At 36.7% G+C, this 288,358-nt stretch overlaps 1 protein-coding gene and 1 pseudogene across 2 annotated transcripts; both read right to left on the reverse strand.

The window, feature by feature from the left end:
• Positions 1 to 57,765: 57,765 nt before the first annotated feature.
• LOC140628763 (cyclin-dependent kinase 2-associated protein 1 pseudogene) lies at positions 57,766 to 58,122 on the reverse strand (annotated as a pseudogene).
• Positions 58,123 to 81,437: 23,315 nt separating this feature from the next.
• Positions 81,438 to 236,896, reverse strand: KLHL4 (kelch like family member 4). Of its 2 annotated transcripts, XM_072815498.1 has the most exons (11): positions 236,469 to 236,894; positions 155,804 to 155,971; positions 155,296 to 155,432; positions 151,895 to 152,091; positions 145,503 to 145,715; positions 142,692 to 142,878; positions 124,014 to 124,238; positions 122,226 to 122,388; positions 120,091 to 120,303; positions 83,927 to 84,098; positions 81,438 to 82,449 (listed from the first exon to the last, which is right to left on the reverse strand). In XM_072815498.1, the coding sequence occupies exons 1-11, from the start codon at positions 236,504 to 236,506 to the stop codon at positions 82,390 to 82,392; spliced, it is 1,773 nt and encodes a 590-aa protein (XP_072671599.1). In that variant the 5' UTR covers positions 236,507 to 236,894; the 3' UTR covers positions 81,438 to 82,389. The 2 variants fall into 2 exon arrangements, with proteins under 2 accessions (XP_072671599.1, XP_072671600.1); XM_072815499.1 differs by lacking the exon at positions 124,014 to 124,238 and having other exon boundaries at positions 236,469 to 236,896.
• Between the last annotated feature and the right edge of the window lie 51,462 nt (positions 236,897 to 288,358).

Genomic DNA, 288,358 nt, shown 5'->3' on the forward strand with positions numbered 1-288,358 from the left:
TCTCAGGTCATGAAATTGAACTCTAAGTCAGGCTCTGTGCTCTGTGGGGAGTCTGCTGGAGATTCTCTTCATCTCCCTTTCCCTCTTCCCCTCCCACCCCATGCTCTTTCTATCTCAAATAAGTAAAATAAAATTAAAAAAAACAATTAAAAAACAAAAACACTGGCCTTAAAACTATTGACCTTAATGTAACTGAATAACTATAGTCTCTTCAGATTTCAGTGCAATAATCACAAGAGATGATGCTATGCTGATATTCTTGGAATCGGTTATGTTCTATTATTTTTGTCATCCCAGTCAAAAAGAGGCTCTCAATCAGTTGATCAAAGACTATCTACACTCACTTAAAATTTTTGATAGGATGTAGTGTATTAGAAAGATGATAATAATTATTAACAACAAGACAATGACCATGATTTGGATAACACTACTGAGTCAAGGTCTTTATAACCCAAATGAGCTATAATCAAATAAGTCAAGAAATTATTATAAAGAAGGGAATACGTCCTTAAGCCAGCTGGCTTATGTATATATTTCTTGCAACTCTGTCTCCATTTCCCAAGCAATATTTGTCCAGGCACAGCAGGTACTGTTGGCCATTACACATGCTCACCTTAGTTCTATAAGTATGTAACCGGGGGGGATTACATTGTCTAGAATAACATTTGCAAGTGAATCTAATAATCTTGGCTGGGCAACTATAGATTTGAAGGTGGAACCCTCCCTGTTTCCTAGAGGAAGTAGTGGGCCCCTAGGGGTTAGGGAGTCTGACACAATAGAAAGGAGATTGAGTTTTTTTTCCCAGAGAATCAGAGGCATCTTTCCACTCAGAGAAATAAAAATGTGGGCCAAAAACCATAATGATCTTTAATGTGTAAAAATTAGAGAACAGATGGTCACAGAGGAAAAGAGGAATCAAAACATTCTTGATATAACATCTTGGGAGGGAACAGTCCATCTCAATGTCAGGTACTTCTGTTCCTACTCAATTTGGTTTTGAGGTCTCCAACATTTCTACATAATGAGATGCCATATGGAGCCTTCTTTTGTTGTGAAGTATGCCACTAAGATCTAACAGTTTGTAATCTGGCAGTAATGTTGATATGGAATCATACTTGGTAGTCTTTTCCATTAACCTCACTTTTGTAAAAAGATCAAAACAATAGCTGTCTGCATATTAAAAAAAAGGATTTAAAAATGCCTATGGTTAAAGATGTGATGACAGTTAATTATATTTTATTTGATTTTAAAAAGTATGGTTATGTCTATTACTTAATTTTAAGGTATCCAGAATTATTATTATTATAACAGGACATAATAATTTTCTAGGAATGTCATTCAATTTCTTGAATGCTTATATTAATAACAAATCTAACCGAAAGAAAATTTAGTATTTATATTTGACCATGCTTCTCAGTAATTTAACTCATCAAATAAGCCTACATATTTCCAGGTACCCTCTGGAAAACCCAAAGTTAGTTCTAGGTTATAAAAAAAACAACTTCCTGTAGAATCTGATTTTGAGGGATTTGTCTAAAATATCAAAAGTTTAGGACACTTGATTAAGCAGGATCAGAGATCATTATCAAATAATGCTTGGTTATATAGTTAACCAAAGTGATGATAAAAATTTTAAAGATAAATATAGAAGGTAAAATAATTGTGAGTAAAACTTAATTATTTTTTTGTTTTTTTTTTAAGATTTTATTTATTCATGAGAGACACCAAGAGAGAGAGGCAGAGACACAGGCGGAAGGAGAAGCAGGCTCCACGCAGGTAGCCCAATGTGGGACTCGATTCTGGCACTCTAGGATCATGCCCTGAGCTGAAGGCAGATGTTCAACTGCTGGACCACTCAGATATCCCTTTTTTCTTTTTTTTAAAAGACTTATTTTAGAGAGAGAGAGAGAAAATGGGAGGAAGGGCAGAGATAGAGGGAGAGAACATTTCAAGCAAGGCTCCAAGATGAACACAGAGCCAGATGCAGGGCTCGATCTCATGCCCTGAGATCGCAACCTGAGCTGAGACCAAGAGTCTGAAGTTCAAAAAACTATACCACCCAGGCACTGCAAACTTAACGCTTAATATTGAGAAGAATCGGTTTCCTTAAACAAAGACCTGATGGTAAAGGCAACAAGCATAGGAAATTATTTTGATAAACATAATTTTTTTCTTTCTAGGAAGAATACTTAAGGATTTAGAAAAACCTTTCGGAATCTCTTGTTGGGAGCAGACCAATAGTCTGAGAATACTTTTTCCTTTTTGCAAATGAAGGAAAATTAAATTTTAGTTTTTCATAAGTACACTGATATTAAAGCTTATTTTTAATGAATATTTATGTTAGAGAGAGAGAGTGCATGAGTGGGGGACTGGCAGAGGGAGAGGGAGAGAATCTTCAAGCAGACTCCCCACTGAGCATGGAGCCAAACATGGCACTCAATTCCAGGACTGAGATCGTGACCTAAGCCAAAATCAAGAATTGAAAGCTTTACCAACTGAGTCGCCCTGATGCCCTGATATTAAAGCTTATCTTTAAAAAAAAAAAAAAACTAATACATTTGTAGTACACTTATTTGATTTTAACCATCTTCTTTACACAAAGTCAAATTCTCTCTCTCCCTTCCAAACTATTTATATCCATTTAGTCCTTTATTTTTCTGTCTCTCATTCTGAAACCAACAATTGTTATGCTTTAGGATGAAATTACTTTTTCTCTTAAAAAAATCACATCTCTGTACCTCACACTATCTTTCAGTCACACATACAGCCTTCTTTAATTTCATACAGAATTCTTTCCCTTATTTCTAGTAATTTTATTTACCTATATTAATTAGAATTAACTCTTTGCTTCTGTTGTAAAAAAATGGTCCAGTTTTATTCTTCTTCATGTGGCTGTTCAATTATTCCAGCACCACTTATTGAACAGACTGTCTTCTTTCCAATGGATATTCTTTCCTGCTTTGTCAAAGATAAGTTAGCCATAGAGTTGAGTGTCCATTTCTGGGTTCTCTATTCTGTTCCTTTGATCTAGGTGTCTATTTTTGTGCCAGTACAAAACTGTCTTGATTATCACAGCTTTTTAATACAAGCTTGAAGTCAGGAACTGTGATGCCCCAAGCTTTGGTTTCTTTTTCAACATTCTTCCAGCTATTAAAGGCCATTTCTTGTTTTATACAAATATTAAGATTATTTGTTCTGACTCTGTGAAGAAAATGCATGGTATTTTGATAGGGATTGCATTGAATATGTAAATTGCTCTGGGCAGCATAGACATTTTCACAATAGCAATTCTTCTAATCCATGAGCATGGAATATTTTTCCAACTCTTTGCATCATCCTTAATTTCTTTCAGAACTATTCTGTACTGTTTAGGGTATATATCCTCTACCTTTTTGCTTAGGTTACTTCCTAGGTATCTTATTCTTTTTGGTGAAATTGTAAATAGGATTGACTCCTTAATGTCTCTTGCTTCAGTCTCATTATTAGTGTGTAGAAATGCAACTGATTCTGGGCATTAATTTGTATCCTGTCACATTGCTGAATTGCTGTTTGAGTTCTAGCAAATTTGGGGTGGAGTCTTTTGGGTATTCTATGTACAGTATCATGTCATCTGCAAAGAAGGAGAGTTTGACTTCTTCTTTGTCAATTTGTGTGGGGGGAGGGGTTGTACATTTTTATTGGAGCTCGATTTGCCAAAATATAGCATAACACCCAGTGCTCATCCCGTCAAGCGTCCTCTATGCCCATCACCCAGCCACCTGAATCCCCTGCACACCTCCCTTTCCACCACCCTTTATTCGTTTCCCAGAGTTAGGTGTCTCTCATGTTCTGTCACCCTCACTGATATTTCCCACTCATTTTCTCTCCTTTCTCTTTTATTCCCTTTCACTATTTTTATATTCCTAAAATCAAGGAGACTATATAATGTTTCTTTCTCCGAGTGACTTACTTCTCTCAGCATAATACCCTCCAGTTTCATCCATGTCAAAACAAATGGTGGGTATTTGTCATTTTTAATGGCAGAGTAATATTCCATTGTATACATATACCACATCTTCTTTATCCATTCATCTTTCAATGGACACCGAGGCTCCCTCCACAGTTTGGCTGCTGTGGACATTACTGCTATAAACATCGGGGTGCAGGTGTCCAGGCATTTCACTGCATCTGTATCTTTGGGGTAAATCCCCAGCAATGACATTGTTGGGTCGTAGGGCAGATCTATTTTTAACTCCTTGAGGAACCTCCACACAGTTTTTCAGAGTGGCTGTACCAGTTCACATTCCCACCAACAGTACAAGACGGTTCCCCTTTCTCCACATCCTCTCCAACATTTGTGGTTTCCTGTCTTGTTAATTTTCACCATTCTCACTGGTGTGAGGTGGTGTCTCATTGTGATTTTGATATGTACTTCCCTGATGGCAAGTTATGTGGAGAATTTTCTCATGTGCTTGTTGTCTTCTTTGGTGAAATTTCTGTTCATGTCTTTTGCCGGTTTCATGATTGGATTGTTTGTTTCTTTGCTGCTGAGTTTAAGAAGTTCTTTATAGATCTTGGATACTAGCCCTTTATCTGATATGTCATTTGCAAATATCTTCTCCCATTCTGTAGGTTGTCTTTTAGTTTTGTTGACTGTTTCTTTTGCTGTAAAAAAAAAAAGATTCTTATCTTGAGGAAGTCCCTGTAATTCATTTTTGCTTTTGTTTCCCTTGACTTCATAGATGTATCTTGCAAGAAGTTGCTGTGGCCAAGTTCAAAAAGGGTGTTGCCTGTGTTCTCTAGGACTTTGATGGATTTTTGTCTCACATTTAGATCATTCATCCATTTTGAGTTTATAGTTGTGTATGGTGTAAGAGAATGGCCTAGTTTCATTCTTCTGCATGTGGATGTCCAATTTTAGCACCATTTATTGAAGAGACTGTCCTTTTTCCAGTGGATAGTCTTTCCTGCTTTTTCAAATATTAGTTGACCATAGAGTTGAGGACAGATTTCTGGGTTCTCTACTCTGTTCCATTGATCTATGTTCTACTCTTGTGCCAGTACCACACTGTCTTGATGACCTGAAATCTGGCATTGTGATGCCCCCAGCTATGGTTTTCTTTTTCAGTATTCCCGTGCTATTTGTTTTTTTTTCTGATTCCACACAAATCTTAAGATAATTTGTTCCAACTCTCTGAAGAAAACCCATAGTATTTTAATAGAGCTTGCATTAAATGTGTAAATTGCTCTGGGTAGCATAGACATTTTCACAATATTAATTATTCCAATCCATGAGCATGGAATATTTTTCCATCTCTTTGTGTCTTCCTTAATTTCTTTCAGAAGTTTTCTGTAGTTTTTAGGGTATAGATCCTTTACCTCTTTGGTTAGGTTTTTCCTAGACACGCAAATTCTTGAAACATTCCATAGTTTTCTCTCTTTGCAGATGACTTAATACTGTTCATAGAAAACCCAAAAGACTCCACCCCAAGATTGCTAGAACTCATATAGCAATTTGGCAGTGTGGCAGGATACAAAATCAACTTCCAGAAATCAGTGGCATTTCTATACACTAACAATGAACCTGAAGAAAGAAAAATTAAGGAGTAAATCCCATTCTTTGTCAATTTGAGTATCTTTTATTTTCTTTTTGTTTTCTTATTGCTGAGGCTAGGACTTCTATTACTATGTTGAACAAAATTGGTGAGAGTGGCATCCTTGTCATGTTCCTGAACTTAGGGGAAAGGCTGTCAGTTTTCCCCATTGAGACTGATATTTTCTGTGAGCTTTTCATGGATGACATTTGTGATATTGAGAAATGTACCCTCTCCCTACAATTTGAGGAGTTTTAATAAGGATTGGGTGATATATTTTATTAAATGCTTTCTCTGCATCTATTGAGAGGATCATATTTTTCTTGTCTTTTTTTATCGATATGGTCTACCATGTTGAATATTTTATGAATGTTGAACCACCCTTGCATCCCACAGATAAATCCCACTTGGTTTACTTGAATAAACCTCTTAATGTACTGCTGTATTATATTGGCTAGTGCTTGGTGAGAATTTTTGCATCCATGTTAATCAGGGATATTGGTCTGTAATTCTCCTTTTTGTGGAGTCTTTGCCTGGTTTGGAGACCAAGGTAATGCTGGCCTCATAGAACAAATTTGGTAGTATTCTTTCTATTTCTATGCTTTTAAACAACTTTAGTAGAAAAGATATTATTTTTTTCTTTAAATATTTGGTATAATTCCCCTGAAAAGCCAACAGGCCCTGGACTTTTAATTCTTTGGAGATTTTGATGATTACTTCAATTTCCTTGTTGGTTATTGACCTGTTCAGGTTTTCTATTTCTTCCTATTTCAGTTTTGGTAATTTGTAGGTTTCCAGGATTGTTTCCATTTCCTCCATATTGCCTAATTTGTTGGCATATAGTTGCTGATAATACGCTTTTAAAAATTATTTGTATTTCCTTGGTATTGGTTGTCATCTGCCTTATTTCCTTCATTATTTCATTAATTTGAATTTTTTTCATTTTAATAAGTCTATCTAGACAGTTATGCATCTTATTAATTCTTTCAAAGAACAAGCTCCTGGTTTTTTGCATCTGTTATACAGTTCATCTGATCTCTATTTTATTGAGTTCTGCACTAAACTTTATTATCTCTCTTCTTCAGCCTGGTTTAGACTTTATTTGTTGTTGTTTCTCATTCCTTTATGTCTAAATTCAGTTTGGGTAATTGATATTTTCCCAGGTTTTGAGGGAGGTTTACATTGTGATGTATTTCCCTCATAGGACCACTTTTTCTGTATCCCAAAGATTCTGAACAGTTGTTCTTTCATTTTTCTTATTTTTCATGAATCTTTTTCATTCTACTCTATTTTCCTGACTGACCCATTCATCTTTTAGTAGGATAATCATTAACCTCCATGTGTTTGAGTTCCATCCAAATGTCATCTTGTGATTGAGTTTTAGTTTCAAAGAATTGTATTCTGAAAATATTCAGGAGATAATCCTTAGCTTTTGCTATTGGTTGAGACCTGTTTTGTGACACAGTATGTAATCTATTCTGGAGAAAATTCCATGTGCACTTGAGAAGAATGTGTATTCTGTTGCATTAGGATGGAACATTCTGTATATATTTGTGAAATCCATTAATTCCGGTATGCCATTCAAAGCTTTTGTTTCTTTGATGATCTTCTGCTTAGAATATTTGTCATTTGCTGAGTTTGCACTGTTGAAGTCTCCAACTATTAATGTATTATTATCTGTGTATCTCTTTACTTTGCCTATTAATTTATTGGTATAATTCACTGATCCCACATTAGGGGCATAAATATTCATGATTTTCAGATCTTTATGTTGGATAGATCCTTTATGTATGATTTAATGTCCCTCTTCATCTCTTAGTACAGTCTTTGTTTTAAAATCTAAGTTACCTGATATGAAGATTGCTACCCCAGCTTTCTTGTGAGGACCGTTCAAATGGTAAATAGTTCTCCACACCCTCATTTTTAGTATGGAGGTGTCCTTAGGTCTAATATGAGTCTCTTGTAGACAGAATATACATGGGTCTTGCTTTTTTAACCAGTCCAATACCCTGTGCCTTTTGATTGGTTCATTTAGCCCATTCACATTCAGAGTAAGTATTGAAAGATATGAATCTGATGTCATACTATTACCTTTTTAAAAAAATAATAAATTTATTATTTATTGGTGTTCAATTTGCCAACATACAGAATAACACCCAGTGCTCATCCTGTCAAGTGCCCCCCTCAGTGTCCGTCACCCATTCACCCGCACCCCCTGCCCTCCTCCCCTTCCACCACCCCTAGTTCGTTTCCCAGAGTTAGGAGTCTTTATGTTCTGTCTCCCTTTCTGATATTTCCCACACATTTCTTCTCCCTTCCCTTATATTCCCTTTCACAATCATTTATATTCCCCAAATAAATGAGAACATATATTTGTCCTTCTCTGATTGACTTATTTCACTCAGCATAATACCCTCCAGTTTCATCCACGTTGAAGCAAATCGTGGGTATTTGTCATTTCCAATGGCTGAGTAATATTCCATTGTATACATAAACCACATATTCTTTATCCATTCATCTTTCAGTGGACACCGAGGCTCCTTCCACAGTTTGGCGATTGTGGACATTGGTGCAGGTGTCCCGGCGTTTCATTGCATCTGTATCTTTGGGGTAAATCCTTAACAGTGCAAGTGCTGGGTCGTAGGGCAGGTCTATTTTTAACTCTTTGAGGAACCTCCACACAGTTTTCCAGAGTGACTGCAACATTTCATATTCCCACCAACAGTGTATGAAAGATCTAAATGTGAGACAAGATTCCATCAAAATCCTAGAGGAGAACACAGGCAACACCCTTTTTGAACTCAGCCACAGTAACTTCTTGCAAGATACATCCACGAAGGCAAAAGAAACAAAAGCAAAAATGAACTATTGGGACTTCATCAAGATAAGAAGCTTTTGCACAGCAAAGGATACAGTCAACAAAACTAAAAGACAACCTACAGAATGGGAGAAGATATTTGCAAATGACATATCAGATAAAGGGCTAGTTTCCAGGATCTATTACTTTTATGGTTGGTCCCTGTTTCTGCAAATTGTTTCTTTGGGCATCCACCTATGCTTACATGGCCCCCCTTAATGTTTCTTGCACAGCTGGTTTAATGATCACATAATCTTTCAGTTTCTGTCTTTTCTGGAATCTCTTGATCTCTTCTTCTATTCTTAATGACAGCCTAGCTGGATAAAGTATACTTGGCTGCATGTTTTTCTCCTTTAGTATCCTGAGTATATCATGCCAGCCCTTTTTTCACTCCCAAGTCTCTTTGGATAGGTCTGCTGTTAATCTGATATTTCTACCTATATAAGTTAGGAGTCTCTTGTCTCAAGCTGCTTTTAGGAAATTCTCTTTATCTCTGAAATCTGCAAGCTTCACTATTATATGTCTGGGTGTTAGTTGGTTTCTGTTGATTTGGGGTGGTGGCCCTCTGTATTTCTTGGATCTGAATGTCTGTTTCCTTTCCCTGATTAAGGATGTTATCAGCTATGATTTGTTCAACCATAGTTTCTGGTCCTTTCTTTCCACATCTTCTGGAATCTCAATAAGATGAATATTATTCCTTGTCAAACTATCACTATTTCCTAGAGTCACTCCTTGTTAGCTCTTGTTTTTCTCTTTTTTTCTCATCTTCCATCCTTTCCATCAACTTGTCTTCTATGTCACTCACTCTCTCTTCTATCTCATTAACCAGTTTAGACTGTATCTCAGTTAAAGTATTTCTAATTTCAGCCTGATTAGATCACAATCCTGCAGTAGGAAAATCTCTAGACTCCTTTATGCTTTTTTTCATAAACCACCAGTAATTTTATAATTGTACCCTGGAATTATATCTCTGACCTGTTACTTAAATCCACATCCATTAGATCTATGGCAAAAAGTATTACTCTGTTTCTTTCTTTTGTCATGAATTCTTCTTTCTAACCATTTTGTCCAGTGCAGAATGGCTGTATGAGTGAGCCATTATTATCAGTCAAAATTATCAACCATGACCTAAGTAAAATACTCCCTAGACAATTCTAAAGATGTCAGGAACTAGAAAATATTAAAAATTGAAAAATGACCACAAAAGTGAAAAACAAATTTAAAAAATAGTAAAAATTTTTAAAAATCAAGGGAGGAAATTGTGGAGGAGAGAGGATATAGTCCAATGGAGTGCACTAACATGATCATCCTCTTGGTTCTGAGGGTATTTGTTCTGTAGGTTAGAAAGTGCTAAATTCCAAATTTTTATAAACCAGCAAAACCTATATAGAGAAACAATAGCAAGAATAAAAACAAAAATAAGAAAACAAAAGAAGGGGTCAGCATGTTTTTTTTTGTTTGTTTGTTTGTTTGTTTTTTTTGTTTTGTTTTGTTTTGTTTTTTCCAGCGGGAAGGTAACATGTCTGAGGCCACACAGAAGCACTGAGCTTTATTTCTGGAAGTGACACTAGAACAGACTGCCTGCCTCCCACGCTGGTGCCTCAGGGTCCCGCCTGATCCAGGCTGCATTAGCTAAAGAGAGGCGGTGGTGACCATGACTTCTTCCAGCTGCTGCAAGAGCTCCTCTGGCTGCAGAAAGAACATACTAGTGTCCAGTCTCTGGAAGTCCGGGTGGGCCACCACATATGCCAGCACCTCTGCAATCTGGCTGACATCAAAAGCAGCCTGCTGGGGGCCCAGCCCAGTGTCCTAACTGTCCTCCACTTCACCATGGCCTGTCCCTTTGGCCAGGAGGAGGAGCCTCCTTTCAGCGATGATCTTTAGGAAATGGTAAAATTCTTCAAAATTGATCCCAGAGCAGGACCGCATGATGACCTGGAAGTGTTGGTGCCAGTCAGGCATCGTGTCCCTCCACTCACTGACCTCCTGCTGCACAGCACGGAGCTCTTGCTATAGGAAGTGCCACATATTGGCCAAGTTACAACCATTGACCCAGTTGTAGTTGATGAAAATAGTGTCATCCAGGTTGTGGATTTGGTGGTGCCACCCGCTGGGCAACATGGTGCTCCACTTGGTACTGGATGTATTTTAATCCATATGTTAGAAGGTACTAAATTCCAAATACAAATAAAAACAAGCCCTAAAAACCCCCATAACTTATTATCTACAAAAATTAAATTGGCTACGTTAAAAGGAAGCCAAAAATCAAGAATATATCTATGAAATGTAATTGTAAAAATATTAAAGTCAAAAAGGGAAAAACTTAGAAATGAAGAGTTGATAAAATATTGTAGTTAAGGTAGGAAAGAGGAAAGAATATTGGAAATGTTTAACCTGAAAGATAAACAAATCATAAGAAAAAAAAAAGCCTTTAGTTCTGTATAATATTTTCCATCAGTCTTGGAGATTTCCAATGCATTTGGTCAGTAAAGTTGTTTTTTCCCCTCTTTTTCCCAGTCTTCATCTGCAGGAGGTGACTGTTCTGCTGATTCTCAGGTGTCTGTGCCTGGGCAGAGATGTACTGCACCTTGCCATGTAGCTGGACTCAGTATAAAGCTGTTTGCCCTTTGAGGCCTTTGTTTCCTAGAGGCCATGCATCGCCAGAGTGATAGGAGGAACAAATCTCTAGCTCTGGAGCCAAGAGTTCCCCATGTGTACTGAACTGTAGTCTCTCAGTGCACACTGCCTCAGATCCTCCTGGACATTGGTGTGAGGGCACTGATTCATACAAATTGGAGAGCCCCTAGTGGTGGAGGAGCCTTCACAATCTTGTTCACTACCTGGTTCCACCTCTCCTGGATAGAACAGGATAGTCTGCTTCTGTCTGCTGCCACGCCTGAGGCAGAGAACACCCAGCTGCTAAACTGTGAACCTGGTCCACTTCTCCCATATGGCCTAGGAAGGTTGCTGCATTCCAGTCCTTTACCGGGACCTAGGACAGCATCTGTTCGTGATCCAAACATGGTTTGCATTTTATGGCTCAAGTTGAACTTTCTCCTGGGTGCCCCTATTCTTACTGTATCTCCAGGAATATTGAGACTTCACTGCTCCTTCTGTGATTCTACCTTATTTCCCCACTGAGCACTTTTCAGGCAGGGAGGACTCTCTCACGAGTAGATTTCTAAAGTTCCCAATTATGTGCTGTACCACTTTACGGCAGAGGCTTACAAAATCTTCCCCTTCCCCCACCATTTATCTTCTGACATATCCCCTCCTTTTCTCTTCTCTGTACTCCTACCTTATAAGAAGTGATCACTTTTCTCTCTGTAGTGTTCCAGTTCTTCTCTCTTTACATCTCAAGTTGAATTCATAAGTATTCAGGATTGTTTGAAGGTTATCTAGGTAAATTTAAGGGACCAGATAAAATGAGGACCCCTACTCTTCCACCATCTTGCCTCTCAGTGTCTATTTCCTCCATTTTGCTTGACTTTCTGTGTTTGTTTCTCTAGATTAGATGTAACAGCTTCTTGTTCTAAACTTGAAAGTATGGTCTTATGTATATCTGTCCCCTGTGTAGAATGGTTATGCTCGGTGACTTTTACTGACTGGGTGGAGATGTGGCTGGTTTGGGATGGAGGTTCCGTGACTCTCCATGCAGTGGGTGCCCTGGCAAGTCAGCCAAGGCTAAAGCTGGTCCAAGCTGAGGTTTCCTGAGTGTCTACATGTGTCAGGTAAATTGGAAAGAGAGCTAAAGCTGAAGCAGGTGTTATCTAAGTTGTCCTAGGGCTTTCTGAGCAGAGTGACCTGACTTGGTGGCTAGTGCTCAGGTCTGTATAGGTTGGGTGGTCCCAGGGCTTTCTGTACAACAAATATCATTGTTGGACACCTAAAACTAAAGTAGGTATCCTAGCTTTCTATGTACCAATGGTACCCTAATAGGATAACTGAAGATTAAATGGATGCATGCAGGAGTGTCATAAGGCAATCTGTGCAGGGGGTGCCCTTGTTGAGTGTATGGAGCTGAGTCAGTTTGTGGGATTGGAAGTTCCTGAGCTCTTTGCACATAGGGTGCCCTAACACGATAGCTGAAACTAAAATATGTACAAGGCTGTGGGAAAGCCCAGGACTTTATATACACAGGACACTTGTCACAATAGCTGAACTTAAAATGGATGTAAACTGGAGTGTTCCAGTACTCTCCATACAAAGTGTGTCCTGAAGGGGTGGCTAGAGATGAGGCCAGACAGGCTAGGGGATTTGGAGCACTCTACATAGGACCCACACTGGTAGAAGAGCTAAAGCTAAATTAGGCATGGCCTGGTGTGGTCCCTGGGCTCTTCATGCAAAATTTGCCATGGCAGGACAGCTGAAGCTGAATTGGGTGCAAGGCAAGGTGTCCCAGAGTGCTCAGCCTAGGGGATGCCCTTACAAGGTGGCTGAAATTGATGCATGCATGATTTGGTGGTTCCTGGGGCTCTCCACACAAAGGGCATCATGGCAGCTGATTGGATCTGCAGCAGATGTCAGCTAGGAGGTTCTAGAAATCTCTGTACCAGGAATGCCCTTGCAAGCTGTCTGAAGCCAAAGTGTGAGTCTTGAGTGTTACTGGGTTCTTTACACCTTTATCATCTTAGCACAATGGCTGGAGGTGTAGTGAGTACAAACTAGGGGTATTTCAAGTACTGCCCTTTGGCTGCCTTGGCGGGATGACTGAGGCTGGTATGGGCTAGGGGTCAGGGGCTTACTGAAACAGCAGGCTGGTTTGGGCACTGGGACTGTGCACTGGCCTATGCTTTCAAGTTGAGGCGAGACATAGACCATGTTTGTCAGCCCCTCTCACCTAGAGGGAGTTCCAGCAGCTTTCTTGCCATTTGGCAGTTCTAGGTCTGGGATTTTCATGTAGTATTTATTCTTTTAAACCACGGCATTTTTCTTTGCCCCAGGGCATCTGATACTTGTGTGGGCTAGAGGATCCTGTGCTTGCTGAAGTGGCAGACCAACTAAGCTCTGCTCTTATTAATGTTATTAAGGTGGAGGTAGAGCTCAAATTGTGTCCTTTACCCCTCTCACTTAGTTTGAGTTTCTAATAGTTCCTTCACCATTTGGCAGAATTATAGGGCTGGCTATCTTTTATGCTAGTTGCTCTTTTAAACTTTGGCTATTTTTTCCCCTGTGTCCCAGCATATGACTGGAGCTGGTGTGGACTAGGGAACCGAAGGCATGCTGAAACTGCAAGATGGCTAAGGCATCCAGATCCTACTCCAGTCTATGCTTTCAAAGTGGAGGGGGAGCATGAACTGTGTAACTTTCTAGTCCTGATCTCCCTACTCTTATTAACCCAACAACTTCAATTTTAAAAGATTTTATTTCTTGAAAATTGAAGTAGAGAGTTTACACGGTCCTAAATCAATGGAAGATTTAGGTGTGTTTACTTTGGGAATTGTATAAGCTCTCATAAATAAGATTCCAGGGTAGTTGGTGGATAATTGAAATACAAATATTTTTTAATATGCTTTTATAGTGTTTCATGTATTTGAAAGAAAAAGAAAGAAAAAAAGCATATATATAGGTATTTTGCCATTGCATGGATGCTATATATCATCCCCCCAAACTGCCTTTCCAATTATTTCTGTCATATTTATATTCATGACACACATGTAATTAATTCAATATTAAACAATTTTAATCTGCTTTCTTCATTAAAAATAGTTTTTTGTGTATTTTTTATTGAAGTTCAAATTGCCAACATAGTATAACACCCAGTGATTGAAAATATTGTAAGTGTATGTTGCAGAATAGCTCCATCTGCTGACAGTTTGCAGTGCCCTGAATTCATCTTGAATCAAAATTTTACATTTGATTTTTCCAACTGGCTTAAATGAAGAATAGATTAAATTGAAGTCTGATACTTGATGTGTATAATTTTTTTTTTGATGTGTATAATTTTAAATATTTGTGCATGATTATTTTGTTGGTAAAGGGAGTGCATGTCTTCTGAGCATTCTACTTTCCATTTTATAGGAAAAATGCTCACTTAATATTAGGATTGAGCCTCAAAATAAAATATGGATAATGTCTGATGTCTGACATATAAGTAAAATGCATTTGAAATGAAACATTCACAGTATGTGTATTATGGAATATTTGGAGACAGGGAACGGTTTTGTCTGGGAAGAAAATAAAATATCTCAATAAAGTAGATCTTGAAAGTGACAATTACAATGTTGGTGGACTCTTAGGACCACTGATTTTAGTCCCTATTTATCAGCCTCAAAGCACTAATACTAAATTACCAAGCTCCTCATGCAGCTATGACATGTTAGCGTGCCCCTTGGTGGGGGGAGGGGAGGTTGTAAAACAAGTAAAATAAAAAAGGAAAAGTTGAACTACAGGGGATAATGCTAGAACAGCTAGAACAGGTTAAGGGCAACTAGCATAAAAGGAAAAAAAATGACAGAAATGTATTGCCAAAGAATATGGCTTGATTTTCAAATAAGGGTAGGAAAACTAACTTTGTTAGCTACATAGTTTTATCTTCTGAGTGGTGCTGATCACTATTTGATGTATAGAAATTATTTCAGTCATATCAGGTTTGGGTAAGTGAGTTTAAAATTAATTTTATATCTTCTCTGAGGTGCTTGTCAGTATTTCATGAGAAAATAAGCTCCATATAATCTGCAATGTTTGGTTCACAACCCTCTAATAAACCTTCAGATATCAACCGTCTTCTACTGCCTCTCAGGAGTATCACTGTCAAGGGTGCAGAATAATTGCACAGGACAGCAAGGAGATGAGGTCACATTGCCATGTGGATTGGAGTGAACTGAGAAAAAAAGCCTTTCAACCATTTGTTACAGAATTAAAAAGAGGGAGAGGAACTCAGAATTCTCTGGAGAGCCTTTTCCTTGGTACTTTGTCACAGTCTTAATTTCCATGTTATATCTGAATATTCTCTGTACCATAGAATCTAATTTTGTCTTTTTCTTTATTCCTCTTTCTGTGTGAGTGTGTGTGTGCACATGTGCACATATATGTGTGCACACATTGAAGGCTTTCTTGGGGGTGCATTTTGATTTATTTATTTTTATTTTTAAATTTATTTTTAAGTTTTAAAAATATTTGTAAAGAATTCATTTATTTATTTATTTATTTATTATTTATTTATTTATCAGACAGAGAGACAGAGCATGAGCAGAGAAGTGGGGCAGAGAGAGAAGCAGACTCCCTGCTGAGCAGGAAGCCAACATAGGGCTCTATCTCAGGACCCTGGGATCATGACCTGAGCCAAAGGCAGATGCTTTATTGACTGAGCCACCCAGGCTCCTACATTTTTTTTTAATTGGAGTTCAATTTGCCAACATATAGCATAATACCCAGTGCTCATCCCATCAAGTGCCCCTCCCCTCAGTGCCCATCATCCAGTCACCCCAACCCCCCACCCACTTCCCCTTCCACTACCCCTTGTTCATTTCCCAGAGTTAGGTGTCTCTCATGTTTCATCACCCTCACTGATATTTTCACTCCTTTTCTCTCCTTTCCCTTTATTCCCTTTCATTAATTTTTATATTCCCCAAATGAATGAGACCATATAATGTTTGTCTTTTTCCGATTGACTTACTTCACTCAGCATAATACCCTCCAGGTCCCTCCACATTGAAGCAAATGGTGGGTATTTGTCGTTTCTAATGGCTGAGTAATATTCCATTGTATACATAAACCACATCTTCTTTATCCATTCATCTTTCAATGGACACCGAGGCTCCTTCCACAGTTTGGCTATTGTGGACATTGCTACTATAAACATTGGGTTGCAGGTGTCCTGGCGTTTCACTGCATCTGTATCTTTGGGGTAAATCCCCAGCAGTGCAATTGCTGGGTTGGGCACCTACATTTTTAAATAGCAATTTTCCAGATAGCAAAAATGATCCCCAGAAAATATTTTAAAGAGAAAGATGAAAGGAGAAAGGGAAGAGACTACTGAATAAGAATAAGAATGTCAGTTTTCTGCATTTTCATGCTGGCCAAGACTAGAATAAGTTTGCTTGAAGAATGTAACCACCCTCCACCATGTTTCCCTTTGTCACCTATCCCTTGCAGCTTTCTGGCCTTGGTCAGAGTGCCTTTCTTCTTCCTTCCTTCCTTCCTTCCTTCCTTCCTTCCTTCCTTCCTTCCTTCTTTCTTTCTTTCCTTTCTTTCTTTCTTCTTCTTCTCTCCTTTTCTCTCTTTCTTGGAAAAACACAGATAAGAGAATGAGAAAAGGAGTCCATGCATTTTTATGTTTGTTGAAGGAATGATTTATAACTATTCCCCCTCTTAGGTGACTATTCACTTTATTCTTTCACTGCTTTAGCACTGACCTTAGTTGAATGTGAGGGGCAGTTTCCTGCCCTCCCTTTCCTTGACTAGAGATTGAATGATGGATCATTAACACTTTGGAGATCTAAACTTTTATATCCTCAATCTGCGATGGCACATATATATAACTTATAGTATGGGAATTGAAAATCTGTTTTATGGTATACCATCTAGATTTTTAAGTTATGTTATTTTTATAATAGGATTATAATATTTATTCAGAATATTTGAAGTACATACTTAATTTTTTTCTGTAATACTGATGTGCATGTTTAAGAGCTGACTCCTCCCCTAGAAATATATAAATATTAAATAGAGAACTGGTGAATTAAAGTATAACTTTATCCCTTTATGAAGAAGACATTGTCCATCACTCACATAGCATTGGTAATTTCTTTCTTGCTCCCTCATTTCTGAGGTTTTAATTTAGTGCCATATCTATGGTAATGGGAAATGTGTTTTGAGAATTTTAGACTGTGAGAGTTTACTTTTGAAAATCATAGCTGTAGTAAATACTGCTTGAGAGTTTTCATGAACAATTATTTTCTTATCATGTAAAGTACTGAACATAATTGTTGAATATTTGTAAAAGAATGGGCAGCTGGGTGGCTCAGCAGTTTAGTGCTGCCTTCAGCCCAGGGTGTGATTCTGGAGACCTGGGATCCAGTCCCACATCAGGTTCCCTGCATGGAGCCTCCTTCTCCCTCTGCCTGTGTCTCTGCCTCTCTCTCTCTCTCTCTCTCTCTGTGTGTGTGTGTCTCTCATGAATAAAGAAATAAAATCTTAAAAAAAATATTTGTAAAAGAAAATAGCCACAAATCATAATAAAATTTAAAAAAACAGCTTACAAAAATGTTAGTGGAAATAAATGTTTCTGTTACCACAATGAAAATATTAAATAAAAATATACAGTTTCTAAAATAGACATCTCTTGAATGAATATTTAATTAACATATAAAAATCAGACCATAATTTCATTATATATTATAAGTTAAAATTTATTAATCCTATTTCTGAAGATACATATTTATTATCAACAAATTTTGGTGCTGAAAGTATATTTCTAGTTTTGCTGAAATTTAGTAAACACACATATAATCTTTTTTAAAAATTTTATTTATTTATTCATGAGAGACAGAGAAAGACAGAGAGACAGAGACAGAGACATAGGCAGAGGAAGAAGCAGGCTCCATGCAGGGAGCCCGATGTGGAACTCAATCACGGGACTCCAGGATCACGCCCTAGGCAGAAGGCAGGTGCTAAACCGCTGAGTCATCCAGGCATCCCAAGTGTAAGTAATCTTAAGGAAAAATATGGCATGCTGTTTACATTAGTATTTTTCTATATTATTTTTTCTGAGTATTTATTGCACTTAACATGTTTTGTTGACTCATCAAATTTCTTTTGTAAAATGCTTTTTAAAAAGTCATTTCTTGAGCAGCCTGGGTGGCTCAGCGGTTTAGCACCACCTTCAGCCCAGGGCCTGATCCTGGAGACCCGGGATTGAATCCCACATCCGGCTCCCTGCATGGAACCTGCTTCACCCTCTGCCTGTGTCTCTGCCTCTCTCTCTCTCTCTCTCTCTCTCCCTGTGTCTCTCATGAATAAATAAATAAAATCTTTAAAAAAAAGTAATTTCTTATTTTCACTGCATCCAGATATTTTCTATGCACAAGCAAGTATACACACAAAAATAGACACACTCACATGCACAGACACATCGTGTGTGTGTGTGTGTGTGTGTGAATGTGTGTATATCTCCTTGTCTTTCTTATGAGAGAATGTCAGTATAATTAAACTAATGGAATTTTGGGGGCTAAGATTATATGCATTACTAATAATTATTGCCATGGCTAAATGGTCCTCCCAAAAATATATGTATTCCCATCAACAGTATAAAAGAACGTTTCTTTTTCACATCTTATCAAAATTGGGCATTTCATTATTTCATTACTTCAATCTTTATTAATCTCAGAGATGATCATAACTCCATGAATTCTATATGTCACTGTTTCTTTTTACATGAAAAATTGTTCAGAAATGTATTAACTAAGCATTCTTTAATTTTAATCATGTTTAATTAATCTGATAAACCAGTAAGTACCATTTGCATACCAATAGATTGATATGGAGTAGAATTTTATGGTTTCATTTAGTTTATATTTCTTTTGTATCCTATGTGCAAAATATCAGTGATAGCAACTATAAAAATATAATTTATAAAACAAAACAATAACAAAAATGTTAGCATCGTTTTTACAAGTATTTAATATTTGTTTCAGATTTGTATTAGTCTATATAATCTGTTTATTTGAAAATAATAAGCTACCAAAAGTTGGGAAATGCTGAAAAGTTTGGTGGACTAGCCCTTCCTCAAAAGAATGTGTTAATTAAATGTTTTAATAACATTGTTTTATTTTTAATATCAAAATGTTATTCACGTTTTAAGTTTAGTTATAGGAAGGTGGCATATAAAAACCATGATTCCCCCGAACCTCAGTAAATTGTTAGAAAATGTTCAAAAGATCAGTCACATTTTCTAGTGATGTCATTTTTTAACTAATTATTTTTCAGTAAAGGTTAATAAAATCTATCTGTCCTCTGAAGGATGGAACTATTTTTATGTATATCTAGTACCAAAAGAAGGACAACAGTCTTTAGAAAAAGATAATTGGGGTTAGAATTTGATTAGGGAGATATGCTTAAAGTGACCAAGTATACTAAATGGGAGAAAATATATAATTAGTTTTTCTCTCCTTAGTGTATGTTGAAAACTAGGAACATTTATAAGATTTTCTTAATAACACTATCTTCAGAAAATTAGCATATTATTAGTCAATTGAGAAATGAAAACAGTTCTAATCAGTTCTTAGATCTCAAAAAGTACCAAGTAATTAACCATGTTTTCATTCAATATTTACTCAACAATTTTTGTGTGTTAAACATTCCCCTAGCTAATGAGGATACAACAGTGGTTATGATAGATGTAGCTCTAACCTATAGAGAGATTACAATCTAATAAAGTAAAAGATCAAATTTATGTAAAGAAATTCAGAAACTTTGCCTTAAATTGATGATGGATTTTAAAACTTAGAAAAAATAGATTAGACAACAGTTTATGTATTGTTTATGTACTAAATAATTTAGAGCAACCCTATTATTATGATGTCATTAGTATTGGTATTGGAGCAATTATATTTGCAGGGCATCCAGACCTGTTTATTAACATTGAAAATTTTGTTAGGTGGAGATAAGACTCTATTCCAAAATTTAAAATACAAATTAGACTGTAAAAATGATTAGGATAAATGAAAAATAACAGATATTTTCCTGGAAGCAGATTTTAACATGGTATTCAGAGTGAGAGTCTTTATATAAATTTGGGATAATATATGCATTACAAAGACATTTAAAATGTATAAATTTAAAAAATGTGTCCATTTCACATCTCTGCCTGAGAGGTGAGCCTGGCCACAAGGATATCAGGTATTTAACTCCACCAGGTTTGACCTTTATTATGACTGATTCCTACATATTTTTATTTAACATGTGCACTCTTTGTTCTTGCTTTTCTGGTATATTATGGAGCAATCAAATTTCATATTAAACTGCATGAGTTATGAAACTCACAAGTTTGATATGCTCCATTTTTAATTTTTTGTACACAATTTCAATTAAATGAAAAATTACTCCTGAGACATTAAAGACAAAAAAAGGATGCCAGGAAACTAATATGTTTCTGTATCTAAAATTCTGTATAATGATTACAAATAAAAAATTTTAAGAATGTTTTAAGAATTGTTTAAAAACAATTTAAGAGGGATCCCTGGGTGGCACAACGGTTTGGCGCCTGCCTTTGGCCCAGGGCGCGATCCTGGAGACCTGGGATCGAGTCCCACGTTGGGCTCCCGGTGCATGGAGCCTGCTTCTCCCTCTGCCTGTGTCTCTGCCTCTCTCTCTCTCTCTCTGTGACTATCATAAATAAAAAAAAAAACTAAAAAAAAAAAAAACAATTTAAGAATGTTGATGACTGGGATAAACATATAAAAATAATTAAATATCTATCTTTTATATTGAAAATTATCCATTTGATTCTGGGTGCATGAAACTAACATAAATAATTTGCTCTGGGAACTCCTCCCAGCAGGGTATATTTATAAATATATATGTATAAAAATGTATGTAGCCTCAGATTTATATTTAAAAGATGGAGAAAATTGGTCTGATCCTAGAGGAAATTACTCTATTTACTTCAGGATACTGACACTATAATTAGAGATATCAATGTTAAACGAGAAGGAATTAGTCATAGACAAACTGTTTTAAATCTCACATTTACCTGTCGAATTTGCATGTTTACCAATAATATTTAATTTCATATAGTATTAAAGGAAGATTTAAGAACCACCAATGATAATTACTTTGTTTCTTGTTAAAAGTTTTCAAAGAATTGCAACTCATAAAGCGATAGTACTTATGTCTGGATTCCCAAATAAAATTTATCCTTGCCAAATCCTTACTGAAGAAAAGAAAGCACAATTAAATCCTGTGCTAAAGGGAGAGTAATTTTTTTGAGGAAGACTTTAAAATACAGCAATGTTAGAAAAAGCAAGCATTTTTAATTATAGATTTTTCTTTAGAATCTTATTTTTAGATCACCTAGAAATATATATCTTCCTTTCAATACAAACATGAGAAACAATTTAGTAAAGTCTGAAAATGTAATTAGTAAACCTCAGTATTTTTTTTTTTGGTTTTTATTTATTTTGTTAAAAGATTTTATTTATTTGAGTAAGACCACAAGTGAGAGAGCACAAGCAGGGAAGTGGCAGAGGAAGAGGGGGAAGCACTTTTCCCATTGAACAGGAAGCCCTGATGCAGGGCTTGACCCCAGGACTTCGGGCTCATGAACTGAGCTGAAGGCAGATGTTTAACTGACCAAGCCAACCAGGGGCCCCAGTACCTCAAGAATTTTTTTAAATGATTTTTATATTGAATTATTATTATGAATACTTTCTTTATGAATTGTGTATATCTTTTTCCAATATTAGGTTGTTTTCCTTATGTTGAGATAATTTTAACATAAGGGAACAGTATCTAAAAACCAGAATTGAACACTCTTGAAACCTACTTTCAATTTGGTAGAAGTCAAAATAAAAAGAGAAATTGTCACCTATAATCTTCTCAATCCTTGAATAGCTTTAAGTCATCAGATTGTCTTCTTTCAGAAAATAGGAACATGATTCTTAAATCATGTTTTTGCTTCTTTTTAAGGAAAATCCCCTTGAGTTTAAAGTGCTATTGTTATTGTTGTTACTTTGTGAATAATAAGCTTTTAGATTTTAAAAAAAGATAATAAATCTCAGTGTAGAGCCTTAAAATTGGATTTACGTGGTGCAAACATTTTGAATTCTATAAAATAGCTTGGGATATTGTTTTATTCAACATATTGCACATATTGATCCAACAGGATGCTTGTTTGGAGATTACCTTTGCAGCTTTATTAGAACAGAATAAATACCTTTGCTTTTTAGAGAGAGTGTGTCAGGATTTTGTTTACATGAGCCACATTTATTTCATGTATACAGAATTCTCATGCTGAGGGCAATAAAGATATTCTTTGAAATACATAGGACATGTCAAATGCTCTATATACATACATATACATTCATATATAATAAAATGATTCATGGATGATATAATTAAATGAAATTTTTAAATACAAGAAAAAAATTAAAGTTAGGAGTAAGTTAAATAATTCAAATTTGGATCTTTATCCTAAGGAGGGTATGTGAATAAATTCCAAGTCAGAAGGCCAAATTTCAACAATAAAAAAAAAATTGAGAAACTAATGATTGTAAAAAGTTTCAATTCTGTATATAAACTTTTCAGCATCCACTAGGAAAATTCATAAATGAAAGGACTTTCATCTTAGAAAAAATATGTGTCCTCTGTGATATTTATAAAAGAAAACATATGGTTATTATTTCTTTTATTAATGTATCATATTAATTTATGAATATTGAAACACCCTTGCAACCCAGGAATAAAGCTCACTTGATTGTGTTGGATCTGTTTTTCATGTATTGTTGAATTTGGTTTACTAGTATTTTATTGGAAATTTCTGCGTTTTTGTTCATCAGGGATATTGACCCATAATTCTCTTTTTTTAATGGAGTCTTTTTCTGATTTTGGTATCAGGACAATGCTGGCCTCAGAGAATGAATTTGGAAGTTTTCCTAACTTCTATTTTTAGAATAGTTTGACTTGAATAGGTATTAACTCTTCTTTAAATGTTTGGCAGAATTCACTTATGAAGCCATCTGGCTTCTCTGGTGTTTTCTATGCTTCTTTCAAGCCCAGCTAATATCCCTATGAATTGTTGTTCTAAATTCTTGTTCAGATATATTGCTTTTCTGGATTTTTTTAAGATTTTATTCACTTATTCATGAGAGATACAGAGAGAGAGGCAGAGACATAGGCAGAGAGAGAAGTAGGCTCCCCGCAAGGAGCCCAATATATGACTCGATCCCAGAACTCCAGGATCACAACCTGAGCCAGAGGCAGACACTCTACCACTGAGCCACCCAGGGGCCTCTGCTTTTCTGTTTTGAGTAAATATCTGGCTGTGGTTTCTTCTTGATCTTTCTTTTGAAGAGAATCTCTCTGTCTTGTCATTTTGTCTAGGTTTCTGTCTTTTGCATCTAATGAAAACTGTTATGTTTCCTGCTCCTGAGAGTAATCCTATATTAAGAAGGGGTCCTACATTGTCCAGGGCATGGTGCTCACAGAAGTTTTTCTGCTGTATGCTGTGTGAACTCTGCTGTTGTGTTTTGGCTGAACCTTCCCAGGTCAGTCCTCTGTGGAGTTCTTCCTTCCTTGCAGTGATGAGTGTAGACCTTTAACTTGGTGTGTTTTGATTTGTTTGTTAAGATAAGCCTGATTTTAAAAATTCTTATCAAAGGAAAGAGAAAAGAGAAAGGAATAAGAAATCAAGCAGATAAACAAAAAAGTATAAGCCTGACTGTAAGGAAAAAATAAAAGTAAGAAGGAAGGAAAAAAGAAAGAAAAAAAGCCTGACAGAAAAGAAATGAAAAAAAGAAACAACAAGTGAACACATGAACAAAAAAAGTATAAGCTTGATGCTAGAGAAAAAAGAAAAAAACTATTATTAAAAATAAATTAATAAAATAAAAATATATACAAATAAAAAGTAAAAAAATGATAAAAATAAAAAAGCATAAGCATGGTCCTACTTCCACCAGAACTAAAGCTGACTCTTTGGAGCACTCTAATATCAGTAGTGTTGATGTCTGTGGAGGATCTGTCTTGGTATCATACCCGAAAAAAAATTTTGACAAGAAGTTTTTCCAGGTTTTTCTCTAAAACTATGGTTTCAGATTTTACATTTAAGTTATTAATTATTTTGATTTTATATTTGTGAAAGGCATAATGCAAGGGTTCAATTTTATTTTTCTGCATGTGTTTATCCTATTTTCCAAGCCCCACTTATTGAAGCAACAGTCCTTTCCCCACTAAGTATTCTTGGCTCCCTTGTCTATATTAGTTGATAGTATATACTGGGATTTATTTCTGGGCTCTCAATTCTGTTCAGGAATCCAGGCGAGTGGAAAGAGATGTGTGTTTAGAACATGGCACACTAGAGTTGCCCATGCACCAGTTGGGGAAATCTGCAGGTGAGGTTTTCTCCCAAAGTGCATGGAAAATTTTCATGATGGAATCCAGAATATACCAGCAAGAACTTTCTTTCTTTATTGCCATCTAAGAATATCATGTGCTGATTTATCAATCTTCTACTTGCCCCCAGTTATGGAGATGCCAATTTAATACTCTAGATGCTGTGAGAGAGTAATGAGTCTCTTTGGTAGTGACCCACAAAGCTTGGTAAAATTCACATTTGCTTACTGGCTCTCCATTTCCCCTGCAGGAGAAATTACTGGTCTTGTTTGGCCCTAAGCTGTGCCACCTTGGAGGAGTGGTGATGTTTGTCCATTCAAGCTATTTCTCTTACCCATTCTTTTTTTTTTTTTGGTATATTTTTTATTGGAGTTCGATTTGCCAACATACAGTATAACACACAGTGCTCATCCCGTCAAATGCCCACTTCAGTGCCCGTCACCTAGTCATCCCATCCTTCCACCCACCTCCCCTTCCACTGCTCCCTGTTCATTTCCCACAGTTAGGAGTCTCTCATGTTTTGTCACCCTCTCTGATTTTTCCTGCTCATTTTCTCACCTTTCCCCTATAATCCCTTTCACTATTTTTTATATTCCCCGTATGAGTGAAACCATATAATGATTGTCCTTCTCCGATTTACTTACTTCGCTAACCATAATACCCTCCAGCTTCATCCACATTCCAATGCATCCATACTTATATTTATTTTGCTCCAAAAGATTGCAGGGAATTCTCTTGAAATCTGAATTTTTACAAAGACCTTCTCATCTATAGATCAACTAAGTCAACATTCCACAGGCAATCCTTGATGTGGCCAAGAAGGCTGGAACCAGTCCTGCCTTTGGTAGGGTCAACAGCCAATTCCAAAGTCCAGGTGCCTATTACCTGATGCACAAGTGGGTGAGATTCTGCCTGGGTCCCTTATCACACAACTACAAAGGCACTACTGTTTGTGAATGGATGCAAAATTCTTTGCTGCTCAAAAGAGGGGGCAAATTTAAGGGATGTTCATGCCAGTGTTATGCTGATGTCACATTTTCCATTCGTCTCTTACAACCTTGACTCCATTATCAACTCCTCGTTATTTCTCTTCCTGATGTTGCCAATTGAGCAGCATTAATAACCTGCACCTCTATTCAACATCTGTTAGAGTACCTTTAAATTTTATTTTTAAACACCTCTTTTTTAAAAAAAGATTATATTTTGAAGTAATCTCTACACCCAATGTGGGTCCAAAACCCATGACCCCAAGGTCAAGAGTCACATGCTTTACTAACTAGGCAGAGCAGTCACCACTATCAGAGTACCTTTTAGATTTCATTATATTTATTTATATAAAGATCTGTTTCCCTTGAAAGAGTGAGAGCTCTTTGTGAGCAAGCATTTTATCTTAGTTGTCTCTCAATCTTTAGTACCTAATACAACGTCTAGTAAATATAAAAAGGAAATAACTTTAATTGAATAAATAAATGACAACAAAACACAACAGACAATGAAGATTAGTTGAAAAAAGTTTGATCCTCATTATTTTAAGAAGAAAATGACCTAAACATGAAAAACCAAATACAGCTCCCTCTTCATCATTGGACAAGAGAAAACTTGCAATCTGGAGTACAAGCACAGGATACCTCAGAGAGTCCTTGGGTGTATGAATATGCAATTGAAATAGTATAGAAACAAGAGCAAGATGATTTTTTTTAATTTGTTATTTTTCCAGGAATTCTCTTCTTTCCAATATTTCTTTTGGTTCATTTCAGAAAACATCAAATATATCTTCATCAGCTAGATATTCACTGAAAACTCTAGCCAAATGACCATCACAGAATCCCAGAACATCAGTTTCAATACCTTTACTCTATTTGCTTTTCTTCATGACACTAAACATCATGTGTCATAACACACATTTATGTTCTATCTTGTGACACTAGAATATAAGCTAAATGAAGGCAGGAAGTTTTATCTATTTCTTGACTGTGTACACCCAGTCTCTGAAACATCACCTTGGCAAATTATAGGTATTCATAAAATATTTTGTTAAAAATAAAGGAAGCTATATGAAAGAATGTATGTCAATGGGATAATGATGATTTTATTTGTGAAAATATAGCTTTTCCTTATTTTCTCCAATACTATCTTCTATGCATCATTTGATTTTTCTGAAATAAACTTTTGTTATTAAATCTTAATTTGAATCAAATAAATTTTATAAAAATAAATGGAATAATATGATCTGGAGTATTTAAATATTTGAGATCATGTTATAGTTTTTAAGTTAATTTCAGGCAATTAAACCTGATTAACATTTTAAAAATTTTAAGGGATCCCTGTGTGGCGCAGCGGTTTAGCGCCTGCCTTTGGCCCAGGGCGCGATCCTGGAGACCCGGGATCGAATTCCACGTCGGGCTCCCGGTGCATGGAGCCTGCTTCTCCCTCTGCCTATGTCTCTGCCCCTCTCTCTCTTTCTCTCTCTCTCTGTGTGACTATCATAAATAAATAAAAATTTAAAAAAATTAAAAAAAATAAATGAAATAAAAATTTTAAAACATTTAAAACTTTATTTGAAGGTCTCAAATTACCAGTGTACAACAAAAAGAGAAAAGTTGAAACCTGAGATGATGTAATTTTGTGATTCTTTCTAAAGAAGATGTGGTATATGTATACAATGGACTATTAGACAAAGAAAGGAATGAAATCTTGCTATTTGCAATAATGTGGAAGAAGCTAGAGAATACTAAGCTAAGTGAAATAAGTTGGAGAAAGACAAATATCATATGATTTCACTCATATGTAGAATTTAATAAACAGAACAAATGATCATGGAGGGGAAAAAAGAGAGAGGAAAACCAATAACCACTCATAACTAAAGAGAACAAATTGATGATGGTGGGGGGATGTGTTGAATAGGTGATTGGGATTGAGGGGGGTATTTCTTTTGATGAGCACTGGCTATTGTGTGTACATTTTGAATCATTAAATTATAAACCTGAAACTAATATTTCACTGTATGTTAAATAAATAGGATTTAAATAAAAACTTGGAATAAAAGAATTACCCCCTGTTAAAAAATAATAAAATTTCAATATGCTAAGTAGAGCATAGCAAACAGAATTGGCCAAAATAAATAAAATAAATAAAATTATTTTAATAAATAAAAACTAAATAAAATAAATAAAACTAAAACAAAATAAATAAAAACTAAGGAAAAGGTGGAGAAATAAATAAAAAACAGAAAGACAAACATTTAATCAAAATGATTAAGCATACATGAACAGCTTTGTGAATGCTTTATGGTATGTTAAAGTGACCCATACATTTTAGAGTGATGTAAAAAATACTCTAGAAATTCCTGTTTTCAAATCTTAAATCCAGGTATCTACACTTTCTACAAAGTTTCAGTTTAAAATTACAAGTCCGCTCCTTGACCTTTTCACTTGAATGGCATATAGTCTCCTAAAGGCATGCATTATTGATCTTTAACACCATCCTTTTATATAAAAATTTCCTTACACCTATCAATAATATCCACTGTTTATTGCTTTTCCATCGGATATTCTTGCCCGCTTTGTCAGAGACAGTCTCTTATACAAATAGTGTTGGGAAAATTGGACAGAAGCATGCATAAGAATGAGACTGGACTACTTTCTTACACCATACACAAAAATAAATTCAAAATGGATGAGAGACCAAAATGTGAGACAAGAAACATCAAAATCCTTGAGAAGAAAAAAAAATCCTAGAGAAGTACACAGGCAGCAGTCACTTTGAATTATGCCACAGGAAACTCTTACTAGACTCATCTCTGGAATCATGGGAAACAAATGCAGAAATGACCTACTGGGACTCAAAATAAAGGATTCTGCACAGTGAAGGAAACAATCAACAAAACCAAAAGGCAACTTAAAAATAGAAGATACTTTCACATGACATATCTGATAAAGGGTTAGTATTCAGCATCTATAAAGAAATCACTCCTCAAACCCAATATCCAAAAAATACACACTTTTCCAAGGAAGACATACAGATGGCTAACAAATGTGGAAAAAAAATGCTCAACATCACTCATAATCAGGGAAAAACAAATCAAAATCACAATGAGGTACCATCTCACACAAATGAGAATGGCTAACATTAACAGCTCAGGAAACAACAGATGTTGGCAAGGATTCAGAGAACGGGGAACACTTGTGCACTGTCTCTGGGAATAAAAACTGGTGCAAAAAAAAAAAAAAAACTGGTGCAGCCACTCTGGAAAACAGTATGGGGGCTCCTCAAAAATTTAAAAATGTAACTACCCTATAACCCAACAATTGCACTACCAGGTATTTATCCAAAGGATATAAAAATGTTGATTCAAAAGGGCATATGCACCATAATATTTATAGCATCACTATAACTATAGGCAAATTATAGAAAGAGCCCAAATGTTCATCAACTTATGAATAAATAAAGAAGATAACGTATATATAGACAATGGATTTTTATCCAACCATAAAAAAATGAACTCTTGCCATTTGCAACAATACGGATGGAAATAGAATATTTTGTGCTAAGCAAAATAAGGCAGAGAAATAGAAATATATTATTTCACTCATATGTCAAATTTAAGAAATAAAAAAGATGAACATCGGGAAGGCAAGGAAAGCTAAATAAGTTAAAAATAGAGGGAAGGCAATCTCTAAGAAATTCTTAACTATAAAGAACACATTGATACTTGCTGGTTGGGAATTGGGTGGGGTGATGTGCTAAATGGTTGTTGGGCACTAAAGAGGGCACTTGTTGGGAAGTGCACTGGGTATCATATGTAAGTGATGAATCATTAAATTCTATTCCTAAGATCAATGCTACTGTATATGTTAATTAATATGAATTTAAATAAAAAAAAAAAACAAAAACAAAACAGAAAATTGGCAAACAACCCAATAAGGAACTAGGCAAAAGAAAGAAAGTCACAAACTTTTTTTCATAAAAGAGTAAAAATGAATAGCAAATAAACATGGCAAAAAAAAAGGATAATCAGGGACAAACTAAGTAATAAAAGAAGAAAAGAACACATTAGACAGAAAATTAGACACAGAGAGAGAGGTAGACATAGGCAGAGAGAGAAAGAAGTAGGCTCCCTGTAGTGAGCCCAATGTAGGACTTGATCCCTGGAGCTCGGGATCATGACCTGAGCCAAAGGCAGATGCTTAACTACTGAGCCACCCAGGTGCCCTGTGATAATTATTTATATATAAGTGCTTATGTCTACCATTTTACTATTTAATTTATTTTTTTTCCTTCTATATTTTATTTTCTCTATGTGTCTTTTTGGCCTTTCTGGAAAGAGCAAGATTTTTTTTAGGATTTTTTTTATTGATTTATATATTGTTTTTTTTTAAATTTTTATTTATTTTTTTATTGAAGTTCAATTATATATTGTATTGTTGACTGTAACTTTGTGTTACTTTCCTATTGGTTGTTCTTAGTATAACAATATGTATTTTAATGCTATAATGTTTGGTATCAACATTTAATACTGAATAAAGTTTTGGAAATTTTACTTTAATTTAGGTCTCTTTACTACCTCTTCCTTCTTTGAAATAACGATGTCTTGGGATACCTGGGTGGCTCAGTGGTTGAGCATCTGCCTTTGGCTCAGGGCGTGATCCCAGAGTCCTGGGATAAAGTCCCTCATTGGGCTTCCTGCATGGAGCCTACTTCTTTCTCCCTCTGCCTATGTCCCTGCCTCTCTCTCTGTACCTCTCATGAACAAATAAATAAAATATTAAAAAAATAAAATAATTATCATAAAATTAAATGATCTAATATACCTACTAAAAGGAAGATGTTGACAGACTGGAAATTTGTAAAAGTTATGAAGAATGTTCCAATGTGTATCATGATAATTCAAACATAAAATAATAAGTGTCCCATTTTTACAGAATATCATTGGAATGTTGGTTATATTACCAAGGTTTTGGCTAGAATTTCATATGTGAAAAAGATACGCATAGACTCAGATATGACCAGACAGCTTTAAGGAACTCAGGTTGACTTTATGGAACCAATAGAGCCCCTTGGAAAGTTGGCCTGATATATTGCTTAAAGAGTTCCCAACAACTGGGCTTAATTGCTCCCAACTGGGTGGCTCAGTCAGTTAAGCATCTGCATTTAGCTCAGGTCATGATCCCAAGGTCCTGAGATCAAGCCCTGCATCAGGCTCCCTGCTGAGTAGGGAGTCTGCTTCTCCCTCTCCACCACTTGTCCTCTCTTGTGCACATTCTCTCTCTCTCACACACACACAAATAAATAAATCCTTTTTTTTAAAAGAACCTATATGGTCAATTACTATTATTGCTGCACTTATGTAAATAATTAGAGCAAGCTTATTAAAACTGCATTCATTTTACAAATAATTAGTCCTCATTTGGCCATCTTTGACAAGAGTGAGGGTGACTTCAGAGAGAAAGATATTTTAACAACAGACATTGTGGATGTTATATTCCAGTTCTGATTAATTATCTTTGAGTGTTTGTTGTTTTCTCATAAAACTGGGCTGGATCCTGAATTATTCTGATTTCCTTAAATATCTGGGTATGATTCTCCAAACTAAGGTTTCAAATCTTCTCCCATTGACTTTTTTGAGTGTTATCCTTAGATTTCTTAATCTTTATTTTTGTGTATTTATTATAGGTTTTGGGTTTGTGAGATTTATATATAACATATTAATTACTATAGCAATCTATATTAAGTTAATGATCTGTTAAATTTAGACATATACTAAAATAACACTATTTTACCCCCTTGGTATTGTATGTATATGTTGCTATGTTTTACATCTTTTTTAAAAAATATTTTACTGCTTTAGTCATGAGAGACACACAGAGAGAGGCAGAGAGATAGGTAGAAGGAGAAGCAGGCTCCCCATGGGAAGCCTTATGTGGGACTTGATCCCCAGACCTGGGATCATGTCCTGAGCTGAAGGCAGATGCTCAACAACTGAGCCAACCAGGCATTCAATATTTTACATATTTTTATTAATAATTTTCTGACCTTTAATTATGGCTTTTTCTTTTCCACTGAAAGGTGCCCCATCAACATTTATTGTAAGGTTAACTTAGTGGTAATGAACCCCTTTAATTTTTGTTTGCTTTGGAAATTCATTATCTCTCTTTCAATTATGGATGCTATCCTTCCTGAGTAGAGTATTCTTGGTTGTAAGATTTTTTCCCCTTTCAGCATTTCGAATATATCATGCTACACTCTTATTCTCTGCAAAGTTTTGATGAAAAATCTGCTGATACTTTTTATAGGGTTTTCCTTCTATTTTACTTTTTGATTCTTACTGCATTTAAAATTATTTATGTTTAATTTTTGACATTTTATTTATTATGCATCTTGGTGTAGGCCTCCTTGGGTTCATCTTTTTGAAACTCTCTGTGCTTCCTAAACCTGATGCCTGTTTTTTCTCCAGGTTTGTGAATTTTCAGCTATTATTTCTTCAAATAAGTTTTCTGCTCCTTTTATATGCATATTCTTTTCCTGGGACTCCTACAACATTAGTGTTGTTTATTTGATGTTGTTCAAGAAATCCCTTAAACTATCTTCATGTACTAAAATTCTTTCTTTTTTCTGCTCAGCTTGAGTGCTGTTGTTAACACAAAATCAACATAGCTTTTTTTTCTCATTTATTTAAAAGAAAAGAGAAACCTTTATTCAAACCCAAGTTAGGACAGCTGGAGGGGATACAGAATCTTCACAAACAGAGAATGCTCTAGGGGAGAAACATTTGGTGAATGGTTATATATATTCTTTGCTGTTGCTGTTTTGTTTGGTTTCTATGCAGAGAGTTACAAATCATTATGATGAAGGGCACTCCGGAAAGTTATAGGTTATTCTATGATTTTATATGTGCATGACTGTATCACTTTAAACTTATGGGAATTAAGGAGTTTTGGGTTTTTCCCCTTATCTTTATGTTTGGAGTCTCCTTTTTGGTTCTTTCTTTCTTTCTTTCTTTCTTTCTTTCTTTTTTCTTTTTCTTTCTTTCTATGAAGCAAATATACAATGTGTGCTTGGGGCAAAACTAGAGCCCATGCTGTGATCTTTTGCTCAGTTATTTTAACCCTGTTCAATGATAAATTATAGTTTCTCTAGGAGCCCAGGAGCATGGCCCACAATCATGAAAAATTGAAAATGTCCTTTAGTTTATCATTTCCCCTTTTTGATCAATAATATTCCCTCAAAAAGAATTGGTGAGTTGATGATCAAGTTTATATTTCTATGTCCATTGGTGCAAAGGTGACTGCTTATCTGCCCTGGACCTGCCTAGTAAGTCCACTTACGGTTTTGCATTTGGTAAAGCATTAAGAGCAAAGATAAATGGATGGTTAAAGAATCTCAAAAACTACACTTTGAAGTAAACAATACCAAAAAAATTCCAAGAAATTATTTATATACATCTTGATAAAAAGGTTGGGAAAATTATGAATATTCATGAGAAAAAATGGACTATACACCCTGAGCAAACACATGTAACATATATTACCTATTTACTTTGGAGTGGAAACATCAGAGTGAGGCAAAATTTAGCTCCTGACAGTATTGTAGGACAAGGAGAAGGTTCTATGGGCTGGGTCTGTGTTTTGGTATAAGCTGAATGGGATCTTAGGCTCATTGTCTGGGGTAAGAAATGCATGGCCTTGCTTGTTAGTAGGGAGGAACCATTTCAGTTGACCTTGAGTCTAAGCTTCTATAGAAACAGCAAGTTAGTTTGTTAGTGGGATATAAAAAGATGCAATAGCTAATTAGAGGGATACAGTTCTCTGAAAATAAGTTTTAAACTTTTGGCTAATCATTAACCAAATGGGGCAAGATTTCAATTGCTCCCTGAATTATGATCATTCTTCAATTCTGAAAAATGAGGATGTTGAGCACTCCAGATATTTCCTTGTCTCCTTGGGTGAAGAGGTAGGTTTTATGTAGAAAGCAGTTTTTGCAAATCTTAGCTGTAACATGCCTATGTGCAGGGGTAAGCATAAGTTTTCAACCTATACATCACAGCAGCAAGGGAATCAGAAGCAATATGGAGTCTGACATGCGAAGTTATAATTCTGTTATAATCCTCCATTGTCAATTCTTCTTTCCATTTCTATGGAACATGGTTGGATATTGGTCTTCTGTAACTGCTCCAAGCTGATTTAGGGTGCAATAGGGGCTTTGGAGTGGAAGGTTTTGACAAGGTGTAGGTTATAATGATTTTGGTCCTTTGTTATAATAGAAGGGGTTTCAGAGATAGTTCTTTTTCTGTCAACTTGGATATTTTTCTATATAGTTTAGCATTACATAGCATTATTAAACTTTATCCCCAAGTATAGTTTAAGGATGATAATAGTATAGTCAAGTCCACTTTTATCAATCCCAATAAAATTAATTTTATAATAATGGGTATCCAAGGGAATAGATCAGTAAACCAGTCCAAGTCACCTTAGATAAAGGTTATGCAGTGGTCAAGGCAACTGGCTTGTTGTTTGATTTTAATTATATGGCTTCTTACCTCTGAGAAGGAGTTAATTTGGTGCAGCAAGTGGAATTAGCTATTGTATAGACTCTGCCTAGTTTGGCAAGCAATCTGATAATAGGTAATTATGCGAAAACAAACATAAAAAAACAGGATAATGGTTAGAGCACTTTATGAACTCAGTATCTGAGTTCTACATCCTGCAAGTGAGATTTCTACATGTCAGGCTCAAAGCATCTTCAAATGGAGTGTGAGAAGACCATGATCATCTGGTGGATTTTTTTTCTGGTTTTTAGTTTAACTGTTTCTGGTGATCCTTTTGAATGACATAGAATGATATTCATGAATACTGTCTCTACATGAGTTGCTGTAGCAATTTATCTGAAATTTACCTCAAGTTGTCTAGCTTCAGTTTGTAGGGCTTCAGGAAAAAGGGCAGGTTTAGTTCTTAGTGATTCAAAGAAAAGACAATAGGAGAAGATTTGAAACCTTAGTTTGGAGAATCACACCCAGATATTTAAGGAAACCAGAATAATTCAGGATCCAGCCCAGTTTTATGAGAAAACAACAAACACTCAAAGATAATTAATCAGAACTAGAATATAACATCCACAATGTCTGTTGTTAAAATATCTTTCTCTCTGAAGTCACCCTCACTCTTGTCAAAGATGGCCAAATGAGGACTAATTATTTGTAAAATGAATGCAGTTTTAATAAGCTTGCTCTAATTATTTACATAAGTGCAGCAATAATAGTAATTGACCATATAGGTTCTTTAAAAAAAAAGGATTTATTTATTTGTGTGTGTGTGTGTGTGAGAGAGAGAGAGAGAGAGAGAGAGAGAGAGAGAGAGAGAGAGAGAGAATGTGCACAAGAGAGGACAAGTGGTGGAGAGGGAGAAGCAGACTCCCTACTCAGCAGGGAGCCTGATGCAGGGCTTGATCTCAGGACCTTGGGATCATGACCTGAGCTAAATGCAGATGCTTAACTGACTGAGCCACCCAGTTGGGAGCAATTAAGCCCAGTTGTTGGGAACTCTTTAAGCAATATATCAGGCCAACTTTCCAAGGGGCTCTATTGGTTCCATAAAGTCAACCTGAGTTCCTTAAAGCTGTCTGGTCATATCTGAGTCTATGCATATCTTTTTCACATATGAAATTCTAGCCAAAACCTTGGTAATATAACCAACATTCCAATGATATTCTGTAAAAATGGGACACTTATTATTTTATGTTTGAATTATCATGATACACATTGGAACATTCTTCATAACTTTTACAAATCTCTTTAACTTACATACAACTTTTAAATACAGTGAATGCAAGTTTTTTTTTATTTTTCTCTACTTCTATTTGCTTTTTTATTAGGTAGGGTACAGTAAGCTGCTATAACAATAAGTACAGCAAATGTAACACCAAAACCAAAAAGATACAAGGGTTTAAACGTGATGTCTCTGCCATCTGCAATAGATAGCTTTCTTTTTTAAAAATTTTTCTTTAGATTTAAATTTGCCAACATATAGCATAATACCAGTGCTCATTCCACCAAGCGCCCCCCTCAGTGCCCATCACCCAGTGACCCCCTTCAACTACCCCTTGTTCATTTCCCAGAGTTAGGAGTCTCTCATGTTCTGTCACCCTCACTGATATTTCCCACTCATTTTTCTCCTTTCCCCTTTATTCCCTTTCACTAATTTTCATATTCCCCAAATGAATGAGACCTTATAATGTTTGTCCTTTTCCGATTGACTTATTTCACTCAGCATTATACCCTCCAAGTCCCTCCACGTGGAAGCAAATGGTGGGTATTTGTCGTTTCTAAAGGCTGAGTAATATTCCATTGTATACATAAACCACATCTTCTTTATCCATTCATCTTTCGATGGACACCGAGGCTCCTTCCACAGTTTGGCTATTGTGGACATTGCTGCTAGAAACATCGGGGTGCAGGTGTCCCGGCGTTTCTCTGCATCTGTATCTTTGGGGAAAATCCCTAGCAGTGCCATTGCTGGGTCGTAGGGCAGATCTATTTTGAACTCTTTGAGGAAACTCCACACAGTTTTTCAGAGTGGCTGTACCACATTCCTACCAACAGTGCAAGAGGGTTCCCCTTTCTCCACATCCTCTCCAACATGTGTGATTTCCTGTCTTGTTAATTTTCCCCATTCTCACTGGTGTGAGGTGGTATCTCATTGTGGTTTTGATTTGTATTTCCCTGATGGCCAGTGAAGCGGAGCATTTTCTCATGTGCTTGTTGTCCATGTCTATGTCTTCCTCTGTGAGGTTTCTGTTCATGTCTTTTGCCCATTTCATGATTGGATGGTTTGTTTCTTTGCTGTTGAGTTTAATAAGTTCTTTATACATCTTGGATACTAGCCCTTTATCTGATAGGTCATTTGCAAATATCTTCTCCCATTCTGTAGGTTATCTTTTAGTTTTGTTGACTGTTTCTTTTGCTGTGCAGAAGCTTTTTATCTTGATGAAGTCCCAATAATTCATTTTTGCTTTTGTTTCTCTTGCTTTCATGGATGTATCTTGCTGGAAGTTGCTGTGGCCAAGTTCAAGAAGGGTGTTGCCTGGGTTCTCCTCTAGGATTTTGATGGATTCTTGTCTCACATTTAGATATTTCATCCATTTTGAGTTTATCTTTGTGTATGGTGTAAGAGAGTGGTCTAGTTTCATTCTTCTGCATATGGATGTCCAATTTTCCCAGCACCATTTCAATTGAAAAACATTTGGCTTAAATTTTTATATTTCTGAAATCTAGAAATGCTTAATTTATAAGCACTTAACTTATGCCAATTAAATACAGCTTTTTAAAAATTTAATTTTGGCAGTACTATTTTTTAAGATTTTATTTATTTATTCATGAGAGACACACAGAGAGAGGCAGTGACATAAGCAGGTCCCATGCAGGGAGCCTGATATTGGACTTGATCCTGGCACTCTTGGATCATGCCCTGAGCCAAAGGCAGATGCTCAATCGCTGAGCCACTCAGGCATCCCTTGGCAATACCATCTTGAAGTAGAAACATATCATATCCATTATAGACATACATAAATGCACAGAGATCTTATAAATACTAATATTTGTGGAGATTTTTAATACTCCAAATTTCCAAATATTTCCTCTTTCATTTCTTTCTTTTTGATGACAAACCTCTCCTTACAATGTAGATTTTTGAAGAATGGCTCTCAGGTTCTTGAGAAAATAAGGGTAGAAGATCTACATAAAAAAGAAGAAAGAAAAAGAAAGAAAAGAAAGAAAGAAAGAAGAAAGAGAAAGAAGAAAGAAAAGAAAGAGAAAGAAAGAAAGAAAGAAAGAAGAAAGAGAAAGAAAGAAAGAAAGAAAGAAAGAAAGGAAGAAAGAAAGAAAGAAAGAAAATGTACATCATAAAGTCACAGAGAAAGTATCCAGGTTGCTCCAAGAAGGACTTTGGTTTCTTAAGGACAATATGTGCAAGCTTTTTGATATGTGAGGGAAGGTTTTGGGATTAGTTAAAAGAACAGGTTGATTTTTACTTATTTGGGGGCTGGATTTCTAATTTTTCAAACATTTGTAAGAGGAAGACAATGTTTTTAAATCCCTTAAGGAGCAGGTTTGCAAGATACACTACATAAGTAAAATGAAGGATAAAAATCATATGATCATAGAAAATTATATGGTCATTTCACCAGTCTCAGAAAAAATAATTGACAAAATTCAATATTTGCTCATGATAAAGACTCAACAAAGTAGGTTAAGAGTGAACGTACCTTAGTATAATAAAGGCCATATATTAAATGCCCATAGCTAAATGGGCCATATATTAAATGCCCTTGCTCAATGGTGAAAAAGTGAGATATTTTCCTCTAAGATCAGGAAAAAGTTAAAAATATAAACTCTCATCACTCATATTCCACATAGTACTGGAAGTCCAAGCCATAGAAATCAAATAAGAAAAAGAAATAAGAGGCATCCATATTGGTAAGGAAGAAGTTAAACTGTCACCATTTGTGAATGACATGATACTATATTTGGAAAACTCTAAAGACACCACCAAACACAATTATAAGTAATAAATTAATTCAGTAAGTTTGCAAGAGACACAATCAATACCCAGAAATCAGTAACATTTCTATACACTAATAATAAAATAGCAGAAAGAGAAATTAAGGAAACAGTGATTTACTTTTGTACCAAATAGAGAAAAACACTTAAGAATAAACTTTACCAAAGAGGTGAAAGACCAGTACTATGAAAAGTATAAAACATTAATGAAAGACATTAGTTAATTCAATGTCTCACGTGTATACATTAAAGATGACACAAACAAATGGAAACATATTCCTTTCTCATAGACTGGAAGAACAAATATGGTTAAAATATCCATACTACCCGAAGAAATATACAGATTCAATGAAGTTCCTATCAAAATACCACCAGCAGGGACAAAAACTAAAACAAATAATACTAAAAATTGTATGAAATAACAAAGAACCTATATAGACAAAGCAATTTTAAGAAAGAAGAACAAAGGGATCCCTGAGTGGCACAGCGGTTTGGCGCCTGCCTTTGGCCCAGGGCGCGATCCTGAAGACCAGGGATCGAATCCCATGTTGGGCTTCCGGTGCATGGAGCCTGCTTCTCCCTCTGCCTGTGTCTCTGCCTCTCTCTCTCTCTGTGACTATCATAAATAAATAAAAATTTATTTTAAAAAAGAAGAAAGAAGAACAAAGCTAGAGGTATCACAATTCCAGATTTCAAGATACACTACAAAGCTGTAGTAATCAAAATAGCATGGTATTGGAACAAAAAAAAAACAGACAAATAGATCAGTGGAACAGAATAGAGAGCTGAGGTATAAACTCGTGCTTCTATGGTCAATTATCACAAAGGAGACAAGAATATACAATTGGGAAGGATGCTGTCTTCAACAAATGGTGCTGAAAAAATTGGACAGACACATGAAAAGTAATGAAACTGGAACACTTTATTACACTATTCACAAAAATTCATTCAAAATGGATTGAAGACCTAAGTGTAAGCCCTGAAACCATAAAAATCTTAGAAGAAAACAAAAGTAATATTCTCTTTGGTATCTGTCTTAGGAACATTTTTCTAGATATATCTTCTAAAGCAAGGGAAACAAAACACAAATAATCATTTGGGACTACATCAAAATAAAATGATTTTGTATAGCAGAGGAAACCATCAACAAAACAAAAGACAACCTACAGAATGGGAGTTGATATTTGCAAATGACATATCCAATGAGAGGTTAATATTAAAATATATATAATGAGCTTATACAACTCAACATCTAATAACAAACATCTCAATTAAAAAAAAAATCAGCAGTGGATGTGAATAAAGTTTTTTCCAAAGAAGTCATACAGATGGCAGAGATGTGAAAAGATCTTCAACATCATTAATCTTAAGGGTAATGTGAAACAAAACTATAATGAGATATCACCTTATACTTGTCAAAATGGCTAAAATAAAAAAGAAACCTATAAATTACAAGTGTTGGCAAGGATGTGGAGAAAAAGGAACTCTTATACGCTGTTAATGGGAATTCAAATTTATGCAACCACTAAGGAGAACATTATGGTGATTCCTCAAAAAAAATAGCAATAGAAGCACCATATGATTAAAAAATTCTACTACTGAGCATTTACCCAAAGAAAACAAAATACATTAATTCAAAAAGTTACATGCACCCTTATGTTTATTTCAGCTTTATTTATAATAGCCAAAATATAGAAGTAATCTAAGTATGCATCAATAGATGAATGGATAAATAAAAAGTAATGGAATATTATGTTGTCATTAAAAAGATGAGATCTTGCCATTAGTGACAACACAGAAGGATCTAGACAGTTTTATGGTAACTTAAATAAGTCAGACTGAGAAAAACAAATGCCATATGATTTCACTCAAAAAAAAAACAAAAAATTAACAAAAAGTTGAATCAGACATATAAATATAGAGAACAAACATGGTTTCCAGAGGGAAGGGGACGGAGGATGTGCAAAATGAGTGAAGGTGAGTGATAGATACAGGTTTCCAGTTATGGAATGAATAAGTCATGGGAATCAAAAGTTCAACAGAGGGAATATAGTCAATAATTGCAACAGTGTTGTATAGTGTCAGATAGTAATTACAATTGGGCAGAGCACAACATAGCATATAGAGATGTTGAGTCACTATGTGGTACACCTGAAACTAATGTAACAATGTGTATCGACTATACTCAAATAAATCAATTTGCAACTTAAGTGATATTATAAATTCATCTTCTCATCTAACTACATTATCTTCAATTTGCTTCCTTCCATCTGGTCACATAGCTTTATTGTAGCTTAGGGCAGAAGGCCTAAAATAATGCCTGTCCCTGAATATCAGCTTATAATATGGTAAATTTTCCACTACAGACCTACTTAAAAATATTTCAAATATTTTGTCAGTTTTTAGTTGGAACAAACAGCAATATTTTCAGGTTTTGATGCAATATTCCTTTGTAAAGTCTATATAAAGCATTTTAACAAATGTCTTCTCTTTTTTTCTCTTTCAATATTTTGTTTAAATTCAAGTTCATTAACATATAGTGTAGTATTAGTTTCAGGGGTAGACTTTAGTGATTCATCACTTGCCTATAACACCCAGTGCTCATTACAAAACCATGAAATACAGAGGAGAAATCACAACCAACACCACAGAACTATGAATAATTATAAGAGAATATTATGAGCAATTATATGCTAACAAAATAGGCAATCTGGAAGAAATGGATGAATTCCTAGAAACATATAAACTACCAAAACTGAATCAGGAATAGAAAATCTGTACACACTCATAACCAGCAAATAAATTGGATCAATCATCAAAAACTTCTGAACAAACAAGAGTCCAGGGCTGAATGGCTTCCCAGGGGAATTCCTCCAAATATTTTTTTTTTTTAAAGATTTTATTTATTCATTCATAGAGACACAGCTAGAGAGAGAGGCAGAGACACAGGCAGAGGGAGAAGCAGGCACCACGCAGGGAGCCCGACGTGGGACTCAATTCCAGGTCTCCAGGATCACGCCCTGGGTTGCAGGTGGTGCTAAACCACTGCGCCACCGGGGCTGCCCCCTCCAAACATTTAAAGAATTAATACCTATTCTTCTGAAACTTTTTCGTAAAATAGAAATGGAAGGAAAATTCTATGATTCATTCAATGAGGCCAGCATTCTATGAGGCCAGCATTACCTCAATCCCAAAACCAAAGACCTCACTGAAACAGAAAATTACAGGCCAATATCCCTGATGAACATGGATGCAGAAATTCTCAACAAGATACTAGCTAAACAAATCCAACAAAGGACTTCTAAGTGTGCAATTTAACCTTGGATTGATTCTTCTTAGGAGGAAAAGCCTATCTGCCTCTGAATATTGGCCTTCAGCTGATTATTTTTAATACAGTCTAGGAAAAATTATGGTCATCTGTTTCCTCTGTCAATGGGCATAGTTTTGAAGGGTCCATCTTTCTTATCTGATAACTACAATATAATAATAGGTGGGAAGAATACCCCTTAGACACAGAAGCATATATGAGAATCCCACTGTTTTCATTAAGCTGTAAAATAGATTTGAAAGCATATAGTAAATACCATTTCTCTCAAATATATCTTAAACTTCAACTTAAAATTTCAATTAAAAGAACCTTATTTTTGAAAACATAGGTTAACATTTAATGTGTTTATTATTATTTTATAATGGTTTTGAAATGTCTTGTTTGAATTTTAATATGTGAATATTAATACATATGAACCACTTAAATAAAATCTGTTTGTGGCTGAAATGTAGCAAAATGTACACCATAAAATATGCCACTTTGATATGTGGAACTGAAGGCAATCAGTACCCAACAGAATTAAAAAAATGTACCTCCCCCTTGACTGCCAAAAAGAAATTAGAAAAGGAGGTCTGTATTAGGAAGAGAGCTATTACAAGAGATAATTTTTTTTAGGTCTGTTAAATCTTTCTGAATGAAAGAGGAACATTTTGTCTACCAAACATTTCCTACTCTTCCTGTGAATTGCCTTCCCCCCTTTGATGTGCCAGACCCCTATCTCTTTCCTTAGCTATCTCTTTTCTTAGGATGGCGTATAAGTCTCAATTGTCTGGCTGCCTTTTGATCTCACATTTGTTTAAAGATTTTATTTATTTATTCATGAGAGACAGAGAGAGAGAGAGGCAGAGACACAGACAGAGGGAGAAGCAGGCTCCATGCAGGGAGCCCGAGGTGGGACTGGATCCCAGGTCTCCAGCATCACACCCTGGGCTGCAGGCGGTGCTAAACCACTGTGCCACCGGGGCTACCCTTGATCTCACATTTTTAGAGGACCTCATAAGTTTGAAATTAATTTTTCTCCTATTATACTTTTTATTACAGGAGAGTCTCAGCCAATAATCTATAATTGTAGAGAGAAAAATTATTATCCCCCTTCACAGAGGGTCATCAATATTCCCGAAGAGTATAAAAGGGTCCTGAGACCAAAAAGTTGGAGAAGCACTGATCTTGATTGAATTTTACATTTCTAAACTGGTCAACTAGAAGAAATCTACCTTTTACCAAGAAAGTGACACAAAATGGTAATAGGTTTGGAGAAGCTAGATGAGGAGTTCATTTGAGTTGCATATGTTGAGTGAGTTGACATATTCATCAGGCATTACATGATTCTTCTATTGACCAAATTATTAGTTATGGGACCTAAGAAATAAGGTTAGGTTGGGCATTTTTTACATGTATTCTTATTTTATTAAATCTTACTAGTATTCCTTAAGGGAAAAACACACAGATGAGTAGGCTATATTGAAGAAATCTATTTTTTTATAAGAGAGTGAAAAATTTTATGATACTTCCAGGTACTTTCTTCAGTGATGCTTTCTTCAGTGATCTTTATTCTGGGACTCCAGATAATATTTAGTCCCCACAGCTACCACTAATATAGTAAATACCCATTTGTATCCTTTTAATAATGTACCAAGAAAGGAGACATTGTTTGCAAAACCACCCATGTATTTCTAAGCTTCACTGAAACCCCATGGATCCCTTAGCCCTTGTGCAGCCAGCTTCTCCTGGACAGTTTTTAACTTTAGGTACTGGTGTAGCAGGACCTGTACTGGTCTTCTGAGGGAGGGTCTCACTGTACTGAGACTGATGCAGGTTTGACCCAAAAAGGCAAATGTGCAAGAGTATAGGGGCATGGAATTCGGAGTAAAGTAGACTAAACAGCCATTGTCTACGTTATACACATTCAGCAGCTGTCTTTGCACATATGCTGAGGGATGGGGGCGGGGAGGATTTGGTGCCCAAAGGCTCTTTTGTCTCTCAAGAGGCATCTCTGTGAATAACACCTTTCATAAATGTGCTACAAGAAGAGTGAACAGTCACTGTCCTTGTGCCTTAGACAATCATTAGATGCCATTGTCTGCCTCCTCCCCACCTCCCAGGGTGCTTTCCTGCCCTCACTCCATAAATAGGGCAGCAACCTCAGGGCTCTATCCCAGCCAAACCTATTGGCATTTAAAACTGCATTCTTTGAGCCCTGCTTATTGCAAAAACTCATGAAAATCAGCCCCTCTTGTTCTGCCAGCCAATGGCTTTGGGGAAGTGTTCTTGTGCACATCCTTGTGCACTTCCCTCTCTCTCTCTCTCTCTCTCTCTCTCTCACCTTTCTCCACAACCAGGGCTCTCTCCCCTCTGCAGCACCTGTGATCTGTTTCTCTCCCAAAACCATGTCTCTGCACTTTCTACCTTCATTAATGTGGTCCTTTCTCTCCCTCCAGTTGTGCAGTTTGGTCTGTAAGTCCTCAGGGCAATTTCTTGGGTATTCAGAATGATTTGATAGTCATCTAGCTGTATTTGATGGCCGAGGCAAGCCTAGGGTCCCCTTACTATGCTGCCATCTCAGTTCACTCCATCTCCTGAAATATTAGTAAAAAACTAAACTAAACTAAACTAATGATATCATAATAAAGTCTATAGTTTAGCTAATATTCGTGTACTAAAGGTAAGCTATTAGTTTTGATAAATAAGACTCTGTTTTTTTAAGATATTAAGTAAAGGGAAGTTGAGGGAAGGGTATATAGAACACTATTATGTTTTAAACACTTGGCAATCTAAAATCATTCCGGAAAATTTTATCAACAAGCTGCAATCTTAGCTTTCCATCTTTTGTTTTTGTTGTTGTTTTATTTTTTCTATGTTTTTCTTTTTAATTTTTTCTTTCTTTCTTTAAAAAGCCATGGCTTAAAAGAGCAACAGCCATGTAAAAGAGCCAGACCTAGGAGCATCTGAGTGGCTCAGTTGGTTAAGCGTTTTTCTTCAGCTCAGTCATGATTCTAAGGTCTTGGGATGACCCCCTCATTGGCTCACAGCTCAGTGGGGAGTCTGCTTCTCTCTCTCCCTCTGACTCTACCCCCTCTCCCTGTGTGCACGCACTCTCTCTCTCTCTAATAAATAAAATCTTTAAAATAAAACAGAAGGGCAACTGGCTGGCTCAGTGGTTGAGATCTGCCTTTGGTTCAGGTCATGACACTGGGGTCAAGTCTCAATCAGGATCCCCACAGGGATCCTGCTTCTCCCTCTGCCTATGTCTCTGCCTCTCTTTGTGTGTTCTCATGAATAAATAAACAAAATTTTAAAAAGCCAGACCTAGAACTCTACCAAATGGCTGTGGTGCTACTAGAGAACTTTCAGCATAAAGGAGGGTCGATGTACATAGTCCATGCTCTACTTACCTCCTTGAAGGCACCAGTAATCCATCTAGTTGCCCTAACTATGTCCCATTGTGTCAGTGATCCTGAGGCCTAGCCCACACCAATGCCAACTGTCCCAACAAAGCAGCCACAGGGTAGTGCACACTGGGACAACCCTGGTTAGAGCTCACTATAGCCCCAGCCTTCATACCAAGGTGACACATGTGCAAAACAACCCACAATGTTCCAGGCCCACACCATTTCAACTTTAGATGGCTTGCTAGACAACTGGTGCAGAGTGCTCCCAAACCTCTCATGTGGCATCTGCTATAGATTCAGCTGCCCTCCAAGAGTGCCCACTGCTTGGAGCACCTCCCAAAACCTCAGCCTGTTCTTGCATTGGTCCTAACCATACTTCTAGGGCACCCTCCATGCTAAGCACCTTGGGACACCCCTGCTTGCACTCAATTCAGCTTCAGCTGTCCTTCCACTTCATATTTTGCACAGAGAACACCAGGGTCCACACTGGTTTATGCCCATTTTAGCTTTGGTTGTCCTGCCGGAGCATTGCCTGCCTAGAGCACCCCAGGACCTCTCAGCCTGTTCACCAACTCAGCTCCAACTACTCCTTCAGGGCACCATCTGTGTGGAGAGTCCTGAAACATCCTGGTTTACATACACTTCAGCTATTCTGCCAAAGTGACCTCTGTGTGTAGAGTACTGGGTACCAGTGGCTTGCACCCTCATTGGTTTCAGATGTCCTCTCAGGGCACCCTCTGTGCATAGAACTCAGAGACCTCTCAGCCCACACCTTGCTTCAGCTTCAGACTTCCTACCAGGGCGTCTTTCACACAGAGTGCCCCAAGGTATCCTGACTGCACCCATTTCAGCTTTAGCTGTTTTGCCAAGGTGTCCTCAATACAAAGAACCCAGGACACCCCCGCCTGCATCCACTTCACCTTTAAGTGTCCCGACAGTGTATTCACTGTTTGGAAAGCCCCAGGACCCCCAGGCTACTCCAGGCATAGTTCCAGCCAGCAATTAAAAGTCAGCAACCACACATAGTATGATTGGACACAACCACACATGTGACCATTCCTTTAAGTTTAGTAGAAGTAGCTATTCTACCTAATCTATAGAAACAAACACAAAGTCAAACAAAATGGATAGACAGAGGAATATGCTCCAAAAGAAAGAACAAGACAAAATTTGAGAAAAAGAACTAAAGGAAACGGAAAAAAGCAATATGCCTGATAAAGAATTTTATTTGTTTATTTATTATTTATTTATTTGTTTGTTTATTTGTTTATTTATTTATTTTTATTTATCTGATAAAGAATTTATTTTTTTTCTTTCATTTTTTATACTAAATTTATTTTTTATTGGTGTTCAATTTGCCAACATACAGAATAACACACAGTGTTCATCCCATCAAGTGCCCCCCTCAGTGCCCTCACCCATTCACCCCCACCCCCCACCCTCCTCCCCTTCCACCACCCCTAGTTCGTTTCCCAGAGTTAGGAGTCTTTATGTTCTGTCTCCCTTTCTGATATTTCCTACCCATTTCTTCTCCCTTCCCTTCTATTTCCTTTCACTATTATTTATATTCCACAAATGAATGAAAAAATATAATGTTTGTCCTTCTCCAATTGAATTATTTCACTCAGCATAATACCCTCCAGTTCCATCAACGTCGAAGCAAATGGTGGGTATTTGTCATTTCTAATGGCTGAGCAATATTCCATTGTATACATAAGCCACATCTTCTTTATCCATTCATCTTTCGATGGACACCGAGGCTCCTTCCACAGTTTGGCTATTGTGGACATTGCTGATATAAACATTGGGGTGCAGGTGTCCCAGCGTTTCATTGCATCTGTATCTTTGGGGTAAATCCCCAACAGTGCAATTGCTGTGTCGTAGGGCAGTTCTATTTCTAACTCTTTGAGGAACCTCCACACAGTTTTCCAGAGTGGCTGCACCAGTTCACATTCCCACCAACAGTGTAAGAGGGTTCCCTTTTCTCCGCATCCTCTCCAACATTTGTTGTTTCCTGCCTTGTTAATTTTCCCCATTCTCACTGGTGTGAGGTGGTATCTCATTGTGGTTTTGATTTGTATTTCCCTGATGGCAAGTGATGCAGAGCATTTTCTCATGAGCGTGTTGGCCATGTCTATGTCTTCTTCTGTGAGATTTCTGTTCATGTCTTTTGCCCATTTCATGATTGGATTGTTTGATTCTTTGGTGTTGAGTTTAAGAAGTTCTTCATAGATCTTGGAAACTAGCCCTTTATCTGATACATCATTTGCAAATATCTTCTCCCATTCTGTAGGTTGTGTTTTAGTTTTGTTAACTGTATCCTTTGCTGTGCAAAAGCTCCTTATCTTGATGAAGTCCCAATAGTTCATTTTTGCTTTTGTTTAGTTTGCCTTCATGGATGTGTCTTGCAAGAAGTTACTGTGGCTGAGTTCAAAAAGGGTGTTGCCTGTGTTCTCTTCTAGGATTTTGATGGAATCTTGTCTCACATTTAGATCTTTCATCCATTTTGAGTTTATCTTTGTGTATGGTGAAAGAGAGTGGTCTAGTTTCATTCTTCTGCATGTGGATGTCCAATTTTCCCTGCACCATTTATTGAAGAGGCTGTCTTTCATCCAATGGATAGTCTTTCCTCCTTTATCGGATATTAGTTGACCACAAAGTTGAGTGTCCACTTCTGGGTTCTCTCCTCTGTTCCATTGATCTATGTCTCTGTTTTTGTGCCAGTACCACACTGTCTTGATGACCACGGCTTTGTAGTACAACCTGAAATCTGACATTGTGATGCCCCCAGCTATCGTTTTCTTTTTTAAAATTCCCCTGGCTATTCAGGCTTTTCTGATGCCACACAAATCTTGAAATATTTGTTGTAACTCTCTGAAGAAAGTCCATGGTATTGTGATAGGGATTGCATTAAACGTGTAAATTGCCCTGGGTAACATTGACATCTTCACAATATTATACTGCCAATCCATGAGCATGGAATATTTTTCCATCTCTTTGTGTCTTCCTCCATTTCTTTCAGAAGAGTTCTATAGTTTTTAGGGCATAGATCCTTTACCTCTTTGGTTAGGTTTATTCCTAGGTATCTTATGCTTTTGGGTGCAATAGTAAATGGGATTGACTCCTTAATTTCTCTTTCTTCAGTCTCATTGTTAGTGTATAGAAATGCCACTGATTTTTGGGCGTTGATTTTGTATCCTGCCACGCTGCCAAATTGCTGTATGAGTTCTAGCAATCTTGGAGTGGAGGCTTTTGGGTTTTCTATGTAGAGTATCATGTCATCGGCGAAGAGGGAGAGTTTGACTTCTTCTTTGTCAATTCGAATGCCTTTAATGTCTTTTTGTTGTCTGATTGCTGAGGTTAGGACTTCCAGTACTATGTTGAATAGCAGTGGTGAGAGTGGACATCCATGTCTTGTTCCTGATCTTAGGGGAAAGGCTCCCAGTGCTTCCCCATTGAGAATGATATTTGCTATGGGCTTTTTGTAGATGGCTTTTAAGATGTTGAGGAATGTTCCCTCTATCCCTACACTCTGAAGAGTTTTGATCAGGTATGGATGCTGTATATTGTCAAATGCTTTCTCTGCATCTAATGAGAGGATCATACGGTTCTTGGTTTTTCTCTTGCTGATATGATGAATCACATTGATTGTTTTACGAATGTTGAACCAGCCTTGTGTCCCAGGAATAAATCCTACTTGGTCATGGTGAATAATTTTCTTCATTTATTGTTGGATCCTATTGGCTAGTATCTTGTTGAGAATTTTTCGATCCATGTTCACCAGGGATATTGGTCTATAATTCTCCTTTTTGGTGGGGTCTTTGTCTGGTTTTGGAATTAAGGGGATGCTGGCCTCATAGAACGAATTTGAAAGTACTCCATCTCTTTCTATCTTTCCAAACAGCTTTAGGAGAATAGGTATGGTTTCTTCTTTAAACGTTTGATAGAATTCCCCTGGGAAGCCATCTGGCCCTGGATTTTTGTGTCTTGGGAGGTTGTTGATGACTGCTTCAATTTCCTCCCTGGTTATCAGCCTGTTCAGGTTTTCTAGTTCTTCCTGTTCCAGTTTTGGTAGTTTGTGGCTTTCCAAAAATACATCCATTTCTTCTAGATTCCCTAATTTATTGGCATATAGCTGCTCATAATATGTTTTTAAAATCATTTGTATTTCCTTGGTGTTGGTGGTGATCTCTCCTTTCTCATTCATGATTTTATTAATTTGAGTTCTCTCTCTCTTCTTTTAATAAGGCTGGCTAATGGTTTATCTATCTTATTAATTCTTTCAAAGAACCAACTCCTGGTTTTGTTGATCTGTTCCACAGTTCTTCTGGTCTTGATTTCATTGAGTTCTGTTCAAATCTTTATTAACTCTCTTCTTCTGCTGAGTGTAGGATCTATTTGGTGTTTTTTCTCTAGCTCCTTTATGTGTAAGGTTAGCTTTTGTATTTGAGTTCTTTCCACTTTTTGAATGGATGCTTGTATTGTGATGTATTTCCCCCTTAGGACTGCTTTTGCTGCATCCCAAAGATTTTGAATGGTTGTGTCTTCACTCTCATTAGTTTCCATGAATCTTTTTAATTCTTCCTTAATTTCCTGGTTGACCCTTTCATCTTTTAGCAGGATGGTCCTTAACTGCCATGTGTTTGAAGTCCTTCCAAACTTCATTTTTTTTTTCTTCCAAACTTCTTGTTGTGATTTAGTTCTAATTTCAAGGCATTATGGTCTGAGAATATGCAGGGGACGATCCCAATCTTTTGGTATGGGTTCAGACCCGATTTGTGACCCAGTATGTGGTCTATTCTGGAGAAAGTTCCATGTGTACTTGAGAAGAATGTGTATTCAGTTGAGTTTGGATGTAAAGTTCTGTAGATATCTGTGAAATCCATCTGGTCCAGTTTATCATTTAAAGCACTCGTTTCTTTGGAGATGTTGTATTTAGAAGACCTATCGAGTGTAGAAAGCGCTAGATTGAAGTCACCAACTATAAGTGTAGTATTATCTAAGTATATCTTAACGTGGGTCATTAATTGATTGTTATATTTTGAGGCTCCCACATTCGGGGCATATATATTGAGGATTGTTAAGTCCTCTTGTTGGATAGATCCTCTGATATAGTGTCCCTCTTCATCTCTCACTACTGTCTTCGGGGTAAATTTTAGTTTATCTGATATAAGGATATGCTACCCCTGGTTTCTTTTGAGGACCATTTGAATGGTACATGGCTATCCAACCTATTATTTTCAGCCTGTAGGTGTCCTTATGTGTAAAATGAGTGTCTTGTAGACAGCAAATAGATGGGTCCTGCTTTTTTTTATCCAGTCTGAAACCCTGCGCCTTTTGACGGTGTCATTAAGCCCGTTCATGTTCAGGGTTACTATTGAAAAATATGAGTTTAGTGTCATCCTTATATCTATTCAGTCCTTTTTTTTTTGTGGATTGTTCCACTGGACTTCTTCTTAAAGAGGAATTTTAAGAGTCCCCCTTAAAATTTCTTGCAGAGCTGGTTTGGAGGTCACATTTTCTTTCAGGTCCTGCCTATCTTGGAAGCTCTTTATCTCTCCTTCTATTCTGAATGAGAGCCTTGCTGGATAAAGTATTCTTGTTTGCATGTTCTTCTCATTTAGGACCCTAAATATATCCTGCCAGCCCTTTCTGGCCTGCCAGGTCTCTGTGGAGAGGTCTGCTGTTACCCTAATACTCCTCCCCATAAAGGTCAGGGATTTCTTGTCTCTTGCTGCTTTAAGGATCTTCTCTTTACCTTTGGAATTTGCAAGCTTCACTATTAAATGTCGAGGTGTTGAATGGTTTTTATTGATTTTTTTGGGGGGGGGATCTCTCTATTTCCTGGATCTGAATGCCTGTTTCCCTTCCCAGATTAGGAAAGTTTTCAGCTATGATTTGTTAAAATACATATTCCGGCCCTCTGTCCCTTTCGGCGCCCTCGGGAACCCCAATTAAACGTAGGTCTTTCTTCCTCAGGCTGTTGTTTATTTCCCTTAATCTATCCTCATGTTCTTTTAATTGTTTGTCTCTTTTTTCCTCAGTTTCCCTCTTTGCCATCAACTTGTCTTCTATGTCCCTCACCTGTTCTTCCACCTTGTTAACCCTCATCGTTAGGACTTCTAGTTTGGATTTCATCTCATTGAATTGATTTTTAATTTCTGCCTGATTAGATCTAAATTCTGCAGTCATGAAGTCCCTTGAGTCCTTTATGCTTTTTTCTAGAGCCACCAGTAGCTTTATAATAGTGCTTCTGAATTGGCTTTCTGGCATTGAATTGTAATCCAGATTTTGTAACTCTGTGGGAGCGAGGACTGTTTCTGATTATTTCTTTTGAGGTGAGTTTTTCCTTCTAGTCATTTTCCTCAGTGCAGAGTGGCCAAAAACAAGTTGTATTGGGAAAAGGAGAAAAAGAAAGGAGAGAAAGAAGGAAAGAAAAGAGAAAAAGAGAAAAGAAAAAATGAAGAAAAAAGAAAAAAAAAGAGAAGAAAAAGAGAAAGAAAAATAGGTTGGGGGAAGCAATCAGAAATCAAAAAGAAAAAAAAAACCCAGGGGAGTATCTTCTGATTCTGTATACTTTAAGTCCCTTGACTTCCCCTGGAACTGGTCCATCTAGCTGGTCTTCTGGGGAGGGGCCTGTTGTGCTGATTTTCAGGTGTTAGCACTTGGGGGAGCTGCTCTGCCCCCTGCCTGGTGCAGGGCTCAGTGGGGGTTGTTTACCCCGTGAGGCCGCAGGAGGAACAACCCCAGTGGCGTCGGCCAGCTGTGGAGCCCTGGAGTCAGCTCCCGCAGTAACTCCAGAGCTCTCCGTCTGCAGGGCCTGGAGGCTCCGGGGCGGGGCCGCTGATCTGCTCAGCTTGGGGCAGGAGCGTCCTTGCTGTCCTGTGCCCCTCCTGGCCTCTGCCTGCCCGGGGGGAGGTCAGAATCTGGGATGTTTCCTCAGTGCCCCGTGCTCCCGGGTCTGCTCTGTTGGATTCGTGCTCCCTGCCGGGCAGCCGCCTCCGCGAGCCGCCGCCGGAGACCCTCGAACTGCTCCGAGTCAAGCCGTGTGCGCGCTGTAGCCCTTTAGGGAGCTCGGTGCACTCTCCACGGGGCGCAGGTGTCTGTTAGTGTCCCAGGAAGCCTGAGGGCATCCCTGCCTTCTTGGGGTCCTGCTCCAACTCCCTGCGAGCCCCTTTCCGCCCGGGAAGGTCGGTGCAGCTCCTGCGTCTCCGGGACGGGGCTCTCCTGTCCTGGGGACACTCGCTCCGGCCTTAGCCCGGCTCCTCACGGGTCCCCTCCCCCCTTGGATGCCTTTGTTTCTTTATTTCTTTTTCCCCGTCTTCCTACCTTGATAGAAGTGTGAACTCTCTCTCACTGTAGCATTCAAGCTGTTCTCTCTTTAGATCTCAGGCCGAATTCATAGATTTTCAGGATGATTTGAAGGTTATCTAGGTAATTTGGTGGGGTTAGGTGATTTGGGGACCCTACTCTTCTGCCATCTTGCTCCTCCCCCCACAAGAAAGATTTGTTATGTTACATTGCCCTTCTGTGTTATGAGTCCAGGATTGGAGGAACCTCATGGACCTGCCCTAAAGTATCTTAGGTTTTAGTCAAGGTACAGACTCGGTTGAGTAGTATTTGTGGAGGAGCTAAGATGGTAGTATAGTAGGAGGACCCTACACTCCTCTCATATCTGGAACACAACCAGATAACTATCAAATATTCTGAATACCCAAGAAATTGACCTGAAGAGTGACAGAAAAAACTTCACAACTAGAGTGAGAGAAATGGCCACATCGAGGTAAATAGGAAGTGTGGAGACATGGTTTGGGGGAGAAGCTGATTATTGGTACTGTAGAAGGGAGCCTGGTTTTGGAGAAAGGCAGGAGGGAGTGGAACTCATAGAGATAGACACAAGGAGAACACTTTCCCAAAGCCGTTGGCTGGGAAAAAAAAAGAGGGACTGATTTTTGTGAATTTTTGCAACCAGTGGGTCTCAAACACTAAATTTTATAGGTTGGCAGGCTTGACTGGGATACATCTGAAAATGCAGCTCTACTCCTGGAAAGAACGCAAGCAAGCAACCTCAGGACAGATGGCACCATCTGAGGATCTCCTAAGACACAGGGACAGAAACTAACTGTTCACTCTTATTGGAACACATGTATCAGAGATAGCTTTCATAAAATGCCCCTACAGGTACAAAAAAAGGTAGCAGGAGTCATTTCCCTCCCACACCCATCAGCGTAGGTGCAGAGATACCTGCTGCAGAGATACACAGACACTAACTGTTAAGTCTGCTTTGCTGCAAATCCCATGCCCCTGTAGTCCGGTGCAACTATCCTTCTCAGTCAAAGCTGCATCCATCCCAGTGAAATGAGACCCTCCCCTAGAAGACCAACACAAGTCTGCCACAGCATGCCCCTAAAGTTTGGAGTTTTAAAAGTCAGCAACCTTGCCTGAGCTAGAGCCAGAGTGTACTGGGCTGCTCCAGGCAGGCAAGCAACCTAGAGGCAGAAAGCATAAAACAGTGATTTGAAAATGCCTAGGACATACTAGGGAAAACTATTCACTTTCCCAGGAATGCTTCTCTGAGAACAGTAGAAACAAAGGAGCTGGCTGGCACCATTTCCCTCCCTCACCCCTCAGCATAAACCAACTTCAGTAAACAGCACACTGCCAACACTGGCTGCCTAAACTGCTTATACCAAGACCCCCCCCCCCCTTGCAATCTGTTGGTACAGTTTTTCTCAGGCAAGTGTGCCTAAGGACCAGTGCAAAGGGACCCTTCCCTAGAAAATCAGCAGAAACTCCTGTATATACCACATGTACTCACCATAGAGTTCTGCAAGGCTTCAATATTAGTGGAAGTAGCATCAGGTCTCATTTAACAAGCAGATCAGAGTATACCTAATTAAAACTCACCACATGCTGGCTAAGGTCTAGACACCACCCAGTATATGCAAGGAGAGCCTTTGCAGATGATTCATTTGAGGGATAGAGAAGCCAAGACACAGCAGGAGAGTGCAGAGAGAACACAACAGAGACACTCCCTTGAAGGGCCAGGTCTTAAACACTATATAACCTCTTCCTCATAAAGCTTGTACTCTCAGAAACAGTAAACATAACAGGCTTTTCTAACACAAAGAAGAATACAGAGACCTAGGCAAAATGTCAAGATGGAGGAATTCATCCCAAATGAAAGAATGAGAAAAGGTCATGACAAGTGATAATTGAAACTGACTCGATGAAGTGACCACAAGGTTGGAAGAAGCAGAGGAATGAATAAGTCACATAGCAGACAAAATAATGAAGCTGAACAAAAGAGAGAAAGGGGTATTATGGATCATGAGATTAGACACAGGGAACTCAGTGATTCCATTATATGTAATAGTATTTGTATAAAAGGAGCCCAAGAAGAAGAGGGAGAAAATAGGGCAAAGAGTTTATATGAGGAAATAATAGCTGAAAACATCTCTAGTTTGGGGAAACAAACAGACATCCAGATCCAGAAGGTACTATGTCTCCCAACAAAATCAACAAAAGCAAGGACACCTGGGTGGTTCAACCAGTTAAGCATCTGTCTTCAGTCAGGTCATGATCCTAGGGTCCTGGGATCAAGCCCCACGTCAGATTCCTTGCTCAGCTGGGAGCCTGCTTCTCCCTTTCCCTTTGCCTGCTGCTACCCATGCTTGTGATTGCTTTCTGTGTGTGTGTGTGTGTCAAATAAATAAATATGTCTTTTTTAAAAAGATAAAAAAACTTTTAAAAATCAACAAAAGCAGACCAACACCAAGACATATTGTAGTTAAAATTTCAAAATACAGTGATAAAGTAAAAATCCTAAAAACAGCAAGACAAAAGAAGTCCTTAACTTACAAGGGAAGACCCATAAGCCTAGCTGCAGATGTCTCCACAGAAAGTAGTCAATCCAGAAGAAAACGGCATGATACATTCAATGTGCTGAGTGGAAAAAACTATGCAGCCAAGAATACTGTCAATAATTATTCTGAATGTAAGTGAACTAAACGCTCCAATCAAAGGACATAGAGTGTCAGAAGGGTTAAAAAATAAGATCCATTGATATGCTGCCTATAAGAGACTCATTTTTGACCTGAAGATACCTGAAGATGGGAAGTGAGGAGTTGGAGAACCATCTATCATGCAAATGGACATCAAAAGAAAGCTGAAATAGCACTACTTCTATACGACAAAGTAGATTTTAAAACAAAGACTAGGGATCCCTGGGTGGCGCAGCGGTTTGGCGCCTGCCTTTGGCCCAGGGCGCGATCCTGGAGACCCGGGATCGAATCCCACGTCGGGCTCCCGGTGCATGGAGCCTGCTTCTCCCTCTGCCTGTGTCTCTGCCTCTCTCTCTCTGTGACTATCATGAATAAATAAATAAAATATTTAAAAAAAAATAAATAAAACAAAGACTATACCAAAAGATGAAGAAGGTCCTTATACCATAACAAAAGGGGACTATCCAAGAAGATCTAATAATTGTAAATATTTATGTTACCAACTTGGAAGCATCCAAATATATAAAACAACTTATAACAAACATAAAGGAATTCATTGATAATAATACAATAATAGTAGGGGCCATAAATTCTCCACTTACAGGAATGAACAGATCATCTAAGCAGAAAATCAACAAGGAAACAATGACACACTGGACCAGATGGACTTAAAAGATATATTAACAGCATTTCATCTTAAAGCAGCAGAATACACATTCTTTTCAAGTGCACATGGATATTCTCCAGCATAGATCACATACTGGGTCACAAATCAGGCCTTAAGAAGTATGAAAAGATTCAGTTCTACTATACAGCTTTTCTGTCCACAACCTATGAATCTTGAAGTCAACCACAAGAAAAATTGGCGAGGACCACAGATACATGGAGGTTAAAGAACATCCTAAAAAGAATGGATGAGTTAACCAGAAAATTAAGAAATTAAAAAAAAAGAAAGAAAACACAATCATTCAGAAACTTTGGGATACAACAGAAGCAGTCATATGAGGGAAGTATATAGCAATACAGGCCAATCTCAAGAAACAAGAAAAATCTCAAATATACAACCTATCCTTATACCTAAAGGACCTAGAAATAGAACAAAAAAAGCCAGCAGAAGAAAAATTATAGAGTACCGAACAAATAAATGATATAGTAGTAAACAACAACAACAACAACAAAAAACCAGTAGAACAGAACAAATCAATGAAACAAGAGCTGATTCTTTGAAAGAATTAAGAAAACTGATAAACCCCTAGCCAGAGAGAGAGAGAGAGAGAGAGAACCTACATAAATAAAATCACAAATGACAGAGTGGAAATAACAATCAGCACCACAGATATATAATTTTAAGAGAATATTATGAAAATTTATATGCCAACAAATTGGATAATCTGGAATAAAACGATAAATTTCTAGAGATGTATAAACTACTATAACTGAAACAGGAAAAATAAAGAAAATTGAACAAACCAATAACCAGCAAAGAATTGAATCAGTAATCAAAAAATCTCCCAACAGAACATAAGTCCAGTGCCAGATGGCTTCCCAAAGGAATTCTACCAAACATATAAAGGGAATAATAGGAATACCTATTCTCACAAACTGTTCCAAAAGATAGAAGGAAAACTCCCATATTCTTTCAATGAGGCTAGCATTACCCTGATTCCAAAATCAAATACTCCACTAAAAAAGAGAATTACAGGCTAATATCCCTGATGAACATGGATGCAAAGATTTTCAGCAAATCTAATCCAACAGTAGATTAAAAGAATCATTCACCATGATCAAGTGGGATTTATTCCTGGGTTGCAAGGATGCTTAACTATTCTCAAATCAATCAATGTGATACACCACATTTATAAATGAAAGGATAAGAACCACATGATCCTTTCAATGAATACAGAAACCAGCATTTGACAAAGTACAACATCCATTCCTGACAGAAACCCTTAACAAAGTATGGATAGAGGGAACATACTTCTACATTCATAAAGGCCATATAGGAAAAACCCATAACTAATATCATCCTCAATGGGGAAACACTGAAAGTTTTTCCTCTACCATCAGGAACAATACAGGGATGTCCACTCTCAACACTGTTTTTTTTTTTTTTTAATGAAAATAAGTTCTATTACTTCAAGTAATAAACATAAACAAAGATGCAAACAATATTAGTCCATTTTCTTCCAGATGTTTGGATCAATTTACAGGAAAGGCAAAACTGAAATCCAATTATAATCTTTGTAGGAATATTTTTTGGGGGGTGGGGGTTCTTGTTAGGTTAGGTTTGTTAGGTTGCTTTTTCTTCTGTATTAATAGTGTGTGCATTTTTTATACTGATCTCAAAACATGTATAGTCATGCAATCAAATGCTTAAGCACAAAATATATTCCATTAAGTGGAATCCACATGTAGCAAATGTATAAACTAAAAACAAAATTCCCAGAGTTGTATTAACTTATGAAAAGGAACAAGAAACAATCTGAGTAATGTAACTGTATTCAAAGTAAATGACGAAAGTGAGACACTGGTATCTTTGCTGTGAGATAGATATCTTTTAGGTACACCTTTTAAATCAATACTTAAAAAGACAAAACCTGGGGCAGCCCCGGTGGCGCAGCGGTTTAGTGCTGCCTGCAGCCCAGGGTGTGATCCTGGAGACCCTGGATCGAGTCTCACGTCAGGCTCTCTGCATGGAGCCTGCTTCTCCCTCTGCCTGTGTCTCTGCCTCTCTCTGTGTGTGTGTCTCTATGAATAAATAAATAAAATCTTTAAAAAGAAAAAAAAAACAAAAACAAAACCTGGGCGGTTCATAGCTATTTAAAATGTGAAATCCTAATCAACTTCAAATATATTTCTCAACCTCAGAGTCTCATGAACCACGGGAGGAACATGGGAAGGGGAAACCAAACTGTTACCTTTTTGAAAACAAGAGTTTCATTGGAACATGGGAGATGAGCTGTAATTTCTCATCTTGGAAGGAGATGGAAAACCTCCCACACTAACAGGCAGCTAGGATCTGGCATTCTGCTCTATTTCAACCAAGTACTCTGGAACCAGTTTTCTGGTGTAAATGATGTGATGCCTCATTTTAGTCTCTCCATGGCACTCTCTTGTTTCCCACATAGGTGGGTCTAATCTTTCTCCAACTCCTCCATGATGGCCAATAGTTTAGTATATTTTCCTTGGGGTGCATGGCTGTTCCCACTTCCCTGGATGTAGACCGGAGATGATGGATGGCCTGTAGTCACTCAGCAGCTAGTAGTATTGTGAGGATGCTGCCATACTGGCACAGGGCAAGTGGACACTGCCAGCAGTATTGAGGGAGAAGGCAGGCATGTTCATTGTCAAATATGGTTTGTAAGACATCTTCTCCCTGCCAATCAGCAGAGTGCGCTGGAAGGGGCTCTGAGGGCCAGTGATGGTGGCATCAGTGGCAAAGCCAGGTGGCAGCAAGGCAAATCCACAGCCCAGTGCCAACCATGTAACCCCTGACCAGCTCCAGCACACTTTTTGTTGTTGATAGTTGGGGCTGCAGGATCAAATATTACTGTCCCTCACCCTGATACCCACTGCAGTATATCACTCATACATCAGAAAGGTTGACTCAAGGGCAGCCACAAATTTGAGCAGAGCCAGCAGGTAGGCCCTGGCAAAGGAGGCTCACCACTGTTAATTAACATAGTACTGGAAGTACTAGCTACAGCAATCAGACAACAAAAAGAAATAAAATGCATCCAAATCTGCAAGGAAGAAGTCAAACTTCCACTATTTGCAGATGATATGATACTCTATGTAGAGAACCCAAAAGACTCCATCAAAAATCGATAGAAATGAAACACAAATTTAATGTGCAGGATACAATATCAACATACAGAAATCTGTTGCATTTCTTACACCAATAATGAAGCAGCAGAAAGAGAAATCAAGGAATCAATTCAATTTACAATTTCACCAAAAACCCTAAGATACCTAGGAATAAACCTAACTAAAGAGGTAAAAGATCTGTACTCTGAAAACTATAAAGCACTGATGAAAGAAGTTGAACATAACAAAATAAAAGGAAAAAACATTCCATGCTCATGGATTGGAAGAAAAATATTGTTAAAATGTCTATACTACCTAAAACAATTTACACATCTAATACTATCCCTATCAGGGCACTTGGGTGGCTCATTGGTTGAGCATCTGCCTTTGACTCAGGTCATGATCCAGGGTCCTGGGATCGATTCCTGCATCCAGCTCCCCAAGGGAGACTGCCTCTCCCTCTGCCTATGTCTCTGCCTCTCTTTCTGTGTCTCTCATGAATGAATGAATGAATAAATAAATGATCAAATAAATAAATATATAAATAAATAAAATCTTTAAAAAAATAATACAATACTTATCAGAATACCACGATCATCTTTCATAGAGCTGGAAGAAACAATCCTAAAATTTGTATGGCACACAAAAGATCCCAAATAGCCAAAGCAACCTTGAAAAAGAAAAGCAAAGCTGGAGGCATCAGAATTCTAGACTTCAAGTTTTATACAAAGCTGTAGTGGTGGGAATGCAGACTGGTGCAGCCACTCTGGAAAACAGTATTAAGGTTCCTCAAAAAAATAAAAATAGAACTATTCTGGGGTGCCTGGGTGGCTCAGTAGGTTAAGCATCTGATTCAATTTTGGCTCAGGTCACGATCTCAGTGATGTGAGATATAGAGACCCCTGCTCAGCACGAAGCCTGCTTAAGATTCTCTCTCTCTCTCTCTCTCTCTCTCTCTCCTCCTGCCACTCACACACAAAAACATGCACTCTTTCTTTCTCTCTCTCAAAACAAAAACAAGGGGGATCCCTCCGTGGCTCAGCGGTTTAGCGCCTGCCTTTGGCCCAGGGCATGATCCTGGAGTCCCGGGATCGAGTCCCATGTCGGGCTCCCGGCATGGAGCCTGCTTCTCCCTCCTCCCGTGTCTCTGCCTCTCTCTCTCTCTATGTCTATCATAAATAAATAAAATAAATAAATATTTAAAAAAACAAGGCAAAACAAAACAAAAAACAAACTACCCTATGATCTAGAAATTTCACTACTAGATATTTACCCCAAAGGTTGCAAAAATACTGATTTGAAGGGACACATGCACACCGATGTTTATAGCATCATTATCAACAATAATCAAATTATGGAAAAAGCCCAAATGTCCATTGACTGATGAATGGATAAAGAAGACATATATAGGACATTTACTCAGCCAGAAAAAAAGAATGAAATCTTACCATTTACAGGGGCATGGAGCTAGAGTATTATGATAAGTGAAATAAGTCAGTCAGAGAAAGACAAATACCCCATGATTTCACTCATATGTGGAATATAAGAAATAAAACAAATGAACATGGTGGGGGGGGGCAGGGAACAATCCAGGAAATAGACTCTTAGTATTTAGGTTACTGGAGGAGAGATAGGCATGGGGATGTGTTAAATAGTTGGTGGGTATTAAAGAGGGCACTTGTTGAGATGAGCACATGGGTGTTGTACATAAGTGATCAATCACTGAATTCTACAACTAAAGCTAACACTACACTGTATGTTAAGTAACTGGAATTTAAATAAAAATAGAAGAAAAAAAACGATTCAGTCTGGGTTGTAGTTATTTGAAGACTTGACTAGGACAATAAGATCAAATTCCAAAATGCCTCTTTCATATGGCTGTTAAAAGACTCAGTTCTAGGGGCCCTGGTGTGTCGCAGTGGTTGAGCATCTGCCTTTGGCTCAGTTCGTGATCCTGGGGCACTGGGATTGAGTCCTGCATCAGGGTCCCCACGGAAAGTCTGCTTCTCTCTCTGCCTATGTCTCTGCCTCTCTCTGTGTGTCTCTCATGAAAAAATAAATAAAATCTTAAAAAAAGAGACACAGTTCTTTCTCACATGGACTTTTCTCCTGACACGGCAGCTGGCTTAGCCTAAATTGAGTGATCAAGGAAAAAGGGAAAAGTGAAAGTGCTCTTATGACCTAGCCTCTGAGGTCACACACTGTCTTTTCTGCTTTATTCTATTTATTAGCAGCAAGTCTCTAAGTCTGCATGCACTCAGGAAAGGGGAATAAATTCTTCCTCATAAAGAGAGGGAGACCAAAGAATCTATGGACATTTAAAATCATCATATGGTTTCACTCATATGTGGAATATAAGAAATAAAGAGATTATAAGGGAAAAGAGGGGGAAAGAGTAGGAAAAATTAGAGGGAGACAAACCATGAAAGAATCCTAACTCTGAGAAACAAAGGGTTGCAGAAAGGGGGGTAGTTGGCGGGTTGGGGTAACTGGGTGACAGGCACTGAGGAGGGCACGTGATGGGATGAGCACTGAGTGTTATACTATCTTTGGCAAATCGAACATAAATTTAAAAAATGCAAAAAAAAATCTTAAATAAAAATAATTCAATCCTCAGAGCCTGGCCCAGAAAGGGGACATTAGTGGGGAAAATCTGAATAAAATATATAGTTTAGTAAATAGTATTGTATCGATATTAATGTACTAGTTTTGATCATTGTGCCAAGGCTACATAAGATGTTAACATGGGGGAAATTGAGTAAAGGGTCCCAGGGAGCTCTTTGTCCTATCTTTGCAACTCTTCTGTAAATCCAAGTATATTTCATAATAAAACCACTAAAGAAAAAAAATAAAATAAAAAATGAAACCATGCTTCCAGTCAGTTACTCAGGGTACATTAAATAATCTAGCCTTTGAGTGAGAGACCTCACTGTGGAGGCCGAGAAAAAATTAAGGCCATTCCACCTCAAGTTTAGCATTAGCACAAGTACAGCCATCTTAGGCCTCTGTGAATAAGAGCTGAACTTTACCTTACTTCAGTTAGGCCCCATATTAGAATGAGAACAAAGCTCAGAATGCCCTAGGCAGGAAATCCCATATCAAAAGGACGACAGACCTCAGAATGCCCTCGGCAGGGAATCCCATATCAGAAAGACAATGGAGCTCAGAGAATCCCGAATCAGATCTTAAGAAACTCCCCCCTTCCCCCCCACTTGTTGGAATGGGGGAAAAAAAAATTCCTCCACCCCTTCTGAAAATCCCCTAGACCAGCCCATTAAAAAACCAGCTGTAACCCACGTTGAGGTCCAAGCCCCTGCTCCGCTGTGTCGGGTATACTTGGACCCAAGCTCGAGCTTGTAAATAAACCCTCCTGTACTTGCATTGGTGTCTGCTCCTTGGTGGTTTCTCGGATTCACAATCTTGGGCACAACATCACAAGAGCTAAAAGCAAGGCATTCAGGCACCCAAAAACTAAGCTGACTCAAATTTAGGACAGGAAATTAGCTCTCAAATGGGAAATGGAATTTAATTCACCACCTTAACTAAGGAATTGATAATTGTTTAGAGCAGGAATAACAGGAATTTAGTGGACACGGAAGTGCCCAGGGAGTATTCTTACATCATACTGGGCAGTTTGAAACAGTCAAACTGAAGGAGAGGTTTCTTAATGTAGTTCTAGGATAAGTCAATGATGCCTCAGGCACTGGGCAAGGAAGAAGCAGCAATTTGACTGCCTTTATAACTATTAACAATGGGCCTGGGGAAGGAGGAATTGACAGAGATGACTATTTGTAATATATAGATAAGCATGATATAGAGATACATATTGGGAGTCCCTCGGGAAAAAAAATACATAGAAAGAACCTTGGGATAACTGGTACGAATTTCAAAAATGTAGTGTCCTGCTGCCTGCCCCCTCCTAGCACACACTCTGGTTTACAAATGGTAGTAAAAAGCAGCAAATGATAAGAAGATGAAAGTGACTCCAAATTCCCTCATTGGCCACTGCTTTCTGTCCTGGTTATGTATTAGTAAAATATCCAACTTTATTATCATGGGAGTCGCATCCTCAGAACTCCACCACCACAATAGGGGGCAGCAGATTCTATCACTACTGTTCAGCTAGTTTTCTAATTACTGATGTTATTTCACAGATAAATGGTAGTGGTTGCTATGCTTTTAAGTCTTTTTTTATCCTCACCTAAATTCAGTTCCAATACCTTTAGGCAAATCACAATTTTAATGAATGTAAACCTAGAAGCCACCAAGGGGACTTTGTAAGGAACTCGCAGGGGAGGGAGGATGTAGAGATAATGAGAGTTCACTAGCCAAGTTATATGTATGCAGGGTATATGATTTAGAAAGGTTGGTTCCTCTCTAAAAAACAAGCAGAGCTAATTGTTGAGAAATGAAGAAGATATAAACAGTATTCTAATCTCTGGAATTCACCACTTCATTAAAATAGTACCAGAGGTTTCTAGTTTGGATGGAAGGAACCTTAATTTTCGGATCCTCTGCTACACAAAGCATCACTGATGCTGCCTTATTGAAATAATATTATCTAAATATTTTTCTTTACATGATTCAAATTTAGTTGCTCGCAGTAGTATACAGAAAGCAACAATTCTGTTCTATAGTCAAAGCAGAAGGCAGAGAAAAAACTGGTGGACAATTATGAGTCTGAAAATATTTTGTGTAAGCAATGCTTTGTATAAGAAAAACTGTAAACAAATGCATTTGTATATTTTTGTGGTGATGATCACTGCTAGTGGCATATATTTTTTCCAATTAATTCAGCAAAAAAGATGCTTAAATGTTCGTGAGGTAATATATGAGAAATGAAATAAACCACACACAAAAAACATCTAAAGCAAATTCAGACTTATGAAATCTCACTTTAAAATCAATGCTCGGGGTGCCTGGGTGGCTCAGGTAATGATCTCAGCGTCCTGTCTATCTCTCTCCCTCTGCCACTCATCCCACTTGTGCTCACTTTCTCTCTCTCTCTCTCTCTCTCTCTCTCTTTCGTGCGCGCACATGCTCCCAAATAAAAAAAATCTTTAAAAAAGTAAAATAAAATCAATGCTCAATTCTTGTCAGAATAATGTTCATTTTAGCAATTTTTTTCTCATTTCTTTTATTTCTCTCCATCCTCATGTCTCAAGTTCCTAGATTCTGTCCACTTAACTTTTAATTTAGAATCTCTTCCAGTCTCTTCATAGTTGGCTATATATCAAAGGTTATTGTTTATTCCCTAGAAGATTGGGAAATTGTCTGTGAACAGCTTTATATTTAACTACATTTCTCTAAGAGCACAGGTTTTGTTTCTCTTTTCTCCTGAACGTATTCTTCTCTGTCTAGTTGCTTGAATTTGGTTCCTTTTTTTTATTGTTGAAGAACTATAGTTTTTTATTCCTTTTACAATATTTGCACAGTTAATGCAATAATATTTTTATTCTATGTGATTAAGGTTGAGTCTAGAGAAAGGTATTTCTCAGTCTCCTTCACTTTCTTCTCAGCATGATTCCTATAACACACACATATTTGCTCACTTCAAATAGAAAGATAAATTTAATGTTTTCCTTGCAAGTTACAGAGGTAGCCCTTTGGCTTCTATAATTCTTTGGTGTAGACTAAGTGGATTTCTCATCTTTTGAAGTTATTTTTTTTAAATAATTTTTTGTTTACTGTCATAGGAAAATATCCTGGCCTCTTCAAGTTTAGTGTTTTTTTTCCCCCCACTTTAAAGGCAGCCCCTCCTTCCCATACAATTTAGTCTTTGAAATAGACTGTTAAACATCTAGACTTACTTTTTATTGGGAGACACAAGTTGGGGAAAAGTGCTTCAAAAGAGCTAAAAATATCCTGTTGTCAAAAATGCCTTCTTTGGACTTCAGGACCTGGAATATGAGCTGTGAGTGAGCACATTTCTAAGTACAAGATCAACTGCATTGCTCCTAAGGTGTGGGGAGGTGAATTCAGGCATTTCCTTTTCCATAGGTCCTTTGGCTTTATACACATTTAGTCATGGAGGCAAGAGGAGATATTGAGGCAAGTCAGCACTTGCTAGATACACCTGGAGGAGAAGTGGGGTAAAAATATTTATCTTCCCCAACTACCACAATGAAAGCAGAGTAAATCCTCTTCTAGATCCCCTCCCCCGTTTAGGCACTTTACACTCCACAGGACTCCTTATGTCTCTCATTCACCCTCACAGACTGCTTGCAGTTTGGCATTCTAGCAGCAATGAGTGTAAGTTTGAGGAAGAGCAAAGCACTTGAGCCATAGTAGAAAACATTTATCAAGGTCAATTTCTTAAATAAGCCAGATTTGAGTTCCATATTTGTTTAGCAAAAGCAGGAGATTAGATTGGGTATAAAGGAAACATTATATACAAATGATTAGAGGTTGTTCAGAAAGACAATTTGCTTTTGTGCTTGAAGTTTTTTGCTTCAATTGTTTCTCATCATCTTTTTTTCACCATATTTGAAATGAAAATTGAATATCTTAGTTTAGCATACAAGTATTTATTTATTTATTTATTTATTTTTATTGGAGTTCAATTTGCCAAAATATAGCATAACACCCAGTGCTCATCCCATCAAGTGCCCCCCTCAGTGCCCGTCACCCAGTCACCTCCAACCCCTCCACCCACCCCCTTTCCACCACCCCTTGTTCATTTCCCAGAGTTAGGAATCTGTCATGTTCTGTCTCCCTTTCTGATATTTCCGACTCATTTTTTCTCCTTTCCCTTTTATTCCCTTTCACTATTTTTTATATTCCCCAAATGAATGAGACCATAAAATGTTTGTCCTTCTCCGATTGACTTATTTCACTCAGCATAATACCGTCCAGTTCCATCCACCTCAAAGCAAATGGTGGGTATTTGTCGCTTCTAATGGCTGAGTAATATTCCATTGTATACATATACCACATCTTCTTTATCCATTCATCTTTCGATGGACACCAAGGCTCCTTCCACAGTTTGGTTATTGTGGACATTGCTGCTAGAAACATCGGGGTGCAGGTGTCCTGCCGTTTCACTGCATCTGTATTTTAGCATATAAGTATTTTCATGCTCTGGCTTCATCTGACTTGCTTCCATCTCCAACTTCACACCACACCAATCAGTGCACCTTAATCTCCAGTCTTTCCATACCACTTTAAATTCCAGAACATGCCATGGTGTGTCACACAATCTTCCCACATGATTCTAATACTGCCTTTATTATCCTTGTGCCTCACTTCATTACATCCATTTGTTTACATTCTACTCATCTCCTAAATTTTAGTTCACATATGACATTGCCAGAAAGCCCTTGCCTTACCTCTTGGGGAACTGAACAATCACTCCTTCCTCCTAAATGCTCCTGTAGTAACTCATTATAATCTATTTTTACACATTTGCCATATTAGATCATATTGTCTGGTTTTTAAATGTCTGTTTTCACATTGGGCTGAGGTAATTTTTTTGAGGAGGACTAATTTACATGCTTGTCTTAATCCCAGGACTTTACATATAATTAAAGTTAAAACGAATGAATGCATAAGAATGTGATATTTAATTGGAAATACAGAATATTGTAAGATCTTGAATTCTGGTCATGTTTAGAGATTTATTGATAGTTGATGAGCTAGTAGATGATAGAGTTTAAAACCAATTAAAAAAACAAAACTGCATCTGTTTACTTTTAGTAACTGGATTAAACTGAGCGGTTAGTGATAAATTAATGGCTTGGTCTTTACACCAAACTTTGTACATTCAGTTACAACCCATTTTATTTTTGTAAAACATTTAGAATGCAGTGTCACAGAAGCTCTCAAGAAAATTATTGTCTAGATGACCACTTCCTCTGATATATTATAACCTTCTTGAGGGTAAACATAATGCTGTGCAGTTTTTGGCAGATTGTAGATGCTTAATAAATATTGAGTAAATGGGGAGTCTAAAATCAATAACACAATAACTACCATTTATTGAGCGCTTCCAATGTGCTCAAAATTTTCTGGGTGCTTTCTGATTGATAGCTACCATTATTTTCCCTATTTTACAGATGAGGAGGCTGAGAGGCAAAAAGAAATCGCAAAATTTTCCCAAGGTCAGACAGCTGGGGTATATACCATCCATTTTTGCTGTAGAGTCTGTTTTTTGCTACCATATATGTGGACTTCCCTGAATTAATTAAGTGTACTTTATAACTTCCATTTTTGATTAATTATGGATGAAATATCCACAATCCTGTCTGATAATCATTTCCATGTTTCTTTATAATTTCTTATCACTTCATACATCACTAAGAAAAATAGCATTGTTTAGCCAGTATTTTTAGAAATTTAAATGACTGAAATTATACTGTATTTTACTGTGTGCTTTGCCTTTTTATATATATTTTATTTAAATACAATTTGCCAATATATAGTATAACACCCAGTGCTCATCTCATCATGTGCCCTCCTTAATGCCCATCACCCAGTAACCCCATCCCCCACCAACCGCCCCTTCTGCAACCCTTTGTTTGTTTCCCAAACTTAGGAGGTTATCATGGTTCATCTTCCTCTCTAATTTTTCCCCACTCACTTTCCCTCCTTTTCCTTATAATCCCTTTCACTATTTCTTATATTCCCTGTATGAGTGAAACCGTATGATGATTGTCCTTCTCCGATTGACTTCACTCAGCATAATACCCATTCATGTTGATGTAAATGGTAGGTATTCAACTTTTCTGATGGGAAAGTAATATTACATTGTAAATATATACCACATCTTCTTTATCATCTGTTGAAGGACATTGGGGCTTTTTCCACAGTTTGACTATTATGGATATTGCTACTATGAACATTGGGGTGCAGATGTCCTGCCATTTCCCTACATCTGTATCCTTGGGGTAAATACCTAGTAGTGCAATTGCTGGGTCATAGGGTAGCTCTATTTTTAACTTCTTGAGGAAAAATAAGTTTTCCTGTTTTCCAGAGTGGCTACACCAGCTTGTCATTCCCACCAACAATACAAGACTGTTCCCCTTTCTACACATCTTCCCCCAAATTTGTTCTTCCTTGTCTTGTTCATTTAACCCATTCTCACTGGTGTAAGGTGGTATCTCATTGTAGTTTTGATTTGAATTTCCCTGATGGCAAATGATTTGGAACATTTTGTCATGTGCTTATTGGCCATGTGTAACTCTTCTTTGCAGAAAGGTATGTTCAAGTCTTCTGCCCAACTCATTACTGGATTATTTGTTTCTTGAGTGTTGAGTGTGTTTATAAATCTTGGATACTAACAATTTATCTGATATTTAATTTGCAAATATCTTCTCCCATTCTGTAGGTTGTATTTTATTTTTGTTGACAATTTCCTTTGTTGTGAAGCAGCTTTTTATCTTGACAAAGTCCCAATAGTTCATTTTTGCTTTTGTTTCCCTTGTCTTCATAGATGTGTCTTACAAGAAGTTGCTGTGGCCAATGTCAAGAAGGGTTTTGATGGATTCTTTTTTTTAAGTATTTTATGTATTTGATATATATACAGAGAGCACAAGAAGAGGGAACAGGAGAGGGAGAAACAGGCTCCCCGTTGAGCAGGGAGCCTGATGTGTGGATTGATCCCAGGACTCTGGGATAATGAACTGACCTGAAGGCAGATGTTCAACCAAATTAGCCACCCAGGTGCCTTTGGTGGATTCTTGTCTCACATTTAAATCTTTCTTTCTTTTTTTTTTTTTTAAAGATCTTATTTATTTATTCATGACAAAGAGAGAAAGAGGCAAAGACATAGGCAGAGGGAGAAGCAGGCTCCTTGAGGGGAGCCTGATGCAAGACTTGATCCCAGCATCCAGGGACAACACTCTGAGCCAAAGGCAGATGCTCAACCACCTGAGCCACCCAGGCATCCCACATTTAGATCATTCAACCACTTAAATTTATCTTTGCATGTGCTCTAAGAGAATGGTCTGATTTCATTTTTCTGCATGTGGCTGTCTAATTTTCCCAACACCATTTGTGGAAGAGACTGTCTCTGATCCCTTGGATATTCTTTCCTGCTTTGTCAAAGATGAGTTGACCATAGAGTTGAGGGCCTATTTCTTGGTTCTTTATTCTGGTCCAGTGATCTATGTGTCTGTTTTTCTGCCAGTGTCATACTGTCTTGATGATCACAGTGTTGTAATACAACTTAAAATTAGGCATTGTGATGCTCCCAGCTTTGGTTTCCTTTTTCAATATTCCTCTGGCTATTCGGGGTCTTTTGTGGTTCCATACAAATCTTAGGATTATTTGTTCCAACTCTGTGAAGAAAGTCCAAAGTATTTTGATAGGGATTGCTTTGAATGTGTAAATTGCTCTGGGTAGCATAGACATTTTCACCATATTTTTTCTTCCAGTCAATGAACATAGAATGTTTTTCCATCTCTTTATGTCTTTCTCGATTTCATTCTTAAGTTTTCTATAGTTTCTACAGTATATATCCTTTGCCTCTTTGGTAAGGTTTACTCCTAGATATCTTATGGTTTTTGGTGCAATTGTAAATGGAATTACCTCCTTAATTTCTCTTTCTTTCAGTTTCATTGTTGGTGTATATAAATGCAACTGATTTCTGAGCATTGATTTTTTATTGTGTCACGTTGTTAAATTGCTGTATGAGTTCTAGCAATATTGGGATGGAGTCTTTTGGGTTTTCTATATAGAGTGTCATGTCATCTGTAAAGAGGGAGAGTTGAATTCTTTTTTTCCAATTTGAATGCATTTTATTTCTTTTTGTTTTATGATTGCTGAGGCTAGGATTTCTAGTACTATGTTGAACAAAAGTGGTGAGACTGGGCACCCCTGTTGTGTTCCTGTTCTTAGGGGAAAGGCTGTCAGTTTTTTCCCATTGAGAATGATATTCGCTGTGGGCTTTTCTTACATGCCTTTTAAGGTATTGAGATATGTTCCCTCTATCCCTACATTTTGAAGAATTTTAATCAGGAATGGATGCTGTATTTTGTCAAATGCTTTCCTGCATCTATTGAGATGATCATATGGTTCTTATCTTTTCTTTTATTGGTGTGATCTATCTTGTTGATTTTTTACAAATGTTGAACCACCCTTGCATCACAGAGGTAAATTCCTCTTGAAGGTGGTGAATAATCCCCTTAATGTACTGTTGGAGTCTGTTGGAGAGAATTTTTGCGTCTATGTTCCTCAGGGATATTGGTCTGTAATTCTCTTTTTTGGTGAGGTCTTACCTGGTTTTGGCATCAAGGCACTGTTGGTCTAATAGAATGAGTTTGGAAGTATTCCCTCCATTTCACCTTTGAAACAGCTATTATGAGTGCCTGGGTGGCTCAGCGGTTAAGCATCTGCCTTCAGTTTAGGGCGTGATCCTGAAGTCCTGGGATCCAGTCCCACATCAGGCTCCCTGCATTAAGCCTGCTTCTCCTTCTCTCTCTCTCTCTCTCTCTCTCTCTCTCTCTCTCTCATGAATAAATAAAATCGTTAAAAAAATAAAAAAATAAAAAAGTATTATGAGCAACTATAGGCCAACAAATTAGGCAGTATGGAAGAAATGGATGTATTCCTCAAAGCTTACAAATTAACAAAACTGAACAGGAAGAAATAGAAAACATGAACAGACCAATAACCAGTGAGAAAACTAAAGCAGTCATCAAAAAACCCCCAAGACACAAAAGTCCAGGGACAGATGGCTTTCCAGGGGAATTGTATCAAACATTTAAAGAAGAAATAACACATATGCTACTAAAGCTGTTTCAGCAACCCACAAAGAGGCAGCATAGAAGCTGTGGTTTGCATAGTGCATTGGAAAAATGGGAGGGATATCTGTTTATACTGATTTTGGAAAGTGTTGAGGAGTTTCTCTGGGAACAAAGGATCTTGAAGAACCATTTATCTTCCCTGCCCTCCAGCATAAACACACGGTTACCTGTGAGAAGCAAAGTGGCAGAGACACTTGATCCTTAAACTGCCAGCAGTGTGCCTCACCCATGAGTTCTCCTCAGGACTCACCCACTCCAAGCCTACTGGCCTTAGCCCTGGACTCAGGGAAAATTTTGCTGCACATATCTGCATGCCTTGTGCAGCCACCACTCACACACAAGCCACATGCCCCCAGCTGCAACAACTGCAACATGAATTCTTGGCCACTGTACTGCAAGGGAATAGTCTTGATAGTTTGGACTCTGTTCACTCATACAGCAATTCTGCACTGAACAAAATAATGAAAAGGAAGAATTCACAAAAGAACCAGAGGTAATCCTCTCTGCCACAGATCTAATGGATATGGATTTAAGTAAGATGTAAGAGATACAATTCAGGATTACAATGATAAAATTACTGGTGGTTCTTAAAAAAATCATAAAAGATTCTAGAGAAACTCTCACTGCAGAATTGAGATTTAATCTGATGGAAATTAAAAAATATTTTAACTAATATTCAGTCTAAACTGGATGCTCTAACATCTAGGGTTAATGAGGTAGAAGATTTAGTGAGTGACAAAGAAGACAAGTTGATGGAAAGGAAGGAAGCTGAGAAAAAGATAGAAACAAATAAAAGCCCATGACGAGAGACTGAGATTTTAGTAATAGTTTGAGAAAGAATAATATTCATCTTATTGGGATTCCAGAGGGTGTGAAGAGAGAGAGAGGACCAGAAAAAAATGTTTGAACAAATCATAGTTGAGAACTTCCCTAATGTGGGGAAGGAAACAGGCGTTCATATCCAAGAGTTAGAGAGGACCCTGCCCCCCCCCCAAAAAAAAAAACAATCAACCCCCAGGCATATAATAGTGAAGCTTGCAATATTAGAGATAAAGAGAAAATCCTAAAAGCAGCTTGAGATAAACTATTCCAAACTTATATGGGGAGAAATGTCAGATTAATAGCAGAACTATCCCAGAGACCTGGCAGGCTGGAAAGGTCTGTATGAAATATTCAGGGTAATAAACAAACGAACAAAAATGCAGCCAAGAATACTTTATTCAGTAAGGCTGCTATTCAGAAGAGAAAGGGACATTAAGAGCAACCAGGATAGACAGAAACTAAGATAATATGTGACCACCAGACCAGCTTTGCAAGAAATATTAAGGAGGTTTCTGTAAGTAAAGAGGGAGCACAAAGGAACAATCTGCAGGAACAGGGACTGTATAGGTAATACTATGACACTAAATTCATATGTTTCAACAGTTACTTTGAATGTGAATGGGTTAAATGAGCCAATCAAAAGACACAGGGTGTCAGACTGGATAAAAAACAAGACTCATCTTATGATATCTACAAAAGACTCATTTTAGACCTAAGGACACCTTCAGAGGAGGTGAGGTGGTGGAGAACCATTTACCAGGCAAACAGTCCTCAAAAGAAAGCTGGGTTAGCAATCCTCATAACAGGTAAATTAGGTTTTAAACTAAAGACTATACTAAGATATGAAGAGGGTCACTATAACATAATTAAAGAGTCTACCCAACAAGAAGACCTAAAATGATGAATAATTATGCTGCTAATGTGGGAGCATAATTACAGAACTTTCCATCCAATTGCAACTGAATACACATTCATCTCAAGTGCACATGGAACTTTCTCCAGAATAGACCACATACTGGGTCACAAATCAGGTCTAAACCGATAACAAAAGATTGGAATTGTCCCCTGCATATTTTCAGACCATAAAACTTTGAAGCTTAAATTCAATTACAAGAAGAAATTTGGAAGAAATTCAAACACGTGGAGATTAAAGATCATCATGCTAAAAGATGAAAGGGACAACCAGGAAATTAAAGAACTAAAAAGATTCATGGAAACTACTGAAAATGAAGATACAACCATTCAAAATCTGTGGAGTACAACAAAATCAGTACTAAGATGGAAATACATGGCAATACAAGAGTCATCAAAAAATTGGAAAAACTCAAATACACAAGCTAACCTTGCACCTAAAGGAACTGGAGAAAGAACAGCAAATAAAACCTACACCCTGCAGAAGAGAATTAATAAAGATTTGAGCAGAACTCAATGAAATAGAGACCAGAAGAACTGTGGAACAGATCAACAAAACCAGGAGTTGGTTCCTTAAAAGAATTAAAAAGATAGATAAATCATTAGCCAACCTTATTAAAAACAAAAGAGAAAAGACTCTAATTAATAAAATCACAAATAAAAAGGAGAGGTCACCACCAATACCAAGGAAATACAAACAATTTAAAAAACTTATTATGAGCATCTATACACCAATAAATTATGCAATCTAGAAGAAATGGACACATTTCTAGAAAACCACAAACTACCAAAACTGGAACTGGAAGAAATAGAAAACCTGAACAGGCCAATAACCAGGGAGGAAATTGAAGCAGTCACCAAAAACCTCCCAAGACACAAAAGTCCAGGGCCAGATGGCTTTCCAGGGGAATTCTATCAAATGATTAAGAAGAAACAATACCTCTTCTATTAAAGCTGTTCCGAAAGATAGAAAGAGAAGAAATACTTCCAAACTCATTTTATGAGGCCAACATTACCTTAATTCCAAAACCAGTCAGAGACCCCACCAGAAAGGAGAATTATAGACCAATATCCCTGATGAACACAGATGCAAACATTCTCAACAAGATACTAGCCCATAGGATCCAACAGTGCATGAAGAAGATTATTCACCATGACCAATTGTGATTTATCCCTGGGATGCAAGGCTGGTTCAACACTCATATAGCAATCAATGTGATAGATCATATCAACAAGAGAAAAAGCAAGAACCATATGATCCTCTCAATAGATGCAGGGAAAGCATTTGACAAAATACAGCATCCATTCCTGATCAAACTCTTCACAGTGCAAGGATAGAGGGAACATTCCTCAGCATCTTTTTTTAAAAGATTTTACTTACTCGAGAGAGAGAGAGAGGCAGAGACACAGGCAGAGGGAGAAGCAGGTTCCATGCAGGGAGCCCAACATGGGACTTGATCCCAGGTCTCCAGGGTGAGGCTCTGGGGTGAAGGCAGTTCTAAACTACTGAGCCACCTGGGCTGCCCCTGTTCCTCGGCACCTTAAAAGCATTCGATGAAAAGCCCACAGCAACTATCATTCTCAATGGAGAAACACTGGGAGCCTTTCCCCTAAGATCAGGAACATGCCAGAGATGTCCATTCTTACCACTGGTCTTCAACATAGTACTAGAAGTCCTAGCCTCAGCAATCAGGCAACAAAAAGAAATAAGAGGCATTAAAATTGGCAAAGAAGAAGTCAAACTCTCCTTATTTGCAGATGACATGATACTGTACGTAGAAAACCCAAAAGACTCTACCCCAAGATTGGTAGAACTCATACAGCAATTTGGCAGTGTGGCAGGATACAAAATCAATGCCCCAAAATCAGTGGCATTTCTGTACACTAACAATGAAATAAAGTGAAATTAAGGATTCAATCCCATTTACAATTGCACCCAAAAGCATAAGATACCTAGGAATAAACCTATCCAAAGAGGTAAAGAATCTGTATCCTAAAAACTACACAACCCTTCTGAAAGAAATTGAGGAAGACACAAAGAAATGGAAAAATATTCTATGCTCGTGCATTGGAAGAATTAATATTGTGAAAATATGAATGCTACTCAGGGCAATTTACACATTCAATGGAATCCCTATCAAAATACCATGGACTTTCTTCAGAGAGTTGGAACAAATCATCTTAAGATTTGTGTGGAACCAGAAAAGACCCCGAATAGCCAGGGTAATATTGAAAAAGAAAATCAGAGCCGGGGGCATCACAATGTCGGCTTTCAGGTTGTACTACAAAGCTGTGATCATCAAGTCAGTTTGGTATTGGCACAGAAACAGACACTAAGTTCAATGTAACAGAGTAGAGAACCCAGGAATGTGCCCTCAACTCTGTGGTCAACTAATAATTGACAAAGCAGGAAAGACTATCTACTGGAAAAAGGACAGTGCTGGGAAAATTGGGCAGCCACGTGCAGAAGAATGAAACTAGACTATTCTCTTACACCATATACAACGATAATCTCAAAATGGATGAAAGATCTAAATGTGAGACAAGAATCCATCAAAATCCTAGAGGAGAATACATGCAACACCCTTTTTGTACTTGGCCACAACAACTTCTTGCAAGATGCATCTATATAGGCAAGGGAAATAAAAGCAAAATCCTAAATGAGTTGGAAATATCAGTGAGAGTGACAGAACATGAGAGACTTCTAAACTTGGGAAACAAATAAGGGTAGTGGAAAGGGAGGTGTGTGAGGGGTTGGGGTGACTGGGTGACGGGCACTGATTCCAGCACTTGGCAGGATGAGCACTGGGTGTTATATGTTGGTAAATCGAACTCCCTTAAAAAAATACCAAAAAAGAAAGTATCTACCTATCTATCTATCTATCTATCTATCTATCTATCTATCTGTTTGTTTATGAGAGAAACAGAGAAAGGGCGATCAGGGGGAGGAGCAGAGGGAGAGGGATAGAATATCAAGCAGACTCCTCACTGAGCTGGGAGTACAATGTGGGCCTCCATCCCATGACCTATGAGGTGGAGACAAGAGCTGATATCAAGATCCAGATACTCGCTGACTGAATCATCCAGGTATCCCTAGTTACTCTTTTAACTGTGGCTTTTTACAGAAATAATAATTAATAATAATAATAATAATAATAAGAAGAAGAAGAAGAAGAAGAAAACAAAAGAAAAAGAACATAACAAAAACAAGAGAAGACTAACTTAAATAATTAATTAAATAAAAATAATAAATTTTTTTTATTAAAAAAACAGCTTATTTTCTGTACCCCAGCACCTCAAGTGCTGTGGTGAATTTGCAGTCCCTGGGATCCCTAAAGTCCCAAGCTCAGTGTGAGAAGGAATGTATTCCAGTTTTGGCTTTTAATGTGGATAGGGAGAGACCATCCCTGCAGCTCCTTAGATCTTTTAAACCCTGTCTGTTTCTTTCTTTTTTTGTTTGCTTTTTCCTGTGCACCAGAATGAGTGAAGCTGGAGTGTACTTGTGGATCCAGGGATCTCTGAGGTCCCAAGCTCCCTGTAGCAACTGGACTCAGCACTTATGTGGCCTGAGTTCTTCACTGGTCTAGGATTTTAAGGTGCAGTGGGAATGTAAACTGTGTCATTCTCCAGTCCCTCTGGTCTGGACAACGTTCCTGAAGCTCCTCTGCTGCTTGGTAGAGATCTGGCACTATTTCTTTATATGCAAACTGCTTTTTAAAACCAATGATATTTTTTCCTGTACCCAAAGAGAGAGGCATCTGTTCTAGGTCCCTAAATACTATCCCTCCCCACTGCTGTTCCCAGTTTTGGGGATGGTAGTTTCCTTTGTTACAGTCTCCATCACTCCAGCTATTTTCTTGCCATTCCATCTTTGGTTGTTCAGAAGTTGTTCAGTCAGACTTCATTTCTTTATCAGGAGGAATAATTTTACCAATAGATGTATTTTGGTGTGTTCCCTGGAATAGATGAGTTCAGAGTCTTCCTACAGCACCATCTTGGACCAGAACTCCATAGTATTTTGATTATTGTAGCTTGTAGTAAATATTGAAATATAGAAGTGTAGAGACTTCAAATTTTGTCCAACATTTTCAGCATTGTTTTGGTTATTCAGGGTCCTTGACATTCTGTACAAATTTTAGGATAGATTTTACTATTCATGCTGAAATGTCATTTGGATTAAGAAAATCCAATTTCATTACATCTGTAGATTGTTTTGGTTAGTATTGGTATCTTAACAAAATTAAGTTTTCCAATCCATAAACAAAACATGTATTTTTTGTTTATGTGTGTTTAATTTATTTCAGCCATGTTTTGTAGATTTTGGTGTACAAGTCTTCTGCTTCCTTTGTTAAGTCTAATCCTGATTATTGTTTGTGGTGCTATTGTGAATTGAATTATTTTCTTGATTTTCTTTTATGTTTGTTCATTTTTGTGTTGCCTGTGGCTGCTGAAGCTAAAAGGCACCAGTGTGAGATGGGAGCTTGGCTTCATGGGAACCTGCTGGGAGCCTGCTGTTAATAGAAGCCACCTGGATCCATGGGAGTTACATGGGGCTACCAGTGGCAGCAGGTGCCAGGATGATCTGGAGGCTTAGATTTCTGGGGTCCTGCTGGGATCCAGGTGTCAGAGAGACCACCTAGTGCATCAAAAGCTATCTGAGTTCACCAGAGCTGGTAGGTGCTTGGGGTGAGTTTGGGATCTGGGTTTCTCAGAGATCCCTGGGAGCCTAGGTGTTACAGGAGCCAGCAAAGGTCACCAGAGCTATCAGGATCCTGGGTACAACAAGAGCCTGGGTTACCAAGAGCCTGTTGGAAGCCCTGCAGTGTAAGACACCTGGAGTCATGGGAAATACTTGTGGCTGCTAGACTAGACAGTAACCAGAGTAAGTCAGAGACCTGGACTTGTGGTAGCCTGTTGGAAGCCTTGTCATGTGAAATGCTTTGGGACAATGGAATAGGAAGGTGCTGAAGTGATCCTGGAACTGTGTTCATGGGAACTCACCAGGAACTTTGTGCCAAGGACACCATTTGGAGCTGTCAGAGCCAGTAGGCACTAGGGTGAGATGGGGGCCTGTGTTCTTGGGAGCCCTGATGATTCTGGTGCCAAGGGATCCTCCTGGGGCTGCTGGAATTAGCATATGAGAAGAGGCGAGCAGTGCTCAGTTTGTGGGATCCCACCAGGAGTCCTCCTATGAAAGCTCTCTAGGGCTGTGTGAGCTGTCTGAGGCCACCAGAATAATAGGCAGGCATGGGGATGAGCTGGGGTCTGTGTTCACTGGAGCCTGTTGAGAACCTGATGCCAAAGACAACATTTCGGGCTACTGGAATTGCCTGCAGCTACTGGAGCCGAAAAGCGTAAGGGTAAATGAGTGACCTGTGTTTGCAAGAGCCTGTGGGGAGAAACTGAGAGCTGCAGGAGCTGGCCTGGTACTGGGGTGGGTCCACTCTGGTATCCATGGTAAAATTGGATGCTCACGTTATTCTCCTTGTCCCATGGGGTAAGTTGTTCCTCTCAATTTTGGAATGCCTGGGCTTGGTGGAGGGCTCATATGATAATGTGAATCTATCTTTCCTTCCCTTCTCAGTGTGCCTTTTCTTATTTCTGTACTTTACCCAGGTGCTGTGATCACTCACCTCAAATCTTTGCTCTTGTGAAGGTATTTTCACATATGGATAGTTGTTCAAATTGATGTTAGGGGAAGGGGGAGGAACAAGCCATAGAAATTCCTATGTTACCATTTTGCTTATATTACTTTTCCCAAAGATCTCTTTCTGATTTTGTCTTTTTAGGCATATTTTAAAATAAGACTGGCTGTTCTGTGACGGCCAGAACCTCTGTGTGTTCCAATTCTGGTAGGTTTAATCAGTTATGACCTGGAAACAAAGATTTAATCTCTCAGTGCTAAATTTAGCATATGACTCTGGGACGTTTGTATAAGGGTCTCCATGAATTTAGATGAAACAAGAACTTAGAAATTCAGTTGGCCATAGTAGAGGAGAGGTAAACAAATCCTGTTCTCCACCACTTGGAATAAAATATAAAGTATATAGACCTAGATCTGGTAAAGATTTCGTAAACTTAACCCTAACTTATATATATACCACTGGAATCTAAAGCACAGATTCTTAATAAATGTGATAGTGAGATACTAATTTTCATTTTAGTAATGTGCTTTTACCTTTTAACATTTACTCATGTATGAGATTTTTCATATTTTGTTACATGTGCCCCCTTCCCTCATTGTTTATGTTATGTGCATATGTGTGTTAGGATTGTAACAGGAATGCAAAAAAAAAAGAGGATGTCAATATTACACTTGTAAAATAGGCTTTTCCCCCTAATCTGTAGTAGGCAACAATCTTGAAAAATGAATATTGTCAAGAAAGGAAAAAAATCATAACTTTTAAAAAGTTTCCTTTGACATATAGAAAGCCAGGTTGGTATAATAGGAAGTTCATGTGTATCTTCCATGGGCAAGAGAGGAGATATTCTTTCCATCATCAGGTTGGGGTTTACTGTCTCCAGCAAGAGGAAGAGGAATATGATGCAAAAGGAGGTCATTATCAGAGGAAAAGTAATTGGAAAAACTTATCCCTCTCCCTCAGATGACCATGGTAAGAGGAAGAGGACAGGATGACAACAGGTGATGAGATATATGTTTTATGGTCTTCTTTCTTTTCCTGGACTACAACTTCAGGGTACAAGTCTTATTAGAGAGCTTAAGGGAAAATCTGAAATCAGAGGAATTTTTTTTTATACCCTATTTGGGACTCTAGGCAGTGACCTCTTTTCAGTGTTCCCTCCACATCAAAATGAGTCACCAACCACATGTGAGTCAAGTTGATGGATGACATAAGCAAAGGAAGGAGTCAAGTTTAGTGTCTTAGTCTCGTTAAGCTCCGGTGTGGTATTTAGATGTTTCCTGCATGCCCTATGAAAATACAGGTAAAGTAGCTGATGGTGTTGTCTAGAAAGTCATCATGATACAGGCTGAGTGCACAGAGGAGGTGATCCTGAGCAAGGTCATAGTCATTACAGAAAAATGTAAAAAGCTAACATTGTCTTTCCAATATGAGTACAGTGTCTAAATGCATCAGCCCTTAAATTGGTTGAGAAAATATATAAAAATAACTCCATTTCTTATCCTTGTTAGCTTAAACCAGCCTGATAGATAATCTCTACTACAACAAAGCACCAAGGGGATTACTATCTAACTCCTTTCCCAACTAGGTTTGACTGAGGCTAGCACAGTTATGTTTTATTGCCTTGAGCCTCTGTATATTTCCATTCTAAATGCTCAGATTTACTTAGACTTTGGCAATCCACCTAAGCCATATTGGCCTAAGCCCAATTTTCAAATACAGTAGCCCTGGGTGATATTAATCAAAATCTAATCAAAATGAAGCAAACCAAATGGACCATCAAGAAGATGCTATTCAATTTCTGCTTGCCTGATCAGACATGAGTCGATTCTGGGTCTGCAGGATCATGCCCTGGGCTGAAGGCGGTGCTAAACCACTGAGCCACCCGGGCAGCCCGGAAGTAGGGAATTAAAGGTAAAATACTATCAAACTAGCTATTTTGTTGTTTCTTTAAATTGAAAAAAAAAGTAGTGCATATGTCCTTAACACTTTCTTCTGGATGAATATAATATCAACAGAAACCATGTATTAGTTACATAAAATATAATTATAGAATCAACCATGAATATTGAACATTTTGATGTTGCCACGTGTTAATATTGTAGAACATCTTCTCACTTTCTTGTTCTTTAAAAATTGTGTTTTTGTTACATTTAAATTTTTAAAAATATTTTAATTATTTATTCATGAGAGACAGAGAGAGAGAAAGGGAAGCAGAGACACAGGCAGAGGGAGGAGCAGGCTCCATGCAGGGAGCTGGATGCAGGACTCGATCCCCAGACTCCAGGATAATGCCTTGGGTTGAAGGTGGGCACTCCACCACTGAGCCACCCAGGCATCCCTACATTTTTTATTTAAATTCAATTTGCCAATGGAACGCTGGGACACCTGTACCCCGATGTTTCTAACAGCAATGTCCACAATAGCCAAACTGTGGAAGGAGACTCGGTGTCCATCGAAAGATGAATGGATAAAGAAGATGTGGTTTATGTATACAATGGAATATTACTCAGCCATTAGAAATGACAAATACCCACCATTTGCTTCAACGTGGATGGAACTGGAGGGTATTATGCTGAGTGAAATAAGTCAATCGGAGAAGGACAAACATTATATGGTCTCATTCATTTGGAGAATATAAAAAATAGTGAAAGGGAATAAAGGGGAAAGGAGAAAAATGAGTGGGAAATATCAGAAAGGGAGACAGAACATGAGAGACTGCTAACTCTGGGAAACTAACTAGGGGTGGTGGAAGGGGAGGGGGCGGGGAGTGGGGGTGACTGGGTGATGGGCACTAAGGTGGGCACTTGAGGGGATGAGCACTGGGTGTTATTCTGTATGCTGGCAAATTGAACACCAATAAAAAATATATTTATTTTTAAAAAAAAACAAGTGATGCTAGGAAAACTGGAAAGCTACATGCAAAAGAATGAAACAAGGCAGGAAACCACAAATGTTGGAGAGGATGCGGAGAAAAGGGAACCCTCTTACACTGTTGGTGGGAATGTGAAACGGTGCAGCCACTCTGGAAAACTGTGTGGAGGTTCCTCAAAGAGTTGAAAATAGACCTGCCCTACGAGTGAGCAATTGCACTGCTGGGGATTTACCCCAAAGAGACAGATGCAATGAAACGCCGGGACACCTGCACCCCGATGTTTCTAGCAGCAATGTCCATAATAGCCAAACTGTGGAAGGAGCCTTGGTGTCCATAGAAAGATGAATGTCTAAGGAAGATATGGTATATGTATATAATGGAATATTACTCAGCCATTAGAAATGACAAATACCCACCCTTTGCATCGACGTGGATGGAACTGTAGAGTATTATGCTGAGTGAAATAAGTCAATTGGAGAAGGACAAACAATATATGGTCTCATTTATTTGGGGAATATAAATAATAGTGAAAGGGAATAGAAGGGAAGGGAGAAGAAATGGGTAGGAAATATCAGAAAGGGAGACAGAACATGAAGACTCCTGTCTTCATAGGGCGGGGAGTGGGGGTGACTGAGTGACGGGCACTGAGGTGGGCACTTGATGGGATGAGCACTGGGTGTTATTCTATGTTGGCAAATTGAACACCAATAAAAAATAAATTTATAAAAAAATAAATAAATTCAATTTGCCAGCATATAGTATAGCACCAATTGTTTTGTTTTTAAAAATTGTTTAATGATGGTTCCTTACAGAGTTCAAAGAAATGTTTGAGAATACTACTTTCTTTTTTTAAAGATTTTATTTATTTATTTATTTGACACAGAGACAGAGAGCATGGCAGGGGGAGTGGGAGAAACAGGCTTCCTGCTGAGCAGGTAGCCCCACAAGGGGCTGGATCCCAGGACTCCAGGATCATGACCTGAGCTGAAGGCAGGTGCTTAACTGAGGCACCCAGGTGCCCTGAGAATACTACTTTTTATACAAGTGAGGCCCTGACACTCTGAATCTGAGGTCACAGTTTGTATCAATATGATAAATATTTACTATTTTATTATATGGGTTGTATATATGAAGTAAAAAATTTAATAAGCCAATATGTTAAAGAATTCTAAATCTATATGTGTGCTTTGCAAGATGGCAGTGTAAAAGAGTAAGTCTGTAAAAATTTTAACATACTATGATCAGCATAACATATTATGTAAATGAATTATTTTTTAGCCCTAACCCAGTAAAAGCCTTCCTGTTGGTACATATGGTACAAATTTAGCTATTTGTGATATTTTTGATTAAGAGAATGATGTCTTACTGAAAATTGGACTTCACGTTTTAAGCTTGAGATGTTCTCATTTATACTGTATTTCAGAAAATAGAGTACCTTTTGATTTTTGAAATAGAAAATGTTTTTAAATTCTCATATTCTTAACCTAAAAATTACCAATGATTTTACAAACTTTCATGCCTTGGTCACTATTGACTTACCCTAAACATTTTAATAATGAGGCTAAACTAGACTATTGGATTTCCACTTATAATATCAGCTGCAACAACACATACATTTAACAGGTATATGTAATTCATGTTTGAAAACTTGCTTTGAAAAAAAAAGAAAAGTTCCTTTGACTTCAGAAATGAAAGCAATTATAACTACATATTAAAATGATACAACAATGTTCATGTTTGATTAATAATTGAAGGGGAAAAAGTGTTTCTTCTTTTCTTCTTCCTAATCCATTTCTTGAAATGACCAGTTTCCTTCCTATCGATAAATATAGCTTTATGGCAGCTTCACCACCACAACACATGCACCAGCTCTTCCAATGTTGATGGGAACTTCCTAACACAGAAAACAAAAACAAGGAAAGAAATACTGTCTTAATGAACTCTATCTTCAGCATAAGATATATAATATACCATGTTGGAGTTAAATAACTAAGGCTATCCGGGTCCAACCTTCACCTGTTATAAAGATGGAAAATGCAGCCTGGATAATTGTCCAGTGTGGTGGAAAGAACATATTATTTAAATCATGTAGAGCTGAGTCTGAAAAACAGATGATTTTGGTCAATGATTTTCTCATTTGAAAAATTACAGGTAATAATACTCAACCTTCAAGATTTTTGTTAGGATGAACTGAGATAATGAATAAAAATAATTTGGCAGATAGTGGTTATAATTCTATTATTTATTAGTTCTCTTTCACTCTTTCCAAGGTCACACAATGAAACAGTGAAAAGTCAGGAATAGAATCTAGGTCTTTTAGCTACTGGTCTGGATTTTCAGAAAAGTAAATTCCTCAAGCTTAGACTTTTTGATTTTTGTATTTGGCTTAACAACTCCTTGTTGGCTAAAAATTTTTCTTCCATTTCTTGCTGGTGCTAAGCATTGATAAAATAAGGAGTTACCTACATGGCAGAATTTGAGTGTTTCTAAGGGTCTTAATGAATCAAATTGTTGGAGGAAAGAGATAGAAAGCCATTTTCAGCTGTCATATTAACATATTTATTTAGAACAGTAACCAACTTACTGTGTAGAATATAGAGCAGTATGAAGGCTCTCAGTATCATAAGGGAAGGTGGAGTTAGATACAAAATACAATGTTTGCATGTTTGTGGAAATGATGAAGAGTTAATCATACTTTATTTTTTATTGAGCTATCATTTAATTAACAGAACGCTATTAGATATTTTGGAATAAATCCAGATTTACCACTAGAAAAAATATCAAAAGCATCACTTTTGCCTTTAGCATCTTTAGGATGTCCTTTCAGAATTTCTTCTTGTACTCTACTTAGAATTTCTTCTGTTAGATGCCCAGCATTCTTGAGAGGGTTTAATTCCAGTCTATCATTGTTCACTAAATTCCTTGAGTGACTGGTTAAGAATCTAGAGTGTTGCAATTTTAAAAATATAAAAAAGGGACTGAAAAAATTTCCCCTGGGGCAACAACCAATAAGAAGGGGCAGATATTTGTTGATAAGGACATTGCTTTTTGGTTCTCAAGTCATAATACATCCTTAGAAAGTTGGCCAGAGAGAAACATTTACATTATTGAATCAGATTCACTATACTATGAAAGGAATGAGTCCATAAATTCAGGACAATGTTCTGTTACCTAAGTACTAATGGATCCTGCCAATGACAAATTAGATCAACTAATTCGTACTTCAGTATGGTATAGATAAGGAAAATACTGCAAACTTAACTAAAATATTGGGCCCTAGAGAAGAGAATGAAATTAATTCAGGACAAATATTGTAAGGACTTTTATTAAAACCTGAAATGTACTAATTTCAATACTTTCAATAACAGTACCTCTTTCCATTCATCGTTCTGTACATCATATGACTCAACAGTGTTCAAATAAGTATGTCCATCATATCCTCCAACCACATAGAGTTTGTCTCCAAGGGAACATACAGCAACAGCATCTCGAGGAACACTCAGAGGTGCCACAGTTGACCATGAATTATTTTTTGGATCATACCTTAAGAAGTTTAGGAAGACAATTAAAAGAAGTCCAAAAGTGTTAAAATAATAGGTATTAATAAAATATAAACTTATCCAAATGTGAAGAATTAAAAACACCTTATCAATATCAAGTTTAGTGTGACTAATAAATGTTAAAAACAAGTACATGACAAAATTCTTCTCAACCACATCATTCAAAGCATATCAAAAATTTGAGGATATTTCACATATTAGCATCTTAACATTATGAGAAAAATGCCCCCTCTCTCATTTCGTATGCTGGTTGGAGATCTTAAGTTTTCTTTTATTCTTATCAAAAGTTTTATGCAAGATGCCTTGTCTTATTCATGTGAGAGCACATATTTCAAGTAAATCTGAATATAATTGCCTTCTTATTTTGTAGAATATAGTACCCTGGTTTTACTATTATTTGTGATTAGAATGACCATAATCTTATCCTTTCTCCCCATGAGTATTGCAATTTATCTTCACAAGAGAACTTTTTTTTTCCATTTCATCTGACGTTAACTCCTTATTTCCATATCTTTTCTGTAAGCAAAATGAAAGAGAATTCATTAAGTAATAAAATCTTCTCCAGGAATTTTTTTCCTAAAATTTGAAGCTTTTAAAAAAGGCATAACACTAAAATCTAAAAGAGGTGGACAATAAAAGAAAACTAATCTAATTATACATGGATATGTTTTCTGATTTTATTTTGGCCTATTTGTAAAACCCAATGAAAAACGTTTATTTTACAGAGAAGATTTTTATTTATTACCTATTACTAATTTTCCTATATTTTATTACATCTCTTATTCCTGTTTTCATCTCTTTAGTTATATTCTAAATTATCTGATCTCAGCTTCCATTTGAACATGGACTTACATCCAGTAATATTTTTAATAATATCTGAAATCAGCGATAATTAAAATAACCTCAATGTCCGATACATATTGTTGATTGTCATACAGCATATCATCTTCAATTCTGCTGGTATAATAAAACCCAGAACCAGAAAACCCAGGACCAAAAAATCCATAACTGCATGCTTAGTTAAGCTGAATTTTCAAAATATTTGGTATTGTTAATTGATGCTGCCCTTGACTAACAGATTACACACATAAATTAATGGTGAACAGAAGAATTTCTTTATAGATTTGTATCCAAACCTAACTTTCCTGTATGTGCATGATAATTAAGGTTCAAAATCTGTCTAGGGCAGCCCCCGTGGCCCAGCGGTTTAGCGCCACCTTCAGCCTGGGGTGTGGTCCTGGAGACCCCGAGTCTTACTTTGGGCTCCTGCATGGAGCCTGCTTCTCCCTCTGCCTGTGTTTTTGCCTGTCCCTCGCTGTCTGTGTCTGTCATGAATAAATAAATAAAATATTTTTTAAAAAAAGCTGTCTAATGTTACTATTATCTGGCTACTATTTCATTAATGAGAGGTATTTGGGTAACACTGAATCTTTTGAAGAAAAAAGTGGCAATATTGCAGAGGAGGGGCAAGATGGCAGAAGAGTAGGGTCTCCAAATCACCTGTCCCCACCAAATTACCTAGATAACCTTCAAATTATCCTGAAAATCTACGAATTCGGCCTGAGATTTAAAGAAAGAACAGCTGGAATGCTACAGAGAGAAGAGTTTGTGCTTCTATCAAGGTAGGAAGACGGGGAAAAAGAAATAAAGAAACAAAAGGCATTCAAGGGGGAGGGGCCCCGTGAGGAGCCGGGCTAAGGCCGGGTCGAGTGTCCCCAGGACAGGAGAGCCCCGTCCCGGAGAAGCAGGAGCTGCACCAACCTTCCCGGGAGGAAAGGAGCTTGCAGAGAGTTAGAGCAGGATCCCAGGAGGGCGGGGATGCCCTCGGGCTCCCTGGGACACTAACAGAGCAACTGCGCACCAGGGAGAGTGCACCGAGCTACCTAAAGGGCTGCAGCGCACACAGCTGGACCCGGGAGCAGCTCGGAGGGGCTGCGGGGGAGGCTCCGGAGGGGGCTGCGCCACCGGGAGTGCAAATCCACCAGCGCAGGCCCAGGAGCACAGGGCGCCGGGGACACAGCCCAGGATCCGGCCTCCCCCTGGGACAGGCAGTGGCCGGGAGGGCCCAGGACCACAAGGGCGCTCCTGCCCCAAGCTGAGCAGATCAGAGGCCCTGCCCCCGGAGCATCCAGGCTCCTGCAGAGAGAGAGCTCTGTAGTTACTGCAGGAGCTGACTCCAGGGCTCCAGAGCTGTCCTCCGCCAATGTGGTTGTTCCTCATGAGGCCTCACAGGGTAAACAACCCCCACTGAGCCCTGCACCAGGAAGGGGGCAGAGCAGCTACCCAAGCGCTAACACCTGCAAATAAGCACAACAGGCCCTTCGCCCAGAAGACCAGCTAGACGGACAAGTTCCAGGGGAGATCAAGGGACTTAAAATATACAGAATCAGAAGATACCCCCTGTGTTTTTTTTTCTTTTTGATTTGTTTGCTTCCCCCACCCTTTTTTCCCTTTCTTTCTTTTTCTTTCTCTTTTTCTCTTTTTTCTTCCTTTTAATATTTTCTTTTTCTCTTTTCTTTCCTTCTTTCTCTCCTTTCTTTTTCTCCTTTTCCCAATACAAATTGTTTTGGCCACACTGCACTGAGCAAAATGACTAGAAGGAAAACCTCACCTCAAAAGAAAATCAGAAACAGTCCTCTCTCCCACAGAGTTACAAAATCTGGATTGCAATTCAGTGTCAGAAAGCCAATTCAGAAGCACTATTATAAAGCTACTGGTGGCTCTAGAAAAAAGCATAAAGGACTCAAGAGACTTCATGACTGTAGAATTTAGATCCAATGAGGCAGAAATTAAAAATCAATTGAATGAGGTACAATCCAAACTAGAAGTCCTAACAACGAGGGTTAACGAGGTGGAAGAAGAGTAAGTGACATAGAAGACAAGTTGATGACAAAGAGGGAAACTGAGGAAAAAAGAGACAAACAATTAAAAGACCATGAAGATAGATTAAGGCAAATAAACGACGGCCTGAGGAAGAAAAACCTACGTTTAATTGGGGTTCCTGAGGGCGCCGAAAGGGACAGAGGGCCAGAATATGTATTTGAACAAATCCTAGATGAAAACTTTCCTAATCAGGGAAGGGAAACAGGCATTCAGATCCAGGAAATAAAGAGATCCCCCCCCCAAATCATTAAAAACCGTTCAACACCTCGACATTAATAGTTAAGCTTGCAAATTTCAACAATAAAGAGAAGATCCTTAAAGCAGCAAGAGACAATAAATCCCTGACTTTTATGGGGAGGAGTATTAGGGTAACAGCAGACCTCTCCACAGAGACCTGGCAGGCCAGAAAGGGCTGGCAAGATATATTCAGGGTCCTAAATGAGAAGAATATGCAACCAAGAATACTTTACCAGCTAGGCTATAATTCAGAATGGAAGGAGAGATAAAGAGCTTCCAAGACAGGCAGGACCTGAAAGAATATGTGACCTCCAAACCAGCTCTGCAAGAAATTTTAAGGGGGACTCTTAAAATTCCCCTTTAGGAAGAAGAACAATCCACAAAAACAAGGACTGAATAGATATCATGGTGACACTAAACTCATATCTGTCTATAGTAACTCTGAACGTGAATGGGCTTAATGACCCCATCAAAAGGCGCAGGGTTTCAGACTGGATAAAAAAGCAGGACCCATCTATTTGCTGTCTACAAGAGACTCATTTTAGACAGAAGGACACCTACAGCCTGAAAATAAAAGGTTGGAGAACTATTTACCATTCAAATGGTCCTCAAAAGAAAGCAGGGGTAGCCATCCTTATATCAGATAAACTAAAATTTACCCCAAAGATTGTAGTGAGAGATGAAGAGGGACACTATATCATAAAGGATCTATCCAACAAGAGGACTTAACAATCCTCAATATATATGCCCCGAATGTGGGAGCTGCTAAATATATCAATCAATTAATAACCAAAGTGAAGAAATACTTAGATAATAATACACTTATAGTTGGTGACTTCAATCTAGCGCTTTCTATACTCGATAGGTCTTCTAAACACAACATCTCCAAAGAAACGAGAGCTTTAAATGATACCCTGAACCAGATGGATTTCACAGATATCTACAGAACTTTACATCCAAACTCAACTGAATACACATTCTTCTCAAGTGCACATGGAACTTTCTCCAGAATAGACCACATACTGGGTCACAAATCGGGTCTTAACTGATACCAAAAGATTGGGATTGTCGCCTGCATATTCTCAGACCATAATGCCTTGAAATTAGAACTAAATCACCACAAGAAGTTTGGAAGGACCTCAAACATGTGGAGGTTAAGGACCATTCTGTTAAAAGATGAAAGGGTCAACCATGAAATTAAGAAAGAATTAAAAAGATTCATGGAAACTAATGAGAATGAAGATACAACCGTTCAAAATCTTTGGGATGCAGCAAAAGCAGTCCTAAGGGGGAAATACATCACAATACAAGCAGCCATTCAAAAACTGGAAAGAACTCAAATACAAAAGCTAACCTTACACCTAAAGGAGCTAGAGAAAAAACAGCAAATAGATTCTACACCCAGCAGAAGAAGAGAGTTAATAAAGATTCGAGCAGAACTCAACGAAATCGAGACCAGAAGAACTGTGGAACAGATCAACAGAACCAGGAGTTGGTTCTTTGAAAGAATTAATAAGATAGATAAACCATTAGCCAGCCTTATTAAAGAAGAGAGAGAAGACTCAAATTAATAAAATCATGAATGAGAAAGGAGAGATCACTGCCAACACCAAGGAAATGCAAACGATTTTAAAAACATATGAACAGCTATACGCCAATAAATTAGGCACTCTAGAAGAAATGGACGCATTCCTGGAAAGCCACAAATTACCAAAACTGGAACAGGAAGAAATAGAAAACCTGAACAGGCCAATAACCAGGGAGGAAATTGAAGCAGTCATCAAAAACCTCCCAAGACACAAGAGTCCAGGGCCAGATGGCTTCCCAGGGGAATTCTATCAAACGTTTAAAGAAGAAATCATACCTATTCTCCTGAAGCTGTTTGGAAAGATAGAAAGAGATGGAGTACTTCCAAATTCGTTCTATGAGGCCAGCCTCACCATAATTCTAAAACCAGACAAAGACCCCACCAAAAAGGAGAATTACAGACCAATATCCCTGATGAACATGGATGCAAAAATTCTCAACAAGATACTAGCCAGTAAGATCCAACAGTACATTAAGAAAATTATTCACCATGACCAAGTAGGATTTAACCCCGGGACACAAGGCTTGTTCAACACTCGTAAAACAATCAATGTGATTCATCGTATCAGCAAGAGAAAAACCAAGAACTATATGATCCTCTCATTAGATGCAGAGAAAGCATTTGACAAAATACAGCATCCATTACTGATCAAAACTCTTCAGAGTGTATGGATAGAGGGAACATTCCTCAACATCTTGAAAGCCATCTATGAAAAGCCACAGCAAATATCATTCTCAATGGGGAAGCACTGGGAGCCTTTCCCCTAAGATCAGGAACAAGACAGGGATGTCCACTCTCACCACTACTATTCAACATAGTATTGGAAGTCCTAGCCTCAGCAATCAAACAAAAAGACATTAAAGGCATTCAAATTGGCAAAGAATAAAACTCTCCCTCTTCGCCGATGACATGATACACTACATGGAAAACACAAAAGCCTCCACTCCAAGATTGCTAGAACTCATACAGCAATTTTGTCACGTGGCAGGATACAAAATCAATGCCCAGAAATCAGTGGCATTTCTATACACTAACAATGAGACTGAAGAAAGAGAAATTAAGGAGTCAATCCCATTGACAATTGCACCCAAAAGCAGAAGATACCTAGGAATAAACCTAACCAAAGAAGTAAAGGATCTATACCCTAAAAGCTATAGAACACTTGTGAAAGAAATGGAGGAAGACACAAAGAGATGGAAAAATATTCCATGCTCATGGATTGGCAGAATTAATATTGTGAAAATGTCAATGTTACCCAGGGCAATTTACATGTTTAATGCAATCCCTATCAAAATATCATGGACTTTCTTCAGAGAGTTAGAACAAATTATCTGAAGATTTGTGTGGAATCAGAAAAGACCTCGAATAGCCAGGGGAATTTTAAAAAAGAAAACCATAGCTGGGGGCATCACAAGAGATTTCAGGTTGTACTACAAAGCTGTGGTCATCAAGACAGTGTGGTACTGGCACAAAAACAGACACATAGATCAATGGAACATAATGGAGAACCCAGAAGTGAGGGATCCCTGGGTGGCGCAGTGGTTTGGCGCCTGCCTTTGGCCCAGGGCGCGATCCTGGTAGACCCGGGATCGAGTCCCACGTCGGGCTCCCGGTGCATGGAGCCTGCTTCTTCCTCTGCCTGTGTCTCTGAACCTCTCTCTCTCTCTGTGACTATCATAAATAAATAAAAATTAAAAAAAAAAGAGAGAACCCAGAAGTGGACCCTCAACTTTATGGTCAACTAATATTCGATAAGGAGGAAAGACTATCCATTGGAAGAAAGACAGTCTCTGCAATAAATGGTGCTGGGAAAATTGGACATCAACATGCAGAAGAATGAAACTAAACCACTCTCTTTCACCATACACAAAGATAAACTCAAAATGGATGAAAGATCTAAATGTGAGACAAGATTCCATCAAAATCCTAGAGGAGAACAAAGGCAACACCCTTTTTGATCTCAGCCACAGTAACTTCTTGCAAGATACATCCACCAAGGCAAAAGAAACAAAAGCAAAAATGAACTATTGGGACTTCATCAAGATAAGAAACTTTTCCACGGCAAAAGGATGCAGTCAAGAAACCTAAAAGACAACCTACAGAATGGGAGAAGATATTTGCAAATCACGTATCAGATAAAGGGCTAGTTTCCAAGATCTATAAAGAACTTATTAATCTTAACACCAAAGAAACAAACAATTCAATCCTGAAATGGGCAAAAGACATGAACAGAAATCTCACAGAGGAAGACATCGACATGGCCAACATGCACATGAGAAAATGCTCTGCAACACTTGCCATCAGGGAAATACAAATCAAAACCACAATGAGATACCACCTCACACCAGTGAGAATGGGGAAAATTAACAAGACAGGAAACCACAAATGTTGGAGAGGATTCAGAGTAAAGGGAACCCTCTTACACTGTTGGTGGGAATGTGAACTGGTGCAGCCACTCTGGAAAACTGTGTGGAGGTTCCTCAAAGAGTTAAAAATAGACCTGCCTTACGACCCAGCTATTGCACTGTTGGGGATTTACCCCAAAGATACAGATGCAATGAAACGCTGGGACACTTGCCCCCCAATGTTTATAGCAGCAATGTCCACAATAGCCACTGTGGAAAGAGCCTCGGTGTCCTTCGAAAGATGAATGGATAAAGAAGATGTGGCTTATGTATACAATGGAATATTACTCAGCCATTAGAAACGACAAATACCCACCATTTGCTTCAACATGGATGGAACTGGAGGGTATTATGCTGAGTGAAGTAAGTCAATCGAAGTACAAACATTATATGTTCTCATTCATTTGGGGAATATAAATAATAGTGAAAGGGAATATAAGGGAAGGGAGAAGAAATGATGGGAAATATCAGAAAGGGAGACAGAACATGAAAGACTCCTAACTCTGGGAAACGAACTAGGGGTGGTGGAAGGGGAGGAGGACGGGGGTGGGGGTGAATGGGTGACGGGCACTGAGGGAGGCACTTGACGGGATGAGCACTGGGTGTTATTCTGTATGTTGGTAAATTCAACACCAATAAAAAATAAATTTATTAAAAAAAAGTGGCTATATCTATCTGTGTACTATCTGTTAAGACACACAGCGGAAGTTATTAAAGAAAAAGTTAATTATATAGTTAACTTTAGTTAGTATAATAATATAGTCTGCTCCAGGACAGAGGCATAGGCAGAGGGAGTAGCAGGCTCCATGTATGGAGCCCGATGTGGGACTTGATCCTGGAACCCCAGGATCACACCCTGAGCTGAAGGCAGGTGCTTAACCACTGGGCCACCCAGGCAACCGTGAAATTTTATATTTTTCTACTTGCACGTGTAAGTGTCTGTTTAAAATAGTATTACCAACATAAAGTATAACACCCACTATATGTTGGCAAATCAAACTCCAATAAAAAATATATACAAAAAATTTTTATAGAGCTATCCACCCCCCAAAATTTATAAGCTCTGCTAACCAATACAGGAAATTCAGCAATAAATCAATGAATGAATGAATGAATGAATGAATAAATAAATAAATAAATAAATAGTATTGACACTTTAAGAAATGAGGATTATATGATTTCCCTAGAATATGAACTTTTGATTGACTTTCTACTAACAAGACAATTTTACAACTCTGTATGTGTCAACTTGTAGAAAACTGAGTTTTCTTGTACAAAGGAATTTTGCGTAATAGAGATAGAATGAATTTCTACCATGTAGAAATGGCCCCAAGGATTAAATTTTACTCTCTAGGGATACCTGGGTGGCTCAGTGGTTGAGCATCTGCCTTTGGCCCAGGGAGTGATCCTGGGTTCCTGGAATCCAGTCTCATCAGGATCCCTGCAGGGAGCCTGCTTCTCCTTTTGCCTGTGTCTCTGCCTCTCTCTCTCTCTCTCTCTCTCTGTCTCTTATGAATAAATAAATAAAATCTTTAAAAATAAATAAATAATTTTTACTCTCTATAAGATATTAACTACTTTTGCATCTATTAACATTTTTTCTGGTATTCCTAATTGTATGTCTTTTCCTGAAAGACTCCTTTGAACTAGTTTTAACATTGTAAGAGTTACCACATTAATTAATGAATCATAAAATCCTTGACCCATGTTAATTTTATATTTGTGTGAAAATCATAATTATATTTTTTTGAAAATTATACTTTAACATTAGCCATTTTCTTAATGTCTTTTCAAGGAAAATGCTAAAAAGGAGGATAATAATTATAGACAATATTAATCATTGGAAAAATAATACAAACAAAAAACAATATCATCAACCAACTTCTACTGAGTACTTAACAGGTGAGAGGCAATGTATAAGTTCTTTATCATTTATTATATTGTACTCTGAGATTGATACTATGATTATTCCTTTATTTTCACATGAGGAAACTGTCATTTATGGATGTGAAATAACTGTGTTGAGGTCACATAACTTGTAAATAGTAAAACTGATGAGCATTAAGGAGGGCACTTGGTGAGATGAACACTGATGTTATACTATATGTTGGCAAATTGAATTTAAAATATTTTAAAAACTGGGATTTTTAACTGAGATTTGTCTGTTTCTGAGACCAATACTTTTTACTAGTATGCTACATATTTTTAGTACATGTTAATTGTTCTTTTTTCCATTTTTAAAAAAAAATTATCTGAATTTTGAAATAACCAGTAAACTTGGAAAAGTAATTATGTCAATAAATAATGTTAAACATTTAATTATTAGGATATGACTGTACATATTTAATTTTTTAGTCTGCACTATGAACTTTCTATATCAAAAATGTGAAATTTTATATATTTTTAAAATATTTTATTTATTTATTCATGAGAGACACAGAGAGAGAAAGGCAGAGACATAGGCAGAGGGAGAAGTAGGCTCCATGCAGGGACCCCAATGTGGGACTTGATCCTAGGACTCCAGGATCACACTGTGAGCTGAAGGCAGGCACTTAACCACTGAGCCACCCAGGCATCCCAGAAGTTTTATATTTTTCTACTTGCATGTGTAAATGCCTATTTAAAATATTATTGCCAGGCAGCCTGGGTGGCTCAGTGGTTTAGTGTCACCTTCAGTCCAGGGCGTGATCCTGGAAACCAGGGATCGAGTCCCACATCCGGCTCCCTGCATGGAGCCTGCTTCTCCCTCTGCCTGTGTCTCTGCCTCTCTCTCTCTCTGAATAAATAAAAATAATAATAATAAAAGGCATACCTTGGTAGAGAATTTTAAAAAAAGAAAGCAATCCAACTGTATGCTGTCTACAAGAGACTCATTTTAGATTTAAGGAAGCACATAGGTCAAATATGAAAGAATGGGGGAAAAAATCCAGGCAAATGGTAACCAAAAGACAGCAAGGATGAATATACTAATATTATACAAAATAGAATTTAAGACAAATGCTATTATAAGAGACATGAAACACATTATATAATGATAAATGATCAATTCAAAAAGAACATATAAAAATTATAAACATAAAGGGAGCAAACACCAAATCTCCTAAATATATGAAGGAAATTGACAGAATTAGAGGGAGAAATAGTTCTACAGTAATAGGGGAATTCAATTCTTTACTTTTCATAATGGATTGAATAACCAGATACAAGATAAATAAATACATAGAAGACTTGAACATTGGGGCGCTTGGATGGCTGGCTCAGTTCCGCAGCTGCCTTCAGCTCAGGTCATGATCCTGGGGTCCTGGGACCGATGCCCACATCAGGCTCCCTGCTCAGTCTGGAGCACAGAAAGAAACACCACAGTTTACAAAGGCTGATGATCTTGGGGATGCTCTCTGAGTCAAGGGACTTGTTTGCTGCCTTAGTGAGCCCTGGGTCCAGAAGCCCATAAGAACAATGATCATGCCAGTGCAAAGAAAAAAAATAAGCATATAAATGGCAAAGTTTTTTTTTTTCTAACTTTCTTTTTTTTTATTTTTTTCCCTCTTTCCTTCCTTACATGTTTTTTTCTTTTCTTTCTTTAAAAGCTTCGTTTTAGAAGAGCAACTATAGGGCGGCCCGGGTGGCTCAGTGGTTTAGCGCCGCCTTCCGCCCAGGGCCTGATCCTGGAGACCCGGGATCCAGTCCTACATTGGGGTCCCTGCATGGAGCCTGCTTTTCCCTCTGCCTTTCTCTCTCTGTGTGTATCTCATGAATAAATAAATACATCTTTAAAAAAATAAAATATGTCTCTTTGGCATATTGATTATAAAAAAAGAAAGAGCAACTATAGTGGAAGGGGAGGTGGGCGGGGAGATGGGGTAACTAGGTAATGGGCACTGAGGGATGCACTTGACAGGATGAGTACTGGGTGTTACACTATATGTTGGCAAATCGAACTCCAATAAAAAAATATACAAAAAAAAAAAAAAAAAAAGAAGAGCAACTAGCACACAAATCAACCAGCCCTAGAATTCCACCAGATGGCTAGGGGAGCTGCTGAAATGCTCTCTGAGTGGGAGGGGCTGACAGACATAATCTATGCTCCCCTCTTCACCTTGAAAGCATAGACCAATGCACAGTCTGTGCATTGTAACTGGCCTGCAGCATTGGGTCCATAGCTCACACCAGCAACAATGGTCCCACTAAGGAGGCCACATGGTGGTATACACCAGGATACCCTGGTTAGTACTAACTTCAGCCCTAGCCTTTGTGACAATGTGACAAAGGTGAAAAGCAACCTGGAAAACTCCAGGACCATATCACTTCAGCTTCATTCAGTTGGCTTGCTAGGATACCTCTGGTGCACAGTGCCCCTGTGCTGAGTACCCTGGGACATCTCAGTTTGCACCCAATTCACCTTCAGTTGTATTTTCAGGGTACATTTTGTGTGAAGGACCAGGGGCCACTGCACTCATTTTAGCTTTCTCTGCCCTTCCATGGTACCCCCTGCATGGAGTCACCAGGACCTTCCAGCATGTCCCTTGCCTTGGCTCTAGGTGCCCCTTCAGTAGACTGTTTCTATGGAGAGTCCTGAAACACCCTGTTTTGCAACCATTTCAGCTTCAGCTATCCTGCAGTTTCCCTCTGTGCACAGAGCCAGGGTACCCTCAGACTGCATCCCTTTAGTTTTAACTACCCTGCCAGGGCACCCTTTGTGCAGAGAGGTCAGGATGATCTTTTCCCATACACCACCTGAGCTATGCCAAAGTACACCCTGCACAGAGTGCCCTGGGCCACCCTTGCACAAATTCCAGATTAAGCCGTAATTCCAGGGTGCCCGAACACATAGAACCCTGGGACATCCCAGCCTGCATATAGTTTAGCTTTACTTGTCCTGAAAGGGCACTTGCTGTGTGGAAACCCTCTGTACCCACAGCTGATGCCAGACACAGTCCCAGCCAATCACCAAAAGTCACCATGCACACGCAATCTACATAGTGGATAACGATAAACAAGATCATCCCTTCAAGTTTAGGAGAGATAGCTGTTCTACCTAATCCATAGAAACAAATGGAGAAAGGCAAGCAAAATGGGAAGACAGAGCAATATTCTCCCAAAGAAAGAACAAGACAAACTTTTGAGAAAGAATTAAATTACCTGGAGATAAGTGATATATCTTATACAGAATTTAAAGTAATGATCATAAAGTAACTCATTGGTCTGGAGAGAAGAGTGGAAGAATTCGGTGAGATATTCAATAAAGAGATAGAAAAATATAAAAAAGAACCAGATTTGAATAATATAATAACTGAAATAAAAATGCATTAGAGGGAATCAGCAGTAGACTAGCAGATGCAAAAGAACATATAACTATATTAAGAGACAGAATAATGGAAGGCTCTCAGCCTGAACAATGACAAAGAAAAACCAATTTTCAAAAATAAGCATAAGTTAAAGGATCCCCTGGTCAACATCAAGCAAACAAATATTCACATAATAAAGATTTCAGGTTTTTTTCCTACTGATACCGCTGAATAAGCATCATTAAAATCTCCCTTCCCACCATCATCATGCCTAGGTCAGAGACTCTCAAAGAACCTGAACAGTTGTGGAAGCTCTTCTTTGGACGTTTGAGCTTTGAAATAACTGAGAAAAGTCTGAGGAGCTATTTTGAGCAATGGGGAATGCTTATGGACTGTGTGGTAATGAGAGATTCAAAACCCAAGTGTTTCAGAGGCTTTGAGTTTGTGACATATGCCACTGTGGAGGAAGTCGATGCAGCCATGAATGCAAGGCCACATGAGGTGGATGGAAGAGTTGTGGAACCAAAGAGGGTTGTCCTCAAGAGAAGATTCTCAAGACCTGGTTCCCATTTAACTGTGAAAAAGATTTCTGTTGGTGGCATTACAGAAGACACTGAAAAACATCATCTAAGAGATTATTTTGAACAGTGGGAAAATGGAAATGATTGCAATCCTAACTGACCAAGGCACAGACAGAAAGAAAGGCTTTGCTTTTGTAACATTTGATGATCATGAGTCTGTAGACAAGATTGTCATTCAAACATACCATAATGTGAATGGCCACAACTGTGAAGTAAGGAAAACCCTATCAAAACAAAAGATGAATAGTGTTGCATCCAGCCAAAGAGGTCGAAGTGGCTCTGGAAACTTCGATGGTGGTCATGGAGGGGGTTCTGTTGGGAATGGCAACTTTAGTTGTGGAGATAACTTCAGTGGGAGAGATGGCTTTTGGTGGCAGTAAAGGTGGTGGTGGATATGGTGGCAGTGGAGATGGTTGTAATAGATTTGGTAATAATGGAAGCAACTTTGGAAGTGGCAGAATCTATGTGATTTTGGCAATTACAACAATCAAATCTCAAATTTTGGACCCTTGAAAGGAAGAAATTTTGGAGGCAAAAGCTCCGGGCCCTATAGTAGTGGAGACCAATACTTTGCCAAACCACAAAACCAAGGTGGCTATGGAAGTTCTAGCAACAGCAGCAGCTAAGGCAGTGGCAGAAGGTTTTAATTACTGCCAGGAAACAAAGCTTAGCAGGAGAGGAGAGCCAGAGAAGTGACAGGGAAGCTCCAGGTTACAACAGATTTGTGAACTCAGACAAGCAGTGTGGTGTCAGGGCCTGGCTGCTACAAAGTAGACATTTGTAAACAATACTCATATTTATGGGCAAAAAAATCTCGAGAGCTGTATTTGTGACTAACTCTGTAGCAGGTTATTTTGTTTCTGTTCTGTGGAAAGTGTAAAGGATTCAACAAAGGGTTTTAACGTAGTCATTTTGTTTGTTTCTTTTTGCATCTATGCTGTTCATCACGAAAGGTAATAGTCTGATTGATCAGGCTGAATAATTGTGTCTTTAAAAAAGAAATAAAGAGGGGATCCCTGGGTGACTCAGTGGTTTGGTGCCTGCCTTTGGCCCAGGGCGTGGTCCTGGAGTCCCGGGATCAAGTCCGGTGTTGGGATCCCAGGGTGGAGCCTGCTTCTCCCTCTGCCTGTGTCTCTGCCTCTCTCTCTGTCTCTGTGTCTGTCAAGAATAAATAAATAACATCTTTTTAAAAAAAGAAATAAAGATTTCAGGGATGCCTGGGTGGCTCAGTGCTTAAGTGTCTGCCTTTGGCTCAGGGTGTGATCCCAGGATCAGGGATCTAATCCCACATCAGGCACCCTGTGAAGAGCCTGCTTCTCCCTCTGACTGTGTCTCTGCCTCTCTCTCTGTGTCTTTCATGCATAAATAAATAAAATATTTTAAAATATATAAATAAATAAAGATTTCAGAAGAATAGACAGAGAAGGAAGTATAAAACTTCTATGAAGAAATATTAGCTGAAATCTTCCCTAATAGAGGGAAGGAAATAAACATTTAGGTAAATGAAGCACAGAGAGTTCCAAACAAGATGAACCTAAAGAAGTCTACAAAGTGACAATAATTAAAATGTGAAAGGTTAATAATGAAGAGAAAAAGTTAAAAGCTGTAAGATGAAAGCAAAATGTTAGATACAAAGGAAAACTTATAAGACTATCAGCTGATTTTTCAGCAGAAACTTTGCAAGCAGGAAGTAAGTGGCATGATGTATGCAAAGTGCTGAAAGAAAAAAAAATGTGACTACAGATACCCTATTCAGCAAGTTTATCTTTCAGATTTGAAAGAGTGATAAAGAGTTTTCAAAGACAATCAGAAATAAGAGTTCATCAATACTAAACCAGCCTTACAACAAATGAAGGGACTTCTATAAATGGAAAAGAAATGGCCATAATTAAATGTAAGAATATTATGAATAAAAGATGATGATGATAAAAGATGACAACATATACATAAAACATGTATGAAGGACTAAAAAAAGAAGAAGAAAGAGGGGAAAAAGTTCTTTTTTTCTCCCTAAAGGATGTGTTTGAACTTAAAAGGCCATCAAATTAATATAGATTGCTATATACCTAGGATGTTATATAAGAACTTCATTGTAACCCAAAATCTATACTATATTCTAAAAAATAAAAGGAAAGCCAATTAAAACACTACAGAATTTTGTCATTCACAAAGAAAGAGACCAAGACAAGAAGAACCAGAGAAGAAATACAGAAACAACCAGAAAACAAATAACAAAATGCCCATAAATATATACTTATTAATATTTTCTTTAAATATAAATGTCCTAAATGCTCCTATCAAAAGCCATAGGATGGCAGAATAATTTTTTAAAAGATTCACTTCTTTGCTGCCTATAAGAGACTCACTTCATACCTAAAGTTAGTTTCAGATTTAAAGTGAAGGGATGGAATAATATTTACCATTCATGTGGAAGTGAGAAAAAAAAAAAAACAGCTGAGGTAGCAACACTATCACAAAAAAGTAGATGGTAAAACAGAGTGTAACAAGAAAAAAAAGAAGGCTATTAATGATAAGAGGATCAATAAAATCAACTGTAAATATCCATGTACCCAACACTGGAGCACCTAAATACATAAGGCAAATATTATGGGGCATAGAGAAATTCATGGTAATACAATAATAGGGAGCTTATCATCCAATTTGCATTAATGGAGAGAATATCCAGACATGAAATCAATAAAGAAACAGTGTCTTTCAATGATACATTAGACAAGATAAACATAACAGATATACACAGAACATTCCATCCAAAAACAACAAAGTACACATTGTTTACAAGTATACTTGGGATTTTCTCCTGAATAGATAACATGCTAGGCCACAAAACAAGCCTCAATAAATTTCAGAAGACTGAATTCATACCATGAATCTTTTCTGACCACAAAATTATGAAACTAGAAATGTTTCAAAAGAAAAAAAAAGTAAAAAAACAAACAAACCCACAAATGCATGGAGGTTAAAAACATGATACGACACAACCAGGGCATCAAGGAAGAAATCAAAGAAGAAATAAAGCAAAAATAAATGGGGACAAATAAAAATAAAAACACAATGTGTTAAAATATTTCAGATGTAGTGAAAGTAGTTCAAAGAGGAAAACATATAGCAATACAGGCCTGCATCAAGAAATAAGAAAATAAACCCTCAAACAATATAACCTTATACCTAAATGAGCTAGAAAAAAACCAATAACAACAAAAAAATTGCAAGTTGAATAAAAGGAAAATAGTAAAGATCAGAGCAGACATAAATGACATAGAGACTGGGAAAAAAAAAAAAAGAAAAGAATGAATGAAACCAAGAATTGGTTCTTTGAAAAGAATAGCAGAGTTGATAAACCCTTAGCCAGATTCATCAAAAGAAAAAGAGAAAGGACTCAAATAAATAAAATCAGAAATGAGAGAGAAGTTATGTGACACCACAGAAATAAAATATATATATATATGAAAATACTAGGGCAGCCTGGGTGGCTTAGCGGTTTAGCACTGCCTTCAGCTTAGTGTGTGATCCTGGAGACAAGGGATCAAATCCCATGTCAGGTTCCCTGCATGCTCGAGCCTGCTTTCTCCCTCTGCCTGTGTCTGTCTGTCTGTCTGTCTCTCTCTGTGTCTCTCATGAATAAACAAATAAAACCTTTAAAAAAAGAGAAAATACTATGAAAAATTATGTGTCAGCAAATTGGACAACCTAGAAGAAATGCATAAATTCCTAGTAGCATACAATCTTTTAAAACAGAATGAGAAGGTATATAAGATTTGAACAGTCCAATTGTTAGTAATAAAATTGAATCAGTAACCAAAAAAATATTAAGAAATAACTATTCAGAACCAGATAGCTTAGTAAATTCTACCAAACATTTATTTTTTAAAAAATATTTTATTTGTTTATTCATAGGAGGCACGAGAGAGAGAGAGAGAGGCAGAGACTTAGGCAGAGGGAGAAGCAGGTTCCCAGTAGGGAGCCTGTTGCCAGACTGGATCCCAGGACTCCAGGATCACGACCTGAGCCAAAGGCAGATGCTCAACCCCCAAGCCACCCAGGTGTCCTTCAACCAAACATTTAAAAGAGTTGATATCTACAGTCCTCAAAGTATTCTGAAAAATATAAGGGGAAAGGATGCTTCCAAATATATTATATGAAGCCAATACTATTATGATATCAAAATCAGACAAAGGCACCACAAAAAAATAAAAATAAAAGAAACAAAAACAAAACAAAACAAAAACAAAACACCTTATCCTACAAGCCAATGACCCGGAATACAGATGCAAAATCCTCAATAGAATATTAGCAAACAACATTCAGCAATATGTTAAAAGGATCATTCGCCATGATCAAATTGGATATATTCCAGAGATGCAAGATTGTTTAATATTCACACATCAATCAAAATGATACATCACATTAAAAAAAGCAAAGGATAAAGATCTTGTGATTGAGGACTTCTGGGAAGATGGGATAGTGGGAGGACCCTATGCTCACCTTGTCCTATGGATACAACTAGCTAGTACCCCCAAAACCCCCAGAAAATGACCCAAAGACTGCTAGAACACACAATCTCCACAGTTAAATGAAGAGAAGAGGCCACATCAAATTGGTTAGAAAGGACAGTGATGTGGTTTGGAAATAAAGGGGCCCATGGTACTGTCCATGGGAAGAAAAGTTGCCACAGACATAGAGAGGGGAAAAAACACCCGCACACCAGGCACCCCAGACATAGGAACCCTGTATGGGGAAGATGAATCCCCATAATATTTGGTTTTGAAAACCAGAGGGGTGACATTTCACAAGTTTTTATAATCAGCAGGTCTTAACACCTGGAACTTTAAAAATTCACAAGATTAGGTAAGGGAGAAATAGGAGGTCAAGAGGAAACTGAGTTCCTGACCTTAAAGAAAGCTCTACTGAGATACAGCATAGAAGCAGTAGTTTGAAAAACAGCTGGGATATACAGGAGGGAGATTTCTTTACTAGTCTCAGAGCATGTGCTGGAGGTACAGGGATCCTTAGGAGACTTCTGAGGAACAAAGGAACTAGCAGGTGCCATTTCCCTGCCCTAGAACCCAGTCTAGAGACATGGAAACTGTGCAAACCAGCACACTGCCAAAAATGGCTACCGAATTTGCCAACAGCATTTCCCATCTCCAAATACTCATGGGGACCTGTCGCCTCCTGCCCTGCTGCAAGAGCTTTCTAAAGTGGTTCCAGGTCCCCTTCCACAGCAGATCTGTGCAAACTTTTCTAACACTGTGGATCCCACACTCAGGTTCTCCTGAGGACCTGCTACCTCCAGTATGTACTTGCCAGAGGCCATGCAAAGGAGTGCTACAAGCATGGCAGTGTGCAAACAGCAATAATAGGGGCCAGTACCACTCCAAGGTGACTCTTACCCCAGGAGGAGGGGAATATAACACCACATACACCAGTTCAACTCTGCTCAGCAGTGAGCGGGTGGCAGATATCTGTTCTGACTGCAGAATCTATCCACGAATGAAAGCTTCTCATGGCATAACATAGGAAACGTGGTTTGTAGCTCAGTGATAATTCACTTCTGGCAAATTCCTGGTCTGACTCAAGCCCAAGGAGGATCCAGGTGGAGCTGCTAACAACACAGGGACCAAACCCTGCCCACCAAAGGCCAAAAGAGCCATTGCAAATTCCTGGACTGAAGGCAAAAATAGCTCAGCCACAATAGCAGGGTGCAAACAATACACATAGGAGGCATCCTTGAAGAACCAGGTTCTGGTTCACAGAGGACATTGCACTGCATAGCACTACAGGAACTTTCCACAAGGCCACTTCTTTTACAAGGAGAAAATGTAGCTGATTTTCCCAACAGTTAGAGATAGACACACAGAGTTAGGGAAAACAATGAAGGACGCTTGGGCAGCCCAGCAGTTGAGTATCTGCCTTTGGCTTGGGGCATGATCCAAGGTCCAGGGATCCAGTCCCCCATAGGGCTCCCTGTGAGGAGTCTGCTTCTCTCCCTGTCTATGTGTCTCTCATGAATAAATAAATATAATCTATAAAAAAGAAAAAAAATGAGATGATAGAGGAATATGTCTTAAATGAGAGAACAGACAAAATCACAGCAAGGGTGCTAAATGAAACAGAGATAAGTAATATGCCTGATATACAATATAAAGTAATGTTCTTAAAGGTACTCATGAACTTGAGAAAAGAGTGGAGAACATCAACAGGACCTTTAAAAAAGAGATAGAAAATATTAGTAAGAACCAATTAGAGGAAAAAACTCAATAAATAAAATTAAACCTATAGTGATTGGAGTAAATAGTAGATTAGAAGAACCAAAATGGGTCAGGCAACAGGAGATTAAAGTTAAAGGAATTCATAGCCACTAAACCAGCCTTACAAGAAATGTTACATGGCTCTCTTTGAGTGGAATGGAAAGTTCATAAGTAGTACTAAAAATAGTAGGAAACATGAAAGCAGTAAAATAAAAAAAATCAATGAAAAGATTAAAGCATGAGGGAAGAGAAGTAAAGAATGGGTTCAAATTTAAGCCACAATCAACTTAATCTACACTGGTATATGCATAAGATGTTATATAAAAACCTAATGGCAACCACAAATCAGAAACCAGGGTTATAGAAAAAATAAAGAGAAAAGAATCTAACTATGGCACTAAAAAAGCCAACTAACCATGATAAAAGAGAACATCAAAGAACTACAAAAGCAACCATAAAACAAGTAACAAAATGTAGTAGCTATAAACCTATCAGTAATTACTTTGAATGTAAATGGATGAAACACTCTAAAGACATAGTGTGATGAAATGGATAAAAAAGCAAGACTCATCAATATGCTGCCTAAAACAGATTGATTTCAGACCCAAAGACAAATGCAAATTGTAAGTGAAGGGATGGAGAACAATTTATCATGCAATTTGATGTTAAAAAAAAGCTGGGGTAATAATACTTATATTAGACAAAATAGATTTTAAAACAAAGACTAACAAGATATAAAGATGGAGCCTATAAAATTCCATTTACATTTACTTTGTTAAGGGTGTTTATTATGAATGGATGTTGTATTTGTCAGAAGCTTTTTCTGCTTCTATTGAAATAATCATGTTTTTTTTTTCTCATTTCTCTTGTTGATGTGATGTATCACATCAGTTGATTAGTGAATATTGAGCCACATTTGCATCCTGGGAATAAGTCCCAATTTATTATGGTGAATGATTTTTTTTTAAATTATGTTGTAGATTTGGTTTGCAAATATTTTGTAAATAGAGTGAACATACATTATTAACATAATAAAGGCCATATATGAAAAACTCACAGCTAACATTATTCAATAGGAAAAACTGATAGCATTTCCCTTAAGATCAGGAACAAGACAAAGATGTCCACTCTCACTACTTTTATTTAACACAGTAGTGGAAGTCCTGGCCACAGCAGACTAAAATAAAATAAAATACATTAAACTAGTAAAGAAGAAGTAAAGTTTTCACTATTTGCAAATGACCTGATACTACATATAGAAAGCACTGAAGACTCCACCACAAAACTGCTAGAATGGAAAAGTGAATTCAATAGTTTCAGGATTTAAAATAAATATATACAAATCCATTCCATTTATACACATTAATAATGAAATAGGGAAAAAAGAAATTAAGAAAAAATCCTATTTACAATTGTACCAAGAACAATAAAATAACTTGAAGTAAACTTACTCAAAGTTGTAAAAGACCTGTATTCTGAAAACTATAAAAAAAATAAAGAAATTAAGGGCAACACAAACAAATGAAAATGTTTTCCATGCTCATGGATTGGAGGATCAAATATTGTCTTCCATATCCATAATACTGAACAAATAATCCTCAATTTGTAAGAAACCAAAATAGAACACAAATAGGCAAAGAAATCTTGAAAAAGAAAACTTAATCTGGGGGTTTCATGATCCCAGACTTCAAGATATATTACAAAGCTATGGTAATAAAAACAATATGGCATTGGCACAAAAATGGACACATAGATCAATAGAACAATAGAGAGTCCAAAAATAAAACCACAATTACGTGGTCAATTAATCTTCAATAAAGGAAGCAGGAATATGAATGGGAAAAAGGCCCTTCAACAAATGGTTGAGAAAACTGAGAGCTACGTGCTAAAAAAAAAATAAACTGGACAACTTCCTTATATATAAAAATAAGGTCAAAATGGATTAAGGATCTAAATATGAGACCTGAAAATAGAAAATTCCTAGAAGAGAACACAGGCATTGATTTCTTTAACATGGGCTATAGCAACATTTTTCTAGATATGACTTCAAATAAAAAATGAGCAGAAGACATGAATAGATATTTTTCCAAAGAAGAAATACAGATGTCCAACAGACTCATGAAAAGATGCTCAACATCACTCATGCTCAGAGAAATGTGAACCCACAATGAGATATCACCTCACACCTGTAAGAATGGCTAAAATAAAAAACACAAGGAATAACTGTGTTGGCAAGGATGTGGAGAACTGTGTACTGGTGGTGGAGATGCAAACTGGTGCAGCTACTATGGAAAACAAATAATAAAGCTACTATTAAATTCCACTATTAAATATTTACCCAAAGAATACCAAAAAACCCCACCCAATTCAAACATACATATTCCCCCTATGTTTATTGCAGCATTATTTTCAATAACCAAATTATGGAAGAAGCCCGAGTCCATCAATAGAAGAGTGGACAAAGAAGATAGATAGATATTTCCAGCCATAACAAAAAATCTTGTCATTTGCAATACATAGATGGATGTAGAGAATATAGTGCTAAGTGACATAAGTCAGTAAGAGAAAGACAAATATCATAGGATTTCATCCATATGTGAAATTTAAGAAACAAAACAAATGATCAAAGAGAACCCCCCCCCCCAAACACATACTTTTAACTATAAACTAAGAACAAACTGATGGTCAACAGAGTGGGTGTGTGTAGATGGTGTGTGAAATAAGTGATGGGGAGTACAAGTACACTTATCATGATGAGGGCTGAGTAAGGTATAAAATTTTTGAATCACTATATTGTACACCTGAAACTAATATAATTAATGTTATCTGTATAGGAATTTAAAAGAAAATCATCTGAATTGATGCAGAAAAAGTAATATGATTCAACCTTTGCTCATGACAAAAAAACTTTCAACAAAGTTAATTTGGAGGGACCATACCTCAGTGTACTAAACTCTATGAAAAACTCAGAGCTAGCATCTTACTGAATGGTGATAACATTTACTCAATGGTGAAAAACCTAGAGCTTTTCGTCTATTGTAAGGAATAAGATATAGATGTCCATTTCCACCATTTTTATTCAACATAGTACAGGGAGTCCTGGCTATAGCAATAAGACAAGGAAAAGAAATTAGAGGAATCCACATTGGAAAAAGAAGAAGCTAAACTGTCACTATTTTCTGATCACATGATACTTTAGATATCCAACCAAAAAATACTAACAGTAATAAATGAATTCAGTAAAGTTGCAGAATAGAAATTTAACACCCCAAATTGGTAGCATTTCCATAAACTAATAATGAAGTAGCAGTAAAAGAAATTAAGAAAAAAAACTCCATTTACAACTGCACCAAAAAGAATAAAATACCTAGGAATAAACTTCACCAAAGAGATGAAAAAACTATACTCTGAAAACTATAAAACACTGATGAAAGAAGTTGAAAACTACACCACAAATGGAAATATATTTCATGCTCATGGATTGGAAAAATTAATATTGTTAAAATTCCCATATTCTCCAAAGTGATATACAAAGCCTTTGCAATCTCTGTAAAAGCACCAATATCAGGGATCCCTGGGTGGCGCAGCGGTTTGGCGCCTGCCTTTGGCCCAGGGCGCGATCCTGGAGACCCGGGATCGAATCCCACGTCGGGCTCCCGGTGCATGGAGCCTGCTTCTCCCTCTGCCTGTGTCTCTGCCTCTCTCTCTCTCTCTCTCTCTCTGTGACTATCATGAATAAATAAATAAAATCTTTAAAAAAAAAAAAAAGCACCCATATCATTTTTACAGAACTAGAATGAACAATCATAAAATCTGTATGGAACCACAAAAGACCTTGAATAGCCAAAGCAATTTTGAGAAAGAATAACAAAGTTGTTATTCAGATATTGATATCTGATTGATTCAGATATCAAAGTTGATATTCAAGATATACTGCAAAGCTATAGTCATAAAGACTGTATAGTAGTGACACAGATATAGACACATGGAGCAATATAACAAGAAAGAGAGATCAGAAATAAATCCATTATTATGTGGTCAATTAATCTATGACAATGAAAGCATGAATGTACAATGCTGGAAAGACAGTCTATTTAAGAAATGGTGTGAAAACTGTGCAGGTACTTTTTTTGCATAGACAATTTTAAATGAATGTAACTGACCACCTACTAAAATCATATACAAAACAAAACAAAACAAACACCTCAAATAGTACTAAAGACCTAAATGTGAGACCTGAAGCCATAAAAATCCTATAAAAGAACACAGAAATAATTTCTTGAACATAAGCCTTAGCAACATTTTTCTAGATAAGATTCCAAAGGCAAGAGATGCCAAGGCAAAAATGAACTATGGGACTACATCAAGTTAAAAAGCTTTTTCATAGCTAAGGAAACCATCGACAAAACTAAAAACAATCTACTATTGAATAGTAAAAGATATTTGCAATTGATGTAAGTGATAAGGGGTTAATACCCAAAATATAACAATGACTTATATAACTCAATACAAATGGTAAGCAATCTGATTTATACATGGGTGGAGTACCTGGATAGACACTTTTCCAAAAAAGACATTCAGATATTCAATAGAGACTTGCAAAGATGCTCAACATCAGTAATTATTAAGGAAATGAAAATAAATAAAACATAATCAGGTATCACCTTACACCTGTCAGAATAGCTAAAATATAAAGACAAGAAGTAGTAACTGTAGATGAGGATGTGGAGGAAAAGGAACCTGATACACTATTGTTGTGAATGTAAATTGATGCAGCCACTGCAGAAAACAGTATGGGAGTTCCTCAACAAGTAAAAATATCAAGATCATATGATTCAGTAATTCCAGTACTGGGTGGAATTACACAAAGATATTTGAAATCTTTGTTTTTTTAAGACTGTGTTTATTTATTCATGAGAGACACACACACAGAGAGACAGACACAGGCAGAGGGAGAAGTAGGCACCCTGTAGGGAGCCAAATGCAGGACTCGATCCCAAGACTCTGGAATCATGACCTGAGCCAAAGACAGATGCTCAACCACTAAGCCACCCAGGTCCCCCAGAAATTTGAAATCTTAATTCAAAAAGATATATGTACCCCTACGTTTATTGAATTATTTACAATACCCATATATGGAAGCACCCTCAGTGTCCACCAATAGATGAAAAGATAAAGAAGATACACACACACACAGAAACACACACATGAATATTGTGGAGAAAGAAGAAAGAAAGAAAGAAAAAAAAAGAAAGAAAGAAAGAAAGAAAGAAAGAAAGAAAGAAAGAAAGAAGAAAGAAAGAAGAAAGAAAGAGAAAGAAAGAAAGAAAGAGAAAGAAAGAAAGAAAGAAAGAAAGAAAGAAAGAAAGAAAGAAAGAAAAAAAGAAAGAAAGAAAGAAAGAAAGAAAGAAAGAAAGAAAGAAAGAAAGAAAGAAAGAAAGAAAGAAAGAAAGAAAGAAAGAAAGAAAGAAAGAAAGAAAGAAAGAAAGAAAGAAAGAAAGGAAGGAAGGAAGGAAGGAAGGAAGGAAGGAAGGAAGGAAGGAAGGAAGGAAGGAAGGAAGGAAGAAGGAAGAAAGAGAAAGAAAGAAAGAAAGAAAGAAAGAAAGAAAGAAAGAAAGAAAGAAAGAAAGAAAGAAAGGTCAGACTAAGATTGTGCCATTTGTGAAAACAAGGATGGACTTAGACTATGTGTTATACTAAGTGAAATAAGTCAAACTGTGAAAGACCAATACGATATGATTTCACTCAAATGTGGAATCTAGAATAAAATGAATAAACAAAAAGCAGAATCATATCTGTAAATATATCCACTTATGGACTGTCATGGGAATAAAAGTACCAGCATAACGAATATAATCAATAATATTAAATAGCATTAGTATTGTAATAGTAATGAGATCTACACTTGTGGTTAGCATAGCATGATATATAAACTTGTTTAATCACCATGCTGTATACCTGAAAACAATGTAATGTGTGCCAACAACACTCAAAAAAATAATTTAAAAAATATCAAATACCCAAGTAACTACAATTCCACATGTAATGAATTCCTTAATCCAAAAACAAATGAAAAAAGAGCATCAGTACCAACTTTACAGCAAAAAAAAGAGGATTTAAAGAGAGTGTTATAGACAATTGTACATCAACAATTTCCATAACTTTGATTAAATGGACACATTATTAGAAACACCGAACCTACCAATCTTGAACCATCAGGAAACAGAAAACCTGAACAGAACTGTAATTTTAAGAAGAGCAAGTCTTCTCACAAAGTAATCAAAAGTAACCAACAAAGGAAAGCTGGTTTTATTGGTGAATTATTTCCTAACATTTAGTTAACACCAATCCCTCTCATCTTCAAAATACTGAAAAATACTTCTAAACTTATTCTATAAGGTAAAAATTACACTGACATCAAAGCCAAAGACACAATAAGAAAACTGCAGACTAATATCCTTAATGAATACTGATGCAAAAAATGTCAACATAACACTAGCAAACAATTCACCAGCATTATCAAAATGATAAGACTATAGTAAAGTTGGATTTATTCCTGGAATACAAGGGGATCTCATCAAAACCAATCGATTGAAACCCTGACAGAATGAAGCAGAAAATAAAACACATGAGCATGTCAACTGATGTAGAAAAAAATCTGACATAATCCATCATATTTTTATGATGAAAATACTAACAAAATAAGGAATAGAAAAAAGAAACTACATTAACCTAATAATGGCCTTATATGGAAAAAAAACAGGGCTAACATCATACTCAGTGGTGAAAAACTGAAGATTTTTCCTTTAAGATAAGGACATATTAAGGATGACAATTTTACTACTTCTATACAATATAGTACTAGAACTTCAAGTCAGAGCAATTAGGCAAGAAAAATAGATCAAAGGCATCTGCAGTGGAATGAAGAAACTAGACTTCAATAAATAGAAAGATACTTTATGTTCCTGGATTAGAAGACTCAATATTGTTAGGATGGCAATATCAACCAATTCATCTACAGATTCAGTGCAATCTCTAACAAAACACCAACAACATTTTTTGCAGTGATAAAAAATCTATTATAAATCCATATGTAATCTCAGGGACCCAGAATAGCCAAAATAATTTTGAAAAAGATGAACAAGGTTTGAGGTCTGACACTTCCTGTTTTCAAAACTTATTATAATGCTTACTACAATGTTACAGAAATGAAAATGTTGTACTAGCATAAACATAAAACAATATATATATAGTTTTATTGGTCAAGACAAGTAATGAGAGACTAAGTATGTGTGAATTATATAAGTCATTTATTATATATATTGATTATATAATTATATAATCATATTTACATAATGGGAGATTATAAAAAATAATCATAATTATATAATGGGAGATTGAGATTATATATATACTATATACTCTGGTGTAAATTATATAATGTATTATATGTATTATATTACATATAATATATAATGTATATATATATGTGTGTGTATATATATATATATATATATACACACACACACACCCACGCACAAATACAATCTCATTACTTGACTAATTATTAGGGAAACTCATATTACATCCACAAAGAGATACCACTTAAAATACATTGGGATAACTATTAAAAACAAAACCAAAGAAAACAAAACAAAAAAGAAAATAACAAGCATTGGTGATGATTTGCAGAAATTGGAACACTTTCACTTTGTTGATTGGAATTAAAAATATTGCAGTTATTATGGGAAACAGTATGGATGCTCTTCAAAAAATTAAAAATACCATTAACATTTAATCATTTCGCTGCTTAGTATTTAGCTAAAAGAATTGAAAGCAGTTTCAACCACATATTTGTACACATATGTTCATAGCAGCAATATTCACAGTAGCCAAAAGGTAGAAGCAACTCAATTGTTCACTGATGAATGAATGAATAATTAAACATGATGTGTACATATAATGTAAATTGTTCAGCTTTAAAAGGAAAGGAAATTCTGACAGATGGTATTAACATGGATGAACTTTGAAAAATTATGGTCTAAGTAAAATATACCAGTCACAAAAGGGTAACTACTTTATGATTCCACAAGTACCTAGAAATGACAGATTCATAGGAAAATAAAATAAAATAAATGGTATTTGCCAGTGGCTGAAGTGAGTGAGGAATGTGATTTTTTTTAATGAATACAGAGTTTCAGTTTGAGGAGACAAAAGAAGATCTGAAGATGAATGACGGTAATGTTTTCACAGCAATGTGAATGTACTTAATGCCACTGAATTTCACATTTGAAAGTGGTTATATGATAAATTTTATGTTATGTATATTTTGGCTAAAAAAACCTGGCATAATGAAAAGATGATCAATAATTACATTGCTAATTATGGGGAAAACTGGTGTGGATAATCCTAGGATCACATATATTTGGCTATAATACATTAAGTATTTGAGGCAGATGTTTATATTTTGCATAGTGTTAAAATAAAATTTGTTCGTATTACTTAATAACCAATCTCAGGAGAAGCATTTCAGATATACACTGAATATCAGGAAGCTAGTCACTTAGTATTAAACTTTGTAAGTTTTTTGTTTTAATCCTAGTAAAATTAACATGCACTGGTATATTAGTTTCAGATATAAAATATAGTGATTCAACAACTCTATACATTATATACATCTATACACTCTATATACTCAGTGCCCAACATGAAAAATTTACTCTTTAGTCCCCATCACCTAATTCACTCATTCCACTACCCACCTACCCTCTGGTAATCATCAGTTTGTTCTCTATAGTTAAGAGTATGATTTTGGGTCTCTCTCTTTTTCTGTTTGCTTCTTTGTTTTATTTCTTAAATTCCACATGTGAGTGAAATTATATGGTATTTGTCTTTCTCTGACTTATTTCACTTAGCATAATACTTTCTAACTCCATCCAAGTTGTTGCAAATGGCCAGATATCATCTGTCTTTATAGCTGCATAATATTCCATTATATATTTATAAATTTTCTTTATCCAATCATCTGACAATGGTCACTTGAGCTTTTTCCATAATTTGGCAATGCTACTATAAATACTGTGGTGTATGCGTCCCTTCAAATCAGTATTTTGTATCCTGTGGGTAAATAGCTAGTAGTGCACATATATACTACATATTATATATCTATTCACCTGGTGATGGACACTTAGACTGCTTCAATAATTTGGTTACTGTAAATAATATTACAATAAGCATGTACATCTATTCCTTTCAATTTTTTGGTATCATTTTGAGTCAATACCCAGTACTGCAATTACTGGATCATAAGGTAATTTCTAGCAGCAATGGCCACGATAGCCAAACTGTGGAAGGAGCCTCGGTGTCCAATGAAAGATGAATGGATAAAGAAGATGTGGTTTATGTATACAATGGAATATTACTCAGCTATTAGAAATGACAAATACCCACCATTTGCTTCGACGTGGATGGAACTGGAGGGTATTATGCTGAGTGAAGTAAGTCAGTCGGAGAAGGACAAACATTATATGTTCTCATTCATTTGGGGAATATAAATAATAGTGAAAGGGAATATAAGGGAAGGGAGAAGAAATGTGTGGGAAATATCAGAAAGGGAGACAGAACATAAAGACTGCTAACTCTGGGAAACGAACTAGGGGTGGTAGAAGGGGAGGAGGGTGGGGGGTGGGAGTGAATGGGTGACGGGCACTGGGGGTTATTCTGCATGTTAGTAAATTGAACACCAATAAAAAATTAAAAAAAATAAATTTAAAAAAATGAAAAATTGAAAATAAATAAATAAATAAATAAATAAATAAATAAATAAATTTTAGAGGAACTTCCATACTGTCTTCCACTCTAGTGGCACCAGTTTGTATTCCCAATGACAGTGCAAACAGATTCCTTTTCCATCCCATCCTCTTCAAGACTTTCATGCATTGTTGCTTTTAGCCATTCAGATAGGTGTAAGATGATATCTCATTGTAGTTTTAACTTGCATTTCCCAGACAATGAGTGATGTTGAGTATCTTTTCTTGTATCTGTTGGCCATCTAAATGTTTTTGTTTTTGTTCTGAAAACAGTCTATTTATCTGTATGTTTTCTTTGCAGAACTGTCTGTTCATGCCTTCTACCAATTTTTAATTGGATTATTTGGGCTTTTTATTTCTGTTGAGTTGTATGAGTTCTTTATATATTTTGGATACTAACATTTTAAAAGATATTTTTAAAAGATTTTATTCATCTATTCATGAGAGACACAGGGAGAGAGGCAGAGGCATAGACAGAGGGAGAAGCAGGCTCCCTGCAGGGAGCCCGATGTGGGACTTGATCCCAGGGCCCCAGGATCACAATCTGAGCCAAAGGCATACGCTCAACCACTAAGCGACCCCGGTGTCCCAGATACTAACTTTTTGTGGGATATGGTGTTTGCAAATATGTTCTTTCTTCAGTAGGTTGCCTTGAAGTTTTGTTGATTAATTTCTTTGCTATGCAGAAGATTTTTATTTTGATGTAGTCCCAATCGTTTATTTTTGCTTTTGTTTCCCTTGCTTCAGGAGATTTATCTACCAAAATTTTGCTAAGGCTGATGTCAGAGAAATTACTGCCTGTGTTCATTTCTAGAATTTTTTTATGGTTTCATGCCTAACATTTAGGTTTTTAATCCATTTTCAGTTTATTTTTGTGTATGGTGTAAGAAGGTGGTCCAGTTACATTCTTTTGTATGTTGCTGTCCAGTTCTTCTAGAACCATTTTTGAAGAGATTGTCTTATTTCTATTGGATATTCTTTCCTGCTTTGCCAAAGATTAGTTGACCTTAGAGTTGGGGGTTCATTTCTGAGTTTTCTATATGGTTGTATTGATCTATGAGTCTATTTTTCTACCAGTAACATACTTTTTTAAAAAATCACTACAGCTCTGTGATATAACTTGAAGACTGGAGTCGTGATGCTTCCAGCTTTGCTTCTCTTTTTCAAGATTGCTTTGGTTATTTGGGGTCTTTTCTGGTTCCATATGAATTTTTGGACAGTTTGTTCTAGCTCTGTGAAAAATGTAGTTGGTATCTTGATAAGGATTGCATTAAATGTGTAGTATACACATTATAACAATTTTTTTCTTCCAATCTTTCAGCATGGTATGTATTTACATTATTGGTGTCATTTTCAATTCTTTCATCAGTGTTATAGTGTTTTCAGAGAACAAGTCAGAACTTTGGTTAAGTTTCATTCTAGATACTTTATTGTTTTTGGTAAAGTTGTAAATGGAATTGTTTTCTTCTCTTTCTGCTGTCTCATTGTTAGTATGTAGAAATACAACAGATTTCTGTACATTGATTTTGTATCCCAAGATTTTACTAAATTATCAAGTCTAGTAGTTTTTTGCTGGCGTCGTTAGGATTTTTTATATATAGTATCATGTCATCTACAAATAGTGAAAGTTTCCTTCTTCCTTGCTGATTTGGATACCTTTTATTTGTTTTTTGTTGTCCAATTGGTGTGGCTTAGATTTCTCATAATATGTTGAATAAAATTGGTGAGAGTGGATATCCTCATCTTGTTAGAGGAAAAACTCAGTTTTCCCCATTGAGCATGATGTCGGCTGCTGGCTTTTCATATATATATGACATTTATTATGTTGAAGCATATTCCCTCCAAAACTCCTTTTTGAAGTTTTTTTTTATCAAAATGGATATTGTATTTTTTCTTCATTAATTGAAATGTTAATATGGTTTTATAAGATTAACCTTTATAATAAAAATTGACAGACTAGTTATTACCATAAAGAAACAGAGTATTAGTGTTATCAATTTGATTCAGTGATATGTTTATTTTTTTACATTTTTTTTATTGGAGTTCAATTTGCAAACATATAGAATAACACCCAGTGCTCATCCCGCCAAGTGCCCCCCTCGGTGCCCATCATCCAGTCACCCAAACCCCCCGCCCACCTCCCCTTCCACTACCCCTTATTCATTTCCCAGAGTTAGGTGTCTCTCATGTTTTGTCACCCTCACTGATATTTTCACTCATTTTCTCTCCTTTCCCCTTTATTCCCTTTCACTAATTTTTATATTCCCCAAATGAATGAGACCATATAATGTTTGTCTTTCTCTGACTGACTTATTTCACTTAGCATAATACCCTCTAGTTCCATCGATGTTGAAGAAATGGTGGGTGTTTGTCTTTTCTAATGGCTGAGGAATATTCCATTGTATACATATACTACATCTTTATCGATTCATATTTTGATAGACATTGAGGCTCCTTCCACAGTTTGGCTATTGTGGACATTGCTGCTATAAACATTGGGGTACAGGTATTCTGGCAATTCACCGCATCTGTATCTTTGGGGTAAATCCCCAGCAGTGCAATTGCTGGGTCATAGGGCAGATCTATTTTCAACTCTTTGAGGAACCTCCACACAGTTTTCCAGAGTGGCTGCACCAGTTCACATTCCCACCAAGAGTGAAAGAGGGTTCCCCTTTCTCCACATCCTCTCCAACATTTGTTGTTTCCCGTGTTATTAATTTTCACCATTCTCACTGGTGTGAGGTGATATCTCATTGTGGTTTTGATTTGTATTTCCCTGATGGCCAGTGATGCGGAGCATTTTCTCATGTGCTTGTTGGCCATGTCTATGTCTTCCTCTGTGAGATTTCTGTTCATGACTTTTGCCCATTTCATGATTTATTTGTTTTTTGTTTTTTTTTTTGTTTTTTTGCTGTTGAGTTTCATAAGTTCTTTATAGATCATGGATACTAGCCCTCTATCTGATGTGTCATTTGCAAATATCTTCTCCCATTCTGTAGGTTGTCTTTGAGTTTTGTTGACTGTTTCTTTTGCTGTGCAGAAGCTTTTTATCTGAATGAAGTCCCAATAATTCATTTTTGCTTTTGTTTCCCTTGCCTTCATGGATGTATCTTGCAAGAAGTTGCTGTGGCCAAGTTCAAAAAGGGTGTTGCCTGTGTTCTCAAGGATTTTGATGGATTCTTGTCTCACATTTAGATCTTTCATCCATTTTGAGTTTATCTTTGTGTATGGTGTAAGAGAGTAATCTAGTTTCATTCTTCTGCATGTGACTGGCCAATTTTCCCAGCACCATTTATTGAAGAGACTGTCTTTTTTTCCAGTGGATATTCTTTCCTACTTTGTCAAATAACAGTTGGCTATAAAGTTGAGGGTCCACTTCTGGATTCTCTATTCTGTTCCATTGATCTGTGTGTCTGTTTTTGTGCCAGTACCACACTATCTTGATGACCACAGGTTTGTAGTACAACCTGAAATCCTGCCTTGTGATGCTTTAGTTTTCTTTTTTAAATATTCCCCTGGCTATTCGGGGTCTTTTCTAATTCCACACAAATCTTAAGATGATTTGTTCCAACTCTCTGAAGAAACTCCATGGTATCTTGATGGGGATTGCATTAAATGTGTAAATTGCCCTGGGTAACATTGACATTTTCACAATATTAATTCTGCCAATCCATGAGCATGGAATATTTTTCCATCTCTTTGTGTCTTCCTCAATTTCTTTCAGACGTGTTCTATAGTTTTTAGGGTATAGATCCTTTACCTCTTTGGTTAGGTTTATTCCTAGGTATCTTATGCTTTTGGGTGCAATTGTAAATGGGATTGACTCCTTAATTTCTCTTTCTTCAGTCTCATTGTTAGTGTATAGAAATGCCACTGATTTGGGGGCATTGATTTTGTATCCTGCCACCCTGCCAAATTGCTGTATGAGTTCTAGCCATCTCGGGGTTGAGTCTTTTGGGTTTTCTATGTACAGTATCATGTCATCTGCAAAGAGGGAGAGTTTGACTTATTCTTTGCCAATTTGAATGCCTTTCATTTCTTCTTGTTGCCTGATTACTGAGGTGAGCACTTCTAGTACTATGTTGAATAGTAGTGGTGAGAGTGGACATCCCTGTCATGTTCCTGATCTTAGGGGAAAGGCTCCCAGTGTTTCCCCACTGAGAATGATATTTGCTGTGGGCTTTTCGTAGATGGCTTTTAAGAGGCTGAGGAACATTTCCTCTATCCCTACACTCTGAAGAGTTTTGATCAGGAATGGATGCTGCATTTGTCAAATGCTTTCTCTGCATCTATTGATCTTGATTCCTTTATGCTTTTTTTCCTCCAGAGCCACCAGTAGCTTTATAATTGTGCTTCTGAATTGGCTTTCTGACATTGAATTGTAATCCAAATTCTGTAATGCTGTGGGAGAGATTACTGTTTCTAGATCTTTTTTTGTGTGTGGTTTTTTTCAACCTTCTAGTCATTTTGCTTAGTGCAGAGTGGCTAAAAACAAATTGTACTGGAAAAAGGAAGGAAAATGGAAGAAAAAAAGGAGAGGGAAACAAAACAAAACAAAACCAAACAAAACCAAGGAGGGGTATCCTCTGATTCTATATACTGTAAGTCTCTGGACTTCACCTGGAGCTTTCCCGTGCTGCTTGGTCAAGAACTTGCTCTTCCCCTGTCCTTCCAGGTGGTCTTCTAGGGGAGGGGCCTGCTGTGCTGATTCTCAGGTGTGTCCACCTGGGGGAGCTTCCCCACCTCCTGCCAGGTGCAGGGTTCAGTGGGAGCTGTTTATCCTGTGAGGCCCCTGCTCCCTGGTGGCCCACTCAGTCCCAGGCACAAGGTGACCCCAGGAGGAACAACAGTGACGGCGGCTAGCTCTTCAGCCCTGGAGGCAGCTCCAGCAGTAACTACCATAGTCTCTCAGTCCGCAGAGGCCTGGATGGTCCGGGGGTTGGGGGTCGCTGATCTGCACAGCTCGGGGCCACCTGGTTGCAGGAGCATTCACTGTCTTGTGCCCTCCGGGCCTCCGCCTGTCCCAGGGAGAGCGCAGGATCCTCGGCTGTGTCCCCTGGCGCCTTGTGCTCCGGTGCCTATGCCGCTGGAATCGCGCTCCTGGGACGCGCAGCCCCCTCCGCACAGAGCTGCCACCTGAGCTGCCGCCTGAGCCGCTCCCGGGGCCCTGTAGGGCACGCGCTCCAGCCCTTTATGGAGCTCAGCCCATGGTGTGTGGCACGCTGTCCCCCTGGGCGCAGGTCCTCTGTTAGTGACCACGGGAACTTGGGGCCTCCACTTCACCTCTTGGGATCCTGTCCGAGTTCCCTGAGAGTGCCTTTCTGTCCAGGAAGATTGGTAAAGTCCTGCTTCTCTGGGGGCACTCGCAGCGGGGCCTTAGCCCAGCTCCTCGCCTGGGGCGGGGGGGCCCTCCCCCTTGGATGCTTTTTCATTTTTTTTCCGTCTTCCTACCTTGATAGAAGCACGAACTCTTCTCCCTGTAGCATTCCAGATGTTCTCTCTTTAAATCTCTGGCTGAATTCCTAGGTTTTCAGGATGATTTGAAAGTTATCTAGGTAAGTTGGTGGGGACAGGTGACGGGGATCCTACTCTTCCGCCATCTTGCCCTGCCTTCCTGTAATATGTTTCCTTTTATTCTCTAATTTTTATTTATTTATGATAGTCACAGAGAGAGAGAGAGAGAGAGAGGCAGAGACATAGGCAGAGGGAGAAGCAGGCTCCATGCACCGGGAGCCCAAGGTGGGATTCGATCCCGTGTCTCCAGGATCACGCCTTGGGCCAAAGGCAGGTGCCAAACCGCTGCGCCACCCAGGGATCCCCTGTAATATGTTTCTTAGAAGAATATGTAATATCCATATTCCCCCCTTTAGTCTGTTCTCCCTAAATTCTATGCTTTGTATCACTGTTAGATCAATTTCCCCTAATCTGTTTTCTTTGTTATATTCCGCTCCCCTCAAATTTAATTGTTCCTTAACTACAAGTTAAAATCCAAAAGCTTCCACTTTGACACTCAGGCTAGTAAATGTTCTGGTACTTATTTGTGTTTTGAATTGTCCTCCCAAATCACATTTCAACCTGAAGTGTATGCTTTCATCTACAAATCATTCTTCTTTCTATCCATGGTTTTGGTTGTGAATTTTTTTAGACCTGGAATTCCCTTCATTATATTGTGTAGGTACAAAGTATGAATTCTACTTCCATCATGAATTTTTTTAAGAACATCAACTCATACTTATCTCCATTTTCTGAATTATAATAACCTTACTGATAATAAATTTGTCACTTGGCCTTAGGTTAATATCTTTTAACTATTATGTGCACACACACACTCTATCTTGAAGGGAATGTGAGTGTTATAGCTACAAATCATATGACTGTGTTATTGAACAAATTTATCACACTTTATGTAAATGAGTGTCTTCCATTCAAAAAAGTTGCCTTTGGAAAATTAAATGCTTAATAAAATAGAGTTATTGTTCAAAATATAATTATCATCTCTTTTGGGGAATTCTTTCTGTATACTCTTCATCCTTTGGGGGACCAATATAATTTTTGAAATAGTAAACTCATATGGATTTAAGATGTGGATAGTTTGAGTGATATAATTTGGCATTAAATTTATTTATTCTAGAATCTCTTTTATCTCATTATTTTATAGGGTGATTATCAACCAATAAAAGAACATTTAGAATATATTTCTTATGGTGAACCTAAAACACAACAGAAGAACCTCTTCAAAATATTTTGAGCCTGGGGGTAAGTGTGCAATTTTACAAAAAAAACAAAACAAAACAAAACAAAACTCTGAGAGGATTAACACTTATCTGGAAGACTAATTTCTGGTCGCATAAAAGTCTTTCTCATTTCTGAAAAACATAACCAAATACATACATACATACATAAGTGGAAGCATTTTACCGTTCCACACAGCCAGAAAGTCTGGAGCAATGGCTAGAGACAGGGGCATCATGACCCCCAGCAACATATAAGAATCCATTGTATGCTGCAACTCCCACACCTCCACGTCTTTTGGACATTGAAGCACATAAACTCCACTTATTAGTGTGTGGGTCAAAGTATTCCATTGATCTGAGGCAGGAACTTCCATCACGACCACCAATAGCATATAGCCTAGGAAAAAAAGAACAGAAATGTGTGTGTGTGTGTGTGTTTAAGACATTTTCAATTTGTGCATAAAATAAAAGTGAAAAAAATACTGTACAAAGCACTTCAAGTTTATTACTCCTTTGGTATTTTGTAGTGGATGGTCTCAGTTTGCGAATGGATAGTTACCTAAAGGCACTTTTCAAGGTCTATGAACCACCCAGGCTTCATAATTTTTGTGAAAGTTTCACAAAAATAGATTAAAACATCTCATGAGAAATGAATACAGAAAAAGAAAGGAGTTATCAAAAGCACTGGCAGTATTTGTAAATTATACCTCCATAAATCTGGAAATTAAAGTAGGAAAAGGGTAGGTAGAATGTTTCCAAAGACTAACTCCAGCAACCTTATAATTTTGGCTTGGTTCAACTGCTTAGCATTAGAATCTCTCTTATTTTTATGAACTGGTTTACTTAGTATCAAAAACATTTGTCATTAAGAAGACTAACTTAATAAACAACTAAGGGAAAAAGAATCAACAAACTGGACTTTTCCCTAAGAAGATATATTAGCTATCACATTTCTCCCATAAATTTTAGAATGCCAATTCTTATGATGAGCAATATTTTTAATCTAAATGTAGTCCTGCATCAATAAAGAAAATAAACATTTACTAAACCATATGTTTGTAACTGTCCTTCATGCTCAGTTGTCAATAATAACAAGTCATTAAAAAAATTAAGTTAGTTAAATTTGATGATTTCAGTCTTTTCTGTAATAAGTAGGAGATTGTTCCTAAGTAACCTTACATTGAGGTCAGGCCAAAGATAATCAAATTTTGGAGTATTTTAAGCTCTAAGACACTGTAAGCGTGGGTAACTTCTTAAGTATAGATATTTCCTACTTCATGCACAAGATACTATAAACCATCTGTGTTGAAATTTCTACTGGGCCCAATTACATGATGAGATATTGACTTTGTATACAGTCAGTATAGACAAACAAAGCTGTCTCCTGCCACTGATCCATCCTAGCATCTGAAATTGTCATCATTCAAGTTCCTCTTATATGCTGGTCATTGTTTCCAAAGGTACCTTTTCAGAAAGGGCATAATTACCTTGAATAAGCAGCAATTCATGATCATAGCAACCTTTAATGTCATTGGATTTTAATATATTACCTTGCTTTCATAGGCAAGTGCTCAAGAAGGGGAAAGTTTCAAAAAGATAGGCCTTGGTGTAATTATAAAGTTGGGAACTCTGAACACTCAGGACAGTGAATGATAAAGAATAAGGGTAGCCCGGGTGGCTCAGCGGTTTAGCGCCACCTCCAGCCCAGGGCGTGATCCTGGAGACCTGAGATCGAATTCCACATCAGGCTCCCTGCATGGAATGGAGCCTGCTTCTCCCACTGCCTGTGTTTCTGCCTCTATCTCTCTCTATGTCTCTCATGAATAAATAAATTAACTCTTTAAAGAATAATAAAAAGACTTGCCTTAATATAAGACTAACCAAAATTTAGTAAGTCATGATGTAAAAAAATGGTAACTTCTCAAGGGTAAAATTGGAACTTTTTTGCCTATAAAAGCACTTCTTAGATTTAATATGCTCACAAGTCACTTGAGGATATTTTTAAAATGCCAATTCTGATTCATGAAGTCTAGTTTGAGGCTAAAATTCAGCATTTATAAATAGATCTGAGGTAATACTGATGCTGCTCATCCGAGGACTATGCTTGAGTAGCAAGATAATACAGAATATTTAACTAAATATTCAATTTAGACAAGCATTTTCTATATACTGAAGAAAAAGTTCCAACAAAGGCCTTTTGTTACTGATTACTAGAATGTCCTGGTCATTGAGAATGCTTATTGATTAATGGATCATATCACTGAAGTGTTGTGCCACATGACCTCAGAGTAAAGAGCATTCATGTTTAGGTTTACTCACTTATTATTTAATGCAACAACACCAACTGTGCTTCTGGGAGTTGACATACTGGCCACATAATTCCACTGATGTCCCTCAGGGTCCCATCTTTCTACAGTATTTAGATAACTCCATCCATCATGACCACCTACAGCATACATTGGTCCTTCAAGTGTGGCTACACCTAAAAGATTAAAAATAGCATGAGATCTCACCTAGATATATCACACATAATGTTTTTTTTTCATTTTCCAAGCTACTGGCTGCTTAAAAATTGTTTTGTTTCTTAAATTATTTTGTATATACATTATAATTGACTAATCTTGATATGAAACTAAACATGGTCTCTTAACCCTAAGAAATTTTCAGAAATAGCTACTGTATCATGGGAGGGTATCATTGTTGTAATGCTGAAGTTAAAGGAAGTAATGGAACACACCATTTCTGGGGATGTAATAGAAAATGAAAACTAATTTTTGGGGGATCATTTTGACATCAGTTTTTTAAATATAAGGGATAGATGAGACATCTATACTGACCTTTAGATAATTCATAGAATTGCAGACTAACTGTGGTAGGCCTTTCCAATCCCTGCTTTTTTTTATAGTAATAAAAATATTCCCAGGAGATAACAAAATAAACAGGGACTTTTTTGAGGTTTAATTAGAAATTTGTTCCATTACATACTATGAGTAGCCCCTATCTAACTGATTCTCTGGGAATTCACATAACTCGTCTTTTCCACCATCTCAATCAGCATCACAGTGGTATAAATTCTTCACTTCTACTTTCTTGGTAATATCAATTAGATTTTGAAAACTTGCTGTCATTTCTCTGTGAGATTCTTTTTCTAAACATTGTCTAGGAATCACATTGACACAACTGAGCTGAATAATTATATAGTTTATCATTTGACATAGACAGTTTTTAAATATTTTTTTTGGAAAAAACAATACCAGTCTTGAATCTGCCACTTTTTAGCTGTGTAAGTCAGTTCTTTGTGTGTGTGTGTGTGTGTGTGTGTGTGTGTAAGTCAGTTCTTAAAAAAATAAGGAAATTATGCTTTTACAACAAACTCTATGATATTGAAAATTTGTGGAGACTTGTATGAAGAAAAATGTACCTTGACAAATATTCAGGAGAATCAAAGTTCCCAACTGTTTGAGAAATCTCCACTTCATCTTTCTTAAACTTCTTGGGAATCTCTGGCTCAAGTATAAGTTGCTCTCAATTAAAGTAGTTTTTTCTTAATATTCCTGCCTTGGACCTGTATCCCAAGGCTTTTGCTGAAATACATATTTGCCTCTTATGGGAAGGGACACAGTTCATCAAATTAGAAACACAATGTCTCTCCATTATCAAATGCTTCCCCCCCCCCCAAATTTAGTTTAGAAGAAAACTCCCTATTGTAGTTTTATGTTCCTCACTGGTGTACTCCTCATAAAACTTTTATCCTTCCTAAATTGATACCCTTTAAAATACATTTGAAGGGATGTAAGATTAGCATATATGATATCTGAAACAAGAAAAAAGTTTCACAAGCTTTTACCATTTGCTTAACCTTCTCAGCATTTTGGAGACATTCTGACTAAGGGTTTGGCTAAATCCCAATAATGTGCACTAAGGTGAGCACTGGGTGATGTTTGGAATTGTTGAATCACTGGATTGTACACCTGAAACTAATATTATACTGTATTTTTACCATTATGGAATTAAAGTAAAATCCCAATAATACGCAACTGTATTTAATTCTTTAAAAGCTCTACTAACGACACATTCTTTAGAAACTATACAACCGTAAGCTCTTACCTAAGCCATGCCTATGTGTTGACATGGGAGGCATCACAGTCCAGATTTTGCCAACTGGATTAAAACATTCCACAGTATTCAAAGTTTTTAAACCATCTCTTCCTCCCACGACATAGAGTTTATTATCAATAACTGCAACTCCAAACTGAAGCCTACGGCCACTCATGGTGCCAATATGTAGCCAGCTGTTGGTTCTGAGATCATACTTTTCAATTGTAGTGGTACCTTTTAAAGGGATATTGAACAATGGAAAAATCGCTTGTATAAAAATTTTAATTGGCATCATTCAAGTTATATTTATATACCTATAATTTATAGCATAGAATCAGTGATTGCAACTCAAATTAAAGTAGCCTAATGATTCTCTAACCTGGCTAACAAGGAAAAGGTAATATTTTGCTATTACTGGATCTAAATGGAAAAGTCAGAATAAAGCAATTTATTTAATATATATGGTTTGTATCCTTGTAATGGTCTCTTGGCTATACTATACTTCTAGTATTACTAACACAAGTGTTTAACATACTTTTCAACAAAAAATTACCTTAGAATCTATTACCCACCCTTTACACACCCATTATCATTTTAATTATCTATGGTCATTCAATATATGAATTTATATCATTTTATTTTATTCAATTTTGAGCGTGTGTGTTCATTTAAAATACAAGTGACTAAAGAAACAAGAATGAAAATTCCTTTTAAATGGTGTTGATTCATACAATTTTCCATGATGGTAAAATGAAGGATTATGATTAAAATAGATTAAGATTATTAATTATTATAATTAATAGTGCGGTTCTGAGATATCAACTTTGGGTGTTTATACAAGTTCAATTTTACAAATTGTCACTTCTTCATAAAAAATTGAGAATTTTTGCATCAATGTTAATCAGCAATATTAGCCTGCAGTTTTCCTTTTTAGTGGGGTCTTTATCTGGTTTTGTTATCAGAGTAATGCTGAACTCATACAGTGAATTTGGAAGTTTTCCTTCCTTTTCTATTTTTTGAAATAGTGTGAGAATAGGTATTAACTCTTCTTTAAATGTTTGGTAGAATTACCCATGAAGCCATCCAACCCTGGAACTTTGTTTACTGAAAGAATTTGATTACTGATTTAATTTCTTTGCTATCAGTCCATTCAAGTTTTATATTTCTTCTTATTTTGGTTTTGGTAGTTTATATGTTTCTAGGAATTTATCCATTTATTCAAGGTTGTACAATTGTTGGCATATAATATTTTATAATACTCTTTTTATTAAAGTTTTGAATAAGGTGTTCTTTTTTTAATAAATTAATTTTTTATTGGTGTTCAATTTACCAACATACAGAATAACACCCAGTGCTCATCCCATCAAGTGCCCCCCTCAGTGCCCATTACCCATTCACTCCCACTCCCTGCCCTCCTCCTCTTCCACCACCCCTAGTTCGTTTCCCAGAGTTAGGAGTCTTTATGTTCTGTCTCCCATAATACTCTTTATAATTGTATTTCTGTGGTGTTGATTATTATTCCACCTCTCTCATTTGTGATTTTATTTGTTTTGGTCATTTCTCTTTTCTTTTTGATAAGTGTGGTTAGAGGTTTATCAATTTTATTATTTTTTTCAAGGAACTAGCTCTTGGTTTCACTGATTTGTTCTATTCGTTTTTTAAAATTTCCATATCATTTATTTCTGCTCTAATTTTTACTTCCTTCCTTCTGCTGGCTTATGTTTCATACGTTGTTATTCTTCTAACTCCTTTAGTACATAATAAATTGTCATTTCTGTAAGCAATGCTTTTTACCAGTCATTCACAATAGGTGTTGCTATTTTTTTTAGTAAAAGTTGATATTACACAAGGAAGTTGCTGACTAATAACCAAGGTTGGAAATAAAGATGTATTATTTACACAAATAGTGTACCTAAGACAGCTTTAGACAGATTTAGGGAACTTCTTTTTTTTAAGATTTATTTATTTATGAGAGAGAGAGAGAGAGAGAGAGAGAGAGGGAGGGAGGGAGAAGCAGGCTCCATGCTGGGAGCCCGATGCGGGACTCGATCCCGGGAGCCCAGGATCCCGCCCTGGGCCAAAGGCAGGTGCCAAACCGCTGAGCCACCCAGGGATTCCAGATTTAGGGAATTTCATCACAAATATATAGAGCCAATCATAGGAATAAGCAGAAACCACTTTTCAGTTGTTATTCTTCTGGGCAATATGTGGAGCATTAGTTATGCTAAAAATATGTTTACATCTGAAGTGTATATACTAGTAAATTATAATGCTATGGTATGAGATCATACTAAGTCAAAATTTAAGCAAAATATATTGTATCAATGGCTATTTCTAAAAGTTTTTCTAGGTATATTGGATTAGTGAACAGAGTGTTTAATTTTATCTGTAATTTTTTATCTTTTCTGATGAATAGTGAACTGTAAGTATTTATGTCTTGAGTTTGGATTTTCATGATAGATGGATTTGGCTGAATACTGTTTTACAAATCAACAGTTGCTCTACTGACTGCATTTATTACTGAGAGATCAAATAACATCACTTAGAAGAATATCTTTTCTACACTAAATAACTCTGGATGATACTATTAAAACTGGAATATCTACAAACTCACATCAACTTTCACTCTGTCAACAGTTCATTTTTTTCTGAATGTTTTCATATCTTTCTACTTTCTCATTCCAATCTTCCCAAATTTGTCTTCCTATCCACTTTCTTCCTACTTTAACTTTTTATTTCAAACTCTTTTCATTAGCGAAATTTACCAAAACACAAATTTAGAGATTAGGAAATGAAGATTAGCCTGCTCTATTACTAAAATTATAGAAATACTAATAGTGAAGTAATTAGTCAGGAAATTGTACAAAGCTATATTAATCAAGTGTATACAGAAGATTAACACAAAAGAATGTAGAAGTCTGTTTTATGCCAAGTTAATTTTTTTCTGGACATTAGATTAAATATAAAAGATAAATATATCCCACACCACTTATTTTTGTCTGTGAACATATATGACTTGTAGTTCTCTAACTTGAATTCTGAAGATTTCTTCAGCTCATTTATCTACCTCCACTTTTGCTTCAACTACTCAAAATGTAAATCCCCTAGTTGGCCTACTATATAAGCTCTATATTTGATAGGAAAACTCAAATTAGATTTTTTTTTTTACTGATGTCTCTCCTTAGGACTCATTTTTATGAATTTTCTGTGTATATAGCTCTTCTTCCCTAAAGCATTGCAACTATTGTTTTTCAATTCATCTCTAAGTTCCTATTCAACTTTCATTTATATTCTGGTCAAGAGGAAACAAAACCAACTTAACTTTGTAGACTTGATGGGAAAATGATAGTTCCTCTAGTTGTGAATATATCTGATTCAGTGATTTTCTCCATCTATTTTCAAGATGATCTAAATATAACTATGCTAGTCTTTCATTTATACCATGCCATACTGACTCTCAAAATTCATTGTTTTAATAAATGAAAAGGTACTGCATACCTTTATGTACAAAAGCCCAAAGTTTACAATTTGACCATCTTAAAATTTTGACTCTGTGATTATAATTACAACTTTCTGATGATTCCTTTAATATACATGGCAGGAATTATAGTTAACCCGAGCCACTTGTGTGATGCCTGTATTTAGCAACTAATTCCAAGTTAACTGTATGAGTCAAAAAGAAAATTAAACACTGAAGAAGTACTGCCTTCCTCAAACATCAAAAGGTGAAATCTAAGAAAATTTCTATAAAAAAGTGAAATAACGCACTGTAAGAAAAAGCACACATATTTAAACTATTTTAAGCTTTATGAAAGAATTAAAATAAAATATTTATATATATTATTATAGATTTATATAGATATAATATTAAATAAATATTAATTAAAATATTGATTTATATAGATATATTATTATAGACTTATATAGATATAATATTATTTCTTTAATGTTTTGCTACACTTAGTGTTATTTTTCTTTCTTTCCTTTCTTTCTTCTCCTTAAATGTTCCATCTGGCTTTTCAACAGTTTCTAAGACTCTCAGAGAGAGAGGTCAGTTTTGTTGTTGTTGCTCTTTCCTCTAAAATAGTGGTAGTAGAGCAAAAAGGATCATATAATTTGAGTAAAAATTCCAACTCCAGTGTTTCTAGATGCTGGTTCTTCGGTTGGCTATGTAACCTCAAGAGCTTCAGTTTCCTCATCTGCAAAACTACAATACTATTTTGCAGCATTACTGTGAGGATTACAGATTATGTTTGCAAAATGCCAATGAAGGATTAGGTACTCAAAAATAGTTGTTTTTTACTATTATTGTAGTTGTCTGCAACTATTCATAGGGCTTTTTATGTCTCCACACAATAGGTACCAATGAAGTCTCAAATGAAACTTGGTTCCTTCCATATGAAACTGATAACAGAATAAAGGGGATTATAGGTTCACATTTCAATCATTCTTTTTTCTTAAAGGTTATTTATTTATTTATTTATTAATGAGAGACACACAGAGAGAGAGAGAGAGAGAGAGAGAGACAGGCAGAGACACAGGCAGAGGGAGAAGCAGGCTCCATGCAGGGAGCCTGTCATGGGACTTGATCCCGGGTCTCCAGGATCAGGCCCTGGGCTGAAGTCAGCGCTAAACTGCTGAGCCACCGAGGCTGTCCCTATTTGTTATTTTCTGAAGAGCATTATTTCTGTGAAGCTACTTTGCTACTTTATACTTGCATTTGCAAGTTCTTGTTTTATAGATTTATTTATTTATTTATTTATTTATTTATTTATTTATTTATATTTTATGATAGTCACAGAGAGAGAGAGAAAGAGGCAGAGACATAGGCAGAGGGAGAAGCAGGCTCCATGCACCGGGAGCCCGAGGGGGGATTCGATCCCGCCTCTCCAGGATCACGCCCTGGGCCAAAGGCAGGCGCCAAACCGCTGCGCCACCCACGGATCCCATTGTTTTATAGATTTATGATTAATTAGCTATTTCTTATACCATCTTTCAACTTCCAGTTACACATATTAAATGAAAGAATTGGTTTCCAGTGGCACAGAACTTTCACTTTTGGATTATTTTCTACAAAGTACCAAATAACATTTCTATTCATGATTTGGCAGATTTTAAGCCATTGAATTTAATTTCTACAAGCCCAAGTCTTAATTACAAAATCCTTGCCTTGTTGTTTTGGAAATGTGGGTCTACAAACTAAAAAACCAAGTCAAAAAAGGCAGAGATGTAGAAAAGCAGGTTGTCAGACAGAGGGTTTAGGGTACACACGATGGCTTCAGAAAGTTGTTCCCTTTGATGAAATTCATTCCCTTTGATGAAATTCTTATGTAAAATGGGCAGGCAAGATGGCAGAAGAGTAGGGACCCCAAGTCACCTGCCCCCACCAACTTACCTAGATAACTTTCAAATCATCCTGAAAACCTATGAATTCGGCCTGAGATTTAAAGAGAGAACAGCTGGAATGCTACAGTGAGAAGATTTCACGCTTCTAACAAAGTAGGAAGAAGGAAGGAATAAATAAATAAATAAATAAATAAATAAATAAATAAATAAACAAACAAACAAATAAATAAATAAATAGAATCCAGTGGGGGAGGGGCCCCATGAGGAGCCAGGCTAAGGCCAGGTGGTGAGTGCCTCCAGGACAGGAAAGCCCAGTCCTGGAGAAGCAGGAACTTTACCAATCTTTCTGGATGGAAAGATGCTCTCAGGGAACTCGGGAAACACCCCAGGAAGGGCAGTGGAACGCCCCAGGTTCCTGGGGTCACTAACAGAGGAGGTATGCCCAGGGGGAGAGAGCTCCAGACAGCAGGCCGAGTGTGGTAAAGGGCTGGAGCGTGTGCTTGGCAAGACCTCGGGAGCAGCTCAGGCAGCGGCTCAAGCAGGGGCTCCACACAGAGGGGGCTCCATGGCCCTGGGAGCATGATAGCAGCAGCACAGGCCCCAGAGCCCAGGCACTGGGGGACACAGAACATGATCCTGTGATCTCCTTGGGACAGGTAGAGGCAGGGAGGGCACAGGACAGCGAGGATTCTCCTGCAGCTGGTTGGCCCCGAGCTGTGCAAATCAGCATCCCCCGCCCCCGGAGTATCCAGGCCAGTGCAGACTGGGAGACTGAGGTAGTTACTGCAAAAGCTGACTCCAGAACTGGAGAGCTGGCTGCCGCCAGTGGGGTTGTTCCTCCTGATGTCACCCTGTGCCTGGGATGGAGCAGGGCCATCTGGGAACAGGGGCCTCACAGGATAAGCATCTCCCACTGAGCCCTGCACCTGGCACAGGGCATGGCAGCTCCCCCAGGTGTACACACCTGAGAATCAGAACAGCAGGCCCCTTCCCCAGAAGACCAGCTAGAAGGACAGGGAACAAGTAAGTTCTTGACCAAGCAGCACTGGAAAGCTCCAGGGGAAGTCGAGGGACATACAGTATATAGAATCACAGGATATCCCTCCTTATTTTTTATTGTTGTTATTATTCTTGTTCTTTGTTCTTTGTTTTTTTTCCCCTCTTTTTCTCTTTTTTTTTCTTCATTTTCCAGTACTACTTGTTTTTAGCCACTCTGCACTGAGGAAAATGACTAGAAAGAAGAACTCCCCACAAAAGAAAGAATCAGAAACCATACTCTCTACCACAGAGTTACAGAATTTGGATTACAATTCAAGGAGAGAAAACCAATTCAGAAGCACAATTATAAAGCTACTGGTGGATCTAGAAAAAAGCATAAAGGATTCAAAAGACTTCATGACTGCAGAATTTAGATCTAATCAGGCCAAAATTCAAAAACAATTAAATGAGATGCAATCCAACCTGGAGGTCCTAAGACAAGGTTTAATGAGGTAAAAGAACGAGTGAGTGACATAGAAGACAAGTTGATGGCAAGGAAGGAAGCTGGGGAAAAAAAGAGAAAATTAAAAGATCACGAGTAAAGGTTAAGGGAAATAAATTACAGCCTCAGAAGGAAAACTCTACGTTTAACTGGGGTTCTAGAGGGCTTCGAAAGGGAGAGAGGACCAGAAAGTGTATTTGAACAAAACATGAGAATTTCCCTAACTTGGGAAGGGAAACAGGTGTTCAGATCCAGGAAATAGAGAGATCCCCCCCTAAAATCAATAAAAACCATACAACACCCTGACATTTAAGAGTGAAACTTGCAAATTGCAAAGATAAAGAGAAAATCCTTAAAGCAGCAAGAGACAAGAGATCCCAAAACTATATGCAGAGAAGTATTAGGTTAACAGCAGACCTCTCCACAGAGACCTGGCAGACCAGAAAGGGGTGGCAGGATATATTCAAAATGAGAAGAACATGCAGCCAAGAATACTCTATCCAGCAAGGCTCTCATTCAGATTAGAAGGAGAGATAAAGAGCTTCCAAGATAGGCAGGAACTGAAAGAATGTGTGACCACCAAACCAGCTCTCCAAGAAATATTAAGGGGGACACTGTAAAAGAAAGAGGAAGCCCAAGGAAATAATCCACAAAAACAGGGACTGAATAGGTATCATGATGACATAAAACTCATATCTTTCAATAGTAACTCTGAACATGAATGAGCTAAATGATCCCATCAAAAGGCAAATGGTTTCAGACTGAATAAAAAAGCAATACCCACCTATTTGCTATCTACAAGACACTCATTTTAGAACTAAGGACACCTATGCCCTGAAAATGAAAGTTTGGAGAACCATTTACCATTCAAATGGTCCTCAAAAGTGAGCAGGGGTAGCCATCCTCATATCAGAAAAATTAAACTTTATCTCAAAGACTGTGATAAGAAATGAAGAGGAACACTATATCATATTTAAAGGATCTATCCAAAAAAAGGACCTAACAATCATCAATATTAATGCACCTAATGTGGGACCTGCGAAGTATATCACAATTAATAACCAATTTTAAGACATACTTAGATAAGAATACACGAAGACTGGGAGACCTCAACATGGCGCTTTCTGTAAATGACAGATATTCTAAGCACAAAATCTCCAAAAAACAAGAGCTTTAAATGATACACTCGACCAGATGGATTTCACAGATATTTACAGAACTTTCCATCCAAATGCAACTGAATACACATTCTTCTCAAGTGCACATGGAACTTTTTCCAGAATAGACCACATCCTGGATCACAGATCAGGTCTCAAACAATACCCAAACACTGGGATTGTCCCTTGCATATTTTCAGCCCATAATGATTTGAAACTAGAACTCAATCACAAGAAGAAATTTGGAAGAACCTCAAAAACGTAGACTTAAAGAGCATCCTGCAAAAGATGAATGGGTCAACCAGATATTAGAGAAGAATTAAAAAGATTCATGGAAACTAATGAGAATGAAGAAAAAACTGTTCAAAATCTTTGGGATACAGCAAAACCAGTCCTGAGAGGAAAATACATCTCAATAGAAGCATCCCTCAAAAAACTGGAAAAAAACTCAAATAAAAAGCTAACCTTGCACCTAAAGGAACTGGAGAAAGAACAGCAAATAAAACCTACACCAAGAAGAAGAAGGGACTTAAGAAAGATTTGAGCAGAACTCAATGAAATAGCGATCAGAAGAACTGTGGAACAGATCAACAAAACCAGGAGTCAGTTCTTTGAAAGAATTAATAAATAGATAAACCATTAGCCAGCCTTATTAAAAACAAAAGAGAAAGGACACTAATTCATAAAATTACAAATGAAAAAGGAGAGATCACACCAACACCAAGTAAATACAAACGATGTTAAAAACATATGACCAGCAATATGCCAATAAATTAGGCAATCTAGAAGAAATGGACGCATTTCAGGAAAACCACAAACTACCAAAACTGGAACTGGAAGAAATAGAAGACCTGAACAGGCCAATCACCAGGGAGGAAATTGATGTAGTCATCAAAAACCTCCCAAGACACAAAACTCGGGGACCAGATGGCTTCCCAGGGAAATTCTATGAAATTTTTAAAGAAGAAACAATATATATTCTGCAAAAGCTGTTCAGAAAGATAGAAAGAGATGGAGTACTTCCAAACTTGTTCTATGAGGCCAGCATCACTTTAATTCCAAAAGCAGACAAAGACCCCACCAAAAAGGAGAATTATAGACCAATATTCCTGATGAACACAGATGCAAACATTCTCAACAAGATACTAGCCAATAGGATTTATCAGTATATTAAGAAGATTATTCACCATGACCAAGTGTGATTTATCCCCAGGATGCAAGGCTGGTTCAACACTCATAAAGCAATCAATGTGATAAATCATATCAACCAGAGAAAAAACTAGAATCACATGATCCTCTCAGTAGATGCAGAAAAGTATTTGGCAAAATACAGCATCCATTCCTGATCAAAACTCTTCAGAGTGTAGGGATAGAGGGAACATTCCTCAGCATCCTAAAACCCATCTACAAAAAGCCCACAGCTATTACCGTCCTCAATGGGAAACACTGGGAGCCTTTCCATTATATCAGGAACACGACAGGGATGTTCACTCTCACCACTGCTATTCAACATAGTACTAGACTCCCTAGCCTCAGCAATCAGACAACAAAAGGAATTAAAAGGCATTCAAGTTGGCAAAGAAGTCAAACTCTCCCTCTTCCCCGATGACATGAGACTGTGCATAGAAGACCCAAAAGACTCCACTCCAAGTTTGCTAGAACTCATACAGCAATTCGACAGTATGGCAGGATACAAAAACAATGCCTAGATTTCAGTAGCATTTCTATACACTAACAATGAGACTGAAGAAAGAGAAATTAAGGAGTCAATCCCATTTACAATTGCACCCAAAAGCATAAGATACCTAGGAATAAACCTAACCAAAGAGGTAAAGGATCTATACCCTAAAAACTACAGAACACATCTGAAAGAAATTGAGGAAGACACAAAGAGATGGAAAAATATTCCGTGCTCATGGATTGGAAGAATTAATATTGTGAAAATGTCAATGCTACCCAGGGCAATTTACACATTTAAAGCAGTCCTTATCAAAATACCATGGACTTTCTTTGAGAGTTGGAACAAATCATCTTAAGATTTGTGTGGAATCAGAAAGGACACTGAAAAGCCAGGGGAATATTGAAAAAGAAAGCCAGAGCTGGGAGCATCACAATGCCAGATTTCAGGTTATTCTACAAAGCTGTGATCATCAAGACAGTGTGGTACTGGCACAAAAACAGACATATAGATTAATGGAGCAGAATAGAGAGTCCAGAAGTGGACCCTCAAGTTTATGGCCAACTGATATTCGACAAAGCAGGAAAGACTATCCACTGGAAGAAAGACAGTCTCTTCAATAAATGGTGCTGGGAAAATTGGACATCCACATGCAGAAGAATGAAACTAGACCATGCTCTTTCACCATACACAAAGATAAACTCAAAATGGATGAAAGACCTAAATGTGAGACAAGCATCCATCAAAATTCTAGAGGAGAACACAAGGTAACACCTTTTTTGAACTTGGCCACAGCAACTTCTTGCAAGATACATCTATGAAGGCAAGGGAAACAAAAGCAAAAATGAATTATTGGGACTTCATCAAGATAAAAAGCTTTTGCAAAGCAAAAGAAACAGTCAGCAACCTACAGAAAGGAAGAAGATATTTGCAACCTACAGAAAGGGAGAAGATATTTGCAACTGACCTATCAGATCCGCATCACTAGCCATCAGGGAAATACAAATCAAAACCATAATGAGATACCACCTCACACTAGTTGAGAATGGTGAAAATTAACAAGACAGGAAACAACACATGTTGCAGAGGATGTGGAGAAAGGGGAACCCTCTTGCACTGTCAGTGGCAATGTGAACTGGTGCAACCACTCTGGAAAACCTGTGGAGGCTCCTCAAGAGTTAAAAATAGAACTACCCTTCGACCCACAATTGCACTGCTGGGGATTTACCCCAAAGATACAGATGCAATGAAACGCCGGGACACCTGCACCCCGATGTTTATAGCAGCAATATCCACAATAGCCAAACTGTGGAAGGACCCTCATTGTCCTTCGAAAGATGAATGGATAAAGAAGGTGTGGTGTATGTATAGAATGTAATATTACTCAGCCATTAGAAATGACAAATACACACCATTTGCTTCAACGTGGATGGAACTGGAGGGTAATATGCTGAGTGAAATAAGTCAGTCGGAGAAGGACAAACATTATATGGTCTCATTCATTTCGGGAATATAAAAAATAGTGAAAGGGAATAAAGGGAAAGGAGGGAAAATGAGTGAAAATATCAGTGAGGGTAACAGAATATGAGAGGCTCTTAACTCTGGGAAACAAACAAAGGTTAGAGGAAGGGGAGGTGGGCAGGGGCTTGGGGTGACTGGGTGACAGGCACTGAGGGGGCACGTAATGGGATGAGCATTGGGTGATATGGTATATGTTGGCAATTTGAACTCCAATAAAAGAATTAAATAAATAAATAAATAAATAAATAAATAAATAAATAATAAATTAAAAAATTCTTTTGTGAAATCATTACCTTATTCCAGGTTTAAATTTCCGATCTTTCATCAATATTAATAGCTTTCCAATTGGTCTTAATGGTTAACTTATTTCAAGCTTATGCATTTATTGTTTGCTAGTTTGAGTCCTAAAACCAACCCACTTTCCTTGAGTTTTTGCAGACCATTGACCTTGAGGGTTGAAGGGCCATACTTTCTGAAAAGATAAGGCCTGACCACATTTGAAAACAGCTGCCTCTGATGCCAGCAAGTCTGTTCAAGTTCATGTTGACATGCAATTAACTGCTTGAGCACCAGCTTTTCCAGCACATAGCCCTCTATTTCCCACACTTCCTTATTAAAACTCTGTGGCTTCAACTGGACTGGGAAGATGGTCTTAGGGACATTAGTCCACTATCTTCCCAAGTTTCTAGCTTCCTGAATAAAGCAATTTTCCCTTCCCACCATTACTTTTCTCTCAAATATAGTTTTTTTTTTAAGTGATGAGTGGCCAAAAGTGTTTGGAAATGGTTCTTTATCTGGTAAGAGATTTTGATGAACTAGTCAAGATTTGTGCTTCCAATATGTCCAGCCGCCACCCCCTTGGGATTCCTGGGGTGGAGCAGTTGGCTCAGACAGTGCCAGGACGTATGCATTTATTTCCCAAGCCAGTGGCTATGATAGTTGGAGCCATCTGCTCATGGTTAGTGAGCCTTGGGTGGGAGACTTTGACAGATTTCCTCAAGCAGCTGCCCAAACTCCTTTTGTTTCAAGGAGGCTCCCTGTCTTCTCCAAACTGGTATGGACTGCCTACTGTGGTTTTTGTTGGTGGAGAGGAAGCATGCATCTGTTTATCTGTTTGAGCTGAGATATCAGATCAAGTCAGTTCACTGGCATGCATCCAGGAGTCCTTTTTCTATGCCATCTAGGCTTTTAGCCATTTCAACCTTTATGGGGCAATCTCTGGTACCAGTGGTAAGAGAATTGGCTCATAAGTGACTCCATACCAATCTGTCCTTGAAGGAAAGGAATTTCTCTGTCTCAGAAGTACTTTGTCTGTTTTAGGATGGAATAATACACACTGGAGTGGGGATACCTGGGTGGCTCAGTGGTTTAGCGCCTGCCTTTGGCCTAGGGTGTGATCCTGGGGTCCCGGGATCTAGTCCCATTTCAGGCTTCTGCATGGAGCTTGCTTCTCCCTCTGCCTGTGTCTCTTCCTCTCTCTGTGTGTCTCTCATGAATAAATAAATAAAATCTTTTAAAAAAATCACACACTGGAGTGATTTCTTATCCTAAAAAATGGTATTTTATTGTTAATGCTTCTGGGAATATGTATGTTTTGAGCTTGAAAGTAAAACACCATTAAGTGAATGCCTAAATTATTATATCATTTTGTAAATCAGAGTTATTTTGTCAGAGATCAGATAAATGGGATGAAATTCCCCACATTCAGGCTTTTATATTACTTCATAATAAAGATGCCTCACAGGAAGGGACCCAATTGATGGTGCAGAGAGATAAAGAGGACAAAAATCTAAGATACCTGACCTTTTTTCCAATAATCAGAATAATAAAGAAAAGGAGAAGGAATACAGTCAGATACTGGAGATCCAAGCTCCACCTGCCCAAACACAAACATCAAAACCAATGCCCTACCCACTCCCGGCTTCTCCACCTCCACCAGAAAGCTGAAAGGCAGAGAACAGGAGAGAAAGACAGGAAATAGAGATGGAGAAATGTTAGTCCAAACTTAAAATCTGCCTCTGGCCTTGCCAGCAGCACCCCTACTGTCTCTTCCTCGGCCTTCCCCCTCCTCCTTTTATTCTACCACAATGGATACCTCTCACTCAGTGGCTCCTATACCATCCTTGGTACCTTCAGCTTCATTGACTCCTGCTCCTTCTATCCTCACTATTGAAGAAAAAAAGCACCCTAAGCTGTTCAGCCACCTTCTTATGAGATTCAAACTGGAACAACTCCTAAATCAGCAGGAAGGGGCCCAAAGGCTCCCCTGGACTTAAACTGCCCAATTCAGATTTCCCCACAAGAACCCCCGATAAAATTGACAGTGGGGAAAAAATTAATTGACCTTTTACTGGACAAAGGTGTGATGTATTTTTTTATTAAAGCTAATCAAGATTGATGGCTTCATTAAAATAGACACATCAGGACACCTGGGTGACTCAGTGGTTGAGTGTCTGCCTTTGGCTCAGGGCATGATCCTGGGGTCTGGGGTTCCAGTCCCACATTGGACCCGCTGCAGAGAGCCTGCTTCTCCCTCTGCCTGTGTCTCTGCCTCTCTCTGTGTCTCTTTTGAATAAATAAAAAAAAATCTTAAAAAAAAGACAGGAACATCCTTGGAATTCTGGTCCAACTCTACCTCCCATTCAGCCACTACCCAACAGTCATCCACCTTGCCCAGATATGGTGACTGTGTATTTCCAAACATCTCCTATATCTCTGCCTCTCTCTGTGTGTGTCTCATGAATAAATAAATAAAATCTTTAAAAAATAAATAAATAAATAAAATAGACATATCTTTTGGAGTTATCATCATCAAATATAATACAGATAATTAGCTTTTATTCTACCTGAATTTATTAAATTCACGTTGTAATTGTTGCAATTTGTTGACAAAATGACCTAAAATAATGACTGATTTTTATCTAATGAAGTTTACGTGGGTAAATGTTGACAATAAGTAGGTTGAATAGATAAAAGGGTGTACAAATAAAATTTTAAATAGCTTCCAAAATATTCAGTAACCTGAAACTTTGAAGTTTTGTTAGGTTAAATAATAAATTGGCTTAGTTTCTTAGGATATTCAAATCTTTACAAAATAATAAAAAATATGTTAATTGTTTAACATTAATTACTAAATACAGGTTTATCTGATTTGGGCTTCTTATTACAGAAAACTAAATATACTTGGGTCTGCTAATAACTATGTCTTATGCTTTATTAAAAAGTTGTACTATAAAAAATCACATTCCTATAAAATATAAAATGTATTCACAAATATACCAACCTAAATAATTCTGGTCTAATAGTTCACAATTTGTTGGTTACTACTGAGTTTTCACTGGAGAAAGGCTTCTAAGAGTTAAAGTTCTGATGAATGGAATTGAGACTGCTGGAAATGATAAGGAAAGTAACTGTATATAGGAAAACAGGAGATGTATAAGAAAGGTATGAGGAATAAAATGCATTTTTGTTGGGGGAAAGAAAGTATTTTTTCCCAAAATGAGATTGGCTATTTATAGAGAGGTGAGGCTTATGAAATAATTTGAGTTAAAAAAGAAATTGTAGGAAGGTTATAAAGGGGAATCTTTGGGAAAAACTATGCATGGTCAGGACTCACTAAGATTGGAAGAAATGAATTTTTAAAATATCCTGATATAAGATTGGAATTTGTTTTTTTCTCTGGAAATTGGCTTAACTTTGTTAAAAAGACAAAAGCTTCTTTTATATTTGGTCTGTTCTTGATAAGAAATTATAAACAAGCTATTTTATCTTTATCTGCCCAGAAAAACAAGGTTTCTCTGTTTTTATTAGGTCTTTGATTACTAAATCTTCTCAATATTTAAAGAAGCTGTTTTGCTAACAACCAAGTAACCCTCTGTTTTTGCCTTTGGGATCTTTTATTGTCACCTTGGTTAAATACATGATAAAGTATTAAAATTTTATAGTGACCTATGATCCTATTTAGGCATACCATTTAGAATCTTCTGAGGTTCTTAACAAACTTCCTAAAAATTCAAATTCTAAATAATCTTGACTAATTAGGTTTGTTTATTTGGTATGTTAAGTTACATTGGAAGCATTGTCAAACAATGATTAATTTTATGAGGTTATATTATGTGTGTAGATGTTACGATGATTCTAAAAGTTATGTAAAATTCTTAAAGTTTTAATATGTCCTGATATAATGTCATTACATGTAATTCTAATTAGTAAAACATTGTGTGCCACAGAAATAACTGGATTTCCTTGTCAACCACATTATAATAAAGTCTTATCAGATTTTTAAACATGGCAATTTTTTTAAAGAATTTTTTTAAAGATTTATTTATTCATTCATGATAGACACACACACACAAACACACACACAGAGAGAGAGAGAGAGAGAGAGAGAAAGAAGCAGAGACACAGGCAGAAAAAGAAGCAGGCTCCATGCCGGGAGCCCTATGCGGAACTCGATCCCAGGACTCCAGGACTGTACCCCAGGGCCAAAGGCAGGCGCCAATCCGCTGAGCCACCCAGGGATCCCCCAAACATGGCGATTTTTGAGTCTTTTGTCATTTTCAGTTATTCTGATGCTCTTGCAAAATACATTTCAACTTCAAGGAGATTCATGAAAAGGATTTTTGACAGACACAAGTCTGATACTTTCAAGATCATAAAACTAAACTAACAATTTCCAGAACTAATGGAAAAACTGCATCCAAACAGAACAAGAATTAAAAACATGGGACTAAATAAATTTTAAAAGATGATTATATTTTTATAATTCTTATTTAAAACATTGCTGTTTCTCTAATGTTTGCTCTCCCAAATTTAAGAAAGCTTTTTCTCTTAAGATATCTATGACTTATAGAAATTTGATGAAAATATTCTTTTGTAAACAAACTGAAATACTTAATTTTTCCTTACCTGATCCCTGAGGAATTTGGAAACTGTCAATCAGTATTCTTTCTTTCATGGCAATTATCATTATTTGCATATATTCAATGAAAATTGATGCTCTTTTAACAAGACACCATTGGAAACATCGGTTATTTTACCAAGGCTTTAAGTGGAATGCCATATTTAAGAAAGACACGCAAAGATTCAGTTATAACTAGATCATTTTAAGGAACTCAGGTGAACTATATGGAACCAATAAAGTCCCTTGGAGATGTTGGCCTGGTACCTTGCTTAAAGAGTTCCCAGCAGTCATACCAGGTGAGTCAGAAATGTCACTTCCCGGAAGATGCAGGAACCTCAATATATTTCCAAGACCTCAGGAAGAGAAGAATTCAGCCAAATCTGCAGGTATTGTAGGCAAATCTGATGGCATATATTTGACCTGGCTTCTGGCCTTGAGAGGCTATTGGAAGTTTAATTTAAAATTCCTTGTAAAAACTTCTGGCAAAGCAGGTTTTAAAATCTCTATTGTCAATCACTATTCTTGCTGTATTTATGTAAATAATCACGTAAAATGTTAATTAAATTTATTAAAACTAAACTTATCTTACAAACAAATCAGTCTTCATTTGACTATCTTTGACAGGAATGAGGGTGACTTTAGAGAGAAAAATTATATTTCAATAACACACTTTCATAGATGTAGATTCTAGGTCTGAATAATTATCTTTGAGAGTTTGTTATTTGCTTATAAACCTGGGCTGGAACTAAGTTCTGGTTTCTTCCAATATTTGTCTGTGACTCTCCAAAGTAAGGTTTCCAATCTTCTCCTATTCTCTTGTCTTAAAATTAATTAAGAACTAAAACTGCCTTTTTTCTTGAAGCCCTGTAAATTGAAGCTAGACAACTCAAGAGAAACTTCAGTGAAATTGGCACAATAGCTCATATATAGTCAATCTTCATGCCTGTTGCTCTATGGGCCACTCAAAAAAACCACCAGAGACATTTGGACTACAAACCATAAAAATCTACCAGATTGCCAGTGCTTACTCCCACTCCATCTGAGGATGCTTTGAGCCTGACATCTAAATGTCCTCTCATTGGGAGCATTTGGGACTCTGATATTGGGTTTACAATTTGCTCCAAGAATTAACCTTTGTTTTTGTTTCCATAGAATTGCCTCTTATTAATTTCTTAATTGCTTGCTGCACAAGCCAGAGTCTATATAATAGCTAATACCACTTTCTGTACCTATATTAACTCCTCCTTAGAAGTAAGAACCCAGAGGGACAAAATCAGGCAGCAAGCCACTTGGCTGCAATAGGCCTTTGCTCACAACATTTCATTTTTCCAAGGTGGCTGGGACTGGTTTACTGATCTCTTTTTCTTTTATACTGATCTATTATTTTGGTATCAGATCAATTTTAGAGGGAATGATAAAATTTGACTTAATTCTATTGTTACTAGTCCTTAGACTATGGGATAAAGTTAATGATGCCATGTAGTGTCAAACAATGTAGAAAAATATGCAAGCTACGGGATAAGAAACCACCTCTATACTCCCTCCATGAGAACAAGGTAGCAAAAACTACGTCCTGCACTATATCAAATTTTTCCATTCCAAAGCCATAGTCTGTCCTAATTCAGTTTGGAGCAGTTACAGAAGATGGACTTCTACCTATATCCCATAGAAAGGAATGAAGGATTGACAACAGGGATTTATAATAGCACTCCTGCTGGTCTTAAGGGTTAAATTACTTCAAGATTATGCACTCCTTGTTTATTGACCTGTGTCCCTTTGTTTATAATAGAGTCAACCTATTTTCCTTGAGATTTTGTAGATCATTGGCCTTAAGGAATGAAGAACCAGACTATCCCAAAAGATAAGGCCTGATCACATTTGAAAATAGCTGCCACTGATGCCAGCAAGTCTGTTCAAGGTCATGTTGACATATGATTAACTGCCTGAGCACCAGCTTCTCCTGCACTCAGTCCCAACCATTTCCCAAACCTTCTCCTTTAAAACCCTCTGGGTTCATCTTGACTGGAAAGGTGGTCTTGGAGACATTAGTCCACCATCTTCCTACATTGTAACTTTCTGAATAAAGCAATTCTTTCTTTTCCCACCATTACTTGTCTCTGGATATTGATTTTCACACGGAAAGCAGCCAAACCTGAGTTTGGAACTAGTTTTTTATTTCGTAACATCAATACATCAAGATTCTTTGTAATGAGTCCTTGAGCATCTAACAGGAACTTGGAGCAAAGCCCCTCTTCTATTTCTAACAACAAATATGCTTTCTATACAAATTTGCTAAACCCTTCCAATTATGATAAACCTGAAGTAAGTTTTCCCTGAAAACATCTTACATTGCAAAGCACGTACTCAAATTTAAAAATTGCTGCCATAAAATAAAAGTACCTAGTAAGAGGTAACATTAATTAAAGGATTATATCCCATAAGGTAAAAAAAGAAATTTGCAAAATTTCATAAAGTATGCTATTTATGAAATTGAGTTTTACATGCACAAATTTAAATATGCCTTTAATGCCATCTTCAAAACTTGGGGGTGTTGACAATATGTCTTCTTTTTTGAATATTACTTTCTAATCATTATTGTTACCTTTCATAGAATCCATGCCTCCCACAGCATAAAGTGCCCCTACAGTTGATTTTCTAGGCTTTGTCCGAGGGCTTTGCATCATAGGTCTTTTCTCAGGTAAGAGATGATACTTCATAGCTTCCATTAGGAGCTTCTGACATTCAAGATCACCAGTAAACATGGAGCTATTTTCAAGATCCACCAGTAACTGAAAAGTAATGATTCATGGTATATGAAGTAAAGAATCCACCACTAAAAAGAGCATATTTTTGCTTATATAACTTTGGAGAAAACGTGAGCTAATCCAAATGTAAAAGTGTTTGCATTTTAAATTGCTTAGTAACATTTTTATGTCCACTTATGATGTAAAATGGTTAAAGATCTCATGGTAGTAGCTACTGATCTGTTCATATTTATTTGATATATATTTTTTCAATAGATACTCATAGAATAACAAGAAGTGAGAGTGAAAAGACACTCATAAAATGGGTCCCCTTCAAGGGACTGGCTATGTCTACACAAAGTAGGCATCTTTCAGTCTACTGCATGTAACTAATCAAGCAGTTATTGGTGAACTAAGAGAAGTTGGTATAAACATGACCAGTTAAAATAAAGTAAAATCACCTATAAAGAACTGCATCTTTATCATTAAGTCACTTTTATAAGTATTTTGAAAGTGGATGTTTTTTATCTATACTTGTACATGTGTATATCAGAAAAGAATATGTGTTAATAATTAGATAATATTAGATGATAAATGCTTTATGACCATCATTGCCTGGAAGACAATAAGACCTCAATTGAATGGGATAAAATCTAAGTAAAATATTTTTCCTGAGGTGAGCTGAGGAGACTCAAGAGCCTGTTTCAGAATTTTACCAAGGGCCATTTATATTGGTTCATTGGAGTTTTGGGTCTACAGTATCATAGGACACTGAAAGGAATTGTAAGCAGTTTGTTGGAGTGGAAATGCTAATCTCTTCACATAAAACTTCCCTGAGGTTTCCTGTTCTGCAGTACTTAACCCTAGCTTAGTTTTCATTCCACCTGTAATCTCTTATGGATTACTATTTGACTTGGCTGGTGAGACCCCAGGCATTTCCTTAATGCATATGTTGCTGAAAATTTATTTGAAAACTGGGCTACGTAACTTTTTTTCAAAATATTCTTCAGGCATTTACCATCATTCTCTTCATATATTTCATTTCTAGAATATTTGTTAAAGTCACTATTAAAATTATATTGGAAGGTCTATTTTTTGTATGATATTACCCATCACTAACATTATTAGGAAAAGTTCACAGAAGTCCACACTTTAGACCTAAGACATACTCAGGGGTGGGAGGCCAAAGACCATTGGTTGTGTGTTTGTGCTGGAAATTTCTTCTTATTCCAATAAAGTAAGAGAAGCCAAACTAAGCAGTTTGCTGAAATAACATCATATAGACAAAGCAGTGTAAAATTAAGGACCTCTGATCCTTTACACCATTGTGTCTCAGTTTTTATGCATATCTAAGAATCATCTGGAGAACATATTAAAACACAGATTCCTTGGCCTCACAGCCATAAATAGTTTCAGTAGGTCTGTGGTGGTGGCCTAGGAAACAGAGTTTAGAACCAGCTTTCAGGCAATGCTATGCTGCTAGCTCAGGGCCATTTTGAGTAGCACTGCCTTAAAGAATCTAATAAATCATATTAGAACCTCTCATGAGAATAATACATATAAGTGTATACACATTCACACAAACATAAAATTTCCAAAAATTCTGAACCTTGGGTCTAAAATTACACATATATTTTAATGTTTCTCTTTTTGGTGTTACTATTGCCTTGCCCTTTGAATAAATTTGCTATACCCAAGAAGGCAGTCAGGATTCTTTCACTGCATGTGGATAGATTCTTAAAAGTAAATATGTAGCTCCATGGATTTAATTAACACATAAAGGTTAAAAAAAGTAGAGAAAACATTAGCAAATTAATATTCTGTTTTTTAATATTAGCAGTTTGTTGAAAGTGAATTAATTTTAACATTTATGAAGCTACTAATACACTAAATCTAGATGAAGCTCCTACTTACAATGTGGATGATGTTTGATGATATCAGTCACAGGCTATATAATATATGAAACGTGCGTATGTGCAATATATCCATATATATAGAATACAATCGATACCTTCTGTTGATAAATTTGCTACAGAAAAAAATCATCAATGGTAGAAGTATATAGTGAGACTGCAGTCCAACTTCAGTAAACTTCACTTACTAAAACTCAGTATGAGATAGGTCAATCCCAAACCATATACAAGGGTGTTTGTGTTTAGAATAGTTTATACTATTATCCTATAGCGTGTATGATGAGGGTGCCATTATAATGATTCTGTAGTGCATCTGAAGCTACTATATTATGATTTCAATATAGCAGCTAATTAATATGTTAATAACTATTAACCAGATTAGACTAACTCCTTGCTAAAGTCTCCTCTGGGATGCTACTATACTGGTTATTATCAGCTTACCTAGAAGGTGGTCAGGAAAAGAAAAAAAGAACCTAGTCATTTTCTCTTCTTTCTGCTTCTTACAAGTGCTATTTGGTGAGAGAGGAAACTGAAACTAAAGAGTATGCTGAAATGTAGGGAATATCTGTACTTTTTTTAATACTTGTTTTCTCTCTTCATCATAAATAGTGCTATTTGAAGGCTGGATATGTCTTTTTGTGAAACCATGTACATTCCAGTTAACAGAAATTCTCAGAATAAAATAATACAAAAAAGGAATGGATTAATGCCTAGTGGTAGCTTAGAATTATATGTTACCTGGGTAAATTTTCATACCTGTGGTGGAAGTAATGGCAGCCTGATATAAGAAAGCAGCATAGCTAGGTCCTGTTGTCTAGTCTGCACATCATGCCCCACCCAGTGCATTAGAGCATGGAATATTGTTTCTTCATCAGGCACATTAATGTCATCACTGCACAGAAGTTTTGAAATTTCATTAGCTGGAAGCAGGAGGAATTCTTGGTTCTTTATTACCTCAATGAAGTGTTCCTAGAAAAGAAAGATCTTTTACTGAAACTTTTACTTTAGAAATATCTTAACAAAATAAGCATATGAAAGCATTTCACATTGTTGAAATTAAGAAAATATGAGAGAAACAGATATATGCATTTATAACAAATAGATGTCATTGCTGCCTGTGAAAGAGGGTAAGGGGAACCTTCTGAAGCTGAGGAGCCAAATGTTTCCACTGAGAATTATTTATTGAACACAACAAAATGGCTTAACTGTTTCACAGGCCACATGGGTAGTGTTCGAGTTGATACAAGTGCTTTTTCTCTCCGAGCTGTTGTAGGTAGCAACAGCTTATGACCCCAAAAGTGACTGATTTTGAGTTGATCTTTAGCCAAAAAACTTAAGAGGAAGGTTGGAAATTTTCAAGGTGGAGGCTACGTTGAAGACCTGGGAAAGGTAGCTTTGTGCATTTGAGAGGGCAACATACCGAATTCCTTTGAGATGAGATAAACAGATTAATGAAAAACTCTTCTCTTATGGAAAAACATGATCTTTTATTAACCAAGGCAAATATATATTTTACAATGGATAATATACCAATTTAGGACAATCTAAAAGGGATTCCGATGGAGTTATTTTTGAGAGGGAGGTGTTGGGGTTGTCTTTCAATTATTATATATTATTACTTAATTCTCTCTTTGTCACAGGGTTATATTTTATGAAGTATCAAATTTCAGGCCTCTGTATTTCAATTTTTTCATGAAAATACCACTATATTTTTCTTATTTATAATGTTGCATATTTTTCTATGACAACACAGTTATCATTTACAACATTTTTCTTAGTAAAAAAGGCTCAAGTTCTAAATGTGAAAAAATATACTTCCAAAATGGAGATAAACTTGTCTAGTTGGTAATTTATTTTGTACAATAAAGAGATAATCTTGAATCAGCTTAAAACAGCCTCTAAATAAGTTGGGGGGATCTTGGATGAATCTAATCACTCCCTCAGCTCCACTCAGAGTTTAGTTATTTTGGAAGTGCCTTAGCTTAATAGTAAAATTATTCATACAAAAACCACTATTTGACAGCCCCTTCAGGGAGCTCTAATACCATAAATTCCAAGCTAAACTGCCTATTTAAATGAAGAGCCCTTTTGTGATTAAGATGAACAATTGAGAGAGGATGGTGTTTTTATTGTAGCCAATGTCCCTGGTTGAAAACCCTCTCACCTACAGCAATGTAATGCAACCAGTACTACAAATAATAATACATTACATTTATACAGTACATCATACTTTCACAAACATTAAGTCAAAAAAATCCAGCCACATTAAGTCATCACCAATGTGATCTTGTGGGAGGTCAAATTATTCTGATGAGAAAACAGGCTATGTGAATTTTTTGGTTTCCTGTGCAATAAATGACAAAGTATAGACAAAAACCTAAGTCTCCAGGTCTACTCCATTTTGTTCAACACTGTGACTGCCTTTCATAAGTGACATAATTTTTATGATGGGTTAAGAAAAAAATATAAAAGTCTAAAAATGTGGTTGCCTATTAGGCCATGTATGTAAACTCTGAGAGTTTATATCATTATGTCAATATGATAAAAGACCTTATATTCCATTCTCCTATCTACTCCCCAATGAAAGAAAAGAAAAATAGTAAATGACACTGAGAGATAAAGTGAAGGAGAGAAAAAGATTGGTTCAGTTGTAAAACCTACTCAATAGCTAATGTGGATCATAGAAAAATCTATCAAATTTGGTTATGCATTTGAAAAAAAGAAATTACTCAAATGATGGATATGATGATCACATTTATAGCAAGCAATTAGAGTTTAGGATAGAATTTGTTATGGCTCCAGAGAAACTTCCTGATGAGAATATTAAAATTGTTTGGCAATATAGTAACTTAGTCTAAATAAAAAATTAATATATTGGTTTAAATGATCTATATATGATACTTCATTATCCACTATTATGGGGAAATATTTAGTTAAGCTTAATGATTAATTTTAAATTGTTTTATTTTGGAATTATTTCGTTTCCAATTTCGAGGTAAACACTTTCTTTTATGTACCTTCCCAAGAGGTTTGATATTTATTTTTTAATTCACACTTACTTTGTTGTTAAACTTACTAAATGAGCGTACCATATTTGCTGAGTGTTTCATCAATGCAGACTACTATTTATAGAATTATGATGGTTAATTTAATGTGTCAACTTACCCACGGAATGTCTAGATTTTTGATCAAACATTATTCTGAGTGTGTCAGTGAGGATGTTTCTGAATGAAGCCCATTCTCATTAGGGAGGGAGATCTGTTATACTCAGTCTATGATTCAAAGGTTTGTAATTGAGTCTTGAGAGATTAACATTATTCTTAAACATTAAAACTATTTGTATTTTATAATATCAATACAGTATTACAAAAGCATTATGATAGCAAGATCTTTGCCTACCTCGCTTCATTTATACTAGATACTAAGACAACTAAAGAAAGGGAGCTAAGTAAGACAATAGTATTTTTGTGCACATCCTATTTTAACACTCAGTTTCACTCACATAATAAGAAAAGGAAAACAAGTCACTTTGAGCAACAAAACATAATTCAAGCTGTTTATCAGAATGGGTTCTGTCTGTGAGAGTAAGATACCAGATAAGAAATTTAATATTTAGTTTAAGAATTTAAGTAAATTAACAAGTAGTTTTAATGTTTGGCTTTTGTGGTAGGATTAATCTTTGAACTATACAACTGATGTTCCTACAGACTATATGGCACCTGTATTTAGCACATAGGAGTATATGTAACACAGTTAGATTACATATATTAAAATACCAGGCCATTATAATATAATTCTCCCCATAATGGCATAGTTTCAGGACTTTGTTTAAAACTTCTAATTTGGAAAAATAACTAAGGATGGGAAAAAAGAGAAAGTATTTTTAAAGAATTTATTGATTTATTCATGAGACACACACACAGAGAGGCAGCGACACAGGCAGAGGGAAAAGTAGGCTCCCTGGGGGGACCCTGATGTCGGACTTGATCCCAGGATCATGCCTTGAACAGAAGGCAAAAGCGCTCAACTGCTGAGCCACCCACGTATCCCAAGAAGGAGAAAGTTTTGCTAAGCAAATTTAAAGAATTCTAATATTAGAAAGTTGAAAAAATTAAGATCCGTATGAAATTCTAGAAAAATATTGTTTATACGCATCTCAATTCTGAATTCATATGGTTAGTTTTAGTTTTACATGTGATTCTCTATTGTTTGCTTTTATATATCCGTCTTTTATTTTTAAATCTTAAATAACTATAGCAATTTTTGTAGTTTGAAATATTTAACTTTTTGTTTGGGTTTCACAGAAAGAGCCATCTGATATTTTTCCTGCTTCAGATGTTCAAAAGTTCATTTTCTTTTCATCATGGAATTATTAACATTAATGGTAATTTAATATCCTCTGACTACTTTTTCTTGCCTCCCTACAGACAATATATAATATATATTTCACCTCACTGTCACTTGACTGAATACAGATAGTCTTATCCCAAGCATGTTTTTTAGTATTTTTTTTTAATTTTTATGTATTTATGATAGAGAGAGAGAGAGAGAGAGAGAGAGAGGCAGAGACACAGGCAGAGGGAGAAGCAGGCTCCATACACTGGGAGCCCGACGTGGGATTCGATCCCGGGTCTCCAGGATCGCGCCCTGGGCCAAAGGCAGGTGCTAAACCGCTGCGCCACCCAGGGATCCCACATGTTTTAAAGAATTAACACATACAAACATGTTCAGTTAATTTATTATAATTACTGATAGAATTGACAAGGATTTTAAGTTAAGTTTAGTCAAGTTAAAGGATTGAACTTCAAACTGTTTTTAACCGAAATAGATATTTTTTGTTACAACATAAAATATCCATTCAGAATTGGCTGATTTTGATAGTACTTAAGCTCTTCTAGTTAACATTGGTATATTAATTAGTCTTTTCTTATTGAAAGTTATTTAACTTTCATTAGAAATCATAATGTATACAATTATAGAAACTTAAGTTCTAATATTACAAAAAGTCAGGGACAAAGAAACAAATACACTGATTTAACAATGAGCAGAAGCATGAAGAGATATTTTTCCAAAGAAGACCTACAGGTGGCCAACATACACATGAAAAGATGATCAACATCACACATCATCAGAAAAATACAAATGGGGCAACCCCGGTGTCTCAGTGGTTTAGCACCGCCTTTAGCGCCGCCTTTGGCCCAGGATGTGATCCTGGAGACCAGGGATCGAGTCCCGCATCAGGTGCCCTGCATGGAGCCTGTTTCTCCCTCTGCCTGTGTCTCTGCCTCTGTGTGTGTGTGTGTGTGTGTGTGTGTGTGTGTGTGAGTGTGTGTGTCTCATGAATAAATAAATACAATATTTTTTAAAAAGAAAAATACAAATGAAAACTGCAATGAGATATCACTTGTCAGAATGGCTAAAACTAATAGCACAAGAAACAAAAGATATTGGTGAGGATGTGGAAAAAGGGGAACTCTCTTACACTGTTAGGGGGAATGCAAACTGGTACAACCACTCTGGAAAAAAAGGATGGAAGTTACTCAAATAGTTAAAAATATAACAGCCCCACCATCCAGCAATTGCACTACTATGTATTTACCTAAAGAATTCAAAATAAACCACATCTTCTTGTGGTTTATGTATACAATGGAATATTACTCAGCCATTAGAAATGACAAATACACACCATTTGCTTCAACGTGGATGGAACTGGAGGGTATTATGCTGAGTGAAATAAGTCAATCGGAGAAGGACAAACATTATATGTTCTCATTCATTTGGGGAATATAAATAATAGTGAAAGGGAATAGAAGGGAAGGGAGAAGAAGAAATGGGTAGGAAATATCAGAAAGGGAGACAGAACATAAAGACTCCTAACTCTGAGAAACGAACTAGGGGTAGTGGAAGGGGAGGAGGGCAGGGGGTGGGGGTGAATGGGTGACAGGCACTGAGGGGGGCACTTGACAGGATGAGCACTGGGTGTTATTCTGTATGTTGGCAAATTGAATACGAATAAAAAATAAATTTATTATTAAAAAATAATACAAAATAACAATTAGAAGGGATACATGTACCCTAAAGTTTATAGCAACATTATCACAACTGCCAAAACATGGAGAGATCCCAAATGTCCATCAGCTGTTAAATGGATAAAGAATAAATTTATATATATATATATATACAACTCGATATGTATTATATATATATACACACGCACAATGAAATATTACTCAGCCATCAAAAAGAATGAAATCTTGCCATTTGCAACAACGTGGATGGAGCTACAGTGATGTAACAGACTCTTGTTCTGTAGAGAACAAACTGATGATTACTAGAAAGGAGGTGGGTGGGGGATAGGTTAAATAAGTGATGGGGGTTAGGAATGCACTTACTGTGAAGAGCACCAGGTACTGCATGTATATGTTGAATCACTAAATTGTACACTTGAAACTGATAGTGCTCTGTATGCTAACTGGAATGTAAATAAAAACTTAAAAGAAATCAGGAATAATATATTTTCCTAATACTGTGGATTCAAATTGAAATATGTGCTTGGCTCATTGGTTTAGTGCCTGCCTTCGGCCCAAGGTGTGATCCTGGAGTCCTGGGATTGAGTCCCACATCGGGCTCCCTGCATGGAGCCTGCTTCTCCCGCTGCCTGTGTCTCTGCCTCTCTCTTTGTGGGTCTCAAATGAATAAATAAATAAAATCTTTTAAAAAAAGAAATATGTACTTATATGATTTATGTTTTGTAGTATTTTCATTTCTCCAAGCTTTGAGATTTACACTTTTCAATTTACAAAATGAGAAACATTGTTTCTCATTGTACTCATTGTTTGAGTACAGCTTGAATTATATGAATAATTTATAAATAACTTGCACATAATGGATATTAGATAAAAATTTTGTCTGGTTCAAATTATATAATTATATAAATTTTTATTGGTCTTTAATTTTATACCAACATTAGAATCTTTACTTTATATATATATATATACTTATATAGTATATATACACACACTCATACATTATATATTGATATACACATATATGCATATGTACACATATATATTAGTAAAGAAATCAGTAAGTTAGCTATTGGGTTAGTATAACATTATTACAAGTTAATTTGAAGCAATTGATTTTACCATTGTGTAATTATGTGCCACACTTAAGAGCTCTGTACAACCCTGGGCATCTCCAAATGACCGAATCCCTAAACAGTTTGAAGGATGGAGCTGCTTTATGAGAAAATTGGAGCAGACTTCAATGACTTGAGTCAGCTGCAAGAGACAAGCTGCAGCCAGCAAATTTTCAATAGTATCTTCTTTTAGCTGCAGGACACCTAGATGGTTTGAAAAAGTAAAGAATGATTATATGTCCAATAAAGTAAGACACAAATGTGCTCATTAGGTGAACTTTTCAATTTCTGTCATTACTAGGGCCATCTTTTCTAGGGCATAGCATTCACTATGGGAATACCTTTCAAGGTCGTCATATGCAAGGAAGTCCATAAAAACACTAATAAAATGGATGCAGGGAGCCAGGCTAGATTATCAAATGTAGCAAAGGAACAGTGAATACCATTATTGCAAAGAACAGTAATATGTTATTTGTCATCTTAGACCTGCCTCTAAATCTTATATCAAAAACTGTAAATACTATGACTCAGGGAGTATTATATCATATTGTGTAAGAACCATACAATTGCCCATACATGTAACTATCATTTGTAGGGCAATAATTTTTTTGATAAATAAGTAGAGCACTAAGATTATATGTCTATATTTTTGTGTGTGTGTCTGCATTTATTAGCTGATAAGGATGAGTTTACTAAGGTATTATACCTGGAACTAACCCCTGGCATTGTCTCAATTAAGAAAAATAATATTGCCAACAGTCCTCAAATAAATGTTTGTATGATCATTTTCTTAGATATAAGAAAGTGATTCTGTTTGAAAATATCTATGAAGAGATTTTTTTATGAGATCAGAGCTATTTGTTTCCTTTATATTGAGATATTATATATATACACACACATATATACATATATATAAATTTTCAGAGGAAACATTGTTAATGGCTTATTGCAAATGTTGTAAGTTATTTTCATAAGTTATATTCCTTTTTTGTTTTAGCCAACCTATATGTAATTTTAAAAAATGATATTTCATATGGGACATATATACTATAAACTATTTCCTTATATTTTTCCTTGTAAAATGTCTTAGTATGGATGCTATATGGTTTCATATGCATAAAGAAAAGAGAAATAGAGATTGTGATATGCTCTGTATTTGTTTCAACCTCTAAAATATGGTGCAAAAGGGTCTCATCCATCAGCAGACTTTCTTGAGTTTTTTTTTTGTTTCTTTGTTTGTTTGTTTATTGTCATAGATTTTGATGGGAGACTGCTGCCTGTATCTCATGAGACCCAGAGAAGTTATAAACTATTCTCAGATACATACCTAAAGATTCACCTGCTACAGACATTGAAACTTGGCCTGATTATTAAAAATAATATTCATTTTTTAATGAACAAAATCATAAAGCTCCTAGAAGAAAACAGTAAAAAAATTCCTTGACATTGTTCTTGACAATTTATTGGATAATAAACCAAAAGACAGGCTACAAAAGCTAAAATAAACAAGTGGGACTACATCAATCTAAAAATCTTCTGCATAGAGAACGAAATATAAAATGTATTGAAAAGGCAATCTGCAGAATGAGAGAAAAATATTGCAAACCATATATCTGATAAGGGGCTAATATCTGAAATATATAAAGGACTCCTATAATTTAATAGCACAAAAGCAAATAATCCAATTAAAAAAGATCAAGTAACCTGAATAATATATTTTTTCCAAAGATAAAATACAAATTAGCAATAGGGATATGAAAAGGTGCTTAATATCACTAATTACCAGTGAAATGTAAATCAAAATGCATAGCTGTTAAGATGGCTATTGTCAAAAAGATAAGGTATAACCAATGTTGGTGAGACTTTGGAGAAAAGGAAACCTTTATGCACTATTTGTGGGAATGTAAATTAATAAAGCTTTATGGAAAATAATATGGTCATTCCTGAAAAAATTAGAAAATAAAACTACCATATGATCCAGCAATCATAATTATTTATACAAAGAAATGAAATCAGGATTTTTAAGATGATTTTATTTATTTATTCATGAGAGACAAAGAGAGAGAGAGAGAGAGAGAGGCAGAGACATAGGCAGAAGGAGAAACAGGCTTCACGCAGGGAGCCCAATGTGGGACTTGATCCCGGGACCCCAGGATCACACCTTGAGCCAAAGGCAAACACTCAACCGCTGGGCCACCCAGGCATTCCTATGAAATCAGGATCTTAAGAGATATCTGCACTTCCATATTTGTTGCAGTATTATTTACAATAGCTAAGATATGGAAACAATCAAACAACCTAAATGTCCTTCAAAGGTTGAATGAATAAAGAAAATGTTTATACATTTTTTCTCTGATTTCACAGAAATGGCAGGTACATTGGTGGTTGCTAGTGGCTGAGAGTGGGGAAATGGGGAGGTTTAGGTCAAAGAGTGTAAAGTTTCAGTTATAATAGTTCTGGTGATCTAACATATAGTATGCTGTGTTTAGTTAATAACATGATATTGGGTACTGTATACTTGAAACTTGTTGAGATATATCTTAAGCATTTTCACCACAAAAGGAAATTAACTATTTGAGATAATGTACATTATTATCTTCATCTTTGTAAACATTCCACTTATATATGCATAGCAAATCATCACATAGTATACTTTATTTTTTTTTTTTTTTACATAGTATACTTTAAAATATATATTTGTCAATTGTCCCTCAAGACAGTTGGAATAGATAAATACTTCTAATCCCCTAAACTTATCTTGTTACCTTTGCCTTATAGTTTGAGTAAATATGACTTTATTATTTCAAAAGAAGAGACTAAGTCTTTAATATAGACATGGAATACTACACTTCTAGTTTTACAAATGAGAATGGGGGCCATATGTGGCTCAGCTAGTTAAGCATCCAACTCTTGATTTCAGATCAGGTCATGATTGCTGGGTCTTGAGATAAAGCCCTGCATGGGATTCTGTGCACTGAGCATGGAGTTTGCTTGAGATTCTCTCTCCTTCTCCCTCTGCCCCTCCTCTCGCTTGCACACACTTTCTAACTAACTAACTAACTAACTAACTAACTAACTAATAAATAAATAAACACAAAAATAAATAAATCTTTTTTAAAAATGGGAATGTACCCACACCATTCAGGAGAGAGACAGACATGTCCCTGTATTTTTGTGTTAAAATAGCTTTATTCTCTCATGGTCAAAAATTTTATGGCATATTATTCACCTCTTATTCTTTTATACTACTGAATTTAGATTTTGATTCTGCCCCTTACTATCTTGGGAAAATTACTTAACTAGTTGATCCTTCAATTTTCTCATTTCTAGAGTAGGAATAATAATAATGTAGATTATCTAATATAGGGTATTTGTGATGATTGATTGACTTAATACATTTTACTTTACCTGTGTAAGCATACTGCACCAAGGAATTAAGTGCATTAGGATCAATTCCTTCCATCCTGACCTCTTCTTGTTTGGCTTCAAGCACATCATTAGTAAACATTGCAGCGAAATAATCAGACACTGCGCTGAGAACCAACCTTGAAATAGGAATGTTTCATAGGAACTTAAGTTAGTCTGTAGTTTCATCAAAAACAATCAGTAAGTTTGTAACACTGCTGAGTTTGTTATCCACATAAATTTTTTTCACAGTAAAGTGTAGTGAAATTAGAAAGGTAAATTAAGTAAATTGACTTTCTTTTGAGGATTTGTGCTGTTTTAAATCAATTTCTCTAAAGTTTGGTTCTTCTAAATATCACACAGGGAAATGGAACATATATACTAATACTTTTTCAATGTAGGAAGATAAAAATATATTTTCTTCAGTGTTCTAATTTGTTTTCAAAGGACCAATTCATTCTCATTCACGTGCTATATTCACAAAATGATCTGTCTGCATAAGGATGCTTACCGATGGGCTGGGATTCGGAGGTGTCCAGCAATAAGTAATACATCACACAGCTGTTCCTCTTTCAGGTAGTTCTCCATTTTGTGAAGAGTTTGCTCTGCGTGGTTTACAGCATGGAACTGCTCCTCGGACCTGCTGACATTCATAGCTTCAGGATTTTGTGTATCCAATCTGAAAGGGGAGTAAGAGGGAGAATATGATTTGCTGAGTGTGAAAATGTCCAGCAGAAATTTGGGCACATCAAATTCTAAAAGAAATATACTGGGTTAAAGTAAAATATAAATTTGCCCTCCAATCTTAAATATTTCAGTATGATTACTGTCTAGCTTCCCATTAAAATGAAATGTGATGGTTCATATTTATACTTAGAATGGAATCATAAATGTGTATAGTACCATTGCAGGACTAGTGGTAATTTTTACATGCATAAACATAAACTTAAATATGCCAGCCTCTTTTTTTGATTTTTATTGGTACCACAGTTATGTAATTAGGCATAAAATTGTAGGGATGATTCAAAAACTTTTCAAATTTGATTATGTCCTGAAGCTTCTCCATGGGATACTCATTATACATCAGAAATATTTCCTAAAGAATTTCAAACTTGAGTTCATAACATTCTTTACAAGGTCAGTGCCATCAAGAAAATATATAATTTCCATATTTTATATATTTTTTCCAGATTTATTGAGACATAATTAACACATAACATTGTGTGAGTTTAAGGTGTACAGTGTAATGATTTCATATATGTATAGATTATGAAATTATTACCATGATAAGGTTAGTAAACACGTCTGTCACTTCACAGAGTTACCATTTTTAATGAGTGTGGTGAGAACATTTAAGATCTAGAGTCTTATCAACTTTCAAGTATACAATACAGTATTGTTAACAATAGTCACAAGGCTGTATATTAGATCTCCAGAGCTTATTCATGTTTTTTTCCCAGACCAATGGATTTTATTTTATTTCTTTCCTATTTTAATTTAAATTCAATTAACCAACATATAGTAGTACATCATTAGTTTCAGATGTAGAGTTTAATAATTCATCAGTTGCATATAACACCCAGTGCTTATCAACATACCCTCCTTAATACCAATCATCCAATTACCCCATACCCCTGCCCACCTCCCCTGCAGCAACCCTCAGTGAGTTGCCTATAGTTAAGAGTCTCTCATGGTTTTTCTCCCTCTCTGATGAATTCCCATTTAGTTTTCCCTCTCTTCCCCTATGATCCTCTGCACTGTTTCTTATATTCCACATATAAGTAAAACCATATGAGAATTGTCTTTCTCTGACCACTTTCACTCAGCATAATACCCTCCAGTTCCATCCACGTTGATGTAGATAGTAGGCATTCATCCTTTCTAATGGCTGAGTAATATTCCATTGTATATATATGCCACATCTTCTTTATCCATTCATCTATTGATGGAAATCTTGGCTCTTTCATCTTCTAACTGGAAGCTTGTACCACTTGACTATTTAGGCAAATATGATGACTTGAATTCACAATGATGCAAGTTGTCTTCATGTTTTCTCAGCATCACACAATGGTGGAATTTAAATACACAAGCATATAGAAGCTTATGATCAGTAGAAGATTAAATCCTTAATGGTTGGATGAACACAAATACTTTGCTTATGGTCTTTGTTTCTTTTAGGCATCATTTTACAATCATTAGTTTTAGGTTCCCCCACCCCCAATTCAGCCTGTGTTTCTCTGAAGACAATTGGGCCAGGTGACGTTATTCTCTGTTTAATTTAAATAAATGATTCATCTCTGAATCTTCTTTTTTGTCTCTGAATCTTCTGAACCTCTAAAGACTCTTTGGGACATTCAGTCACAGTATTACATGGATAATTAGGTTGGCATGGTATGAATATCCTTAGAAATTGTCTGCTACAAAATGTGCTTGTTTCTGAAAGGAACAATACTTTTTCACCATAGGTTAAAAAGCATCCAGGTTCCCCTTAACTCAGTTACCATAATCTTTTCTTTGCTCAAATAATGGTTTGGTTTACATTGAGTCGATCAAATGTTCAATGTCAATGCCATATTATCTTAGCATTCCTCATGTATATTCCATCATTTATTGCAGAGGAGCATATTCTAAAGCAGGAATATATTTTAGGAAGTTCTGGCAAGGAAATAATATTATTCTGTGAAATTTCTTCAGCCTAATTTGGTTAAGGCCAAAAAGTCATCTTTAATTATTAACTATTGGGGATGTATTTACTTGGGCATGCAAATTTATTAGATATCTGCAGTATTTTTTATGATTAAAATACAGATTTTTAGAATCTAAAAATCCTATCAATATGAACCATGCATAATTTTGTTATGTTTCCAAATACAAAGGCAACTGCATCTTGTGTCTCATTAAGAAATAAGAAATTAGGGGCACCTTGGTTGCTCAGTGGTTGAGCATCTGCCTTCAGCTCAGGTCATGATCCCAAGGTCTTGGGATCAAGTCCCACATTGGGCTCCCTGAAGGGAGCCTGCTTCTCCTGCTGCCTAAATCTCTGCCTCTCTCTGTGTCTCTCATGAATAAACAAACAAAAATCTTTTTTAAAAATATTATAAAAATAAGAAATTAATATTCAAAAAATATGGCTATATCAAACTATAGCATCCAAAATATAACATGCATAGTAACCAAAATTATAAAATATTAAAATCTATTCTTGGTCATCACCTAATCAGAATATAATAAAACAAGCGAAAAAGCATACCAACAATTAAAACTAAACTTTTGAAAAACAACCCAATCTGAATAAGTTCCCAGAGCTCATAAACTACAATTCTCTTGTCTCCATTTTAGATACTGTAATGTCAGGTCAGATGTTGTAATGGAAGCCAATGCATTAGAGAATGTTCTTCCCTTTTCATTATTGTATGGTATATAGATGGTGACAGCAGAGGCAGCATGCTGAAATGGAAAAAAAAAACACTAAAATACCTAGATTTAGTTCCTGCTCTTGTACATACAAGCTGAACGATCTTGGGCAACTCACTATATCTTTCTAAGCTTTAATTTTCTCCTACAAAATGGAGATAAAAATAATACTAATACCAATACTACCAAAAGTAATGCTTATGTCACAGGGTTCTTCAGATGATTATATGAGAAAATGTACATAAAAATTTCTGTACATTTTTGTAAATTTGTGATATAATCAGGTATATATGATTACAATAAGTTTTTATGACTTTAGGCTTTTATATGTAATGTTAGTGATAACCAAAAATGAAATATCTATAGAATATTCACAATTAAAAATGAGGAGGGAATTAAAACATTTCAATTCAAGAAAATCAACAAGTAGAAATAAAGGCAGTAATGGAACAAATGAAGAAGTTAGTACAAGATATATAGACTTTGGAATAGCAAAATGGCATTAAATAAGAAGTGAAGAAATCTGACTAAAGTATGGACTTTAGTGAATAATAATAATACAGAAAACAATTTTCTGTAATCTTATGTTAAGTTCATCCTGACTACGAAGATGTAATTATTTCCATAAATATATTTAAAATGTTTTTATCTGGAATTGTTATTCATTAATTAATAGACTACATTTTTTAGAACAGTTATAGAATTGTAAAAAAAATGAGAAGTACATAATTCTTTACTTGGGTGTCATAATTATGGAAGAGTGTACTGGTAGCAAACAGGTAGAGACCAAAGATACTAGTAAACACCATATAATGTATAAGACAGCCCTTTACAATAATTGTCTAGGCCAAAATGTCAATATTTCCAAATTTGAAACACTCTGGTCTACCTCTTAATCCTATAGTTAGCTTTTTAAACCTTTGAGAGCAGAGGCTATGTTTAAAAAAATTTAAAGGATGAACCTAATAAATATTTTGTACACAATGAACATGTAATCACTGATTTCGTATTTAAGCCTAATTTCAGTGACTAAACATTAATGTTTTTTACTATGGCAAAGTGAATAAATTTATTGAGTTTTGAGAATGAGGAGGGATATTTGGACTATCATTACAAAGAACCATTATAACCAAAAAACTAATTTTTAAACCAAAGTTTTTAGGTCAATTTCAGATTTACATAAAATTGATATGATAATAGAAATTTGCATATCCATATTCAGTTCCCACTATTATTAATATATTAATCAATATGATACTGCTTTGTAATTAATAAACCAACACTGGTACATTATTATTGACTAAAGTCTATGGGCCAAAGACATGAACAGAAATTTCACAGAAGAAGACATAGACATGTCCAACAGGCACATGAGAAAATGCTCCGCATCACTGGCCATCAGGGAAATACAAATCAAAACCACAATGAGATACCACCTCACACCAGTTAGAATGGTGAAAATTAACAAGATAGGAAACAACAAGTGTTGGAGAGGATATGTAGAAAGGGGAACCGTCTTGCACTGTTGGTGGGAATGTGAACTGGTGCAGCCACTCTGGAAAACTGTGTGGAGGTTCCTCAAAGAGTTAAAAATAGAGCTACCCTAGACCCAGCAATTGCACTGCTGGGATTTACCTCAAAGATACAGTTGCAGTGAAAATCCGAATCATCTGCACCCCGATGTTTATATCAGCAATGTCCACAATAGCCAAACTGTGGAAGGAGCCTTGGTGTCCATCAAAAGATGAATGGATAAAGAAGATGTGGTCTATGTATACAATGGAATATTACTCAGCCATTAGAAACAACAAATACCCACCATTTGCTTCAATGTGGATAGAATTGGAGGGTATTATGCTGAGTGCAGTGCATCAGTCAGAGAAGGACAATCATTATATGGCTTCATTCATTCATTCATGGAATATAAAAATTAGTGTAAAGGATTAAAGGGGAAACGAGAGAAAATGAGTGGGAAATATCAGAGTGTGACAGAACATGAGGGACTCCTAACTCTGGGAAACGAACAAGGGGTAGTGGAAGGGGAGGTGGGCAGCAGGATGGGGTGACTGGGTGATGGGCACGGAGGGGGCACTTGATGTAGTATAACTGGCTGTTATACTATATGTTGTCAAATCAGATTCCAATAATAAAATATAGAAAAAAGTGGAGTTATGTGTCAATATTATATTAATACTTGTTTTTGTATTTGCCATGCGTCTATCTTCTTTGTTCTGAGGACATTATATTTTTGTTTTTAGCCACTGCCTAGCATCTTTTCAACTTTAAGTATTCCCTTTAATATCTCTTTTTGGGCAGGTCTAATGGTAATAAACTGTCTGTTTTTATTTAGGAATATCTTAATCTGTCCCTCATTTTTGAAGGACAGTTTTGCCAGATATAGAATTCTCAGTTCATTTTCTTCAGTACTTTATACCATCTAAATGCTTTTTCTCTTAGAGGATTTCTGCTGATGGAACCACAAATTATGTTATTGATGGTTACTTATATGTGTTACTTATATGTGATGAATCACTTCTCTTGTTATTTTAAAAATGCCCTTTTATTTCTGACAGTTTGATTACAATGAGTTTTCTCTGGTTATATTGGATTTATCCTCTTGCATTTCATTTAGATACTTTATTTATTTATTTATTTATTTATATTTTATTAAAGTATAAGTAACATACAGTGTATATTTTTCAGGTGTACACCACAATGATTCAATAATTCTATACATCACTCATTGTTTACCATGAGTGTAGTAACCATCTGTTACCAAACCACATTATTGCAATCATATTGCAATATGAATATATTGCAATCATATCACATATATTGCAATCATATTGAATATATTCCCTATATTTTTCATTTCTGTGACCTATTTATTTTATAACTTGAATTTTGTATCTTTGATCTCTGCCTATCTCATTCATCCCGCACGCACCTACCTTCTGGCTGCCACCAGTTCCCTGTATTAAAGCATCTGGATATTTATGTGTCTATCTTTTTGAATTTTTTTCATTTGAGTATGTTTGATACCAAATCGTATCTTATTTTCAAGTGATTTGACTTCTCTATATGTTATGCTATGATCACCAAAATTGTATCTTCCATCTGTCATTATACATTGCTATTAAATTATTAATGACTATATTCCCTATATGTACATTTTAATCCTGTGACTTATTCATTCCATACTTGGAAGCTTCTATCTCTGATTCCCTTCACCTATTCTGCCCACCCCCTACATGCTTTTCCTCTAGCAACAGTTTGTTTTCTGTATGTATAGATCTGATCCTGCTTTTGTTTATTAGTTTCTTTAATTCTGCAGATAAGTGAGATCATATGGTATTTGTCTTTTTCTGATTGACTTATTTCACATAGCATTATACCCTCTAGATCCATCTATGTTGTTACAAATGTCTAGATTTCATTCTTTTTTATGGTTGAGTGATATTTCACTATAAATCTGATATATATATATACATATATATGATTTCACTATAAAACTACTATAACAAGTAAATGAATTCAGTAAAGCCACACATTATGAAATCAATTTACAAGAATTGGCTGCATTTTTATATAAAAATAATGAAGTAGCAGAACAAGAAATTAAGAAAACAATCTTGTGAATTGCAGTAAAAAGAATAAAATACCTAGGAGTAAGCTTAACTAAGAAGATGAACGACCTGTATTCTGAGACCTACAAAACATTGATGAAAGATACTGAAGATGACACAAATGGAAAGATATCCCATGCTCATCGATTAGGAGAACAAATATTATTAAAATGTTCATACAACCAAAATCTATCAATGCATTTAATACAATCTCTATCAAAATATCAACAACTTGGAGGAGGGGCAAGATGGTGGAAGATTAGGGTCCCCAAATCACCTGTCTCCACCAAATTACCTAGATAACCTTCAAATCATCCTGAAAATCTACGAATTCGGCCTGAGATTTAAAGAGAGAACAGCTGAAACGCTACAGTGAGAAGAGTTCGTGCTTCTATCAAGGTAGGAAGACGGGGAAAAAGAAATAAAAAAACAAAAGGCATCCAAGGGGGAGGGGCCCCGCGAGGAGCCGGGCTAAGGCCCGGGCGAGTGTCCCCAGGACAGGAGAGCCCCGTCCCGGAGAAGCAGGAGCTGCACCGACCTTCCCGGGCAGAAAGGGGCTCGCAGGGAGTTGGAGCAGGACCCAGGAGGCGGGGATGCCCTCAGGCTCCGTGGGACACTAACAGACACCTGCGCCCCGTGGAGAGTGCACCGAGCTCCCTAAGGGCTGCAACGCGCAGACATTGACCTGGAGCAGATCGGAGGGGCTCCGGCGGCGGCTCCACTGAGAGGCGGCTGTGCAGCAGGGAGTGCGAATCCAACAGCGCAGACGGGGAGCATAGGGCGCCAGGACACCCAAGATCCGGCCTCTCCCGGGACAGGCAGAGGCCAGGAGGGCCGAGGACAGCAAGGACACTCCTGCCCGGGGCTGAGCAGATCAGCGGCTGCACCCCGGAGCCTCCAGAACCTGCAGACCAAGAGCTCTGGAGTTACTGCGGGAGCTGAATCCAGGTTTCCAAGGCTGCCGTAGCCACTGGGGTTGTTCCTCCAGGGTCCTCACGGGATAAACAACCCACACTGAGCCCTGCACCAGGCAGGGGGCAGAGCAGCTCCCCCAAGTGCTAACACCTGAAAATCAGCACAGCAGGCCCCTCCCCCAGAAGACCAGCTAGACAGACAAGTTCCAGGGGAAGTAAAGGGACTTAAAGTATACAGAATCAGAAGATACTCCCCCGTGTTTTTTGTTTTTTGTTTTCTTTTTGATTTCTGATTGCTTCCCCCACCCCTTTTTTTCACCTTTCTTTTTCTTTCTCTTTTTCTTCTCCTTTTTCCTTTTTTCTTCCTTCTTTCTTTTTTCTTTTTCTCTTTTCTTTCCTTCTCTCTTTTTCTCCTTTTCCCAATACAGCTTTTTTTTGGCCACTGTGCAATGAGCAAAATGACTAGAAGGAAAACCTCACCTCAAAAGAAAGAATCAGAAACAGTCCTCTCTCCCACAGAGTTACAAAATCTGGATTACAACTCAATGTCAGAAAGCCAATTCAGAATCACTATTATACACTATTATACTGGTGGCTCTAAAAAAAGCATAAAAGACTCAAGAGACTTCATGACTGCAGAATTTAGATCCAATCAGCCAGAAATTAAAAATCAATTGAATGAGATGCAATACAAACTAGAAGTCCTAATGACAAGAGTTAACAAGGTGGAAGAAGGAGTGAGTGACATAGGAGACAAGTTGATGGCAAAGAGGGAACCTGAGGAAAAAAGAGACAAACAATTAAAAGACCATGAAGACAGATTAAGGGAAATAAACGACAGCCAGAGGAAGAAAAACTTATGTTTAATTGGGGTTCCCGAGAGTGCCAAAAGGGCCAGAGGGCCAGAATATGTATATGAACGAATCCTAGCTGAAAACTTTCCTAATCTGGGAAGGGAAACAGGCATTCAGATCCAGGAAATAGAGAGATCCCCCCCCTAAAATCAATAAAAACCGTTCAACACCTCGACATTTAATAGTGAAGCTTGCAAATTCCAAAGATAAAGAGAAGATACTTAAAGCAGCAAGAGACAAGAAATTCCTGACTTTTATGGGGAGGAATATTAGGGTAACAGCAGATCTCTCCAAAGACATGGCAGGCCAGAAAAGGCTGGCAGGATATATTCAGGGTCCTAAATGAGAAGAACATGCAACCAAGAATACTTTATCCAGGAAGGCTCTCATTCAGAATGGAAGGAGAGATAAAGAGCTTCCAAAACAGGCAGAAACTGAAGGAATATGTGACCTCCAAACCAGCTCTGCAAGAAATTTTAAGGGGGACTCTTAAAATCCCCCTTTAAGAAGAAGTTCAGTGGAACAATCCACAAAAGCAAGGACTGAATAGATATCATGATGACACTAAACTCATATCTGTCAATAGTAACTCTGAACGTGAACGGGCTTAATGACCCCATCAAAAGGCGCAGGGTTTCAGACTGGATAAAAAAGCAGGACCCATCTATTTGCTGTCTACGAGAGACTCATTTTAGACAGAAGGACACCTACAACCTGAAAATAAAAGGTTGGAGAACCATTTACCATTCAAATGGTCCTCAAAAGAAAGCAGGGGTCTCCATCCTTATATCAGATAAACTAAAATTTACCCCGAAGACTGTAGTGAGAGATGAAGAGGGACACTATCTCATACTTAAAGGATTTATCCAACAAGAGGAGTTAACAATCTTCAATATATATGCCCCAAATGTGGGAGCTGCCAAATATTTAAACCAATTAATAACCAAACTGAAGAAATACTTAGATAATAATACACTTATACTTGGTGACTTCAATCTAGCTCTTTCTACCCTGGATAGGTCTTCTAAGCACAACATCTCCATCTTCAAAGAAACGGAGCTTTAAATGATACACTGGACCAGATGGATTTCACAGATATCTACAGAACTTTACATCCAAACTCAACTGCATACACATTCTTCTCAAGTGCACATGGAACTTTCTCCAGAATAGACCACATACTGGGTCACAAATCAGGTCTAAACCGATACCAAAAGATTGGGATCGTCCCTGCATATTCTCAGACCATAATGCCTTGAAATTAGAACTAAATCACAACAAGAAGTTTGGAAGGACCTCAAACACGTGGAGGTTAAGGACCATCCTGCTAAAAGATGAAAAGGTCAACCAGGAAATTAAGGAAAAATTTAAAAGATTCACGGAAACTAATGAGAATGAAGATACAACCGTTCAAAATCTTTGGGATGCAGCAAAAGCAGTCCTGAGGGGGAAATACGTCGCAATACAAGCATCCATTCAAAAACTGGAAAGAACTCAAATGCAAAAGCTAACCTTACACTTAAAGGAGCTAGAGAAAAAACAGCAGATGGACCCTACGCCCAGCAGAAGAAGAGAGTTAATTAAAATTCGAGCAGAACTCAACAAAATCGAGACCAGAAGAACTGTGGAACAGATCAACAGAACCAGGAGTTGGTTCTTTGAAAGAATTAATAAGACAGATAAACCATTAGCCAACCTTATTAAAAAGAAGAGAGAGAAGACTTAAATTAATAAAATCATGAATGAGAAAGGAGAGATCACTACCAACATCAAGGAAATACAAACTATTTTAAAAACATATTATGAACAGCTATACGCCAATAAATTAGGCAGTCTAGAAGAAATGGACGCATTCCTGGAAATTCACAAACTACCAAAACCGGAACAGGAAGAAATAGAAAACCTGAATAGGCCAATAACCAGGGAGGAAATTGAAGCAGTCATGAAAAAACTCCTAAGACACAAGAGTCCAAGGCCAGATGGCTTCCCAGGGGAATTCTATCAAATGTTTAAAGAAGAAATCATACCTATTCTCCTAAAACTGTTTGGAAAGATAGAAAGAGATGGAGTACTTCCAAATACGTTCTATGAGGCCAGCATCACCTTAATTCCAAAACCAGACAAAGACCCCACCAAAAAAGAGAATTACAGACCAATATCCCTGATGAACATGGATGCAAAAATTGTCAACAAGATACTAGCCAATAGGATCCAACAACACATTAAGAAAATTATTCACCATGACCAAGTAGGATTTATCCCTGGGACACAAGGCTGGTTCAACACTCGTAAAACAATCAATGTGATTCATCATATCAGCAAGAGAAAAACCAAGAACCATATGATCCTCTCCGTAGATGCAGAGAAAGCATTTGACAAAATACAGCATCCATTCCTGATCAAAACTCTTCAGAGTGTAGGGATAGTGGGAACTTTCCTCAACATCTTAAAAGCCATCTACGAAAAGCCCACAGCAAATATCATTCTCAATGGGGAAGCACTGGGAGCCTTTCCCCTAAGATCAGGAACAAGATAAGGATGTCCACTGTCACCACTGCTATTCAACATAGTATTGGAAGTCCTAGCCTCAGCAATCAGACAACAAAAAGACATTAAAGGCATTCAAATTGGCAAAGAAGAAGTCAAACCCTCCCTCTTCGCCAATGACATGATACTCTACATAGAAAACCCAAAAGCCTCCACCCCAAGATTGCTAGAAGTCATACAGCAATTTGGTAGCGTGGCAGGATACAAAATCAATGCCCAGAAATCAATGGCATTTCTATACACTAACAATGAGACTGAAGAAAGAGAAATTAAGGAGTCAATCCCATTTACAATTGCACCCAAAAGCATAAGATATCTAGGAATAAACCTAACCAAAGATGTAAAGGATCTATACCCTAAAAACGATAGAACACTTCTGACAGAAATTGAGGAAGACACCAAGAGATGGAAAAATATTCCATGCTCATGGATTGGCAGAATTAATATTGTGAAAATGTCAATGTTACCCAGGGCAATTTACACAATTAATGCTATCCCTATCAAGATACCATGGACTTTCTTCAGAGAGTTAGAACAAATTATTTTAAGATTTGTGTGGAATCAGAAAAGATCCCGAATAGCCAGGGGAATTTAAAAAAAAAAAAAAACATATCTGGGGGCATCACAATGCCAGATTTCAGGTTGCACTACAAAGCTGTGGTCATCAAGACAGTGTGGTACTGGCACAATAACAGACACATATATCAATGGAACAGAGTAGAGAACCCAGAAGTGGACCCTGAACTTTATGGTCAACTAATATTCAATAAAGGAGGAAAGACTATCCATTGGAAGTAGGACAGTCTCTTCAATAAATGGTGCTGGGAAAATTGGACATCCACATGCAGAAGAATGAAACTAGACCACTCTCTTTCACCATACACAAAGATAAACTCAAAATGGATGAAAGATCTAAATGTGAGACAAGATTCCATCAAAATCCAGAGGAGAACACAGGAAACATCCTATTTGAACGTGGCCACAGTAACTTCTTGCAAGATACATCCATGAAGGCAAAAGAAACAAAAGCAAAAATGAACTATTGGGACTTCATCAAGATAAGAAGCTTTTGCACAGCAAAGGATACAGTCAACAAAACTCAAAGACAACCTACAGAATGGGAGAAGATATTTGCAAATGACGTATCAGATAAAGGGCTAGTTTCCAAGATCTATAACTTATTAAACTCAACACCAAATAATCAAATAATCCAATCATGAAATGGGCAAAAGACATGAACAGAAATCTCACAGAGGAAGACATAGACATGGCCAACATGCACATGAGAAAATGCTCTGCATCACTTGCCATCAGGGAAATACAAATCAAAACCACAATGAGATACCACCTCACACCAGTGAGAATGGGGAAAATTAACAAGGCAGGAAACAACAAATGTTGGAGAGGATGTGGAGAAAAGGGAACCCTCTTACACTGTTGGTGGGAATGTGAACTGGTGCAGCCACTCTGAAAACTGTGTGGAGGTTCCTCAAAGAGTTAAAAATAGACCTGCCCTACAGCCCAGCAATTGCACTGTTGGGGATTTACCCCAAAGATTCAGATACAGTGAAACGCTGGGACACCTCCACCCAGATGTTTCTAGCAGCAATGTCCACAATAGCCAAACTGTGGAGGGAGCCTCGGTGTCCACTGGAAGATGAATGGATAAAGAAGATGTGGTTTTTGTATACAATGGAGTATTACTCACCCATTAGAAACAACAAATACCCACCATTTGCTTCAACATATGGAACTGGAGGGTATTATGCTGAGTGAAGTACGTCAATTGAAGAAGGACAAACAGTGTATGTTCTCATTCATTTGGGGAATATAAATAATAGTGAAAGGGAATATAAGGGAAGGGAGAAGAAATCTGAGGGAAATATCAGAAAGGGAGACAGAACATAAAGACTCCTAACTCTGGGATATGAACTAGGGGTGGTGGAAGGGGAGGAGGGCGGGGGTTGGGGGTGAATGGGTGATGGGCACTGAGGGTGACACTTGACGGGATGAGCACTGGGTGTTATTCTGTATGTTGGTAAATTGAACACCAATAAAAAATTAATTTATTAAAAAAAACAAAATATCAACAACTTTTTTTCACAAAACTAGAACAAATAATACTAAATTTTGCATGGAAGCACAAGAAAGTCAAATAGCCAAAGCAATCTTGAAAAAGAACAGAACTGGAGGTATGCCAATCCCAAATTTCAAGATATAATATAAAACTGTATGAAATGGCATAAAGATAGACACATGGATCAATTAAAAACTCCAAAATAAAATATCGTATAATACAATAATTCTGCTACTTGCTATTTACTCAAAGGAAACAAAAACACTAATTCCAAAAGATATATGCACTCTTATGTTTATTACAGCATTATTTCCAATAGCCAAGAAATAGAAGGAACTATAGTGTCCATTGCTAAAGGAATGGAATATATACATATATATATAATATATATGAAATATTGCCATTTGCAAGAATATGAATGTAGCTAGAGAGTATTATGCTAAGCAAAATAAGTTAGAGAAAGATAAATACCATATGATTTCATTCATATGTGGAATTTAAGAAACAAAATAAAAGAGCAAGGGGAAAAAAGGGAGGCAAACCAAAAATAGACTCTTAAGTATAAAGACCAAACTAATAGTTATCAGAGGAGAGAGGGGCGGGTGCATGGGTTAAATAGGTGGTGGGGAATAATGAGTGCACTTGTGATGAGCACTGAATGTTGTATGGAAGTGTTGAATCGCTATTGTACACTTGAAACTAATATTATACTGTATGTTAACTAACTGGAATTTAAATAATAGCTTGGGGCAACTGGGTGGCTCAGTCAGTTAAGCATCTGACTCCTGGTTTCAGCTCAAGTCATGATCTCAAATTCCTGAGATCAAGCCCTGTGAAGGGCTCCCCACTCAGGGAGAGTCTGCTTTCCCCATCCTTCTGTCCTTCCCCCCACTTGTGCACTCTCTCTCTGTGTCTCTCTAAAATAAATATATAAATCTTTGGGGATCCCTGGGTGGCGCAGCGGTTTGGCGCCTGCCTTTGGCCCAGGGCGCGATCCTGGAGACCCGGGATCGAATCCCACATCGGGCTCCCGGTGCATGGAGCCTGCTTCTCCCTCTGCCTGTGTCTCTGCCTCTCTCTCTCTCTCTCTGTGACTACCATAAATAAATAAAAATTAAAAAAAAATTTAAAAAAAAATAAATAAATATATAAATCTTTAAAAATAAGTAAGTACTTAAAAAATAAAAGCATGTGTAGAAGCAGAAAATTTTAAAAAAAGAGAAACAAAGCAAATGAACAAAGGGAAAAAAAGACAAACAAAATTGAGACTGTTAAATATAGATAAGAAACTGGTGGTTGCCACATGGGAAGTGGGTTGGATGATAAGTGAAATTGTTGAAGACTATTAATAGTACACTGACTGTGATGAACACTGAGCAATGTATAGAATTGCTGACTTACTATATTATACACCTGAATCTGATAAAACATTTATATCAGTTATACTGGCATTTGATAAATAAATATCAATCAATCAAAGCAAAAGCTTCTTCATGAGGGTAGAATGGGCACTGAGTCAGCTGGCAATTGCCTTATCTGGTACCTCTTATAAACCTATTATTCTTCAGAGTTGCTACATATTGGGAGACATAGTAGTGTATCTACATTTATTTTATAATAATTGTATACTTTTTAGTTACTACCATGGTGCAAGTTCCCATGCAAATACAAAATAGATTTTATTTTTGTCTACAGTTACCTGAAAAGGAAGATTTACACATCCTTAAATATTACCGATATAAGAGGTAGAAGATGAGAAAAAGAGGAAGAGAAGGAGGAGGAAGACACTGTCTATTAATGAGAGTCAGTTATGAGCCGGGCAATACGATTTATATTTCTTTGTATATTAACCCATTTAATATTCACAGTGTATAAGTTAAATGTTATTCTCACTTTTCAGATATGGAAACTAAGGCTCATAAAGATTTTAAAATTGTACAATATTGCATAGCTAATAAATGGGCATCAAGCCAAGATCTATCTGGCTCCCTTTTTTCTAGTATCTTGCAATATCATTTATGTACTTATATTGAACATTTAATTTATAGGATGTCAGAATCTTTATATTGTCTTCTAAGCAGTTGTAATTTATGCTGCCAAATTCTAAAGAAAATGTTAAATTTCAGAAAACAGTTCTACAACTTCTATAATTTCAGAAATTATTAAACTTCATAAGCTTCTTAATTCACTTATTACACTGATATAATGTGAGGATTACAAATAAACCTGGAAATCACATTTTTAGCTCAGGATATTTTGAGGTAGGAATAGGAAGACAAAGGATTTGGGGGTTGATTGGCTTATAAGTCATTTGAGAAGTGCCTTAGTTTCCTTTGACTGACCTACTAATTTTAGCAGTTTTAAATCCTTTAATTTTAGAACTTGTTTCAGGAAGAGAGGGATCTTGAAGCTATGTCATTTACTATTCTCTTAAAAAAATCTTATCTATGAATATTTTTAGATTAAAAAAAGTCTATCCTCTTCACTACCAGATTTTAGTGAAGATACATGGAGGGAGGAAATGTGTTTTTTTAAATAATATTTCCAGATTGGTAATGAGGTGTTTTGATTTTTTAATTTATATTTTTAGGCTCCTGTACCAAATACTTGATTTGTACTATACTTGAAAAACAGGAACTACAAGAAAAAATAAAATCACAATGGGCTTTCTCTTAATCTACTAGTGTTGGATGGGTTTATTGCCTATATGGTTTCTTCGAAAATATAAGTCATCCAGTGTTCTCGTTTCTTTTTTCAGTCCTACTATTACCAAACTCAAACTAGACTTGTTAAAGAGGTACTGACAGAAGTAGAAATACTAAGTTGAAGGGATCACACTCTCTCAATGACTTAAGAATGCTATATTCAAAGCAGTACAGGTAGTACAATCCTTTAAGCCCATGACTGACACCCTGAGATCATATCACTGTTTTGTTTGTTAACTATATTTTTCATATTTCTAAACCACTTACAGGGTCAGGTGGATCTGATTACATGTTTACTTCAGATATTTTAAATACTCAGGGCCTGATATTATAGAATGGAAATATGAGTGGTACTTTTTAGAATGTTGTATGATAAAATTAAAAATGTAATTCATATATGGAACAATTTTGAAATAATCGTAATAGTATTATAATCGTAATTGTATTTCAGTTTTCAAAGCTGGATTAAATTTGAATCTAAAACAGCAAAATATAGATTGGAGTTGAATATTTTGGGGAGATTTTTCCCTATTCATAGTACTTTCAGTAAGAAGGGTGTTCAAGAGAATACATGTAATAAAAGTCTCAGAAAGCAAAAAGCCAGCAATACAGACATATAAAGATTATAGGGTAGTTCTATTTTTACTTTCTAGGGAACCTGCATACTGTTTTCAACAATGGATGCACTAGTATGCATTTCCACCAATCATGCAAGGGTATTTACATTTCTCTACATCCTTGCCAATACCTATAGTTTCTTGTGTTTTTGATTTTAGCTATTCTGACAGGTGTGAGATATCTCATTGAAGTTTTGATCTGCATTTCCCTGATGAGTGATACTGAGCATCTTTTCATGTGTCTGTTGGTCGACTGTATGCCTTCTTTGGAGAAATATCTATTCATGTCTTCCTCTCATGTTTTAATTGGATTATTTGTTTTTTTCTATGGTGAGCTGTATAAGGTTTTGTTGTTGTTGTTTTGTTTTTAGAGAAACAGGGAACATGAAAAGGCAGAGGAAGATAGAATTTTCAGCAAGCTCTACACTCAGCATGGAGTCTGACACAGTACTCTATCTCACAACCCTGAGATCATGACCTGTATAGATATCAAGAGTTGCACAGTTAACCAACTGAAGCACCAGTTTGGATATATATATTCTTTATATATATTTGGATATATGCCGGGCCTGGCACAGGAGGAAGTGAGGGCCCACCGGGCCACACCCCGCCCGTCCCGTCTGGGCGTGCCTGTCACCGGCCCCCAGCCTGCACCGACAGGATGACACCACCGCCCCAGCCTGGGATGCCAGGAACTCTTTGCCTGAGACTTGAACCCCAGAAGGAGCAGGCAGCAAGGGCTGGCCTTCCGGTGGAGGAGCCTTCAGAGCCAAGACTGAGACATCTTTACAAATGTATACCCCACCCACGCAGCCCTCATCAGATTTGTGAAACTAAAAAACAAAAACAGAAGCTCTCAGCCTAAGCCTTTGCTGAGCTTCAAAGTTGACAGCCAACACCAACTGGACAGACATATGAGTAACCCATCTTAAAAATATATTTTTTCAGACCCCTTTGAGCCATCCCTCTGGTGCAGACAGGCCATCCCCATTGAGCACCCCCCCCCCCAAAAAAAGTAGTATTTTGGATATTAACTTTTTATAAATAATGTCATTTTGGATACTAACTTTTTATAAATAATGTCATTTTCAAATTTCTTCTTTGATTCAGTAGGTTGCTTTCCAATTTTGTAGACTATTCCCTTTGCTGTGCAGAAACTTTTTACTTGAAGTAGTCCATATACTCTGTTTTTGCTTTTGTTTCACTTGCCTCAGGAGATGTATGGTATGTTACCAAAAGTGGTGAGAATAGGCATCCTTGTCTTGTCCTGACTGTAGGGGGAAAGCTCTGTTTTTCACCATTGTTTATGTTTACTGTGGGTTTTTAATTAATGGCCTTTATTATGTTAACATAGGTTCCCTCTAAACCTACTTCGTTGAGAGCTCTTATCATAAATGAATGTTGTAATTTGTCAAATGCTATTTTGTCAATGCTATTTTGATGTATCACGTTGACTGAATTGTCAATATTGAACCACACTTGCATACCAGGAATAAATCCCACTTGATTGTGATGAATGTTTTTTTTTATCATATTGTTGGATTTAGTTTGCTAGTGTTTTCTCTAGAACTTTTGTAGCTATGTTCATCAGAGATATTGGCCTGTAGTTCCCTTCTTTGGTGGTGTCTTTATTTGGTTTTGATATCAAGGTAATACCTCATAGAATGAGTTTGGAAGTTTTTCTACTTCTTCCTTTTTTGGGGAATATTTTGAGGAGAACAAATACTAACTTTTCCATAAATGTGTGATAGAATTCACCTGTGTAGCTGTCTGGTCCTAAACATTTTTTGGAGGGTTTTTTTTTTATTATTAAAAATACAATCTCCTTGTTCTTCATTGGCCTGTCCAAATTTTCTATTGCTTTCTGCTTCAATTTTGTCAGGTTAAACGTTTCCAGGAATTTATCCATTTTATTTATTTTGTTAATATTTTATTCATTTATTCCTGAGAAACACAGAGAGAAGCAGAGGCAGAGGGGAGAAGCAGTCTCCCTGCAGGGAGCCTGATGTGGGACCTGAACTCCAGGATCATGCCCCGAGCCTAAAGCAGATGCACAACCCCTGAGCTACCCAGGTGTCCCAAATTTATCTATTTTATCTAAGTTGTCTAATTTGTTGGCATATAGGTTTTCATAATATTCTTTTTCAATTGTTTGTATTTCTGTGGTATTGGTTGTTATTTCTCCTCTTTCACTGGTGATTTTCTTTGAGTCCTTTCTCTGTCTCACTCTTTTATGAGCCTGGCTAGATGTTTATCACTTTTGTTGATCTTTTCAATGAACTGACTCCTGTTTCCTTTGCTTTGTTCTATTGTATTTTTAGTTTCTATATATTTTATTTCTGCTCTAATTTTTATTATTTCCTTCCTTCAGCTGTTTTGGGGTTTGTTTACTGTTCTTTTTCCAGCTCCTTTAGGTGTAAATTTAGGATGTTTTATTTGAGATTTATCTTGCTTCTTGAGGTGTGTCTTTATTGCTGTATATTTCCCTCTTATAACCGCTTTTGGTACACCCCAGAGGTTTTGTACTGTTGTGGGTTTTTTTTTCTTTTTTTTTTTTTTTTGGTTTTCATGTACTTTTTAATTTCCTCTTTGATTTCTTTGCTGGCTTATTCATTGTAGTATATTATTTAACTTCCATGTATTTGTGGCCCTTCCAGATTTTTTCTTCTGATTGGTTTGTAAATTCATATTGTTGTGGTTAGAAAAGATGAATGGTATAATATCAAATTTTTAAAATTGTTGAGGTCTGCTTTGTAGCCTAATATATGATCTATTCTGTAGCATGTTCTTTGTGATAAGAAATCTTTGTTCTTTGTTCTTTGTGATAAGAATGGGTATTCTGTTTTGAGGTGGAATGTTTTCAATATATCTCTTAAATCCATCTGGTCCAGTATGCCATTCAAAGTCACTGTTTCCTTGTTTACGTTTGAATAATCTGTCCATTGATGTGAGTATGGTATTAAAGTCCACTATTATTTTATTACTATCAATTAGTTCCTTTATGCTTATTAACTGTTTTATGTATTTGAGTACTCCCATATTGAGTACATATATATTAACGATTATTGTAATATCTTATTATATAGATTGCCCCTTGTATTATCATATAGTGTCCTTCTTTGTCTCTTGTCACAGTCCTTGTTTTAGCGACTATTTTGTGTGATGGAAGTATTGCTTCTCTGGCTTTCTTTTGGCATCCATTTGCATGTTAAATGATTCTCCATCTCCTCACTTTCAATCTTCATGTGTTATTAGGTATGAAATGAGTCTCTCATAACCACCATATGGATGAGTCTTGTTTTTATCTACTCTGTTATCCTTTGCCTATGATTGGAGCTTTTAGTCCATTTAGATTCATAGTAATTATTGATAGATATGTGTTTATTGTCATTTTGTTACTTTTTGTTGGTGTTTTGTAGTTTTTCTCTGTTTTGTAGTTTTTCTACTTTCTTCTTAGTCTCTTTCATAGTTTGTTGGTTTGTTTAGTGATATGCTTGGATTTCTTACCCTTTATGTCTTGCATATCTGTTACTCTTGTCCATTCTGTTTATGTATGTAATATTTCCTACATATAGCAGTCTGATGGTTGCTTAATTTTGAAACACTCTTTACTTCTCTCCCCTCTGAATTTCAGATATTTGGTATCATATTTCGCATCCTTTTATTTTGTGCTTCTCTTGACTGATTTATATAGGTATACTTAATTTTTTTGTGTGTTTTTGTGCTTCCTATTCTTACTTTTACTTATTTTTTCCCTTCAGAGAATTACCCTTAACTTTTCTTGTAATGCTGTTTTAATGGTCATGAATTCTTTTAACTTTTGTTTGTTTCAGAAAATCTTTATTCCTTCTATTCTGAATCACAGCCTTGTTGGATACAGTATTATTTCCTGCAGATTTTTCTCTTCCAGCACTTTGAACAATTATGCCTCTCCCTTCTGGACTGCAAAGTTTTGCTGAAAAATCACCTGATAACCTTATGTGGTTTGCCTGTGTTCTTTTCTCTTTCAACATTTAAAATTCTTTATCACTATTTTTTTGTCATTTTAATTACCATCCATCTTGTTATGGAGTTCACTGGCTTGCATTTGTTGGGAGATTACTGTGCTTTCTGAATCTGTATTATTTCCTTCCCCAGATGGAGGAAATTTACAGCTATTATTTCTTCAAATACATTTTCTGCCCTTTGTTCTCTTTCTTCTCCTTCTGGGATCTCTATAATGCAAATGCTATTATACTTGATGGAGTCACTGAGTTCTCCAAGTCTATTTCTTATTACACAGTATTGTTTGTCTCTAATCTGTTCAGCTTTATTGCTTTCCATTATGCTATCCTCCAGGTCACTGGTACATTCCTCTGCTTCCTATATAGCATATTATTTATTCCATCTATTGTATTTTTATTTTCATTTTTTTAATTCTTCATCTCTGATATGCTATTTTTAATTTTTTTTCTAGAGTCTCACTGATGTCCTTCACATTGTTCAGAAACCATTTTCTTTATGATCATTTCTTTAATTTCTGTGTCAGGCATATTACCTATTTCCCTTTCACTTAGATCTGCTGTGCTTTTGTCTTGTTCTTTAGTTTGGATGTTTCTCTGTCTCTTCATTTTGTGTACCTCTCTGCATCTTTTTCTGTATGTTGGAAAAGTCAGCTACATCTACTGCTTTTGATAGCGGTGTCTTTATGAAGGGGGGGGTCTTACAGTGCTCTTCAGTGCAATGTTCCCCATTTACCAGAACTTGGCACTTCAGGAGAGTTTCCTATGTGTGTTGCTTGCATCCTGCTATTTTCTCTGGGTTGCTTTTCCTTTTAGTTCAGATATCTGAAATAACTGTACACCTTTTGTGTGCTTTGCTTGCTCTCTGTGCTGTTAATGTAATCCAGTAGGGAAGTTCTGTGGGGGTGTGACTGCAGAGGGTTTGGGTGTGGGATATTATTGTTAGCAAAATTTACATTGAGCTGCTAGTCCTAGACTGGATCTCCTATAGCCCAGTGGCTGCTGGTAGTACAGCGTATAGAGGAGATGGTGGTGGTGGCCAGGGATGTAAGATATCTCTTCACATGGTGAACTGGTGGCTGGGCACAGTGCATACTGTCATTATGTGCAGAAGCTGAGCATGACATCTGTGTGCTGAATGGCTGGGCAGGACTCATACAGAATTAGCAAAATTTGCACTGAACCATTAATCCTAGCCAGATCCCTGGAAGTGTGGTGGCTGCTGGTGGTGTGGAACAGAGGCAGCAGCTGGGTGGGGTGTGCAGGGCCTTAACAAAATTTTTACTGACCCATGGTCCCTGACATTAGGCATGTAGTGGATATGTCCCCAGTAGAATTTGTGGGCGGGGTCCACTGCTAGCAGTTAGGTAGCAAGTGTCTCTGCAACACTGCCTCCTATAGGTAGCACTGTGTTTCTGCTGGGAAGCAGGAGGAAAATGGTGTCAGTCAGCTCCTTTTTCCCTGAGGTGTATCCTAACGTCCTCTGAAATCCATATAAACACATCTTCCTCTTTTTGTAGGCTGTGATTTCTATGTTGCCTCTCCTCATGCTCTTGTCTCCTTAAGGGCAAGGTCTATCACCTGCTCTCTCCATTCACCTAATACTGAGTCAGCTGTCTTTTAAATATCCAGGCTCCAAGTCCCACTGCTTATACAAAAACAGAATTCAGCCCCTTTAGGTTTTAAGGGTAGAGTTTAGGGGGATTTCTTTTCCCATTGTGGGATCCCTAGTGCTTCCCCTTTTCTGTGCCAACAGCTCCCTCACTCCAGTAGGCAGCTTCCAATCCCAATTTCTGCCTTTCCTAATCTCTCTGATGTGGATTCATCTCTACATTTATCTGTGGAGTTTGTTCTGTCAGTCTTTAGATCATTCTCCAGTTTATTTTTATTTTTTTAAAGATTTTATTTATTTATTCATGAGAGACACACGGAGAGAGAGAGGCCACACCGCTGTGGGTTGTGGTGATGTGGCTCACTGTCTGTGTGGCGTATTTATTTAAGCACCTGGGCAGTTTTGGTAATAATGAGGGTGTCTGTGAACGAGCCCTGAACCCCTGGGTCATTGGCTCTCGGGCTCCCCAGGGCCCCCAAACAAATCAACCAGGTCCACAGATTTCAGGTCAGGGAACAGACCAAGCATGTGTGTGTGTGTGTGTGTGTGTGTGTCCCGATGTCCCTGAGGCATGGTTGGGCAGCACAGAGGGTCCAGAGTGACCACCAGCCAGAGTGTGTGCCAAACAGCCATGGCTCGGGGCGTACGTACTCCTGCCTGCCGTGGTTCCACAGCAGCAAAGGGGCAAACCCACCTCCCTGGCACACGGGTCACATGCTGTGTCGGGCAGAGGTGTGTCCCCAGGACCCCATGAGGTACAGCACGTTCACACGGGCTGGAGAAGAGCCACCACATAGCAGGACCTCCCATGATCCCAGCCCCTGTTTGCACGGCGTAGGCGGCTGCAGAGTGAGGGTGCAGCTGCGTCTGTGCGCCCCTTTCCACACGACTGCGTGGGACCCTGAGTGCAGCTGATCAAAGTGGGTTCCACGGTGGTTTTATAGCTTCCTTGTCTTTGTATGATCTTGTTGGTAGAAAAATAAATTGTATAAAACCTAAAGAAAAAAAAACACAGGCAGACAGAGAAGCGGGCTCCATGCAGGGAGCCCAATATAGGACTCGATCCTGGGACTTGATCCTGGGACTCAATCCTGGGACTCCAGGATCACATCCTGGGGTGAAAGCAGGCGCTAAACCGCTGAGCCATCCATGGATCCCCCACTCTCCAGTTTAGTTACTCAGATGTGAGAGATATCTAGTTGTAAATGTGTGACAACGTGAGTTTAGGGTCCTCCTACTTTGCCATTTTCCCAAGCCTCCCTTGTCCCTAAGATATTGATCAATGCTCCCATTCTCTACATCATGTATGATAAAACTCATGATTCTTTCCTATATGCTAATCTATAACCTTTTGAGATTTTACAAGATGTAAGAAAAATCATATAACCTTGTAAAAACTGTTCATTTTCCAGACGACTTTCTTCCTTCCCTTTGAATACCATGTTTCCTGGGAAGCTGTCTCAACTTAGGCTTAATTACAACTCTTACTTTTAGATTATAAGAGGTTTGTTTACTTTGTGTCAGCATTTCTTGGCATAGTCAGTAGGATATCAGAAAAAAAGAGGCCCTTTGTGCCCCCTCTGACTTTACAGCCCTTCACAGATGTTATCAGTGTGTTCTCCTGATACCTGGAACTCCTAAATTTGAGTTGAAGGTCCTGACTTTTATTTGGTCTTTTGAGGATTTCAGGTAATATTTTCTAGTTAGGAATAACCTAGAGGGGTTTGAGTTGATGGGTTGGTTGTTTTAATTTGGCATTATACTAACAGATGTTATTAACATAAGGCTTGGAAAAGTTTTCTAGCTAGAAACCTTAGAGATTGAATCATTTGGCTCCAAAGAGAAGGGGCACTTGCTCCTGGCTGAATGACACTTTCAGGTGAATGAAAGCCTTGCATAAGTGTCCGAGGATATTTCTGAAGACATGTCACAGTTCCATGGAAATTTTTTATCTCATAACTAAAATTGGTTCATTGAGGAACACAGACATAAGGATTGATCCTCAGTACTCCAAGACCCATCGATATTCTTAGATCTCACTGGCATAAGCCACAACACATAAAAGACTGTACCATGGCTGTTTGGAAATGACACTCAGAAACAGCACCTTCTCTGGGCACCTGAGTGGCTCAGTCCATTAAGCATCTTTCTTTGGCTCAGGTAGTGACCCCAGGGTCCTGGGATTGAACCCTGCATTAGACTCCCATTTCCATGGAAAACCTGCTTCCCCCTGCCTCTGCCTCCTCTCTCTCTCTCTCTCTTTCTTTCTGTCTTTCATGAATAAATAAATAAAATATTTTAAAAAACACAGCACCTTCTCAATCCACTACACTTACCATCCTTATATTTTATTCAAGCCTTATTCTGAAACTAACACTAAAATAAATAGGGAATTGCGCTAAAGCCCTGCAGATCCTAGAAAACCAACATTCACTGACAGGAATTATAGCAGGCTCTATATACAACACATGTGGAGCCTCTACTTGAAAGTGCTTACTTAAATGCAAAAATTGAATGATAACCTGAGTCCCAGATGGCCCAAATGGGCTTATTTTGACATGTCTAAGTTAGTTTTCCTGAATGCACAATTAGAGAAAGCCAGCTATAAGATTAAGCAACTAGAAGCTAGGAAGCTATTTGGCTTTCAGCAAAGTCCCTGAATTTGGGAGGAACCAATGCTCATGGAGGCACTTGACTTCATTTGGTTTATTTGTTGCTGCAGCTTTTGGAATTTTTAGACAAAACTGGTCATATTAGATAGGAAAATGGCTAATTAATGGATCCATAAATTATCATGCTATCTTCCAATTAGATTTGCTTTAATGAAAGAGAGATATTTGGAAATTTAACCCTTAATGTCTTCTCCACAACATTCTCCATTAACATTCTCCACTAATGTTAATGAAGTAAATGCTAGATTTGTTTGTTTCTTGTTCATATATATGAGTCCATGTGTTTTATAAATGTGAGATTTTTTTTCTACCTCTGGATGGTACTGCTAAAATTAATTTGTAAAGGAGTTCTATTTAATTGGTTTAAGGCAAGCACTTATAAGAATTGGGCATTCTGTAACTCAGAAAAATAGAGACTTATCCAAATGTTTCTTTTTTTAATTCACATGATATAGAAAAACATACAATTATTAAAATAAGCTAATGGGGTGCCTAAGTGGCTCAATTGGTTGATCATCCATCTTTTGGTTTTGGCATAGGTCATGATCCCAGGGTCATGCAATAGAGCTGTGTTGGTCTCTGCACTGAGTAGGGAGTCTTCTTGACATTTTTTTCTCTCCCTCTCCCTCTGTCCCTCACCTTGCTCATGCTCTCTCTCTCTCTAAAAGAAATAAATAAATCTTCAAAAAGTAACAAATAAATAAATAATGAATAAACAAAACAGATTCAAATTTGTTGGTTTAATTAAAATAGACATGTCTTGGGCAGTCCCAGTGGCCCAGCGGTTTAGTGCTGCCTTAGGCCCCGGCCTGATCCTGGAGACCCAGGATTGAGTCCGTGTGGGGCTCCATGCTTGGAGCCTGCTTCTCCCTCTGCCTGTGTCTCTGCCTCTCTCTCTCTGTGCCTCTCATGAATAAATAAAATAAAATCATAAATAAATAAATAAATAAATAAATAAATAAATAAATAGACATGTCTTTAGATTTATCATCATTAAATACAAATCTATTATTTTACTAAGGTTTACCAAGGTCAAATAAGCTTATGTTATTTATCACTTGCAAATTTTCAGACAAAAATTACTTTTAAGGATGCTTGATTTTGTCGGTCTCATAACGTTTTCATGGGTAATTGTTAAAAGCAAATAGGTTAAATAAATTAAAAGGTTTATAGTTTTCAAAAATTTGGTCACCAAATTTTGAAATTTTGCTAAGTTAAATGATAAATTCGTTAAATTAATTGGATATCTAAGTCTTTTCCAAATAAGATAGAATACTAAAGCATTGATTACTGTATGTAATTTTGTCTGTTTTGGGCTTCTTATTCCAGAGAAATTGAGGGTTTGTTGATAAACTTGCTTTGTAGTTTTGTGAAAGTTGTACTATGGAGGGAAAAAACATGTTTTCTAGAAATTAAGAATTGTATTCATGTGTTCATGAATTTCCAATCTAAAAAATTCTGGTTTAACAGTGCACAATTGATTACTACTTAGTTTTTACTAGAAATTAAGGATTCGAAGTACTAAGAATTTTGATAAATGTAATGGAGAATAATATAAGATGACAAGGGAAACAACTTTTTATGCAAGAAAAGCAAAATATATCTTTGATACAAAATAAATGAGGAATTTTCATTTATTCCTCATATTATTCCTCATATTCCTCATTTATTCATGAGAATACATTTTTGTTGAGGGAAAATAGTAATTTTGTCCTAAAGTGAGACTGGTTATTTAAAGAGAGAAGGCTTAGGACAAAACCTGAATGAAAAAGAAAGTTGTAGAAGGCTTGTAAAGGGAACTATGGAAAATAATTTTATGTGTGGTCAGGACTAATTTGGAATGAATTAATTTTAGAAGTACACTTATATAAGATTGAAATTTGGCCTTTCAGTTAAAGAGGCAAATTTTATTGGATTGTTGGCCTGTTCTTAATAAGAAATTATAAACAAAGTTTATTTCTTTTTTTTATCTGCCCAGAAAACCAAAGTTTTATTATTTCGTCTTTATCAGGTCTTTGATTACTTAAGAAAGTTAAAATTTCTCAGTATTAAATGAGCTAGTTTTTTACTAACTACTATATAACTTTGTATAGAGTCACTTGTTAGCTTGGTTAAATAGATAATTAAATATTAAGTTTTATGGTGATCTGTGATCCAATTTAGATATGTGCTTTAAAATCTTCTGATATTTGCTTTAACAAAACTTCCCCTAAATTCAAATTCTACATGAAGTCTTTTTTGACTAATTAGGCTTATTTGGAATGTTAATTACATGGTAAGCATTATCAAAAAAGTGATAATGAACCTTTTTATGTTAAATTTTATGGGTAAATGCTATAATTGTTTTAGAAATTATATGGGAGGGCAGCCAGGGTGGCTCAGTGGTTTAGCGCCACCTTCAGCCCAGGACGTGATCCTGGAGACCGGGATGGAGTCCCCCGTTGGGCTCCCCGCATGGAGCCTGCTTCTCCCTCTGCCTGTGTCTCTGCCTCTCTCTCTCTCTCTCTCTGTCTCGAATAAATAAATAAAATCTTAAAAAAAGAAATTATATGAGATTTCTAAATTCTTAATATGTCCTGGTATAAGGTTGTGACTCGACATTCAAATTATTGAAACACTGTGTGTAACAGAAATAACTGGATTTTCTTATCAACTGCATTACAATGAACTCACATCAGATCTTTAACCATGTCCATTTTTGAGTCTTTTTCTTCATTTATAGTTATTGTTCTGATGCTCTTGCAAAGTGTGCTTCAGCCTTAAGGGGATTCATGAAAAGGACTTTTTGCAAATACAGGGTTCTGATACCCTTAAGACCATAAAACTAAATTGGGTACAAACTTCCAGAACCAAAGGGAAAGCTGCATTCCAATGGAACAAGAATTAGTAATCTGAGACTGAATAAATTTAAAAAGATGATTATAGTTTAAACAACTTTTATTTGAAATATTGCTGGTCTTCTAATGTCTACTCTTCCAGATTTAAGGAAACTTTATCTTAAGATAACTATTACAGAAATATGGTAAAATATTCCTTTGTGAACAAATTGAAACATTTATCTTTTCTGCCTACCTGAACTCTCCAGAATTCAGGACTCTCATTGGGTATTCTTTCTTTCATGATAATTATAATTATTTGCATATGTTCAATAAGAATCTGTTATCCTTCTAACAGGACACCATTTGAAACAGTTATATTACCAAGACTTTGATTGAAATGTCATATCAGAGAGACACCCATATATTCAGATACAACCATACAACGTTAAGGAACTAAGGTTGACTTTGTGCAGCCAGTAAAGGCTTTTGATAATGTTGGCCTGATATCTTGCTTATGGAGTTCCTAGCAGCCTTACAAGATGAGTAAAGAATGTCACCTTCTGACAGGTGCAGGAACCTAAGAAGATTTTGGGAAACTTGAGAAACAGGATTCTTCCAAATCTACAGGCATTGAAGATAAATATGATGGCAAATATTTGGCTTAGCTTCTGGCCTTGAATGATTATTAAAGATTCAATCTGAAATTCCTTATATAAAGTTCCAGTAAAGCAAATGTAAAAGATCTTGTATATGCAAGCATACAGAGAAATGGGAACCCTCTTACAATGTTCATGAGAATGCAAACAGGTGCAACCACTGGAATACAAAATAGAGATTCCCCAAAAAAGTTAAAAATAGAACTACCCTACAATCCACCGATGCACTACTAGGTATTTGCTCAAAAGATAAAAAAGTACTGATTCAAACGGACACATGCACTCTCATGTCTAAATTAGCATTACCAACAATTGCCAAATTATGGAAAGACACCAAATGTCCCTTGACTTATGAATGGATAAAGAAGTTGACTTAGGAATAGATAAAGAAGATAAATATATATATTATACTATATTGTATAATAGTATGTTATATATTATAAATATATAAATATATATAATTTTATATATAAATTATATATGTAACATATATAATTTTATATTATGTATAATATATTCATATATATATATTAACCTACAAAAGAATGAAATCTTTCCATTTGCAATGACGTGGATGGAGCTATAGTGAATTATGCTAAGCAAAGTAAGTCAGAGAAAGACAAATACCATATGATTCCACTCATATGTGGAATTTAAGAAACAAAATAGATGAACATAAGGGAAAAATGCGAGTGGCAAACCATAAAACAGACTTTTAACTATAGAGAACAAACTAAGTGTTGCTGAGGGGAGGTGGGGGGATGGGCTAAATGGGTGATAGGCATTAAGGAGGGCACTAGTGATGAGCACTTGCTGTGACTGAATCACTGAATTCTACTACTGAAACTAATATTACACTATATGTTAACTAACTAGAATTTAATAAAAACCTGAGACAAAAAATAAAATAAAAATAAAACAAGACAGTAAACCTACTTTTGTGCTTTCACTGCCCCTTTTATTACATCCTGAAAAATATTATGATTACCCATTGATATAACTAATATAATTCCCAATACTACCCTAGTACTTTATTATGAGTATAACCTATATAATAACTTTATGACATTTTGGACATATTCTAATGGTCCTTTAGCTCTGGTGCATATATATTACAAAGGACATCTATTAGGAAAAACCTTTCAAGAAGTGCTACCTAATTCATATTTAATGTGCAGTATATATAACACTCAACAGATCAGCCATTGTGTCTCTACAAACTTAGATGATAATTCATTAAGAAAGTTTCCCAGGTACAACTGGAGAAATCATTGGCAATTTGTTCAACATGCCAAAATATCCTATGCATTCACACAAAAAAAATGTTTTTGTGGATGGAAGTAAGGAAAAATTTTAAAATGGGTATCAAAGATGCTCCTTTAGGAGTGGTTTGGTGGATTCAGTAACCTCCTATATCTAACTTTGTCATACAACCGGGAAGATTCTGTGGCAATTATGGGTCAATGGCCTTCTTTATTACCTGCAGAAACCCAAAATGTACATCTCTCCTTATCTGTGGAAAATCAATAAAGACTTCTGTAACTTACATAAATGTTCAGCTGCTGCCTTGGTCCCCAAATGTATGGCCAATCAGACTTAGGACATTTCTCAACGTCAAAATAGGAATAAGAACAATTGTAAATACCACTAGACTTCTTCCTTTTGGGGAAGATGGACCTTATTAGCCAATTATTCTCACTAGATTCCGATATTTACTGACATATGCAAAGTCAGGCAAAATATATGGCTATGCCCTGAACAACAATGGAACCCCGAACCCACTCCAAAGTGGCCTATAATGGCTACACCCAACAAACTAACACATGGTATATGGAAAAAGGAAGATTTTGGAGGGGAATTTATACAAAACATCTCTGTAAAACTCCTTGATTTATTTTGTAACCAGAGTACTTTCCATCATAATACTACTGCCTTATGGCATAATCCTGGCTTTCCAACTCAAACAGAATTGCCTAGTACTAACAAAAATTATACTAATATTGATGTCGATGACCAAATTTTTACAGAGATAGAATTAGAACCTCCACATGATGTAATATACATGGAAACTAATGAGAGAAATTATTACATATAATAACAGAAAAATTAATTACCATATTAAACCAATCAGCTCAGACATATCACAAAACACAACTAACTAAAGGAGATAAACAGATATTCAAATTCAAGAGTACAAAATACTGCTAATGAATTTTTGAATATTTTCTCACCTTTCTAATTCTGTGCCAACTTCCCATTGATTACTTTAAAAGTTATTGATTGGATTTTTATTATTATTTCTGATTTTTATGCTATAAATGTTACAAAAATGCAAAGGCAAAAAGTACACCACTTACCACAAAGCACACGTGCTATGTTTTCATGACAATTTGGTCTCACTGAAAAAATATATATTATTCTCTATCAAAGGCCACACTGCTAATCCCCTGATGTAGACTCCTAAGTGACCTAAATTGGGCCTAGCATTGAAAGATATGATAGACCCAGGGCAGAAAAGCAATCACCCTGGCATCAAGGGACAAGAAATGATCATCAACGCTTTCTGTCAAAAGATTATTGTTCAAAAAAGGGGAAATTATGAGACAAAAACTCTCTGAAGGCCCGATATACAGTGGAAGCCATATTAGATTTATTTCTAAGTCAACATGACTGTATATAAACTTTGTTCAAACCAAAACGCCTGATTTGTAGTCCACCATGAATGCATTGTACATTTGCTTTGTGAATGAGTAGCCTAAAGAAAAAAAATTTTGTCCTTGAGATATCAATCAATGCTCCTACTCCCTGCATTCCTTTATGATAAAACTCATTCCTGCCCATATGCTAATCTATAACCTTTTGAGCTTTTATAAGATGTAAACAAGCATATAATCCTGTGAAAACTTGTTTTCCTATGAAATACTTTCTTCCCTGTGAAGAGCCTGTTTCCTGGGTAGCTGTCTTAACTTGTGCTCAAATAAATCTCTCTCTCTCTCTCTCTCTCTTTTACTTTTAGAGATTCTAAATGGTTTGCTCATTTTGCATGGGCAACAGTTTTAAACTATATTAGAAATATTAATATTAATATTAATTTACAAACAAACAAACTATATTAGAAATATTAATATTAATTTACAAACAAAATATATAACCCTAGCATGCACAGAGAAGAACAGTTTGATGTACTCATTACAAATAAGTATTGCATAGATATTCAATTAGTATTCCTACTAGTATTCCTAGGTCATATGCATTTGAAATAATTTTTATTTCTTTTAAAAACAGTATAAATATCAGAATCCCATTACTATAATATTCTATCTCCTAAGACTAGTAAGTGAAAAGAAATCAAATTTGAATGAATGGATTTTTCTACACAAGGAAAGCATTATAAAGTTAATGCTCTTTTCTATGGAATGATTCTTCTGCACCAAATACCAAATGATGGGAATAAGTAATTTTCTTAATACTTGTGGAAAATTATATGTAAAATACCAATTCATTCAGTTCAGCATATATTTATTGAAAGCCTGCTTATTGTACAAGGCACTACGCTGATTATAATGCACCATAAAACATGTGAACAGCCCACCAATTTCTATAGAAGGTCTATGGTCAGATTTTCAAGAAAGTTCACAGACTAGTGTTGTCCTGTATTTATTTCTACATATACTAAAACAAATATGGACCAAAGGGGAATACTGTTGCCTTGAACTAACCACTACTTACCCCCTTTTCATATGTATTCTATATGCCTAAAAATTATCAAAATTAATTTTACTTACTGAATTTAAGTTAAACTAACTTTTTCAATATTGAGAAGAAATTCAAGGGGAATAAGGTTAGACAAAAGTTAGGCCTGGAATTGTCATGGACCTTTGAAGAGGATTTATACCAGAAAGGTCTGTTAACACTTGTGCCACCTAGAAATATAAGCAGATACTTAGACAAATTAATTGTCTAATTATTAGACAAATTAATTGTCTATTATTTTTCTTCACAGGCAGGTAAGGGGCAGGTATGAAAATTTCAATTCCTTATGTTAAGGCAATCTTATGTTCTGAAATGAATTCTAGATATAGTTCAATATGAGTAATAATCATAGTTAACATAGAATAATCACTTCCTAAATTACAGCTACTTATCAAAGTAGTCTGTATAAGGTAACTCATTTAATCCTCTCAACAACGCTATTCTTATACTAATTTCAATGATAAGGAAGCAAGCTGTGTGAAGTGGGTAAGTAAACTGCTGGTCATAAAAAGGCTAAAAGTGGGAAATGCATGCTTATATATTCAGGGGTATTATATTCAGGTACCTCATATTCACTATAGGATAATGAATGAGGCTATTTAAAACTTCAGACAAGGATATAATTTAGACTTTATCCTTCAACTAAGGGGATTTTTCAATAAATGACATAGTCTGAACTGTTGGGGTAAACTGTTTTAAATCCCCTCTACAGATCATGAGGACTGTACACACATATTGTTCATAGCTACAGGGTCAGAATGTATAAGTAAAAATTTCCAAGTGACTCGCTCATCATTAAGCCCTTAAGAAAAAGACTTGAAACTTTTTCACTGTGTGAAGGGAAGTAAAAAAAAAAATAGCATCAAGTACCATCTAAGAAGGAGTCCAAAGAGACAAAAAGAATAAGGAAAATCAGTAATGGCATTTTATTGGTTCTCTAGAACAGAGATAGACCTAAAACCATGGCAGTAAAGTGTTAGTTCTTTTCTATTCTTTTTACCTTTTATCTCTATGACTTATTCTTTCTGTAACTCAGAACCTGTATCTGCATCTCTCCTCCACCCATTTTGCCTATTTCCTAACCCTCCTTCCCTCTAGCAACAACCAGATTATCCTCTGTATTTACGGGTCTGTTTCTGCTTTTTGTTTATTAATTGGTTTTGCTTTTTAGGTTTCACATATAAATTAAATCATATAGCATATGTTTTTATCTGTCTGACTTGTTTCATTTATTTCATTTAGAGGGTATAATGTTCTCTAAGGCCATCCATGTTGTTGCAAATGGCAAGATCTCATCCTTTTTTGCTGGCTGGATAATATTCTTCTGTGTGTGTGTGTGTGTGTGTGTGTGTGTGTGTGTTTCACCTCTTCTTCATCCATTTTTATATATCAATAAACACTTGAGCTGCTTTCATATCTTAGCTTTTGTAAACACTATAATAAATATATGGGTGCAATTATCTTTTTAGATATCTGTTCTTATTTTCTTCACGTAAATAGCCAGTAGTGGAATTACTGGATAAAATGGTATTCCTATTTTTATTATTTTAAGGAACCTCCATATTGTTTTCTATAGTGGCAGTACCAAATTACATGACCAGTAACAGGGTACTGTTACTGTTACCATTACAGTGTTCTGTTTTCTTCACAGTCTCACCAACACTTGTTGTTTCTTGTCTTTTTAATTCTAGTCACTCTGACAAATTTAAGATTATATCTCTTTGTGGTTTTGGTTTCCATTCCCCTAATGGTTAGTGATGTTGAACATCTTTTCAGTTATCTCTTGGCCATCTGTATGTCTTCCTTGGAACAATGTCTATTTAGGCCATCCGGCTTTTTTTTTTTTTAATTGGATTGTTTTTTGTTTTGTTGTTGACTTGTATAAATTATTTATTTTGGATAGTAACCCCTTACCAGACTTATTGTTTGCAACTGTCTTCTCCCATTTAGTAGGTCATCTTTGTGTTTTGTTAATGTAAAAGTTTATTGTTATTTTATTGTAGTCTCAATATTTTTGCTTTTCTTCCTTTGCTTTAGGAGACCTCTCTAGACAAATGGGACAAAGAATGTCTGCTAACTCTGGGAAACGAACTAGGGGTGGTAGAAGGGGAGGAGGGCGGGGGGTGGGAGTGAATGGGTGACGGGCACTGGGGGTTATTCTGTATGTTAGTAAATTGAACACCAATAAAAAAAAAAAGACTTAGAGACATGTTCAACTAAATAGAACCGACCTGGACCCTAATAGAAACAAATTGCAAGAAAGAAAAAGTTATGGGGAAATTTGAACACTGACTAGATATTTGATTATATTAGGGAAATAATGTAAAAAAAAAAAAAAAAGAATGTCAAGTAATTACTACCTGTTTTCTTTTAGAAGTCTTAAGGTTTCAGGCCTCATACTTAGGTCTGTAATCCATTTTAGGTTTATATTTGTATATAGTGTAAGACCGTGGTCCATTTTCTTTTTTCGCGTGTAGCTATCCAGTTTTTCCAGAACCAGTTTTTGAAGAGACTATTTTTCCCTGGTATATATTCTTGCCTCCTCTCGTATACACTAGTTGATCATATAAGTATGGGTTTACTTCTGGACTCTCCATTCTGTTCTATTGATCTATGTGTCTGTTTTTGTGCTAGTACTGTTTTGATCATTACAGCTTCATAATATATCTTGAAATCTGTATTGCGATACATCCAGTTCTTTTTGTTTTTTAATTGCTTTGGCTATTTGGGATCTTCCCTGGTTACATTTAAATTTTAGCAGTGCTCTAGTTATTTCAAAAATACTGTTGATATTTTGATAAGGATTACACTGAATTTGTAGATCACTTTGGGTAGTACAGACATTTTATCATTATTAATTCTTCTAAGCCATGAGCATGGAATATCTTTGCATTGTTTCTGTTGTCTTCAATTGTGTCATCTATATTTTATAGTTTTCAGAGTACTGGTCTTTAACCTCTTTGGTTAATTCTTAAGTATTTTATTCTTTTGGTGCAATTTTAAATGGAGTTTTTTTTTCTTAATTTCTCTTTCTGCTACTTCAATATTAGTATGTATATGCAACTGATTCTGGCTATGAATTTTGTTTCCTCCAACATTACTTAATTCATTTATCATTTCTGTTATTTTTTTGGCAGAGTTTTTAGAGTTTTCTATGTAGAGTATCATGTCACCTTCAAATAGTTACAGATTAACTTCTTCCATGCCAATTTGGATACCTTTCATTTATTTTTCTTCTCTGATGGCTGTGGCCAGGACTTCTAGTACTATGTTGAATAAAATTGGTGAGACATCCTTGTCTTGTCCCTTATCTTAAAGAATAAGGTCTCAGTTTTTCACCATTGAGTATGATGTTAGCTGTGGTTATTATATATATGCCTATATTATGTTGAGGTATGTTCCCTCTCAACCCACTTTGTTGTGAGTTTCTGTCATGAACAGTCATTGAATTTTGTCAAATGGTATTTATACATCTATTGAGATGATCATATGATTTTTATCCTTCATTTTTTTTGATAAGGTGTATCACGTTGATCAATTTGCAAATACTGAGCCAGCATTACATACTCAGAATATATTTCACTAGATCATGGTGAATGATCCTTTTAATGAATTGTTGAATTCAGTTTCCTCATAATTTATTGAGAATTTTTACATCTATGTTCATCATGGATATTGGCCTCTGGCTTTCTTTATATGTGGTATCTTTGTCTAGTTTTAGTATTGGGGTAATGTTGGCCACATAGAATGCAATTGGAAGCTTTTATTCCTCTTCTATTTTTTGGAATTGTTTGAAGCTAATAGGTACTAACTATTATTTAAGTGTTTGGTAGAATTCATCTGTGAATCCAAATGGTCCTTGATTTTTGTTTGTTGGAATTCCTTTGATTACTGAATCAATTTCATTACTAGTATTTTGTGACGATTTTCTATTTCTTTCTGTGTCAGTTTTGGAAGATTGAATGTTTCTAGAAATTTATTAATTATTTTTAGGCTGTTCAATTTGCTGGCATAAAATTTTTTATAGTATTCTTGTATTTTTGTATTTCTGTTGGCTTTTGTATCTTTGCATTTCTGTGGTGTCAGTTATTTACCTTTGTTTAGTCTCTGATTTTATTTATTTGTGCTTTTTATTTATGACTCTTTCTAAAGATTTATCAATTTTGTTTATTTTTTTTCAAATTATGAGCTCTTGGTTTATTTATCTTTCCTGTTATTTTGTCTCTATTTCATTTGTTTCTGCTTTGATTCTTAATATTTCTTTCTGCTGACCTTAGGCTTTGATCTTTTCCTATTCCTTTAAGTTTGAGATTATTTTAAATATTCTTCTTGAGGTAGGCCTATATCACTATAATTTTCCATCTTAGAACTGCTTTCACTGCATCCCAAATAGTTTGGAACATTGTGCTTTTATTTTTACTTATCTCTGTGTATTTTTTATTTATGACCATTTTGTTGATGCATTAGTTTTTTAGTATCACATTTTTTTAGCCTCCATGTGTTTGTGTTTCCTACATTTTTTTTTCTTGTGATTGATTTTTAGTTTCATACATACTTTTGTGGTCAGAAAAGATGCATGGCATGATTTCAGTATTTTTAAATTTATTGAAGCTTGATATGTGGCCTAATGTGTGATCTGTACTGGAGAATGTTCCATGTTCACTTAAAAAAATGCAATCTGTTATTTTTGGATGGAATGTTCTGTATATATCTGTTAAGTTCATCTGCTTTAATGTGTTGTTCAATGACACTGTTTACTGATTGATTTTCTGCCTAGAGGATCTATTCATTGATGTTAGTTGGGGGTTAATGTCCCCTAGTATATTATTGTATTACTATCAATTCCTCATTTTTTTAAAGAATTTTTTAATTTATTCATGAGACACACACACACACACACACACACACACACACACACACACAGAGAGGCAGAGACATAGGCAGAGGGAGAAGCAGGCTCCATGCAGAGAGCCTGATGTGGGACTCGATTTGGGGTCTCCAGGATCACATCCTGGGCTGAAGGCGCGCTAAACCGCTGAGCTACCCGGGCTGCCCCTGTTAATACTTGATTTATGTACTTAGGCACTCTAATGTTGGGTGCATAGATACTTACAATTGTTATATCTTCCCTTTATCATTAGGTAATAGCCCACTTTGTCTCTCGTTAGAGTGTTTGTTTTAAAGTCTATTTTGTCTGATATAACTTGCTACCTTGACTTACTTTTGCTTCTATGTGCATGGTATATCTTTTTCCACACTTTCACTTTTAGTCTGTATGTGCCTTTAGTTCTGAAGTGAGTTTTTTAAACAATATATAAATGGGTCTTTTTTTTCTAAACATATTCTGCCACTGTATGTTTTTTGATTGAGTCTTTTAGACCATTTACATTTTTCTGTTCCTTCATATTCTCTTGCTCTCTTTCCTTGAGATTGATGACTTTCAATAGTGTTATGCTTGATTTTCTTTCTTTTTATTTTTTGCATATTTATTATAGGTTTTTGGTTTGTGGTTGACAGAAAGTTCATTTATAGGATCTTAAGTATATAACACTCTATTTTAAGTTGGTGGTAACTTAAGTCTGAAAATATACTAAAATTCAGTAAAGGCATTTGCGTGGGTTGCCATATCATAAACTTTAGGATTATTGCTTTTAGAAGAGCTAACGCAATACAGAGAAAGTATTTTAAAAAATAAAAAAACAGTGAATAGAAAATTGGCCTGTACACTAGACTGATGGTTTTCAAATGCCAATCAGATTTATTCAGTGGAAATATTATATCAGTATCACTTGGTGAACTTTTTAAACAATATGGATACCTGGGCCACTACCCCAGAAATTCTGATACACATCTATATTGTCCAAATAACATTGTTATCAATTGAACTTGTGAAATTCTGGATGATAATTAATTCATAATTAAATTCTATGATAAAGTACAATTCAACAAATATTTTTTGAGCACTAGGATACCTAGGCAAACAAGACAGGTGGATTTTCAGCTCTCATAGAGCTTGCATTCTGGGGTGGGTGGGGGTTAGGCACACAAATGAACAAATAAATAAACAAGAAAATTTCAGTGGTGACTAGTTTTGTGAAGAAAATGGAACAAGGTGATGATGGATAGAAAATGAATGGACAGGTGGGAATTGATTAGTTGATGAAAGGAACATAAGGATCTGAAGTACTAGTAGCATAGCTGTTGGTTAAATAATAAAGATCCAGTATTGGATTTAATTTCTATAATAAAGATTGAGAAACTGACTTCATTTTTATTTTGTGTGAGAGCAATCATAATCTGTTTAGAAATAGATTGCAGAAATGCCTCTCGGTATCTTAAAAAATTGGGATCAATACAGAGCCTTCAATATACCTGATAATTTTAATATATACTTGGCTGATACCTCAGAGCATTATGTTATAAAATACTTTTGGCTTAAAAATTGTAAAGGAGGGTGCATTGGTGCCTCAGTCAGTTAAGTATCTGCTTTTGGCTCAGGTCATGAACCCAGAGTCCTGGGATTGAGCCCTGCAGACTCTTCCTGCTCAGTGGAGAGTCTGCTTGCCCCTCTCCCTCTGCTCCTGCCTCCACTTATTTTCTCTTTCAGATAAATAAGTAAATTATTTTTAAAAATTGTAAAAAAAGTCCTTAAAGAGTATGAATATGCCTTAATATTCATGTATATAACATAGCAAGCTAGCAATCTCAAGGGATTGCAGGATTTGGGCAATTACACGAGGGTTATTTACTATTGTCTATTTATGTACTTAAAAATGTATTCCAAATGCAACAATATCATTAAAATATAGTTAATGTAAACTTTTCTTTGTGACAACAGATAGGGAACAGATTAATCTGATTCTTCAAGTCAAGCCCAATTTGTGAAGAAAGAAAAAAGTCTTATTATAAGTGCGATTAATGTTTCACTTCCTATTGTAATTAGTGTATGTGTATCCAGTTCAGCAAATGTAACTGATGTTTTTAAAATGTGTTAAAACAAATCCTTCTTAAAATAGAATTTTTAAGAACTACTAATGCCCATGTATACTGAAAGTGTTTAATTGGTCCATGAATAATTTAGTTTATAGAATCCAAAGCTAATAAGAATTCAAATCATACTTTAAAAAATCAAATTCTGTTTTTAATCATTTCCATAAAAAATAAAACAGTGATGACTAAACTAATACATGAAACAGGAAAATTGGCTTTCCATTAACAGTTCAAATGTTAAAAAGCCCTACTAAATTAGATGACAACAATCGCCTTATGGATCAGTAGAGTGTACTATGGTTGACAAAATAGGCTAATACAGTCTTTGGACACTTTACTAGAAGTTTCCTGATACAATGGTGGGGACAGGTATGGGTGATAACAGACGTATTGGATTCTATATTGGTCAGATTAGGTTTGCAGTTTTAAAACTAATTATAGTTACTCTCCTCTTAATGATATTGAAATTGGAGTATATCTGTAAGAGAATATCTTAGACAGTCATGAGTCTAGAAAAACAGGTGATATGAGGAAAAAGAGTTGTAGAATGTAAGGCACATATGGTATGTTCTATAATTTCAAAGAAGAGATCATTGTGGGCTGGAGTGTTCAGGGAAAGCTTTAGATAAAAGGCAAAATCTAATATTGGATTAAGAATAGAATTTAAAAAAATAGTGTACTGGAGAGAGGTAAATATATAGAATTAGCAATTATTGGGTTTCAGTTCTATTAAACTTAATTTGGAGAGCTGAAAAGCAACTATGATAGCTGATCAGTGTAAATTACTGAAAACATTTTCTCTAGGCAATTCTGATATGAAACAAATTCATCTTAGACAAGGACTATGTATTAAATGGAGCATTAAAATGTTGGTATGACAATTTTGGAATGAAGGTCTGAACATAGAAACATTCATTAATAAAGCTAAAAAGAAATGTATGAGGTAGTGACAAACATCAGAGTCTACCCTTTATGTGAGATTTCTACAATTCTATGACATTATTAAGTAACTAGAATCTTTTGTTTTCAAAGACACAGTGACAAATGGTAGCTAATCTTTATGATGATGTTGGTGATCAGCCTCACATTTTATCCATTATTAGTAAAAAGAAAAGATTGTGTGATGTTCCTTGCTGTAGTTCTAGAGATTTGAAATAAGAAATGAAGGGACCCCTGAGTGGCTCAGCGGTTGAGCGTCTGCCTTTGGCTTAGGGCGTGATCCTTGTCCAGGGACCCAGTCTCGCAATGGGCTTCCTGCGAGGAGCCTGTTTCTTCCTTTGTCTATGTCTCTGCCTCTCTCTCTCTCTTTCATGAATAAGTAAAAATCTTTAAAAGAAGAAATGAAAACTGAAATAAAATGCTTTTTGTGTATCTGTATTTTAAATAAATAAATAATTAATTAATTAAGAAAAAAAGGGGAAAAAACCCCTAGGAATACAAGGTAAGAGAGCCTTAAAATGAACCATCTTATGATGAATGTAGTTTCCTTTACTTTAAAGAAAATATATTTAAAATAAAATAAACTATAATTGATTGTGAGAATTGTATTCCATTATAAAATTTTCTTAGACGTTTTTCTAAAGTAACTTAAAACTACTTTTTGTGGCATCATTTTTATCTGTCATAAAATCATTAGAGTTGTGGTAGTGTTATAGAGTCCTTTACTACTTAATACAAAACATTGAACAGATGCATGGTGATAACATTTGCTAATTCGTAAGAAAAAATATTTTCCATGTGAATTCTCTAAGAAAAAAATATATATTTCTGTAAAATAGCCAAATAATATAAGTTCATGAGAAAACAATGATAACTGGCCTTTATATATTGTATTGACTGAACCCTCATGAGAAATCAAAGGCTTTTTAAATATCATCTTTTAAATTATGGCATTTGACATTTTTAAAATACTGTTATAAAGTTACACACTAGGAACTTTCAGCAATAATTAAGATATATGGCATTAGATTATAATAGACAGGTCAGTGCACCCTCAATGTTAAAACATCTAGGATATGCTAAAATATTAGATATGTTTAGCATTCTTTCTTGGTGTTACTGAGGAATAACAGACAAAATTGTAAAATATTTTAAGTGACCATCATAAGGATTTGATATATGTATACGTTGTGAAAGAGTTCCTTCCCTCCATCTAAATCACACATCTATCACCTTACATATATATTTAAAAATTATTTTTTAAATTTTATTTATCTATTTTTTATTGGTGTTCAATTTGACAACATATAGAATAACACCCAGTGCTCATCCCATCAAGTGCCCCCCTCAGTGCCTGTCACCCAGTCACCCCCACCCCCCGCCCACCTCCCTTTCTACCACCCCTTGTTCGTTTCCTAGAGTTAGGAGTGTCTCATGTTCTGTCTCCCTTTCTGATATTTCCCACTCATTTTTCTCCTTTCCCCTTTATTCCCTTTCACTATTTTTTATATTCCCCAAATGAATGAGACCATATAATGTTTGCTCTTTTCCGATTGACTTATTTCACTCAGCATAATACCCTCCAGTTCCAAACATGTCAAAGCAAATGGTGGATATTTGTCATTTCTAATGGCTGAGTAATATTCCATTGTATACATAGACCACATCTTCTTTATCCATTCATCTTTCGATGGCTATTGTGGACATTGCTGCTATAAAAATTTATTATTTTTTGATGATGACATTTAAGTTCTATTTTCTTAGCAAATTTCAACTATACAATATGTTGTTATGAACTATAGTTACCATGTTAAATTAGATCCTTAGACAATATTCACCTTATAGATGGACGTTTGTACCCTTTTACCAACCTCTTCTGATTTCCTCCATGCTTCAGTCTCTGTTGAGCACTTTTCTACTGTCTCTATTCCTTTTTTTTTTTGAAACACTATATTTAACATCTCTATTTTTTTCTGATAATGGAATCATGCCTTGCTTCATTTGAAAGTTGCCTTCCAACAAACATTATATGTTCTCTTTTATTTGGGGAATATAAGTAATAGTGAAGGGGAATAAAAGGGAAGGGAGAAGAAATGTGTGGGAAATATCAGAAAGGGAGACAGAACATAAAGACTCCTAACTCTGGGAAATGAACTAGGGGTGCTGGAAGGGGAGGAGGGTGGGGAGTGGGGGGTGAATGGGTGACGGGCACTGAGGGGGGCACTTGACGGGATGAGCACTGGGTGTTATTCTGTAAGTTGGCAAATTGAACACCAATAAAAACTAAATTTATTATAAAAAAAAAGAAAGTTGCCTTCCTCCTTTTGGCTTATATCTTTACATATTTATTTTTGGCACCTTTATTTCCAGCTATATTGAGATATAATTGACTTATAACATTGTGTAACATCTTATTTATTTATTGAAATCTATTTATTTATTTATTTATTTATTTATGAGACAGGGAGAGAGGAAGAAAGAGGGAGAGAATCTCAAGCAGACTCCATCTCAGCAAAGCCTACCAGAGGGCTTGATGCCACAACCCTGAAATCATGATGTGAGCTGAAATTAAGTCTGTCACTTAACCCTCTAAGACACTCAGGCACCCCTAAAATTGTGTGCCTTTAAGGTATGTAATATGAAGGTAAATACACTTATATATTGCAAAATGATTAGTGTAATAGGGTTATTTGATACCTTCATCACCTCACATAATTATATTTTTTGTGGGATCCCTGGGTGGCGCAGCGGTTTGGCGCCTGCCTTTGGCCCAGGGCACGATCCTGGAGACCCAGGATCGAATCCCACATCGGGCTCCCGGTACATGGAGTCTGCTTCTCCCTCTGCCTATGTCTCTGCCTCTCTCTCTCTCTCTCTCTGTGACTATCATAAATAAATAAAAAAATAAATTAAAAAAAAAATTATATTTTTTGTGATGAGAACATTTAAGATCTACTCTCTTAGAACTTTATAGTATATAATACTGTATTGTTAACTATAGTCATCATGCTGTATATTAGATCCTCTGAACTTATTCATCTTATAACTGGAAATTTGCACATTTTTACCAAAATCCATTTTCCCCACCTCCCAGCTCCTTGCAAACAACAATCTATTAATCTACTCTCATTTTCTAAGAGTTCAGGTGTTTTTTTAGATTTTTAGATTCCACATTTAAGTGAGATCATACAGTTCATCATTATCACAAATGTTAGTGTTTCCCCTTTTCTATGGTTCAATAAAATTGTGTGTGTATATACATATAAATGTTTAGACAGAGTATAAAACTATATATGCATTATGTGAAAAAATATTACATTTTCTTTATTCAGTTATCTGTTGATGGACGCTTAGCTTGTTTCCACACCATGACTGTTGTGACTAATGCTACAGTGAACATGGGAGTACAGTTATCACCTCAAGATATTGATTTCATTTTTTTAAAGATACATACCCAGAAGTGGGATTTTTAGATCAAATAGTTTTATTTTTAATTATTTTAGGCAGCTCCAAACTGATTTCCATAATATCTGCACGATTTTACACTCCCACCAAATATGCACAAGGGTTGCCCTTTCTCACCATTCTTACCAACACTTGACATCTCTTCTGTTTCTTATAATAGCCATTCTAGTAGGTGTGAAGTGATAGCTCAATGTGATTTTGCTTTGCATTTCCCTGATGATTGGTGATATTGAGCATCTTTTCATGTACATGTGGACCATTTGTGTGTCTTTGTGAAAAAGTCAATTCAAGTTTTCTGCCCATTTAAAAAAATCAGACTATTATTATTATTATTATTATTTTCATTGAGTTGTATGAGTTCATATATTCCAAGGTTTATTTAAATTCCAGTTAACATACATTATATTGGCTTCAGGTATAGAATTTAGTGATTCATTACTTACATACAATACCCAGCATTCATTACAATCACAATCAGTGTCCTCTGTAATATCCATCACCTATTTAACACACACTCCCCACTTACCTCCCCTCCCGTAACACACAGTTTGTTCTCTAATATTGAGAATTTTTTTCCTGATGAGACTCTTTTTTTCCCCTATGTTGTTCTGTTTCTTTAATTCCACATATGAGTGAAACCATATTGTATTTGTCTTCCTCTGACTGACTTATTCCACTTAGTATAATACTTCCTAGCTCCATCCACCTTGTGGCAAATGACAAGATTTCATTATTTTTTCCTTATTTTTTGGCATATATATATGTGTGTGTATATATATGTATATATATATATATATATATATATATAATTTCTTTATCCATTCATCAAAGGACACTTGGTCTCTTTCTATAATTTGGCGATTGTTGATAATGCTGCTATAATCATCAGGGTGCATATGTCAATTTTTAAAAAGATTTTATTTATTAATTCATGAGAGAAACAGAGTGGCAGAGACATAGCCAGAGGGGGAAGCAGGCTTCCTACAGGGAGCCCGATGTGGGACTCAATCCTATGGTATCATGACCTGAGCCAAAGGCAGACACTCAACCACTGAGCCACCCAGGTGCCCTGCATGTGTCACTTTGAATCAGTATATTTTAATCCTCTAGGTAAATACCCAGTAATGCAATTGCTGAATTTGTAAAGTAGTACTATTTAACTTTTTGAGGAACATCCATACTGTCTTGCGAGTGGCTGCATCAGTTCATACTCCCAACAGCAGTGTAAGCGTGTTCCCCTTTCTCTGCATCCTCGCCAACACCTGTTAATTTCAGACATTCTGACAGGTGTGAGGTGAAATCTCATTGTAGTTTTCATTCCTATTTCTGTAATGAGGAGTGATGTTGAATAACTTTTTATGTGTTTGTTACCAATCTATATGTCTTCTTTGGAAAGATGTCTATTCATGTCTTCTTCCCATTTCTTTTTTTTAAGATTTTATTTATTCACTAAAGACACACAGAGAGAGGCAGAGACATAGGCAGAGGAAGAAGCTGGCTCCATGCAGGGAGCCTGATGTGGGACTCAATCCCATGACTCTGGGATCACAACCTGAACAAAAGGCAGATGCTCAACCACTGAGGCACCCAGGCATCCTGCTTCTGCCCATTGTTTAAATGGATTATTTCTTTTTTGGGTTGAATTTGATAATTTCTTTACAGATATTGGATACTAACACTTCATTAGTTGTCATTTGAAAATGTATTTTCCCATTCCAAAGATTGCCTTTTAGTTTTGTTGGTTATGTCCTTTGCTGTGCAGAAGATTTTATTTGGTTAAAGTCCCGAAAGTTCATATTTGCTTTTGTTTTCCTTACCTCAGAAGACATAACTAGAAAGGATTTATTATGGCCAATGTCAAGGAGGCTGCTGCCTGTTATCTCCTCTAGGATTTTGATGTTTTCCTGTCTCACATTTGGGTCTTTCATCCATTTTGAATAATTTATTTGTATGAGTGCAAGAAAGTAGTCCAGGAGACTCTTTTTCTATTGGATAGTCTTTCCTGCTTTGTCAAAAATTAGTTGACCATATGATTGTGGGCTTTCTATTCTGTTCCATTGACCACATTGTTGTTTTTGTGCTAGTACCATATTTGTCTTGATCACTACAGCTTTATAGTATAACTTGAAGTCCAAAATTGTGATGCTTCCAGCTTTGCCTTTCTTTTTCAAGGTCGCATTGGCTACTCAGGGTCTTTTGTGATTCCATACAAATTTTAGGTTTGTTTATTCTAGCTCTGTGAGAAATGCTGTGGTATTTTGATAGGGATTGCATCAAATATGTAAACTACTTTGGGTAGTATAGACATGCTAACAGTATTTTTTCTTCCAATCCATAAGCATGGAATGTTTTTCCATTTCTTTGTGTCATCTACAGCTTCTTCCATCAGTGGTTTATGCTTTTCAGAGTACAGATCTTTTACCTCTTCAGTTAGGTTTATTCTTTTTTTTTTAATTTATTTTTTATTGGTGTTCAATTTACTAACATACAGAATAACCCCTCGTGCCCATCACCCATTCACTCCCACCCCCCGCCCTTCTCCCCTTCCACCACCCCTAGTTCGTTTCCCAGAGTTAGCAGTCTTTACGTTCTGTCTCCCTTTCTGATATTTCCCACACATTTCTTCTCCCTTCCCTTATATTCCCTTTCACTATTATTTATATTCCACAAATGAATGAGAACATATAATGTTTGTCCTTCACCGACTGACTTACTTCACTCAGCATAATACACTCCAGTTCCATCCACGTTGAAGCAAAAGGTGGGTATTTGTCATTTCTAATACCTGAGTAATATTCCATTGTATACATAAACCACATCTTCTTTATCCACTCATCTTTCGTTGGACACCGAACTCTTTCCACAGTTTGGTTACCGTGGCCATTGCTGCTATAAACATCGGGGTGCAGGTGTCCCGGCGTTTCATTGCATCTGTATCTTTAGGGTAAATCCCCAGCAGTGCAATTGCTGGGTCGTAGGGCAGGTCTATTTTTAACTGTTTGAGGAACCTCCACACAGTTTTCCAGAGTGGCTGCACCAGTTCACATTCCCACCAACAGTGTAAGAGGGTTCCCTTTTCTCCACATCCTCTCCAACATTTGTTTCCTGCCTTGTTAATTTTTCCCATTCTCACTGGTGTGAGGTGGTATCTCATTGTGGTTTTGATTTGTAAGTTAGGTTTATTCTTAAGACATTTATTATTTTTGGTGCAATTGTAAATGGGACTGATTCCTTGATTTCTCTTTCTGTTGCTTCATTATTGGTTTACAGATATGCAACAGATTTCAATAGGTTAATTTTGTATCCTGTAACCTTAGTGAATTTGTGTACCAGTTCCAGTAATCTTTTAGTGGAATCTTTTGGCTTTTCTATACAAAGTATCATGACATCTGCAAGTGATCAAAATTTGACTTCTTCCTTGTCAATTTGAATGCCTTTTATTTCTTTTTATTGTCTGATTGCTGAGGCTAAGACTTGCAGTACTATGTTAAACAAAAAGCTTGAGAGTGGACATCCCTGTCTTGTTCCTGACCATAGAGGAAAAGTTCTCAGTTTTTCCCCATTCAGCATGTTGTCGTCTGTGGGTTTTTCCTATATGGCCTTTATTATCTTGAGGCATGTTCCTTCTATCCCTACTTTGTTTTTTGTTTTTTTTTTTAATTTATTTTTTATTGGTGTTCAATTTACTAACATACAGAATAACCCCCAGTGCCCGTCACCCATTCACTCCCACCCCCCGCCCTCCTTCCCTTCCACCACCCCTAGTTCGTTTCCCAGAGTTAGCAGTCTTTACGTTCTGTCTCCCTTTCTGATATTTCCCACACATTTCTTCCCCCTTCCCTTATATTCCCTTTCACTATTATTTATATTCCCCAAATGAATGAGAACATATAATGTTTGTCCTTCTCCGACTGACTTACTTCACTCAGCATAATACCCTCCAGTTCCATCCACGTTGAAGCAAATGGTGGGTATTTGTCATTTCTAATAGCTGAGTAATATTCCATTGTATACATAAACCACATCTTCTTTATCCATTCATCTTTCGTTGGACACCGAGGCTCCTTCCACAGTTTGGCTATCGTGGCCATTGCTGCTATAAACATCGGGGTGCAGGTGTCCCGGCGTTTCATTGCATTTGTATCTTTGGGGTAAATCCCCAACAGCACAATTGCTGGGTCGTAGGGCAGGTCTATTTTTAACTGTTTGAGGAACCTCCACACAGTTTTCCAGAGTGGCTGCACCAGTTCACATTCCCACCAACAGTGTATGAGGGTTCCTTTTTCTCCGCATCCTCTCCAACATTTGTTGTTTCCTGCCTTGTTAATTTTCCCCATTCTCACTGGTGTGAGGTGGTATCTCATTGTGGTTTTGATTTGTATTTCCCTGATGGCAAGTGATGCAGAGCATTTTCTCATGTGCATGTTGGCCATGTCTATGTCTTCCTCTGTGAGATTTCTGTTCATGTCTTTTGCCCATTTCATGATTGGATTGTTTGTTTCTTTGCTGTTGAGTTTAAGAAGTTCTTTATAGATCTTGGAAACTAGCCCTTTACCTGATATGTCATTTGCAAATATCTTCTCCCATTCTGTAGGTTGTCTTTGAGTTTTGTTGGCTGTATCCTTTGCTGTGCAAAAGCTTCTTATCTTGATGAAGTCCCAATAGTTCATTTTTGCTTTTGTTTCTTTTGCCTTCATGGATGTATCTTGCAAGAAGTTACTATGGCCGAGTTCAAAAAGGGTGTTGCCTGTGTTCTCCTCTAGGATTTTGATGGAATCTTGTCTCACATTTAGATCTTTCATCCATTTTGAGTTTCTCTTTGTGTATGGTGAAAGAGAGTGGTCTAGTTTCATTCTTCTGCATGTGGATGTCCAATTTTCCCAGCACCATTTATTGAAGAGACTGTCTTTCTTCCAATGGATAGTCTTTCCTCCTTTATCGAATATTAGTTGCCCATAAAGTTCAGGGTCCACTTCTGGATTCTCTATTCTGTTCCACTGATCTATGTGTCTGTTTTAGTGCCAGTACCACACTGTCTTGATGACCACAGCTTTGTAGTACAACCTGAAATCTGGCATTGTGATGCCCCCAGATATGGTTTTCTTTTTTAAAATTCCCTTGGCTATTCGGGGTCTTTTCTGATTCCACACAAATCTTAAAATAATTTGTTCTAACTCTCTGAAGAAAGTCCATGGTATTTTGATAGGGATTGCATTAAACGTGTATATTGCCCTGGGTAACATTGACATTTTCACAATATTAATTCTTCCAATCCATGAGCATGGAATATTTTTCCATCTCTTTGTGTCTTCCTCAATTTCTTTCAGAAGTGTTCTATAGTTTTTAGGGTATAGATCCTTTACATCTTTGGTTAGGTTTATTCCTAGGTATCTTCTGCTTTTGGGTGCAATAGTAAATGGGATTGACTCCTTAATTTCTCTTTCTTCAGTCTCATTGTTAGTGTATAGAAATGCCACTGACTTCTGAGCATTGATTTTGTATCCTGCCACGCTACCGTATTGCTGTATGAGTTCTAGCAATCTTGGGGTGGAGACTTTTGGGTTTTCTATGTAGAGTATCATGTCATCGGCGAAGAGGGAGGGTTTGACTTCTTCTTTGCCAATTTGAATGCCTTTAATGTCTTTTTGTTGTCTGATTGCTGAGGCTAGGACTTCCAGTACTATGTTGAACAGCAGTGGTGAGAGTGGACATCCCTGTCTTGTTCCTGATCTTAGGGGAAAGGCTCCCAGTGCTTCCCCATTGAGAATGATATTTGCTGTGGGCTTTTCATAGATGGCTTTTAAGATGTCGAGGAATGTTCCCTCTATCCCTACACTCTGAAGAGTTTTGATCAGGAATGGATGCTGTATTTTGTCAAATGCTTTCTCTGCATCCAATGAGAGGATCATATGGTTCTTGGTTTTTCTCTTGCTGATATGATGAATCACATTGATTGTTTTACGGGTGTTGAACCAGCCTTGTGTCCCAGGGATAAATCCTACTTGGTCATGGTGAATAATTTTCTTAATGTACTATTGGATCCTATTGGCCAGTATCTTGTTGAGAATTGTTGCATCCATGTTCATCAGGGATATTGGTCTGTAATTCTCCTTTTTGGTGGGGTCTTTGTCTGGTTTTGGAATTAAGGTGATGCTGGCCTCATAGAACGAATTTGGAAGTACTCCAAATCTTTCTATCTTTCCAAACAGCTTTAGGAGAATAGGTATGGTTTCTTCTTTAAACGTTTGATAAAATTCCCCTGGGAAGCCATCTGGCCCTGGACTCTTGTGTCTTGGGAGGTTTTTGATGACTGCTTCAATTTCCTCCCTGGTTATTGGCCTGTTCAGGTTTTCTATTTCTTCCTGTTCCAGTTTTGGTAGTTTGTGGCTTTCCAGGAATGCGTCCATTTCTTCTAGATCGCCTAATTTATTGGTGTATAGCTGTTCATAATATGTTTTTAAAATCGTTTGTAGTTCCTTGGTGTTGGTAGTGATCTCTCCTTTCTCGTTCATGATTTTATTAATTTGAGTCTTCTCTCTCTTCTTTTTAATAAGGCTGGCTAATGGTTTATCTATCTTATTAATTCTTTCAAAGAACCAACTCCTGGTTCTGTTGATCTGTTCCACAGTTCTTCTGGTCTCGATTTCATTGAGTTCTGCTCGAATCTTTATTAACTCCCTTCTTCTCTTGGGTGTAGGATCTATTTGCTGTTTTTTCTCTAGCTCCTTTATGTGTAAGGTTAGCTTTTGTATTTGAGTTCTTTCCAGTTTTTGAATGGATGCTTGTATTGCGATGTATTTCCCCCTTAGGACTGCTTTTGCTGCATCCCAAAGATTTTGAACGGTTGTATCTTCATTCTCATTAGTTTCCATGAATCTTTTTAATTCTTCCTTAATTTCCTGGTTGACCCTTTCATCTTTTAGCAGGATGGTCCTTAACCTCCACGTGTTTGAGGTCCTTCCAAACTTCTTGTTGTGATTTAGTTCTAATTTCAAGGCATTATGGTCTGAGAATATGCAGGGGACAATCCCAATCTTTTGGTATCGTTTCAGACCCGATTTGTGACCCAATATGTGGTCTATTCTGGAGAAAGTTCCATGTGCGCTTGAGAAGAATGTGTATTCAGTTGAGTTTGGATGTAAAGTTCTGTAGATATCTGTGAAATCCATCTGGTCCAGTGTATCATTTAAAGCTCTCGTTTCTTTGGAGATGTTGTGCTTAGAAGACCTATCGAGTATAGAAAGAGCTAGATTGAAGTCACCAAGTATAAGTGTATTATTATCTAAGTATTTCTTCACTTTGGTTAATAATTGATTGATATATTTGGCAGCTCCCACATTCGGGGCATATATATTGAGGATTGTTAAGTCCTCTTGTTGAATAGATCCTTTAAGTATGATATAGTGTCCCTCTTCATCTCTCACTACAGTCTTTGGGGTAAATTTTAGTTTATCTGATATAAGGATGGCTACCCCTGCTTTCTTTTGAGGACCATTCGAATGGTAAATGGTTCTCCAACCTTTTATTTTCAGGCGGTAGGTGTCCTTCTGTCTAAAATGAGTCTCTTGTAGACAGCAAATAGATGGGTCCTGCTTTTTTATCCAGTCTGAAACCCTGCGCCTTTTGATGGGGTCATTAAGCCCGTTCACATTCAGAGTTACTATTGAGAGATATGAGTTTAGTGTCATCATGATATCTATTCAGTCCTTGTTTTTGTGGAATGTTCCACTGAACTTCTTCTTAAAGGGGAATTTTAAGAGTCCCCCTTAAAATTTCTTGCAGAGCTGGTTTGGAGGTCACATATTCTTTTAGTTGCTGCCTGTCTTGGAAGCTCTTTATCTCTCCTTCCATTTTGAATGAGAGCCTTGCTGGATAAAGTATTCTTGGTTGCATGTTCTTCTCATTTAGGACCCTGAATATATCCTGCCAGCCCTTTCTGGCCTGCCAGGTCTCTGTGGAGAGGTCTGCGGTTACCCTAATACTCCTCCCCATAAAAGTCAGGGATTTCTTGTCTCTTGCTGCTTTAAGGATCTTCTCTTTATCTTTGGAATTTGCAAGCTTCACTGTTAAATGTCGAGGTGTTGAACGGTTTTTATTGATTTTAGGGGGGGATCTCTCTATTTCCTGGATCTGAATGCCTGTTTCCCTTCCCAGATTAGGAAAGTTTTCAGCTAGAATTTGTTCAAATACATATTCTGGCCCTCTGTCCCTTTCGGCGCCCTCGGGAACCCCAATTAAACGTAGGTTTTTCTTTCTCAGGCTGTCGTTTATTTCCCTTAATCTATCCTCATGGTCTTTTAATTGTTTGTCTCTTTTTTCCTCAGTTTCCCTCTTTGCTATCAACTTGTCTTCTAGGTCACTCACTCGTTCTTCCACCTCGTTAACCCTCGTCGTTAGGACTTCTAGTTTGGATTGCATCTCATTCAATTGATTTTTAATTTCTGCCTGATTAGCTCTAAATTCTGCAGTCATGAAGTCTCTTGAGCCCTTTATGCTTTTTTCTAGAGCCACCAGTAGCTGTATAATAGTGCTTCTGAATTGGCTTTCTGACATTGAATTGTAATCCAGATTTTGTAACTCTGTGGGGGAGAGGACTGTTTCTGATTCTTTCTTTTGAGGTGAGGTTTTCCTTCTAGTCATTTTGCTCAGTGCAGAGTGGCCAAAAGCAAGTTGTATTGGGAAAAAGAGAAAAAGAGAGGAGAGAAAGAAGGAAAGAAAAGAAAAAGAGAAAAAAAAGGGAAGAAAAAAAACGAAAAGAAAAAAAAAGAGAAAAAGAGAAAGAAAAAGAAAGGAGAAAAAAAGGGGGTGGGGGAAGGAAACAAATCTAAAAGCAAAACAAAACAAAACAAAACAAAACAAAACAAAAAAAGAACCACCGGGGAGTATCTTCTGATTCTGTGTACTTTAAGTCCCTTGGCTTCTCCTAGAAGTTGTCAGTCTAGCTGGTGTTCTGGGGGAGGGGCCTGTTGTGCTGATTTTCAGGTGTTAGCAGTTGGGGGAGCTGCTGTGCCCCTGCCTGGTGCAGGGCTCAGTGGGGGTTGTTTACCCCGTGAGGACGCAGGAGGAACAGCCCCAGTGGCGGGGCAGCTCTGGAACCTGGATTCAGCTCCGGCAGGAACTCCGTCTGCAGGGCCTGGAGGCTCTGGGGCGGGGCCGCTGATCTGCTCAGCTCGGGGCAGGAGCGTCCTTGCTGTCCTGGGCCCTCCCGGCCTCTGCCTGTCCCGGGGGAGGCCGGATCCTGGGCTGTGTCCCGGCGCCCTGTGCTCCGGAGCCTGCGCTGGTGGATTCGCGCTCCCGGGCCGCGCAACCCCCTCCGCGGAGCTGCCGCCCGAGCCCCTCCGAGCTGCTCCTGGAACCGCGCAGCCCCCTCCGCACGGAGCCTCTTCCTCTGCCCGAGCCCCTCCGAGCTGCTCCCGGGGCCGCGCAGCCCCCTCCGCGGAGCCGCCGCCCGAGCCCCTCCGAGCTGCTCCGGGTCCCGCAGTGCGCGCTGCAGCCCTTAGGGAGCTCGGCGCACTCTTCCTGGGCGCGCAGTTGCTCTGTTACTGTCTCAGGGAACCCGAGGGCATCCCCGCCCTCCTGGGTCCTGCTCCAACTCCCTGGATCCCCTTTCCGCCCGGCAAGGTCGGTGCAGCTCCTGCTTCTCCGGGACGGGGCTCTCCTGTCCTGGGGACACTCGCCCCGGCCTCAGCCCGGCTCCTCGCGGGGCCCCTCCCCCTTGGAGGCCTTTGTTTCTTTATTTCTTTTTCCCCGTCTTCCTACCTTGATAGAAGCGCGAACTCTTCTCACTGTTGCATTCCAGCTGGTCTCTCTTTAATTCTCAGGCCGAATTCATAGATTTTCAGGATGATTGGAAGGTTTTCTAGGTAATTTGGTGGAGACAGGTGATTTGGAGACCCTACTCTTCCGCCGTCTTGCTCCTCCCCCCCATCCCTACTTTGTTGAGGGTTTTTATCAAGAATGGATATGGTACCTTGTTAAATGTTCTTCTGCATCTATTAAAAGTATCATATGGTTATACATTCTTTTATTAATGTGGTGTATCACATTGATTTGCAAATATTTAACCACACTTGCAGTCCAGGAGTAAATCCCACTTGATTGTTGTGAATCATTCTTTTAATGTATTATTGCATTAAGTTTGCTAGTGTTTTCTTGAGAATTTTTGTATCCATATTTATCAAGAATATTGTCTTGTAGTTTACATTTTCAGTCGAGTCCTTGTCTAGTTTTGGTATGAGGGTAATGCTTGTCTCATAGAATAAATTTACATATTTTTCTTCCTTTTCCATTTTTTAAATAGTTTGAGAATAATAGGTTTTTTTTTTTTAATTTTTATTTATTTATGATAGTCACAGAGAGAGAGAGAGGCAGATTCACAGGCAGAGGGAGAAGCAGGCTCCATGCACCGGGAGCCCGATGTGGGATTCGATCCCGGGTCTCCAGGATCGCGCCCTGGGCCAAAGGCAGGCGCTAAACCGCTGCGCCACCCAGGGATCCCGAGAATAATAGGTTTTAACTCCCCTTTAAACATTTTGTGAAATTCTCCTGGGAAGCCATCTAGCCCTGAACTTTTGTTCACTAGGAGATTTTTGATTATTGATTCACTTTCTTTGCAGGTTATCAGTCTGTTCAATTTTTTTTTAATTTCTTCCTTTTTTCAGTTTTGGTAGTTCATATGTTTCTAGGAATTTGTCCTTTTCTTCCATGTTTCCAATTTGGTGGCATATAATTTTTCACAATACTCTCTTATAATTGTACTTCTCTGGTTTCAGTTTTTTTTTTGTCCTTTCTCATTTGAAATTTTGTTTGTGTCCTTTCTCTTTTCTTTTAGATAAATCTGGCTAGGTATTTATCAAATATATATACATATTGAATATATATATACACACACACACAATGAATCAGCTGCTGGTTTCATTGACCTGTATTTTTAGTTTTTTATAATTATTTCTACTCTAATCTCTATTATTTCCTTCTTTTGCTAGCTTTTAGCCTTTTTCTTATCCTTTTACTTGCTCCTCTAGGTATAAGGTTAGGTTGTTTGAGATTATTTTGCTTCTTAAGGTAGGCCTCTATTGCTAAATACTGTAACTTCATGATGACTTCCACTGCATCCCAAAGGTTTTGGAACATCGTGTTTTCATTTTCAGTTTTTTCAATGTATTTTTTAATTTCTTCTTTGATTTCCTGGTTGACTCCTTCATCTTTAGTAGTCCAGTGTTTATCCTCCATGTATTTATCTTTCCAATTTTTCATGTGGTTGACTCCACTTTCATGGCATTGTGGTCAGAAAATATGCATAGTATGATATCAATCTTTTGGTACTTCTTCAGGCCTAATTTGTGACCTCATATGTGTTCTGCTCTGGAGAATGTCCCATATACACTTGAGAATAATGTGTATTCTGCTGCTTTAGGGTGAAGTGTTCTGAGTATACCTGTTAAGCCTATCTGATTCATTGTGTCATTCAAAGCCATTGTTTCCTTGTTGATTTTCTGCTTAGATTATCAGTTCATTGATGTAAGTGGGGTGTTAAATTTCCCTACTCTTATTGTATTATTTCTAATCCTTTATGTTCCTTATTAATTGCTGTATATTTGGGTGCTTCCAAGTTGAGGGTATAAATATTTACAATTGATAGATCTTCTTGATTCATTTTCTTCCTATTATGTTCTGATTCCCTTCTTCATGTCTTGTTACAGTCTTTGGTTTAAAATCTAGTTTGTCTGATAGAAGTATTGTTACTCAGGCTTTCTTTTGACTTCATGATAAATGGTTTTCTCTTCCTCACTTTCAATCTGCAGGATACTTAGATCTAAAATGCATCTCTTATAGGAAGCATATAGATGGGTCTTTTTTTAATCCACTCTGATAGTGTATGTCTTTTGACTAGAACGTTTAGTCCATTTACATTCAGAGTACTTATTTGTGGATATGTATTTATTGCTATTTTGTTACTTGTTTTTTCGTTGTTTCTGGAGATTTTTCTGTTTCTTTCTAGTCTTTGTCACTTTTGGTCTTTTCCACTCAAAGCAAGATATCACTTTGATATATCTTGCAGGGCTGCTTTAGTCATCATGAACTCCTTCAGTTTTTGTCTGGGAAACTGTCTCTCTGTTTTGGATGTTAGCCTTTCTTGATAGAGTATCCTTGTTTGCATAATTTTCTCATTCAGCAATTTGAATATATTATGCTACTTTTTTCTTGCTTGCCAAGTTTCTGTGGGACGATCTTCTGCTAGACTTATGAGTCTTCCCTTATAATTTAGGGGCTTTTACCTTACTGCTTTTAATACTATCTCAGTATTTTGTGCAATTGTAACTACAATATGTCTCAGTGGTGCCCTGCTTCTGCTGATTTTGATGCGTTCTCTGTGCCTCCTGGATATGGATGTCTGGTTCCTTCTCCAGATCAGGGAACTTTTCAGCTATAATTTCCTCAAATTAACCTTCTTCTCCTTTTTCTGTTTCTTCTTTTTCTGGGACTCCAGTGAGACAAATACTATTATATTTGATGGGGTCACTGAGTTCCCTAAGTCTATTCTTATAACTCATAATTACTCTTCTCTTTTTCATTCAGTTTCATCATTTTCCATTAGTCTACCTTCTATACTACTTATTTATTCCTCTACTTCCTCCATCCTTTTTTTACTATATAAAAATGCTTTTTTGGTATATTTTTATTGGAGTTTGATTTGCCAACATATAGTATAACACTCAGTGCTCATCCAGTCAAGTGCCCCCCTCAGTGCCCATCACCCTGTCACCCCACCCCTGCCCACCTCCCCTTCCACTACCCCTCATTCATTTCCCAGAGTTAGGTGTCTCTCATGACTACTTCCTCCATCCTTGTGATCTCTGCATCCAGTCTTTCATAAATCTCAATTATTGCATTTTCATTTCTGACTGATTTTTTTTAACTCTATCACTTTGGTAAGGGTCTCCTCAATGTCTTCCATGCTTTTCTCAAGCCTAAAAAGTATCATTATGATTTTGTTTTTATTTTTTTTAAGATTTTTTGTTTATTTATTCATGAGAGACACAGAAAGAGAGAGAGGCAGAGACACAGGCAGAGGGAGAAGCAGGCCCCATGCAGGGAGCCCGACGTGGGACTCTATCCCAGGTCTCCAGGATCACACCTCGGCCTGCAGGTGGCACTAAACCGCTGTGCCACCGGGGCTGCCCTATGATTTTGTTTTAAATTTGCCATCAGGCATACTATTTATATCTGTTTCAATTAGCTCTCTGGCTGTGAACTTTTATTGTTCTTTCTTTTGGGATGAATTCTTCCAACTGGCATTTTGTCTAGGTCTCTGTCTTTTTCTGTGTGATAGAAAATCTTGTTATGGTTCCTGATGCTTTGAGTAATGGCTTTATGAAGAAGAAGTAATATAGTTCCAGGGCCTGGTACTTCAGGGAGTGTCTCTTGCATGTGCTGCATGCACTCTGCTGCTATGTTTTGACTGCCCTATTTCTCAAGTTTCTGGAGGTTCTCTTTGCCTGCAAGGGGCAGTGTTTGGACCTTGGCCAGAGTGTGGCAAGTTTTAACTAGATGTGCTCTACTCTACTTCCTAAGTGAGACTTGATACTACTTCCAGAACTGAAGACTTGCAGAGCTCTATGTTTAGTAGATGTGGTGCTTGCAGGGGCTTGCGCTGCTGGTCTTCTAGGGGACAGGCCCACTGCCCTAGTCCTCAGGCTCATTTGACTGAGAAAAGCAGTACCAGCAGAGCTTAAGGGGGTTGACTTGGTGTAACCAGTTTAGGCAGCCAGTGGTGGAGCTGTGTTGGTTTACTGAAGTTGGTTTATGCTGAGGGAGAGGTGAGGAAATGGTGACACCCAGCTCCTATATCTCAGGAGCAGAGCATCTGCGCTTGCTCCTCTCAGGGAAACACTCAGAAGAATGAATAATTTCCTCTCATGGATCCCTGGTATTTCTCATATTGCTGTTATTTTGTTGTCTGCCTCTGGATTGCTTGCCTGCCTAGAGAAGTGTAATGCACTTTGGTCTCTGTCCCAGCTAAGTCTGCTGACATTTAAAATTCCAAACTTTAGGTATGTATTGTGGTGAGGGCCCATATTGGTCTTCCATGGGAGGGTCTCACTATACTTGAAAGGATGCAGCTTTAATTGAGAAGGGCAGCAATGCCAGAGAATAAGAGTGTGGGATTTGGAGCAAAGCATGCTAAAGAGCCAGTGTTCAGTTTAGATGCCCTCAGCCGGTGTCTCTGTGCCTATGCCGAGGGGCAGGGGAGTGAAATATCACCTGCTGGCTCTTTTGTCTCCAGAGATGTTTCTGTGAATGTCACCTCTCACAGATATACTCCAAGACAAGCAAACAGTCTCTTCCTGTATACTTTAAGTGGTCTTCAGATCTTACAGTCTACTCCAAGGTTGCTTGCCTGCCTTCTCTCCAGGACTAGGGAAGCAACCTTAGGTCTCCATCCCAGCCCAGCATGCTGACCTCTAAAACTCTAGTCTTTGAAACCCACTGGTTGCAAAAGCTCATGAAAATCAGCCTCTCTCATTTTCCCAGTCAATGCCTCTAGGGAAGTGTTCTCCTTGTGGGTATTCCTGTGCCCTCTACTCTCTCTTTTCCCTCTCTACAAGCAGGGCTCTCTCCCCTCTGTAGCACCTGTGATCTATTTCTCCCTCAAACCATATCTCTGCCCTCCCTACCGTCCTCAATGTGGCCTCTTTTTTATCTCTAGCTGTTCAGTTTGTTCTATCAGTCCCCAAATTGATTATTTGGGTATTCAGAATGATTTGATGGTTATTTAATTATGAGACAAGACTAGGATCCTCCTACTATGCTTCCATCTTAGCTTTCTCTATGAGTTCTTCACATATTTTGGCTATTTATCTCTTATCAAATAAGTAATTTGCAAATATTTTCTCCCATTCCCTAGGTTGTCTTCATTGTGTCGGCTTTTTTTTTTTTTCCTGTTTCCTTTCCAAATTTAAATAAAGGCTTTCTTTTAAACAAGTGAAAACTACATTAGTAAAAGTATTACCTGAGTCTTGATCAAGAACCCAACTGAGATTATTTTGATGATGTGATTATAAAAATTATATTAGAAAAATCCCATAAATGTATACATATCCATGTTTCTGTAAATTGGTTATCAATGCACAACTAAATAATTTCAGTGAGAAATCTATGTATAATATATGTATTTCAATAGAAGTAAAATGTTGAGTATATTTTAATATAAGGTTCTAATTTTTAAAATGTGCTGTTAATTTCTAGATTTGTTCTTTTTTTAATTTTTTAAAAATTTTTATTTATTTATGATAGTCACAGAGAGAGAGAGAGAGAGAGGCAGAGACACAGGCAGAGGGAGAAGCAGGCTCCATGCACCGGGAGCCCGATGTGGGATTCGATCCCGGGTCTCCAGCATCGCGCCCTGGGCCAAAGGCAGGCGCCAAACCGCTGCGCCACCCAGGGATCCCTAGATTTGTTCTTGATAACATTTATCTCCTATTTTTAAAAAGTTTTATTTATTTACTTACTTGAGAGAGAGAGAGAGAGCATGCACAAGCATGCATGAGAGAAAGAATGCACAGAGGAAGAAGGAGAAGCAGATTCCCTGCTGAGAAGCAAGCCCAATGTGGGGCTAGATTCCAGGACCCTGAGATCATAACCTGAGCTGAAGGCAGATGCTTAACTGACTAAGGCACCCAAGTGTCCCTCTCCTGTCTTCTGGATATTTCCAAATATACTCTATCTCAGGTTTAAATTAAATTAAATTAAATTTCTCTCATTTGCTAACATGAGTTTCCAGAATAGTTCTGTTTACAAGGTAACATGTTCTAGTAATTGAGGCAGTAGATAGAATATGACAAACTTAAGAATTCATTATGGTGAGGAAATGGAGAGAAAGGAACACTTATGCACTGTTGGTAGGAATGTGAATTGGTACAGCCACTGTGGATAATGGTACAGAGATTTCATAAAAAATTATAAATGAAAATGGTCCAATAATTCCATTACTGGTATTTACCTAGAGAAAATGAGAACACTAAATCAAAAAATAACTGCACCCGGGCAGCCCCGGTGGTGCAGCGGTTTAGCGCCACCTGCAGCCCAGGGCGTGATCCTGGAGACCCTGGATAGAGTCCCACATCAGGCTCTCTGTATTATGCCTGTTTCTTCCTCTGCCTGTGTCTCTGCCTCTCTCTCTCTCTGTCTCTATGAATAAATAAATAAAATCTTAAAAAAATAAATAAATAAAAAATAACTGCATCCTATGTCGACTGTATCCTTATTTATAATAACCAAGTTATGGAGGCAACATAAATGTTCATTGATAGATGAATGGATAAATATATGTGAGATAAATACATATATAACAAAATATAATATATAGTGAAATATTACACAGCCAAAAAAAGAATGAGATCTTGATATGTGCAGCAACACGAATGGGCTTAGGGGATATTATGGTAAGTGAAACAAGTAAGGAAAAGGTAAATATCTTATGGTTTCACTCATATGTGAAATCTAAAAAACAGACAAACAGCAGAATCAGACATATAAATATTGAGAACCGATGGTTGCTAGAAAGAAGGAGGTGAAGGGATAGGCAGAATGGGTTTAGGGAAGTAGAAGATTCAGGTTTCCAGTTATGGAATAACTAAAACAAAGGAATAAAAGGCACAGCATAGGGAATATAGTCAATGATATTGTAATAGCATTGTATGGTAAGTGATGGTAGCTACCCTTCTGTGAGCATAGCATAATGTGTAGAATTGTCCAAGCATTATTGTACAGCTAAAACTAATATTACATTGTGTGCCAAATATATTAAAATTAAAGACAAATAATCTATTTTGATACATCATTGCCTTATTTGGATTATAGTAAAATTTAACCTAACAACGTACAGAAAATAGGATCAGAGGCCTGCAAATAAACAAGATCCTAGCTGAACCTAGTAGCAGAGAAGCCAGGACTATTTATGGCTTAAGAGAGGACAATGACTGCCTTGAAAAAGAGGAAGTAATCTCCAAAAAGAAATGTGGAGATTAGTGAGATGAATAAAGGCAGAATATTTGGCCCATGCATTTTTCTAGTCCTCCTCAAATTACACTGCCTACATAAGGGGCCACCATGAGGAGTCCAGAGGCAAAACTGAAGCACTATTGTCACTGGGTTCTAAAAGCAAATGTTGGAGGTACACTCTCTTTTGGTATCTAGACTTTACCTTAACATAAACATATCCCTAGTATAGAGAAACCGTTTGTTTATGAAACTACTAGGCACCCAATTATTGCCCAAAGGAATAAACATGTCAAATACACACACACACATCCTATGCATCCATAGTTAGCATTCTGGAACTAAGGATACAGATTTTTGTTTTTTATTCCTAAAAGTGTAGTTTGGGTAAGCAAACTTTACTAATTTAGTTACAGCATACTAACATTATCTATGGCTTATTTTATATGTCACTATTATATCACTTATTACATTTCATCTTGCTGTATAGTTATGGGTATACATATTTTATGCTCTCTACTATAAAGTAAGCAATTGGAAAGTAGTTGTTTTATATATTATTCTCTCTGTCAAGGTACTTCAGCTATATTATGCATTATAAATATTTATTTAGTGTATTAATTAAATAGTAGTTTTAAGGGAATTTTAACTTTCATGAAATTTTTGTTTTCCAGATGTGAAAGTTTTTTAGAGTAATATGCTTTTTTAAACTTCATTTTCTGTTTTGTATCAGTGTAAAAAACTTGCAGTCAGAATTATTTAGCTTCTTTAACAGTAAGGAGAACATCTTTGCAAAAAAAAAACCTGAATCTAAAAACAGTGTAAAATAAAAACACTTCGATAAAGTGAGCAAGACGCAAGAGCAGGAAGGTTCAAGGGTCAAACTATCTCAGCTGAAGTCAACATTACAGAATTTTCTTTTCTTTTCTTTCCTTTTTTTTAAAGAAAATTTTCCCTTTATGTCTCACTAAGTGCTTCTAGAACAAGAATTGACAAAATACAGTTAGTGAGCTAAAAATGAATTGTACATTTTTAAATAATTAAAAGATTAAAAGGACACAGGAAAATTATGTGTAATTCCAAATTCAATGTCCATAAATATGGTTTTATTTATGTACCACTTATTCATTTTCATGTTATCTGTGCTGCTTTCATACTAAAGTCAGTTGAGTAGTTGCAACTGAATGGCCTGAAAAGCTCAATATATTTACTCTCACTTTACAGAAAAAATATATTTAACCCTACTCTAAAATATTCACTGCATTCATTTCCCACAATGTGCTCCTAAAATGTCCAAAAAGGACTTAAAAGTTTTTATTATCTTATATGTTATATTTTGTTAGTCAATTTTACCAAACCCAATTAGCACAATAATGTATTAAAACAGATTATTAAATTTCTATCATTCTATTCATTGCTTGAATTACTACAAAATGTTACCTGCTAAACTTTACCATGCTATTCACTTCAGCAAATGTGGGAAAGATGTTTGTAATTGACTCAATTATAAAGATACATGGAAATCTCCTCAGATTGGAAATGAAATGAAGAAATTGGTAAAATAATAATGACTTATTATAAAATGTTACTGAATAATTAAGCAATACAGTTTTTATCACACATAAGAAACTATAGTACACTTAATAATCTGCATAAGATGAATGAAGTATGATGAAAATTGTTCGAAGATGTAAAATAATGATGTTAACATTTATTGAACACTTATATGTGAGGCACCATTCCAATAAATTTATATGTATTACTTCAATTACTCTTCCATACAGCCATATGAAATAGGTGCACATCGATTTCTCATTTTAAAAATGAAAGTAAACAGGCACAAAAGGGTTAAATAATTCACTTGAGGTCATGTAGGTCCATAAAGAGCTTTTATTTTTCCAGAGAGCAATGGGCATTTTAAGTTGGTCAGTATGACTTGAAGATACCTTCTATTGCTCATATCAATTGATTATATCTTCCATATTTTAGCAATTTCATCAGTGTGTTTTTTTCATTACCATTAATTTTCTAAAGCAAATAATGTCTAATATTTTGAGCAAATTTTTTTTGAGCAAATTTAATACAAACTGATTCTTATAGGGATAACAAACCCTAAATTACAAAGACACACTTTCCTGTTCATAAAAATTATCAATTATTCTTTGCAGACAGCAGCATAAAGCTGATCCAGAGACACAAAGACAGTGTTTTGTATTTGGCAAAGGAGCAAGAGAGTATATATAAATTTAGGTCTGAACTTTTCATGATTTCTACTTAAAATTCATAGAAATTGGCAAATTTTCATTTCAGCTTTTCAATTATAGCTCAATCTGAAAATCAATGAGGTATATTTTTATAATAACACTATTTTAGATGTTTTGTAGAGAAGTGGAAAATTATGAAAAATAATAAAGAATAATGTATTTAGTGTTGCTGAAGCCCTCTAAATCATTATGTGAAAATCACAAACATCAAGTAAAACAAAGAGAAAGAAATTAACATGAGCATATTTTGCAAAAGACATCAAGACTTTCCACATATGCAGGAGACATAAAAGGAATTGAAAACTCTGGTAGAAAATCAGAACATATGTTTAAAGAAAAATGATGACAAAAAGATTGAATTGAGAAAAAATAGTTTTATGTCTTTCTTACTAGCTTCCATTAAATTCAGCAGATACTGGATAATGATGAGAAGGTCTCAGGAATAGAAGATTCCACAGAAACCAGCATGAAAACATTCTAAACTAAATATGACTCAAAGTTTTAACATTACTAAGGACATGTCTGTATCATAATATTGTACATTCATATGCATATAAATAATATATATTATACAGAATATAATATTACATATTATATATATTACAGAATATAATATGTATATCCTTGGTTCTTTTTAAGTTTGCTAATCTCATTTATTTATTTTTTTATTTTTATTTTTTTTTAGTGATAGGCACGCAGTGAGAGAGAGAGAGAGGCAGAGACACAGGCAGAGGGAGAAGCAGGCTCCATGCACCGGGAGCCCGACGTGGGATTCGATCCCGGGTCTCCAGGATCGCGCCCTGGGCCAAAGGCAGGCGCCAAACCACTGTGCCACCCAGGGATCCCAATGCTAATCTCATTTAAATGACAAGTTCTTGTATCTACTGTACAGTACTTCCCTTCTAAAATGTTAAAGCATATTTCAGCTATAATTATTCACAAAATATGAAAATAAAATGAAGAATCTTCTGTGGTTTGTTTTGTTTTAGTATTTAAAGAGTCTATGCCCTCTAATGAAATCCGAGAAAGTCAAAGATTTTGGCAACAGTCTCCAGTGAGAGAAAATTTAAATACAAGATTAAGTGCAGCTTTGGGATTTCTGACTTTTGTCTCTCTTCTTTCCAAGATTTCTCACATAAATCCTTATAATTTAAAAAGAGGGGGTTGCCTGGGTGGTTGAATCAGTTGAACGTCAGACTCTTGGTTACAGTTTCATGGTCTGATGGTTGTGGGATCAAGCCCCACATCATGCTCTATGCTCAGCATGCAGTCTACTTCAGATTCTCTCTCCCTCTGCTCATCCCCCCACTCACTCTCTCTCTCAAATAAATAAATAAATAAACAAACAAAATCTTTAAAAAAATAAAAAAGAGAAGGGCAAAGGAATTGGGGTGAAGGATGTAGAATTAGTTGAAACTCATATTCAAAACAATATAAATTATTTAGTGTGGCAGAATATGGTTTCCCTTATATTTCATCTTGGGACTTCAGTGGGCTACCACAAAATAAGTCTTCCTTAAGGAAAAAAAATAAAGTTAACTCAAATTCAATTCAATTTGATTTCCCAAAGTTTATTAGTATGAATTTACTAAAGAAAATTAAAAATCATTGTCTCTTTTAATTAGATGTTGTAATTATAGTAATCGTCCTCCAAAAAATTGTCACTCTTTTGGAAGGCATTTCTGTCACCTTAGCTATTGCTTTTGCTCTGCTAATTATTTAACTATACATGGCAAAAATTATTGAAGTAAATATGGTAGTTTCCAGAAGTAAATATCAATAATCATCATAGTTCATATCCAGTTATACAGGTATGATTTTCATGATATAGATGGTTCCTGACACAACTCTGTATGCAACTCAATTCCATACAGAAATTCCTACTCCTGTTCATCCTTTTCTAGGAAAGGAATCAAAATAGTAAAGAAAGAAAAAGAAGAGTTAGAAAAAGGAGGAAGAAAATCTCCTGAATAACAGGAGTTTTTGATGTTGCCTATATCTAGCTTAGAATGGAGATCTATAGTGAGAGTCTCAACCTATTATTTCCTACATTATTTGGAGCTAAGTGCATGTCTGTGACTTTTTTTTTTTATGTCTGTGACTTTCTAGCACACCAGACTCACTTACTTAAATTTGTGCCTCAATGAACATTTTTAAATAAAGTATCAAATAACTCATCTAAGGTAGTCTCCTATTTAATTCTTAGAATATTTGACATTAATTATAAAACCCATATCAGAATAAAAGTTCCCCATATCCTCCTTTTTTCTGGCCATGTGTTCTTTGTTTTAATTAAATCAAAACATAAATTAAATTATCTGGTGGTGGATACTGAATAACTACATTTTTAATAAGCTCCCCAGATCATTCTTGAGCACAAGGAAGTCCAAGACCCTATTTAGCACTATCAGGAAAGTGAATTGTCCCAGTAGTAATCCATTTAACTAGTATCTAAACATGATATGCCTCTATCACTCTGATACAACTTTTATAACCTTACAGATTTAGCAGGGGCTGTTTAACGTTGGCTTTACATTCTGAATTTTTTCTGCCACCTTTATCCCAGATTCAGACCTCTGGTTTCGTGACCTTGGCAAGGCAAGCAGACTATAACCCCCAATTCAAGTTCCTTTTATTTAATAACCTCTTTTTAATGTTCTTAGTCCTTTGATTATATTCTAATTTTGGTTAATTTATTCATTGTAAGACAGCAAGAAGCTCTTAAATTACTTTTCCTTGTGAAAAGATGTTGCAGATACATTTTGGAGGTGAAAATAATAAGGGGTTATTATGAGCAATGGGGAAATTGAGTCAACTTTAAGGTCTAAGTTCCATCTTTAAGGAGGTGGGTATTATCACAGTGGCCTTGCTCTTGTGATCATTCTTTCCTTGTACTTAGTGAAATTTATCATGTAGTATCCTGGTTTCCTAACTAACATGGAATAAGAAGTGCTTCAGGATTAGAGTACATAAAGTGTACTGACCTAGAGTTTTTATAGTTGGATTTTACTTCTCCAGAGAAAATGAACACCTTTAATTGCTTACCAAAATATTTTACTATTTTATACATTGGAGTATCTTTATTTCAATTAAAAAAAGATAAAATAGGTATGGTTTCATGTCTCTAAGTGTTTTATAAGATTATCAGCTACATTTAGCCTTTTTTATATAATAATACTATCATGACTGTTCTGCAAAATTACAACTTTCTCAAGCATATGTACTCTATATTTTAGTTTTCACATATATAGAATTTAATAATGAAAGTTCAAGATTAATAAAACTGTCATAAGGAAATACAGCAGGGTTTCTTTGATTGATCTTATAATTAATTTTTTATTGAAAATCAATATTTTTCTCTTCCAGTTAAGGTATTCTATTCTTCAATACAACAGCAATTATACTCAACATGAATATACTAAAACTTGTCTGTTTTTTGATTAACATATCATTTCATGGAATCTTGAAAAAAGCAAATGACATGTTAATGGATGATACAAACATCTATCATTTATTACATTAAAATTTGGAAATGTGATAATAGATAAAAAGTATTTTAAATTATCAAAAGAAAATATTTATAGAAAGAATTTGCCTCAATTAAAGCCACATATGAAAAAGACACAACTCACATCACAGTCAACATTAAAATAATATATGTGAATGCTTTTTCTTTAAGATCAATAAAATGTAAGGATGCCTATTCTCATCGCTTCTATTCAACATCATGCTGGTACTTTTAGCCAGAGTAATTAGGAAGAAAAATAAATAAAAGTCATACAAATTAGAAAGGAAGAAGAAAAATTGTATTTGTAGATGTCATGATCTTATATAATCATAAAAACTCCTCAAAAAAAAAAAGCCTACTAGAATTAATCAATATATTTGGTAGAATTGCAGAATACAAAATCAACATATAAAATCAGTTGTATTTCTATATATTAACAATGACTTATCTGAAAAGAAGTCAAGAAAAACAATCTCATTGGGCACATGGATGGCTCAGTTGGTTGAGTGTCAAACTCTTGGTTTCAGCTCAAGTCATGATCTTGGGGTCCTGAGATTGAGACCCACATTAGGCAAGTCTGCTTGAGATTCACTCTCTCTCCCTCTGACCTCTCCCCACTCATCCTCTCTCTCTCTCTCATTCTCTCTCCAAATAAATAAAGAAATCTTAAAAAAAGAAAAACAATCCTATTGACAAAAAAATCAAAAAGAATAAAACATTTAAGGGTAAACTTAACCAGAAGGTGAAAGATTGTATGGTGAAAATTACAAAACACTGATGAAAGAAACTAGACAAAAATAAAAGAAAAGGCATCCCAGGTTCACGGATTGAAAAAAATAATAATATTGTTAAAATGTCCAAAGTATCCAAAGCTATCTACAGATACATTACAATCTTTATCAAAATCTCAATTCCTGGGGATCCCTGGGTGGCTCAGCAGTTTAGCACCTGCCTTCAGCCAGGGCGTAATCCTGGAGACCCGGGATCAAGTCTCGCATCGGGCTCCCTGCATGGAACCTGCTTCTCCCTCTGCCTGTGTCTCTGCCTCTCTCTCTCTTTCTGTTTGTCTCTCATGAATAAATAGATAAAATCTTAAAAAACAAAAACAAAATCTCAGTGCCCTTTTTATAGAAATAGAAAAAAATCGTAACATTCATATGAAACTATAGAAACCCCAATAACCAAAGCAATCTTGAGAAAGAAGAAGGTATCACAAAGCTGAAGGCATCACATTTTCTGAATTCAAAATATACTACAAAGCTATAGTAACTAAAATAGTAGTGTATAGGCACTAACTGACATATGGACTTACGGAACGGGACTAAAAAGCAAGAAAAAATGCATTTATGGTTAGCTGATCTTTGATGAGGGTGTCAAGAACACACAATGGGGAAAAAAAAGAATATACAATGGGAAAAGGATAGCCTCCTGAATAAAACTGCATATCTACATGCAAAAGAATGAAATTGGACCTTATCTTACACCATACACAAAAATCAACTCACAATGGATTGAAGATTTAAATGTAGTGCCTGAAGCTGTAAAACCCCTAGCAAAAGAAAAGCTTCATGAGAATCGTCTTGGAGATGATTTCTTGAGTATAACACCAAAACAAGCAACACAAGCAAAAATTGATCAGTGGGAATACATCAAACCAAAAAGCTTCTGTACAACAAAGCAAACTATCTAGAGTGTAAAGGCAACTAATAGAATGGGAGAAAATATTTGCAAACCATCCATGTAATAAGGGGTTAATAACTAAACTATAAAAGTAACTCATGCAATTCAATATAAAAGTAACTTATACAATTCACTAGGAAAGAAACAAATAGTGTGATTAAACAATGGGCAAAGTATTCAATAGACATTTCTCCAAAGACATACAAATAGCCAATAGACATATGAAAAAGTGCTAAAGGTCACTAATCATCAAAGAAATAAAAATCAAAGCCACCTTGAGATATCACCTTGTACCTCTTAGAATGGCTATTATAACAAAATAAAATATAACAAGCACTGGTGAAGATGTGGAGAAATTGGAATCCTTGTACAATGTTAGTAGAAATGTAAAATGGTGCAACTGCTATGGAAATCATTTTGGAGTTTCCTCCTAAAAATTAAAAATAGAACTATCATATGATACAGAAATTCCATGTCTGAGTATATATAAAAAAATCAAAATCAGTATCTTGAAGAAATATCTACACTCCCATTTTCATTGCAGCATTATTCACAATACCTGAGGCATAGAAATAACCTAAGTGTCTTGCCAGAAAAATGCATAAAACAATGTGATGTATACATACAATGGGATATTAGCCTTAATAAAGAGAGAAATCCTGCCCTCCGCAATAACATGGATGAATCTGGAGGACATGATGCTAAGTGAAATAAATTAGTCACAGAAGAATAAAAACTACATGATTTCACTTATAAGAGGTAAACAAGATAATCAAACTCATAAAAATAAAGTGGAATGGTGGTTTCCAGAACCTGGGGGAAATGGGGAATGGGGAGTTACTGTTCAACAGGTATAGTTTCAGTTATACAAGATGAGTAAGTTCTAAAGATATGCTAAACAACGTTGTGTCTACAGCTAACAATATTCTATTTATGCACCTAAATTTTGTGGAGAGAGTAGATTTGTTTTGTTTTAAAGATTTTATTTACTTATTCGTGAGACACACACACACACAGAGAGAGAGAGAGAGAGAGAGAGAGAGGGAGAGACACAGGCAGAGGGAGAAGCAGGCTCCCTGCATGGAGCCTGTTATGGGGCTCAATCCTGGGAATCCAGGATAACGCCCTGAGCCAAAGGCAGATGCTCAAACACTGAGCCACCCAGGCATCCCAGAGAGTGTAGATATTATGTTAAGTGTTCTTACCACAATAGAAATAAAATAAAAACTAGAATACTTTTATAAAAAAATAAATATTACTTATTAAAATATATTCATGAACTGTCTGGAGTCCTGGAATCAAGCACATTGATTAACATATCATAGTTTTTTTAGATTTAAAAATCATAAGTAGGGATCCCTGGGTGGCGCAGCGGTTTGGCGCCTGCCTTTGGCCCAGGGCGCGATCCTGGAGACCCGGGATCGAGTCCCACATCGGGCTCCCGGTGCATGGAGCCTGCTTCTCCCTCTGCCTGTGTCTCTGCCTCTCTCTCTCTCTGTGACTATCATAAATAAATAAAAATTAAAAAAAAAAAATCATAAGTAGATATTCCACAGGTCATGTTGAGTCCTGTATTTTCTTTTTAGAATTATTTGTTTTAGAAAGAAAGGGAGTGCTAGAGGGGGAAAGAGAGGTAGAGAAGCAGATTCACTGCTGAGCAGGCAGCCCAATGTGAGGCTTGTTCTCACAACCCAGAGATCATGACCTGAGCTGAAATAAAGTGTTTGACACTCAACCAACTGAGCCACCCAGACACTCTGAGTTCTATATTTTCTATTTTTATCACCACACTTTTTTCCTTAAGGTATTCTACTTATTAACATTCTTTCTTTGCTACCATTCATTACTTTATTCTTCCTGTGATACAGAACTATTTGAGAGGAGCAAAACAAATAGAACTGGTTCCTTAAAGTATTCAAAAACACAAAATATTTCAGCAAATTATTGGGGGTTAATTTGCCTTGACCTCTAAGATAAAGTCCAGAGTCCTACTATGCCTTTTAAAGCCTACATAATCTATGCCTGACCTTCATTTCCTGCCTAGTTTTGTGCTATTCTCCAATATATATAATTCATTTCAACCAAAGTTAAATCTATCTTTTGAGTATACCTTCAACTTTCATGCTGCAGTGCCTTTTTGAAAAAAAACTCTGTATTGTTCCTCCTACCTAGAATTCATTCTTTCCTATATCTGTATCAAAATCCTATCCATTCCTTAAGATTCATTTCAAATCATCTCTCCTCCATGAAGTATTCTAGTATTGCTCTAATCAGACTTATTTCTTGTCTTTGAATGCCAATAGGGCTCAATCATCAAGCAACTTAAAACTGTTCTTGCAATATACTCCTTTTTTATGCCCTTGAAAACTTTCAAGTGAATATACTTTATCTCCCCAACAACATTATAAGCCTTTAGTGGGAATCAATACATATTGTTTATCTTGTAATCCTTATAGAGCCTTAAAAAAACATAATGCATACAGCAGGGGTTTAAAAAATATTGAATGAAGGAAACAATAAATTAATACCAACGTCTTAGTTAAGGAACTGGCTGGTTGAACGTTACAACAGACTTCAGACTAAATTAGTTGTGTTGCCTAAGTTTTTATATGACTGTTACATATGTAGTTGTTTTTATTAGTGTTATTATAACTACATCATAATCATTAGCCATAAAAGGACACCTATATGACACTTGTGCTCACAGCAGTGAGTTTTTCAGGGAAAAGGTGGACAAAAGATTTAACAGTTTCTCTTGAGTAAGCTATTGGTTGTATGGATAAAAACCAATCAATCATGTTAAGGACTTGCTAAACATATTTCCAGGTATAATGTATGGCTACTGAAGAACTAATAGAAATAAGGTGTAAGTAGGTTATGAGGTCTGTATCTTGAATGGGAACATTTGAGAGCATGGAAGGGTAAGTCACTTTAATTGTAACAGAATAAGGAAGTTTAACCAACAGTAACAAAGGATTCTCATATTTTACCCCAGAGATTAGTTTTTAACTAAGTTTTTATTTTAATTCCAGTTATTTAATATACTGTTATATTAGTTTCCGGTGCACATTATAGAGATTCAACAATTCCATACATCACCCAGTGCTCACAACAAGGACATTTTAATCCCTATCACCTATTTCACCCATGCCTCCACACAATTTTCCTCTGGTAACAATCAGTTTGTTTTCTATAGTGAAGAATCTGTTTCTTGGTTTCCATCTCTCTTTTTACCTTTGCTTATTAGTTTTCTTCATTAAATTCCATGTAAGAGTAAAATCATATGGTATATATATACATATATATATATATAGAGAGAGAGAGAGAGAGACTGATTTACTTGGCTTAGAATTATACTCTACCTCCATTCATGTTGTTGCAAATGACAAGATTTCATTCATTTTTATGGCTGAATAATATTCATATTTATATATGTATATATATATATATATACACATTACTTGTTCTTTATCAATTCATCAATTGGTGAATTGGATTTCATGGATTTCATTGTTTGGCTATTGTAAATAATTCTGCTTATAAACATAGGGGTGAAGCATTCTTTTGAATTAGTGTTATTGTATTTTGGGGGTAAATTCCAAATATTATGATTACTAGATCAAAGGTACTTCTATTTTTAACTGTTTGGGGAATCCATACTGTTCTCCACAATGGCTGCCCTAGTTTGCATTTCCACCAACAGTACAGGAGGGTTCCTTTTTTTCCCCACATCTTTGCCAACATTTGAGGTTTCTTGTGATTTTATTTATTTATTTTTTATTTTTTGGCCATTCTTACAGGTGTGAGGTCACAGGTGTGAATATCTCATTGTAGTTTTTATTTACATTTCCCTGATGACGAGTGAAGTTCTTTTTTATATCTCCTTTAGTTGTAATGTTAGATTGCTGTTTTTGTTGTTTTTAATTTTTTCTTGCTTATTGAGATAGGCTTGTATTACTATTTATTTCCCTCTTAGAACCACGTTTTGCTGCATCTCAAAGGCTTAGGACTATTTTGTTTTCATTTTCATTTATTTCCATGTACTTTTGTATTTCTTCCTTGATTTTTTTTTTTTTTGGTTGACTTATTCATTGTTCAGTAACATGTTATTTAACCTCCATGTATTTGTGGTCTTTCCAGTTCTTTTCTTTCTTTCTTTCTTTTCTTTCTTTCTTTCTTTTCTTTCTTTCTTTCTTTTTCTTTCTTCTTTCTTTCTTTCTTTCTTTCTTTCTTCCCTTTTTGTTTGTTTATTTGTTTGTTTTTCTTTTGGTTGATTTCTAGTTTCATAGTGTTGTGGTCATGAGAGATGTGTGGTATGACTTCAATATTTTTTAATTTGTTGAGTGGCCTAATTTTTGTGAGTGGACTCGTTTTGTGGCCTAATATGTGATCTATTCTAGAGAAATTCAATGTGCACTTGAAAAGAATGTATATTCTGCTATTTTAGGTTGGAATACTCTGAATATATCTGTTTAAATCCATGTGCTCATGTGTGTCATTCAAAGTCATTGTTTCCTTTTATATTTTCTGTTTAGACTATCTGTCCTTTGACATAAGTGGGATGTTAAAGTCCCCAAGTATGCTTGTGCTACTAATTATTAGTAACTCTGTTAATCCCTGTTTTATGTACCTGGGTGTTCTCATGTTGGGTACATAATCATTTACAATTGTTATATCTTCTTTTTGGATTCTCCCCTTTATTATGATATGGTGCCCCTGCTTTATCTCTTGTTACATCCTTTGTGTTAAATTTTGTTTTGTCTGATGTAGGTATTGCTACCCTGGCTTTCTTTTGACATATATTTGCATGATAAATGTTTCTCCACTCCCTCACTTTCAATCAGTAGGTGCCTTTAGGTCTGATATGGGTCTCTTGTCAGCAGGATATAGATTATTCCTGTTTGTTTGATTTTTAATCAATTCTGTCTCCCTATGTCTTTTGATTGGAAGATTTAGTCCATTTATATTCACAGTAATTATCAATAGATATGTGTTTATTGCCATGTTGCTACTTTTTTGTGGTTGTTTCTATAGTTTGTCTCATTCTTTCTTCCTTCTTTTTCATGGTTTGCCGGGTTTCTTTAGTGATGTACTTGGGTTCCTTTCTTATTCTTTGCTTATCTCTTACTAGTTATTGAACTACAATTACCATTAGTTGGTATATAACATCCTCTGCAATCTGTGTATATTAATAGTTGCTGAGGTTTGAGCCCTTTCTTTACTCTCACCCCCACATTTTATGTATATTGTGTTATATTTTATGTTTTTATTTTGTGAATCCCCTGACTGATTTTACAGATAAATATATTATATATATATATATATATATATATATATATATAAAATACTCACATTTATGTTCTTTTTCCCACTCAGTTCTCTTTAATATTTCTTGTAGGGTTGGTTTAGTGCTTATGAACTCCTGTTGTTTCTGTTTCTTTGAGAAACTCATTTTTCATTTTACTATTTTTTTTTCTGAGAAACTATCTTTTTGTTTTCTATTCTAAATGATAACCTTGTTGGATAGAGTATTTTTAGCTGCAGATTTTTCTCTTTAAGCACTTTGAATATAACATGCTATTCCCTTGTGACATGCAATGTTTCTGCTTAAAAACTTACAGATAGCTTTATGTGATTTTCCTTGTATTTAACTCTCCTTTTTTCTTGCTATTTTTAATTTTTTATCACTAATTTTTGCCATTTTAATTACTTATGTCTTGATATGAACCTCCCTGGGTTGATTTTTTGGGGGATCTCTATGTTCCCTGGATCTGGATATCTGTTTTCTTCCCCAGATTGGAGAATTTTTCAGCTCTTTCTTCAAATAAAATACCTTCTCCCTTTTCTCTTTCTTCTTTTTCTGGGTTTTCTGCAACACAAATGTTTTTATGCTTAATGGAGTCGCTCAGTTTTGCAAGACTATTCTCCATTTGCTTATTTTTTCCTCTCATTTGCTCAGTTTGGTTACTTTCCATTGCTCTGTTTTATAGGTCATTAATTCATTCTTATGTTTCATCCCCTCTGCTATTTATTCTATCAAGTGCATTTTTAATTTTATTTATTGTGTTCTTCATCTCTGATTGGTTCTTTTTTATCTCTTTGTTAAGGGTCTTATTGATGTCCTCTACTCTTTTCTCAAGTCCAGTGAGTATCTTTATGATCATTGCTTTAAATTCTCCATCAGGCATATTATTATATACATTTGTCTTAGGTTTCTTGCTGTGAATTTGTTCTATTATTTTATTTGTGATATATTTCCCTGTCTCCTCATTTTGTATAACTTTCTGTGTCTGTTTCTGTGTGGCAGGAATGCCAGATATGTTTCCTGATCTTGAAGACAATGGTCTTATGGAGAAGAGTTGCTGTAGCAACCTCCAGTTCAGTGTCCCCTACTCCCTAGGATCTGGCACTTTAAGAGTGACTCGTGTGTGTTTTGTGTGTCCTGTTGTGTTCTGGTTGTTTTTGCCTTCAGTCTGGTTATCTGAAGTCTTTTCACCTGTTGTAGGCAGTGTTTAGTCTCTAGTAGGTGTGGGGTGCATTTTAACAATGCATAGGCTAGTCTGCTTGCCAAACCTGGAACCCCCACTACCAGTATGAGTTGGACTAAGTGGCTCTGCACAGCATGTGTGGTCGGGGCACATATTGTTACAAGATGCATCTCAGGCTTCTGCAGCACCCACTGCTGCTGTCACAGCTAATGCTATGGCGACTGTAACCACCAGGTCTAAGGCCCCACAAAAGGCATGGGTCAAGAGAGGGTACTGGTAAGGTTTGTGCTGGTCTTTTGGGGAGGGAACCCATGGCCCTGGGACTGAGGAAAGGTGATTGAAAAGGGTGAATCAGCTGAAGGGTGAGGAGGTCAGGGCTTTGTGTGAGCATGTTAGGTAGTGAATGTGGGCACAGTGCTCATTCTTAGAGGTGGCTGTGTGTTTACCCTGAGGGGCAGGAGGGGAAATTACCAGCTACTTTGTTCCTAGAGGGTCTCTCCGATATCCTTATCTCTTCTGGGGTATGCTCTGCAATGAGTAAGTCACTCTCCCTCCCATGTGACCCAAGTATTTACCTAACTACTGGTTCTATAATATATCTGCTCAGGGTGTTTGACATACTGCCTCTTTATGGGCAGGGACTCAGCTTCCTAAGACTCTCAGAGCTCTTCCAGAGCCAAGTTCATTGGTTTTTAGAACTCCAGGGTTTAAGTCGTACTCATTGTAAGAACTCATGATATTCAGACACTCTCACTTTTAAAGCCACATGTTATGGGGGTTTGTCTTCCCTGTGAGGTATCTCTGGTGTTATCATCACTTTCTTGCCTTTCACCATTCTCCTGGCTCCCTCCTGTCCAGAGAGGACCATAGTTCATGTAGACCTCAAATGACATCTCCACCTTTCCTATCTTCTTTAATGTGACCTCTTCTCTACCTTTGGTTGTGGAGCTAATTCTGCCCATCATTGGGTCATTTTCTGGATTGTTTACAATGATATGTTGTCTAGTTGTATCCATGGGATGAGATGAATTTAGGGTCCTCCTACTCTGCTATCTTCCCCTATCTCCCCTACTTCTGATAGTTTTAATAAGCATGATCACTGGTATTGCTCTCTTCCAGTGCCAATTCTAGTAATATGTAAATATTATATCTATATATTGGTTTGGAAAATACGGTATTATTTTACTATGTTTCAGAGTAAAATCTCATGTAATGCTTTTTGTTTTAAATTTCAGTAATACCTGTTTCATCCTAAAATATCAGGTATCTGAAAACTACTTGATTTCAATTTTGTCACTTTAAGTTACCTTATCTTACATAGTTTTTTTAAGCATATTTACAAAAATCATATTTCCTGATCACCAGGGCTATGCATTTTCCATTCTGTTTAGTAAAATTAAAATATGAATGGAATAGTTTCACCATGAACAGAATATATTAATGGCTGGGGCACCTGGGTGGCTCAGTCAGTTGGGCATCTGACTCTTGCTCTTGTCTTAGGTCTTGATATCAGGGTCATGAATTCAAGCCCTACATTGGACCCCATAATAAGCATGGGGTCTACTTAAAAAAAGGTTTTAAAAATTAGAATATACCTAATTGTTATATTTTTCATTTTAGAATGGAGGGTTAGGGATCCCTGGGTGGCGCAGCGGTTTGGCGCCTGCCTTTGGCCCAGGGCGCGATCCTGGAGACCCGGGATCGAATCCCACGTCGGGCTCCCGGTGCATGGAGCCTGCTTCTCCCTCTGCCTGTGTCTCTGCCTCTCTCTCTCTCTCTGTGACTATCATAAATAAATAAAAATTAAAAAAAAAATAATAAAATAGAATGGAGGGTTATTTTTTATATATAAGGAAGCTTGTCTTGATATGTGATATTGAGAGATAAACCATAGACAGCAATGTAAAGAAGTGAGGGGAGAAAAGTTTATGCTTCATTTGAAAGCACCAGTAAATATATGCCATTTCATTAATATCTATGGTGTACTCAATGATTAAATTTAAAAATACTATTAGTTTATTATTATACCCAAGTATGATCTTTTTATTTGCTATGCCCTTAAAAATTGGTTCACACCAAATGATAACCACAATCCTTATGATCAGGATAAAACTAGAAATTGCATATAGCTTTTAGATGTTCTCATAACTTTAGCTGCCTTCCATACAATGCCTTTAGGATATTATCTTCTTACCAATGTATAGGATTTTTGCATGGAGGAGGTAACAGCCCACTGTTTTTGATTTAATACCCTTTTAATCAGTTGCCCAAGAACAAAACTAAAGAAAATAAATAAGTTCTTACAACTGGGGTGGTCTTCTAGTATTGATTATTGGAATCTATATACTAGGATAGCACTTGCTAAAGTGTTGTGCTTTTTTACATAAAAATTGCTACAGTCTAATAATTGCATAGAAAGTCTCCATAAACCCTATACCCAGTTTCCACTATTATTATTTTATATTAGTATGACACTTTTGTTATGATTAATTAACCAATATTGACACATTATTATTGGCTAAAATGCATTCTTTATTCAGATTTCCTGTTTTTACCTAAGGTCATTTTTTTCTCTTCCACATCACATTTGTCATGTCTTCATAGGATCTTCTTGATTGTGACAATTTCTCAGACTTTCCTTTTTTAAAATTTATTTATTCATTTTACAGAAAGAGAGAGAGCAAGTGAGGGTAGTGGCAAAGGGAGAGAGGATCCTCAAGATGACTCCCTCCTGAGTATGGAGTCTGATGTGGACCTCCATCTCAGGACCCTGAGATCATGACCTGAGCTCAAACCCAGTCGGCCACTCAACTGACTAAGCCATCCAGGCATCCCTCAGACTTTCCTTTTTTTTTGTGACATTAATAGTTTGAAGATTACAAACCAGGTACTTATTAAATGTTCCTCTATTTGGATTCATCTGCTGGCTTTTCTCGTGATTAGACTGGGGAGCTTATAGGTTTTGTGGGAGAAAAGGACAGAAATAAAGTACCATTCTCATCACATCATACCAAAGGTATATACTGTCAAAATGACTGAGTACTTCTGTTATTAAACTTAATTACCTGGCTGAGGGAGTATTTGTCAGGTTTCTCTACTGTAAATTTACTCCCTCCCTCACCTCAGCAGTTCTATACTGTATTGCTTTTTTTTCCTTAAGATTTTATTTATTCAGTCATAGACACAGAGAGAGAGAGGCGGAGACACAGGCAGAGGGAGAAGCAGGCTCCACACAGGGAGCCCAATGTGGGACTCCATCCCGGGTCTCCAGGATCACACCCCAGGCTGCAGGCGGCGCCAAACCGCTGCGCCACCAGGGCTGCCCTATACTGTATTGCTTTTAACAAAAAAGTCTATGTGCAGCCCACACTTAAAGCACAATATTCACCCCACCTCCCTGAGGGCATACTATGTACATAAATCATATGGAGTTTTTCTGCATAATACATATGTCTCTATTCAATCACTTGTTCAAATCAATATGGAATTATGAATATTTTTTACTTTTGTTTATAATCAAACAATATTTTATTTTGTTGTTAAAATCGTTCTGGCTTTGGTCAATGGGAGCTTTTTCAGTTTGTTCTTTTGTCCCTTTGATGTGACATAGCCCCCATCATTATTTTTTGAGGGCTTTCTTACTTTATGGCACCACAAAATGTTCCAGGTTTATCTTGCAGAATATGACATTACAACTTGAGTTTGATTGTTTGTTTTTTAATTAGGGCCTTATTGTTCCCCATTCTTCCACCTTGATTTCATTTTTTTTATCTTTAAATATGAATTTTACACTGATATGCATATAACACTACAAGCAATTTTTCCTTACAAATTCATAGGAAAGACATCAATAAGACTATTATTAAGAAGATGTCTTACAAAAATCAGAAAAAAGACAGACAAATTTAAGCAATAAACTTTAAAGTATAAGTGACTGGACATTTATGAGCTGTGTTACAGTTTGATATTAATATGTTGTTCTTGAGGTCACATATTAAATAATACAACACATTTTGTCTTTTAGTTCTATTTCCAAATGCAGAAATGAAATAGTTGCCTTTCAAGTATCAGAAATAACAACTATAGACATGCTTAATCATAATATTTAAAGGAATATGAACCTAACATATTGTTAGATCTCTAGATAGAAAGGAGTCCCCAATTTTTCAAATCTTAAACACATTTTAGTTAATTTTAAGTTAAATGAATATGCAATACTACACTGATAGAAATGAACCATGAGAACCAAGGTACCTCATTCTCAAGAATGAGGTTGTAAGTAACAAAGATTTAAAATCAACCAATAGTTCCATCACTAAAATTGTTTGGAATTATTGCACTAATATTAAATTATTTGTTAAAATGTTCTAAATTTAGTAAAATGATTAAACAATTTCTATAATTTTGTACAGTACATTTTAAACCATAGGCAAAGGTATTTAACCTTAAACTTTCTATAAACTACAAATTGCAGATTGTTCCTTATTTCCTTTTAAGTAATAGTTTCTACTGAATAATGCAGTATAAAAAAACTTGCTAAGTGAAAGACATCAGAGTGAGAAAAACAAATATGTGAATCTACTCATTCACAATTAGAATCTAAAAACAAATGAATAAACAAACAAAAATCAATGTATGTCTTATAAGAAGCATGATCATAACACACTTGAAATATTTGTTCTGGCTTTTGGAATGCTAAGGATGAAATAATGAAAAGAAAGGACACCTAACAAGGTAGTTGTAATGAAGCAAAAATGTAGAGTTAGTAGACAACTAAGACAAAAAATGATAATGACTGGCTATTGGTATGTGCATATTTACAATATGGGATCATAATACAGTACAGTTCCTGAAGGAAGTACATATTTACAATTCAAGTACATTGGAATATATTTGGGTTTATAAATATGCAAACCAATATATTAATATAACTATTTACTTTTTTCTTTCTCCAAATTTTTACTTAAATTCCAGTTAGTTAACATACAATATAATTAGTTTAGGTGTAGAATTTAGTGATTCATCACTTATATACAACTTTAACACTTTGGATTTAATATCCGTTAGGAATAATTGTAGGTTATTCAGTTATGTTGCATGTTAATAATTTAGTCCTACATCAGGCTCCCCACAGGGAACCTGCTTCTCCTTCCCTATGTCTCTGCCTCTATCTATTTATTTATGAATTAATAAATAAAATATTTTAAAAATTGCAACCTACTATCCCAGAAGTTACATAGCATTTTCTTGGGTAATCACAAAAATATCTAGGAAAATTAGTATATACACTATTTCTTAAAATGTCTGTATCATGTTCAATCTAATATTATACTTAATGTCATTTCACAAAGTCTTGTGCATGTTTACGTTATAACAAGAAGACTGAGTTCCTACAAAAGCATCATTTTGCACAGTTGATTGCCATTTCTCATGTTATGTAGCTTTTTCTACTGATACTATGTTTTGAATTTATGGAAGCAAAGAATTGTCAGGCAGATATATTGGGGGGAAAAAGAAACCTTATATCTAGAAGCACATTTAGCAGTCCTCTGTACTTACGTAGAGACACAGTACAGGAAATAAATAAAGATTATTTCCAAATAAATAAGCATAGCTTCATGTTGAACTATTATATAATTTAAAATATATCAAAAATATTTATTTTCCTATGGCTCTTTTACACTTCAATTATATTGTCAAGGTCATCAGTTGTGTATACATATATATGGGGAAAATAAAATCTGGTATGAAGAAATAAAACAAGTAATAATCTACTAGGTTGCTACTTTGGACGAGATTAGAGTACAGAACATAATTTTCTTCCATTCAAACAGTACTAGTAAACACAAAAATAAAGACAAACTCAAATATTTTATGAGCTATACTGTATTTTTTATTTCCTTTAATGTCCTGAAATAGCTGACATGTTCTATTTCCTATGTTCAGATATTGCTGCTATAAGCACCATTTCATTACTTGCTTTATGCAAAATATCTTCATGATTGTAAATTACCTATGAAATGAATACTACTTAAAATAATTATCAAATGCCAAATTAAGCTGTTCTTTACTATCACATAAAGATGATGTATTTATTGAGTGTAAATACAGTAACTATGTACTGAGGAACAGATAAGAATATGCTGAGCAATTAGAGCTTTTGTTTTGTCAGAACTGCCCTCACAGAAGTCAGAAAGAGTTCCTATTTATGTGATTTATTACACTAGCACAGAGAATCACAAGTATATAAACATTGAAGCCACAGAAGATATTTCCAAAATTTAGTAATTATAATAATCATCTCTTATTACTAAAACAGAAATCCTAACAGAATTGGAATGGAATCAGAAAAATAAACTCACAACCCTAAAACATATTTCCTGTTAATTATCAAAACATATGTGAAATTACTGTTTTCCTTTATAGACTTAGAGGAGGGGGTTTCTTATAAACCCTGATTGGCTACTTACAAATTCAGATAATTATAGCACTTTTATTTAAACACTAAATGTTAGTTGTAGAGAATAAGTTAACCTAGTCTACAGTTTTCAGTTATGTGACTGAAAACTCCTACCTTGCTGTAGAATCTTCTGTATTATCATCAGCAATCATCTCCAAATCTTGTAAGTGTTTCTCACAGGCTTCTTTAAACAAATTCTCTTCTGAAACTGCTTTAGGAGTATCTTCATTTGCTCGAAGATGTTCTATCAGGTTTTGTGAGTGCCAATTCTGAAAGGCTCTTTGATGGTCGGGGCAGGTCCTGGCACTGGTGTTAGTATGTTGGGGTGGAAAGGATTGTTTCTTTTTTTTTTTTTCAGTCTGTTTCTGTCCTGAGCATGGTTGTTCAACCTGCCCTGAACCCGGTTCCCTCTATGCTCATATCCTTCCTGTTTTCAGTGTTGGGCGACCCTTGCGAAGAATGACTAAATCACCACCAGTGCAGCCTTAGGATCTGTTTCACATGAAACTTTCTTGCCAGACACTGACATTGTTGCAAGAGGAAAGACAAAAGCCTTCTCTTACAAAAAGGAAATGGGGCCTTTGTTATCTCCTGTTTCTCTGCCTCTTCTGCAGAATTAACAAAAGCTTAAGTGCTGAGAGCAGTCTTTCTTGCTTTCCTCCCTTCCCCCACTGCCTGTGGTGCACTCTAGCTTTCTAGTTGAAGCAGAGAACTGAAGCTAACAGTGTAGATGGGAACTCACACTGACAGGATGATGAGATCAGACATTAATGTAAATCAGCTTAGCATAGGAAAGCAGCTACCACAGCACACTGCAGCTGCTAGATTTGCAGGCTCACAGCCCTCCCACTGACTTGCAAATATCTAACCCAGCTTCTTCCTTACCCTAAATACAATAGTTGTGGCTTAAAAGCAGACAAGTAAGCAAAAGCAGTATTTAAACTCACTTCCTTCTATATTCCCTCTACTCACCCCACCCTCTGCCAGATTAGCCCACTTCTGAGAATATGCCACTTTGTCCTAGAATAATTTGTAACAGGAGATTCATGATGATCTTTTTTCAGGTCATTTTGGAAATTTTTATAGGGTTCATTAAGGGACAACATCTTGTCATCAGTCCTCACATGCAGGTTTATAATTCACATCAGTCCTCTCATGCAGCTTTGTAGCTATTTTCACAAAATATCTAAAAAATGTTAATGGTCTTATATTAATATTTGCTTAAAAACCTGAACAGTTTCAGTAGAATAAGAAAGTGTTGGTTACCCATCACTAAACACTCCCACACCCCACTAGCGAAAGTATTAATAGTATTTTAAGTCTATACCTGAAGGAAGAGAGCAGCGTTTTTCTAAGCTGGTTAGGTTAAAAAAGATACCTTCTCTCAGTGACAATAGCTTGAAAACAAATAGTCTATTCTGGCTCTATGCCTGTATAAACACCTCTTTATTATGCTCTTTACTTTCACAGGGAGTGTTAAAGGTCTATTTTCTTTGTTCAGAAGTCTTTGTGACAGGAGTAAAAAGGACATGTCTTGAATCAACTCCAAATTGTCACATAGCTCAGTAATAACTATACACAAAGTACTTTGATATCTAAATCAGGATTATTACATCGTACAGAGAGAAGTATTTCTATAACAGTCATGTGTCTTAAATGCTTTCAACAATGTCATTTTGAAATTCAGTTTGAATTTTTTCCAGTTTCCATGTAATGTAAACAGGTGCTAAGGGAGAAATTATCCCAGTGTATTCTTAGAAAGAATATCAGAATTGTAAGGTTTTGGTTTTAGTTCTGGCTTTGTAGTTAATGAGCTGTATGATCTTGAATAAGTAACTTCACTTCTTTGTATCATGGTTTCTTCATACATAGTATGGAGAGGCTGAAGAGATTTTTAAATTTCTACCTACAATGGATTTTAAATGCTTAGAAACTGAATATCTTTTTCAATGTTTTGGTAGGTATGTTACCTGCAGTTTTCTATAAATATAATTATAAATTTCCCTTTCCTCTCTTGTTTTTGTAGGTGTAATGGTAAATATGTGTCAATTTGGCTGGGTGATGGAATACCCAGAAACTTGGTCAAACATTATTTTGGCTGTGTCTGGATGAGTTTAACATTTAAATCAATAGACTGAGTAATGTAAATTGTCTTCCTTAATGTGTGTGGGCTTTATCCAATCAATTGAAGGCTGATCAAATATATAAAAGCAATTAATAAAGAACATAAAGGATCTCACTGATAATATAATAAGACTAGGGAAATTCAACAACCCATTTATATCAATGGACTGATCATCTAAGCAGAAAATCAACAAGGAATCAATGGCTTTGAATGATTCAATGGACCAGATGGGCTTAACGTATATATACAGAACATTTCATTCTAAAGCAACAGAAACACTTTATTTTCAGGTGCACATAGGACATTCTCCAGGGTAGATCATGTATTAGGTCACAAAACAGGCTTCAACAAGTACAAAAAGACTGAGTTCATACCATGCATCTTTTCAGACCTTGGAGTTGCTATTAATGCTATGAAACTTGAAGTCAACCACAAGAAAAAAAAATTGGAAAGACCACAAATACATGGAGATTAAGCAGCATGCTACTAAACAATGAATGTGTCAATCAGAAAATCAAAGAAAAAACTAAAAACATACATGGACAAATGAAAATGATAACACTATAGTCCAAAACCTTTGGGATGCAGCCAAACTGGTCCTAAGAAGGAAAATATTGCTTTATAGGCCTACTTCAATAAGCAAGAAAAATCTCAAATAAACAACCTAACCTTACACTGAAAAGAGTTATAAAAAAGAACAACAAATGAAGCTTAAAGACAGCAGAAGGAAAGAAATAATAAAAATTAGAGCAGAAATAAATGATATAGAAACTAAAACAAAAACAAAAACAACAGTAGAATAGATAAATCAAATCAGAAAAATGGTTTGAAAAAGTAACAAAATTGATAAAATCCCTAGCCAGATTTATCAAAAAGAAAATAGAAGGGACTCAAATAAATAAAATCCTAATGAGAGGGGGAGAGATCAAAATACCAACAGTCATAAGAGAACATTGTGAACAATTATATGTTAACAAATTGGATAATTTGGAAGAAATGATTAAATTCCTAGAAACATAAACTGAACCAAAACTGAAAAAAAAATGAAATAGAAAACTTCAACATATTGATTGCCAGCAATCACCACTGTTATTTAACATTGTACTGAAAGTGTTAGTTTTAGCAATCAGACATCAAAAAGAAATAAAAGACTTCCAAATTGGTAAATAAGAATTCATATTTTTCACTATTTGCAGAAGACATGATAATCTATATAGAGAACCAAAAGAGGGACACCTGGGTGACTCAGCGGCTGAATGTCTGCCTTAGGCTCAGGGCGTGATCCCTGGATCTAATATTGAGTCCCGCATTGGGCTCCCTGTGAGGAGCCTGCTTCTCCTCTGCCTGTGTTTCTGCCTCTCTGTGTGTGTGTCTCTCATGAATAAATAAATACATCTTTTTTAAAAAAGAGAGAGAACCCAAAAGACTCTACAAGAAAATTTCTAGAACTGATACACAAATTCAGTGATCACAGGACACAAAATCAACCATTGAAATCTGTTGCATTTCTGTTCAATAATGAAGCACCAGAAAGAGAAATTGAAGAATTAATTCTATTTAAAATTGCACCAAAAATAATAAGATACTTAAGAATAATCCTAGCCAAAGGGAAAAGATCTGTACTCTGAAAACTATGAAACAATGATGAAAGAAATTGAAGGTGACAAAAGAAGGGGAAAAACATTCCATGCTCAAGAATGGAAGAACAAATATTGTTAAAATGTCTAAACTACCCAAAGCAATCTTCACATTTAATGCAATCCCTATCAAAAATGCCACCATCAGGGCCACCTAGGAGGCTTAGTCCTTGAGTGTGTACTTTGGCTCAGGTTGTAAACCTGGGATCCTGGGATCAAGTTCTGGATCAGGCTCCCTGCAAGGAACCTACTTCTCCCTCTGCCTATGGCTCTGCCTTTCTCTATGTATCTCTCACGAATAAATAAATAAAATCTTTTTAAAAACCACCACCATTTTTCACAGGACTAGAAAAAATATTAAACTTTTTTTGGAACCACAAAAGATTCCTAATAGTCAAACCTATCTTGAAAAACAAAATTAAAGCTAGAGGCATCACAGTTCCAGACTTCAAGTTATATTACAAGACAGTAGTGATCAAAACAATATTATACTGGCACAAAAACAGATGCATATTTTAATGAAAGAGAATTACAAATCTAGAAATGAACATAACCACATGGTCAATTATTCTTTGACCAAGTATTTAAAAATATCCAACAGAAAAAAAGACAAATCTCTCCAACAATTACTGTTGGGAAAACTGGGCAGCAACAGCATGCAAAAGAATAAAGCTGGGACACTTTCTTTTTTTTTTTTTTTTTTTTTTTTAAAGATTTTATTTATAAGCTGGGACACTTTCTTACACCAAATACAAAAATAAATTCAAAATGCATGAAAGACCTAAATGTGAAACAGGAAACCATCAAAGTCCTAGAGGACTACACAGGCAGTAATCTCTTTGACATTGACCAAAACAACTTCTCACTAGATATGTAGTTTGAGGCAAAGGAAACAAAAGCAAAAATAAAATATTGGGACTTTACGAAGATAAAAAGCTTCTGCACAGTGAAGAGAAAAATCAACAAAATTAAAAGGCGACCTTTACAAAGGGAGAAAATATTTTCAGGTGACATATCTGACACAGGTTAAGCATCCAAAATATGTAAGAACATATCAAACAACACCCAAAAAAACAAATAATCCAGTTAAAGATGGGCAGAAGATATAGACGTTTTTCCAAAGAAGACATCCGATGGCCTACAGACACATGAAAGGATGTTCAACATCACTCATCATCAGGGAAATACAAGTCAAAACTGTCATGAAATATCACCTCGCATCTGTCAGAATGGCTAAATGCAACAACACAAGAAACAACAGGCATTGGTGAAGATGTGGAGAAAGGGTAACGCTTTTGTTTTGCCTTGTTGGTGGGATTGCATACTAGTGCAACCACTCTTGAAAGCAGCATGGAATTTCCTCAAAATTTAAAAATGGAACTATCTATGATCCAGCAGTTTCACTACTAGGTATTTACCTAAAAAATACAAAAATACTGCACCCTGATGTTAATAGCAGCATTTTCTACCATAGCCAAATTATGGAAACAGCCCAAGTGTCCATCAACTGATGAATAGATAAAGAAGATATAGTATATATACACTGAGCCATAAAAATGAATAAAATCTTGCCCTTTGCAATGACATGGATATAGCTAGAGTCTTAAGCAAAATTAGTCAATCAAAGAAAGACAAATAGCATATAATTTCACTCATATGTGGAATTTAGGAAACAAAACCTATGTATGAACATAGGGGAAGAAATGAGAGGCAAGCCAGAAAACAGTCTCTTAACTTAGAGAACAAACCGATAGTTATCACAGTGGTGATGCATGGGGTGATGGGTTAAATATGTGATGAGTATTAAGGAGAGCAGTTGTTATGATGAGGACTGGGTGTTATGTAAGTGATGAATTATGAAGGTATTCTCCCAAAACTAATATTGCATTGTATGATAACTAACTAGTATTTAAATAAAATCTTGTAAAAAATAAAAACCTGAAAAAAAATTCTGAGTTTTACACCACTGTATTCTCCACTGTGCTTGAAACACTGTCAGACATACAGTAAGCACAGTGTAAATAGCAGATCAAATGAATAAAATGTTATAATAGATGTGAAAATAACTTTTGGTAGTACAAAAATTAGTTTTAATTTATCCATCTAAATACTCCACCTAAATATCTTCTTTGATGCCAGAGGTTTACAACATTATTTTGCCAATATATCTTCTGAGCATATTATGATCCAGATATAGCCTATTTCTCTATGTCCTTTTTCAAGAAGTTGAATACTAACTAGTACCTATCAAAATGTAGACAGTTATAACACAATATTCTGTATGATTCTACCGAGAATGTGCTTTTGTAAATTATGCAGATTATGACCATTTTCCTAGGTCTTAGACAGAATTGTAGAATGACTAAGAAAGTATATAGATCTTTTAGAAAATAATTGAAGAGAATAATATTTTATGAAGCATAAGGGTTTCTTTTAAATTTCTGATTATAAAAGTAAGATGTAAACATATTCAAACAGAAGTGAAGTAGATGACTGTGAGGATAGGAACCATATTTACTTATCATTGCCTTCCCATTGCTTTACTATCTACTTTTTATGTAATAAATATTTAATATATGTAGAATTATTGAATGACAAATTATGAATGAATTTATTATCACATTAATTACTGTTTCTCTAAGTGCTAGAATTTTAAAATGAAGCTGCAAATTGATTATGAGTTAAAATATCTTTCTAAATAATGAATTACTATACTGGGGTTGTGTATGAAGCCTGCAAACCAGTTGGAACCTGTCAACTTAGCAGCCATATACCCTGTTGATGTGTTCTAAACAAAATTCTGGCCTGCAAATTGAATCAGTCAGCTATTAGAATTCTTCGGAAGTAAGCATTTTTTTCAAATGTATTTAGGAATAGATTGTTTTATTTGTTTCCTGTAATTATCTGATTATACAACTTAAAGAAAAATGATATAATAATGGGGCACCTGGATGGCTCAGTTGGTTGAGCATCTGACTCTTGATTGCAACTCAGGTCTTGATTTCAGGGTCATGACTTCAAGCCCTGCATTGGGCTCCATCCTGGGCAAGGAGCCTACTTAAAAAAATAATATAGTCATAGGCTTCTGTGTATTAAATGCTGCACATCAGCAACCTATCATGATCCTGAGGTGTATCTGTTAACTTGGCACAAGCTACATTGGACAGCACTAAAGTGGTACAAAGAAAACCAGTATCTGATTTGGAAAGCTAAACACAGGATTTTAAGGAAAAACTGTCCTGGGATCGTTCAGTGGTTTAGCGTCTGCCTTCAGCACAGGGCATGATCCCTGGGTCCGGGACTGAGTCTTGCATTGGGCTCCTTGTGGGGAGCCTGCTTCTCCTTCTGCCTATGCCTCTGCCTTTCTCTCTGCGTCTCTTATGAATAAATAAGTAAAATATTTTTAAAAATAAACCAAACCTGTTCTAATTATTACAATGTTGAAAAAGGCTAAAAAATATTAACATTGAGGCATAGTCTCAATCAGTTTTCAGATGTCAACACAAGGAGATCAACGAATTGCATGGCATTGCTGTAACAAAACTCCTTCCATTTACATTCATCCACTTACCTAGGTGAACAATTTTTTTTAGTGCTCACATCTGTAAAACAAAGAAACAGAAATAAACGATGCTAACTCCTTTCTCATTCTAGCATTGTTGATGTAGGAGGTGAAAACACAACCACCCATCAGTCTCTACTAATGATTGATTCCCAATAAATTTAATATTTGTTTAATATATTGTACAAATATAAAATGGACCTATATTATTTTCTTTAATCTTTGTTAATAATTATAATGCCCTCAATGAAAAAAAAAGTAGTTAAAGGAAATTTTTAAAATACAATTTATTTCTATATGTATTTCTGTTTCAGGAATTATAATAAGATAATCTATAGAATAGTTTAAAAATATTTTATTTTAGGAAATAATTTTTAGAAGGATGAAAAAATAGGGATTCAAGGAGAAAATAAAATTTTTACTGCTAAAGATAAGTTTTTCCATGTATTATTAAATGAATGATAGCAATATCAATACACCATAGTATTGAGATTCCATTGGATATATTTGAAAGAGTGATTTAAAAGACTTATTTTGAAATGCCAATACTTACAAATATGCTAGAAATTGAATTCTTTGTAATTGTTTGAATTTATGATGCAATTTTTATTTTTATTTTTTTACTAATAAATTTATCTTTTATTGGTGTTCAATTTGCCAACATACAGAATAACACCCAGTGCTCATCCCATCAAGTGCCCCCTTCAGTGCCATCACCCAGTAACCCCCATTCCCACCCACCTCCCCTTCCACCACCCCTAGTTCGTTTCCCAGAGTAAGGAGTCTTTATGTTCTGTCTCCCTTTCTGATACTTCCTACCCATTTCTTCTCCCTTCCCTTCTATTCCCTTTCACTATTATTTATATTCCACAAATGAATGAGAACATATAATGTTTGTCCTTCTCCAATTGACTTATTTCACTCAGCATAATACCCTCCAGTTCCATCCAGGTTGAAGTAAATGATGGGTACTTGTCATTTCTAATGGCTGAGCAATATTCCATTGTAAACATAAACCACATCTTCTTTATCCATTCATCTTTCGATGGACACCCAGGCTCCTTCAACAGTTTGGCTATTGTGGACATTGCTGCTAGAAACATCGGGGTGCAGGTGTTCTGGCGTTTCATTGCATCTGTATCTTTGGGGTAAATCCCCAACAGTGCAATTGCTGGGTCATAGGGCAAAACTATTTTTAACTCTTTGAGGAACCTCCACACAGTTTTCCAGAGTGGCTCCACCAGTTCACATTCCCACCAACAGTGTAAGAGGGTTCCCTTTTCTCTGCATCCTCTCCAACATTTGTTGTTTCCTGCCTTGTTAATTTTCCCCATTCTCACTGGTGTGAGGTGGTATCTCATTGTGGTTTTGACTTCCCTGATGGCAAGTGATGCAGAGCATTTTCTCATGTGCGTGTTGGCCATGTCTATGTCTTCCTCTGTGAGATTTCTCTTCATGTCTTTTGCCCATTTCATGATTGGATTGTTTGTTTCTTTGCTGTTGAGTTTAAGAAGTTCTTCATAGATCTTGGAAACTAGCCCTTTATCTGATATGTCATTTGCAAATATCTTCTCCCATTCTGTAGGTTGTCCTTTAGTTTTGTTGACTGTATCCTTTGCTGTGCAAAAGTTTCTTATCTTGATGAAGTCCCAATAGTTTCATTTTTGCTCTTGTTTCTCATGCTTTCATGGATGTATCTTGCAAGAAGTTACTGTGGCCAAGTTCAAAAAGGGTGTTGCCTGTGTTCTCCTCTAGGATTTTGATGGATTCTTGTCTCACATTTAGATCTTTCATCCATTTTGAGTTTATCTTTGTGTATGGCGCAAGGGAGTGGTCTAGTTTCATTCTTCTGCATGTGGATGTCCAATTTTCCCAGCACTATTTATTGAAGAGGCTGTCTTTCTTCCAGTGGATAGTCTTTCCTGCTTTATCAAATATTAGTTGACCATAAAGTTCAGGGTCCACTTCTGGGTTCTCTACTCTGTTCCATTGATCTATGTGTCTGTTTTTGTGCCATTACCACACTGTCTTGATGACCACAGATTTGTAGTACAACCTGAAATCTGGCATTGTGATGCCCCCAGATATGGTTTTCTTTTTGAGAATTCCCCTGGCGATTCGGGGTCCTTTCTGATGCCACACAAATCTTAAAATAATTTGTTCTAACTCTCTGAAGAAAGTCCATGGTATTTTGATAGGGATTGCATTAAATCTGTAAATTGCCCTGGGTAACATTGACATTTTCACAATATTAATTCTTCCAATCCATGAGCATGGAATATTTTTCCATCTCTTTGTGTCTTCTTCAATTTCTTTCAGAAGTGTTCTAAAGTTTTTAGAGTATAGATCCTTTACCTCTTTGGTGAGGTTTATTCCTAGGTATCTTATGCTTTTGGGTGCAATTGTCAATGGGATTGACTCCTTAATTTCTCTTTCTTCAGTCTCATTGTTAGTGTACAGAAATGCCACTGACTTCTGGGCATTGATTTTGTATCCTGTCACACTGCAAATTGCTGTACGAGTTCTAGCAATCTTGGGGTGGAGGCTTTTGGGTTTTCTATGTAGAGTATCATGTCATCAGCGAAGAGGGAGAGTTTGACTTCTTCTTTGCCAATTTGAATGCCTTTAAATGCAGTTTTAAAATGTGAGTTTGTAACATATTAGGCTGTATATACTGAAAGTTTTACTACTTATTTATTTGATTTATTTTTTAGTTTTCTTTTTTTTAAGAGATTTGCTTTATTTATTCATGAGAGATGCAGAGAGAGTGACAGAGACATAAGCAGAGGGAGAAACAGGCTCCATGCAGAGAGCCCGATGCAGGACTCGATCCCGGGACTCCGGGATCATACCCTGAGCTAAAGGCAGATGCTTAACCACTGAGCCACCCAGGCATCCCAATTATATATTTTTTTCTAAACCATTTGAAAGAGAAAAAATAGTTCCTGGAAGAAATTTGAAAAATAATTTAGAAATTTAAATGTAGCAACAAAACAAATTTCTGAGTACAGAACAGTATAGCATTTCATAAATACAAATTCTGCAATGAAGACTTCATGTGGTATGTATGTGTGTTTGTAAAAACACAGAGAAATAGATATACATATAACATGAATCAAATCATTCCCCATAGATAAAAACTTCAAAGACTCAACTCCATGTGAAATAGTAAGTAAGATTTTTTTTTTTTTACTTTGGACAGATAAGAGATAGACACAAAGGCATATTTATAGGCTGTTAGGCACATAAATATGCATACAAAAAGACACACACTGGTTTTAGATAGTTAAAAATTTAAGAAAGTAAAGAACTTTATCTCTGCTAAAGTTTGCCTATTTGTATGAACATACAAACAACCCCCACTGAGCCCTGCACCAGGCAGGGGGCAGATCAGCTCCCCCAATTGCTAACACCTGAAATTCAGCACAACAGGCCCCTCCACCAGAAGACCAGCTAGAGGAACAAGTTCCAGGGGAAGTCAAGGGACTTAAAGTATACAGAATCAAAAGATACATCCCCGTGTTTTTTTGTTTTGTTTTGTTTTGTTTTTCTGTTTTTGTCTTTTTTTGTTTTTCTTTTATTTGCTTTTTGATTTCTGTTTGCTTCCCCCACTCTTTTTTTCTTTCTCTTTTTCTTCTCTTTTTTCTTTTTTTCGTCCTTTTTTCTTTTTCTCTTTTCTTTCCTTCTTTCTCTCCTCTCTTTTTCTCCTTTTCCCAATACAACTTGTTTTTGGCCACTCAGCACTGAGCAAAATGACTAGAAGGAAAACCTCACCTCAAAAGAAAGAATCAGAAACAGTCCTCTCCCCCACAGAGTTACAAAATCTGGATTACAATTCAATGTCAGAAAGCCAATTCAGAAGCACTATTATACAGCTCCTGGTGGCTCTAGAAAAAAAGCATAAAGGACTCAAGAGAATTCATGAATGCAGAGTTTAGAGCTAATCAGGCAGAAATTAAAAATCAATTGTATGAGATGCAATCCAAACAAGAAGTCCTAACGACGAGGGTTAACGAGGTGGAAGAATGAGTGAGGGACATAGAAGTCAAGTTGATGGCAAAGAGGGAAACTGAGGAAAAAAAGAAAAACAATTAAAAGACCATGAGGATAGATTAAGGGAAATAAACGACAGCCTGAGGAAGAAAAACCTACGTTTAATTGGGGTTCCCGAGGGCGCCGAAAGGGCCAGAGGGCCAGAATATGTATTTGAACAAATCATAGTTGAAAACTTTCCTAATCTGGAAAGAGAAACAGGCATTCAGATCCAGGAAATAGAGAGATCCCCCCCTAAAATCAATAAAAACCATTCAACACCTCGACATCTAATAGTTAAGCTTGCAAATTCCAAAGATAAAGAGAAGATCCTAAAAGCAGCAAGAGACAAGAAATCCCTGACATTTATGGGGAGGAGTATTAGGGTAACAGCAGACCTGTGCACAGAGACCTGGCAGGCCAGAAAGGGCTGGCAGGATATATTCAGGGTCCTAAATGAGAAGAACATGCAACCAAGAATACTTTATCCAGCAAGGCTCTCACTCAGAATGGAAGGAGAGATAAAGAGCTTCCATACAGGCAGGAACTGAAAGAATATGTGACCTCCAAACCAGCTCTGCAAGAAATTTTAAGGGGGACTCTTAAAATTCCCCTTTAAGAAGAAGTTCAGTGGAACAATCCACAAAAACAAGGACTGAATAGGTATCATGATGACACTAAACTCATATCTCTCAATAGTAACTCTGAACGTGAACGGGCTTAATGACCCCATCAAAAGGCACAGGGTTTCAGACTGGATAAAAAAGCAGGACCCATCTATTTGCTGTCTACAAGAGACTCATTTTAGACATAAGGACACCTACAACCTGAAAATAAAAGGTTGGAGAACCATTTACCATTCAAACGGTCCTCAAAAGAAAGCAGGGGTAGCCATCCTTATATCAGACATACTAAAATTTACCCCGAAGACTGTAGTGAGAGATGAAGAGGGACACTATCTCATACTTAAAGGATCTATCCAACAAGGGGACTTAACAGTCCTCAATATATATGCCCAGAATGTGGGAGCTGGCAAATATTTAAACCAACTAATAACCAAACTGAAGAAATACTTAGATAATAATACATTTATACTTGGTGACTTCAATCTAGTGCTTTCTATACTCAATAGGTCTTCTAAGCACAACATCTCCAAAGAAACGAGAGCTTTAAATGATACACTGAACCAGATGGATTTCACAGATATCTACAGAACTATACATCCAAACACAACTGAATACACATTCTTCCCAAGTGCACATGGAACTTTCTCCAAAAGAGACCACATACTGGGTCACAAATCGGGTCTGAACCGATACTAAAAGATTGGGATCGTCCCCTGCATATTCTCAGACCATAATGCCTTGAAATTAGAACTAAATCACAACAAGAAGTTTGGAAGGACTTCAAACACGTGGAGGTTAAGGACCATCCTGCTAAAAGATGAAAGGGTCAACCAGGAAATTAAGGAAGAATTAAAAAGATTCATGGAAACTAATGAGAATGAAGATACAACCATTCAAAATCTTTGGGATGCAGCAAAAGCAGTCCTAAGGGGGAAATACATCGCAATACAACGTCCATTCAAAAACTGGAAAGAACTCAAATACAAAAGCTAACCTTACACATAAAGGAGCTAGGGAAAAAACAGCAGATAGATCCTACACCCAGCAGAAGAAGAGAGTTAATTAAGATTTGGGCAGAACCCAACGAAATCGAGACCAGAAGAACTGTGGAACAGATCAACAGAACCAGGAGTTGGTTCCTTGAAAGAATTAATAAGATAGATAAACCATTAGCCAACCTTATTAAAAAGAAGAGAGAGAAGACTCAAATTAATAAAATCATGAACGAGAAAGGAGATCACTACCAACACCAAGGAAATACAAACGATTTTAAAAACATATTATGAACAGTTATGCCAATAAATTAGGCAATCTAGAAGAAATGGACGCATTCCTGGAAATTCACAAACTACCAAAACTGGAACAGGAAGAAATAGAAAACCTGAACAGGCCAATAACCAGGGAGGAAATTGAAGCAGTCATCAAAAACCTCCCAAGACACAAGAGTCCAGGGCCAGTCCAGGCTTCCCAAGGGAATTCTATCAAGTGTTTAAAAAAGAAATCATACCTATTCTACTAAAGCTGTTTGGAAAGATAGAAAGAGATGGAGTACTTCCAAATTCGTTCTATGAGGCCAGCATCACCTTAATTCCAAAACCAGACAAAGACCCCACCAAAAAGGAGAATTACAGACCAATATCCCTGATGAACATGGATGCAAAAATTCTCAACAAGATACTATCCTATGGGATCCAACAATACATTTAGAAAATTATTCACCATGACCAAGTAGGATTTATTCCCGGGACACAAGGCTGGTTCAACACTCATAAAACAATCAATGTGATTCATCATATCAGCAAGAGAAAAACCAAGAACCATAGGATCCTCTCATTAGATGCAGAGAAAGCATTTGACAAAAAACAGCTTCCATTCCTGATCAAAACTCTTCAGAGTGTAGGGACAGAGGGAACTTTCCTCAACATCTTAAAAGCCATCTATGAAAAGCCACAGCAAATATCATTCTCAGTGGGGAAGCACTGGGAGCCTTTCCCCTAAGATCAGGAACAAGACAGGGATGTCCACTCTCAACACTGCTATTCAACCTCTTACTGGAAGCCCTAGCCTCAGCAATCAGACAACAAAAAGACATTAAAGGCATTCAAATTGGCAAAGAACAAGTGAAACTCTCCCTCTTTGCTGATGACATGATACTTTACATAGAAAACCCAAAAGCCTGCACCCCAAGATTGCTAGAACTCGTACAGCAATTTGGTAGCGTGGCAGGATACAAAATCAATGCCCAGAAATCAATGGCATTTCTATACACTAACAATGAGACTGAAGAAAGAGAAATTAAGGAGTCAATCCCATTTACAATTGCATCCAAAAGCATAAGATGCCTAGGAATAAACTTAACCAAAGAAGTAATGGATGTATACCCTAAAAACCTTAAGGCACTTCTGAAAGAAATTGAGGAAGACACAAAGAGATGGAAAAATATTCCATGCTCATGGATTGGCAGAATTAATATTGTGAAAATGTCAATGTTACCCAGGGCAATATACCTGTTTAATGCAATCCCTATCAAGATACCATGGACTTTCTTCAGAGAGTTAGAACAAATTATTTTAAGATTTGTGTGGCATCAGAAAAGACCCCGAATAGCCAGGGGAATTTTAAAAAAGAAAACCATATCTGGTGGCATCACAATGCCAGATTTCAGGTTGTACTACAAAGCTGTGGTCATCAAGACAGTGTGGTACTGGCACAAAAACAGACACATAGATCAATGGAACGGAGTAGAGAACCCAGAAGTGGACCCTGAACTTTATGGTCAACTAATATTCAATAAAGGAGGAAAGACTATCCATTGGAAGAAAGACAGTCTCCTCAATAAATGGTGCTGGGAAAATTGGACATCCACATGCAGAAGAATGAAACTAGGCCACTCTCTTTCACCATACACAAAGATAACCTCAAAATGGATGAAAGATCAAAATGTGAGATAGGATTCCATCAAAATCCTAGAGGAGAACACAAGCAACACCCTTTTTGAACTTGGCCACAGTAACTTCTTGCAAGATACATCCATGAAAGCATGAGAAACAAAAGCAAAAATGAACTATTGGGACTTCATCAAGATAAGAATCTTTTGCACAGCAAAGGATACAGTCAACAAATCTAAAAGACAACCTACAGAATGGGAGAAGATATTTGCAAATGACATGTCAGATAAAGGGCTAGTTTCCAAGATCTATAAAAAACTTAGTAAACTCAACAGCAAAGAAACAAACAGTCCAATCATGAAATGGGCAAAAGACATGAAGTGAAATCTCACAGAGGAAGACATAGACATGGCCAACACGCACATGAGAAAATGCTCTGCATCACTTGCCATCAGGGAAATACAAATCAAAACCTCAATGGGATACCACCTCACTCCAGTGAGAATGGGGAAAATTAACAAGGCAGGATACAACAAATGTTGGAGAGGATGCAGAGAAAAGGGAACCCTCTTACACTGTTGGTGGGAATGTGAACTGGCGCAGCTACTCTGGAGAACTGTGTGGAGGTTCCTCAGAGAGTTAAAAATAGACCTGCCCTAAGATCCAGCAATTGCCCTGGGATTTACCCCAAAGATACAGATGCAATGAAACGCCGGGACACCTGCACCCCGATGTTTCTAGCAGCAATGTCCGCAATAGCCAAACTGTGGAAGGAGCCTCGGTGTCCATCGAAAGATGATTTGATAAAGAAGATGTGGTCTATGTATACAATGGAATGTTACTCAGCCATCAGAAATGACGAATACCCTCCATTTGCTTCAACGTGGTTGGAACTGGAGGGTATTATGCTGAGTGAAGTAAGTCAATCGGAGAAGGACAAACAGCGTATGTTCTCATTCATTTGGGGAATATAAATAATTGTGAAAGGGAATAAAAGGGAAGGCAGAAGAACATGTGGGAAATATCAGAAAGGGAGATAGAACGTAAAGACTCCTAACTCTGGGATACTAACTAGGGGTGGTGGAAGGGGAGTAGGGCGGGAGGTGGGGGTGAATGGGTGACGGGCACTGAGGGGGGCACTTAACGGGATGAGCACTGGGTGTTATTGTATATGTTGGCAAATTGAAAACCTATAAAAAATAAATTTATTATAAAGAAAAAACAAGTCAGACCTACAAAATCAGTTATCTATCATCATAATTTGGCTTTAAAAAATTAATTCAGGGATCCCTGGGTGGCGCAGCGGTTTGGCGCCTGCCTTTGGCCCAGGGCGCGATCCTGGAGACCCGGGATCGAATCCCACATCAGGCTCCCAGTGCATGGAGCCTGCTTCTCCCTCTGTCTGTGTCTCTGCCTCTCTCTCTCTCTCTCTGTGACTATCATAAATAAATTAAAAAAAATTAAAAAAAAAATTAATTCAAACAATGATTATATACACATGTAGTGTGTATATTCTCTTAGCAATTTCACAGAGAAGACATTTATATTAATATATGCTACTTTATGCATCTCGGTAACCTGTCTTTCACATGAATTACTCAATATATATGTTGAATTTAATGATCTGGTTTAGATTTGACTGTTGAATTAAATATAAAATTAACTATAAATAACTTAGAAAATTACTGAGTATAAATTTTGAGCATCAATATATTTGCTATTTCTATAGATATTTGCATTCAGCTCAATGAGACATAAGCACATGTATCCAGGTTTGAACAGATAATTTAATTCAATGAATATGTATCAGCTACCTGTCATGAACAAAAAATTGCTTTATCCACCTCCTCACAAACACTTGGAGTTGCCATTCTTTCTTACTTTAGCCTTTTTGATAGTTTTTCCTCATAGCTCATTGAGATTTAAATTTGAATTTTCCCAGGGTCTAATCCTTTGTCTGATATGTGGTTTCAAATATTTTCTCTGTAGCTTGTCTTTTCATCCTCCTAAGGAGCACTTTCATAGAGCAAAAGTTTTTAACTTTGACCAAATCCAGTTCATCAAATTTTCCTTTTATAGATCATGCTTTTAGTGTCAACTCTGCAAACTTTGTCTAGCACTAGATTCCAAAAACTTTTTTCTATTTTTTCCCTAAAACTTTTATGGTTCCATATTTTATATTTACTTGCATTATTCATTTTGAGTTGCTTTGTGTATATAGTGTGAGATGTAGGTCAAATTTATTTCTTTTTTACTACAGATGTCCAGTTCTCTGACATTATTTGTTGAAAGAATTATCCTTTCCTCGTTTTGCTTTTATAACTTTGTCAAAAACCAAGTGGGCATGTTTTTGTGTATCTGCTTCTGGGTTCTCTACTTTGTTCCACTGGTCTATTTATGTGTGACTTTTTCTGCCAATAAAACACAATCTGGTTATTGTAGCTATACAGAAGGTTTTATTATTTTGTTTTAGTTAGTATGATTATTTTGGGTTTTTTTGAAGATTTTAATTATTCATGAGAGACACAGAGGGAGGCAGACACAGGCAGAGGGAGAACAGGCTTTCCACAGGTAGCCTGATGCAGGCCTCAATCCCAGGATCCCAGCATCATGACCTGAGCCAACCGCAGATGCTTGACCACTGAGCCACCCAGGTGCCCCAGTGTGATTGTTTCTCAAGAGCATTTTAGCTATTGTGTTAGTCTGCATGTGTTGTTAAAATGAAACACCAAAGACTGGGTAACTTAAATAATGGACATTTATTTATCACAGTTCACGAGGCTAGTCCACCCAGTGTCTTGAAAAAAGTTAATGATACGGGATGCCTGTGTGGCTCAGTGGTTGAGCAACTGCCTTAGACTCAGGTCCTGATCCCAGGGTACCAGGATCTAGTTCTGCATCAGGCTTCCAGCAGGGACCCTGCTTCTCCCTCTGCCTATGTTTCTGCCCCTCTTTCTGTATCTCCCATGAGTAAATAAATTCTTAAGATCTTAAAAAAATTATAATGGTACAATATTTACACACAAAACAGAGGAAGAAAGAGATAGTATACAAATGTATTGAGCAGTACAGTGGATACTAGAAATAGAAAAGGAGATGAACTTCTGGGCAGCCTCGGTGGCTCAGCAGTTTAGCGCCACCTTCAGTCCGGGGCGTGATCCTGTAGACCCTGGATTGAGTCCCAAATCAGGCTTCCTGCGTGGAGCCTGCTTCTTCCTCTGCCTGTGTCTCTGCCTCTCTCTCTCTCTCTCTCTCTCTCTCTCTCTGTCTCTCATGAATAAATAAATAATTTTTTTAAAAAAGATATGAACTTCCCTTAAAAAATGAAGTCACAGAGTGTCTGGGTGACTCAGTCCACTAGCATCTGACTCTTGGTTTCAGCTCAAGTTATGATCTCAGGTTCCTAAGATCAAGCCATGGGTCAGTCAAGTTCTGTGCTCAGTGGGGAGTCAACTTCTCTCCCTTTCCTTCTGCCTCTTCCCCACTCATGTGTTCTCTCTCTCTTTTTCTTTCTTTCTGCCTCAAAAAAGGCAAATCTTAAAAAGACAAGTCACTGAGGATTGAAGTCATTTAGGAAATCTACATAAAGAAAGTTTGAGTATTAAAGGATAAAGAAATATTAAGGGCAGCCCAGGTGGCTCAGCGGTTTAGCGCTGCCTTCAGCCCAGGGAGTGTTCCTGGTGACCCAAGATCGAGTCCCACATCAGGCTTCCTGCATGGAGCCTGCTTCTCCCTCTGCCTGTGTCTCTTCCTCTCTCTCTGTGTGTCTCTCATGAATAAATAAATAAAATTTAAAAAAAAAGAAATCTTGAGAGATGAGTGAAATCATTCCAAGCTAAGTAAATTGAATATGCAATTAATTACACTGAATAGAAAGGACTGTCATGTGGAATACAGTGAAGAGATTAGCTAGTTTGGTTGTATAACATGTACAGGCAAGTCAATGAAACACATAAGGAACTGTAACTAGTTGAATAACTAGATAAAGAATTAATAAAATTAAAAAAAAGAATTAATGTTACAAGGTCTCAGTAGAAGAATATCTCTTATGGTGTGGCCATGATCTGTCTTCTGCCTTATTTTGTTTTATATGTAGTAGTTGGGAAAGATCGATTGGGACAGGGATGGTCATTCACAAATGCAGTGAAGCTGAGAGGGTAGTCAAACATATGGTTTTAATTAATTAATATGCAAAAATATTTTAATGGACTGGAAAAAATGACCAAATCTTATCAAAAGAGATTTAATATATACTTCCAATTGAACAAATAAAAAATATAGTGAGATGTTTTATTACAATATGAAAATTACTTCAGGATTTTATTATAAATTCATCCTCTGAGCTTCAGTTTCTTCATTTACAGACTTAGGTAATTGGGTTAAAATATTTTAATGGTTCCTGGACATTCTAAAAGTCTGATTCTCTCACTCAATAATTGAATGTGACTGCAAAAATAACCAATATGATCTTCAGTAAATTATCAAGAGTTTGAAGTACAGAAAAGGAACATGGTATTCTAAATCTATGCTGTGCTGGTCAGACCATACTTGAGCACATCTCTCCTAACATGATAAGATGGAGCTTGTCTGGAGGGAATGGATTAGATTGTAAAGAAAATAGAAACTATGCTAAGAGAGATACCTGGTGATATTGATAATCATATTTCAAAGACTTTCCATTGCAGTTAAGATAAATTTTAAAAATACAAAATTTGCTATGGCTGATAAAATTCTACTTGATATGGTTCATACTTATCAGGGCAAAACATAAAAATGCATCTATGGGACACCCCAATCAGTAAGAAGCCATTCAAGATCATCTCTCTTTGGGATATCGCTAAATATAAATTTTTTTGAAATTGACTTTAATGGTATTTAGAAAAGAGAAGTAATGTGTGCACCCAGATGCCTTGCCTAATATTTGCATTCTCTAGCATCACCTTGATTGATTCTACCTTCAGCTCACTGAATTTTAACCACACTGACTTCAGTCCCTTAAATAAACCAAATTCTTTCCATACCAGAGATTTCACAGATTTGGTTTTCTATTCTTGGATAGGACTTTTGACAATTTTTCACTTGACTAAACCATAAATATCCTTTAGATTTCAGCTTAAAAGTCACTTATTCAAAAGTATCTTCTAAAATATATCATCCAAAATCAGCTCATCCTATTAAAATATCTTTAATAAATCACATAGCTTTCTAGTCATACTCTTTTCTGTTCTTTCATAGTAGTTAATCATGAGTTTTACTTATATATTTATTTGATACTCTATGATATAAGAAGCACATTTATTTTAGGTGAACAATTTATATCTGGAATCCTCTGCTCTTTATTTACTAGAGTAACTTAAATGAGTTTTCTTCCTAAAACAAGAGCCCATTACAGAAAAGAAAATGGCAGGAGGAAAGAATTGGAGAAGTGAATTACTTTGCATAATGAATTGAGGGTTGTTCTGAATTTCTAGCACAGCCTAAGAGTGGGTATGAGGTGCCAGAAAAAAAATGGAGAAGAGAAATCTGAAAAATATGTGAAAAATATCAGGTGCACAAAGAGACAGAATCCAGATCAATAATGAAAGAAATGGCCAATGAGAAATTCCCAGTGGCGTCCAAGGGATTTTAAAGATAGAGATGTCTAATATGCTGAATTGTTTACTGTGCTGCAAATTAATGGCCCTAGAAATACTGGGCATATTAATTTGTTAGGGCTTCTATAACAAAATACAACTGATGGAGTGGCATAAACAATAGAAATGAATTTTCTCACAGTTCAAGAAGCTAGAAGTCCAGGGTCAAGGTCATCAGCAAATTTTATTTCTTTTAAGGTCTTTCTTTGGCTTCCAGATGTCTACTTTTTTGCCTTGTCCTCTTATGGCCTTTTGTCTGCCGCATGCTAGGGTTCTTTCATTGTGCCCAAATTTGCTCTTTTTCTAAAGACACTAGTCAGATTGTATTGGGACCTACCCAAATAGTCTCATTTTAATTACCTCTTTGAATGTCTTATCTCTAAATACAGTCACATTCTGAAGCACTGAGAGTAAAGGCATCCAAAAACAGTGCAACTTTTAAAAAATCTGAATTGGGGATCCCTGGGTAGTTCAGCAGTTTAGAGCCTGCCTTTGGCCCAGGGTGTGATCCTGGAGTCCCAGGATCGAGTCCCACGTCAGGCCCCTTGCATGGAGCTTGTTTCTCCCTCTGCCTGTGTCTGTGCCTCTCTCTCTCTCTCTGTCTTTTGTGAATAAATAAATAAAATATTTAAAAAATAATAAAATAAAATAAAACATCTGAATCATAATTTCATTTATCCAGTTTTTCTGTATTTCCTATAATTTTTATAAATTTGATTCTTGTAAGATTACTAGAATAGAATGGAAAAACATAAGAGGTGCAGTGAGATCATTATTTTTACAACTCAAAAACTGCCTATCACAAATTTAAAAATGTAAATACATAAAACTGTTTTATAGACATCTTGAGAAGAAATAAGAAAAAGAAAGGACATGAAAATGCAATGAGGAAATGAAAATAACATATGGAGAATACTGCATTCTACCCTTAAAATCACAACAATAAATAGTAAGATACTTCAAGAATCACCATGGAGCCTATACAAACTAAACGTCTGCCATGTGTATGTTTTCTTTGGGGAAATTTCTGTTCATGTCTTCTGCCCATTTCATGATTGGATTTCTTGTTTCTTGAGTGTTGGGTTTGATAAGTTGTTTATAGATCTTGGATACTAGCCCTTTATCTGATAGGTCATTTGCAAATATCTTCTCCCATTCTGTAGGTTGTCCTTTAGTTTTGTTGACTGTTTCTTTTGCTGTGCAGAAGCTTTTTATCCTGATTAATTCCCAATAGTTCATTTTTGCTTTTGTTTCCTTTGTCTTCATAGATGTGTGTTGCAAGAAGTTACTGTGTCCAAGTTCAAAAAGCATGTTGCCTGTGTTCTCTTCTAGGATTTTGATGGATTCTTGTCTTACATTTAGATCTTTCATCCATTTTGAGTTTATCTTTGTGTGTGGTATAAGAGAATGGTCTAGTTTCGTTCTTCTGCACATGGCTGTCCAATTTTCCCAATATCATTTTTTGAATAGACTGTCCTTTTTCCACTGGATATTCTTTCCTGCTTTGTTGAATATTAGTTGACCATAGAGTTGAATGCCCATTTCTGCATTCTCTCTTCTGTTCTATTGAGCTATATGTCTATTTTTGTGCCAGTACTATACTGTATTGATGAGCACAGCTTTGTAATACAGCATGAAATCTGGCATTGTGACACCCCCAGCATTGGTTTTCTTTCTCAATACTCCTCTGGCTATTCAGGGTCATTTTTAAACAGAATACGTTTTTAAGATTTTATTTATTTATTTATTTATTTATTTATTTATTTATTTATTCATAGAGACAGAGAGAGAGAGAGAGAGAGAGAGAGAAGCAGAGACACAGGCAGAGGGAGAAGCAGGCTCCATGCAGGGAGCCTGAGGTGAGATTCGATTCTGGGTCTCCAGGACCACACCCCGGGCTGCAGGCCGCACTAAACCACTGTACCACCAGGGCTGCCCTTCAGGGTCATTTCTGATTCCATACGAATCTTAATATTATTTGTTCCAACTCTGTGATGAAGAAGACATACACATGGCCAGCAAGCACATGAGAAAATGCTCCACATCACTTGCCATCAGTGAAATACAAATCAAAACCACTATGAGATACCACCTCACACCAGTGAGAATGGCAAAAATTAACAAGACAGGAAACATCAATTGTTAGGGAGGATGTAGAGAAGGGGGAGCCTTCTTGCACTGTTAGTGGGAATGAAAACTGGTACAGCCACTCTGGAAAACAGTGTGGAGGTTCTTCAAGAAATAAGAACAAAAGCTTAAAAATAGAGCTACCCTACGACCTAGCTGTTGCCCTACTGGGTATTTATTCCCAAAATACTGATGTAATGAAATGCCGGGACACCTGCACCCCAGTGTTCATAGCAGCGATGTCCACAATAGCCAAACTGTGGAAGGAGTCACAATGTCCTTCAACAGATAAATGGATAAAGAAGATGTGGTATATATTTACAATGGAATATTCCTCAGCCATCAGAAGAGATGAATACCCACCATTTGCCTCTACATAGATGGAACTGGAAGGTATTATGCTGAGTGAAATAAGCCAATTGGAGAAGGACATTCATCATATGGTTTCACTCAGACATGGAATATAAGAAATAGTGAAAGAGATTATGAGGGAAAGGAGAGTAACTGAGTGGGAAAAATTAGAGAAGAAGACAAACCATGAGAGACTTCTGACTCTGGGAAACGAAGGGTTGTGGAAGGGGAGGTGGCTGGGGGATGGAATAACTGGGTGATGGGCACTGACGAGGGCTATGTGATTGGATGAGCATTGGGTGTTATACTATATGTTGGCAAATTGAATTTTAATTAAAAAATGAATAAAAATAATGTATGCAATTAATAAGCTTGATTCTTTTGTCTATGATATTTCATTGATGTTATCTAAACAAAATTAAATGTTTTATAGCTTCCAATATATATCTTACTTTAAGTTTTCCTTTCTAAAGTAATATTTCTCTTCCCAGAAATTTAAAATGTTTCTTAATAGAGAAATATAAGGAATCTTTACTGAATTCAGGTGTATACATGTCCAATCAACTTTGGAAAATTATATTATCTATAGCTATACTTGGCATTATCAGGTACCTTTTGGTTAAGCCCCTTTTTATTTATCTTCACAGAGTATAATATGATTCTTTTATCCTTTCAAAATACTATTGTTCATACACATAAAAAATTGTAGTATTTCTTTATTTGTTCCTTTGGCCACAAAATGTTTCATTACTTATCAATATAAAGTAATATATTTGAAAATAGATGACACTTAATTATAACTTTATATTCTTTTATGCTGTTTGAAATTTTTTATAATGTGCATGTGTAACTTTGATAATAAAAATATATACCTCATAGCATATGCAAACTACTTGACCTCTTCAATTAATTTTAATCTGTGGTTATGTATCTGCTAAGATACTTAGAATATTCTACATGGGATCATGTTGAAATAATAATATTGGATTAAGGGGGATCCCTGGGTGGCTCAGCGGTTTGGCGCCTGCCTTTGGCCCAGGGTATAATCCTGGAGTCCTGGGAGTGAGTCCCACATCAAGCTCCCTGCGTGGAGCCTACTTCTCTCTCTGCCTGTGTCTCTGTCTCTCTCTCTCAGTCTGTGTCTCTCATGAATAAATAAATAAAATCTTAAAAATTAATAATATTGGATTAAAAATTGATGCTGAATCAGATCAAACACTATAGTAGTAACATCATTTTTTGCCAACTCTTCATGCACCTTTGTGGTATAGCTATACTATACTCAGTTGTCAGTAACAATGAACTAATTAGACATTAGAAATGTACTAAAAGTATAATAATGTTTAAGAAATATGGCTATCACTGAAAAGGGCTATTTCAAATTTATCAAATTGAAGATGACACAAAGAAATGGCAAAACACTTCATGCTAGCTCATGAATTGAAAGAAAAATGTTAAAATGGTTGTACTACCCAGCTAGGGCAGAGTTAATATAGCAGAATGATGTAAGAAACAAAGGCAGAGGTAAATGTAGATGAAATTAAATGTCCTTATAACCAGTAGCCCATTGAAAAATAATTTAGATCTCTGCTCCTCCCCATTCGACAGACAGCCGCATCTTCTGGTGCAGTGCCAGCCGCGTCCCCGAGACATGATGGTGAAGGTCGGAGTGAATGGATTTGGCCGTATTGGGCGCCTGGTCACCAGGGATGCTTTTAACTCTGGCAAAGTGGATATTGTCGCCATCAATGACCCCTTCATTGATCTCAACTGCATGGTGTACATGTTCCAGTATGATTCTACCCACAGCAAATTCCACGGCACAGTCAAGGCTGAGAATGGGAAACTTGTCATCAACGGGAAGTCCATCTCCATCTTCCAGGAGCGAGATCCCGCCAACATCAAATGGGGTGATGCTGGTGCTGAGTATGTTGTGGAGTCCACTGGGGTCTTCACCACCATGGAGAAGGCTGGGGCTCACTTGAAGGGTGGGGCCAAGAGGGTCATCATCTCTGCTCCTTCTGCTGATGCCCCCATGTTTGTGATGGGCGTGAACCACGAGAAGTATGACAACTCCCTCAAGATTGTCAGCAATGCCTCCTGCACCACCAACTACTTGGCTCCTCTAGCCAAAGTCATCCATGACCACTTTGCATCGTGGAGGGCCTCATGACCACCATCCATGTCATCACTGCCACCCAGAAGACCGTGGACGGCCCCTCTGGGAAGCTGTGGCATGCCGGACGAGGGGCTGCCCAGAACATCATCCCTGCTTCCACTGGCACTGCCAAGGCTGTGGGCAAGGTTATCCCTGAGCTGAATGGGAAGCTCACTGGCATGGCCTTCCGTGTCCCCACCCCCAATGTGTCAGTTGTGGATCTGACCTGCTGCCTGGAGAAAGCTGCCAAATATGACAACATCAAGAAGGTAGTGAAGCAGGCATCAGAGGGCCCCCTCAAGGGCATCCTGGGCTACACTTAGGACCTGGTTGTCTCCTGTGACTTCAACAGTGACACCCACTCTTCCACCTTCGACACCGGGGCTGGCATTGCCCTCAATGACCACTTTGTCAAGTTCATTTTCTGGTATGAATTCGGCTACAGCAACCAGGTGGTGGACCTTATGGTCCACATGGCCTCCAAGGAGTAAGAGCCTCCTGGACCACCAGCCCCAGCAAGAACAAGAGGAAGAGAGAGGCCCTCAGCTGCTGGGGAGTCCCTGCCCCAACTTAATCCCCCAACACACTGAGAATCTCCTGACCTCCAATTTACATCCTAGACCCAGAGGGAGGGGAGGGGCTTGGGGAGCCCTACCTTGTCATGTACTATTAATAAAGTATACTGTACCCCCCCCCAAAAAAAGAAAAAGAATTGAGATAGGCAGATTATAACACTACTCCAGGATCCTGAGTCTTCTTTAACATATGAAAGTCTTTTTGGAACTTCCTTTTATCTTTACTTCCTCCAACCCCAAAGTATATATAATCAGTCATCCCTCACAATCCTAGGCAGCAGGAAGCAGAAGGCAGCAGTGGCAACAGCTCTTTCTGCCCACAGGTCCTGATTCCATGCTTTAATAAAAAAAAAAAAAGTTTGCACTGAAGACATCTTGAGATTTTTTTCTTGGCCATCGGCTCCAAATCCTAACACTCCTCCAAAAAAAAATCTACATTAGGAGTTGTAGCGGTTCTTGGCCTTGCCTCCTCCTTCCAACATAGCTATATCAATATCCAGCTATTTTGAACAAATAGGAATATGATCTGAGGATTAAGAAAAAATCTGCATAGTTGGAGGAAGAGAACATGGCAGACTGCAAATAACTTGACTATTGCTTTTTCTTTGTTTGCTACAATAGATTTCAGCCTGTGTATGAATGAGTCTTGTCCAGATATTTTGTCCTTAGAGAGGCAAAATATGTTCTTGTGCAGACAACCGATAACCTGGTTTTAGCTTTGTTCTATGCATCACAATAAACTCTATCCTCTGTGCAAGTACCATGCGGCTTCTTTTTTGGAACCAGATAGTGCTTGGTGCACCATGAGACTCTCCTCCAGGGAAGAGGAGTGGTGACAGTGGGAGACAGTGGGTGAGAGCAGAGCAGGTAGAGACTGCAAAATAAGCCCCAGTAAGGAAATCCCTGAGGTCATACAGGGAAAGATCACTTTCCTTCCCAGAGGATATTTGGAAAGCATATTTTGCCTCTTCAAGGACAAAAAGACAGCTGGGAACCATTGAGCAGTGCTCAACAGTGGGTTCAGAGGTGTGCACAGAGGGCAGAAAACCTCTTAGCAACGTTTTGCTGTGAGCTAAAATAAGCTTAAACTTAAACCTCTATGCATGCAGAGGCACTGCTTTTCTGTAATAGAACTGAGCAGAGAGCGGAGACACAGGCAGAAGTCTTAGTCTCCTACTCTGTTCTATCCCAGGAAAGCAGTCACCCACAAGCCAGAATCTATTGTAGCAGACAGCAAAAAATAATAGGCAGGTTGTCTGCAGTCTACCTGTGTCTCTGATCTCTGCTCAGTTCTGCCCCCAGAAAACACTAGACTATCCCCTACTGTAAAAATAAAAAACTAAAATCTAGCAAGGCCAAAATTAAAAATGTTATTACTGATATGCAGTCCCAAGTGGAATTCATAAAAACAAAAATAAATGAAGCAGAAGAGTGAATCAGTGATATAGAATATAAAATGATGGAAAATAAGGGAACTGAAAGGAGAGGGAAAATAATGTTAGATTATGAAAGGATACTTAGAGAATTTCAACAATCCATTAAGTGAAATAATATCCCCATTTTAAGGGTCCCAGAAGATGAGGAACAGAAGAAAGGGACAGGAAGTTTATTTGAAGAAATTGTAGCTGAGAACTTCCCTAATATGAGGAAATAAATAGGCATTCAAGTCCAAAAGGCACAGATAACACTCCTCAAAATCAACAAAAATAGGTCAATACCTCGACATAGTATAGTGAAGCTTTCAAATTTCAAAGATACAGAGAAAATGCTGAAAACAGCTCCAGACAAGAGGTCCTTAACCTACAATGGTAGACACATAAGGTTGGCAGAAGACCTGTCCACAGAGACCTGGCAGGCCAGAAAGGACTGGCTTGACATATTCAAGGTGCTAAAACAGAAAAACATGCAGCCAAGTACCTAATTTAGCAAGGCTGTCATTCAGAATAGAAAGAGAGAGTTTCTGGGGCAAACAAAAACAAAAGGAATTCATGAACACTAAACCAGGCTTGTGAGAAATATTAAAGGGAATCCTTTGAGCAGAGAAACAACCCAAAAGTAACAAGGACTGGGAAGGAACAAAGATAATCTACAGGAACAGTGACTTTAGAGATAATACATTGGCACCAAATTAATATCTTTCAATAATTACTCTGAATGTAAAAGAACTAAATGTTCCCATCAGAAGACATAAAGTACCAGAATGGATGAATAAAAAAATAGGACACATGGATATGCTGCTTACAAGAGACTGATTTTAGACCATAAAACACCTCCAGACTGAAAGTTTGGGGGTGGAGAACCATTTATCATGCTAATGGACATCAAAAGAAAGCTGGAGTAGCCATCCTTAAAACAGACAAACTAGATTTTAAACCAAGGACTGTAATAAGAGATGAAGAAGGATACTATATCATAATAAAATGGTCTATCCAGCAAGACGATCTACCCATTATAGATATTTATGCCCCTAAATTGGGAGCAGCCACATATATAAATCAATTAGTAGCAAAATTAAAGAAACACATCAATAATAATACAATAATAGTAGAGGATCTTAATACTCCACTTACAGCAATGGACAGATCATCTAAGCAGAAAACCAATAAGGAGACATCAGCAGAATCTCAGTAAGGAGGTAGATGATGTTGGAATAATAAGAATTCCTAAATTTTCTTTATATATATAAACATAAAGTTGCATCTATCTTTTTGAATTGGTGTTTTCATTTTTTTCATGGGGGTAAATATCCAATAGTGTGATTACTGGATAATATGATTTTTCTATTTTTTAAAATATTTTAATTATTTACTCATGAGAGACACAGATAGAGAGGCAGAGACACAGGCAGAAGGAGAAGCAGGCTCCTCACAGGGAGCCTGATGTGACTGGATCCTAGACCCGGGGATTATGCCCTGTGCCAAAGGCAGACACTCAACCAGAGCCAGCCAGGCATCCCTGATTTTTCTATTTTTAAGATTTTGAGGAACACCATACTGTTTTCTAAAGTAGCTGCACCCATTTACATTGCCACTAATAGGACATGAAGTTTCATTTTCCTCCACATCATCAACAGCACTTGATATTTCTTGTCTTTTTGATTATAGCCACTCTGATACGTGTAAGGTGAAACTTCATTGTAATTCTGATTTGCATTTGTTTGACAGTTAGTAATCTTCAGCATCTTTTCATGTGTGTGTTTACCATACTGTCTTCTTTGGAAAAATGTCTGCCCAATTTAATCAAGATTATTTCACCCTTCAGTCCAAAGTTATATAATTTCTTTGTATATGGATATTAATTCCTAATTGGATAGATCATTTGCAAATATCTACTCCTATCCTGTAAGTTGCCTTTCCAGTTTGTTGATGGTTTCCTTCACTGTGTTAAAATTTTCCATTTTGGCATAGTTCCAATAGTTTAATTTGGTTTTGTTTCTCTTGCCTGAGGAGACAAGGGTAGAAAAACATTGTTAAGATCAACGTCAAAGAAATCACTGCCTGTATTTTCTTCTAGGCATTTTATGATACCAAATCTCACATTTAGGTCTTTAATTTATTTTGAGTTTATTTTTGTGTATAATGTTAGAAAGTGGTGCAGTTTCATTCCTTTGCATGTAGCTTTCCAGTTTTCCTAGCATCACTTCTTTTTTTAATAATAAATTTATTTTTTATTGGTGTTCAATTTGCCAACATACAGGATAACACCCAGTACTCATCCCGTCAAATGCCCACCTCAGTGCCCGCCACCCAGTTACCCCCACCTCCCGCCCTCCTTCCCTTCCACCACCCCTAGTTCGTATCCCATAGTTAGGAGTCTTCCATGTTCTGTCTCCCTTTCTGATATTTCCCACTTATGTTTTCTCCTTTCCCCTTTATTCCTTTTCACTATTATTTATATTCCCCAAATGAATGAAACCATATAATGTTTGTCCTTCTCCAATTGACTTATTTCACTCAGCATAATACCCTCCAGTTCCAACCACGTTGAAGCAAATGGTGGGTATTTGTCGTTTCTAATGGCTGAGTAATATTCCATTGTATACATAAACCACATCTTCTTTATCAATTCATCTTTCCATGGACACCAAGGCTCCTTCCACAGTTTGGCTATTGTGGACATTACTGCTATAAACATCAGGGTGCAGGTGTCCCGGCGTTTCACTGCATCTGTATCTTTGGGGTAAATCCCCAGCAGTGCAATTGCTAGGTCGTAGGCAGATCTATTTTTAACTCTTTGAGGAACTTCCACACAGTTTTCCAGAGTGGCTGCACCAGTTCACATTCCCACCAACAGGGCAAGAGGGTTCCCTTTTCTCCGCATCCTCTCCAACATTTGTTGTTTCCTACCTTGTTAATTTTCCCCATTCTCACTGGTGTGAGGTGGTATCTCATTGTGGTTTTGATTTGTATTTCCCTGATGGCAAGTGATGCAGAGCATTTTCTCATGTGCATGTTGGCCATGTCTATGTCTTCCTCTGTGAGATTTCTGTTCATATCTTTTGCCATTTCATGATTGGACTCTTTGTTTCTTTGGTGTTGAGTTTAATAAGCTCTTTATAGATCTTGGAAACTAGCCCTTTATCTGATACGTCATGCCTAGCATCACTTGTTGAAGAGATTGTCTTTTCCCCATTGTTTATCTTTTCCTCCTTTGTCATACATTAATTTTTAAAGATTTTATCTATTTATTTATTTATTTATTTATTTATTTATTTATTTATTTGAGAGAGAGAGAGAGAGTGAGCGAGCATGTTTGTGCGAGAGAAAGCATAAGCAGAGGGAGGGGCAGAAGGAGAAGCAGACTCCTTACTGAGCAGGGAGCCTGATATAGGGCTTGATCCCAAGACCCTGAGACCAGGATCTGAGCCCAAGGCAGAAGCCTAGCCAGCTGAGACAACCAGATGCCCTCTGATAGAGACAATTTAATTTGCAATAATATTACATCATTTTCTGAGTTTTCTCAAGGAATATATTGAAGTTCTGAAAATAAAGTAAATTTGCATTTGCTTTCCTCTAAAAAATAACACATATAATGTATAATACTTCTTAGTAGGGGAAAAGGGTTACTGGGAAATTAATGATAATATGTTCACTTCAAAAATTTTGGAATCACTGATTTAATATTAAATAATGTTGGGTGATACATTCTTTGGAAATAAATATGACAGGGGATCCCTGTGTGGCTCAGTGATTGAGCATCTGCCTTCAACTCAGGGTATGATCCCAGGGTCCTGGGATCAAGTCCCACATCAGGTTCCCTGGATGGAGCCTGCTTCTCCTTCTGCCTGTATTTCTGCCTATCTCTCTCTTTCTCTGTGTCTCTCATGAATAAATAAATAAAATATTAAAAAAGAAATAAATATAACATTAACTAAAATAACTGTCAATTGTCAGTATACAGGAAAATAAATGGTTCAGTGACTTGGTAGTGGGTCCCTGAGCCTGTTTCTTATCTTGGTTACTGACTTAAATTAAGTTTGATTTAGGTGTAATGTAAGTTATTAGGATAAGACAGCTGTTGATTACCCAATGTTAAATGAGCTGGTAATTTTATTTTACTATGCAAATCATCAACATATAAAACAAAATGAAGCATAATGACTTTGCTTGGCTATAGGCCCAAAGCAGACCAAGAAGTTAAAGGATGTCAAAACCGAAGTTCAAGGAGTCTGCCAGATTCTACGGATGGAGTAAAGGGTGAGGTGTTAAGAAGACATTTAGGACTCACATGAAGAAGGCAGAATAGGACAATATGCCCAGGGAAATTGGTTTTGGTAGGAAACAACACCTTTCTATATCATCAAAACAGAAAACGTATAGGAAGTAAGAGAGAGAAGACTTTTTAGCATGTTCTTCTATTCTAGATCAACACTGTTGGCTCTTTACCATTTTATGTTGTCTTACAAGTGTATGTGGTGTGGGTTCAACATATATTGCCTATCTCCAGATGGATATCAGAGATCTGAGAGATGATTATTCATTCATTCATCATTACAGACACATCTTCAGTGTTTAGAATGTGTTCAAGTCACTGTGAATATGCTTTGTAATCCTGCTTTTGATGGGGGTGGAACAAAAGTAGGAAGTCCTTCAGATTAAGAATATAGCACGTTGCATTCTAGAGTAGGCTTTTAACCTAAAATATGTGTACCTCTGGATACATGGATATATCTCATAAATGTCTATAAATTTCCTGAATTCTTTCATCAGACTAAAAAATACCCATTGCCCCAAAAAGGTTAAGAACCACTTTTGTATTTAATATTATTAATTTAACCAATATTTATTTTGTAACTAATCTTCCCCCACTACCTATCTCAGTGGTTTTCACAATGGTTTTTCTGGACCAGTAGCACCAGCATCATCTGACGAAAATTCTCTGGCCCCACCCCAGACCTACTGAATTAGAAATTCTGGGATTTAAGTCCAGTTTTTTTTTAATCCCTCCAGATGGTTCTCATGCATGTTCAATTTTGAGAGCTAGTCATTTTGTAGGATATATATGTTGAATAAATAATAGTTTTCTCTCCTCTATTTTGATATTTTTAATAAAAAGATAAAGATTTTATTTATTTATTTATTTATTTATTTATTTATTTATTTATTTATTTATGAGAGACACAGAGAAAGAGAGAGAGAGGCAGAGACACAGGCAGAGGGAGAAGCAGGCTCCATGCAGGGAACCTGTTGTGGGACTTGATCCCAGGACCCTGGAATCACACCCTGAGCTGAAGGCAGACACTCACCCACTGAGCCATCTAGGTGTCCTTATTTTGATGTTTTTTGACTCTCTTTACTGGACAAATATTTAGGTCCATTCAGGATGTATGTAGGAGTGGGAGGATGTGGAAACTAACACTTACTGAAATTCAAATATATAACAGGTGTCTTAAATATGTGGTCTTATTTGTATATATATATATATATATATAAGTACATATGATCTTTTGTGATAATCCTATGAGGTGGCTATTATACTTATAGAAAGATGAATAAATGGAGGCTTATTAAGGTAAAAAAATGGTTAAAGAAGTCAGAGCAACAGAGAAGGAAAGCACATGATTCTATTTATATGATCTCAAACTATATAAAAGCTTAGTATATGTAAAAATATCAGCTTTGATAGTTAATCAAAGTTAATAGTGGATAGTTAATCCATGAAAAGTTATGTAACTAAAATCTTTTCACCTCCTTAGAGCTCACACGTATCCCTTCAATTTTATTTAGGTGTATTTAACCATGTTTATATCATTTTTGTACATTGTACACTAGTCTACACATATCAAACAAATGAGTTGGAATACTGTAGAAAAGTGGGGAGGCTCAAGCCTCCTTTTTTTTCTTTACATTTTGGCCACTTGGCTAACTAGTGTCTCTGCTATATTTTAGGTATCTAGTTGTATAAACCTGAGGCTAAAAATGAAATTATTCTTTATCCATAGCTACATGAACTAAAACCAGGTTAGTATCTTAGTTTCTGATCCAACAACATTTTCATGAGCTTATTTTTCTTTCTTTTTTTTAATGACATATCATGAATATATTTCCTTGTTAATAAACATACATATACATTTAAAACATTTTTTCCAGGTTTATGAAGGTATAATCAACAAATATATTTAAAGTGTACAAAGTAGTGATTTGGTATACATTGTAAAAAGATTATTCCATTGGATTAACATAGCCATCACCTCATGTATATACTTTATGTGTGAGATCATTTAAGTCTACTCTCTTAGCAACTTTCAATTATACAATACAGTGTAATCCACTATAGCCACCATATTATACATTAGGTCCTCAGACCCTAATTTATTTTATGACTCAAAGTTTGTATTCTTTTACCAACTTCTGCCTATTTCTTTGATTTCCCACTCCTTTTTTTTGTAAAAGATATTTTATTTATTACTTTTTTAATAAATTAATTTTTTTATTGGTGTTCAATTTACCAACATACACGATAACACCCAGTGCTCATCCCGTCAAGTGCCCCCCGCCAGTGCCCGTCACCCATTCACCCCCACCCCCCGCCCTCCTCCCTTTCCACCACCCCTAGTTCGTTTCCCAGAGTTAGGGGTCTTTATGTTCTGTCTCCCTTTCTGATATTTCCCACACATTTCTTCTCCCTTCCCTTCTATTCCCTTTCACTATTATTTATATTCCCCAAATGAATGAGAATATACACTGCTTGTCCTTCTCCGATTGACTTACTTCACTTAGCATAATACCCTCCAGTTCCATCCACGTTGAAGCAAATGGTGGGTATTTGTCGTTTCTAATGGGTGAGTAATATTCCATTGTATACATAAACCACATCTTCTTTATCCATTCATCTTTCCATGGACACCAAGGCTCCTTCCACAGTTTGGCTATTGTGGACATTGCTGCTATAAACATCGGGGTGCAGGTGTCCCGGCATTTCATTGCATCTGAATCTTTGGGGTAAATCCCCAAGAGTGCAATTGCTGGGTCATAGGGCAGGTCTATTTTTAACTCTTTGAGGAACCTCCACACGGTTTTCCAGAGTGGCTGCACCAGTTCACATTCCCACCAACAGTGTAAGAGGGTTCCCTTTTCTCCGCATTCTCTCCAACATTTGTGGTTTCCTGCCTTGTTAATTTTCCCCGTTCTCACTGGTGTGAGGTGGTATCTCATTGTGGTTTTGATTTGTATTTCCCTGATGGCAAGTGATGCAGAGCATTTTCTCATGTGCATGTTGGCCATGTCTATGTCTTCCTCTGTGAGATTTCTGTTCATGTCTTTTGCCCATTTCATGATTGGATTGTTTGTTTCTTTGCTGTTGAGTTTAATAAGTTCTTTATAGATCTTGGAAACTAGCCCTTTATCTGATACGTCATTTGCAAATATCTTCTCCCATTCTGTAGATTGTCTTTGAGTTTTGTTGACTGTATCCTTTGCGGTGCAAAAGCTTCTTATCTTGATGAAGTCCCAATAGTTCATTTTTGCTTTTGTTTCTTTTGCCTTCATGGATGTATCTTGCAAGAAGTTACTGTGGCCAAGTTCAAAAAGGGTGTTGCCTGTGTTCTCCTCTAGGATTTTGATGGAATCTTGTCTCACATTGAGATCTTTCTTCCATTTTGAGTTTATCTTTGTGTATGGTGAAAGAGAGTGGTCTAGTTTCATTCTTCTGCATGTGGATGTCCAATTTTCCCAGCACCATTTATTGAAGAGACTGTCTTTCTTCCAATGGATAGTCTTTCCTCCTTTATCGAATATTAGTTGACCATAAAGTTAAGGTTCCACTTCTGGGTTCTCTCTTCTGTTCCATTGATCTATGTGTCTGTTTTTGTGCCAGTACCACACTGTCTTGATGACCACAATGAGCTTATTTTTCTTTCATTTTCTTTGCTTTGGTACAAATCTACCTATTACTTCCCCAAGAGCTATTTATTGCTCTTAATTCCTTATGTAATTTCTGATTAGTTGACATACTAAACAAAGACTTCAAAGTACATAAATGATCCTATTTTCTGTCTCAACCTGTTTTATCAAATTCTACATATTACACCCTTGTTTCCTGTTCAGAGTCAATGAGTTTATCTTGTTTGTTTTTTTTAAAGGTTTTATTTTTTTATTCATGAGACACGGGGAGAAAGGCAGAGACACAGGCAGAGAGAGAAGCAGGCTCTATGCAGGGAGCCCTATGTGAAACTCGATCCCAGCACCCTGGGATCATGCCCTGAGCTGAAGGCAGATGCTCAACCACTGAGCCACCCAGGTGTCCCCAATGAGTTTATAAGCCCTTTAGTCCATTTTAATACAATAGGAAATTAAAAATTTATGTGTTAACTATAATTATAAATGTTGATATACAGGAAATTATATGAAATAATACATCAAACAAGAGATTTGAAAGGAAAGGTAAATCTTAACAAGCACTTTTTAATCTTCATTAGGATTTCTTAATCTGTGTCCCATAGGCACTTACTAAATATTCTTGGTTGGGGTGTTTTCAATGGTTGAATATCTTAGGAAATACTAGATAAGATAGTTTTAAAGATGTTCCTTTATTGGAGCACTTATGGGAATACTAAATGTGCAAACATGCATTGCAAATTTCTAAGAAGTATTCTTATAAGCAGCATTTCTAAAATTTATTTCACCATAAATACATTTCCCTCTGAAATCCTAACATTTTACAGAATACATTTGGAAAATTCCCATCTATGCCATTCAATTGAGATAACTTTCAGACACTGTTTATTATCTGTCCATTTCATATATCTTCTAATTCTTGTTTTCAAATAAGATTATAAGCTATTTCACAGTTACATGAATGACAAACTTTTTTTTCAGGTTCCTCATTACCGCATAGTAAATTGTTGAGATTATTGCACTTAATGTCTAGTAACTGAATGATTTTGCAAACTTCTTTTCAGTTGATTGCATTATCAAAGAGGTTCAACTTGGCTTTTTCGTGTTAAAGCAAAAAATGCACAAGAATAACACGAATTGAGGGATTTCCAGCATAATGAGATGAGCTCCATGAGTCCATTTCCCAGAAGAAATTTTCACAAGTTATTAAACCAAAACAATCATTTTAGGGTTTTGGAAATGGTCTGAAGTAGATACAGTAAATGAAAAATAATTTACTCAAGAAAATCTATTAAAATTTGGTAAAAGCAAAGAATGTGATACCTGAATAGAGACTAACTCCCTCCCTCATGTGTTCTAATTCAGCAATATGGAAATTCCATTCCATGCTGGTAAAGCAGAAAACAGAGCACCTTCTCCCTCAGGCTCCCAGTAGGAGGGCTATATTTTTTAAAGTGTCAGGATTTCACCATTTATTATCATGAATGAAAATATTTGTTGCTGAGGTTGAGTTCTGAGAAAGTGTGGCTGAGAGGTGCGGTATTCTTCCCACGTTTTTTTCTACTTATCAGTGGAGTCTCTACCATGCATGTAGTGCCACTAAAAATACTGGTACCCCAACTGTCCTTCTTTGTCCCCTGAGCAGTGATTTCATGCTGAATAAACAGAAAGAGATTCACAGATATATCATGTTAAAAATTATAACAACAAAAGACAAGAAAGAAATAAGCAAGAGTAAAATTAGTCACTTACAAAAGAACTTCAGTAAATTCAAAAGCTGATTTCTCATCAAAAAGAATAGAGGACAGCAAATAGAATAATGTACACAAAGTGAAGAATAAAAGATATATGAAACAAGAATAAAATTCCAGTATACCTATCTTAAAAAATGAAAGTGAAATAAAGATATTACCAAATAAGCAAAAGCTGAGAGAATATGTTTCCTCCAAGCCCAACTCACAATAAATGCTAAGGAATTTTGTCAGACTGAAAGAAAGTGATGTAAGGCAATAATTATAATCCACGTGAAAAGGAAATAGCATAATTTTATTTATAAATTATAATTACAAGGGTAAATCTATAATCATAAAATAGTAAAAATACATATATTCTCCTTTCTTCTCTAAATTGATTTTATTTATTTTTTTTTGTAAATTTATTTTTTATTGGTATTCAATTGGCCAACATACAGAATAACACCCAGTGCTCATCCCATCAAGTGCCCCCCTCAGTGCCCCTCACGCAGTCACCCCCACATCCGCCGACACCCGGGCCCACCTACCTTTCCCCCACCCCTAGTTCGTGTCCCAGAGTTAGGAGTCTCATGTTGTGTCTCCCTTTCTGATATTTCCGACTCATTTTTTCTCCTTTCCCCTTTATTCCCTTTGACTATTTTTTCAATTTTTTACATTCCCCAAATGAATTAGACCATATAATGTTTGTCCTTCTCTGATTGACTTATTTTACTCAGCATAATACCCTCAAGTTCCATCCACGTTGAAGCAAATGGTGGGTATTTGTTGTTTCTTTCTTTCTTTTCTTTTTTTTTTTAATTTATGATAGTCACACACAGAGAGAGAGAGAGAGAGGCAGAGACACAGGCAGAGGGAGAAGCAGGCTCCATGCACCAGGAGCCCGACGTGGTATTCGATCCCGGGTCTCCAGGATCGCGCCCCAGGCCAAAGACAGGCGCCAAACCGCTGCGCCACCAGGGATCCCATATTTGTTGTTTCTAATGGCTGAGGAAGACATAGACATGGCCAACAAGCACATGAGAAAATGCTCCGCATCACTTGCCATCAGGGAAATACAAATCAAAACCACAATGAGATACCACCTCACACCAGTGAGAATGGGGAAAATTAACAAGGTAGGAAACCACAAGTGTTGGAGAGCATGTAGAGAAAGGGGAACCCTCCTGCACTGTTGGTGGGAATATGAACTGGTGCAGCCACTCTGGAAAACTGTATGGAGGTTCCTCAAAGAGTTAAAAATAGATATGCTCTATGACCCAGCAATTGCACTGCTGGGGATCTACCCCAAAGATACAGATGCAGTGAAACGCTGGGACACCTGCACCCCGATGTTTCTAGCAGTAATGTCCACAATAGCCACACTGTGGAAGGAGCCTCAGTGTTCATCGAAAGATGAATGGATAAAGTAGATGTGGTTTATGTATACAATGGAATATTACTCAGCCATTAGAAATGACAAATACCCACCATTTGCTTCAACGTGGATGGAACTGGAGGGTATTATGCTGGGTGAAATGAGTCAATCGGAGAAGGACAAACATTATATGGTCTCATTCATTTGGGGAATATAAAAAATAGTGAAAGGGAATAAAGGGGAAAGGAGAAAAAATGAGTGGGAAATATCAGAAAGGGAGACAGAACATGAGAGACTCCTAACTCTGGGAAACGAACTAGGAGGGGTAGAAGGGGAGGTGGGCGGGGAGTGGGGGTGACCGGGTGATGGGCACTGAGGGGGGCTCTTGATGGGATGAGCACTGGGTGTTATTCAATATGTTGGCAAATTGAATACCAATAAAAAATAAATTTATATAAAAAAAGAAAAAATAAATCAATAAATAGAAAAACAAATACCCACCCTTTGCTTAGACATGGATGGATCTGGAGGGTATTATGCTGAGTGAAGTAAGTCAATCAGAGGACAAACATTATATGCTTTCACTCACATGGGGATTATAAAAAATAGTGAAAGGGATTATAGGGGAAAGGAGAGAAAATGAGTGGGATGGTGGTGGGATGGGGTGACTGGGTGACACGCACTGAGGGGGGCACTTTACGGGATGAGCACTGGATGTTGTACTATATGTTGGCAAATCGAACTCCAAAAAAATATACAAAAATAAATAAATAAATAAACTTATTTTGAGGAATATAAAGGACAAGACAGGGAAAGAGAATTGCATATACAAAGACAGAGAAACACCTTGTGTTCAGAGGAAAGATAACCAAAAAAGGAAAGTAGTGGGATAAGTCAAGAAAAGTAAGAAATAAGATTGGTAAATCTGGAGCCTGGAGAACAATTAGAGAAGGCCTCAGATAAGAAGTTTGGATTTTGCATAGTATTGATATGCAGTAGGACTACAGTCTACTGTAGGAATAAAGAAAAAATATAAATATATGTTTTTTGCAGTTAATACTCATATATTGAAAGTAAAATAATAAAAAATAAAATAAAATAAAAAGAAAGTAAAATGATAGAAAAAAGACTTATCAGACAATCAGTTAAAATGAAACTATTGTGTCTTGATTAATATCAGAAAGAAAAGACTTAAGGACAAAACAAAATTAGTATAGATTCAAAGGGTTATTAAATAGTTGAAAAGGTTCTTTAGCCATGTACACATCCAAGAAAAATAGCCTTAAAATGATTAATTCACTATCAGAGGAAAAAATTTCAACCTGTCTTTAGTCAATATTGATAGGTTAAATAGACAAAAAACGGTGATCTGGGAAACACAAATAAACTTATGGACAAACATATACAGTTATGTAACCAACAATTTGTGGATAGACTTTTTTTTCAAGTAACCATGGGATATTCACAAAAGTTGATAATGTGGAAGACCATAAAAAAAAATCTCAACAAATGTCAGAGACTAGGTATCAGGTATATTAAAATCTCTGACCACAACACAATTAAGCTAAAAATTAGTAACAAAAATATATGATTTACAACACTCCCACCATCTGGTAATTAAAAATTATATATGATGCTTATTAGCTCATGATGTAAGAAAATTTTTAATGAAAACTTTTAAAAAACTAATAAATGCTAATAAAATATATATAAAAACTAGTGAGATATAATTGTTTTTTTAGAAAAACATAGACTTAAATATATTGCAAAAATTAAATGCTTAAAATTAATGTGCTCATTAAAATGTTCATCTTAAAATGTTAGAAAAAAAAGCAATATAGTAAACCCAAATAAAGTGGGCAGAAAAAGATAATGAAAACAGGAGCATAAATGCAGAAAGGATCTACTGCAACTTTGTTGTTTGAGACTGATGATTTTTAAAAAGCTTGAAAAAATATAAGGGGATGTAAATCAATAAATCAAGTAGACCATTGCAAATATTCAGATATAAAGTACTCATTGTCCAGGTTTCTCATTATCCTTCAGCCTCCACTGTCCTCCACCTGGATTTTAATTTATTTTCCAAAACTTAACCCAATATCATTGATCTATGAAGTCATCCCTGCCTTCTTCCCTAACGTTAACACACCGCTCTACCTTTTTAACCTCATTACTTTCTATACACACTGTATTGTAACTATGTTTATTTGTCTCTCTCTTCTAGTTAACTGTGAATTCCCTCAGGGCAGGAACTAGGACGTTATACCTTTGGAATTTGGCATGAATCCTGCTAGACTGGCACTCGGTAATGTTTCTTGAATTAATAAATGAATAATGTGAAGAGATCCCTGGATTATTGTAATAACACACATTGTGTACTTAGAATGTGCAAGGTATTGTGCAAAGTGCCTCTATGCATTATCTGGTTTTATATTCATAGAAATCTGAAGTGGATGCCATTGTTTACTCTAAAGATGAAGAAACTGAGTAATAGAAGGATCAAGAAATCTTTCCAAGGTCACATTGATAAATAAGTGAGAGGTTTGGTGCTCAGATCAAATATGCCTGATATTTAAATGCATGTTCTAAATCACTATGCTATGCTGTATCCTTCTCTATTGCTATTGAGTTTTCAATGATTCACAGTTCTGGGTAATTACTGAAGGAATACAAAAACACTAATTCAAAAAGGTATTTGCCTTCCTATGTTTATATCTGTGTAATTTACAGTAGCTGAAATATGGAAGCATTTCAGGTTTCTATTGATTGATGAATGGATGATGATGATGATGTGGTATAGAAATACAATGGAATATTATCCATAAAAAGAATGAAATATTGCCATTTGCAATGGCATGGTTGGACCTAATTAGCATTATGCTAAGTGAAATAAGTCAGTCAGAGAAATACAAATACCATATGATTTCACTCATATGTAGAATTTAACAAACAAACAAACAGAAAAACAAGCAAAGGGGGGAGAGAGAGTGAGAGAAAGAGAGAGAGAGAGATGGGGGCGGGGGGAGAGAATCCAAGAAAGAGAACCTTAATTATAGAGAACAAATGGATGGTTACTGGAAGGGATGGTGGTGGGATGATTGGTTAAATAGATGAGGATTAAGGAGTGTATTTGTGGTGGTAAGCACTGGGTAGTGTATGGAAATGTCAAATCACTATATTTAAAGCCTGAAAGGAATAGAACACTGTATGTTAACTAACTATATTGAAAATAAAAACTTAGGAAAAATAAGTGGCATGATGCATAAGAAAAAGAAAATATTTGATGCTAGAGTAGCTGGAGAGTGAATTGCGTCCATTAACAATACAAAATTATAAAATTTATAGAGGACAACGGGATAGAATCTAGATGAACTTTGGTTTGGTGATAGCTTTTTAGAGAAAACATCAAATGGATGACGTATCAAAGAAAAAATGGGAATTTGGACATCATTATAATTAAAAATCCTTCTCTGAAAAAGACACTGTTATGAGGATAAGAAGACAAAGTATGAGGAAATCTTTGCAAAACACCTAATCAGTAAAGGAATGGTATCCAAAATACATGAAAGAACTCCTAAAACTCAACAATAAGAATATAGACAATCCAATAAAAACTAGACCAAAGAATAAATACTCGATTGAAGAGGATATACAGATGGTGAAGAATATAAAATGGTGGTCAACATCAGATTTCATTAGGAAATTGAACAATAATAATAATACACTACACTTATACTACACATCTATCAGAATAGACAAAATACTATAGTGAGCTATTAATAGTTAAGTTTTGGAGGAATAAAAGGTTATATGTGGATTTTTGACTGTGCAAGGGTTGGTGCTCCTAACCCTCACACTGTTCAAGGATCAACTGTATATGCAGAAACTCAAACAAGGCTAATGAAATAGTTTATTTAGCACTATTGACCAGAAGCCTATGACATAAACAGTCAATTAACAAATATGTTGTGTGTTATACTCATTATATAATGTATTCTCACAATAAAGTGAGCTAGAAAAATGAAAATGTCATTAAGAAAACCGTAATGATGAGAAAAATCATTTATAGCTAATCTGCAAGATTGGTAGAAACTGTTGCTAGAAGTAACAAACCAGAGTCATATGGCATAGAACTAATATATTTTAATTTTATACCTGCTAAATATAGCTTTTTCATTTCTTCCTTATAATTATTATATTAATTTCTGATCCAAGATTCAACTAATGCACTATAAAAATTGCAAGGATTATTTGAGGATGTTTTCTGTGGCAGCTGCAGGTGTAGTGGGCATGGATATCCTTCATGAAGTTAACCTTAAAGTGTATGGATGAAAACGAACTTCAGGTTCATATAATAAACAATTAATAAATATAGCTAATGCTCTATAAAACTTTTCTGTTGTGAAACCTAGATTGAGAAATAATTCCCATAAACTATATACTCTGTGAAGCACCACATAAAATAAAATTGTCCTGAATCATTTAATACTTTTTAAACAGAGTTATTCACCATTTTCTTGTGTTTTATTTTTAATATTTTGATTTGGTATGTATTATTTCAAATTTTATTTTTGAAAGGTTAAAAGTCCAGATTTTTAATTGTCTATAGATGGCTCACACATCAAATTGATTATTTATATTACTCTTTTCTAAACCAATTCCACTGTGCCTTTCCTGAGGCAAGGCAACTAGAATTACCTATTGTTGTAAGGGTACATATGTGCCATGATTTTATACAAAACCAGTAAAAAATACTTATGTTTTACTTTTAATACCTTTTTGCATTGATGATATTTTCTTTTGAAGTACCAGAAAATACAAATGAGTACAAATATTACTCTAATGTGCATTGTCTACCAGATTAACTTATTCCTATTTTTTTATGTTATTTGACTCATTCCACTAAAAATCCTTTCAATTTTAGGAGCTATTTCGCATAAAATGAATTATTTTTGGTAGCTATTATTTCTTAATTATTGTGCATAGAAATCCTTCATGTTCATGTTGTAACATGGAAATTTATTACCTACTAATAGCTTAAAATCATGATTTGGGAATTCGTTGTCACTAACAGGAACTAACTTTCGTAATTGTGCTTTTTAGTGATCTGAATTTATTGAATATTTGGGGATGCCTGAGTGGCAATATTTGAGCATCTGCCTTTGGCTCAGGTCGTGGTCCCAGGGTCCTGGGATTCAGTCCCATATTGGGCTCCCCACAAGGAGCCTGTTTCTCCCTGTGCCTAGGTCTCTGCCTCTCTGTGTCTGTATCTCCTGAATAAATAAATACAAATAAAAATAAATGAGTTTGTTATATAGAAACCCACTCACTGAATTTACTGAATATTTGTATATTTTTCCTCATGATTTTGTTGTTTTATTTGCATATTTGTGTTTTTTAATTTAAATTCTATTAGCCAACATACAGTTCATTATTAGTTTCAGATGTAGAGTCCAGTAATTAATCAGATGCATATAACACCCAGTGCTCATGATATCACTGCCCTCCTTAATGCCCATCACCTTATTTACCCCATCCTCCCACCCAACTCTTACCTGGCAGCCCTCTGTTGCCTAGAGTTAAGAGTCTCTCATGGTTCGTCTCCCTCTCTGAGGGAAAACTAAATAGTTTTTCCTCCTTACCCTATGATCCTCTGTACTGTTTCTGATATTCGACATATGAGTGGAACTATTTGATAATTGTCTTTCTCTGACTGACATTTTACTCGGATAATACCGTCCGGTTCTATATAAATATAAATGGTGATATTTCATCCTTTCTGATGACTGAATAATACTCCTCTCTTTCCATCCCTCCTCTCTCTTTTATATATATATAAAAGACTCTATAGATGTCTGTGCATCCCCTAAATAGCAATAAGATATACATTTTTCTCAAGCAGACATTAAATTCTCCAAGACAGGGGATCCCTGGGTGGCTCAGTGGTTTAGCGTCTGCTGTCGGCCCAGGGCTTGATCATGGAGTCCCGGGATTGAGTCCTGCATCAGGCTCCCTGGATGGACCCTGCTTCTGCCTCTGCCTGGGTCTCTGCCTCTCTCTTTCTCTCTGTGTCTCTCATGAATATAATTCATATATATATAATTTTCTTTATCCATTCTTCTGTTGATGGACATCTGAGCTCTTTCCATAGTGTGGTTATTGTGGACATTGCTGCTATAAACATTGTGGTACAGGTGCCCCTTCAGATCCCAAACTTTATATCTTTGGTGTAAATACCTAGTAATGCAATTGCTGGGTCATAGGATAGCTTTATTTTTGGCTTCTTGAGAAACCTCCATACTGTTTTCCAGAGTAGATATACCACCTTACATTTCCACCAACAGTGCAAAAGGGTTCCCCTTTCTACACATCCTCACCAACATTTGCTGTTTTCTGAGTTATTAATTTTAGCCATTCTAACTAGAGTGAGGTGCAATCTAATTGTGGTTTTTATTTATATTTCCCTGATGCCAAGTGATGCAGAACACTTTTTCATGTGTATGTTGGCCATTTGTAAGTCTTCTTTGGAGAAATATTTACTCATGCCTTCTGCGCATTTCTTGATTGGAGTATTTATTTGTTGGATGTTATGTATTTTTTTAAGATTTTATTTATTTATTCATGAGAGACACACACAGAGAGAGGCAGAGACATAGGCAGAGGGAGAAGCAGGCTCCAAGCAGGGAGCCCAATGTGGGCTTGATCCTGGGACTCCAGGATCATGCCCTGAGAGAAGGCAGACACCACTGAGCCACCCAGGCATCCCATGTTGGGTGTTATTTTGTTTTTAACGGCTACAAAAAATAATATTGTTTTTGGTTTGGAATTTAATTATAGTATCTGAGTAGATATGTAACACTAGCAAATGGATAGCCATATTAGTATCAAAGAAAGGAAGACCAAGAATCAAATTAGAATAAAATTCTGATCAGTCAGTCAGAAATAGGATATTTGAAAGTATATGTTTGATTTCTTGGAAGATATATACAAAAACCTAATGATGGACACCTATGGAGAGAGTGACGTGGAATATCCTTGCCACCACATTAAAAAAATCAGAAACCTGTATTATTTTAATATAGAAAATGTACAGGCCCATTGAAATGTAAATTTAAGCAATTATGAAGACATCATTTGTAAACTTTACTAGAAATCAGTTTCAGAGAATGTCACAAATCATGCCCTCAATATCACAAATCGTTCACTTTGTTAATTTTAACCATGTGCCAGAAAATATGCTAAGCACTTGACATGCTGATAACTGGATAGATGGAACTTGAACTCTTATTTTTATTCCAAACACCTTCCTCTTCCCTATCATACATGTGAAAGTCAGTGTTTATGTAAGCATGCATATGTGTATGCAATTATTAGTCATCATTTATTTAAGTTAAAATTATATTTTCAAATAATAGCATTATCTCTATATATGCCTTGGTGCTATCCAGAATGCTGTGACTTTTTATTTCACAGGAAATCATGCTAGCCTTGGATTCTGAACTCCCATCCTTCATTTTAAACAAGAACTCTTAGTTCCTGTCAGAAATTTAAAGATTTTTTTTCTTATTAGCTACCTCAGCTGCCTTGTATCTTTATGAATTGAAAGTTTCACTCATTTATTTTGCTTTCTTATTTCTTTTTTTTTTTTTTTTTGCTTTCTTATTTCTTATTAATTATTTATTTCTAATTGATGTTCGATTTGCCAACATATAGTATAACACCCAGTGCACATTCCATAAAACGCCCTCCACAGCGCCCATTACCCACTTACATCATCCCCCGCCCAAGTCACCTTCCACTACCCTTTGTTCGTTTCCCAGAGTTAGGAATCTCTCATGTTTTGTCATACTTTCTGATTTTTCCCATTTTCTCTCCTTTCCCCTATAATTCCTTTCACTATTTCTTATATTCCCCATATGAGTGAAACCATATGATGATTGTCCTTCCTCAACTGACTTACTTCACTAAGCATAATACCCTCCATTCCATCCACATAGAAGAAAATGGTGGGTATTCATCCTATCTAACGGTTGACTAATATTCTTCTTTGAAGAATGGTTGACACATCTTCTTTATCCATTAATCTGTGGAAAGACATAGAGGGTCCTTCCACAGTTTGGCTATTGTGGACATTGCTGCTGTAAACATTGGGGTGGAGGTGTCCCGGCGTTCCACTGAATCTGTATCTTTGGGGTAAATCCCGAGTAGTGCAATTTCTGGGTCATTGAAGAGCTCTATTTTTAACTCTTTGAGGAACCTCCACAGAGTTTTCCAGAGTGGCTGCACCAGTTTGCATTCCCACCAACAGTGCAAGAGGGTTCCCCTTTCTCCACATCCTCTACAACATTTGTTGTTTCCTGTCTTGTTAATTTTCCCCATTCTCACTGGTGTGAGGTGGTATCTCATTGTGGCTTTGATTTCTATTTCCCTGATGGCCAGTGATGAAGAGCATTTTCTCATGTGCTTGTTGGCCATGTCTATGTCTTCTTTCTTGAAATTTCTGTTCATGTCTTTGCCCATTTCATGATTGGATTGTTTGTTTCTTTGCTGTTGAGTTTAAGAAGTTCTTTATAGATCTTGGGTACTAGCCCTTTATCTGATATGTCATTTGTAAATAACTTCTCCCATTCTGTACTTGTCTTTTAGTTTTGTAGACTGTTTCTTTTGCTGTGCAGAAGCTTTTTATCCTGATTAAGTCCCAATAGCTCATTTTTGCTTTTGTTTCCCTTGCCGTCATAAATGTATCTTGAAAGAACTTGCTGTGGCCAAGTTCAAAAAGGGTGTTGCGGAGGTGGGGCAATATGGTGGAAGAGTAGGGTCCCCAAATCACCTGTCCTCACCAACTTACCTAGATAACTTTCAAATCATCCTGAATACCTACGAATTCAGTCTGAGATTTAATGAGAGAACTGCTAGAATGCTACAGTGGGAAGAGTTTGCACTTCTATCAAGGTAGGAAGACGGAAAAAAAAATAAATAAAAAAACATCCAAGGGGGAGGAGCTCCCGGAGGATCCAGGCTAAGGGCACTCCGGGAGTGCCCCCAGGACAGGAAAGCCCAGGCCCTAAAGAGCAGGAGCTTTACTAATTTTCCTGGACAGAAAGGCACTCCCAGGGAACTCCCGCAGGATCCCAGGAGGGGCGGGGATGCCCTCAGGCTCCCAGGGGCACTAACAGAGGAACTGCACCACTGGGGAGAGCGTGCCACAAACCAGGGTCCCAGCTCTCTAAAGGCCTGGAGGGCCCCCAGGAGCAGCTGGGGAGGCGGCTCAGGCGGTGGTTCCACACAGAGGGGGCTGCGCGGCCCGGGAGCATGATTCCAGTGGCTCAGGCCCCGGAGCCGAGGGCACTGGGGACACAGCCCAAGATCCGGCGCTCCCTCCGGGACAGGCAGAGGCCGGGAGGACACAGGACAGCAAGGACGCTCCTGCCTCCTGGCGGCTCTAAGCTGTGAAGATCAGCGCCCCCGCCCCCGGAGCATCCAGGTACCTATAGACTGGGAAATGCCCTAGTTAATTTGGGAGCTGACGCCAGAGCTGGAGAGCTGTCCATCGCCAATGTTGTTGTTCCTCCTCCTGGTGTCACCTTATTCCTGGGACTGAGCAGGGGCCTCACAGGATAAACAGCTCCCACTGAGCTGTTCACCTGGCAGGGGGCTGGGCAGCTCCCCCAGGTTCACACACCTGAGAATCAGCACAGCAGGCCCCTCCCCTAGAAGACCAACTGGAAGGACAGGGAAAGAGCAAGTTCTTGACCAAGCAGCGCAAGAAAGTTCAAGGGGAAATCTAGGGACTTACAGTATATAGAATCAGAGGATACTCCCCCGTGTTTTTTGTTTTCTGTTTGTTTCTCACCCCCCGCTTTTTTTTCTTTTTTTTTTTTCTTCTATTTTTCTCCTTTTACCCATACAACTTCTTTTTGGTCATTCTACACTGAGCAAAATGACTAGAAGGAAAACCTCACCTCAAAAGAAAGAATCAGGAACAGTCCTCACTCCCACAGAGTTACAAAATTTGGATTACAATTCAATGGCAGAAAATTGATTCAGAAACACAATTATAAAGCTACTGATGGCTATAGAAAACAGCATGAAGGATTCAAGAGACTTCATGACTGCAGAATTTAGATCTAATCAGGCCGAAATTGAAAATCAATTAAATGAGACGTAATCCAAACTAGAGGTCCTACAACGAGGGTTAACAAGGTAGAAGAATGAGTGAGTGACATAGAAGACAAGGTGATGGCAAGGAAGGAAGCTGAGGAAAAAAGAGAAAAACAATTAAAAGATCATGAGGATAGGTTAAGGGAAATAAATGACAGCCTCAGAAGGAAAAATCAACATTTATTTTGGATTCCCGAGGGCGCCGAAAGGGACAGAGGTCCAGAGTGTTTATTTGAACAAATCATAGCTAAGAACTTTCCTAACTTGGGAAGGAAAACAGACATTCAGATCCAGGAGATAGAGAGATCCCCCCCTAAAATCAATAAAAACTGCTCAACACCTCGACATTTAATAGTGACAATTGCAAATTCCAAAGATAAAGAGAACATCCTTAAAGCAGCAAGAGACAAGAAATCCCTAACTTTTATTTGGAAAAGCATTAGGATAGCAGCAGACGTCTCCACAGAGACATGGCGACCAGAAAGAGATGCAGGATATATTCAGGGTCCTAAATGAGAAGAACATGCAGCCAAGAATACTTTATCCAGCAAGGCTCTCATTCAAAATAGAAGGAGAGATAAAGAGCTTCCAGGATAGGCAGAAACTGCAAGAATATGTAATCACCAAACTAGCTCTCCAAGAAATATTAAGGGGGACTCTGTAAAAGAAAGAGGAAGCCCAAAGATACAATCCACAAAAACAGGGACTGAAAAGGTATCATGATAACACTAAATTCATGTCTTTCAATAGTAACTCTGAACGTGAATGGTGTTATGACCCCATTAAAAAGGTGCAGGGTTTCAGACTGGATAAAAAAGCAGGACCCATCTATTTGCAATCTACAAGAGATTCATTTTAGACCTAAGGACACCTCCAGCCTGAAAATAAAAGGTTGGAGAACCATTTACCATTGAAATGGTCCTCAAAAGAAAGCAGAGGTAGTCATCCTTATATCAGATAAATTAAAGTTTATCCCAAAGACTGTAGTAAGAGATGAAGAGGGCCACTATATCATACTTAAAGCACCTATCCAACAATAGGACCTAACAATCATGAATATTTATGCCCCGAATTTGGGAGCTGCCAAGTAAATCAATCAATTAATAAACAAACTTAAGACATATTTAGATAATAATATACTTATGCTTGGTGACTTGAATGTAGCGACTTCTACAATCGACAGATCTTCTAAGCAAAACATCTCCAAAGAAACAAGAGCTTTAAATGATACACTGGAAGAGATGGATTTCACAGATATTTACAGAACTTTACATCCAAATGCAACTGAATACACATTCTTCTCAAGGGCACATGGAACTTTCTCCAGAATAGACCACAACTGGGTCACAAATCAGGTCTCAACCGATACCAAAAGATAGGGATCGTCCCCTGCATATTTTTAGACCATAATGCTCTGACACTAGAGCTAAATCACAAGAAGAAATTTGGAAGGATTTCAAACATATGGAAGTTAAGGATCATCAAGCTAAAGGATGAAAGGCTCAACCAGGACATTAGGGAAGAATTAAAAAGATTCATGGAAACTAATGAGAATGAAGATATAACTGTTCAAAATCTTAGAATACAGCAAAAGCAGTCCTGAGGGGGAACTACATTGCAATATAAGCATCCATACAAAAACTGGAAAGGACTCAAATACAAAAGCTAACCTTGCACCTAAAGGAGCTGGAGTAAAAACAGCAAATAAAACCTACACTCATCAGAAGGAGAGAGTTGATAAAGATTAGAGCAGAACTCAATATAACACAGACCAGAAAAACTGTGGAAGAGATCAACAAAACCAGGAGTTTGTTCTTTGAAAGAATTAATAAGGGGATCCCTGGGTGGCTCAGTGGTTTAGCGCCTGCCTTTGGCCCAGGGCGCGATCCCAGAGTTCCGGGATCGAGTCCCACGTCGGGCTCCAGGCATGTAGCCTGCTTCTCCCTCCTCCTGTGTCTCTGCCTCTCCCTCTCTCTCTCTCTGTCTCTCATAAATAAATAAACAAATCTTAAAAAAAGAATTAATAAGATAGATAAACCATCATCCAGCCTTATTAAAAAGAAGAGAGAAAAGATTCAAATTAATAAAATAACGAATGAGAAGGCAGAGATCACAACCAATAGCAAGGAAATACAAAGGATCATAAAAACTTATGATGAACAGATTTATGCCAATAAACTATGCAATCTGGAAGAAATGGATACCTTTCTGGAAAACCACAAACTACCAAAATTGGAACAGGAAGAAATAGAAAACCTGAACAGGCCAATAACCAGAGAGGAAATTGAAGCAGTCATCAAAAACCTCCCAAGACACAAAAATCCAGGGCTAAATGGCTTCCCTGGGGAATTCTATCAAACGTTTAAAGAAGAAACCATACCTCTTCTCCTAAAGCTGTTTGGAAAGATAGAAAGAGATGAAGTACTTCCAAATTCATTCTATGAGGCCAGCATCATCTTAATTCCAAAACCAGACAAAGACCCCACCAAAAAGAAGGAGTATAGACCAATATCCCTGATGAACACGGATGCAAATATTCTCAACAAGATACTAGCCAATAGGATCCAACGATACATTAAGAAGATTATTCACCATGCCAGAGTGGGAACCTCCATACAGTTTTCCAGAGTCACTGTACCAGTTCACATTCCCACCAACAATGCAAGAGGGTTCCCCTTTCTCCACATCCTCTCCAAAATTTATTGTTTCACCCCTTGTTAATTTTCCCCATTCTCACTGGTGTGAAGTGGTATCTCATTGTGGTTTTGATTTGTATTTCCCTGATGCCAAGTGATGGAGAACATTTTTTCATGTGCTTGTTGGCCATGTCTATGTCTTCCTCTGTGAGATTTCTCTTCATGTCTTTTGCCCATTTCATGATTGGATTGTTTGTTTCTTTGCTGTTGAGTTCAAAATGTTCTTTATAGGCCTTGGATACTAGCCGTTTATCTGATAGGTCATTTGCAAATATCTTCTCCCATTCTGCAGGTTGTCTTTTTGTTTTGTTGACTGTATCTTTTGCTGTTCAAAAGCTTCTTATCTTGATGAAGTTCCAATAGTTCATTTTTGCTTTTGTTTCCCTTTCCTTCATGGATGTATCTACCAAGAAGTTACTGTGGCTGAGTTCATAAAGGGTGTTGACTGTGTTCTCTAGGATTTTGATGGAATCTTGCCTCACATTTAGATCTTTCATCCATTTTGAGTTTATCTTTGTGTATGGTGAAAGAGAGTGGTCTAGTTTCATTCTTCTGCATGTGGATGTCCAATTTTCCCAGCACCATTTATTGAAGAGACTGTCTTTCTTCCAGTGGATAGTCTTTCCTCCTTTATCGAATATTAGTTGACCATAAAGTTGAGGGTCCACTTCTGGATTCTCTATTCTGTTCCATTGATCTATGTGTCTGTTTTTGGGCCAGTACCACACTGTCTTGATGACCACAGCTTTGTAGTACAACCTGAAATCTGGCATTGTGATGCCCCCAGCTATGGTTATCTTTTCTAATATTCCCCTAGCTATTCGGGGTCTTTTCTAGTTCCACACAAATCTTAAGATGATTTCTTCCAACTCTCTGAAGAAAGTCCATGATAGTTTGATAGGGATAACATTAAAGGTGTAAATTGCCCTGGGTAACATTGACATTTTCACAATATTAATTCTTCCAATCCATTGCATGGAATATTTTTCC

The sequence above is a fragment of the Canis lupus genome, chromosome X (assembly GCF_048164855.1).
Source record: "Canis lupus baileyi chromosome X, mCanLup2.hap1, whole genome shotgun sequence".
NCBI lineage: Eukaryota > Metazoa > Chordata > Mammalia > Carnivora > Canidae > Canis > Canis lupus.

Excerpts from the sequence above, each read along its gene's own strand:
- KLHL4 (XM_072815498.1), bottom strand. The coding sequence starts at position 236,506 with ATGATTGCTGATGATAATACAGAAGATTCTACAGCAAG. Across the intron at positions 155,972-236,468 it reads ACAGAAGATTCTACAGCAAG|ATTGGATACACAAAATCCTG; the intron begins GTAGGAGTTTTC and ends CTCCCCTTTCAG. Across the intron at positions 122,389-124,013 it reads AACACATAGGCATGGCTTAG|GTGTAGCCACACTTGAAGGA; the intron begins GTAAGAGCTTAC and ends TTAATCTTTTAG.